Genomic DNA, 229,992 nt, shown 5'->3' on the forward strand with positions numbered 1-229,992 from the left:
TTGGCTGTAGACGCCCTTACGACACTCACGAACACACGATTACCGTCCGATCTTGTGATCAACACCACGATCAAACAGCGCACTCGAAAGAAGTGAGGGGATATCATTTATTAGATTTTTTTTTCTGTGCAACGCGCGTTGTAACGTTATCTATAGAAGAACTAGATACCATGTCTATAAATAACTTGACGGGGATTAGCCTGGGATTAATGCCTTCTCTATCCTACACTTCATCTTCTCTTGAGGGTACACGTTTTAGCAACTTCCTGTGTAAGTTTCTTGTGTGTGTTTTGGCGAATCAAGATGCCATACTGAAAATTAACTGGGTTTCTGCAAACATGTCTACCGTTTGAGTATTCAAAATTGTGTGTATTTAGTTCAGTGAAGCTGCAACTTTAGTATGTAGTTGATTGAAGAAAACGCTGATGGATGAAAACTTCCCAAAGGCGAGGAGTGCTATTTCGCCTACCCTAAAATAGCCCTAGAATGTATAAATATATTTTAATTAATTGCTTAAAAGCCCGAGAAGATGATACTCAGTGGGGTAAGAGATTCGCCACAAGGGAACCGAGCGTGCCGGCCCTAGCTAGGGACAAAAATATTCCGCTAAAATAACCCTTCCTGCCTAGTTCCTAGGCCTCGATATTTCGCCGCGGTCAATCCCTATTTAACAATTATTCCATGAGCGCGCGTTGGATATGAGATGGTAAATAGCCAACCTCATATCCAACAAGCGCGAATGGAGTAATTGTTTTATTAAATTCGGTGCATTTGTATTCTTGGAAATATAGCTTAATTTTATTGGATTTTAATTTTACAAAACGACCGGAAGTCGATGTGATAAAAACAACAACAAGTGGGAAATCACATGACATGGGTGCCGTTTGTAAAATTAGTTGAATGAAAAATTTGAGAGCGAAGCAAGCGAATTTGTTGAATGAAATTGCAATCAAGTAGAATTCAAGAAACGTCTACCAAATGAAGGAGATATAACCTTGGTCAGAAAGTTTGAAAAGCGTTCAAGTTCGAGTCATGGAGAAGAGCCAAATAATTGTGCACTTGCACATTGCCATTGTAATAATGCTGCGGAAAACTTTGATCGCCATGCATGTGACACGGACGTTGTGCCAAAATTATTCTCGACAAGATCTCTCTCAGGATTCCCTTGCTTTGAAAGCCTTGGTATTTCGAGCTTTATGTGTGGAGCTCATTGTTGGTCAGTTTTAGAGTCAAGGACAGAAACTATCTTAGCGTCAGATTCATCTTCAGAATCTCCGAGGCCACCCTGGTGGTTTTTCGTGGCTGGTAAAGAACCGGGCTTACTTCGAATCAGCTCAAAACACTCAACTCCTTGAGGTGTTTTTCGCAAGGACAGAATTGTTGGCACTAGCTGTCGTTGATTCTCTCGTCGTCGTCGGCCAAAAAAGAGACTGAGATGAAACTACGTCGTCCTCTGTAGCTGTGCGGGATTCTTGCTCTCGGCTGATCCGAGCTTGCTTAGTCGAACAGTTTCCTCATCTGCTCATTGGAAACTGGTTTCTTATGGACTACGCCGGTAATTATGCCTGTTTACCTGCGGCCTTTTACAAATGCATATGCTCTAATAATTTATTTGCCTGGTCAGAGATAATGGAAAACGGTTTGTTGTGCAGCGGCGTGTGAACGAAATGATCAACTGGCGGCTTTAGTGGATTTAATCAATGAACTTTTGCAATACGTGTCATCTTTCTTCCTCGCAGACGAGTAAAAACACTTCAACCGAACATTCAGTTCTTTTGACATATCTTATATCGGTTTCGAAAATTTGGTGCCACCAGGACTAGCAAGCCATTCTGTTCAGGTAAAATTTGTTTTTGTTACATAATCTTCATGAATGCGTAAAATCTCGCCGGTCATATTTTAGTTTTGCAACTTTAAGGGAAACTTAACGTATACGTGCCGTTAAATAATCTTATCTCGAGCTTTGTGGCTTTTTTGTTGTTACTGGGACGGCATTGTCCACAATTCCCTGTATTTCCTGTGTAGATAGCTCACCGAATGTGCTTTTTTTCATCCATTTTTTTTGTCGACGAAACTTCGCTTCACGCGAAAAAGCTCATGCCGAGCGACATTTGCCGCTTTCATTTCCATATAAGGTCAAACACAGGTATAATGGCTGGTAACCGAGATCCAGTGAACCAATCAGAAAGCTAGAATTGCATTATCCGAGGATGAGAATTTAATAATTTTCGATATTTTGGTTCGTCTCGTCTACGACACGGAAATGAATTGACCTTGAAAGCCATACAGGAGCTAGGCAAGGAATAATCTAGAATCATTTGAGAGCAAGCCCGCTAGCGAAAGTCACCATGGCTAATATCCCGCTGATTTACTTGGCTCGTAATTGATTTTGAACTTGTTTTGAACAACGCACAAAGGATTATTTTCCATAGTAGAAGTCAGTGGAGACTAACATGTTGGTTTCACCGCAGAGGATCCGTTATATATGAAAGTAGAATATAAATATTTAAAGACTATTGAATACAAAAACTCCTAGTAGTATTTGTTGGGGACACAATTCACATATTCAAGTAACCCATACATGTTGGTGGTGATAGTTTTTGCGGTTTCTGTTTGTTTTTACAGCTGTATTTTATGACCATTTCATGGCCCAGAGCCGGTAAGGACCGCGATTTACTACTGAGGGACATAATTTGCTTTTATGAACGAAATTAAATTGTTCGTCGTTTTGTTTTTCACTAAAACGAAACCACGAAAGAATATTAACTGGCTTACTCGCACATGACTACAAAAGCACTACTTTAAGGTCCAAGATTACTTACAGTTTACGGATTTTTTTTCGATAGTTAGTCATTTTTGTGTTACTGAAGAAGGCTTAGCCCGACGAAAGAACTGACAAATTCAGATTGCAGGTTGCATGGTAGAAGATGCACGGTCGTATACAGGTGTTCTATAAAATCTTTTTTTCTTTTATTGTTATTTTATGACTAGTCAGACAACCTAGTGGCCCTGCTTGGGGGCGCACTCAATGAGCAATTTATTATTTTTTTTCATTGAGGGCTACCTCTTCTTTTTGTCAGCAATAACCTTCGTTTTTGAAAATATATCAAACACAATTCGCCGAAGATTTTAATTATTTCCTGACTAGTGTGACAATTTGTCTCCACGTTGTCATGCTCTGCAAATAACTACAAACCCTTGCCAAAACTTGACAACATTCAACATTTAAAATGCGAGCTTCAGAGTAAACCCGCCGAGAAATCAGTAGACTTGTCTTCGTAGTGCCTTACAACCTACGGGTAGATATGAAAAAATCAGTTATTTTGAACAAAAGCGGCAAAATAGGCACCAGGTGGTGTGTTTGTCCGCCCACGTTGTGGACCGAAGGTTCAATTGAGAGAGATTATTTTATTACTGTTTCAACAAATGTCTGAAACTTCCGCCGATGGCCGAGAATTATTCCTAAACGTAAATTTGAAACCCTTGTCAGGAGCATCTAATGGCCGTGGATATAAAGAACGCGCGTCTCGGTGATGGAACTAGCAGAGCAGAAGTTCGCGCGCTACTCGTACGGTTTGGTTTGAGCACCGCGCTCTGAACTGAAACTTAAAATTGCAACTTAACTGTTAGTGTCTTTCATAAAAAAACGTCTGTGGAATTTAGCATTGCTGAACTAGTTGATTTGTCCGGAGCAGCTGCAAAGGGTTGGACAGCTAGGTGAGTGCATGTTTTGTTTTTTAGCGATGAAATATTTGTACGCAAGCTTTACACCTTACATGTTTATAGTCAAAAGAAGACTAAAATTTCTGCCGGATGTATTATGCTTCTTTGATGTGACCAGTAGAGTTTCCAGCCAAAATGCGGGGATCTTCGCTCAGTCGAAAACTCCAGCATGTAAGAATACTTGAAATTTTGCGGCGGGAAATCAAAATACAGGCAGACCATAATTGTAGGATAAATGAACGATTTTTGAATTTTTGGCAAAACTGCTGGCCGTACATGACTGAAGTTTATAAGTCAAAGTGGTCGAAAATACAATCCATACGCGGTTAGCATCTGAGTTTCAGAATATGAAATTTGACTGTCGTGCGCGGAACTCGGAAAGACCGATGAAAGATGCTGCCGAGGTTGACAATTTTAGGGCGGCGTTGACTCTGGGAATGACCGATCAAACCCGGCCGTCGTAATGAACTCATTGGCATATGCAGAATTGACGTTCTTCGTCTTACAATTACTGACATTACTGGTACGGCTCGGAATAAGTTATTAAAAATACCTTGGGGCTTAATCCACTGTGCGTTTTAATTGCCTCGAACTCGGAGTTAACTGAATCTAGAAAAGCGTGAAAGGATCAATCTGCTACACTGGATTTGACAGCTCATAAGGACGAGATAAAATTCTTAATTCAGTAACGTAAAGTACAAAGGCTGGTATTATTGTAAACTTCGGCAAAATTTTCAGGAACCAAGTTTGCTGGTCCTGCGAGCTGGATATTCAGATTCAGACTCGTAACGGAGAGAACATCATCAGTCTCTTGCAAAGCGGACTGGAATTTTGTCTGATAGCTGCCAAAAGTGCACGGTTTATTTTTCCATGGGCTTTGTGCATGTGCCGAATTGAAAATAGCTATAGTTAACTTAGAGTCTCTTTCTAGCCAACACCATGCTAGCAAACGGAAAGACATATTACGTTTTGACGGATGAAATTATACCGAAGGACAGACCGGACGCAAAGCTGAGTTCTGCCACCAAATGTCTTAAAACTTCCCGTTTCCAGATTAAAGAAAGAAATGAAATATTAATTTCCCGTTTTCTTATCTGTCTCAACTCCTTATTGCGTTACCAAAATAAACTGCCTAGTCGTTCACAACCGACAGAGGCCAGTGTCGGTGATAGAGACATATTGGTAATAGTTTGGTGTGGCTATCAGGATGTCTCAAAATTGAGTAGTGTGTGGAACTCGGAGAATTATGTGCGAACTAACGCGTTGAAAGAGGATATGTATAAAATTTTAATAGCGCCAAGGCGTATGAAATTGAAAATTGTTTATTCGTGTGTGAATTCTTTTGTTTTAGTACCCTAGGCCTCGGCGCCATGTCGTCCGTGTTTCTCAGTTTACCTTAAGGGGGGTCCTTCTTAACTACCAATCGGTCATGAATTTATTGTTAAGGAAATCGACGGTTTCTAACCGTCATATTTTGAAACCTAGACCTCCTAAGGATAAGCTTTTTGCACTGATTTGCTCCGTTGAAGCGTCCCGCAAAAGTTTCAAATCAAGGCCAAATTTGAGCAGTCACGGGTTCTGTTTCAGTTTCATACGCCATAGAGCTGTTAGAATTTTATACATATCCTCTTTCAATGCGTTTGTCGGTTGTTTCGAATCTTAATTTGCACATAATTCTCCGAGTTCCACACAGTACCCAATTTTGAGACATCCTGATATCCACACCAAACTAATTCGAACTATTAATCTCTCTCACTGTCACTGGCTTCTGTCAGTCGTGAACGGCTCGACAGGTTAATTTTGTACCAGTAACGCAATAAGGAGCAGAGTCCGATGATATGACGCAAATTGATAATTCAAATTTTTCTATCTACGTGCTTAATTCTACGTGTAGGTTTTATGAAACTTGCATTATCATAACGTATTACTGCGCTTTTCAATAACATACGGACTCTAAGATTCAAAGCTCAACCGACAAATGCGTTTTCGCTACCGTCTATCAAATCAGTGTTCGGCGACTCCTCCCAACTTCCGAATACTGCCGAACATTGTTTCGTTGTCTGAACTATGCTCAACGATTTGATTACCGCGCTCGGCAGTAGTCGAAAGCTGAGAGGAGCCGCTGAGCATTTGATTAATTATAATAATAATAATAATAATAATAATCGTCGCGGCTAATCGCCGTCGCAAAGTACAGCAACGACGCAGCTCAACAAGGTCGAACCGAAAGCATACATTGGCGCCTCTGGCAGCCGCTATACGGTCCATGTGTGACCTTGGAGCACAGCTTACAGCCAGCTGGATATCAGCTGTATGTTGGTTTTTGCTGAGAGGGGAAAACCGGAGAACCCAGAGAAAAACCCTCGAAGCAGAGAAGAGAACCAACACAAAGTCAACCCACTTATGGCGTCGGGTCCGGGAATCGAACCCGGGCCACATTGATCGGAGGCGAGTGCTCTCACCACTGCGCCATCCCTGCTTCCCTCGGTTGAAGTTGAGCTTTGAATTTTCGAGTCTGCATGTTATTGAAAGGCGCCGTAACCGGTAGACTTTCTACAGTAGCTTTCCTCTTTTACGAGTAAGCAGTAATTCCATTCGTACGATTATAACGAAGGCTAAGTTATTTCTGATTCGTAACAAAAATCGGAACTCTTCCTCTTTTCTTCATTTATTTCAAAGCAAACTTTCCTTCATTCACCATTTAGCACTGCAAAAACGCTCCAAAATAGCAATCCCTTTGCAACTGCTCTAAATTTCTAATTAAGAAGTACCCAGCCCCTTTAATGCGCCGTAGTAACCGCTGGCCTAAAAAACAGCATCGCAGGCTGATTTCCTCTCGTACCCAGCCCCTTGTAATGGAACCAGATTGGGCTAATTGAGGACGCTGTGCACGCAAACACGATATGGTGTAGTTATTACCGTAGACATTGTTTACTTGTTTTTAAATCCCGTCTTTTAAATCCAGCAGACATGGATAAAATGTTATGGCTCCAGTAAAACCGCCCAACTCAATTTTCTTTCAAGATCTGATAAACATAAAATGGTTAATTTAGATACCTAAAGTCTTGTCGTTCAAAAATTTATATTTTTCGCTCAATAATGAATGTATTAGCGAAACGGCAAGCTCGCTTACATTAGAACGTCTTGCAAATTTTAGCTCTCTGTGATCCAAGGTAGCCATAACTGATTCTTTCATTTTGGCTGACTGTTTTCTGAAAATATTTTTTTTCACACTGCTTGTAATCAGATTCTTTTTATAAGATACGCTGGTTACATATAACAGATAAAACTGACTAAGCCGAATTAAGTTAAATTTAATCCTCTTTCAAGAGTAAATTGGTCGTCGAACTTAAAACCGGTAATTCAATCTCCCGACTTAAGTATATTGAGTATATTGCGAATTAGTATATTCTCAGCTCCGACTATTGCATTTCTAGCTCTCTGATTGGCTCAAAAACTCCGACTATGAGCCATTAGTCGGAGTTTTACCTTATATGGAAAACAGTGCGCCAAGTTTAAAAATTTTCCGCTCTGTAAAATTGTTGAAATAAAAATCGGCGGCAAAAACCCGATTAAGAATATACTAAAACAATTATTCCATTCGACCTTGTTGGATATGAAGTGATCATAACCAACTCGCGCTACGCGCTCGTTGGTTATTTATCACTTCATATCCAACGCGGTTTCATGGAATAATTGTTAAATATTATTACTATTTCTAACGAAAACAACGAGCGTAGTCGATGCAGCATCGTCTACTACTTAAGTAAAGTCTATGGGTCTTTTCTTTTCAAATGAAGATCCCAAAAATTATTTCCTCATTTGTGCTAAAAGCCCTTATACCTCTTAATCTGACAAACGGAAAACGTCTTCTTTGTTGATCAAATAAATTAGCTTGACTTATAGTAAACACTGAATTATACAACACATTTTCGCTCACGAGATCTGTACGATCGTGTCGATGTTATGCAGATTTCGTGTCTGCTACGATTTGACGCGGGGCGATGCTTAATGTAAACTGCAGTGAGCTTCAACAAGCGATAAACTAAAATCACAAGGTGAGAGATTTTAACTGAACAGATCGAAAAGGAAAACATTTATTCGCATTTTTCTTGCGTTCTCCGGAAGGGAATCGGCGGTAATTGTGTTTTCGACATAAACAACGTTTCAAAATTGTTAGCTACTATCACTTTAAGACATCGACCATTCTTCGTATAAAGATTAAGATGTGTTTCTGATGCCCGAAATGAAGGTAAGCAGTTTCTATAAAGGACAGAATTTAACAAGCATAAAATATATGTTTAAAGGTATTCAAAGACGACTTCAATTAAGGTTAGATGACGAACTAGAAGCCAATAATCGAACATTTTCAGTGTTTGATCGAGCTTTTTTTGGATAAGCTTAGATAATCTGGCCTGGATGTTTAAACCTCTTATCAAGGACAGAGCGTGCTGAAAACTTGCTTTTGATATACGTCGGATCGATTCAAAATATTCACACACTTGAGTAAAGTAAAGCCGCCAGAGGGCGATTTTGGTCACCTTCAGGAAGTGGTTGCAGTGTAAGCGGGATGAATAGCTAAATAAACATGACTGAAGCAGTCACTCTTAATTCAACTAACAGTTGCTGTCTCGAGCTCAAGCGTTTGAGTAACAGAAGCTGACGAAGGGGTTATCCCTGTAAGGTCTGACTGTCTTTGCCAGCAATATTTAATTAACCACTCTGGCATATTTCTCATCTTTTTCTATCACTGTCTCTGTGTGCTGCGCAGCAAACATCTGTTATGGAAAGAAGTCATCTCTTATAGTCAAACACTTCGAGAGATGAAGACACTAAAACGGCTTGCGTTGGCGGGGTAGCAAGAGATTCGCTTTACGTACGGGGTGGACGAATGGTTCGTGTTTAAACTGAACTGCGCTGAAATATCAAAATACAACCGTGATAGCTAAACCACACAGTAATCATGACAAGTGCTGGGTCTTTCACAGACTGATAAGCAAATTAAATTAAGAATTATAAGACTCACTCTCCCAAGCTAAGTCACACATTCGTATATTGAACGAGTTGTTAGCTCTTCGACGGAACGTGGTAAAATAAATGATTGATTGATTGATTGACTGACTGACTGACTGATTGATTGATTGATTGATTGATTGATTGATTGATTGATTGATTGATTGATTGAAGTTACGGGAGAGAGATAACAGGGCAGCTTGAGTAAAACAAGAGACAATGAAGTTATAAACCGGCCTTTGTATTATGAATACATAGGACAGCAACAAGAGTGTCCACTTCCATTAGTCCGGCCACACCAATGCGTCAACTTTTGAAAAAGCGCATAGTTTTTATGTTTCGCTCACGGTCCACACTAACCAATCGAAACCCCATCATCGAAAACGTTGTCCAGAGTAGAGACACTGGAAAACGGAGCTCTATCGTATTATTGCGGACAACGAAAACAGAGACTCCCGAAAACGTAGACACAACAAGCGCACGCGCAAATGATGGTTCGGCAGAAAAACACTTCTGATGTGATCACCGTTTGACCAAAATTTGCATCGCTTATAATCGAGTTCTGCACGAAAATATCTTTCAATGATACCCATCCCAGATCAGAGTGATTGGGTCAATTAAACTTGAAATATGCACGAAGATGCTTACGAATTTGAGAGAAAAACTCGGAGGAAAATTTCCCTCAACTACTTGGCTACTCCGTGATGAGAATTTCCCGTCCCGATCAGTGATCCGTTGACGGGAATTCCTGAACTGGAGGAATGCCCAGTAGAAGGTCAACCGCTGCAGCAAAAAGATAAGAAAAGGAGAAAAAGGAAAGATACAAAAAAAGAACGCGATGCTAGAGGAATGAAAGACATGCCGTCATGTTGTAAATGCCGTTTTGAGTAGATTGGAGCTAATTTAGCTAATATCCGGCCATGCTGAAAATGTCCAAAAAATGCGTTTTTGCCAAAGAGCTCCGGGTAGTCAATGCCATCTCCCATTTTCATTTCTCGTGAAAGACGACCTGAGTTTACATTGAACTAACCGGACTAAGTGAGAAGTTTGAGCTCAGTTCTACTCAAGTTTCAATGAGAGTTTCTGCTTATATTTTCTGTTCTCCACTTTTGACGTCGACAAATTTCATACTCCACAGAAAATTAGTGACTGAAGAACATTTTTGTACCAGGGAAATTAAAACTTAATGTTAATCGCCCTCGAATGAACAACCTGATTTGAAATTGAAAGTTCATCAAGTTTGTAATTTATCTTGCCAAGGAAAGACTTTTTTCATTTTTTCAATGGAAAATTACAATTAATACTAGAGCCAGCAAAATTGACACTAAACCTGGGTTAGATTACGTTTGTTTTGAGCGTGATAGACGCTTGTATCAGTTACAAAAGTGTTCGGCGGCGGATGATTCAAACTAAGCTTAGGGCAGCGTATGCGACTGTCGCGTATACTAAGTTTAAACCAATGACTACGTTCTCTGAGGCAGCTTCCAAACTACATCGGAGAAATTAATTTTAAAATGCAGCTTCATTTCTACGGCTTGGCCTACCGTCCACACTAATTCGTCTCGAAAACAGTGTTTCGTTGATTAATATTAACTTCGTTTATTGACATTTGATTATTTAATTAGTCGCGTGATTGACAGCCGATGGCGTAATCGCTAAGTAAGTTGATCTTTAAGTTAGAATGACACATGTTAAAAACCACGAAATCAGAGACAAAGGTCATAAAGCGTTTTGTACCTTACGTTGAACATCACTAACCTGTAGTGTTTTACTGCTCGATCTGCTGACCCGTTTTGCTGACCTGTTACCGAAATAAGTTTGACTGGATATCGCCACAGAAGTAAGTGACCGTTTGTTTATGTAATCCGAATTTTGAGAATTATATTATCCATGCAATTTCATGAATCGCTCGCTATTAGGTTTTGTAAGAATTATGTATCTTATGTATCTTCCTTATAGATCGAATAAAACAATATAAAGATTATACGATTCCGTATCCAGTCATTCATCCGAGTACCATTTTTTCCCCTGTACCAAACATTCGATTTCTATTGCTGACACGTTGGACTGAGGGATAGATGGTTGATGGTTCCCACGTGCTTTGACCTGAGTGGAAAGTAGACACGTAGCCCGATAATGGCCGAAGAAGAGTTGAAAGAAGCGAAGAAAACCCGGAGGAACGCAAAGGCAGCCCTCACAAGATGTGGTAACTGGTTAACTAGCGTAATTGAAGTTAAAAGACCAGGATCAGAGGTAAGAGAAGGCTTAGATAAAGTCGAGAAAGCGTACAATGACCTAGTAGTCAAGCATGAAGGCTACACGAAACTCATAGATAATGATACGAAGTTTGAAGAAGCTGAAATTTGGATGGAAGAATGTCAGGGTTCCTTCATGAACTATGTTATGCGAGCTAAGATGTATTTTGAAAGTTTAGTTAGCCAAGAGCAACAAACGTTGGAAAATGGTACAAATACTGAGAAAACTGCGAGTAATGAATCAAACACCAGCGGAATTTCAAGTATGCAATCTGGAACGGATGTGGTTTCCGGTCCCACCTTTAATGATAATGAACAGATCCCTACTGTTAATGCTGGACAGGAAACCTCACAACCACCCCTAAGTAATGGTAATAATAGTTTGAATGGAAATGTACAAGTTCCAGATCTCGTTAATGATCCCAGTACTTCAAATAACGCCTGCGGTTTTAAGATGGAAAAGCCAAAATTGCCAAAGTTCGCTGGAGACGTGAGAGAGTATGCGATTTTTAAAGCAGATTTCAAACACGCAATTGAAGCCCGGTACACCAAACGAGATTCAATCACGTTTTTACGTACATGTCTCCACGGAAAGCCCCTGGACTTAATTAAAGGGATTGGCACAGATTATGACGCCGCTTGGGAATATTTGGATTCCATTTACGGCGATCCGCGATTCGCGTCGGAAACCATAACACAAGATATCGTTAAGTTCCGCGCGCTGCAAGACGGAGAAGATGCTAGATTTTGTGATCTAGCACACTTAGTTAGGCGGTGTTTTAACACTCTAAAGGAAGTGGGCGTTCCCTGCGAAATAGATAACAGCCACATGTTGTCCATTATTGAACAAAAAATGTGCGCTGACGATCGGAAAGTGTGGTCTAGAGAACTGGAACGAGACGGAAAGAAGGCGACATTACAAGGACTCATAGACTGGATGACAGTGGAGATGAAGTCACGCATGCGTGCAACAGCGCCATTGAGAACCGGTTCAAGCACCCGTTCAGTTAATCATTTCTTGAAAGATGACAGCAGTAAAGGTAACGCAACATGGCACAAACGTTGGATGTGTCGAAACTCAGCCCATTGGCCAGACCAATGTCAGAAGTTCGCTGCTCTCAGTGTCGACGAGCGACTCAAGATAGCCAAAGAGAATCACGTGTGCTTCGGGTGCCTGAAAAGGGCCGGAAGAGAACACAGAATGAAAAATTGCACTCGAAGACAGCGTTGCACAAAACAGGAAAACGGAAAACAATGCGAACATTATCACCATTCACTCCTACACAAAAGCAACGCGATCAGATTAGGAGTAGCGGCTGTCGCGGCCGGTAAGGGGGCTCTTCTTCCAGTTATGTCAGCAATCATTCACGGTCAGAACGGAATCCACAAGAAAGGAAATATCCTCCTCGATACTGGCGCTCAAGTAAGCCTTATCCGGTCCGACATTACGGAGTTACTTGGACTCAAAGGAAGGGACACCTCTGTGACCATAGCAAAAGTTGGTGGAGAAGAGGAAACCATAAGAACGAAGGAATACCGAGTACCTGTCAGTTCTGGAGATGATCACAAGAAGTATTCGATAACTGCCATTGGAATCCCAAACATCAGTGATGACGTTGCCCCAGCTCCAATTACACAGATAACCGAACTCCTAGGACTGTCAAGCGAGAAGATCAGACGTGGAAGGGGACCGATTGATATCCTCATAGGCATTGACCATGCTAACATGCATACAGGCCAAACCAGACAAGCAGGAGAGCTTGTAGCAAGACAAACCCCACTGGGATGGGTGGTGTTCGGAGGCTCATCAGGAAACGTTCAACCAGCGAGTCGCATACTGTTTGTCAAGTACGCTACACCCGTAGACCTATCTGATTTCTGGAAAACAGAGTCCATGGGGGTCGAGGTAAGGCCATGCGTCTGTGAAGCCGACAAGTTAAGCCAAGTGGAAAGAGAAGAAGCCGAAGTCATAAGCAAATCTTGCCAGAAAATTGGACAGCAGTGGATGATCCCATATCCTTGGAAGAGGGATCCGAATCTTCTTCCTGATAACAGATCGTTAGCGCTGAAACGGCTAGAAGCAACAGAACGTCGCCTAAAGTCGAACCCGGATCAAGCCAAGGCATATGACGAGCAGATGACCGAAATGGTGAATATGAATTTCTGCAGGAAGTTATCAGAAGACGAGGTGAAGAATTACAAGGGCCCTGTACACTACATACCGCACCACGCAGTAGTCAGACCAGAAAAGAAAAGCACGCCCGTTCGTATTGTTTTTAATTCGTCCTCCGTGTTCCAAGGTCATAAATTGAATGACTATTGGATGAAGGGTCCAGACCTGCTGAACAACCTATTTGGTGTGGTCCTGCGTTTTAGAGAAAGAGAAGTCGCTCTGGTAGGAGATATATCGAAGATGTACCATCGCATCTTAATACCCGAACCAGATCAACAGGTTCATCGTTTCTTATGGAGAAACCTCGAAACCTCCCGCGAACCAGACGTGTATGTCAAAACTGTACTCACCTTTGGTGATAAACCGGCTCCAGCAATGGCACAGACAGCACTGAGGAAAACTGCAGAAGAAAGCTAGATTACTCACCCTAAGGCAGCCGAAGTCATAACGAAAAACGCTTATATGGATGATATTTGCGATTCTGTTGACACAGTAATGGAAGCAAAACAACAAACTGAGGATATAGACACTGTTTTAGAGAAAGGTGGTTTCAGAGTCAAAGGTTGGATCTCCAACAAGCCCTTAAGAAGTCCGAGTCAGAATGAGAAGATGGATACGGCAACGATGTTTCAAGGATCAGTTGAAGAGAATGTTCTGGGCAGTACATGGAACAATCAGTCAGACACGTTATCGTTCAAGGTGAACTTTGAACTAATAAACCAAATAACAGAAGCTGAACAGCGACAGCCCGAAGTTAAGTTAACGAAGAGATTGTTACTAAGTCAAGTCGCGCGGATCTACGATCCTGTTGGATTCGCCGCCGCGTTCCTTATAAGAGCCAAGATTGGGATGCAAGTTCTTTGGCAAACTGGAGTTGACTGGGACGAGGAACCCCCGTCCGCAATCCGTTACAAGTGGATCGAACTGTTCAAAGAGATGAAGGAACTTAACAAGATAACCTTTCAGAGAAGTTTGTGCTGTGCAAATGCAACCGAACCGCCAATGCTGTGCGTATTCTCAGACGCGTCACAAGATGCTTTTGGAACTTGTGCCTACATCCGCCAGAAAACAAACGGTAACAAGTACCAGGTCAGATTGATTGCAGCGAAGTCACGAGTCGCACCCTTGAAGCAGTTAAGCGTACCGCGATTGGAGCTACAGGCCGCAGTCCTCGCTTCCCGTCTAGCCAAGGCTATAGAGCAGGAGTCCAGGCTAAAATTCAAATCTGTAGCTTTTCACTGATAGTTCGATAACGCTTGCTTGGCTACAAAGCCCTTCAGGTAGCTTCGAAGTTCGCGCGCAACTCGTTGAGCACCGCGCTCTGAACTGAAACTTAAGATTGCAACTCAACTGTTAGTGTCTTTCATAAAAAAACGTCTGTGGAATTTAGCATTGCTGAACTAGTTGATTTGTCCGAAGCAGCTGCAAAGGGTTGGACAGCTAGGTGAGTGCATGTTTTGTTTTTTAGCGATGAAATGTTTGTACGCAAGCTTTACACCTTACATGTTTATAGTCAAGAGAAGACCAAAATTTCTGCCGGGTGTATTATGCTTCTTTGATGTGACCAGTAGAGTTTCCAGCCAAAATGCGGGGATCTTCGCTCAGTCGAAAACTCCAGCATGTAAGAATACTTGAAATTTTGCGGCGGGAAATCAAAATACCGGCAGACCATAATTGTAGAATAAATGAACGATTTTTGAATTTTTGGCAAAACTGCTGGCCGTACATGACTGAAGTTTATAAGTCAAAGTGGTCGAAAATACAATCCATACGCGGTTAGCATCTGAGTTTCAGAATATGAAATTTGACTGTCGTGCGCGGAACTCGGAAAGACCGATGAAAGATGCTGCCGAGGTTGACAATTTTAGGGCGGCGTTGACTCTGGGAATGACCGATCAAACCCGGCCGTCGTAATGAACTCATTGGCATATGCAGAATTGACGTTCTTCGTCTTACGATTACTGACATTACTGGTACGGCTCGGAATAAGTTATTAAAAATACCTTGGGGCTTAATCCACTATGCGTTTTAATTGCCTCGAACTCGGAGTTAACTGAATCTAGAAAAGCGTTAAAGGATCAATCTGCTACACTGGATTTGACAGCTCATAAGGACGAGATAAAATTCTTAATTCAGTAACGTAAAGTACAAAGGCTGGTATTATTGTGAACTTCGGCAAAATTTTCAGGAACCAAGTTTGCTGGTCCTGCGAGCTGGATATTCAGATTCAGACTCGTAACGGAGAGAACATCATCAGTCTCTTGCAGCGCGGACTGGAATTTTGTCTGATAGCTGCCAAAAGTGCACGGTTTATTTTTCCAAGGGCTTTGTGCATGTGCCGAATTGAAAATAGCTATAGTTAACTTAGAGTCTCTTTCTAGCCAACACCATGCTAGCAAACGGAAAGACATATTACGTTTTGACGGATGAAATTATACCGAAGGACAGACCGGACGCAAAGCTGAGTTCTGCCACCAAATGTCTTAAAACTTCCCGTTTCCAGATTAAAAAAAGAAATGAAATATTAATTTCCCGTTTTCTTATCTGTCTCAACTCCTTATTGCGTTACTAAAATAAACTGCCTAGTCGTTCACAACCGACAGAGGCCAGTGACGGTGATAGAGACATATTGGTAATAGTTTGGTGTGGCTATCAGGATGTCTCAAAATTGAGTAGTGTGTGGAACTCGGAGAATTATGTGCGAACTAACGCGTTGAAAGAGGATATGTATAAAATTTTAATAGCGCCAAGGCGTATGAAATTGAAAATTGTTTATTCGTGTGTGAATTCTTTTGTTTTAGTACCCTAGGCCTCGGCGCCATGTCGTCCGTGTTTCTCAGTTTACCTTAAGGGGGGTCCTTCTTAACTACCAATCGGTCATGAATTTATTGTTAAGGAAATCGACGGTTTCTAACCGTCATATTTTGAAACCCAGACCTCCTAAGGATAAGCTTTTTGCACTGATTTGCTCCGTTGAAGCGTCCCGCAAAAGTTTCAAATCAAGGCCAAATTTGAGCAGTCACGGGTTCTGTTTCAGTTTCATACGCCATAGAGCTGTCAGAATTTTATACATATCCTCTTTCAATGCGTTTGTCGGTTGTTTCGAATCTTAATTTGCACATAATTCTCCGAGTTCCACACAGTACCCAATTTTGAGACATCCTGATATCCACACCAAACTAATTCGAACTATTAATCTCTCTCACTGTCACTGGCTTCTGTCAGTCGTGAACGGCTCGACAGGTTAATTTTGTACCAGTAACGCAATAAGGAGCAGAGTCCGATGATATGACGCAAATTGATAATTCAAAATTTTCTATCTACATGCTTAATTCTACGTGTAGGTTTTATGAAACTTGCATTATCATAACGTATTACTGCGCTTTTCAATAACATACGGACTCTAAGATTCAAAGCTCAACCGACAAATGCGTTTTCGCTACCGTCTATCAAATCAGTGCTCGGCGACTCCTCCCAACTTCCGAATACTGCCGAACATTGTTTCGTTGTCTGAACTATGCTCAACGATTTGATTACCGCGCTCGGCAGTAGTCGAAAGCTGAGAGGAGCCGCTGAGCATTTGATTAATAATAATAATAATAATAATAATAATAATAATAATAATTGTCGCGGCTAATCGCCGTCGCAAAGTACAGCAACGACGCAGCTCAACAAGGTCGAACCGAAAGCATACATTGGCGCCTCTGGCAGCCGCTATACGGTCCATGTGTGACCTTGGAGCACAGCTTACAGCCAGCTGGATATCAGCTGTATGTTGGTTTTTGCTGAGAGGGGAAAACCGGAGAACCCAAAGAAAAACCCTCGAAGCAGAGAAGAGAACCAACACAAAGTCAACCCACTTATGGCGTCGGGTCCGGGAATCGAACCCGGGCCACATTGATCGGAGGCGAGTGCTCTCACTACTGCGCCATCCCTGCTTCCCTCGGTTGAAGTTGAGCTTTCAATTTTCGAGTCTGCATGTTATTGAAAGGCGCCGTAACCGGTAGACTTTCTACAGTAGCTTTCCTCTTTTACGAGTAAGCAGTAATTCCATTCGTACGATTATAACGAAGGCTAAGTTATTTCTGATTCGTAACAAAAATCGGAACTCTTCCTCTTTTCTTCATTTATTTCAAAGCAAACTTTCCTTCATTCACCATTTAGCACTGCAAAAACGCTCCAAAATAGCAATCCCTTTGCAACTGCTCTAAATTTCTAATTAAGAAGTACCCAGCCCCTTTAATGAGCCGTAGTAACCGCTGGCCTGAAAAACAGCATCGCAGGCTGATTTCCTCTCGTACCCAGCCCCTTGTAATGGAACCAGATTGGGCTAATTGAGGACGCTGTGCACGCAAACACGATATGGTGTAGTTATTACCGTAGACATTGTTTACTTGTTTTTAAATCCCGTCTTTTAAATCCAGCAGACATGGATAAAATGTTATGGCTCCAGTAAAACCGCCCAACTCAATTTTCTTTCAAGATCTGATAAACATAAAATGGTTAATTTAGATACCTAAAGTCTTGTCGTTCAAAAATTTATATTTTTCGCTCAATAATGAATGTATTAGCGAAACGGCAAGCTCGCTTACATTAGAACGTCTTGCAAATTTTAGCTCTCTGTGATCCAAGGTAGCCATAACTGATTCTTTCATTTTGGCTGACTGTTTTCTGAAAATATTTTTTTTCACACTGCTTGTAATCAGATTCTTTTTATAAGATATGCTGGTTACATATAACAGATAAAACTGACTAAGCCGAATTAAGTTAAATTTAATCCTCTTTCAAGAGTAAATTGGTCGTCGAACTTAAAACCGGTAATTCAATCTCCCGACTTAAGTATATTGAGTATATTGCGAAATATTATTACTATTTCTAACGAAAACAACGAGCGTAGTCGATGCAGCATCGTCTACTACTTAAGTAAAGTCTATGGGTCTTTTCTTTTCAAATGAAGATCCCAAAAATTATTTCCTTATTTGTGCTAAAAGCCCTTATACCTCTTAATCTGACAAACGGAAAACGTCTTCTTTGTTGATCAAATAAATTAGCTTGACTTATAGTAAACACTGAATTATACAACACATTTCCGCTTACGAGATCCGTACGATCGTGTCGATGTTATGCAGATTTCGTGTCTGCTACGATTTGACGCGGGGCGATGCTTAATGTAAACTGCAGTGAGCTTCAACAAGCGATAAACTAAAATCACAAGGTGAGAGGTTTTAACTGAACAGATCGAAAAGGAAAACATTTATTCGCATTTTTCTTGCGTTCTCCGGAAGGGAGTCGGCGGTAATTGTGTTTTCGACATAAACAACGTTTCAAAATTGTTAGCTACTATCACTTTAAGACATCGACCATTCTTCGTATAAAGATTAAGATGTGTTTCTGATGCCCGAAATGAAGGTAAGCAGTTTCTATAAAGGACAGAATTTAACAAGCATAAAATATATGTTTAAAGGTATTCAAAGACGACTTCAATTAAGGTTAGATGACGAACTAGAAGCCAATAAATCGAACATTTTCAGTGTTTGATCGAGCTTTTTTTGGATAAGCTTAGATAATCTAGCCTGGATGTTTAAACCTCTTATCAAGGACAGAGCGTGCTGAAAACTTGCTTTTGATATACGTCGGATCGATTCAAAATATTCACACACTTGAGTAAAGTAAAGCCGCCAGAGGGCGATTTTGGTCACCTTCAGGAAGTGGTTGCAGTGTAAGCGGGATGAATAGCTAAATAAACATGACTGAAGCAGTCACTCTTAATTCAACTAACAGTTGCTGTCTCGAGCTCAAGCGTTTGAGTAACAGAAGCTGACGAAGGGGTTATCCCTGTAAGGTCTGACTGTCTTTGCCAGCAATATTTAATTAACCACTCTGGCATATTTCTCATCTTTTTCTATCACTGTCTCTGTGTGCTGCGCAGCAAACATCTGTTATGGAAAGAAGTCATCTCTTATAGTCAAACACTTCGAGAGATGAAGACACTAAAACGGCTTGCGTTGGCGGGGTAGCAAGAGATTCGCTTTACGTACGGGGTGGACGAATGGTTCGTGTTTAAACTGAACTGCGCTGAAATATCAAAATACAACCGTGATAGCTAAACCACACAGTAATCATGACAAGTGCTGGGTCTTTCACAGACTGATAAGCAAATTAAATTAAGAATTATAAGACTCACTCTCCCAAGCTAAGTCACACATTCGTATATTGAACGAGTTGTTAGCTCTTCGACGGAACGTGGTAAAATAAATGATTGATTGATTGATTGACCGACTGACTGATTGATTGATTGATTGATTGATTGATTGATTGATTGATTGATTGATTGATTGAAGTTACGGGAGAGAGATAACAGGGCAGCTTGAGTAAAACAAGAGACAATGAAGTTATAAACCGGCCTTTGTATTATGAATACATAGGACAGCAACAAGAGTGTCCACTTCCATTAGTCCGGCCACACCAATGCGTCAACTTTTGAAAAAGCGCATAGTTTTTATGTTTCGCTCACGGTCCACACTAACCAATCGAAACCCCATCATCGAAAACGTTGTCCAGAGTAGAGACACTGGAAAACGGAGCTCTATCGTATTATTGCGGACAACGAAAACAGAGACTCCCGAAAACGTAGACACAACAAGCGCACGCGCAAATGATGGTTCGGCAGAAAAACACTTCTGATGTGATCACCGTTTGACCAAAATTTGCATCGCTTATAATCGAGTTCTGCACGAAAATATCTTTCAATGATACCCATCCCAGATCAGAGTGATTGGGTCAATTAAACTTGAAATATGCACGAAGATGCTTACGAATTTGAGAGAAAAACTCGGAGGAAAATTTCCCTCAGCTACTTGGCTACTCCGTGATGAGAATTTCCCGTCCCGATCAGTGATCCGTTGACGGGAATTCCTGAACTGGAGGAATGCCCAGTAGAAGGTCAACAGCTGCAGCAAAAAGATAAGAAAAGGAGAAAAAGGAAAGATACAAAAAAAGAACGCGATGCTAGAGGAATGAAAGACATGCTGTCATGTTGTAAATGCCGTTTTGAGTAGATTGGAGCTAATTTAGCTAATATCCGGCCATGCTGAAAATGTCCAAAAAATGCGTTTTTGCCAAAGAGCTCCGGGTAGTCAATGCCATCTCCCATTTTCATTTCTCGTGAAAGACGACCTGAGTTTACATTGAACTAACCGGACTAAGTGAGAAGTTTGAGCTCAGTTCTACTCAAGTTTCAATGAGAGTTTCTGCTTATATTTTCTGTTCTCCACTTTTGACGTCGACAAATTTCATACTCCAAGAAAATTAGTGACTGAAGAACATTTTTGTACCAGGGAAATTAAAACTTAATGTTAATCGCCCTCGAATGAACAACCTGATTTGAAATTGAAAGTTCATCAAGTTTGTAATTTCTCTTGCCAAGGAAAGACTTTTTTCATTTTTTCAATGGAAAATTACAATTAATACTAGAGCCAGCAAAATTGACACTAAACCTGGGTTAGATTACGTTTGTTTTGAGCGTGATAGACGCTTGTATCAGTTACAAAAGTGTTCGGCGGCGGATGATTCAAACTAAGCTTAGGGCAGCGTATGCGACTGTCGCGTATACTAAGTTTAAACCAATGACTACGTTCTCTGAGGCAGCTTCCAAACTACATCGGAGAAATTAATTTTAAAATGCAGCTTCATTTCTACGGCTTGGCCTACCGTCCACACTAATTCGTCTCGAAAACAGTGTTTCGTTGATTAATATTAACTTCGTTTATTGACATTTGATTATTTAATTAGTCGCGTGATTGACAGCCGATGGCGTAATCGCTAAGTAAGTTGATCTTTAAGTTAGAATGACACATGTTAAAAACCACGAAATCAGAGACAAAGGTTATAAAGCGTTTTGTACCTTACGTTGAACATCACTAACCTGTAGTGTTTTACTGCTCGATCTGCTGACCCGTTTTGCTGACCTGTTACCGAAATAAGTTTGACTGGATATCGCCACAGAAGTAAGTGACCGTTTGTTTATGTAATCCGAATTTTGAGAATTATATTATCCATGCAATTTCATGAATCGCTCGCTATTAGGTTTTGTAAGAATTATGTATCTTATGTATCTTCCTTATAGATCGAATAAAACAATATAAAGATTATACGATTCCGTATCCAGTCATTCATCCGAGTACCATTTTTTCCCCTGTACCAAACATTCGATTTCTATTGCTGACACGTTGGACTGAGGGATAGATGGTTGATGGTTCCCACGTGCTTTGACCTGAGTGGAAAGTAGACACGTAGCCCGATAATGGCCGAAGAAGAGTTGAAAGAAGCGAAGAAAACCCGGAGGAACGCAAAGGCAGCCCTCACAAGATGTGGTAACTGGTTAACTAGCGTAATTGAAGTTAAAAGACCAGGATCAGAGGTAAGAGAAGGCTTAGATAAAGTCGAGAAAGCGTACAATGACCTAGTAGTCAAGCATGAAGGCTACACGAAACTCATAGATAATGATACGAAGTTTGAAGAAGCTGAAATTTGGATGGAAGAATGTCAGGGTTCCTTCATGAACTATGTTATGCGAGCTAAGATGTATTTTGAAAGTTTAGTTAGCCAAGAGCAACAAACGTTGGAAAATGGTACAAATACTGAGAAAACTGCGAGTAATGAATCAAACACCAGCGGAATTTCAAGTATGCAATCTGGAACGGATGTGGTTTCCGGTCCCACCTTTAATGATAATGAACAGATCCCTACTGTTAATGCTGGACAGGAAACCTCACAACCACCCCTAAGTAATGGTAATAATAGTTTGAATGGAAATGTACAAGTTCCAGATCTCGTTAATGATCCCAGTACTTCAAATAACGCCTGCGGTTTTAAGATGGAAAAGCCAAAATTGCCAAAGTTCGCTCGAGACGTGAGAGAGTATGCGATTTTTAAAGTAGATTTCAAACACGCAATTGAAGCCCGGTACACCAAACGAGATTCAATCACGTTTTTACGTACATGTCTCCACGGAAAGCCCCTGGACTTAATTAAAGGGATTGGCACAGATTATGACGCCGCTTGGGAATATTTGGATTCCATTTACGGCGATCCGCGATTCGCGTCGGAAACCATAACACAAGATATCGTTAAGTTCCGCGCGCTGCAAGACGGAGAAGATGCTAGATTTTGTGATCTAGCACACTTAGTTAGGCGGTGTTTTAACACTCTAAAGGAAGTGGGCGTTCCCTGCGAAATAGATAACAGCCACATGTTGTCCATTATTGAACAAAAAATGTGCGCTGACGATCGGAAAGTGTGGTCTAGAGAACTGGAACGAGACGGAAAGAAGGCGACATTACAAGGACTCATAGACTGGATGACAGTGGAGATGAAGTCACGCATGCGTGCAACAGCGCCATTGAGAACCGGTTCAAGCACCCGTTCAGTTAATCATTTCTTGAAAGATGACAGCAGTAAAGGTAACGCAACATGGCACAAACGTTGGATGTGTCGAAACTCAGCCCATTGGCCAGACCAATGTCAGAAGTTCGCTGCTCTCAGTGTCGACGAGCGACTCAAGATAGCCAAAGAGAATCACGTGTGCTTCGGGTGCCTGAAAAGGGCCGGAAGAGAACACAGAATGAAAAATTGCACTCGAAGACAGCGTTGCACAAAACAGGAAAACGGAAAACAATGCGAACATTATCACCATTCACTCCTACACAAAAGCAACGCGATCAGATTAGGAGTAGCGGCTGTCGCGGCCGGTAAGGGGGCTCTTCTTCCAGTTATGTCAGCAATCATTCACGGTCAGAACGGAATCCACAAGAAAGGAAATATCCTCCTCGATACTGGCGCTCAAGTAAGCCTTATCCGGTCCGACATTACGGAGTTACTTGGACTCAAAGGAAGGGACACCTCTGTGACCATAGCAAAAGTTGGTGGAGAAGAGGAAACCATAAGAACGAAGGAATACCGAGTACCTGTCAGTTCTGGAGATGATCACAAGAAGTATTCGATAACTGCCATTGGAATCCCAAACATCAGTGATGACGTTGCCCCAGCTCCAATTACACAGATAACCGAACTCCTAGGACTGTCAAGCGAGAAGATCAGACGTGGAAGGGGACCGATTGATATCCTCATAGGCATTGACCATGCTAACATGCATACAGGCCAAACCAGACAAGCAGGAGAGCTTGTAGCAAGACAAACCCCACTGGGATGGGTGGTGTTCGGAGGCTCATCAGGAAACGTTCAACCAGCGAGTCGCATACTGTTTGTCAAGTACGCTACACCCGTAGACCTATCTGATTTCTGGAAAACAGAGTCCATGGGGGTCGAGGTAAGGCCATGCGTCTGTGAAGCCGACAAGTTAAGCCAAGTGGAAAGAGAAGAAGCCGAAGTCATAAGCAAATCTTGCCAGAAAATTGGACAGCAGTGGATGATCCCATATCCTTGGAAGAGGGATCCGAATCTTCTTCCTGATAACAGATCGTTAGCGCTGAAACGGCTAGAAGCAACAGAACGTCGCCTAAAGTCGAACCCGGATCAAGCCAAGGCATATGACGAGCAGATGACCGAAATGGTGAATATGAATTTCTGCAGGAAGTTATCAGAAGACGAGGTGAAGAATTACAAGGGCCCTGTACACTACATACCGCACCACGCAGTAGTCAGACCAGAAAAGAAAAGCACGCCCGTTCGTATTGTTTTTAATTCGTCCTCCGTGTTCCAAGGTCATAAATTGAATGACTATTGGATGAAGGGTCCAGACCTGCTGAACAACCTATTTGGTGTGGTCCTGCGTTTTAGAGAAAGAGAAGTCGCTCTGGTAGGAGATATATCGAAGATGTACCATCGCATCTTAATACCCGAACCAGATCAACAGGTTCATCGTTTCTTATGGAGAAACCTCGAAACCTCCCGCGAACCAGACGTGTATGTCAAAACTGTACTCACCTTTGGTGATAAACCGGCTCCAGCAATGGCACAGACAGCACTGAGGAAAACTGCAGAAGAAAGCTAGATTACTCACCCTAAGGCAGCCGAAGTCATAACGAAAAACGCTTATATGGATGATATTTGCGATTCTGTTGACACAGTAATGGAAGCAAAACAACAAACTGAGGATATAGACACTGTTTTAGAGAAAGGTGGTTTCAGAGTCAAAGGTTGGATCTCCAACAAGCCCTTAAGAAGTCCGAGTCAGAATGAGAAGATGGATACGGCAACGATGTTTCAAGGATCAGTTGAAGAGAATGTTCTGGGCAGTACATGGAACAATCAGTCAGACACGTTATCGTTCAAGGTGAACTTTGAACTAATAAACCAAATAACAGAAGCTGAACAGCGACAGCCCGAAGTTAAGTTAACGAAGAGATTGTTACTAAGTCAAGTCGCGCGGATCTACGATCCTGTTGGATTCGCCGCCGCGTTCCTTATAAGAGCCAAGATTGGGATGCAAGTTCTTTGGCAAACTGGAGTTGACTGGGACGAGGAACCCCCGTCCGCAATCCGTTACAAGTGGATCGAACTGTTCAAAGAGATGAAGGAACTTAACAAGATAACCTTTCAGAGAAGTTTGTGCTGTGCAAATGCAACCGAACCGCCAATGCTGTGCGTATTCTCAGACGCGTCACAAGATGCTTTTGGAACTTGTGCCTACATCCGCCAGAAAACAAACGGTAACAAGTACCAGGTCAGATTGATTGCAGCGAAGTCACGAGTCGCACCCTTGAAGCAGTTAAGCGTACCGCGATTGGAGCTACAGGCCGCAGTCCTCGCTTCCCGTCTAGCCAAGGCTATAGAGCAGGAGTCCAGGCTAAAATTCAAATCTGTAGCTTTTCACTGATAGTTCGATAACGCTTGCTTGGCTACAAAGCCCTTCAGGTAGCTTCGAAGTTCGCGCGCAACTCGTTGAGCACCGCGCTCTGAACTGAAACTTAAGATTGCAACTCAACTGTTAGTGTCTTTCATAAAAAAACGTCTGTGGAATTTAGCATTGCTGAACTAGTTGATTTGTCCGAAGCAGCTGCAAAGGGTTGGACAGCTAGGTGAGTGCATGTTTTGTTTTTTAGCGATGAAATGTTTGTACGCAAGCTTTACACCTTACATGTTTATAGTCAAGAGAAGACCAAAATTTCTGCCGGGTGTATTATGCTTCTTTGATGTGACCAGTAGAGTTTCCAGCCAAAATGCGGGGATCTTCGCTCAGTCGAAAACTCCAGCATGTAAGAATACTTGAAATTTTGCGGCGGGAAATCAAAATACCGGCAGACCATAATTGTAGAATAAATGAACGATTTTTGAATTTTTGGCAAAACTGCTGGCCGTACATGACTGAAGTTTATAAGTCAAAGTGGTCGAAAATACAATCCATACGCGGTTAGCATCTGAGTTTCAGAATATGAAATTTGACTGTCGTGCGCGGAACTCGGAAAGACCGATGAAAGATGCTGCCGAGGTTGACAATTTTAGGGCGGCGTTGACTCTGGGAATGACCGATCAAACCCGGCCGTCGTAATGAACTCATTGGCATATGCAGAATTGACGTTCTTCGTCTTACGATTACTGACATTACTGGTACGGCTCGGAATAAGTTATTAAAAATACCTTGGGGCTTAATCCACTATGCGTTTTAATTGCCTCGAACTCGGAGTTAACTGAATCTAGAAAAGCATTAAAGGATCAATCTGCTACACTGGATTTGACAGCTCATAAGGACGAGATAAAATTCTTAATTCAGTAACGTAAAGTACAAAGGCTGGTATTATTGTAAACTTCGGCAAAATTTTCAGGAACCAAGTTTGCTGGTCCTGCGAGCTGGATATTCAGATTCAGACTCGTAACGGAGAGAACATCATCAGTCTCTTGCAGCGCGGACTGGAATTTTGTCTGATAGCTGCCAAAAGTGCACGGTTTATTTTGCCATGGGCTTTGTGCATGTGCCGAATTGAAAATAGCTATAGTTAACTTAGAGTCTCTTTCTAGCCAACACCATGCTAGCAAACGGAAAGACATATTACGTTTTGACGGATGAACTTATACTGAAGGACAGACCGGACGCAAAGCTGAGTTCTGCCGCCAAATGTCTTAAAACTTCCCGTTTCCAGATTAAAAAAAGAAATGAAATATTAATTTCCCGTTTTCTTATCTGTCTCAACTCCTTATTGCGTTACCAAAATAAACTGCCTAGTCGTTCACAACCGACAGAGGCCAGTGACGGTGATAGAGACATATTGGTAAAAGTTTGGTGTGGCTATCAGGATGTCTCAAAATTGAGTAGTGTGTGGAACTCGGAGAATTATGTGCGAACTAACGCGTTGAAAGAGGATATGTATAAAATTTTAATAGCGCCAAGGCGTATGAAATTGAAAATTGTTTATTCGTGTGTGAATTCTTTTGTTTTAGTACCCTAGGCCTCGGCGCCATGTCGTCCGTGTTTCTCAGTTTACCTTAAGGGGGGTCCTTCTTAACTACCAATCGGTCATGAATTTATTGTTAAGGAAATCGACGGTTTCTAACCGTCATATTTTGAAACCCAGACCTCCTAAGGATAAGCTTTTTGCACTGATTTGCTCCGTTGAAGCGTCCCGCAAAAGTTTCAAATCAAGGCCAAATTTGAGCAGTCACGGGTTCTGTTTCAGTTTCATACGCCATAGAGCTGTCAGAATCTTATACATATCCTCTTTCAATGCGTTTGTCGGTTGTTTCGAATCTTAATTTGCACATAATTCTCCGAGTTCCACACAGTACCCAATTTTGAGACATCCTGATATCCACACCAAACTAATTCGAACTATTAATCTCTCTCACTGTTACTGGCTTCTGTCAGTCGTGAACGGCTCGACAGGTTAATTTTGTACTAGTAACGCAATAAGGAGCAGAGTCCGATAATATGACGCAAATTGATAATTCAAAATTTTCTATCTACATGCTTAATTCTACGTGTAGGTTTTATGAAACTTGCATTATCATAACGTATTACTGCGCTTTTCAATAACATACGGACTCTAAGATTCAAAGCTCAACCGACAAATGCGTTTTCGCTACCGTCTATCAAATCAGTGCTCGGCGACTCCTCCCAACTTCCGAATACTGCCGAACATTGTTTCGTTGTCTGAACTATGCTCAACGATTTGATTACCGCGCTCGGCAGTAGTCGAGAGCTGAGAGGAGCCGCTGAGCATTTGATTAATAATAATAATAATAATAATAATAATAATAATAATTGTCGCGGCTAATCGCCGTCGCAAAGTACAGCAACGACGCAGCTCAATAAGGTCGAACCGAAAGCATACATTGGCGCCTCTGGCAGCCGCTATACGGTCCATGTGTGACCTTGGAGCACAGCTTACAGCCAGCTGGATATCAGCTGTATGTTGGTTTTTTGCTGAGAGGGGAAAACCGGAGAACCCAGAGAAAAACCCTCGAAGCAGAGAAGAGAACCAACACAAAGTCAACCCACTTATGGCGTCGGGTCCGGGAATCGAACCCGGGCCACATTGATCGGAGGCGAGTGCTCTCACCACTGCGCCATCCCTGCTTCCCTCGGTTGAGGTTGAGCTTTGAATTTTCGAGTCTGCATGTTATTGAAAGGCGCCGTAACCGGTAGACTTTCTACAGTAGCTTTCCTCTTTTACGAGTAAGCAGTAATTCCATTCGTACGATTATAACGAAGGCTAAGTTATTTCTGATTCGTAACAAAAATCGAAACTCTTCCTCTTTTCTTCATTTAATTAAAAGCAAACTTTCCTTCATTCACCATTTAGCACTGCAAAAACGCTCCAAAATAGCAATCCCTTCGCAACTGCTCTAAATTTCTAATTAAGAAGTACCCAGCCCCTTTAATGCGCCGTAGTAACCGCTGGCCTAAAAAACAGCATCGCAGGCTTATTTCCTCTCGTACCCAGCCCCTTGTAATGGAACCAGATTGGGCTAATTGAGGACACTGTGCACGCAAACACGATATGGTGTAGTTATTACCGTAGACATTGTTTACTTGTTTTTAAATCCCGTCTTTTAAATCCAGCAGCCTTGGATAAAATGTTATGGCTCCAGTAAAACCGCCCAACTCAATTTTCTTTCAAGATCTGATAAACATAAAATGGTTAATTTAGATACCTAAAGTCTTGTCGTTCAAAAATTTATATTTTTCGCTCAATAATGAATGTATTAGCGAAACGGCAAGCTCGCTTACATTAGAGCGTCTTACAAATTTTAGCTCTCTGTGATCCAAGGTAGCCATAACTGATTCTTTCATTTTGGCTGACTGTTTTCTGAAAATATTTTTTTTCACACTGCTTGTAATCAGATTCTTTTTATAAGATACGCTGGTTACATATAACAGATAAAGCTGACTAAGCCGAATTAAGTTAAATTTAATCCTCTTTCAAGAGTAAATTGGTCGTCGAACTTAAAACCGGTAATTCGATCTCCCGACTTAAGTATATTGAGTATATTGCGAAATATTATTACTATTTCTAACGAAAACAACGAGCGTGGTCGATGCAGCATCGTCTACTACTTAAGTAAAGTCTTTGGGTTTTTTGTTTTCAAATGAAGATCCCAAAAATTATTTCCTTATTTGTGCTAAAAGCCCTTATACCTCTTAATCTGACAAACGGAAAACGTCTTCTTTGTTGATCAAATAAATTAGCTTGACTTATAGTAAACACTGAATTATACAACACATTTTCGCTCACGAGATCTGTACGATCGTGTCGATGTTATGCAGATTTCGTGTCTGCAACGATTTGACGCGGGGCGATGCTTAATGTAAACTGCAGTGAGCTTCAACAAGCGATAAACTAAAATCACAAGGTGAGAGGTTTTAACTGAACAGATCGAAAAGGAAAACATTTATTCGCATTTTTCTTGCGTTCTCCGGAAGGGAGTCGGCGGTAATTGTGTTTTCGACATAAACAACGTTTCAAAATTGTTAGCTACTATCACTTTAAGACATCGACCATTCTTCGTATAAAGATTAAGATGTGTTTCTGATGCCCGAAATGAAGGTAAGCAGTTTCTATAAAGGACAGAATTTAACAAGCATAAAATATGTTTAAAGGTATTCAAAGACGACTTCAATTAAGGTTAGATGACGAACTAGAAGCCAATAAATCGAACATTTTCAGTGTTTGATCGAGCTTTTTTTGGATAAGCTTAGATAATCTAGCCTGGATGTTTAAACCTCTTATCAAGGACAGAGCGTGCTGGAAACTTGCTTTTAATATACGTCGGATCGATTCAAAATATTCACACACTTGAGTAAAGTAAAGCCGCCAGAGGGCGATTTTGGTCACCTTCAGGAAGTGGTTGCAGTGTAAGCGGGATGAATAGCTAAATAAACATGACTGAAGCAGTCACTCTTAATTCAACTAACAGTTGCTGTCTCGAGCTCAAGCGTTTGAGTAACAGAAGCTGACGAAGGGGTTATCCCTGTAAGGTCTGACTGTCTTTGCCAGCAATATTTAATTAACCACTCTGGCATATTTCTCATCTTTTTCTATCACTGTCTCTGTGTGCTGCGCAGCAAACATCTGTTATGGAAAGAAGTCATCTGTTATAGTCAAACACTTCGAGAGATGAAGACACTAAAACGGCTTGCGTTGGCGGGGTAGCAAGAGATTCGCTTTACGTACGGGGTGGACGAATGGTTCGTGTTTAAACTGAACTGCGCTGAAATATCAAAATACAACCGTGATAGCTAAACCACACAGTAATCATGACAAGTGCTGGGTCTTTCACAGACTGATAAGCAAATTAAATTAAGAATTATAAGACTCACTCTCCCAAGCTAAGTCACACATTCGTATATTGAACGAGTTGTTAGCTCTTCGACGGAACGTGGTAAAATAAATGATTGATTGATTGATTGACTGACTGACTGACTGACTGATTGATTGATTGATTGATTGAAGTTACGGGAGAGAGATAACAGGGCAGCCTGAGTAAAACAAGAGACAATGAAGTTATAAACCGGCCTTTGTATTATGAATACATAAGACAGCAACAAGAGTGTCCACTTCCATTAGTCCGGCCACACCAATGCGTCAACTTTTGAAAAAGCGCATAGTTTTTATGTTTCGCTCTCGGTCCACACTAGCCAATCGAAACCCCATCATCGAAAACGTTGTCCAGAGTAGAGACACTGGAAAACGGAGCCCTATCCGTATTATTGGAGACAACGAAAACAGAGACTCCCGAAAACGTAGACACAACAAGCGCACGCGCAAATGATGGTTCGGCAGAAAAACACTTCTGATGTGATCACCGTTTGACCAAAATTTGCATCGCTTATAATCGAGTTCTGCACGAAAATATCTTTCAATGATACCCATCCCAGATCAGAGTGATTGGGTCAATTAAACTTGAAATATGCACGAAGATGCTTACGAATTTGAGAGAAAAACTCGGAGGAAAATTTTCCTCAACTACTTGGCTACTCCGTGATGAGAATTTCCCGTCCCGATCAGTGATCCGTTGACGGGAATTCCTGAACTGGAGGAATGCCCAGTAGAAGGTCAACAGCTGCAGCAAAAAGATAAGAAAAGGAGAAAAAGGAAAGATACAAAAAAAGAACGCGATGCTAGAGGAATGAAAGACATGCTGTCATGTTGTAAATGCCGTTTTGAGTAGATTGGAGCTAATTTAGCTAATATCCGGCCATGCTGAAAATGTCCAAAAAATGCGTTTTTGCCAAAGAGCTCCGGGTAGTCAATGCCATCTCCCATTTTCATTTCTCGTGGAAGACGACCTGAGTTTACATTGAACTAACCGGACTAAGTGAGAAGTTTGAGCTCAGTTCTACTCAAGTTTCAATGAGAGTTTCTGCTTATATTTTCTGTTCTCCACTTTTGACGTCGACAAATTTCATACTCCACAGAAAATTAGTGACTGAAGAACATTTTTGTACCAGGGAAATTAAAACTTAATGTTAATCGCCTTCGAATGAACAACCTGATTTGAAATTGAAAGTTCATCAAGTTTGTAATTTCTCTTGCCAAGGAAAGACTTTTTTCATTTTTTCAATGGAAAATTACAATTAATACTAGAGCCAGCAAAATTGACACTAAACCTGGGTTGGATTACGTGTGTTTTGAGCGTGATAGACGCTTGTATCAGTTACAAAAGTGTTCGGCGGCGGATGATTCAAACTAAGCTTAGGGCAGCGTATGCGACTGTCGCGTATACTAAGTTTAAACCAATGACTACGTTCTCTGAGGCAGCTTCCAAACTACATCGGAGAAATTAATTTTAAAATGCAGCTTCATTTCTACGGCTTGGCCTACCGTCCACACTAATTCGTCTCGAAAACAGGCTTTTTAAAAACGCTCTTCAAACCGGAGAAATATAAAAACTCCGCCGGGCTTTTCGTTTTCGTGTGGACGGAAAACATTTTGAAAATGGCGTCACGATAAAATGTAACTTCCCTGAGTGACTGAGCTCGAGTTTTCTTCAAACACAAATCCAAAATGGCCAGTGTTTTTTGCGTAGTGTGAACTGAAAACATTTCATGCATTTTCCGAGTGAAGCCGATCCGTTTTAAAGCCCTGGCCAATTGGACTCACAAGTAGACGCAAGTTGAAAACTTGGGTCTGCTTGCGACTCCGTTTGGCCAGGGCTGGCGTACACTTGCGTTGACTTGCGATGCCTTGGGCTCACTTTGGTCGAGATCTTGCAAATTTGCAAGCAAGTCGACGCAGGTTTTTCGCGGTCTGGCCACCCAGCCTAAGTCAACGGAAGTTGAGTGACGTCCATACGTTTTTATAGCAATCTATAAGCCAATGAAATACAGTCTTGAAAGCCTTGAAATGTTTTTTTTCCTTTTTGCGACTACTTGTGTGTCCGTTGAATTCCTCCGGCGTAGTACCAGTGTAAACGGGGCCTGAGTGCGACTGACCTAACCTACTACGTCAAGTTTAGCTTGCATGGGTAGAATGGGAAGACAGTTATCCACAGCGCAGCGTAAATCTGTTATTATTTAGTTACTCACCCTGTTCCCTTTCAGGAACGGCTTATCCCTGGCTTAAAAACAGAATCAGTAACTAGACAAAACAGGTTCGAAGTCGGCTTCATTTGATCCGAATAAAGTGGCAGTATTTCATGAAGATCAATAATAGCAGCCAAATGTTTGGAGAACATTTTAATTACTAAGGAAGAAAAATATATTTAAATTTCCTTTCCTTTCGAGACTTTTTTCTTTTGTACTTTTAATTTAGTGTCGAATTTTTCCGTCCCGCGTGCAATTAAGCCCTAAACATATCTTTAAGTACTCTCGGCAACTATGTCGTATGCTTTTAGAATCATGTCTCGTTTACTTTCCTTAAAATGTTAAAGAGCCAATCAAATTTTATGCGGTTACGGCATGTCGACAAACAATTAATCTGATCAGGAAACACAGAACAGAAGGACATCAAATAACATATTTGCACGCAAACACGGACAGCATTTAGATCGTGCAAATGATTGCCGGCGCTTTTAAAAACGTTGTTGAAGTCGAAACGGGAAGATTTTCATTTGTAGTAAGTTTATCAGCTTTTGGTCTTTCCTATAGATGTAGCGTGAGGCGGCTAAACTGTAAAGACAAGGTAATTTTCCGTTCAGTTTACGTACATGTTAATTGTTCGGTAAGTTGTTTTTCTCGAATATGTTTACTACATACATGTGTTGGCCTAGTTCCAGTTCACGAGTCACTTCAGGTTTGACGACACTGTGTGCCTAGGTGATGCAAAAACAAATCAATAATGAGACGCGACAATTCATGCACGGAACATTAGATCTGGCGCGTTTTCTGACTTATTTATCGACACAGAAACAGATGATTATCCCGAGCACGTTCGCGATCAATTCTTCGATATTGACGAGGCTGGCACCTGCTTCTAATGTTTGCAGTTCAGGCGTCAATAACCTGCAAGAAGCCAAGTTTGGGGGCTCACGCAGGGGCGGCGAGACCGCTAGAACGAGTTAGGAAACTGGGAGCAAGGAAACTTTTACATTCTCGTTCCCAGTGTCGCCTGTCTCTCTTAGCAGGGGGGGGGGCCTTGGTACAAGAAAAACTGAGGTGGTTGGCTAGGTTCTTGGGCTAAGATTTTCCTAATCCAATACAGGTTTCCTTCCCAGAATTAAGTATTTGTTGAACAAGGACCTTCAGGAAATTCAAAACTGGCAAACAAGAAGAATTTTCAGTCAAGTCGTACATAACGAATCATATATATCAGAATGCAGCTTAGAGATCGACCAGTGGATATTTTTTAGAATAAAACCAGCTTCGAATCGAACTAGCGAGGATTATCTTAGATTTAACAATATTTCAAATGTAAAGAATGTAGTCCTCAAATTTAGCCGATTAAGTGTTGTGTCGTCAGCCACCATTTCCTCGTGCAAAGGCCCCTTCGGCTAAAAGAGACAGGAGGGCTCTGGGGACGAGAGTTGAAGCAGGAAACTGTCAAAACGCTTGCCCCAGATTCCTTGCGACTCCATCGCTCACTACTTGCGATTGAAGTGCAGGCTCCTCTTTTCCGAACTTGCTTCAATTTTGATGCGATTTGTCTAGAAATCAGTCTCAATTCAATGGATATAAATTTAAATAGACCTAGTACTTCTAACTCAAAGGACCTGTTATCGAAGAAGAGTGAAAGCAGTACATCGTATTCAGTTTTGTGCCGGCCTAGCTATTAAGTAGTCAAACTGGACAGCAAATCCTGCCTTCGTGCAAAAGGGTGTTAAAAGTTAAGGTTTTACACTTTGCTTTACTCGCTAGAAGGGTGTTAAAGAAGAAATTTTTTTTTTTCCCGGAGCCTGGCAACCAACACGTGAACGGAGTGAGATTATATTATTCAATGTTTTCTATTTTCCTTGTTCGTTCCATTTATATTGCGTCTAGCTGTCAGCATTGTGTTGGCTGTTTTTATTCAACGTTTGCGTTTAATAAATATTAATTGGCAAACTTCAAAACTTCAGCCCGCAATTGTTTTAGAGCACGTACAAAATTCAAATCTATCAATCCGGGCAGCTGTCAAAATCACACAAAATTTAATGAAACGATAATTTGTACACAAACGAAAGATTTGTTAAGAAAACTTTAGACTAAAATCTCTTTGTTATGCTCTTGAGACTTGTTTTAACTTTCGCGGTAATCCATCGCTTTTGATGTTAGCCTATCGACGGGGGGGTGATCTATATTAAGGAGGCATAATTAATTGTCGGGATGTTAGGCAAAAAGGTAATGATTGCGACGTTGATCTAACAACAACGACGAAAATTAATCATAGTTTGTCCGTTTTTGCCGTCATAACTGCTAAGAAAATGCCCAAGTCGCTCGGTTGGTATCGCTCAAAGTTAATTAAGTAATCTTGCGCTATAGATTTCGCCTGACGTGGTACACGTCAGGAATTTAGCAAAGGTTTAAAAGGATAACCGCGTCAAGAATTTTCTTTAGTAGTCTAAATACTGTGGAACTTCGCATAAGTTTCGCATTGGAGATAGAAGAAAGTGAAATGGTTTCAATTTCGTCACTTTTCAAGGCCGACGCGGCCAATGTCAAAATGACTCATTGTTTTAATTTTAAAATAACCTCATATTTAAAATTTTATGTTTGCAGTTTTAATCTTCTAAATTGCCGCCAAGTTGGACTATTGAATTTGACATCTCGCTTATGATTCCGGGTGCGCGGGGCTTATAGTATCATCAACTTTAGGTTTAGGATCTGGGCTAGTAAATTTTCGGTACAAATCCACCCCTCCTCATACTCCTGTTGATTGACTCTTCGACAGCGCGATTTCATGCCACGGCTCCGTGCAACTTCCTGTTTGAATTGCTCGAAAATTAACAAGTCTTGAAAAGTCAAACAAAGAGAGCGCGGGCCGAAATTAATAAAAGCACTCATTATATTTTACGAGCGAACTCATATGCATGGTCGCAACACAGGTGTTGCTAGAGCAGGTTGTTACTCATTCCAAGTTGGTCTTAATAATTTCGGTCCAGTTGAATTAGAAATCAGAAGAGGTCGCAATTTTAGCTCCTTGTGACAATTTCTCGAGGTTTGTTCTTCTCCGCCTCCGTAAAACGTTTGATTATAATTCTGTTGATCGTTCTGCAGAGGTAAACAATTTCGCTAAAATGTGACTTGAACGTAATCTTAGAGTCATCAAAACTTGACAGTCCGTTGAGTGATCTTTATATGGATAAGCCGATGTCAAAGTTGCCTTGCGAGACAATTAGCCTCGCTAACGCGCGTTCACAATAGAGAATCGTGTACCTTAGTTCTCCGGCAGTGTCTTTAGGACTCGTCACGACCGCCCAAAGTGAGTTCCGAGAAATGATCATTACGCTCGACCTTAGTTGGATCCCGGTTTGGATTCATTGCGTTAATACTATACTGGGATTAAGGTTTTCGCATCATTACCTTTGCCTGTTATTTACGCTCCACAGAGCTTTTGCATGGAGAAATAATTCCTGTTATTCTCAAATCGAGGTCCATGGATTTGACGAATTCAACGAACAGCACCAACTGCGTCGATCCAGCAAAAGATGCTTCGCTTTATACATCGCTGGTATTTTATTTTATCATCGCAGTCTTCGCCATTTTCGGGAACGGGCTTGTGTGTGCAGCATTCGCCACCAACAAACGCCTCAGGATTCTGACCAATTACTACGTCGTCTCTTTGGCAGTGTCTGACATTCTGGTCGGGAGCATCAATATTCCACTCTGGATGTACATCAATAAAGAGTAAGTGAAAACTGTTTATCTCTAAGCGCCCGGAGCGCTACAGACAATTATCTTGAGTGAAAATTAAGTATGTCCTTGCTTCCTTCATCGATCGATTTGATGTCCTTTAGGGACTTACGCAGGAAATGGGGACTGCTTTTATTGGATTTATTTTTTTTAGAAAAGGGACATTTTTTATTAAGCTCCTTGTCGTTGCCGCAAATGCTATCAAGCGAATTAAGTAATAAAAGAGGAGTGTGTACACGATCGACAATTGGAACTACCCTGACGATTAGAGCCCCCGAATATTGGATAGGGGACTGTATTAATATCTTGTCACGTTATTTAAGAGGGTTCTAATCTATAAGTTTCACATCAGCGTAGTTTTTACAGACAGGATCTTTTCCGTGGGTACTGATATTATACGTTGTTGTAGCAGGAAACTGAAGGAAAGCGACCGACAGATATTTCACACCTACAGCACTTAATTATATTCAAACGAGCGCGAATAAATTATACGTATGTACATAAAAAAAATCCCGCTAAAGAGAGAGAGAATCAATTATCGGCCTATTATCCTAGAACAGCAGTACATGATATGGACGAAGCATAAATCACGTGGTCCAAAAAGAGCAATTTCCACGTCTAAACAAATCCATAAGACGGAAGACTTGGAGACAATCTTTTCAGCGCCATCTGCGGCATGCAGAGTACAGTGATATTTGTTTACATGACTCCATTTCCAAGGAAGCCCTCTGTTCAATTGACCCATGCACATTTTATGCCCGTTTTTCACCTTCTGTTAAATTTACCTTAGTCCAGATAGAAATGGATCGAAACAGCTGAGATTAATAAGTCATATCAAAATAGGTTGAGTTACCAAGCCGTTGAGTTACCGAAAAGTGTCTATAACATGCAGAGATGGCGGTTGATTTTGACCTGTGTAAACATAATTTGTACAGTCTCCCACGACTGGTATGAACAATCTGTTTGATGTTTAACTGTGAAAGGGATATTTTTGGGCATGACTTTGGAAACGATCGTCGACTTAAAACGTGAGGTTTTTGCCCCATCGACAGCGGGACCTATTTTGAGCTCACAGCAGGTTTTCCCGAAAAAAAAAAAAAAAGAAGCATATGCCGGATGGGGGTGGCTATTTAAAGAAAGGGTGACCTAAAAGGTGATAGCGAAAACTTTATCTCTGATTAATTAGAGAGACAACTATATTTTCAATGGCGTGGGAGGCGCAGGGGGCCTAATGATTAGATTTGGACTTGTTATCGGGTGAGCCCCTGCTCAAGCGCTGTCGCTCTTTAATGTTCTTGCTATCTAGAGCATGACAATGCTGGGGCTTGGGAAAGGCGCATAACCTGCGACGTCTAAGCATCCCACGATCCGGGGAGAGAAGCAATTCTTACGTCATGAATTTGTCGTTTGCCTGAGGTTTGAGAACAGGACTCCTGACCCAATATAAACCCTCTTAGATTTCCGAATGGACCCAGCTGACATAAACAGAGAGCCGGAAGCCGGTAAAATGTCTACTGATTTTCGTGAACTTGTGGTTGAGAAGTCAGTTTCTGGTGCATTCTTTGACGTTCCCCTCTGTCACTAATCCGTGAAACGGTTAACATTTTTGGCTACAAAACCGTGAAAAGAGCACACATCTCAACGATTATTTTCAAGCTGTTCGTTATCTTCTCAGTTTTAGTGCCTACAGTGGCCGCCTACACGGTTTCTCGAAATAAACGTTCTGCTTACGTAATGCGTTTTCAAGGTCAAAGAGGTTTTGCTTTTTCGCCTGTGTCAAGTATAGTAACAAGCAATGAACTAACCGGACTCATATAGAGACCTAGTAGCTTGGCAGATTTCTGCAACAAATCCTCACAATATTTGAAATGCAACTCCATAAGACGACCGCAGTCTCAGATGGAAAAGCGTGGGGCCTGAGGCGAGTGCTGACGAAAGTTTTTCTTTGACGTCACTGATCAAAGTAGTGCTCAGGCTCCTCGCTACAAGAGCAAGGTGAAATAGCCAGGGAACTTAAGCTAACTTTGCAGGTGCGAACCCTTACAAGCGCCGGTTATCGTCTACAAAATGATTGCCATTGTTGTCTTTTGTCTTTCAGCTGGTGTTATTATTCCACGGATCTGTACGAATCTTACGTTATCTTCGATGTCTTGTGTGGTACAGCTTCCATTTGGAATATGACTGCCATCAGCATCGACAGGTTAGACAAGCAGTAGTTGAGGATCTTCCTGTTGTTAGTAGAATTCTACTAGTAAACTAATACAAATGCTGCAATCTGATTGGCTGAGCTACTCATAAACTATCAGCCATTAGTATAAATCTACTATCGTTCTGTCACGAATGGCGTTCTCTGATTGGCTACGCTACTCACTAACTACTCTGTTGTAGATAGTGAGTAGCGCAGCAGTAAGCGCTTGTTAACAAAATGGCGACCGTTTCTTTGCGTTTTCGAAGTGTCTGTGAGGAGGATTTAGATAAAGTTTTGAACGACCAGTAGATTTATGCTAAAACTATTAGATTATTCGCTCTCGATTTCTATGTGTGATAGCAGCCCGAGTCAACTGCCGCGCGATAGAAATCTCTAGCTCATAATCTAATTGTTAATTAAAATGCGGTGGCCAGAGCTCGTCCATATAATGGCAACGTTTTTTAGCTTATATAGTGTTTCAAGGAAGATTTAGAAATATTGCTAGAAATATGAATTCTTACGAACCGTAAAGACAGGAAACTGACTGTTATGCGACCTTAAAACCTCAAACTTTTTCAATGTACCGATGAGCGCGCGTGTTCAAATGCACAAGTAACAATGCAATTTTACTTAAGCATCAAGTCTGATCATTACGACGTTGAGAAATGATTGGAAGTCTACTAAGACAATCAGATTATTCGCTCTCGATATCTGTGAGGTGATAGTTGATTCTGCCTTCGGTTTCATCAACTATATCACCTCATAGAAATCTCGAGCTCATAATCTATTTGTTACTTATTAGATACTAGCTGTGCAGTGCGTGTTCTTGATTTGTGTAGGTAATTCCTCATGTTAGTGCGACTAAGGATTTATATTGCGAGTCATATTTGAAAATGACTTCAAATTGCACGTGCCCTTAGGCGAATTAGGCGAAAGAATTTTTAAATATCACAAGAAGTGTAAATCCTTATGTGCTCTAGCTTTCATATGATTGTTCATTTATTACATGACGTAGCAAATGACGAGCATGCCGGCATTAATTTGGACTTCAGTGCAAATTTTAACGATAAATTGGCCTGTTCTAAACCAGTCACAATGAAGTAATATTTCTTAAAAATATTGAAGGGCCACAGCCAGAATAAAGCATGTTAAAAATTTAAAACGATCTCTGGCTGAACGATTACAAAATTACAAGTTTTCGACTGCCTGAACTACAGTCTTCGACTGGTAAAATGTCATTCACATTTTACCCGTGGAAGACTGTAATTCAGCCACTCCAAAGCTTGTAGTTTTTTAATCGTTTCAGCCAGAGTTCGTTTTAAGTTTTTACCAAGTAATATTTCGTTTCCTCTGCACGCAAAAAAAATAAATCGAAAACCATTCAGTGGAGGAAGACAGGAAAATTTGACGTTATAGGTGATAAAAAAAGAAATCACTTCTCTAAGTTTTAGTTCTGTGCGTTTTCCAAAACATCAGATATTTTTCAAAATGTTTTCACAAATTTACAGAGTCCAATATGGAGCCGCGATGTTCGTGTGCCTTTCTGGAAAACCAATATGGCGACCAGTAAACAGTGTAACCAACTTTGGTTTTCTAACCAACTAATCATCTCTACTGGACAAACAAACTTTTACGTAACCGCTTTACCCACTACTTAAACTTCCCAAATGGCTAAAAATCACCTGATAAATATCTATTTTTATGACAAACGCGATCGTAACTTTCTGCCAGGCACCGCAAAATACGCTGGTTTCCACACAAAGGACGCTGTTGAGCTGAAAAGTTTTGGATTTTAGAACGCGATCACGTTACGTGAAAACGATCTATGTTCTCAAGCATATAATAAAGCGTGAATTTTCTTAAAGTTCTATTCCTGTGTTTATCTGCAGGTTTGCAGCAGTGGTTTACCCTACAGTTTATAAACATCGCATGAAGAGCACACAGGTCGCTGGATGGACAATCTTGTGTGTGTGGGTTTTCGCAACGTTCGTGGCCGTGCTCCGACTTGAAGTTCAAAACTTCAACTATGCCATGTTTGTTGTAACTCTCAGTTTCTTTATACCCCTGTTGATAATTCTTGTATCTTATGGGAGCATTTACCGCGTGGTCAGCTACCGCGCAAAATGGACTGGGTCAGTATTAATGGAGATCAAACTGGCGCGAACTCTCTCGATCGTGATTGGTGCGTTCATTCTCTGCTGGGGGCCGTTTTTCATCCTTAACATCGTGACGTATTACTGCAGGACAAGCTGCAACTTTGAAGTAGCCGTGAAGGTGATTAAGTGGCTCCAATACGCAAGCGCCTGCATTAACCCTGTCATATACACCATACGGAATCGTGAGTTTCGTTTCACGTTTCACCGGTTGGTCTTCCGCTGTAAATACAGAAATGGCAAGTATGTGTTTAATCCCCAAGTGAAGCGTTCAACGCAATGTGGTTGCTGTCAGCTCGGAGGTCCGTTAGATGCGGATTTTGGCGAGACTCGATCGCGGTATCCGACATATACCGAAGACGTTTCGATTTACAATTCGAACCGTCGACCTCCATCGGCGCCTTCCAAAGTTCAAACGATACCACTGGGCTTTGACAATTTGTCTGCGTCAAAACAGTAAGAAAGTAGTGGCAAATACCCGACAAAAATCCCTTGCTTTGTCCTTCCGTGTCTCCGTCCTTCAAGAAGTAGACTCATATATTATACTCAAGAAAAGAAAAAGAAAAACCAGACGACATAAAGAATATGACCTTCCAATCCAATGACATGAAAATGCACAGTCTGATTGGAGTTCTACTTACGTGATGCTTGCTCGCTGCACTGCAGTAAGCCTCCTTAAGACAAAACAGTGAAGACCTTAGATGCCTTTTAATTCAACGAGTAAAGTATTTTTGTTTTACTGTTAGTTTCAAAGCTAGATTTGCATGGACAAGATAAGGTAAAAAACCTGCGGAAAATTTGTAATTCTTTACAAGATTTTGTAGTCTCGTTCACCGACTAATTTGACCATACTGAAAAGCCCACTTCTATAATACGCATTCGCATTTAGCGCACAAGTAACAAAACCATTTCATTTCGCTCGGGTTTGTCGTTTCCAGGCCACGTATACTAAGACAGCGTCCACACTACACCGGAGAAATTTGAAAACGCCGTTTTATTTCTTCGGTTTGGCGTACCGCCCACACTAATCCGTCACGAAAACGGAGCTTTCGAAAACGCTGTTCAAACCGGAAGAATTTGAAAACGCCGGCTCTTCGTTTTCGTATGGACGAAAAACATTTTGAAAAAAGAGCTTTTCCAAAACGATGCAGTTACGATAATCATTTGATTTCCCAGCCCGAGTTTTCCTGGAACACAATCCAAAATAACCGGTGATTGTTGCGTTTTTAAATTCCCGTAGTGCGGACGCAAAACGTTTGATGCATTTTCAGGGTGAAAGCTCAAATTACTCATGCGTAGTGTGGATGGGGCCTGAGTAAATTTAAGAGAACTGTGAATACAATTGATTGCGACATCCCTGAAGCTCCTTATCTTTATCCTCGAAGTTGCTAAGCAACATCATTTCGTCACGTTGGCGTGACTGTTTTCTGCATATAGTGCTTGGACTTGGTTTTGATTCAGTGGATAGTAAGAATCAGACAATCTTCGATCGGAGGCTTTGACGAAGATTTGCCGAGGACAGCATCTATTCCTTCGATCGAAATAGCGACGTTTTGATGTTGTCTCTGTTTTCTGATGAACGAAAAGAATTCGCAACCTTTGGGAAACGTTCGAGTATTCAGGTCTTTTGTCCGACAACAAGCAGAAATTGTAAGATAGATTTAAGATATTGACGCAAGAGAGACGGCTCTGGGCCAGTCTGAGCGTTGCAGTAGAATATGGTCTCCAAGAGACTTCATTCAGTCTTAAGACTCAAACCCTGGGTACATTTTATAATGTAAGTAACATAGCTGTTCATCTTTTAATTTCTCCCTGCTTGGCATATGTACAAATTAAACAATGGTAAGAGAAAATCAAAAACAGGAAAGGGGTAGTTTTTCCACAGATTATCTCCTCTTATTGTAGGATCCGTCAGAGCATTAGGCTCGATTTCCGCCGCTCTCTCGAGTCTGATCCATCTCCCTCCCCGAAAAGGAAGAAGAAGCAGTGTGGACTCCTTTCCCGAGCAGCGACTGGTAATCGACCCTATGAGAGGATGAGCAAACAAGTGACTGTGAACAACTGGGAAGAGGGGACGCTGATGGAGTAACATCAAGATAGCTTTCATCTCTAAGTAGAAACCAATCTATACTGCTACTTGCTGAGTTTTATAATTCGTAGTGAGTCCCAATCGGAGAATTTGAGCCTTCGTATCGATCCCTCTGTATTTCCATATTGAACCTTTTTTTTTTTTTTTTTTTTTTTTTTTTGAAAAACTTACAGTTTGTTTTAACCAACTCAAAATCTTGCAGATGTTAGGTCGGCGGATTAAGGTACGAAATTCAAACTAAAAAGCTCCTCGGCTTAAAGGGGGTCTCCCAGAACGGTTCAGTGGTTTTACGTCATTGGTCTAAATTCTCTAGGTGATGGTTTTAACCTGCCTTGCCAGTGGTAAGTAAATAAGTCATTATTTTGATGTTTCCGTCACTCACCGTCGACGGAGAAGAATAGTTCCCTCAGAAATTAAGTGACTTTATTTTTACTTTTTGGTTTGGCAAAAGTCATCAGAAAACTAGTGACAAGATTAATAGTTACATATAATATTGCCATACTTAGTTTTACGTTTCCTTCTTATATAGAATAAGGAAAAGTTAATTACCTGAGAGAAAACCACAAAAAGAAAATGAAAGGGACCCTGAAACGGATAATATTTCTTATTAGTAACTTGCGATAACCATACAAAAGCAATGATCTTTAACACTGCTAAAGGCGCAGAAACAAACGTGTCAAATGAGGGAACTAAAAAGTCAACTCTACAACAAACTATTTAAAAAAGCTGTTGCAGAGTCATGCAATCTTAGGTAATAAACGACTGGTCATACAACGATTGAAACAGAGAGTACTTAACGAAAACCACGACGACTGCGGCAACAAGAACGTGACCAAACTAACGGTTTATTTAATGAGCAGGAGAATGGCTATGAACGTGCATTGTAGATCTTTGTATGTTTCGTAGCCGTCCTCTGCAATCCAGCAACGTGAATTCAGCAAAACAATTAACAAAAGAACTAATATAATCAAAACAGTGACAATTAAAAAATCTTTATTAGAAGCTGATTCAGTTATCCTGCATGATCAATAAGTAAAATTTCTCAAGCATTTCGTACACTGATGATTATGAATGATAATAATATATTTCCTTCAAAATTTATGTCATAATGACAAATATTGCAATTTTAGAATCATTTTAAAAGAGCTGAACAGTCTGTTACCAGGCTCTACTCTTAATTTAGTAGCGCAGTTTCTCACGCGCTGCCGTGTTCGTGCACGCGCATGTGTCGATTCAAATTCCCCGACTGTGAGAACTTCAGCTGACATATCTTGCACTTGTATGGCTTCTCGCCAGTGTGAGTCCGCAAGTGTTTGGTCAGCGTGGAGCTGTCTGCAAATCCACGGGCGCACATCTTGCATCGGTAAGGCCGCTCACCAGTGTGAGTGCGCATGTGCGTAGTAACTGAGGAGGACTGAGCGAACCTATAGAGATAAAACAAAGTGATAATGTAAAGTTTTGTGTTCATATTGGGAACAAGCTTGGACAAAACAAGAGTGCGTTGTCTAGATAAACAGACTCATAATAACCGTCATAAACAATAGCCTCTGTTTTACGCGAAAATGTGCTCGTATATTTGTCCACGCGGACATTATCTGTTCCGAGAAGCGAACAAACTTCCGACCGATAATGTCCAAGGAAACATTTTCGACCTTTTTTTTGCGCCAAATGAAGGCAATTGCGTTAATTATACTTCCAGTATATTTCGCAACACGCGCAGTTTTGAACCGCGGGGATGGGGGGAGGGGGGGGGGGGAAAGAATATTTGATGGATTATAAATTTAGATGTACTTTGAAATACGTCAATATATCGTCCCTATATACACGTATCATAAACGTTTAATTATAACGAGACCCCTTATATTTCTATACCAAAACAACAGAAGCACAAAAAGTTAACTGCAACAGAGAGTGTAGGCCCTGCGGACCTGCTTTACCGTACCTTCGATCGCACACCAAACATTTAAATGGCTTTTCGCCCGAGTGGATTCGCAGATGGGCTGTTAGATTGGCATCCTGAGAGAATGACTTCATACAGATGTGACACTGGTATGGCTTCTCTCCTGAGTGAGTGCGCATGTGTGTGCGTAAGGTGGAAGGGCGGGCGTACACCTTGTCACAAAGGCGGCACTTGTTTGCTTTTGTCCCAGGCTCATCCGAACTGTCATTTTGGGATTGGACTGTCTCTTCTTGGAATATGGGCCCTGAATAGAAATCCTGAGGACATTCTGGGTCATCCGGGTTAGGTATTGCATTGGACAGGAAAGCTGCAGCATCAACATTTGTGGTCTAAAGAAGGGGAGAAAAAAAACGTCAAAAACAAAAATAGTAAAGCTTTTACCGTTTGCCATCGAATTTTCAAAAGTGTTCAGCGTTAAATTCCTAATTTGTAATCAACACATCGACTTGCAGAAAGGTAAAGTTCGTAAGGAAAGTAGACTCAAATTCAGAATTCAAATCACCAACTGAATACTTGTGATACGTGCTGTCTCCAAATTATGAAAACTTACATGGATAGGGATGTGCGACAATCGGTAAGGAGAATTTTGTAGTTTAAATTGAAACAAGGTCTCTATTAAAGTTAGTCTTTTTTGTGCCGCAATTTTGTTATCGTTATATTTCATTGATAGCTTGTTTTAATCTGACCCTTGTACATAAGTTTGGCGTAAATTTTATTTATAACTTATTCGTTTTCTTCTTACAAATAAACTAAACTTTTGACGCTGGTCCTGATGGACTGGAGAGAATTAGGTGAAAATTCAAGACCTATCTGTCGAGAGAACGAGTGTTGATTTATAAAGTCTTTCATCCAATCAAAAAGCTGCGCCAGCTTATTTTTCTTGTTGTCATAACAGCATGACTAAATGAGAGTATGTCATGTTGCAACCCAATCTGATTTGTGCATCGTTATCAAGTACTTAAATGCTATTGGCTTCTGACTTTGATGTTCAGCGATAATGTATGAAGTGTCTTCACATGACGTCATGCCAGCCATATTGGTGTCACAAAACAATGAAACGCCAGCCATGTTGGTGTAACAAACCAATCCTGTAGGAGTTGGACACTCTTCTTTTGTAAACACTTTCTTTTGTTATAATAAATTTACATGGTAGCTGGCCACGCGAGGGAAACTCTCTATACCGGAGGAAAAAAAGAACGTTATAAAAGCTTACAACTGTTGATAATTACAAACCTGTGGTTGCACAATGGTAGGTTCACTTGTAGAAGGGTTCCACTGCGAGATTTCCACTGGGTTCCCCATTCTAGCGCTCCTCTCAGCGGCCGCGTGTTTAAGGGACAAGAGGATCCCCGCTGCATTGAACCAGGCATCTGCAGGGTCGTCTGACACCGGCGGTTGCCCTTGAGAGAGAGGACTGGGAAACAGAATGAGAGGAAAAATATCAGCTTAGTACCCAGGCGTTCCTTTCCAGCTCGCTCGATCAATCTTGTTCCCAGGCAATCTCTCCTTTGCCACCCTTGTCGTTATGACAAAGGAGGCAAAGGAGAGAGCCTGATATCGAGGTTGCTCACTCTCTTTGGTGCGAAATTTGCCTGACGTCATCAACAAACAACTCGTTACCAGGTCCCGTTACGCGCACTTCGCGCTCGCTTAGAGAAGATAACGACTAAAGATTTGCCTGAGAAAAAGAGCGCACAGTTACACAATGTACTGGTTATGTTTTTAAAGAGCACGTCAGAGTCATGCATTCAGTTCTCCTCTCAACATTTGTTCTTTCACCGGGACGCAATTCACTTTAAAGGGCAAAAACCATTTCTTGAAGCCATCGATATGTAACTGAGATCTTGTAAGGTTCGACTATCCCCCAATCTGTAAAGGTCGAACATACAGGGGATCAATACTTCACTTGCAACCAAAATAGCGCTCGTCACGGCTTTGGGATGTTGCCGCGGGAAGAAGATCTTGATTTCGCAACACGAAAAGAACAAAGCAATAAGCCAAGTCACGATCAGTTTTTCTGAACGTATCAGTTTCAGTAGAACGATCGAGTGAAATAAAAGAAAGAAATCGCTAGATGCTATGTTAAATTAACCATTGCTTGTTAACTTCTGACTCTGAAATACGGCGTTTCGTTTTCTTTTCTCGCCTGATTCGCGTCATCTTTACTCAATATTTCGTTGGGAACCGTGTTGCGATCTCATTAGAAAAGTACGACTGGCAAATTGTGCTTTTTTGATTTGGGTTTTCAACCAGCCAAATCCTTGAGAAAAACAACAGAAACCAAGATGTAGCCCGATTTTATGAAATAAACTCTAAGGGGATGCCAGAGAAATGAATCATTCAGGAATTAACTCAAGCAAGCATGATATTTCTTAACATACTATTTCTTAACAGCAAAATTTTTAAAGGGAGAAAATACCTGAGTAATTTCTTGTGTTTGAATAGTTTCAATATACATTGCGAACCTTCTTGAATCGCCCGGGTGTTTTTTTTTTTTTTTTTTTTGCTTTGCGAAATCGACTTAAAAATTAAATAAAATCAGGACCGTTTCTCCTTTTTAGAGCATTAATCAATTGAGAAATAGTATTTATTTTTTTTGCGTTACCAACGACGAAAAAAAGTAACGAAGTTCATTTATGAGTTCTGTGCGGTTTAACGAGCTATATACCCACCAGCCCTGAAATCTTTAAAGTCGACGACGCCAAAAAAGAAGGAATTCTACATTTTTTCAGATAAATGCCAAAATTAAATAAAATGCCTAATTTCGAAAAAGATGGTTTCAACATTTCATAGTAGGAACGAAAAAAAGGCAAGTCGGATCACAGATGCAGTTGGTTCGTCCGTCTCGGAAAAAAATGGCGCAGATATTTCCAAACGATGCGTTTAGTCTGTTTTTCTTGCTATCATTGTTTCGGAAACTTTCCCTTTTCTTACCTGATATCTGCGCTTTCACTTTGATTCAGTTGGTTGTCTGCTGAGTGTAAGATTTGTTGAGGACCACATTCACCTTCAGTAACATCCGAGCCTCCCCAAAGAGAACCGCAAGGAACAGGACTGAAAATCGCTCTTGGCAGAGGGTTGTTATTTGAAGCCATCGATATGAAACTGAGGCCTTGTAAGGTTGGACTATCCATACCACAACAGTCGAGCAACGAAGGGAAACGATGCCTTGAATCTTACTAGGAAAAATGAAATTGGAAACTTTTTGTCGAAGGACACACTTTGCCCTCGGGCTCCAAAATATCGAAGCAATGCACTTAGAGCCGGCTAGCTCCTCTTAAATGGGACAAGATGGGATAAGTGAAAATGTTGAATTCACATGCAAATATTTAGTCGCGTCGGTAACCTTTAATGCGATTCTGAAAGAATGAGAGAGTGATTTGATTGGTTGACACTCCCTGACTGATAGGTTCGACTCGCAATTTTCTGGCTAAGCAATGCAAAATTTTAGTCGAGAAACTGTTCTTGTAAGCAAAACATTATTGATCTATCTTGGTACTTTGTGAAAAATAGTACGTTTCGTTTCACATCTTGTCGCATGTTGTCAAAGAACCAAATGCTTAATAAATAACCAGGAAATTACGCTAAATACAATTGCAGTTTTTTCGGTGTTTTTGATCATCTTGCGACAAGGCAAAAAGATTCAGTATTTTAAACATCCACCTGATTGGTCAAGTCTTAAACCAATCAAGTGAACCGTTACATTTGGACCACACCTTCTCGAGTTCTGGAGTTAATTACATCAATTATTTGTTTCCTTTTTGAGATGCCCACTAATCCAGTAATCCGTTTAATAAGCAGTGGAGCCTCCCTATCTATAGAACTCAAATCATTTTTCCTTGGATACACTTTTTCAGTCACTTACTATCCATATAGGTATGTTCGGCCCAAAAGGTATGGTTTTTCAGCAGTTTTAGTCAAAAATAGGGCATCGATTCTGGCCATTTTTGTCTCAAATAGGGTGTGGTTTTTGCGCTGTACTCTTGAATTGGGTATGTTCGTTTAGAAGAAGCTATCCTGCATAAAAATAGCATATAAACATCGCCTTTAATATTGGTCTGAACTAGGGAACGGATCTGAAACAGGGTATTGATTTAAGGGTCAGGTCATAAACAGGGTATCGAATTTTGGTCAGGTCATAAATAGGGTAGGGAGAATGGCAGATTTTGGCCTTAAATAAGGTACGAGAGTACCCCGCGAGTCTCGAACCCCCGGCATCTCGCACTATTTTTAGTTTCCCTTTAAGAGTTCTAGATAGCGGTGTTCAAATGTATCTGAACGAGGGGCAAAATCATGTGTTATTATAGACTGAACGAAGTTAATAGATCGTCAATTAGACTAGACCAAGTTAAAACGTAAAGTAGTTACACTGTGCCTTTATTTCTTGTAATACGTTAATTAGAGTTAATTAATTTACTTAGTTAACTGTTATGTGTTACCAACGCCGACAAAAATTCTGTCGACCATGCATGCAATCGTTAGGGTGCGATGAATGCGCAGCAGTTGAATGCGAAAGTACATCGGTTGCTTTTTATTTTCGATAAAAATCTTTCAAATAGCCAGTCAAATTTTCGCGATATTCCATGCATCACGCAGCAAAACTGAGAAAAGTACAAAAGCGTCCAGTCCAAAAATTATGTTTTATTGCCGATAACACGGTGTAAAAACAATATGGAATTTTCACCGGTTGTCGCCACTGTTGTCACCTCTTGTTCCCTTCTGTGGATTAACTTTCAAGGGTTAAACTTTCGCCGTTGAACGATACGTGAAAGAAAGATCTACGCAAAAGTCTAAGGTATACGAGTGTTTGAATCATTGCTTCTCTTATTAACACACGCAATGAAATTGGCTTGCAATACACTTAACTGAGGGAGAGCAACTGTGCGCGTTTGTTCCAAGCCCTGAAAAAGAGGGCATTCCCTCAGGCCACTCCTGCGTGCATTCGCGCATCTTCTAAATTCCCGGAGGTTGCCTATGGAATTTTTCTGTCTGGGTGAAACAAAAACTACACAAAACTATACCTAGAATTTTTTCAAAATTTCAAATTCGGATTATGGAGAAGGGAAGGTAAATGCCAGAGAAACATATACAAGTACATCGCTTCTTTTTTTACAACCTTTATTGTACCGTTTTACATTTCATGTTCCTACTCAAAGACCAACTTGACATCATTACTTTTAAATAGCATTACAGTACAGTTCAATTAAGTTAATTTAAAACTTGCCTTGGACGGCCGTACAAATAAAATACTACAATTATTATAGTCGTTTAAAATTGCTCACGACACGCAAATAACTTCAACGACCAATTTGCAAGTAATTATATTACTTAAATAAATCATGGTCCTGTCACTTATTAGTAACATAAAACTTGACTTCAATGAACGCTTTCTGAGCAGTTCTTCAATGTGCTTTCGGCTGTATAACTGCGTTTTACGAGCTCCACGATTCGTCAAAAATCGTTTGTAGAGTGTCGCAATCCGGATGCTAGGGGCAAGCGTCCATACGATTCAACACCAAATCGACTCGTGAGTTGGGCTGATCAAAACTACTCTAAGTTGATTTGTCTCATCACCAAGGAAAATGGTTTTTGATGAGTTTCAGTTCACGAAAGCCACGCGAAAACTGCTCAAAATGGAGTTAAATGATAACTATATTTGCGATTAACTGAGTTAACAAATACTTCAAAGTAAGATAATAATATGCAAAGAAGTGATTTCGACACAGATTCGACCACCAGACTTCCTGGTCAACAGTAAAACTCTCCTAAAAGTTTTCCACTTATTTCCTATACTCTTCTTAGAGGAATTTGGTTTCAGGTTACAACCCATTTTCTGATATGAATACATCCTTCAAGTTCCTAACATCCTACTCGAAATTCTTACCTAAATTTAAAGAGATTTAACGTTCGAAGCTAAGAGTAAACGGGTTTACAAAACGGCTTCGGTTAGCAGGGACGAATTACATGGGAATTCCTACTATACCTCTCTTGGTATTGCGTCATAAAAATTTAAAACCAAATGTGGGTAAAATGAATGGTTTTCAACAATTGTCCCAGCAGATGCACATTTTCCAAAAGTTTCGATTCTAAAGCAACTTAGTCAACAAATACAAGCGCGGATTCGCTTTCATTTTACAAAACAGTTCCGTTTCATTATTTTAATGAGCACTACGACTTTGCTTAGAACTTGAGCAACGATAACCCTTTAATTCAAAACATTTCTGTTCTACCAAAGTTAAAATGCCACTGCTAATATAAAAACGTGTGAACCCAAGGTGCTCTGTAACAACACTTTATAAAAGGGTAAAAGTATATTTCTGAGAAAAAGCACGCTTATACATTAGGAATATAATTTAAAAAGCAGCTAATTAACGTACCTGTGATTGTTTTCACCCGTTACACATGCGATCATAGGCTGTGGTATTTATAAAAAGGAAACGTACGCAACGTAGTTGATAAGCGGGCAATGAAAGCCCTTTAAGCGAGCGTGTATGCCGTTCAAGCGCGCGTGTACTTCAGAGTATGCGTGTAACGAGTGTGTAAAGACTGATCTTGCGCGAATGCGAGCGCAGTTCTGCTTGCATGTAAAAAGGTGTGACTTTCCCCCTTTAGAAAACGTATCCCTCAATATTTAAATTCTAAAATTTCCCCTCTCCCTAGGAACTGGCAGAAAAAGACAGGGATCATTCGTAAGCGCTCGCAAGAGTAAACTCAATTAAATCCGAAAAAACATCCCGTCACGTCAAAACACTGTTTCTCATTTAAGCTTTCTTCACAAACCGCACGAGTACCATTCTTTAGTTGATTGAAGTTATGTATGCGCAGACGGACGATCCTGGACTTTGGCTTCTGCTTCTTTCAAACCTCGTTCCCAGACCCTCTATTCCCACTATGTCCGGTAGGAACAAAGACACTGGGAACAAACTTGCTATTCCTTATGTCAGGAGTTAAAAGGCAAATACAGGGAACTGCAAAAGTCTCAACATACTTCAGTGTGGAAAAAGGTTAGATCAACGGGATTTCAACTTAATTATTTTACTGTCCGCTGCTCAGCCTCTTGGCAAACTTATCCCTAAAACTTCGTCGCTTCTTCACCTTGTTTCCAGACTTCCTCCGCACAAGACCCACCGGCTCTCGTACCAGCTCCACCACCACGGGCTCTCCACTAGCGTCCAGGCTATCCCGGGAGTCATCTATCAACAACTGGATCTCCTGTGGAGAAAAGTTCCTGTCCTGCGCATGCACGTACGTCACCACTTCCTCCGTGACCTCCTCTGTTGGCAGTTCTGGCGCAGACTGGTTAACTGAAACGACTTTCGTGGTGATAAACACTTCCTGTTTTTCAAGAGAAAAAAAGAGACTTAAATCTTCCTCGAAGATAACGTGTCTGCAGCTCAAGGTATTTTGAGCAACTTAGGGACTGTGCAATAATTACCTCGAAAGAGGGGTGTGGGGTCTGGGAAATGGGTGAAATATGCCCCAAAACTATGTCGAAGAGTCACTTGAAGAGTCATCAGAATCACTGGACTCTGAGCTTGTGTCGTCTTCGCATGAATTGGGAGATTCCTCGTCTTCTACAGCACTAAGGTTCCCGCGTGCGTGGTTGAGAACTCGATCAATCAATTCAGCCTTGCTTCCACTTATCTTGAGACCTTTTTGCTTTAGATAAATTTTCAGCTACTTGTTGGTAAGCGCTTTTACATCTTTTTCAATTGTCCAAGAAATAAGCGGAAGAGGGTTCCTTTCTCTTAGTCTTTTTTTAGCTTTTGCATCGAGGAGCGAAAGGTGCTGTACATAACTTTTACATACACTCTCGTCCACGTTGTACTGGGAACATACCTCTTGCAGAGACCTTTCTTCAGATAGGAAAACAACGGTTCATAGATCAGAACACCTTAGAGTTGATAAATTTGTCAGTTTTATTCCAATGTTAGTATTTATATGTGAACTCTAATAACTCTTCCACTAGTTTTCCAGTTTGCAAAAAGGAATGAGAAAGTAATGCCCCCCCTGTATGTATTAAACTTTACATCCAACCCCCCTCTCTCTTGTTGTCATTTTCTCCCATGCCCCCCCCCCCTAATTTTCCAAACCCCCGCCCCCTCGAGGTAATTATTGCACAGTCCCTTAATCTCCTACAATACAGGTCAAGTTCTCCAATGAGAGTGTTCATGTGAAAATACAATGTCTATAGCACACGCACTCCAATTGGATAACAAAGTGCTTTGTTAGCCAGCGAGCAGACACAGTCTTCGCTCTGGGATTAGTTAGGGCGACGAAAACCTGCGAATGTTCGCAGGTTTAAGGAAACGTGGTTCTCTCATAATCCCGATGTACAAATGACAATTTTTGTAGGACGCCATGACAAGTTTTGTGCGCATAAAGCCGCACTCTAATCCAGTGGCAGAGCGGCATTTGACTACAATCAACTTATTTTGGGTATGAAGGGTTAAACACAATACAGGGGTGAGTCATCCTGACTTCCTTCCAGCAGTTCAATTGCGCACTTAGTCGTTTACCTCATCGTCTTTATTTTCTTTCTCTGGCTTCCTGTCCTTAATGAGTGTGGGCTCAGAATTGTCCAGTTCCCGCTCTCGCCTGTACTCGGTAGACTTAACAGGTGAGTTGAGCCACTTGAGGCGACTCCTAGGAAACCAAATGAACCAATTAGAACTCAAAGCAAATACATGCATCTCGTCCTTTGCGCGGAAAAACGCGCGAAAATCAAGTACGATGGGCTTTGGATTTGTTCCTGATTGATTGAAAAATAACTTGTTTGCTCTGATTGGTTAGAGCTTAAAGAACCAATCAGCTCAAAGTTAAATCCCGCCAACCGTAAAAGCGCGGAAAAAGTCACGTGAGACTACTCGCGATTATTGCAGTTTTGGTTCAGCAATGACATGGAAGCAACAAATATCACAGAAATTTCGTTGGAAACCTAATGGAATGGACAAAATTTCCAGAACAAACGGTCAAACTTTCGTGGTGGATCTCTGCGTGAGTTAGAATGGACAGATATTCATTACATGTTGCTATTCTAGCATCTTATACCAATAGTCAGTACGCTTACGAGGTGCAAGCCTATCCCTCACATTCACCTACCTGTAGGTGTTGCCTCGCCCAAGGGAAGCGCTGCGGCGTATATTGGCGTCACGGTAGATTGTCAGCTCTGTTCGTGCACTAGACGTCTTGGCTGGCGCAGCCTCGCGAGATTTTGGTTCCTTGACTTCCGTTTTGAAGATTTCGGGGTTGCGGTAGTTGTAGCCCGTCTTACAGCCCTGAATTTAAGAACAAATTCACAAGTATCGGTATATGAAAACACGCGCAGAAAGTAAATGTCACCTTGGCGGCATTTGTTAAAAGTATCAGTCATTATGTGGGATGGAGACATTTTTTTAGCAATGCGATGACATGTATCACTCCATTTGGTACCTAATGTTCAAAAGTTTATTGTGATATTAATCATTTAATCTGTACACATGCAAATGTAGGGAACGAGTTCTACTCTTTAGCAAGTAGAAAATATTTTCTGTGTTTTTTTAGTGTTTTAGAAACACAAGTGGATCAGTGACTGTCTAGAACAAAACATTCCATAGAAACACAAACCACTTTTATAGCAAATGGTTCTATAACTGCTTAAAGTTCCCTCATATGGTCTATAGATTGTCTGTAATCCTATAGAAATGTGACCAACAACTTCCTTTTTTCCACTTACAAAACAATTCATACCGAAACTGAAACATTTGCTGTACTTTTTTAGTGCCATAGAACTGAACAGAGCTTAGAAACTGAAGTGCACATGTCAACTTTTGCAGCATTTTTCATTTTCCAACTTGGATATTTTTGCACAAATTTCCCAAAAGAATGCAGAGTTCTTCCTTCAAAGGAACTTCCATTACCCTGGAATCTAGCAGTCTCATCCAGGCCTCAAAGTGCACTTCAGCCATCTTCTGTTGATTCTCATTAGCGTCCAGACCTCCATAAAATGCGTTGTCCATCTGTTCCTTGGCTTCGTCATCAATCTTTATCAGTTCATCCACCCCGACACTCAACGCAGAGAGCTATGGAAAAATCAGTCAGAAAAAGGGTTCTTTCCATTTCTTACAGCTTCATTCTTGGCATCCTCATTTGTAAATGGCTAGAGGGGATACTAAGGAATACATATCACATCTGAAAAGTGTAAGGGACAGAGTCCCTCGGCAGGTGTTGTGAACTTGCCTGTTTACAAGTAATCGTGGGTGTGTTGGGTGGGCCAAGATCTTGAACGGACAGATAATGCTTACTATAGCAAGCCCTACATGCAGACATCTGATCTCTTTGCTGACTTGAATTGTTAAGTGCATGTTAACTTTGCAAAAATGCATAACCATTAGTTCCCTTGATGTGCCCCATACCTGTTGTTCACAAGCTGTGACAAGTAGGTAAGCAAGATAGGTAGTTTCTTCTATTGTTTCTCCCACACAAATGGCACCATAATTCCTTAAAATCAACACCTGAAATATTAATAAGGACAGATCAGTTGGAAATAATTATATTCAATATTTGCATTGTAACAATACAGTGGAAGCCCGTTAATCTGGTCACCAGTGGGCCACAAAAATCTGGCTGTATTAACAGGGTGGCCATATTAAATGGGTTCTTTAAATAAGAAAATGACTGACTGAGCTTTTGTTCTGGCCAGAATAAATTGGCCATAAAAACCAGGTGGCCATATTAACAGGGTGGTCATAACGCGGGGTTCCACTCTATATCAATTCTGTGAAACAAAAATGAACAACTGATCACTCAAAATAATTCAAAGATTTGACATCACATATTGACCCCGACATATTGACCCTGACATACCCTGCTTGATGGTCCAAAGCTGTTAATTAAGGAATCCCTGGCTTCTTCATCCAATGTAAACCCAGGAAAAGTGTGATAGGAAACTTCTCCAACCTATCATTATAACAACGCAATGTCAGCACACTGTACTCTTCTTACACAAGGTTGCACAAAAGGATTTTCACTACAAGAACCCACATTTACAGAGTGGTGATTAAGATGATCAAAGACTAACTGTAGCAAGCATTTTTCGTTTTTACAAAATGTGACTGTTGAAAATTAAACAAAATTTTTCCATTTGAGAAACTGAGTTCTCCGTTGAAGCCTCTCTCTGGAACTTCAATGTTTCAATTACTACCTCTCCAATCCATAGATGGTAGATCATGACAATTTATAAACAAGAAAACCAGGTAACTTTATGCTTTTTATGCATTACATCTAATGAATAAATGATCCATTATTATCATTTTAACATTTGTCATCCACCATTAAGTCTAATGTTCATTGTACATAACAGCTACTATTTTGTAAAAATGTCCCATTGCATGAAACCAGATTATTTAACAGTTTTCATTATTTCTTTTACAGTGTATATGCCTTGACTGTACATGATTTGAAATATGCTCTTTCCAATAAATCCCCTTCTTTATTTAGGATCATTAAGCACCAACTCACAAAGGTCTTCCATAAGGCCTTTGTAGAGCTTCTTTGTACTTACTGCTATTCCTTCTTGAGAAATTGGCACAAGTCCTACTTTTATCGCAGAAACCTAAAAGCCAAAATAATTATAATAACAATAATTTAAAAAATTACAGTACTGAAGAAGCAACATGTCAGGCCTATCAAGCGAGCTGTCAAATAATTTTGCATACATGTAATGTACTAATCACATGAAGACAGATATTGATTTAATCCATATGCTTATATGAGTTTTTGATCATTAATGGGAGAATTAATTATGCTTGAATGCTTGATTGCCACGTGAATGCTTGACTGGTTTTGCTTGTCAAAAAACAATACTTACAGCTTTCACAGAGTCAGCTGAAAGGAACAAGACACATTTTGCATCTTTCCTTGTGGAGTGTATGGTAGCATGAAGTTCAAATGCTGACTGTGAGATTCCTAAGTTGGTGTTTCCTGTTTCGACAACATTTCCCTTGTGGTCAACTTTCAAAACTGAAGATGCTGTCACTTCATTGAAAAGCAAACCAGTAGGAGCAACAAAATAGCGGTTTTCTTCATTGTCATTTTCAGATGCACAGACCTGGAAAAAAATGTTTCAATTTATTAATACAACAACAACAACAACAACAACAACAACAACAACAACAACAACAACAACAACCATTTATTTGTACTCACAATTTATAAAATAATTACAATAAACATTAAATTAGTATAGAGTACTGCCTGCCCAAAATAACCATAAGGGCTAAAAACAATGGGCAGACATTAAGTTACATAGATTATTTATACAGTTATCGGTCGGTAACACACTTACACACACACACACACAAATATAAAGATACAAACAGAATGGAAACTTACAGCGGAACAGAATATATCCTTATGAATTAATTAATTAATCAAAACTCTATGCTACAAAAAGCTTAAGTCAACTATCAGCCAACCAGCTCAAATTATCAGAGCTTATAACTGAGTCTATTGTGACTAATGCTATAATTGCTACTCCCCTTGAAGGCCTGGGGGGAGGGGTGGGGCACCCATATAAAAAGGTTGGGGATGCTTGTCAGAAAATGTGAATTAAACCCCCTAAAGGGGACCAGTCTGGGTGTGGCTCAAGAAAGTTTGACCCCTAAAAGATACCACTTAAAATGGAATAGGCTAAATTACCAGCTGCTGTTCAGGAAAGGAGCCCGCGCTAGGAGACTCGACTTGAGAGACCAGCAGAAATCGAGGCTACATGTAGAAATGGAAATAAGAGCATTTCTTTCCTTTTCTTTTATTTTTTTGAGTGCCCCTAAAAGAAACTTTGACAGCTAAAAACAGTCAGTGACATTTTGTCATCAACACCCTAAGTGAGACCACAATCCTTGATTTGTACCACTAAGCGCGATGACAAGCATCCCCACCTTTTCATATGGGAGTCCCCTATGCTTGAAGGGATGCTAGTTTATCGCAGCCTTCCCCACCTCCTTTCCAGCACCCAAAAATACAGGCACTGTGAGAATAAAGCATCTCCCTTAAGAACCAAAGAACACAGTTAGGCCACACCCAGGTCACTCAAACTCAAGTCTAACCCACTTACCATAAGGATACCACACCTTCTGCATACACACAAAAAAATTATTTTCAGTTAACCAAATTTGCTCTTGTTATGCAACTTATAGAAAGGCTTGAAAAAAAGTTAAAATGCCATCTAATATATTGTAATAATTGTGTTTTGCTTGGTCATAGTTGAAACAGAATATTTTTCTCTTAGTTGATTACATTTCAGTTCTCATATATGAGCTCAGAGAAATTATGCTAATTCAGACTCCTTCCCAGGAACATTGCATATTTACCAATAAATTTTATTACACAAGGTCAGACTTAAAAAGCGTAATTTTTTTTTTTTAACTTTGAGCAATTTTTGTAACAGTGTGAAATGGAAATAGTTGCAGTAGGTTTTTCAAGGGAATGTGAAAAGTAAAAGGATCTGTTCACTATATGTATGGAAATTAAAGGTAAATTGAATGCATCAAAATAAGCCAGTTTGCAGGTCATAATTTTAATGCTTCTTGCTAAATGCAGACAATTCTGAAAATTATTTAATTAACGTACTGCAAGGATCAGAGAAGCTGTATATGATAAAGGATTCAAAAAACATTCTGGAATTTTCTTAGAAAACAAAGAAAACATTTGATTCCACCTAAGCTGCAGATAAACAAATGATGATTTGTGTTTGGTTGGCATTTTCTCAATAACAATGAGATGTATCAGCCCGCCTTCTAAGAAAAAACCTTTCTTGACCTTGCATATTATTGGCCATTGATCTGCATGGATTTGTCTGAACTGTCAGATGTAGCAATTTGATTTAAAAGCACACTGAATTGAGGGTTGTTTTTGACCTTGATCTTTCGTTATCTGACCATATAACAAAGGGGAAAAAATCATTAAATAGCTAATTAAAAGCTGAGAAACAGTTTGGAAAGGAGAATGGCAAAATATCTTCACTCCAAATTATGTAGAAAAATCTAGTATATCATATACAAACAGACAAAATTTTAGATTCACTGGGCACTGTAAAAATAAACAGCACGTAAATATCCAAATAAATTTGATAATTCCTCCAAAATTATGCCAAACTAGACTGAGCCTACAGCCTCATCCAGTTTTGGCAGACCTCCAAATTATTTTTTTAGTACATGGAATTATTTTTAATATTTTGGACATCATTGATAAATGATATGATAAATTAATGGCATGAACAGAACTGGCAGTACAAACATTAACCAGTCAAGGGCTGAGCCTATAGTATTCAGACAGAAAGTCTACACCTCAATATCTTGGGTGCCAGAGGTTTTATTTTTCTTTCTCGTGTGGAGCGGAAATTATGATTTCATTTTTGATATTGTCAGGATCCACATTTGAACCAATGAGAAAAGAAAGGGGTTTTAAATAAGCCAGTGATAAATATCAACAACTTGGCAAATAACTTGACCAACAGGTATCGTGAGCAAATAAATTCCTGAAATATAATCTCACTTTACGCCGTGCCTACCGAACACGCAATCATGCATGCATATTTCACAGGAAATTTGAAAGTTAAATATATAAAGGCGTTGAACGAAAGCCCAAAAATAATGTTACAAAATTAAAAGAATTGTTTCCGCAGTTTGCGATTGCACTGATGTGCTGTAATCGATATCGCTAACAATAAAACACGACACTTCCTGAAATATTAACTTAATATGAACCCATACCGTGCAGGCAGCGCGATCAAAAACTCCTTTTCCCCATCCAAACATCTGCATGAGACGATACACCGAAGCCACCTTGCAACGTAGTTGCCTTTCAAACTTAGAGTAGTGCAGTGTATCGGCCCCTCTGATGTCTGCTATAGCAGAGGCGGACAAACTTGGGAACCCACCACCGTACAACGATGCCGATGGGATCAAGAAGTCTTGGTACGTGCGGAAGGCGTCCGCGTTGATCGGGCTTTGACTATGGGCCGAGACAATGTCTTCCAGCTCTCCTCTCAGGTTATCATCAGCGAGGGCCAAGGAAACTCTCTGTCGCATCTTGAGGCCTCGAACATCCCGGACTACTTCGTCGGGAGATCGAACTGCACGCCCCACCGTCCGTGAACGCGGCGGAGCGCTCCATCGCTTCGAAGCTTCCACTTGGGTTTTGGTGGTTCTCGGTGTTACAGTAGTCGACATGCTGAAAATCAAGTTACAGAAGTCATTAGGATGGTTAGAGACCAAATTGACGTTCAGCTACATTTATAGCTTCGTTGTATTGAAACTTGAACGTGCAACCTGATCACGAGGAAATTATATTTGATTCACATGTAAACTTATACGCTAACGGAACTCCACCTTGCTCGTTGAATTATCTCGGGTGAGAATTAAATAGACGCGTTAAAAAGACACGCAAATCCTATTTTGTTTAAACAGAGAGTCCAAAGAGATAAAGGCCCTGCTGAGTTTAAGTCCAGCGAGTTGATATTGCAAGCGAAAGTAACAACTGCGAAGCCTGCATCGAATGTTAAATGTTTTCAGATGTTTTGTAGAAAAAAATTGAATAATTTCTCAACCAACCTGTTGGGTTTGCTTCGACAACAATGACTTCTTTTAACATGTGACTTGGTAAACACGCCTACTATGGGCCTTTATGGCAAATTTCTGTTGTTTGTATTCACTGGTCCTTGGAATATTCAAATCAATCAGCTTCATTTATATTCCGATCTGAATGAATATTAAAGTTATTTTGCATGCATCCTTGTACTCGAGGTCAGCGACGTGTGACCTCATGTTGGAGTTAATTCTGAATACTTTCATCTCACGTTGACAGCTTGCTTGATGCGCTTTTCTTGACGAAAATAATCCGCTGGAATAAATGATGACATACGTAGATTTTTTTTTTTCGAAGCGAAAAAGCCATCTTCGTCCGCCATTTTAATTTTATAATCCCAAACTGAGCACGCGCAAATAATTTCGTTCCTAGTCCTTCTCTGTTCATTTTTGCTGACTTTTACATGTAAGTCTTTTAAATAAATCAGGGGCGGGGCAGAAGACTCCTGAAATTTTTGTACTGGATCATCCAACAAAAAGTGACGTCACATCCGGTTTAAACGGTGCCGCGCAGCTCGTTTCACAAAGCGAAAAAATGGCGTTTCGATTGGGGAAGATTTTCTTCTATTTGCAAACCATCAGGTCCGTGTCCTTCCATACTGAGGATAGAAATATCGTAAAGGCACATTTCTTCGACTTTTGAAGCAAAACTGTTGGCAAAAGAGAACAGTTTAGTATTGTTTTGAAGGAAAATAACGGAGAGCCTTCTGTCATCGAATGGCGGATTTTACACATATTCAAAACTGGTGTTGTTCCGACTTTTGGTTCTTATCATTCGTGATTCGGTGATAACACTAAGTGCAATAGCCTATAACGTTAACAACAACCTGGATGAAGTATTGCTAGCCATAGTTTGCACTGTGTACAACGGGAACATATTTAACAGAAACCGTTTTTTTCTGAAAGTGAACACAGTTGAAGCTCTGCATCCACGTGCGTGTGGTGGAAAAGACATGCTGAAGCGTATACTCAAGGTTAGTGTCCTATTTCCGTATCTCTTGTTGAATACGGTTTTTCTCTGTAAGAAATAAGCAATGTTGAGAGTTAGAGGCGAACTTTGGGGATATCAGATTTCCCCGAAGAGATCAACAAAGGGGTGAAGCACTCCCCCACCAAATTTTCTGGGAGTACCCCCCGGGTACTGTGAAGCTCTTCATAAATATACATGTATGCTGGACAGAATTCAAATTATATCTAGTGGTCAATTGTACATTCCTCTGTATTGTCTGAACTGCAATGCTGGCCTGGGGATCAACTTCTTTGGGCAGTTCCAAAAGAGGGGGTTTGGCCTGTTTATAGGGTTAACTCCTTAGCCCTTAACTTTACCTCCGCTTTTGACAGGTACCCACTCCTAATGTGACCCGGGGCGGGGGGTACTCCCTTATATGCACTATAGGGGTATGTGTGGCCCCAAAAGGTATGGTTTTTCAGTCGTTTTGGTCATAGATAGGGTATCAGTTTTGGCCATTTTGGCCTTAAATAGGATATGGGTTTTGTACTCTAGTCTTGAATTGGGTAATGTTGTTTAGAAGAAGCTACTTTTTCATCATTATTGATAAGACCATAAACAAAAGGCCGTCAAAAGTTATGTTTAGGGCAACTGTGTCAGCTTCCATGGTGGTAAATAGTTTATCAAATTTTTATTCTGTTAATAAATAGTGTAGGGAGAATCACAGATTTTGGTAGTCATAATTAGTTAATTCGACTATTTTGAGATTTTAAAGATATGTTCTATATATCAAATTGACTCAACAAGAGATGCCGTGGGAACACAGGCCAGTGGTGATTGTTTTCACAGCTTTTTTAGTTCTTCCAAAGACCTGTTTACAACACCTCATCTTCTGTTAATTTGGTGGGGATACAATGTAACTCTGTAGCAACAGGACCTTTGTTCATTATTTGATCAATGTTTAAATGGCATCTACCTTCCATCTTGTAAAGAAAGAATGAAAAATGGCTGTCTCATATGCATGCATCAAATAATTCACAAAGCTCAGTTGTGATTGCTCCATTGTGGGTGGGCTGAGAATTCTAGCTTGGTGTGATCTTAAAGTGATTGTTTGCCATTTATTTCCCCATGCATTTGGCTGAATTTGACCCTGCATGACTATTCAAAACCCTTATTGAATAATCAAATGGGCAATATCCCTCTTTGTTTGAGTTTCCCTCAGTCATTCAATCACAGTGGGTTTTGCTGAGTTAATTTTCTCTTTGTAAATTGATATTTCTGCTTTAAATTCTAAATCTAGGCATCATGTGACACTTGCCATGCGAAGAGTTGTCCCGGTTAGCCAAGCCAAAGTGTTTATATAAAGAAAAGTTGTCCTGCCTGTCAGGGTGCCAAGGCGTGACGTGAGCCAAGGCTAGACAACTCACCCACCCCTGTTGTCTCGCAGGCGAGACAGGTTCATGATCCTAAATGTAAACAGTTGGTTGAATTTTCAAAGAAATAAATGAAAAGTTAGCTTGGCCAAGGTAACTCAGGAGAAGGGTTGTCTTGGGTACCCAAGACCATATAAATGGTCCCTAGTAGGGCCATTCTATTTTATTTCCACACTCCCTCTTCCTCTGTTGACACGAGCTTTAGACGGGGCTATGAAAGAGTTATTTCTGCACTTTTATCTTTTCTGTTAGGTGGTGAATATTGACTTATTTAGTGAGTGCGGCTGGGGGAAGGGGGTGTGGATATAAAATGGAATATCTCTAGTCAGCTCTGGGCCCAAGTTGTGTGTTGTCTAACTGATTATACAAACTATACTTTCCAAAATCTTTATGGGTAAGTGTTTGAGAGGATCATCTTATATGTTCATCTCTACAGTGGAACCCTGCCTTCTGGCCACCCCATTCACATAGCCACCTTGTTATTACAGCCACTTGATTCTGGCTTGAACAAAGGCTCAGATAGTCGGTCATTTTCTTATTTAAAGAACCCCTTTAATCACACTGTTAATGTGGTCAGATATTTGTGGCCCAGCAACCGGATTAACAGAGTTCCATTGTAATTTAAAATTGTCAGTGTTGGTTGTTTTAAGAATATTTGTACCTCACAGAGGTGAAAATGAATTTGAGCTATTACCCACAAAACAAAATTCTGGATCGTACATTTTAGGAGTAATATACACAATTTATAATAAGCATCAGGCATCACTTTGATAGTGAAGTCCCATAACTCTATTATTTGGAGATTGGTTATCCCCTATCCCTGAAATTACCAAGGCTGATATCTCTATTATCATGTCATCAAAGCCATAATATTTTGACACCTACTGTACCAAACACAGTTTCCTTAAGCAGTAACAAGAGTCTTTCTTTAGTAAACCAAAATAGTACTTGCTGCCAGGTGCTTTATAAAAGTATAACCCTTCCAGAAGCCTTCAAAAAGTAATATCAGTTGCTAACAATTTTTTTGTGGCTGATTTAAACCTTGTAATAAATCATACTGAACTGGCCCAAGTTTAATATACATTTTGTTGCATTTAGCTCACATGTTTTCAGTTTAAAGGAGAAGGTCACTCCAAAAAGCTTACTCTTTTTGTCTTCACTTATAGCAAGTGAATATTCAGCATTTCCACTCACCAAAGGTTCAGCCTCTGAAGTGCCTGCTATCCTTAGGAAATTCATCTCGAAATTAAGAAGCGACTTCGGAGGCCACCATTTTGCAACTGTCTTGGCAGCCTGAGGCTGTGTTTAAGTGACTTCATTCCATCCAACTTGAAATTGGTGGGAAGGAGAAGAACCTGCAACTGACTTGGCATCTGTCACATGGTCAGCAAAATCTATTTTTTTTCTAAGCGATTATCCTTTTCACTATTTTCAATGCTATTATTTTGGAGTTTAGAGCATGTTTAGCTCAAAATAGTATGTCTCAAGAGCAGCCATAACCCAGAGTGGTAGTCAAAAGGCTTGTCGCAAGCCGTCAGGACAAAATCTGTCAGACAGAATGATGTCATGAAAACTTGGCCTGGGTGCTTCTTTGGAGGTGAACTTCATAAGGAAAACCTGCACTTCAGACGCTGAAACTTCTATAATAATAATAATAATAATAATAATAATAATAATAATTGTCGTGTTTAATTGCCGTCGCAAAGTACAGCAACGACGCAGCTCAACAAGGTTGAACGGAAAGCATACATTGGCGCCTCTGGCAGTGAGTGGCTAACCTCAGTGTAAGGTTTTCATTAGCGTTGACATAAAATTTATGTTTTTTGGAGTGACCTTCTCCTTTAAAATACACACATTAAGACTTAACTCAGTAGCAAGGTACCTCTTGTATGACCAGTAACAGTATACATGTATCCAAAAAACAAAATATATATTGTCCAAATTAAGTCATGTTAGTAGTGTTAGTGTCTAATGAGTTCCTGCAAAGAGATAATTATACAATCATTCTAGCAACTCTCCTCAATATTCTGGGAGTCTCCCACCTACCGTTTAGATCATCCATCCCAGATACAAGGGACCATGGGCTCCTAGGGACAGTGCTTTAAAGTGCTATTATGATGAAATTTGCGGATGTCCTCCAGAATATGAGCATAACAGTTTTGTTACCATGGCAACATACTGGGTTTCAACCTTCCCTGATGATTATAGGCTTTTCTGGCCACCTTTGACTTTCCATTTTGATATTTGCCAATAGTGCCTCATCAGCACGATCTAGGAAGCATATTAACATGCAAGGTCAAAGTCATAGCCTCGTTTAATGTTTTTCAAGCTGAAAATCACTGAATTAGTGAAATCAGGTTAGAGGGGACTGGAAAAGAGCAAGTTGCCATGGGAAAATACAGGCTGTATATAATTTTTATAGCCATAGGTGTGTTTCCTGTAGTTCTAACTATAAGCCTACCAACCTGATGTAATATTGGGTCAAGTGTATGACAACATCAGTCACCTCATTTACATATTTCTATTTTTCAAACCTACATATCTTTGGAACTGATGCAGATATTTGCAAAAGGTAAACAGCATTTTTAATCTTTTGTGGAATTCTATGTGATACACTTGAAAATTCTGACTCAAGGGGTAAAAATTTAAGGATAGAAGCACTAAATAAAGCATTGAGTTGAATTTATGCTGTTGGCAAAATTTTACTGTATGGTGTCAAAAGGAATTTGGAGGGCAATTTGGTGTGGTTATTGAATTGACGGACGTTGGCTCTGTTATTATTGTCATTATCTTGTATATTTTTGAGGCAGAATGGTTGTTGGCAAAAGCAAAACTGGCAATATGCTCACTGACCTGTGTTTAGATGTTTTTAGGTTTTTGTCTCTGACAATGAAGGTCAATTTGAGTAGTTACACTGTCTTTACAATAGAACATATGGATATTAATAGTATAGTTATATTTCAATATCCTCATACTAAAATTATAGTAATTTTATGGCTCAATTTCTACCTCTGCTTTAATTTGTTTAAACCAGTTTATTTTTTTAAACCAATTTAATTTCATCAAATGGGAAGGGGGAATCTGAGAGCAACAATAAATTAGACCAACAAATATAAAGACATTTGCAATGGTTGCTTTCATGGCCTAGTGGAGATGAAGTGGACCAAAAAGTCAGAGATCTGATGTTTGAATCTAGGTCTGTCTGTACAAAGATTGTATTGTAGTATAGGAGTATTATGGTAAGTTATGCATCAGTCAATTCCAGCAGTGCCCATCCCCCCCCCCCCCCCCCCCCCCCGGGCTAACCCCGGGCATTAGCATTTTTTTTAAAAAATGGGCAAATTCCCCGGGGTGGGGAAACATTAGCTGTCTAAATGCCCCGGGGTGGGGACGAAGAAAGAGGGCAAATGCCCCGCCCCCGGGATTGTCGCCTTCCAACACCTCCGCAGTTTTTTAATTAATCAGTGAATAAAACGGTCAACTGTTCAGTATTTTAATGCAACGGTAAGACTTCAAGGACAACAGTACGTGTTAGTTGATTCTGATTATATTTATTTCTTTATATTTGTTTTCAACAGTTTGCTAGAGGATAGCTGGGATTGTGGCGGACGTGCCCCCAGCCACGAGCGATGATAGGCGCCTGTATTCGCACGCTACTTTTTCTGTGAAGAATCAAGACATTTTAAATGATGATGCATTGCATTTTAAGCTCGCAAGATCTCTCTTCAAGATCGCATCATTTGAATTCGCAAACCTTAAGTATTTTAACTCCACTTTCATGAATTAAAAAAATGCTAGGCTAGTTTTGAATGTGAAATGCGAAATAGTCGTGTTCATGTCAGTTATTGTTTTGTGATAAACAAAATATAGTTCACCTTGTCGCTTATATTTATATGCTTACAAGTAATGAAGAAATATCTAAAATTGAGAAAACATAACTTTAAAAACAAGTTTCTCTAGTCCCTGACGGACAAGCCATTGTTCGACAAATGCCTCGTCTTTTCTGATGAACTCATCCATGGCACTTTCCAAAACATGTGTGTCGAATGCCCGGGGGTCGCCCCGAGGTATGCAAATGCCCAGCCCCCGGGCCGCGATAAAATTGCGGATGCCCCACCCCCGGGACTGACTACTTGAGCAAATGCCCCACGGTTGCCCGGGGGGGGGGGGGGGGGATGGGCACTGCTGGAATTGACTGATGCATTATCACTTATGTTGGGGGGTTGATATGGGATCCTGGCTGTACTGTTGTAGGGTAGGAATAGGGACTGAGGGGTGGGTGGTGTGTTTGTGATCCTTTTTAAAAACCACTCTAAAAGTGAAAACAAACTGATTTCAATTGAAAAATTTACAGCACAGGTAAAAATGATACATTATATCTTGTTTTTTATAGGTGGTAAATGAGCAAATACCCTTATGATCAAGAGACCTGTCCAAGTGTGATGTTTTTTACTGATAACGGAAATCATAATAAAGATGCAAAGCCACCTTGGTGTGATTTCTTCCTTGACAGTGAAGTGCAACCTAACCAAAAGTTGCATTCTGTAAGAGGTGTACCAAAATTAAATGGAAAATTAAACTACACCAGTTTGTATTAATTTTATAAGTACTCCTCTCTCCAAAATATATTTGGTATGTTGTCATACCTGAACTGGCACGAATATAATGTAGAAATTTTATGGGAAATGTTTCCATTCAAAAAATATGCAGCTCAGACACTAACAATAATTCTCATTTCTGTGGTGTTTTCTTTGGTGTGAAAGTGTAAAAACAGATTCTATTACCCTACATGTAAGTTGAAGAATATAGGAGCTCCTCTGCAAAAGTTTGTTGTTTTTTTTTTCTGTTCATTTTTTTTGTTGAACATTTATATTTTGTTATAAGCAGTTTCTTCACAACACATTGTAAGATAACTAGCCATAAAAAGAACGTTTTTGTCTCAGAGATCATTTTCAAGATAAAAAAAAAAGTGATTTTCATTTATATTTTTTATTTTCTTTGGGCAGAGACATTTTGAGAATTTCCCTAAAAATATCACAAGGTACAAAGGAAGGGGCAAAAATAAAAGTTGTTTTCATCATCAGTTTGAGTCTCTCTGAAGCTGCAAAGTATGGTTATTTTATACTGTTGTGGATAACGTTAGGCCCATTTTAATTCAAAACACAAATGGGAACTTACATTGATAATCACACAATCTCTTAAATTGGCACTGTTTTGTTTTTTGCTTTTTTCCAGAAAACAATTTGAACATCCTTGTTACACAAGGAGGGGGGGGGGGGGGGGGGAGGGGGAGGTATTCTACATAGTTTTAAATGGGGAAGCTCCACCTCAAGGTCCAACCCCTTAATACTGTATCCCTTTTCTAAACCCTTAGAAAGTAGTTTTAAAATATCTTTTTGAACAATATATCAGAATCCCCTCATTCTGGCTCATGAGAGTAAATGAGAGATTATCAACAACATTTTAGAATTAGAAGAAGGGAAATCCCTAAACGAAAGATTTCCGTACCCTTTCATTATACACCTGAATTCAACTTGTCAGAAATCCCTTAACCTTTAATAGTTATATCTGAAGCCTGAAAACTTTTGAGCAGAGCTTCCCGATACATGTCATTACATGGAGTCCTCCCACATACACAATCCAGAAACTCTTGACAAGTTGCGATGAAGCTGGCTTTAAAACTGTCTGATCAGGTAGCTTCAGTTTTTGAGTACAAACTTGTTACTCTCAGTCAACTTCTAGTATGGAACCTTTTCTTTTCTGGTCTGGTCCAAGTTCACAGACACTACTAGCTAGCAATCACTTTCACAACACTAACACTAGTAATGTCAGCTGCAGTCTGGTTGTTCAGTTTCACCGCACCATGTTTCATGGTCACTCATCATTGTCAGACATGAGTTCATAATAGCTTGTAACATTCACCAGCCTGGTAGTGTCATTGTTGCTATTGCCTGTTCCCAGACTTCCTTTTATGGCTGGGTGTTGGGGCACGATATTTCATTACTGTTTGCAAACAGTTTGTTAAGATCGCACTTGAAAGCGTGATGAATTAAAATAATTGAACTCTATGAGAGAGAATTGTCAGAATTGCTAGGGTTCTCTCATTCCCTGGAACTGAAATGTCTTGATGTAAGCTTATAGAGAGAGAGCAGACTGAAAATAGGGCAAAATGCCTAACCTTTCAAAATAAGTTGCAAAGACATTTGATAGTTAGGGATTAAAAGATAGGGAACTTGGTCTGTAAACAAGGCAATTGAAAGGAATCGAAGCAACTTAAGGTGAATGCTTGACCTCACAGGATCGGGGGGGGGGGGTGTATTGAAACTTTATAGTGTCACTGACATTTAACACTGTTGAAAAAGAAAAATAAATTACATCATAACTGAAAAACAAAAACCACTACATGCCCCGATTACTGAATCGTCCATAAAAATATCCTCTTGTTTAAATTTAAGGAGTTCACGGCCTGCTTATGTACATGTTAAAGGAAGCGTTTACCGTTATTAAGGGATTACCAAGGGAAACGTTAAGATATCTCGTTTAAGGTTCTTAACAAATCGTAACAGAATTTATAAGGCCAGTTTGAGTCACAAGCAAGAACAAGAATTTGAGTTAGTGTCGATTGGCAAGAAAGTTCCGCCCCGTTGTGTGTGTGGATCCTTACAGTGTGATACGATCAACAGCTCTCCATTACTCTCCAGTGTTTGTCAATTGTAAATTTCAAAAAATGGGCTTCTGTTAAATAGGTTCTCCCACGGGTAGAAAACTGACATTGCGCTTTTCTCTCAGTGTAATGCCTACCTAAGAGAATAGGATATTTGAATTGAGTGCAACTTACCTAGAATTCATTATTTCCACGTAAACGATGACTCCTGTGGAATTCAGCTACGAAGAAACGACGACATTTCGTAAAAACACACGCCTTCAAAACAGCGTCTTTTTGAATAAATAATTGTTCTGTTTCTCAAACAAACGATATGGCGAGGAAGAAGACAAAATTTTGTTTATCATGGCCAAATAAAACGTTAGAAATATCCCGCCGATTGCGAAATATTGCTGTTTTACTTACAGGGAGAACGATTATGTCGCAGTCAAATTTTATTTTGCCGCTCAGCGCGCTTTTTTACCGGATGTGACGTCACTTTTTGTTGGATGATCGAAACACAAAAAAAGTGCCAGGCGTCGCAGAGTGTTCTCCCCCGCCCCTGAAATAAATAAATAAATAAATATACATTTATATAGCGCCATTTTCCACTAATTGTCCATGGCGCTTTACAATACTTTAAAATTAAAACCCCTAATTCTTTAAAAACCTAAAATCCTAAATCCTAAAAGTTAAAATCCTAAGAATTAAATACGCTATATAATACAATTAGGCTACAAATAAAAGTAAAAACTACAAATCAAATGCACGCTTAAAAAGATAAGTCTTAAGATTAGCCTTAAAAACTGCCTCTGATGATGAAAGTCTGATCTGGAGGGGTAGTTTATTCCAGAGCCTTGGTGCCGCCACGGAAAAAGCCCTTTCACCATACGTTTTAAGATTTGCTCTAGGCTCATCAAGCAACCTGTTGTTTGAAGATCGTAGTGTCCGACCAGAAATGTTAAATCGCAGTAGGTCTCTAATGTAATCAGGGGCCAGTCCATTCAGAGCTTTGTAAGTTAACAACAATATTTTGAAAATAATCCTAAAATGAACTGGCAACCAATGTAAGCTCCTTAGTATTGGGGTGATGTGTTCCTGCCTTCTAGTCAAGGTAACAAGGCGAGCTGCTGAGTTCTGTACAAGCTGAAGTCTATTAATCAGATACTTTGGGAGACCGTACAGTAGGGCGTTACAATAGTCCAAACGCGATGTTATGTAAGCGTGAGCAATGGTCTCAGTAGTACTCTGGGATAGGTATCGCCTAATTTTAGCTATACTACGAATGCGGAAAAATGCGCTCTTGCAGGTTATTTTAACGTGTTCTTTGAAATCCAAACATTGATCGAATGCAACTCCTAAATTCCTGGCCTGTTTACTAGACTTGATTACTTCATCACCAACTCGTATATAGTCGAGGGGTGGTCGTGGACGATATTTAGAACTAATAACCAAAAGTTCAGTCTTATCCCGATTTAACTTAAGTTTGTTGCGCAGCATCCAGTCCCTAATGTCCTTAACACATAATTCTACGGCCATCTTTGAGCTTGATAGATGATTAGGGCAATTGGACGTAAATGACAAGTACAACTGTGTGTCATCTGCATAGAGATGAAACGGTATGCTATGCTTTCTGGCTATGTCACCCAGCGGACTTGTATAAAGGGAATACAACAAGGGTCCCAGTACAGAACCCTGTGGTACCCCGTAGGGTAAATTCTTCTTTGACGATTCAATTCCATTGACAGAAACAAACTGTTCGCGTGAGTGAAGATACGAATGAAACCAATTAAGAGCAGTGTTCCTAATACCAAAGCGATTTTGTAGTCTAGATAACAAAATCGAATGATCGACAGTATCAAACGCAGCCGATAAATCGAGCAATAGTAATATAACCGATCTGTTATTGTCAATAGCCTTCAAAATATCATTTTGAACTCTCACAAGCGCAGTCTCTGTACTGTGATGAGATTTATATGCCGACTGAAATTCTTCTAATAAGCCTTCATTATCATTAAGGTGGTCCATTAATTGTGCTGCAACTGCTTTCTCCGTAACTTTGGATAGAAAATATAAATTCGAGACAGGACGAAAGTTCGAAAATAGTTCATGATCAGCTCCACTCTTTTTCAACAACGGCTTCAACATGGCAACCTTGAATCTATCAGGTACTTGGCCACTTGTAAGAGACAAGTTAACTATACGAGTGATCATTGGAAGCAGATAATGACGGCACCCTTTGAACACTGAGGATGGAATTGGATCAAGTGTACAGGACTTTGAACACAGGTGATTCACAAAACCAGATACGACCTCCTCAGTGACCAGTTTAAATTCACTTAGCAGCTGACCAGCTAGACAGCTTTCAGACTCAGCATTGCATGAAGTAACTTGACCGTCATTCAGAGTTCCATCAACTTTGTCAAGATCATTGCGGATTTTAACAATTTTGTCACTAAAATATTCAACGAATGATTCGGACAGAGAACAGTTATTAGGCCCAGATGGATAACGCTGGACTGGATTGGAGTGCAGAAGCTTCTCTATTGTCTTAAAAAGAAGTCCAGAGTTCCCTGAGTTTTCCTGGATCACTGATGAATAAAATGTGTGCTTCGCGGAGGCAATCATGTCATTAACAACACTGTTCTGAAACACATACCGTTCTCTATCTGCAGGTAATCTTGTACGTCGCCAGTTACGTTCGAGCTTCCTCCTTATGTTCTTTTGAACACTAATGTCAGTTGAATACCAAGGCGCACAAGGACGAAGAACTACCTCACGGGTCCTTTCGGGGGCATAAACATCAAGGGTGGACTTCAAGACCCGATGATAGGAATCAACTAACGAATCCAAATCACGCTGTGATTCGTCAAACAAGGACGAATTCATGATAGTGTCATTGAATTCAGCATAATCAATCGAACGCAGCTTCCGGTGGTGAATAGTTCTTGTTGGAAATTGTGGTTTGTGCAATAATAAATGCATAAAAATAGCGTAATGATCAGAAATCAAAGGGTCATGAACCATAACATTGTCTATAAGTTTACACTGATTTCTAGTAATGATTAAATCCAAGATATGACCACTTGTGTGAGTCGGCGTAGTCACCCATTGTTTCAGATCGAAAGATGCTATTAGGTCACAAAAATGCAATGCGTTGACATCACGCGAAGAATCCACATGTAGATTAAAATCACCGACAATTAAAAGCTCGCCTGATGCTGTGGCCAATTCCTCAAGCAGGAGAGAAAATTCATGATAAAATGTTGACAAAGGCACAGATGACGGTGGGCGGTAAATAATTATCATCCTGATCATCTTTGAGCTCTTGAAACGAACATCCAAGAATTCGAACGACTGGAAGGAAGTGTTCCACTCACTATTTTTGCATTTAATATCCATACTTTCTTTGCTGGTTGCTGGTTTTCAGTGTCACGCAATTCAAAATAGATCAAAATAAAAATCAAAACCGGTCAATAGATAAAGTCCAGAATCTGGGAAATGAAAGAAGGTAAATATGCAAAGACTCTCGCCAAAATTCTGGTCACAGCAATTTTTCTTATGCGAGATACGCGGAGTAATTTTTTACCCAAATTTATAGAGATTTGTATGGAGACGCCATGCTGGTGCCCATCCGTATGGGCACCAACATGGCGGACGGAAACCAACAGAAACATCTGTCACTGAGTTTTGCTACAAAAGCGTGAATTTATCCCTCGAGGAACTCTAAAACATTAAAATAATACTTTTTCTAAGACAACAACTGTTCAGATAGCCAAATTCCCCGAAATAAGTCACTTTTTTAACCATCATGAAAGCTATCTAGGCCGTCATGTAAATGCCGCGTCACGAAAAAGCTTAAAAATTCAAGCGTAGTGTATCACAAAACCAAGAACCCATTCGAAGCGAAAATTTGTGTGAATATTAGTTTTCAGCTGCTCTTATACATCATTAAGGTAAAATCTCAGAAAGATCAATAGTTTTGTAGTTCGAATTTTAGTGACGTCATGTGAAAACCAGCTATAGATTTTTGTTCAAACTTTGTCTACTGAATATTTGTCATATGATAACTTCAATTTTGAAATAAAAAAGGGGTGCCCATGCTCATTAAGGAGCAGTGAGGCATTGAAAATGCCCCATTTTTGCATTATTTAATGCTTATTATAAGAACGCATTCCCAGTAATTGTAACATCTTTGTAAGCCCGGACTCATAAGAACATGCATTAAACTACCGTCAATACATTGTGTCGGACCACAAATAAGCGTTTAATTTTGATTCAGACAGAAAGCTAAATCCTTGATTAAAAATTTGAACCAAATTTCTTGACGTGGTTACCGACTGCAAAATAGAAAAGACCACAGTGTCAGTCGGCTATTTTTCTTATTTATTCAATTTTCAGCAATAGAAATTAGATCAGTCTTTTCTCACGCAGAGCTTATGATTAGTTGATTACAACGACTGGAAAAAAAATTGGGGTGCCCATGCTCGTTTGTGAGCTAGAGCCATTTTTCAACTGAAAGAGCTCAATATCAAGGCAAAACCGTCATGTTTTCAATATGCGCGTGCACAAGCGCGCGCTTATGACGCCATAAATTATGCGCAGTAAGGATGCGCGATGCAAATGTGAGAAATGACCTTAAGAGTAAAACGAAATTTCTCGAACTTGATCCATAAAAGAAACACTTTGCCCAGTTTTCATCATCCAAATATCTTAACTTTGTTACATGTAAACATGGTAAATGATTTCCATCGCGTGAGATCCCGAGAAAGAACAGGGGTTCTTATATGAACCAATCACTTTTTAGAAGTAAATCTGCTGACTGTGATACGCTCATATCGCTGGCCATATTGCTCAAGATCTCGGTAATCGGATTTTACTGCATTTTCTTCACATTTAATTATTTTCTGGGCTTTGCCCAGCAGATTACTAGTCAGCATTATTACATCAGCTAATCGTAAAAGAAAATGGTTTTGAATTCAGGACTTACGGACCTTTTAAACCGAAACAGGTGAGATCCCCATGAAGTATTTATTACGTACGTAGCTCCGAAACAATTTGGTAATATTTATCGCTATTTTTTACATAGTAGATCGTTTTGAAATAGAGATTCAAAAGGCTGATAAATAGTAATAACGACTTTTATACCTAAGGAATTTACAGCATAGTCATATATAGAGAGGGTTTGTCCTCCATTCAGGCTATTTTGTTACCTGTTGTTTTGTTAGTGTCCCTTGAACAAACTGGGACAATGTCTAAATGGCTGATCGTTTCCCTGCAACTTTGTTACGTTCTGTTGCAATAATGGGTATTTTGGCTGACAGTCAATTCAGAACAACTTATCAACCCCATGTACGGTGACAACCAGAGGCAGTCAAGCTATTCTTTCTAGTTGCTTAGTGACAAAGCCTGCTTCCATTTTAATCAAGCTTATAACATAGCTTGCCAAGCTGGGCTACCAATGTCAGTGCATGTATGCTTGTGTCATAATCCAGTGTTGCATGATCGCTCTTGGCAATTTTTACAAAGAAATGTATGCCAGGGGGTAAGCGCATGCCCCCTGGCATACATTTCTTTGTTAAAATTGGCAAGGTTGGGGCCCCATTTTTCTGTGTGTCAGTAACAGATTCTTATGAAACTTTGCATATTTACTGAATTTAGCATGGCAAATTGATCTAAGAACTCAAGGTTTCTTTGTTTTTGTTTCTATGAAAAGTACAAAAAATTGTTGATACTGCATGACATTTTCGAGGTAGCCCTTTAAACTGCTATGCAATTTGTTTGTAATTTTTCCAGGCTGCCAGATGGTGGAGCACTATTACTCATCTTGCTGTATATCCCATGCGGTCTCTTCCTTGTAATATTTAGAATCTTCTTTGCACTTCAACTATTTCTAATATTGTCAATTTTACCTAAAGAGTCTTTTGTGAGAAGGTAAGAAATAGTAGGTATGTCCATGTATATAACATGTAGCCAACACCCCATTCCACTTCCACAATAAGATTTTAAATATTATTAATAAAAATAATTCTTCAAGCTTGAAAGAATATCTGAACCTTTCATGTTAATTGGCCATACGTATAAGAATGTAGCTAGGAATTAGCTGTCGGATAGTTTAACATGCTGAAATTTCACTAGAAAACCAAACTGTGGGATAATTTTGGAGGTGAAAATGCCTAAATAACTGTCTGAGCTGTTTTGTTAAACTCTATAATAATACATCAAGTTTAAAGAAAGGTTATCGCCACTGAAGTGGTGTGTGGTTATCTCTTATTTATTAACTATAGACTGAATCACTTCTAAGAATTTACATGTACCTCTCCTATTTCTTGTTAGAACTTTCTGTTTTGATAGAGAAGGTATATCAAACACTCAAGACAGTGTTTTACCACATTTCCAAACACCTTGAAGTTTGTCAAAATTACTCCTGTTCAGACGTCTTATTTTCAACTCTCTTCTCAGTGTTTTGGAAATGTGTTTAGACACCATCTCTAAATATTTAATTTATGTGATCAGTATGTTTTCTCATGGCAAAAGGGTGTACTTGTGAATTTAAATTAATCAGTGAGTTTTTAATGTCATTTAATGAGATCAAATCTAAATGTTTTCTGGTCATGTTGTAGGATTCTTTTTAGAGTCTCTTCTGCTATACTAGGCATAGCAGTCACCCAAGAGGGTTGTGAAAATTTTATCACAGGCCAGCATAAGGTACACATACCGGTAATATTCTTAAATTAAAAATGATTAATATTGTTACAAGAACCAGTTTGTCACAGAAGATATATTATTTGAGTTTTAACTGCCTATTATTAACACATACAGTTGTGAATACCTGTAAAGAAATTCGGTTCATTAATTGGACAAAAAAATTGACTGCTTTCAAAAACCCTCTTCACCTCATTTACTTATTATAATGATTTTTTTCAATCAAAAAAATTCCTGGATAGTGGCGACGTAACTCTTATCGTAACAACCAGTTATACATATACATGTGCATCATGCATCTTGGTAATCTAAGAGCTACTTGTACACAAACTCTTTTGTCAGGTCAAATGTGAGACAAATATACCTAACATGACTCTTCTTTTTGTTTTGTGAAATATTAGGTTGTTGTCAGCAATCATGTGACATCTCTGGATAATGTTGCCATTGAAACTATTCTTCCCAGTGTTATGGTAAGACCTACCATGAGTTATTATTAAACAGTTTCATTTAATAGAAAAATAATGTAATTATTCACACTCATCCTCATCGGGCCTATGAGGACTCTTGAGGCCGGAATGTAATTATTATTAAAATGTTATTGTTTGCCATGTAAACATATAGCACTGGAAGAAAAATTGATTAAATTACAGAAAGCAAATTTAATTATTGCATAGTTTACATACAATATATTGTACACCTCATATATTTCGTAACATTTCGTTAATGACACTGGAGTATGTTCATTATGTATGATTCGTGTCAACTGTAGAAGTACTTTAGGCATGCTTGCAGGTATGATGAATCCCTAAGGGGCTAGTAGGCTATTTAGGATTTTGTGAGTTATGCAAGAGCCACTTGAAGGCATCTCTTTCAACTTTGCGTTATTGTTTATTCACTTCAATCTGTATTTTCTCTATGGTGATGATGTAAACGCTCACTGTATCCTGTATCAATTAATGAAATGCCCGCCCCTGATGCTGTGTTTGTCTTAATTAAGATTAGTTACAAAATATTTTATAATCGTTTCAGGGTGATTAGAGTATAAGCAGATATTTTTGTGAGTTGTATAGTTTTTTAACAGAGCTCAGGAAATACAAATAATGAGCAAAATGACCATGCATATTGCATTTTAAACCATTTAATATCTAAAGGTTTTTATTATCAATAATTTTGGAATCCACTGTTTTGTCATTTTCTAGCATTTCAGCATCTAGTTGTTGAAATACATCCTGCATCATCTAAAAATTGTTCCGATCACATAAGTCATGTGCAAATGATGAAGACAAAATATGACTCTGCAGCTGTGCAAGTTCATATATCTTGCCCGTTCTCTTGACCTTTTGTGGTAAAAAGCATTTATTAATAGTGGTATAATAAAATTTAACATATTGAACGCTAGTAGTACACCTTTTACTTTAGTGCTTGTTGTTGTATCACTGGTGGAAATCTATGAGAGATCCCATGGGATGCTCAGGGATCTTACAGCAACTTGCAGTCTACACAGGTTTCTGTAGGCTGTTTGCAAATATATTTCAGGTCCCTGCAAAGATCCTCAAGGATTTTTGCAGAGACTTCAATGGTCTTGTGAGGTTCTCAACAATATTAAGTTTCCAGGAACTTGACAGGGACATGAAGTACCTTGCAAGATCCCACAAGATCTTCCAGGGAGGATCTGGATAAGAACCCTGAAAGATAAATTCAACGATCCCAGTGCAGGTCTTCAATGATCTTTAAGAGCTTACATGTATTTTAAAGGTGATTAACCAACAGTGAGCAGTCTCAATGTCTGTTATTTCAGCCATACAGTAGATGTGATTGTCCATGGCTCATTAAGTGGCTCCTGGGATATGAAGACTTAAGTGATGACAAAGACAAAGAAAATACAGATAGCAAGATCAAGGAATACTTGCAAGGTGTGAAAACACATAGTTATTGTTAGTTATAATTCGTGGCAAATGTTTATGAAAATGTAAAGCTCTGCAAAATGTAATACAACTAACACTGATTCAATTAATACTACATGGAAATGGAAATGGATCAGGTTTCAATATGCATTTACTGAGCATTTAACTCAGCAGGAACTGCCAATTGGAACATGCACTTTAAACTCTTTACTTGGTAAATTAAATTATAATTGACTAATTTTAAATTTGAATTTTTAGCACCAGAACTTTGTTCCTCGACAGAGCTGCCTTTATTTTTGAAACCATAAACATTGTACATGTATCTCCATGCTATTTGTTTACTCAAACAAGAAAATCAATAATTAAATTAATTAATAAAAGTTTATTACCAAAAGAATGTCCAGACCTAAATAAATGAAAAACTTCGGTTGATAAATTATGTGCAGCCATGTAATTTGCATAGAGTGTTACTTATTACTTTATTTACTTATAAGCCATGCTGATTAGATTTTGTTCTCTGATCATTACTCAGGGTCTGGTGTTCCTCTTCTAGCATTTCCAGAAGAACAAATCACTAATGGAAAGAGAGGCCTTCTGAAGTTCAAGTATGTTCTGAAAAGTCATTCAATAGAAACATAAAGTGTGTTTAAAGCCTTTGAAACCTGTTGTCTTTTAAAATATACTTGGTAAAATTTAATATACACTGAAAATTTGTGGAAAAGGAGGCTCCAGACATTGATAATCATTTACATGTAATTGTTGGAAAAGTTGGATACTGATGTGTCATGAAGGCATTCTATTCTTCCAGTTAATGGTGTTATATTCTTGTTTATACTGCAGCCCATGGTGTTTTCAATTTAGCAGCACTATATTGCCTGTAAGTCATTTTAGTTGAGTTGGTCTGTCTTCTTTTTCTGTTGAAACTTAAATATATGTCTTCCACAACTGCTTTTAATTTGCTTCTGATGTATCAGAGATGTATTATGAATCAGTTGAAGTTATTTCTCAAAAATAACCCACTTATTGAGGCTTCATAATGTGCACTTTTCTTGCCATGTGACACATAATGCCGCCTCCACAGTATTCCTTCAGGTGATCCAGCCCTGTGTCATGTCTAATTTTGGGCCTTACGCCATGAACGATGAGCTGAAGCCAGCTCTTTCCAGGTTATTTTGGGCCATCCCCACTTTCTTTTCCCACCTGGCATAACATACCTTCTTACCTGATGTTGTGCATGTTCTTTCTCAATTATTATAATTATGCCCAATCTATTGCCATTCCATTTCTTTCATTTCTCTGAGTACCAAATTCTCACAAATTCTAGTTTTTGTTGCATGGTTTAATGGTGATCATTGTATGTCATTCTTGCAGGTTTTAATCTCAGTGAGACGTCCTCTGATTGTCCAGATACCTCCTGTGAGTTTCCAAATTGTTCTTGTTTTTAAGATAAATGCAGTTCAGGGTTTTTGAGCATTGCCAAATATGTTAAATGCATAGCTGATTGCTGGACAGGGGTTTGGAAGATTCTTCTGAACCTGAGATCCTGTTTGATATTTAAAGTTACATGCACCTTGAAAGCAGTGTTAATGTCAGGTTAAGTCTACATCAGCCAAAATGTGCCAGTCCATACAACTGCCATTGAAGCTTATGCCAATTTCTCTAGCCGCACTAAGTGACTACCAGTATTCTTACTCTCCCTGGATGGGATCATGCTAGTCCATTACAGGGCAACTCCCAGGATTAAATTTACCAGTGTTTATTTATACAGGTGGATGGGGAGAGGTGCTCTGACAGTGAAGTGATTTGCCTGAGAATGTGCAATGTAATGAACAAAGCCAGGGCTTGAACTCAGACTGGTTAATCTGGAGTCTAGCACACTGACCACTAGGCAACCACACCTTTCACACCCTTAGAGCAAAGACTGTGAACAAAACTCACCCCAACCTACAGTGATGTGCACTTCACCATGAGCAATCAAAATCTAACTAAGATGTCTGCAGGTGGAGTTTAATGCATGGAGATCTATTTGACAACTCTACCTCCTGCTCCACACTGATTGGTCAATCTAACAGAATTTAGTAAATGGTTTGAATCCAGGAGTATCAGTAGTTCCTATAGTGTGATCGTTTGGGTGAGGGTAGTTCTAAAAAGAACTGTTGTTGATGACTGACATCAGACACCAACAACAGTTCTTTTCAGAACTACCCTCACCCGGACAATCACACTATACGAACTGCTAACAGAATTTATTAGAAAGCTGTTGATTTTTTTTTTGTTCTGTTGGTACATGCAGCATGTTTTAGAGAGTGGTTGGTGGCAAGATTTGTTCTGGTCCATGTTTGTTCCATATACACTATATCATATCAGGTTAGTACTCACATAACACCGCCAGATCAGAGACATTTGCAATTAATCTGCATTCATGATTTGGAATGAAATTTGATGGGACGATATTCTGTAAAAGTGTGTACATGTGTATGCGTGTGAAAATAATATCTGAAAACTGAGCAATACCTTAAAATTCTGAAAATAAGCCCCACCATGTATAAGCCCCTCCATATACAGGTGTAGAAGACCCCAAATCTGAAACACAAAAATACCTCCTATAATAAGCCCCTCCGAATATAAGCCCCCGCGGGCTTGTATTTGGAAATTATCCTCAATTATACAAACCAAAGCAAACTACACATAGAGCGTTTTCCATTTACCAAAAAATTCTGGAAATTCTGGTTGGGATGTAAATGGAACACGACTTTCTGGTTCATTCCACTGGAAATTTTCTGGAATAAACGGAATTCCTGAAAAGGTAGTCCCATTTTCCCGGTGGAAACTTCCGAATGGAAAATTTATGTTCCATTTACAGATTTCTCGTCTTTATCACCAGTTCCATGCCTTTCGTGGTCTTTTAAGCTCCCTCGTGTTTGAACAAAAATGGTGGCTGATCAGGGTCAGTTTTCTCAAAGCTTTTTGCAAACAAACTTTCAGGGCTACTACGAGTGCTCTGCTTGCCAAGTTCTAGCGCCAGATCTAGAAAATTTATTGTAGCACGAAGGTGCTGCATATAAAAGCGGTAGGTAGAAATTCTTGCTTGTTTGAAGCTTTTTTTGCCGGTGCACGTTTCCCGCGTAAAATATTGCATGAACAGCTCTGAAGAGTTCTTTTGTAATTCTTCGTTCACAGGTGAAGTTTCTACCACTGTAAACCTAGAAAGATGGGAGGATGTAGATGTGAGACTTCTCATAACCACATATGCCAATAATAAGCATTTGTTTGGCGGGAAAGCAATGAAGAAAGATTTATTTGAGAAAATAGCAGAACAGTTTACTAAGGCCTCCATTTTGAATATTCATGGGAGATTCAGAGAAGCGACAGAGAGGGGCCTGTGAACGAATGGGACTTGTGACAAATGGAACGCGCTTTTCCCAAATGGAAATTCCCAATAGAAATTTTCCGAAAGTTTTTGTAAATGGAAAACGCCCATAATCACCATTATCAGGAAGCCTTTTTTAGTCATAGAAGAATGATTCCGTGCACTAAAGCAATGTGGTGAACAAGTGTTGAAGTTTATTGTCTTTTACACAATTTGCTTCCCACTCGCGCCTATTTGAAAGGAAGTTTGATCCCGCCACCCTGAACCCAAACTCCCTCTGGTGCTCCTCACTTTTCACTTGTTATCTTTGCGGTTATAGAATGTATCGTTCCATCTTTGAGCATGGGACCTAAAATCTGTGCCAGAGGTTCCAGAATATGGCCCACAACAGCTTCTTTCTTGCTGGTATCTTCAACTTTCATCTTCAAAAATTTTGACACAAATTTCTCTCCAATTATAAGCCCAGCCAATTTTGAAACGCAAATTTCCGTCCTATAATAAGCCCTTCTGAGTATAAGCCCCTTCCAAAAATAAGCCCCTCAAAAAGGTCCTGTGAAAAATATAAGGCCCGGGGCTTATTTTCAGAATTTTATGGTATGCCCTTTGAATTCCCCTTCAGGCTATTAATGAGACATTTTATTGCTGGTATTATCCTTTAAAGAAACCACGTTAAGGTTACAATAAGTGGGAATTTAAGTGGGAATTTATTTTAATTTGACTGTGTATTTCTTTTCCTCACAAACTCCCCCTCATGTTTCTTCATGTATCACTTGCTACAGGTGTGGAAACAGATAAAATTTATTGTTTCTATTTTGTTTAAATAGTTAAATAAATGATAAATTGTGTTATTTAATTATTGTCAAAATATTGTCACAAAATACATTTCTGTTACTTGCAGGGTACTTCCTCCAATAGAAACAAAGTCAGATGATGTTGGTGGTGATGTACAGAAGGTACATGTATGTTCCCTTTAGACTGTAGTGTATGTACCCTGCCTCAGGCTTCTTATCTCTGTATTATTTGTAGGTATCCAATATTAATAATTTAAGATAATTACTTCTGTTTCTTACTAATTTTCAAAATCATAGTTGACTTTGTCAGTAAAACAAAAACCTCAAGGACCCTCAAATCAGTTTGCAAGCTACAAATTAGTCAGTTACATGTCTGTGATTGATAGATAGATTGATTGAGTGATTGGTTGGTTGTTAGACTGATTTGATCAATGGATCAGTTTTGTTGATTGGTTGGCTGTTATATTGATTGTTACATTGATTTCATGGATTGATTGATTGTCTTGATTGATTGATTTGATCGATTTATTGATTGATTGATTGGTTGATTGATTAGTTGATTGATTGGTCGGTTGGTTGTTAGTACTTAGGATTGATGGCTAGTCAGATTGATTTGAATTATTGGTTGATTGCTTGATTAGTTGATTGGTTGATTGATTGATTAGTTGGTTGATTGGTCGGCTGGTTGTTAGTACTTAAGATTGATTGCTAGTCAGATTGATTTTAATTATTGGTTGATTGATTGATTAGTTGGTTGGTTGATTTATTGGTTGTCATGATTGATTGATTGATTGATTGATTGATTGATTGATTGATTGATTGATTGATTGATTAGTTGGTTGGATAGTTGGTTGGCTGGTTGGCTGGTTGATTAGTTTATTGGTTGCAATAAGTGAAGGGCTTTGGGAAAGAGTGTTCTCAGAAACATATGAGTAAAAAAGCTAGTTAATATTAAGTAATCAAACAGGTTCTTGTGATGACACCTTCTCATCATGTTAAATAGTAAATCCAAATACTTTCTTTTATTATTTCTGTAGCACATGGCCAGTGCTTTTGGAGTGACTGCCACAAATTTTACAGCTCAAGATGTGAATGAATTAATAAAGCAAGCAGGTATGACTTTTACTACCATATACTTCCTTTTCACTTGTCGTTGAAAATTTGTCCAAATTCTGTTCCAGGTTTTGTTCAAGAGGTGATGTAAAGATTAATTTGTTCTCTTTTCATAGAAAGTTATTAAAAGCATAAATGATAAGTGAAATGGTGACTTGGATAAAGTGAAATAAATGAAGAAGCATTCTCAAGTCGAATTACTCAGAAAAAATAATTCGATTCGAGAATGCTTCCTTGTTTATTTAATAAAAACATGTTCTTGTACATTGTGTAAGTTTGTAGAAATCAACTTAGTATTAAAAACTAATGATAAAACGCTGCAATGTTTCAACCTTCCTGAGGTCAGTTTCAAGTGTGATTCCATGTTGCCTTGAAGCCAGTTTATATTTGAATAAATTGATGTTTCTATAAGCCTCATGCTAATTCTAGCCTGTGTTGCAGACACTACCTACCGCAGGCTACTAGCATCTGCAAAGTAGCACACAAATCCTTGTTCTAGACCTCTGACGAAGAAAACAAACACTGGAAGTTGCTTTTGAAATCTTTCTTAATTCTAACTGGTTATTGCCAATACTCCCGTGGACCCCACAAATGATTGTGAAAAATTTATAGAGGTGTTAAAAATTACGAAGTGACAGATAACATTGTATGCCAAATGGTCAAATGGCTCTACTCTGCTTAAAAGTCCTCATAATAACACAGCATAAAATGCCCTTCAAAAAAAAATGTGAAGCAAAACAAGGTTGAGAGACCGAAATGCAAAAAAAAAAAGAAAGAAAAAAAAAATGGGAAGACATGCCAATGTCATGAACCGTTGGAGTCCATGTAATTTAACACAACAAACCATTCAGGCAAACTAAACACCAAAATGTAGTTTCCATTTAGAACCTGCTGAATGATCTGTGGGTTTTCATCATTTGTGATGGAAACAGCTGGAATACCCGAATTGGCTGGAGACTCAGAGTACTGAACTTGGTCCTCCATCAGCGATCGCAACAGCCAGATAACAACAACAACGCTTGAACCATGGGGTTTGTTATTTGTGATGTTCGCAATGATCAGAAGGCATTGAAATATTAAGGGCTTCCCAAAACCAGTAGGTAGATTAAAAAACACTTTTTCTGTAGGGAGAATAATCAGTGAGGAGATTGGTCACTTTGAACTGAGATTTTACTGTTTCAAAAGCAGCAATCCACTTCTCCTTGCTAGCGTGCATTTATTATTTCCACTCGTGGATTGTTTCTGGTTATAGATAGATAGTGGGAGGTTCACTTCATACCCGATGAGAGTGATTTATTGCCAATTAAACAATCGTTTTATGAAAAGACCAATCACACACAACTACTCAGATCCTAGTGGTTCATTGGGGGTCTCAGACAAGGATTTGTGCACTAATTTGCAGCCAGTTATTTGCAGGTAAATTTCTGTCTGCGATGCAGGCTAGCTAATTCCTGAGAAACCCTTATTAAACGGCCACCTCTCTTTTCCCTTAGGGTGGCCTCTTAATAGAGGTCAGGTTTGACTGTTATGCCAATAATTGTCAGTGATTTTAGAAAAATACAGAATATGGGACAAAGCCATTTATGATTATTACTGACAATATCACTTAATATGTAATCTTTATTTTGTAGCGCAAGCAAGGGTTCAGGCTCATGAAACTAGATCAGTCCAAAATGGTAGCACCCCTTCCAATCAGGACAGTGCAAGTCCCAACACAAGGCTCATGCAAATGGTACAGCAAGTAAAGGAAGTACTACCACAAGTTCCTTCTCCATCTATAGCAAGAGACTTGAGTAAGTTGGCAGTCTGCAATCTATCTCAGTCTTGTCCTGTTTTGATCAAAGGGACTAATAAGAGGAACCCTGTGAATCATTTAAACATACATGTAAATAATCATTCAGGTTTTCCTTTTGGTCTTTTCCCAAGTTTTTTTTTAAATCATCAGTGAGATTGATTACCAGGCAATAGACACATTTTCTCATCTCGAAGTTAACTTGGATGGATTTGGTTAGAGCAGGAACTTTGAATCCAAAATTTTTAAGTAGAAACTTGGTTGAAGAGTGTTGTTTATGTGTTGGGTCATGATTTAGTCTGCAAGGAGGAAGTAGGGTACGTAGTATACCAAAGACCATCATGTTGGCTATGCCTCTTGGCTTATTCATTTCTCGGTGAACCATAACTCCATAGACCCTTTGTATAAATGGTGCCTAAATTTGGATAACTTCAATACTCTGTACATCCTTGGCCTCGTACTTTTGTTTTCAGACAGAGGATTTTTCACATTAATGTGAGGCTTAGAATGTATAAGTACTGTTATTCAAATATTGGCACTGTTTATGCAAAGGGTCTATTGTCAAACAGTTTTCTACTAGTTTCATTTCGTACTTATAAATGAAAAGAAAAACAATTAATGTAAACCTCAGTTTAATTTTTTGTTTGTAAACAAAGGCCGTACACACTGCGTTGACACAACCATTACCAACATTCTGGAGGGAAGAGTTAGTTATATACCAGAGAAAGAAGGAAATGAGGCCAAATCAACTAGTGATGTTCAAAGTACTTCTTCAGGACTTTCTAGTGAGGTAGGGTGGCATCTTCAACAATTTCAGTACCAAGCACAATGATTATTTTAAAATTAAATAACTAATTCTCTGTATTGATGGGTTTGGTTCTATAATAAAGAGAACTTGGCACTGCCAATAAACCAACCAAGTTCAAGGTACTATATAATTATGGAAAGTTACAGATCCTCACTTTTTCTCCTTCAATTTATGACCCAAGAACAAAGGCCATAAATCAAAAGGGGAAATGAGGATCTGTAACTTCAGTATAGACCAAGAAGACAAGAGTGGTACGATATTATTAATATCTTTGAGGCCTTAAGCGTCCCATGGTGCAACAAGGACAACTGAAATTGTTGCTAAACAAAATGTTCAACACATTCATTTGCCATGAGATACTGCTAAATATGCAACAACATTCCAGCATTCTGTTTGACTCTGACAATTCTCTTCTCTTCCAGACAACACCAACCAGACCACAGACAATAACATTTTCACGCCTTCCAGATGAAAGGCAAAAACTTCTCAGTCAAAGAAAGAAAGAAATGTTAGAAAATGCGAGAAGGTATTAAATGATTACTATCATTAGATCACAATTCTGACCTTTCTCTCCATGGCGCCTCTGCTTGGAGAAAAAAGTAAGCAGTCATACTTTTAACAATTTCTAATGTTGTTGTTTTCCTTCTGTTTCAGGCGCTTTAGAAACAGTCAGGCTTAGGATTCCAGTTATTTGCTGAGACCTGCCTGAAAGTTATGCTGGGTCATTGCTGCCCCCTCCACCTCCCCACCCTGTCCCCTTCCCTAACATCTCTGTTGTGTTGATGTGATGTGCACCATCATTTGAGTTTAGAAAAAGAAGAAAAAAAAACTGTTAGTCCATTCTTTAAAATCTTATTCATTTGCCAGAAACCTGAGCATCAACCCAGGTAACACTTTGGCAGATGTTCAGTTCAACGTGTTCATTTTTGGGCGGGGTGAAGTAATATTTCAGAGGAGAAATTATGAGATATTTAATTGCAAACGCAAGTTATCACATACACTGTCATTTGTCTTTGCCGCTATCATTGTTTTAAAGGCCTACTCTCACCTATATGCATGGCACATAATGAAAAGTTTTCATTTTATGAAAACCTGCGAAACTTGTCTGAAAGAATGGGGAGTTGCCATTTGAAGTTTTGTGTGCTGGACAAAGTTGCAAAACGATCCCTTAAAAGAAAGGGTACTTAAAATTGCAGGCTCAGGATGGACCTGATTTGAAAATAATATAGCCAAGAACAATTTGCAGAATCTCAGAAAACAAGCAACACTGCAGGAAAAAGTCTGCTCAATAGCATTTATTGAATAATGATTATTCATACAGGTTTTCAACAAAAAAATAATTTAAAGTTTAAGTTAGAATTCTAAGTTTGATGGGTCAGACTTGCAAGTTAGAACGACATCCATTGACTTTTAGTGTTCTGTGACTGACATCACAATGGTTATGGGGATGAAACTGTTAACTATAGAAAGTTGTTGCTAAGGCTCCCAGTTTGTGGTTAGCACAAATTTTGCATTAATTATTAACTTCTAACTAAGCATTGTTATGTTGTTGTTTAAAAGTTGCTGTCAGAGTATAAATAAGAAACCAAGAAAAACAGGTGTGATCTGAGAAATGTCTTTTTATTAGCAGGAGTTCAGTTTTTGCAATGACTAATAAAACCTACAAGGGCAAAGCATTTTCTTTAAAACAGAGTTTTAAAATTACTTGACAATGTTGTTTACATCTTAATTTCATATTGCTTTGTTGATCTCAATTTATTTTTGACTTGTGCCTATACGTGAACAGTGCCCTTAAACAGTTCTTATACAAATGACTTAAATTCTGCTTTGTCCTCAACATTTGGAAACAAAGCATTTTCTTTAAAACAGAGTTTTAAAATGACTTGACAATGTTGTTTACATCTTAATTTCATATTGCTTTGTTGATCTCAATTTATTTTTGACTTGTGCCTATACGTGAACAGTGCCCTTAAACAGTTCTTATACAAATGACTTAAATTCTGCTTTGTCCTCAACATTTGGAAACAAAGCATTTTCTTTAAAACAGAGTTTTAAAATGACTTGACAATGTTGTTTATGTCGTAATTTCATATTGCTTTGTTGATCTCAATTTATTTTTAACTTGTGCCTATACATGAACAGTGCCCTTAAACAGTTCTTCTACAAATGACTTAAATTCTGCTTTGTCCTCAACATTTGGAAAACATTGAAGACATAGGTGTGATATGGAAGTAGCAGAATGTACATCTTTGACCATGAAGTTCACAAAACAGCCCTTTACATCATTTTCTCCGACGCTGGCACTGTCATTGTGAACAACAGTCAAATAGGGTGATTTCTTTGAATGTTCGTTTGGTTGTCTTTCAGTAAAACTGTCACTTGTTGAAATAACCCCTTCAAATGTCTTGTTTACTGTTGAATCTGTACTATTGCTGTGCATTTTGCTGCTGCATTCAGAGTTGCTCGTGATATTGTGTAGGCTTTCCAGAAAGACTTTTTTATCCCTGTTCAACTGGCTTGCTATAGACTGAAGTTCTTTCTTTGCTTTTCCGCTACCTGCATTATTGAGAAAAGCCAAATAATTACTCTGCGAGTCAAAAAACGGTGAACACTTTGTTTTGATTTTTACAGGTCGATAATTGTGTACTGACTAATCACAATAATGTTCAGGACATGCGAGCAAACCTCAAAAGGTCAAACTAGTTACCACTGCTGTTTGCAGTTTTGTTTTCTCGTGCCTGGCTGGCTTTTTTCTTGCTTCACAATAACATTCTACAAATATTTGTGGTGTTCACAGTTTTCTGAGTTTCCCAGTGAAACGTGTGTGCGTAAACCTGAAAGGTTTACAAAGACTGTGTTTTCAGCCTTTGGCTATACTATTTAATGTTGTACTAAAGGAATGCATTGCAAGCAAAGGGCTACAGTTATCTTATGATGCAATTAGGCAATTCCATAGGCCTGCAATGCATGCAAATGACTAACATAACTTTCTGCACGCATTGCGTGCCTGTAACACTAGGTGACTTTTAGGTGCTTTACCACTTCAGGGTATCTGGTCCAGAACAATCTCGATGTTTTGCACCACTGAGAGGTAACCAAATATCATAGGTCTGCAACGCATGCCAAGGAATACAGCTACGTACCCTCTGCATGCATTGCATGCCTATAACACTATAGTAGAATCCCAGTAACTCGAAATCTGAAGGGAAATGAACAAGTTCGAGTTAGCGGGGGTTCAAGTTATCGGGGTCGATTGAATATCCAACTTGCCAAGTTAATAATTGATAGTTTGCTGATTTTTCAGCACTTCAGTATACAGTGACTGCTAAAGGCACCGCATCCAGTATGACTAATGATTGTCAAATATGTGAATGCTCGGTTGCACTAATTAAAATCAAATTGCTGTGGTGTTAGTTTTGAGTGTTTTTACTGATTACACAACAAGATAAGCTAATGGGATGACATCCCTGGTGAGTTACATGAACCAGAATTTGAGTTATCAGGGTAAACTTTTATCAAGGGAAACGAAATTTAGATCGAGTTAGCGGGGAATTTGAGTTATCCGAGTTCAAGTTAACCAAGTTAAAATGTCTGAAAAGTGGGGTCAAATTCAAGGAAAATGGGATTTGGTTCGAGTTAGCGGGAATTCAAGTTATTCGAGTTCAAGTTACCGGGGTTCTACTGTATTACATTGTACCATAGGCCTGTAAAGTGTGCCAACGTTTTCAATAACCTCAAGTTAGATCATATCATTCTATACCTATGGTTCAGTATTAAGAAAACTAAACTTAGAAGAAATACTATTATCATGACTGTCAGTATATACGTGTACTAACCTTTTGCCTCAGAAATGAGCTTAGCTATATACTTTCTAAGAACTTGATCAGCCTGGTGCACTATACTTGTAATGCAAGCTGCTCTAGACCTCTCCTGTCACAAAGAAAACAAGAGAAAATGAAAGGCAAATAACTATTTAGACTGAAGATTCATTCTTTCTGACAAAACACCCTCTGAAAATATCAGCTATCTTCTATCTCCTCAGGAACTTAAGGTCCTCCCTGGCACTTGCTATTACACAATCCAATATTTATTCATGCTGGTAAAATATATTGTGTTAAAGCCATATTCAGATAAAAGACTGTGAGACGTTCCTTAGTCTAAAAGTGTATGTCAGAGAAAACAGGTTAAACAGCAGATCAAACAAACAAGTTTGCAAGCTTAGGTCCTGTTTAATCCAACCTTGCAACTAGATATTTATTTCCAACCTTCTCTTCAATGTCTTCAACAGCCTGAAGCATTGGGTGCGTTAGAACTTCAGTAGCAAGACGGGCGACACTTTCCCTAATGTTAAGAAAAAGCTGTCATCAGGTTTTAGGATGTAAGCCTTTTTATCACACAAATAGCAAACAGACATGTCATGTCAAAACAGTTCACTCAAATAAATACAGCTATGAACAAAAAGGTCATCACAAACTATCAGATAATGTCTGTATTTATTACCTTTGCCATTGCCTAGTAACTCATAATTTATTACTACTGACATTTCATTCGACAGAAAAAGAAACTGAGTAAAGAAATTTGCCTTTTGTTTCAGTCTGAACAACTGTAGAACTGTCCTCAGAAGCTCAAGCTTATGATTGCCTGATTCATTCATTGATATCTTCTTGACAATTAATACTGAGAATGAAATTGTGTTTCATTCTTTTTTCTGTCCAATAACCATAACAGACCACACATCCCAGAAGAATATAGACTAAGTAACCTGGCAAATCCCCATCTCTTCAGTGCAATATTTATTTTTCACATGCATTTAAACTAATACATACATTATTTCAACATCCAGTTCTTCTTCAGCTTTTATAGTAAGACTGTACTGTTCCCAAGGAAACTTGTCAGGTTCTGGGGGTTCCATTTTACTTAACATATTCCTCATGGTGTTTGAGGCAACTGGATGGCTCCTTAAGCTGTTTCGTGCCTCGGCAATTTCAAGTGAACATTCCAAGAACACTTCTGCAAAACCAGCACTGTCTTCCTTAAAAGAAAACAATAACTGCTTAAATGCAATTCTCAGTTAAGGTAGCCTGCGTAGCTGGCGGGATTTCATGTGCAAGTGCTTTTGTATTGGCGGCGAAGCCGCAAGGTCATCTTATGTAGCCATCTGGGTAATTGCTGATGTGAAAAGGACTGTTGTTAGTGTCAGAGCTGCCCTGTGAGTTAGTGAGTTGTCCTTTCTTAGGACTAACCTCTCCTGATCACGCAAGCGGTGAAAAACTGACCCTTCTGGACCAAAAACAGTTCCATCAGAAAATGGAAGAAGTAAAATTAATGTATTTCAAGTGCTAAGGTATAACGTTCCAAATGCATCAGGCTCAATCTACCAAATCTCATTCAAAGCATAGTGGGACAAAAAACAATTAACTTACATTTTCTTGCCATTTGGACATACTCGTACCGCATGCTGTGATAAAACATGTTATCATCCACTAATATAACATGAGGACAACCATTCCACCTATGGCAACACACATAACATGTCACTTGTCTTTTTTATGACCTGACCTTAGCAGGCTACTGTAGTTACCCTCAAGTACAAAACAAGGGAATGTCATGAAGCAGTGCTGACCCTGCGCATAGTTAGTAACTATGCCCTGTGGATTAGTGAAGGTTCACATCTATATTGTATTGACCAAGAAAGTTGAAAACCTCTACTTCCTGGGTGTAGATTTTATCCTTAGACAGACCTTGCCTGTACCTTCCACAAACAGACGTCCCAAAAGGAGCCACAAGAATGGTGTTTGTTTCTGGAATCCTCCACAGTTCAAACCATTGTCAGTATTGTTTTTTCTTGGGGGGAGGGGGGGGTAAGTAGGAGAGTAATGATAATAAATTGTCATGGAATGTCAACAACTAATTCTGTTGGATTTACAGGAAAAACACTTGAATACTTGGGCAAAATCAATGACCTGACTGACCTGACCCAAACCAGTTTCTATCTATCTGTTTGGGAGAATATAGATGACCTAGCCAAGGGGGTGACATGAGGGTAGTCAAGTGATCTTCTCAGAACACTTCTTGCATGATGCAATTGAATGCACCATACCCCATAGCTAGATTGTCTATATTTTTCAACCTGATAATTTTAAGTGATAGGGTTTAAACCACAACAGGGACACCCAAGTACTTGGGGAACCAGGAGGGAGTGGGGGTGGTGGAAGTTAAAATTGACACTCCCAGATACTTTTTTTCTGTCAGTATTTGAGGTTCTGTTTTAGGGGGAACGAAATTCAATTCAATCCAATTTTAGCACAAAAAAACCGAGCTCTAAGAGCATTTCTTATCCACTCAAAAATAAAAAACAAGCTGAACTAATTTTTTTTTTCGGTTTTTACCTCCAGTCATTCGAAGCAATACAAGAGCACTTTCTTTCCTGCCTGGATATACTTTTCAGAAAAAATTTCCAAAAGTCCTGAAAAGTGGGCAACCCTTTCATCTCTAGTTCTTCCACTTCTGTTTTTGGCCCGTCTGTTTCATCTTTGTTTAAATTGTTTTCTATCATATTCATAATTTTATCCACCGCTTCGAGGATAAGCTTCCTAAATTGTTTCCATAAGGAATATTTGGAAGGGTTTATAGAACCACCGAAAGGCGATCCCTCGTCTTTTTCAACACTGTTGTCATCGGTCCTCTCTTCCAAATCGTTCTGAAGTTGTTTTGCAACGCTTCTAGGACTGCCATGTACATCCAAATCGGACGGAATCAAATCATCATAACACACATATATCGTGTGTACAGAATCGCCTTTGGTTTTCTGCATGTACCGTTGTAACTCTGTGGCAAATGTCGACTTTCCAGAAGCGGGTATTCCACAAATTAACAATACTGCAGAACGACATCCTTCGTCCGCCATGTTGAAATGAGGATCACGAGAGAGGTTGGGACGAATCCCCCATCATCCTTTTCAGGTGGACATCCGAAACTCATGTGACTTGTCTGATGTTTCTTCAAAATTATTCAACATGGCGGGCGATGGTGCAGCAAAGCCTATGGCAGTAGTTCCTGTGATTGTTGTCACAGGAATATGGGTTATTGTAGGTGGAGTTATTCCTTGGTTTGTCAGAGGACCGAACAAGAGGTAAATGGAATTGAGTAAATCTCAAACTAAACAAAATTAACTACCTAGTAAGGTATACACTTAGCTCTGAATATCCAGACTCAAAATTAAGTTACAAGCTTATTTGGAATCTCATAACTTACCTAACTACGAAACTTATTAAAATGAATACGACTAAAAGGTTTACTTGTAACGAGGTTTCTGTTAGAGATCTAATCAAAGGTTGATTGTTACCCTCTCAACCGCCACCAAAAACTTTCTCTACGCAAAATTGGCAATTATGAAACTGTAAGAATGAACTCTCTCCACCATCAACCTCATCACCCCAATAGTTAACTGGGTAGACACAATGTAGTTGAACTGAGGTTTGTATTTAGATCAATATGATTAAATTTGTTTTTCTCATTACTATGATTTCAGACTCATACAAACCATGCTTGTGTTGACTGCTGTATGCTGTTGGTTATTGTATCCTTTTAAGAATTTCAAACCTTACAGTGGCACACAAAACGATATCAACATTCTTAACAGTAGCGCCTTGTCATCTAGTGAAAATTGTTTCTTTTCTTTGTTTCATTTGCAAACACGTTTCTGGTGTCGACAAAGTGTACATGTAGTTCCAGAAAACATCCATACCTCCCGCATGGAAGGGAGATCCCCCTCAGCCCTCTGGAAATTCCAATTAAACTTCATACATTTCTTCAAATTTATTTATCCTTCAGAACCCTCCACCCCAGGAAATTCCAATCCCTTCTTTTGGGGGAGTGTGGATATTTTCTGGAACAGCACAATGGTGCCATAACAAAGTCATAAGTTCAATTTTTGCTGCTCCCCAATAAAGAATTGGATACTAAGAAAACACCACCAAATAATAGAAGTTTGTTCTGAAAACCTTGGAGCCATGTCGGAATATTGATATATCGGATGTGGCCTATTTAACAACATCATAATCTCCCACAGGTCAATAATGAGTGGTGCTCCAAATGTAACCCCCTAACACGCCCTACACAGTTTTTCTTTGCTTTTACATTATTTGGAATTGAAAGACATTTCCTCGAAATACTCTTAACAATTCACACAAAAAGTGGAACCACTTTTCATGCAACCTTTATAAATTCAACATCATTGTATACAAATTAATTGTTAATATGTAAATTTTAAGTGCTGTTTTTTTCCAGCTTGTTTTATTTTTTTCTTCATTATCTCATCGACAGTATCATAATTTGAAGCATCAAAACTTATCTGATTTGAATAATTATAAAGGCATAAAATGTTTAACCTTATCACATAAAATTTGTATCAGGTATCAACTTGCCTTAACTTGTTTTCTAGCTGGGTTTGTGCTTATTTCTGTCAACTTAATCCTCTCATTGGACCAGAAATAGAATTAAGTGTATTAAAGGCAATGATCAAAGAATGGGGTGGCAGAGATGTATACTAACAAATTTTAAAATAAGGTACTGTACTTACCTGAGATCACTAAACTGCAGATCTGGAAATAACTTTTATTACATACAGGACATGTGTCCTTTGTAATCTTTATTTTAGAATGCTTAGCAATAAACCACAGATCTGTATGATCTGTGATTTTTAACATGTTTCAAAGCAAACATGGTTTACAAACAAGACCTTCATGACTGAAAGCTAAGTCATTTTGGTGCTTGGTCATGATATCCGATCATAATTTACCAACCTTGCTATGTGGGTTAACTCACTAATCTCGGTTGAATGGAAACAAAAAAACAATGAAACAAACTGGTGAAGTTGTTTTTAATTCTACAGAATACCATAGATTTAAGCTGAGTGTATGTATAACCCTTTAAAATAGTTTTAAATTGCCTGTTTTGTACATATTGTTTTAATTTAGCAAGTTATATTTTCTTTTTGCAGGTAAAACTGATATGTACTGACAGTGCATTGTTGTGATATATTCAACTAACAAGTCGTGAGGAATGGATCATTCAGTACCATTTTTTTGATTATTGAAATAATTATCTTAATTCATTTTGATCAGAGCAGCAAGAAAATGGCACTGACTGAAGGCCTGGATATGAATCAATAGAAATTCCCATTCATTGCAGAATTATTAGCTCTGTTCTTGTTACAAGCTATTCAACAAATTGTTACAAAGGTTCAGTTAGGAGGGACTTCCTGTCAAGAGGCTCAAATGTAACTGTACATAGACCAGTACATATACATGTATCCCTCACAAGATTTTAGAGTGTTCCCAGATTATATTGCAAAACAATTCACAACTAGCAAAGTTAATGAAATTCAAAATGGATTTGCTCAGTTGTTACTATGGTGTACTGCTCCCTGAAGTTGTCAGAACTGTAAATTATGTAAACCTACCTGAGAGATAAATAAATGACAATTTGATTTATTTCATTGCAATTCTTGTTGTTAATGCTACAACACCACACCTTCATCAAGTATTTGTTACTCAACTCTTTCGTTTGATTGGTTAGGGACAACAGTCAGTCTGTATTTCTGATGTGTAATAATGTATAATTAGTACAATTAAAAATGTAGCAGAAAGCCAGACTAAAGCACTGTCTGCTATGATTAGGTGCCCACATTAAGTGAGTGACTACAGAGGGCTAAACTGTGCACCTTTAAAGCCATATTTCAAAGAAAGCTGTAAGCAAAACCTCACTCAGGTTAAGTAATATTATAAGCAACTATAGGTGGAGGTTTTTGTTATTTAGCTTAGACTACTTGTGGGTTCATGCTATGAGTTTTATTCATGAAGTTTAGCAAATTTTCTTCAAATACAAGGGTTGTGGAATGAATGACAGCCTTGTCATACTACAGTTAAGTTATGATCAAAATTTGATTAGAGCAAGCTGAAACTGGGAAAACTTAAGGTAACACATTGAAAATAAAAATTATGCTTTATATTCAAGGTCACACTAAATCTCTTTTGTCTTACAAAACTGAGCTTGGAGAGAGATTTTCAACAACCATCATGCCTCTTTTTGATTGAGAAGACATTGTTAAAACACTTGTCTAGTGTCTTCAATAAGACCAGGGGTCTGTTTCTCAAAGGTCCCAAAAAGTTTTTGCCCCAAAAAGCTGTAGCAAAATTTCAAACCTTTTGACTATAGAGCTGTTTTATTCATATATTCTTAATACGAACAGAAATTCTCTTCATACAAGACGTTTCAGGTGTATACAACTCTCTGTCTTTAAATACCGATTAACTAAAAATGGCTTATCAGGCCTGAAAAGATTCCGGGGCTTTCAAGAAATGGGCCCAAGGCACCTGTCAGAACTTCAGTGGTTAGGCTGTTCTGGATCACCAGCTATATCATAAGCTTTTTTCAAAAACTGGCCCAGCTGCAAAGGACGTTTTTATGGTTCTCTTATTGCTCTCTGAGAGGTGCTGCACTAGGGCATCATCTATTTCAAACCCTGTTGAAAGCAATGGTTGTCCATTTGCTATTCTATTTCCTAACACCATGTTAAAATTGTGTCAATGCCATCAAAACATTCCGTTGTACATCATGTTTTCAGCTCTCTTCTCAATGTCTGGAAATCTGATTTAAACACTGTCTCATACAGTGGAACCTGTCAATAGGATCACCAACGGGCCATGAAAATTTGGCGGTACTAACTGGGTGGCCGTATTAATGGGGTAGTGTCAACTTTCATGACTGGTCTAAATTGGGTGATGTCTTAACAGATATATCACAATTGCACTTCTGAGCAACTATTCTTTGATACATATCTGTGATGCAGGTATAATTTTAAAAACAAATTAAACTTCACTCACTACATGCAATTAATAACAATGGAAAAATGAACGTAACTAGTTTGAGTGGCCATATAAAAAGGGTAAATTATAAACAAAGGTTGGGATTTCAGAATGTGGCCATAAGTTGTATTAACAGGTTGGCCACATTAACCAAATTTTCTCTTTAGAAAATGCACGAGTGTTTCGCTGGGACAAAAAATGTGGCTGTAGTAATGGGGTGACTGTAAATAACAAGGTGACTGTAATGCAGGGTTCCACTGTACCTGCTATTTTATGCTACTGGTTATGCTTATCCCAAGCAGACTGCTCTCAGTCTGCCTATTTCAACTGGGGTTAGACAGACATTTTCAACACTCTTTAACTTTGAAGTCTGGAAGAAATGCTTGAATGTGACTTTTCAAGTAGTGCAACTAAGTAGTACAAGCTTTGTCGTACAAGTTTTGTGTACTCAGTCAGGCTAAGTTCAAGGAGGAAAGGAAGCTCCCTCTCTTTCCCATATTACTGTAAATTATGAACTCCTTTAGTTTACTCTGACTGCAACTTCTATGGGGATCCCAAGATGTTGACATTATTATGTCATGCACATTTATCACCTATTGTCCCTTCTGTAACCTGATAGCACAACCAAATAATAGACCATGCCAAATAAAAAGCCACCAATATGTGCGGCATGGCCTATCCCATCTGATGAGTAGGCAACAAGAGTGTCAAAGACTCCTTTACTAGTCCTTGTACTGTCAAACAAGGGGATCAAATCAGCCAGTAAAATGCTGATCACAAACCACAAATGGCATACTTCATAAAGCACTTCTTTCATCATGCGATTATCCCATTCATCATCTGCAATCCTTAGTTCCCGTCGTCTTCTTAGTTCTTTGTACTTGTCATACAATGAAACAATATTGGCACAAGTCTCGATAGCAACAATGGAGGAAATTGCAGCACTAGCACCCCTGCATGGTGTTGTTTTATGGACTGAAGTGAAAACTTTATCCAGTGCAAACTTCTGCCAAATTTCAGCTTTGTTTCCAAGAAAATCGCCAAGAATACCCCAAGACTTTGGTGACGGTAAAACAGCCCCCCACTGGATCTGATGGAAAATGTAAAACCAAAGTTGAGAGAGATTTCCAGCAATACCTCCCCCAAGGAATGCCGCCAATAGATGCTTACGCCCAAATCGTCTATGGACATGGTATCCATTTGGTATAAGCACAGTCATATTGTTGAATAGATGTTGCTCATCTATGGAATAAAAACAACCACACTTGCACATGTTTTCTAGCACTTCACATCAGCTACATGTATTCGCTTTGAGTTTTGATCATTTAGTCCACTGGACTGTATGTCTCCTTTGTGATTGATATATATTGATACCGTAATTTCTGGCAGATTACCCGCGGGTAATGCGTTAATTTTTACCCAGTGCGGGTAATCTGCTGAATCTTTTTTCTCATTTTGGCAAAAAATGACCGGTGCGGGTAATCTGCCGTGCGGGTAAACTGCGGGAAATTACGGTAATATTGATAATATCAAAAAGTCTAAACTTTGAGTGGTTGAGTAAACAAATGACTGACTAAATTAAATGATGGCAGATGGAGGGACTGACTGACTGAAAGCTAGTGACTATGGGATATATACAGCTATTAAACTAATTGGAACACTCAGTATCAAAATAATGTGAGATAATATCGAAATGTAACAAACTGATGTCCATTTTTCATGCATCTGTCCTGTTATTGATTACAAATTTTGTCACAACATTGTCAAAGTAGCTGTGGTTCCACGAAGCGATAGCTGAGACTACTTTGACAATGTTATGACAAAATTCATCGTCAATAACAGGACTGACGCATGAAAAACTGATGTCAATTTGCTTTTTAACAATAACAAATTGTTACATTTTCCACTTTCGCTCGTCGATGCATCACAAATTATAAATTCATGTGTCTGTTCGCTTATTGACATTGAAAATTAGCCAATGAGTGCCCAAGAATTTCTAGTTATTGTAAAAAAAAAAGTGCTTAACTTTAAAAACCAGAAGAACAGAGCAGAAGAGTAACCGGTACATTAGCCCCTAATCGTTTAGCCCCCAGCCAGAAGTCGAAAACACTGTCTATTTCTCGTTCTTTACGTGAATGTGAGGGCTAATCGACTTTAATTCTGGTTGGGGAGTAACCAAGTGAAGAACACGATCGAGCAAGTCATCATTTTGATTTAAGCAAAAGTGAACCTTACCATTATGGTTAAAAAGATTCGTTACAAGAGTGTGATATCGTCCTTGAAGCAGGTTTTCAGGAGAAAAAGAGAAGTGCTCATTCAATGTTCCTGCCGACATATTGAACGGGAAACCAAGGGACTTCAATTTAGCCAGGGGAGATGAGGGCGATGCTGCAGACACTAAGCATGGAAGCTGTAATCCCGCAAGACCTGCCAGAGTCAACGAACAATCTCCGAGCTTTTTAAAACTTGCTCTATCCATCTTGCTATTGTCAAGCAACTCTCGTTTTCATGGAAGAAGAAAACTGATGACAAGAGGTTCAGTGAGTAAATACTTCATATAAGAATCTTTGTACTGTCTTTCAGGCATACGTCAGCGGCGCAACAATTCAAGCAAAAAACAAAGACTGAATAACACAAAAAAATCAGCCTGGAGGCGGGGGAGGGTGGGGGTGGGGTCCCATATTTAAATAAATAAATAAATATACATTTATATAGCGCCATTTTCCACTAATTGTCCATGGCGCTTTACAATACTTTAAAATTAAAATCCTAATTCTTTAAAAACCTAAAATCCTAAATCCTAAAAGTTAAAATCCTAAGAATAAAATACGCTATATAAAGGCCGAAGGTGCCAGTCGGACATTTGTGAAGAATCGCCTAACCTTAGAAATAGCAAGATTAAAATCCTGTTTTGTGGGCGTAGCTTTAAATTTTTTTCACCCCTTACAGGAACCAATTCTAAAACAACAAATTTACTGACGCTTTTATAACTTTAAACAGCGAAGAAGACGATTGTAAAGAAGACGACTCAAAAACTCAGTCAGTGGTCAAATATCTTCTGAAGAAATTTTTTTTGGTTCAAAAGCAACCGCGAAAACAACCGCTGAGGACCTTTTGAGGCTGAACACCATAAAACGGTACCAAAAACAGCTGGCTTTTCTCCAACTTAAAGGTACGACGAGCAACCCCGTCCATTTTACATGGGAGTCCCCTACCCGGGCTTTCAAGTCAATGATGTTATAAAACCAAAAGCGTACTAGTCATTAACGTAATAATCAAACACACAAAAAAGAGCATACTAGTCATTAATAATGGTAATAGGACTGAGTGGAGTCCAATTCGGTCTGTAATCATACGAGTGATTAACAAAATCGGACAACCGCGAAGCGGGAGTCCAATTTGTTAATCACGAGTATGATTACAGACTGAATTGGACGACACGATGTCCTGTTACCAATTAATCAAAACTATGACAAAATTCGAGAAACGAACAAACCATCGATTGAGCGTTGAACTATTAAACGTCGTTGTGAATGATGAAAAACTCAGCAGTTTCCCCAACAAAGTGCACCGCAACAGCGCGCGCAAAATGACGCGTACTATCCAATTACAAGCATGACGCGTACACTGTCCAATTAATGCTCAAATCGGGCTGCTGATAGCCAATCACGTTCGAGAAATTTGTTATAGTTTTGATTAAAGTAATAATCAAACACAAAACAAAGAGTGCACTAGTCAGTAACGTAATAATCAAACACAAACGAAAGAGCGCACTAGTCAGTAACGTAATAAACAAACAAGAAACCAAGAGCACGCTTGTAAACCCTAGGCAAACGGACTCCCAAGTAGACGCAAGTTGAAAACTTGGGTCTACTTGCGACTCCGTTTGGCCAGGCTTTGCGTGCACTCATGCGTTGAATTGCGATGACTTGCGCTCACTTTGGTCGAGATTAATTTGCACGCAGGTCGACGCAAGTTTTTCACCGTTTGGCCACTCAACCCAAATCAACGCAAGTTGAGTGACGTCCATTAACTTATTATTAGCCAATGAAATGCAGGATATGGCTGCGACCTGCTTGTACTTGCTAGGAAACTTGCGGGTCCTTTTGGCCACCCAACGCAAGTCTCTACGCAAATTCAACTTGTGGCTACTTGCGACTACTTGCGAGTCCGTTTGACCAGGGCTTTAAACCCTGGTCAAACGGACAAGACAGGACGGGAAGGGACGGGACAGGACAAGACAACGATAACGATAGCGAGCTAACGAGCGCGGTAATGAACAAATATAGCAAAGGCAAAAAACACAGCACTTTAGAGGGCTAAGATGGAAAGATAAAATGATAAAATTTTAAACATTTTTACATTACCCTTAAATCTTTGTTATGAGGTATTCTGTACAGCCTTTCTACCATTTTTTATTGTAGTTTTACAAAATAGTGTAGCAGAGTTCTTGATTGTGTGTAACTCTTAAATAGGTCTTTAACGTTATTTTTCTAATATATGTAAGGAGCACAAAGATTGTTGTTTTCTGTTGTTTGTTTGTTGTTGTTGTTGTTGTGCTTGGTTTCCGTGGAATTGTGGGACCAATCAAGCCCTGCGCCGTCTACTGTTGAACAGTTTCGCGCGAAGACTCCTTTTGACACAGAGGCAAATTGACTATTGTTTTTTTTATTAAAAACTGGATCGCTGGATAATGCAATCCAAGAGTTTTCATTGGCTTAACCATCATGTTATGAGCCATTATACCATGCTCTACAAATATGGTAAGCGTACGCGTGATTTTTGGGGACGTTTTTATGTTTATTTTAGTTTAGTTTCTATATTTTGGGGGCGGTTTTTAAATGAAACAATTATTCCACTTGCGCTTGTTAGATAGACTATGAAATGATTATAGCCAACTCGGCGCTACGCGCGCTGGTGGAATAATAGTTAAATATTCCTCTTCTTTCACCAAAACTGCGAGCTGCTCGACGTTTTGGAAACCACATATTGATCAGTCATTTTTACTCACTTTCTCTTTTAAGAGGTTTACGGTTAACTTCTTACCAAAGAAATATGAACTGTAAATACAATAACCGTTAGACTAACCGTTCACGTAAAATCACCAAAAAAAAAAAAAAGAAAACGAGAAAACGGACGCCAAACTTAAATTCCAGGAATACTCATGCTGGTACGCTTTGCAGTACGAAATTACCGAATTTATAACAACAATCTAAAGAAACGGTTAACAATACATGTAATTTAATTTTGGAAAAAATGTATAACTGACCCATAACTTCATGAGTCACCTAGTTCACTTCAATTCCATTCTCGGTTCCATTCCAAAACAAACGACATTCTAACAATCTTCTTTTAAATTAAATTTATGTAATCGTCGCTTTTTTGAGAACACATTTGACTCAAGTTCTCTGGGATTTTTTCATTGACTAAAACGCCTTACTGGCCTAAAAGGACTACCTCTATATGTAGTAATCTTGTAAAAGCGTTTAAATCTCTTTAACTTTAATCTCTGCCTACGGCGTGAGTCGCGACTTGGCCTGAAATCTACCTTAGGTCAAGCAACTGCATAATCATAGCATAAGAACTGAATTCACTATGAATTTATAATTCTCCAGTGACATGCAAAGGAGTTTATCCCTCTGGCGAATGTGTATGGTCTGAATCAGATGGACTGGGTATAGCTGGCAGTCTCTGGTGAGCACTTCCTTGTAGAATTCTTTGTGCTGCTTTTCTCCTCTCCATGTCCAGGCGCTTGTACGGAGGATGGAATGCACAGATTATGAGAAATGCCATGGCAACAGCAGCTGCCATCATGAAATACATGGCATATTGAAGATCTGGGACTTTGCCATCATCTGAGATGTCCTGGCACTTTGCAGACTCAAAATGCTTACGAACCTCTAATGCTTGGCAACCTAATATGAAGACCACTCCAGTAGCTTGTCTGAAAGGGGAAAAAATGAAAGAGAAGTTACAGTAATATTATTTTTTGCAAAGGTAATCAAATGGTTTTGAGCACAATTTGGAATAACTAAGCACAAGTATGTTTTCAAATTCTAAAAAAATTTACATGAGCCAGCTGTAGGGTGAGTGCAATGTGCAGTGCTGGACAAATTTACAAGTGCTTATTTTATTCCAAAATGCACGTTAAAAATCATTTGATTACTTTTTAATAATATACGAGCAATTTAATTTGAACTTTCTGAACTCTATTTTATCAACTTTCTACACTGTTTGGGATTAATTGACATAAATGCAGGCAATCAACACGCTGAAATTTTTGCATGTATATTTAGTTGCTAAAGTTTTCAGCAAACTACAATGACCTTACCCTGCCATCCACTGTAGTCCTGCACTCGTCGCCTCAGCCACAGGGTAGGTACATTCCACTCCAACTTCCAAGCAAACAGGCATGAGAGCAAATGCAAAAAAGCCAAACAAACCACAGGTAGCTACAACAAGAGTAGGGTAGCCTGGAAACTGAGTTACCTACAAAAGAAGACAGCACAAGGAAAGTTAAACAGAATGTGTAGTTCAAAAAATATCCATACCTCCCCCATGAAGGGATTTTTCCCAAGACCCTTACCCCTCTGGAAATTCCAATTAAGCTTCATACACTTCCTTAAGTTCTTTTGATCTTAGCTGGGGCAGATCTAGAAGGTTTGGGGAGTTCACTTGAATCCCCTAAATTAAAAAGATGAAACATTGTAACACACTGACTCAGAATTTTCTTGGGGAGGATGCCCTCAGACATCCTTACAGTATCTTGAACCCCATTCTGTAACATCCTGTATCCCCCTCAGCTTAGAGACCCCCCCCCCCCCCCCGAAATTCCAATCCCTTCTGTGAGGGTATATGGATATTTTATGAAACTGCACAAAATATGTGAAAGTGAAAGCCATGCAGAATTTTTTTAAGGTTGAACTTAAGGTCCTACTTACTATTGCGAGCAAGCAGCAGGATATGGCTGCTAATCCATATGAAATTTTAGCCGTTTCTTGAAACTTCTTGGTCTTGTCAACATAGACACCTGCCAGTCCACCTCCAACAAGCCCAGTTGCTATCAAGACAGCACCTGCTATGCCAGCCAAGTCCTGAAACAAGCACAGCCTGAGATGGCTACATCTACACATATGTATGGCTGAAAATGGTATGGTAAATACCTAATACAGTTTGGCAGCACATAAGGCTTAATTCATTTTGCTCTTGCTCTGGGTATTTTGGAGTGCACTCAAGAAACTATAACTGCTCTCAGCTGTGGCTCTAGAAAACTCTGTCACTTATACCCAGCTCTCCAAACTTCATTTGGCAGACTCTATAATATACATTATTTGTATAAATCTAATAGCGTTCTATCACAAATGCCGTTCTCTGAGTCTCTCTCTATTCTGTTGTTGACAGTAGGTAGTCTGGCAGTGTGTGTTTGTTATCAAAATGCATGGAGGCCTCTTCTTTGCATTTTCGAAGTGTCTGTGAAGAGGATTTAGCCAGTAGATTTATACTAAAACCATTCAATTATTCTGTCTCGATTTCTATGCGTGATGGTGGACAAGGGTGCAAACTATCGTGAGATAGAAATCTTGAGCTCAGAATCTTATTGTTGAAAAGTGTAGTGCAATGCATAGTAGTGTCCATACACTACTATGCAAAGCTTCACCTACTGATTGGTATTAAGTCTTACATGTATCACCACCCAGTGGATCAGGGCTAGCAAAACAAACTACTCTTAACCAGTAGAAGTGATTTATCTGGCGGATATAGGATTATCCATCTTTTAAAATACCAGGTCATGATAATAAGTGAAAGCCACCTAATATACACTGAATTTTTACCTTTTTTACATTGCTTCAGATACTCAAGAGTTTGATGAACTTTATAATAATAATAATAATAATAATAATAACGATAACGATAACGATAACGATAACGATAATAAACTTTCTACCCTGATAAGGGTCCAAGATCATGCTGGGCACACGAAAAAAGCTAATATACTTAATGTGTTTTAGCACTAGATTCATACTAACATCACTATATCCTTGTGGGCAGATTATTTGCTCCAGAAGTGTTTGAAGGCATGTAAAAAGGCCTATCCCACTACCAAATGTCACCATCAACACAAGGTAAGGCTTGTTCTGTAGCACCTAAAGAATGAACAATAACAAGTCAAGATCATTACAGATAATATGGACTGTGAAAATGCTATCAGATCTAGTACCAATAATTATCTGAGGTCTGAAGAGGTAGCAAAATCAATTTAAAATGCTCCACCATAACATGGAGGAGTGGGGAATTAAGTACAAAATGAACATTGGAAATGGGGATTATCAAATCACAGTTTGCATTTCATGCACTTTTTCACATACAAGCTAAAAGAAGTGTGCAACTAAGAAATTAATTGTAGAAATTAACCCAAAATGTTATGGGAAGGGTGCAACATTTAATACCTGTTCAAGATGTGAAACAGAGACTTTAAACAATACTGAATGCTACGTTCTAAAAACAGTTGAACCTGTCCTAACTGCAGCTACCTCCCTTTAACAGCTAGCATTCCTCTTGTACAGCATACAGGTTTCTTCATCCTTACCATTCTTCAGTCAGTTACCCTGTGAGCAGATGGAGATCTAACCCAACTACTCACAGGGCACCCGTCAATACACTTGCATTAAAACCTTCAATAGACTGGCCAATTTTCTATCCAAGGTGGCTGTTACATTATAATATTAATGCACAATATTTCACTATGAATAAAAATTCAGTTATTGCCAGAAAATAATCCATTCACTCCAAACAATGCATCACAAAGTGCAGTATTTAAACACAGAACTGTTAAACAGACATGGTCAGTGATGCATTGTCAGTGGAAGGGTCAGTGATGCAGTGTTCGGTAGCCCTTATTTGAACTTTAACACACTTAATTGAAAATTCATTCACAGAGTGATTAAAATTGAACCTCCTCTTATAGCATAAACAGCACCTAAACAGCATTTAATATGATCTACCAAATAGCTCAATTCCAATTGATATACCCTTTCCCAAGTTATATATAGTAATAAAAATATCTCACCTTCTTTAGGCCAACAAAGAAAGGCTCTGATTTTGATTCTGCTGATGCTGTGGGTGGGGTAGGAGGGATGCTACTGCAAACTCCAAAAGTTGCCATGACAACACCAAGAAAGGCAGGAATTGAGAACATTTCCAGCTACAAGGAAGAACAAAAAACATAAATATTTAAAACCCTACTTTATGGACACATACTTAACATGGGCATACTTCCTGCATGCTAAAACCTGAACCATAGATTTTCTCTTAAAATTGACATGCTTAATAACAACCAGAAACAAATTAATACAGTATGTATTAGATGCTTTTTGGTAGCACCATAAGGTGTGTGCATGTATCAACAGACTTTGACTGTTTAGAGCTGAGGAGTAAATAAGTTGACATGTACTTTTAGTTCTGAAACATGTTTCATTTTTTCATAGACACCTCTGTCAGTGTATGTGAAAAGAACAGTCTGCAATCAAGAACCTACCATGAAAGGGATATCTGAATTCTTATTGACAATCACTGGAGCCAGTGCATTAGCTGCCATAACACCCACAGGATTACCTAGAAGTAAACACATTGAAAACAATTGGACTGTGTTTGCATAAAAAGTATTAATATTGAAATGCTTTTAATTATAACACTTAAATTTTTTTCTTGAGTTCTTACTAGTTACTTGTACATCATGTTAACTATATTTTGATCAACAATCGTCTATAAACCAGAGCTCTCTAGATGATTTGTTGGCAAAGAGTGAGATTAGAAATGGTAAAGCCGTCCGTGGTGAGACCGCAGACATCACCTTACTGTCAGTTGTGACACTGCAGACAATTCACCTTACTACAGAGGTCTAGGGGTATGCCCCCTCCCCCCTCTACCAGAAAGTTTTGAAAAATTGAAGTACAGCAGCTAAGACGTGTTTTCCTCATTCTGAGCGGAAATGTGATGCTTTAAAAGTAAATGTTTAGTTCCCAGATTTTTCTTTTTATTGTTCAAAGCAAATATAATGCAAACAAGGAGTAAATTATATCCAAAAACATGCTTGAGAATTCTAGTAGTCTCAGCGTGAGAGCGTAAGACTGAATTCATTTCCGTGAGTCTCACATTCAATGCCTGAGACTTCAGAGCTCTGTATTATAAACACAGTGTGATAACTGTGTTTAAGCTAAAGAACTTGACATGTCTACCTTTCTGATCAGGGTGTCCATTAACAAAGAAATTAATATTCCTGAGAAACAGATTTGTTTTAAGAAAATTTCCCAAAGACTCACTTAGTGATGCTATCATGTTCGCTGTGGCCCTTTCATCTGCTCCAAACCACAAAGCAGCCAGCTTAGTAGGGGAACTAAGAAGAAATGGTTGGGCTAGGGCAGCAAGGGTCTGACCTCCCATTACTGCAATGAATTTGGTATCTTGGGGAACAAAATCAAATCCACTAAGCATCCTCACAGCTGCACCAACAGCATTCAACCAGGCACCTAAAAGAATCTAGAAGTGAAGAGCAAATAAAACATTAATTTTTTTACAACATCAATACACTTAAAAATATAACAGCTGCTAGCTAGTTGGAAGTGAAATCCCCCCACCTAACATTTGCTTTGAGCTAAATGTCCCACACTTCCTACAATGGTAATGACCATTAAATGATTCTAATAGGAGAATAGTCAGGTTGCTTCAAGCATAAAATTTGCTGTTACCCATTTACAAACCCAGGTGGAGACCACTGTGAGAGTAAAGTGACTTTACACTCATTCACAACAAGAAAGCGCAATGATCCCAGCCAGGGATAAACCCAGCAAACAAGTCTAGTATGCTAACCGTTAGGCCTTCATGCCTCCCACCCCATCCTCAACCTATTCACTTTTTGTATTTCAGGCCTATAATTGGGTTAACAGGATATTGCCATCATTTTCAGTTGATGATTACCCCACCACAGTGCAGTTAACTGGCTAAAAAACTAATCTATATAGCCTGGTCTTTTGGACACAGAACTTAATAACAGCAGCTTTGACTATACAACTATACCCTTAAATTATAGCTTAATCATGAAGTGGGCATACAAAAAGTAAACCTTTCAATATAGTAAGGGAAGTACAACGGCCCAATGTTGCACTCTAGATTGAGTGTTTTCTTGATCAGCTTTCAGCTTTCACCTTAGGATAGTTGTTTTATGCTAGAGAAACATCCCTGAGGAAACTGGGAAAAGCTCTCTCTCACACACACACATCTTTATTTCAAATTTTCAATTTCCAGTTAAGAAAATACCTGTCTTGTAAGCACAATGATACAACCTATCCACAGGTAGTTTTCTTTGTTTGAGTTTGAGGTGCAACAAGCAGATGTGTTCCAAGCAGCTCCAAAAGTTGTTTACTTTGTGAGTTAGTTCACCACCCAGGTGGTTTGGGCAACATAAATAGGATCTCAAGGACAAGTTCACAATTATAATAACTATTAGCAACATCCATCGTACTAGTAAAACTTATTCTTACCCCAGTCCTTAATCCAAGGACATCAAGAATCCAAACTGCTACCAAGCCAAACAATAAATAAGAAAGCAGGTAAACAATGGAAAGCCAGTTTATGTCATCAAGAGATCTTTTATAATATTTAGCAGTGAGATCAGCCACTGGAGCAAAGCTCAACCATATCTTGAAGAGGGAGAAAAACAACACCTTATCAGTTAATGCAAAACTAAATTTCCTAACTTAATCATAAATTAAAAATAGAAGTTTAACTCTGACTACTTGTTCACCTACTGATCAGTTTCATCAACACACAGTGGAACCCCATTTAAAATTTGGTACAAATCTCCCTCTCCACCCCTGTTCTGTATATGTCTTAATGACCGTTCAACCCCTGTAGCATCTTTTTAATAGGTGCCTTGCAACACATTAATTTTATTCATGCCAGTTTGGTACAGAAAATGTGGGTCACTGGAAGAATAAGAATGAGTAAAGATTGACAAAGGTTTTTAGTAAGTTCAGCTTGGAAATTGAAAAAGTAATCATTTGATACATTTATTTCTGTCCAGTGCTGAAGGCTTGGAACAACAAAAAGACAAATAAATCCCCCACGACATCACATGCGATTTTTTAAAAAAAAACAAAAACAAAAGACTACCTTGTCCAACACATTTGGTAATTTCATCATACAAAATTTACCACAGTCAGACATTAGAACATGCATGTTAAATGAAATCTGAGGCATGTGTAGTTAGAAGGGGAGATGGAGCAGATGACATCTCTTAGGACTGACTTATGCAATGTACAATAACTTAGTGCAAGTCACTTTATAGGCTGACCAGTGGGAAGTTAAAAAAAGGTGATAAAGTAATCTCTAGTCACTGATTTTCCTAAGGGCTAAAAAGCAGGTATAAATAAAGTTAATTGATTGATTGACTGACTGACTGACTGACTGACTGACTGACTGACTGACTGACTGACTGACTGACTGACTGACTGACTGACTGACTAACTCACTGACTGACTGATGGGCTGACTATCTGACAGAGAGATTGATTGATTGATTGATTGTTTGTTTGTTTGATTGATTGATTGATTGATTGATTGATTGATTGATTGATTGATTGATTGATTGATTGATTGATTGATTGATTGCAAGGCAATCTAGCCTGGTCTAAATTTTACTTTAGACCGAAGAGTCGCCTAACTTTTGTTTTCACTTTGCCAGGTAAAGTCAATTTTGGCTAACAACTTTCCAGTTCAATGAACCTACTTTGCCAGAACTACCATTTAGACCATTTAGATGGGGACTATCAATATGAGTTTAATGTGTAACTTGACAACTGGATGCATAAGTGTTTAAAAAGTCGTGATCCCACTCAATAAAGGTCCCTAACTACACTTCCGCCTCGATATGGTGATTTCTCTGAGTCCGTTAACATGACTGCATTTAACAGCGGAACTAACGAATTCTCACAGCTGCTGCTCTTCGACTCACCAATGCATTAGAGACATTTAGGACAAACAGCACAAGCAGCATATACCATCTTCTCCGATACAACCTGTATTTTTCGGACAATTCTCTCGACCTGCTGAGCCCAAGAATCGCTTCCTCTTGGGACAGACTTCTCGAAAACGCCGAATGTATCGGTTTTGAGGATCCAGAGTGAAGAAGTGGGGACTTTTCATTGTTGACGTTTGCCCCGAAGTCCATGTTAGGTCACTGATGGCAAAAACAGACACATAGTAAAGAATCGTCGCCAACAATATTACTCTGCATGCTTGTCACGCGAGAACTTCGCCAAGCGTCACCAATTTGACTTTTAGTGCTCCATGTATGACACCATGAATACTAGTCCTTCCCAGTACTTTTGGGGGAACAAAACTCAAGATGGCGGCGCTTTTTGGCTGTGTTGATCATTGGGGAGAGATTGACCCTCCACTGCCCAAAACACCAGGTCTCCTCATCGAAATAACAGAACCGAAAGCAGCAGAATATGAAGTACCAAGATTACACCAACCTTCCTCAGAACACTTTCCACCTAAAGACGAGTAAGTAAGAAAAGTCTACATGCACACCTAATAGATAGTTCGTATCATTCTTAGTGGTGCAGTGTGAGAAATAAGACTTAGCTGAGCTATAAATCTAGCAAGGAGGAAAATGGAATTAAAATATACTGTAATATATGGATGAAAATAATCTTGATGAGGAGACTGAGAGATGAAAGGCCGTAGATAGAAGATCCACCCCTCCCCTCTCCCCTCAAGACAACGCTTTGCCGAAAAACAAAAAAACACTAGTATATACAACACAAAAAACAGTCAACAGACTAAATTTGAGGTGCTAGAATGAAAAAAAAGCTTAATAAAATTGATACAGGAAACATCAAAATGTCTCTCTAAGGCAGACTTATAGCTTTCTAGAAGGAAAGCTACAACTATCTCTGAAAATTCAGACTAAGATAACTATAATATCCATGATAAGAAGCAACGTAATTAATTTGCAACAATTTTATAATCAAACAGCCAGACCTGGCATCATGATATAAAGTGCAAGTAACCAAAATATTTGAAACTTATGACGATATTTGAAACCTGTGACCTCTAGAGGCTCTTCTGTGGTTGTAAAATGTCCTGCTAATGACACGACATAAAGTGTCTGCCGTTCAGAAACAAATGTGTAGCAAAAAAGATTGTGAGAAGGAAATTAAAAAAAAGAAAAGCAAACATACAGATGTCATGATGCGTAGAGCCTGTCATACTCAGATAAGACTGGCATTTAATCCAAAATCAATCATTGCTCAGCAAAATTTCCAAAGATGTCCCCAGCATCTCATACAAAAGCGGCAGATCCTTAAAAGATATACTCATTCAAGCAAAACTTTACACTGGCTTTTACATGTGGATAGGAGTTGTGTAAGCTTGTCATCCCTATTGTTATAGCTGATATACTTGTGTAGAATTTTAAGCAGTCCAATTTAAAACCAAAGAACGAGGACCCTAAGTTTGTAAACTCTAAGGTTGTCTTTTGCTAAGCGTGACTTAGTGCCATTATTACCAACCAAATCAATCTTAATTAAACAGGTGTACATGTATATCTATTCACCACTGGCATTTGGTTATTGTAGATTGCCTGCAAAGTTTATGGCATCTGTTAAGCCCCCACTTGACAAACACTCACAGAACCTAACACTACACTGTATTGAGCTACAACATCACAAAAGACGCATGCGGCTTATGTTGATGGCAGCACAACATCAACATGGAGAAGGAGGGGTAAGTTTATTTAGTATTGACCCTTTTATCCAGTATTTTTCCTGTAAATTTGATGTATTCAATGTCCTTTCATTTATCATTTGACTATTCACCCCAAGCATATCAGTCACTCAGTATATCTTATTAAACAAATACAAGGTTTGTGCTGGGAGAATATCTGCCTAAGGCCTTGACAGAACAGATCAAGAGCAGTGAGGTCCATACCATAGGGACTAAAGTCCAATGTTCTCTTCCATAGGTCTTTCATGCATTCATTTTATCAGTCAAAACGTCCTCCTATCTAACAGATTTATTTTTGTCAGAAATCAGAGGGTGTTGAAGCATCTTCTCTACCTGCCCACCCACCCAGATCAAAGCGATTCTGCTCCAGTAAAGGAGTTGTGACACCCCCAACACAGACCACTATCCTATCAAGGGCCCAGGAAACTATCAGGTAATGAGGCTTAAATATAAACAGGGAAAATGAAAAACAAAAGAGGAAAGTTCCTTTCCATTAAATTTCTTATAGGGTACACTTGACACTCGTCTTGTGACCACTCACACACTTATTCATGCTCTGCTAAGAAATATCTTAAGTTTAAGAAAGCCATGGGGACCAAATGTTTTGATTTTGTTGTGTATTCCACTTGCAAACTTATTGATTGCTTTATTTCTACATGAAACTCAAAGTATGGTGATAGCATTTAAGTAAAAGTATTTAAGAATAAAAGTTGATATGCAAGCTCTGGCTTATGACTGGAATATTTTCTTGTTAGAAGACAGACAGGCCTTTTACCCAGGGACAGGGAGACATATCACTGCAAAAAATAATTTGTCGACTATATTTTTTGGTTTAACTATGACCATCTTAAGAGAAAGGAGCACATCTATAGTCTATAAGATTTTGTCACACTGTACATAGTATTCTGTTTGTTTTCATGTACTTTGCTTGTTTTTGTGTCCTTTTTTGGGTCACAAGCACAGTCATATTTTTCATGGACAAAAAAAAAACAGTTTTATACATTGGGTGATTAATTAAATTATCTTAATTTCAATATTTTACACCATGTCTGTTGTAGTGCTCATGGATCCCAAGCCAAGTTAACATGTGCTGAGCTAGACAGTGCCTCCAACAGACATTTGTTGATGAGGTCTGTAGCTACCTTATGTGCAATGGCAGGATTTGATAGTGAGTTTTCTAAAACATTTTTCTGTCAGTTTTCATTTTTTTTAAAAACACTTATTAAGCTAACAGCAGAGGCATGGTGCCCTAATGGTTAGTGCTCTAGACTCTGGATCAAGTGGTCTAGGTTTGAGCCCTGGCTGGGTTAAAAGTGTTATGTTCTTGTGCATGACACTTAACTCTTACAGTGCCTCTCTCCACCCGGGAGTACAAATGGATACCGGTGAATTAATTGTTGGGGCAACCTAACAGAACACTGGGGAGTAACCTGCATTGGGTAGCATCAGATCAGCTAGGTGGTAGTAGCAGTACTGCTTGCCGCTTCTTGCTATTGGGCTGAAGAGGCTTTTAACAGATAAGAATCACACATAGTTTGAGTAGGGTAGTAGCTGAATTAAATACAAAACCATAGAAAATGTTCTTTGTATATCTTTTTATCTGTCCTAGAAAAAGGCCTACTGAGGAGGTTCAATAAAGTGTGAATTATGTGTGTTTTGTTCTAAATTGAGTGAGTTAAGGTATCAGACAAGTGGGAGCTTTATTTTATTTCCAACAAGTTGCTGGTATTATTGATTATGTTAACAGGTAGCTGTCTTGTTTTTCAGTGGCTAGTGAATCTTCCCTGGAAATACTAACAGACATTCTTGACGACTTCAACACTAAGCTTTGTCGTCTTTTGAGAATAGGCGTGGATAATGCTGCACTGAATGGGAGGACAGGTTTTCCTGTAAGAAAGATAGGTTCTACACAATCATGCTTGGAAACCCTCTCTGTTAAAATCAAAATTAAATTATCACTTTAGCCAATCGCAACTGTTACAGAGAATCCAACAATCCAATCAGAACTGAAAAAAAAAGAATGTTAAAAAATGTGTGACTGCTCCTGAATGGCTTGATGGCTCAGATGGTAGAGCACTGCACCGTTATCACAGAGTTCATAGGAACAACCTACACCACTGTACAATACATTGATTCAGACCTGTTTGGTGAAAACAGCCTCATGTTGACTGTGAATGAGTTAAAGAGCAGGCTGTGTGACTTTTTTTTTATCAGACAAGTAGAACTTAACCCAAAGCAAGCATATTTATTACTTGCGATTACGATTGTTTAAAAGCCAGTGTTGTTTAGTGCTTGCCCAGTAGCAATTTACTGTCTAGTTATTAAAGGTCATAGAACAGTTTTCAAAATTATTGAGTGTTGTAAAACTGAAACCAAAGCAATCACTCTGGCCAATCACAAAGGATGCAGACAGCTATTGAACTAATCAAAACTCTCAGCAAATACATGTAGTGGACTAGATGTGCAGGAAAATGTGAGCAAGTGAGACACTATTGGTTGTTGTTTTACTTCTGATTAGATGACAGAGTGGCATGAGTTTGTGAAGCCAATCACATAGCCCTGTAATGCAAAGCAACTGTGAATTAGTTTTAACACTCAAACCACCCCAAACCAGACTTTCAAGGATATATGCTTATCTCCTTCATGCAGGATGCAATGGAATATGCCCTACATGAGATTGGTCTTGGTGGATGTGCGGCTGTTCATAAGTACTGGGTTCAGGGTGTACAGGACTATGCTCTGAGGCTTGATCAGGAGGATTTGGACATGATACAAGAATACAAGTCTTTGATTGTAAGCATCTATTGACTCTGCAGTTGAATAGTGACAAGATCAAATTTGTTTCGAAATAAATGCAAGGTCTGCTTACATTACTTTATCTGTATTTAAAAGGTTCTAAAAGATAGATTTATAACGGTAATCGAACTGAGTGGAGTGCAATTTGGTCTGAAATCATACGCGTGATTTCAAAAATAGAAAGAGCATACAGGGCGAGTTTGATTTGAAATCACTTAGTATGGTTTCAGACAAAATTACACTCCACTCAGTTCAATTGCCACTTAATTGCATCTGTTTTGAAATCCCACAATTTAGTAGCTGAAATACAAGACTACAAGATTTTGGTCAGTACCTAAATTTGCCAAACAATGGCTTTTTTGTCTTTCATTTCCATGCAGTGTGATTGGTTAATTTGAAAAAGCCTTGAAACCTGATTGGTTGTTTTGTTTTAATTAGTACTCCATCTTCACTGGCCAGGAAAAAGTTACAATTTAGAGCAAAAAATAGTGTGATTTGAGAATAAATTACTCTGCTGACAGCCAATCAGATTTCAAGAATAACCAGTGATATCAAAAGGGATGTAATAAATGCCAAGAAATAGAAGACATCGCTTGTTAGTAGTAAATATAGTCAGAGTCAGTCAGTTAGTTTGTCTTTGTTTCACAGGATCCAACAACCAGGGCATTATCAGCCAGAGCTCAAGAGGGAGGTTCTTCTCAAGGTTACTCGTAAGTTAGCTTGTAGAAAAAGCTGCATCTAGTTTTTCAGCCTTAATTTATTCATGTTGCCAGGAAATGCCAGAGGAGTGTTTGCCGTCCAGCTTGACGTACTAGAAAACTAATAAGTATACAGGTGATCATATGGTTTTGAGTTCAATTTGGAATTAATTTGTACAAGTGAATTTTTCAAAAAGCTGAAATTGCACGAGCTGCTTCAGTGTTTGCAATTTCAGCTTTTTGAAAAACTCACAAGTGCAAATTAATTCCAAATTGAACAAGAAAAACTGTATGATTACTTATTATAATATAAACATGAAAACATTTGTATGGAGGGAGTGCCGGAAGATCTTTCTTGAAGAAATTTTTTCTCATTCGAGAAAACTGTTTTCAAAGTATCTGCACAAAATTTTAAACCTGACATAGCCACGGAAACAATACTCGAGAACCTACGCTGGCCGCCTCTTACAAAAACCATGGAAAAGCACTGTGCACTGTTAGTTAACAAGTGCTTGGTCGGAGAAGTTCCCCTATACTTTAAAGACTATTTCCTGTTACGCTGCCAGAGCGACAACCAACATGTTTTTAACAGATGCACTAGATCGTCAATCACTGACATTATTTATCATGGTGCATGCACATTTAATAGCCTTCCAACGAACATAAAGATTTTGCCACCTAAGGAATGTTTCAAGGCTATCTCTGATTTTTTTTCTTAGGTATTTTTTAGAACATTTTCAATTCGATATCCAGTTTTTATGAGAACGCTATTACCTTTTTAAGCTTTTTAATTTTTTAAACATTTCTGCGTATCTTTTATAGTAGTTACTTTTTTATAGATATATATTATTTATACATGCTCTTTTTATTTTACGTTATACAGGGCTCCCGTTGATACCAGTCCTGCGACTGAAGGGGTCACCCTGTTTAAATATCGATTATTATTATCAATGATCATTTTACGTGATATCATTGACTTAGAAAATTTCCTATCGTCTTTCAGCCAGTCATAATCCAGAATTACGATGTATAATTTGCACTGGTATTACACTTGACCTGCACTGCTCTCAGCCAATCAGTCGAGTAATTTTTTTCATGTATATTATTATGTGGGATATTTGTATATAGAATAGTTGCCAGGGAAAACTAATTCACTTGTGACAGGAGACCATGCATATAGCTTAATTTGGTAATATTTTGACCTGCAACCAGGTTATTAATGTCTGCTAGTGGCTCAAGGCATTGTTTGTGTCATCAGTTACTATATGCGTTTTAAAGAACCCTAGTTAGTGCAAGACTGAGAAAATTACATCTCACACACTGAATGCTGTTTGTCTGCCACACAACAGTGCAACAGCACTTTATTGACATTTCTATCAACATCACAATGATAACAGAATTGGAGTCAACAACAGGAAAAAACTACCCAAACATTGATACACTTCTGTAAACTTTAGGCAAGAACTCGCTATGGGGTGGGAGGGTGGGAAAACTGTTGCACTGTCTGGTGAGAAAAGAAAATTTGAATCATGTGACCAAGCCTGAAACTGACATCCTGACTCGTACCCAGGTCACTCATTCAGTGTGAGAGAACATCATTTCCTGCCTCTTTCGCAAGCGCAGCTGGCAGGAAAAACATTTCTCACACACTGAATGCCGTTTGTCTACCACACGACAATGCAACCGCACTTTATTGACAAGAAGAAAAAGCATAGAGCCTAGGAAAAATTGTCACTGGGATCGAAAAAAATCAACTAAAACATGAGTCCTCTACAGATCGGCTCTGTTGATGAACTTTGAATAGAAAAGAACGAAATAAGGAAAAAGAGGACTATTAGCCAAGCTTAGTGTAGAATCTCGAAAGAACTGGAGAGAAAACAACTAATATATCGCAGGACTAGCGACGTAACCGTACCTCCTTGCAAACAGAGAGCTCTAGAAACCCTCAGAAGGGCTTGTTCAATTTCGTTAATGTACATGTTCTTAGCTGTCTGTGAACGCCAGCCCCCATGACGCATCAGGAGCCTGTCTGGGATGGCAGCAGCTGCTGCAGAGGATGCTCCGCCCGACCTGAGACTGTGTAGGCCATATTGCTTGGGGTTGAGCCCAATGACTTTGAGTTGCTTCTCAAACAGCTCGGTGGCCCTTGAGTAAGTCAGCTGTTGCAGACGAAAGGAGAAGCCATGTTTGGTGTGGCAAATCTTCCTAAACAGATAGTCAGACCAACAGGTAAAAATCTTTCGGTCAAGGATACAGGGCATGTACGAAAGCCCATGTGAGCCACCAAGATGACAGAACCCTCTCTCTTTTGGTGAGCTTAATGGACATATGGTCACTTGTTATATGCAGATTATGGCGTCTCAGGTCCTTGAGGTCATCCCAACGAAGGAATGCTGTGAAACCCAGGGCAATGAGACATACTATCTGAAGCTCGCCAGGATTTCACCCACCAAACTGGAGCACCAATTCCTTGACCTGGGCTGCTGTGAGTGGGGTTTTTCTGTTTTCGACTTCGACTTCGACTTCGCGCGAACGTTTTCGAGACTCCCGCACTGGACTAACGTTGTGGGCCAAAAGACGTTGGGTGACCCTCGATTTAGGCGGCATAACTCGATAACATCGAATTAAAGCGCTGTTTTTTTTTTTCACGCGAAAACGGACAAAACTGTTGCACTGTCCGGCAAGAGAAGAAAAACTGAATCACGTGACCGAGCATGACACTGACATCCTGACTTTCGCAAGCTCAGCCGGCAGGAAAAACATTTCATTATGTTTGGCTGAGAGCAGGCCAATTTTTGATTAATTTTTAATTTGCACTGCAACATAATTTTCTTAGTCATATAACAAGTGAGTAATCTTGTAAGCTCTTAAGGATTTAAACTACTCGTAATATTTTAAAATTCTTTCAAATTGCACTCTCCTTAAGGCTAGTTCAATTTTGAGGGAATTTCAGATGATCACTCTTTGTATAAATCCTTTTAAAATTGCACTCGAATTATATACGATTACACTGTACCTCTACTAACTCTACCCTACAACGGACTGTATCTGATGTGTCATTTGAACTGTATTTCTCAACTATTTACTTTTTGTGTCTTTCTTTAGAGTCAAAGATGAATTAGAATTAAAAGGAAGTGGAGCGTTTTTCAAAACGTCTGTTGGGGTAAGTCTTATCCCATACATTTTCCCTCAATAAGCTGCAAAAAGAAAAACTAGTAATAAGATTTCCACGTGCGGAGAAAAGTGAATTGAGGAACGTTTGACTGAGGGCGGGGAAATTCTTTACTTCAGCTCAATATCCAGATGGACTTAATATAGTTTACACTGTCTGCAGTCATCTTTCTCATAGAATCGCATAGTTCAGAGAATTCTCGCACACTGATTGGTTACCTAAGCGAGGTTTTCAGCGTGGAATCGCGACTCTTGAAAGCGAGGCGCGTTAAATAGTGCAACATTGACCCAGACGTAAATATCGGTGATGCGTCAAGAACAGGCACAAATCCAACCAATTGCCTTTGCAGAAGGTCTGGATGATAATGACTAACAAACGACAAACATTTTTATCGACAATTGATATTTGCAACTCGTTCTTCCCACTTAAGGTTGCAGCAAAGATCCCGATTATCCTGATGGATTATTTTCTTGTGTTGTGTACTTAGACATGTCTTCACCCAGCACGAGAAAGCTAATTCAGGGTTAACGTGAATTTGGATTTCAATTTTTTCAAACTCCACAGAACATAAGCAATGAAAAATTCTTTTTCATGATAAGTAACTCATCTGACTAAGTGTCACATCAGGCCTCTTTTCAGAGTGCCGCCATTTCCCTCTGTCTTCTGGCGCTCTTTATACCTCTGTCAAAGGTTTCTAACCTACTTCCGGTTGCTTTTGTTCTCTACTGTACGCCCCAGGATGATCTTTGGTCGTCCTCGTCCTCTATCATTTGATGCCCAGGTCGTCGCTATGTCGCAGTTGTTCTTGTCATCCTGCCGTAGTATATGGCCAATTAGCTTCCAGGAAAACACTTTTACATAAGAGAAATCGATTCCTCGATTGACTGTTGATCTGGTAATTGTGAAAAACAGCTCCCAAAACAACCTGTCAACCTTCTGTCGGCAAGCTGTTGGCCGTCGGTTTCGAGAGGTCTTCTTCACAATTACTGTTAATCTAGATTGCGAGCAGTCTCTCCTTTGCTCAAAAATCCGCTGGGAAGAACGCAAACTAATGTACACTTAAATGTGGGTTAGTGTTAATCGGCTTTCGAACAGCAGGGCACACGTTTAAAAATACGGAACAAATTATTTAGCAGTCCAATCAAGTTGGTTAAATCTATTAGTCTATAATTTACTTTTGTATTTTTAATATATTTTTTAATTTGTGTATTTATTTTTTAATAATTTAATGTTATTTTGGATCGGGACCTTTCTGTAGATCACCTACGGGTGAGAAAGCTTCCCGTTAAAATATCATTATTGTATCTGGTCTAGAGGGGTACGCATAGTAGACAAGCATTCCATCCCAGGGGGGGTTGCATTACTCCTAGTCGCTTTAGTTCTTGCGAAAGAATTGTGAGATAAGCGACAGCACTCCTGAGTTACTAGGCACATTTAATCTCCTATGTAGCCTACGTATCTCATGGGATTTTGCCCGCGAGTGGTTTGTCTCAGCGGTGGACTAACTAACGAGAGCAGCGAAGCCGTACAGATAATGATGAGTAATAGACACTGCCGCCGGAACAAAGCACTCACGCATGCATGCACCTGATCTCCCATGTATGAGGACACTCTTTGCCTTGTTCTTGCGCGTGCTCAATAAAAGCCCTATTATTTTTCTTGCAGACGGATACATCAGATCAGGGCTCAGAGTTTTCAAATTTAAGGTACAGTTGCAGTTTAATCTCCGATAACGGGTACCTCCTCCTGTCCTCCTGTTGGCGGAAATGTGTAGATGGGAAGATATAAACAAGCAAACAATATCCATTATTTGTCATAATACTAATATCAGACGCAATAAAAGAAAAGTTAGATTTGGGATAAGTTGCTTGATTAAGCTATTGAAGAACTCGGTTGTTGTCAGTGTAACTGGAGGCTAAATGAACCGTTATGTTTTCGCGTCAGCCTCCTGCCTTTTCGTGTTTATTTGCGAGACAGGAGACAGAAATAAAGAACGAATAATTTACAGTTTAGTTTTATATATGTCGAATGATTTTCGCAGTTTTATCGGTTTTCACCTATTATGGCACAGATGACGTCATTATCAATTTTTTTTTTTGTTTGTTTCTTTATTGTATAAAACAAATAGATTCCATGTTGCCGTGCAACACCCACAAAATCGCGGGGTTTTTTTTTCAATTCAATTTCTTTTCCGTAACTGGACGTCATTCCAGCCACGGTGTTGTAAATGAAATTTGAATCGTTTTATACCTCCATGCGTAGGACACTAGGGACTGAGTAGACTTCGTAGCCTTTGGTATTGTGCGCAGACTCTCTACTGGTGCCCGACTCGCAATGTTTCTTTTACTGTATTGCGTGATGAACCCAACCACAGGCGGCCCAAGCTCTCAATGTTATCCTTTTTTTTTCCTTTTTATGCGAACGTTCAGGCTAACGTGACATATGGCATGTACTATTACATAACGACCGAATTTGACCACGCGAAACATGACTCCCGCCTTGCAGTATATGGAGGTGTTGTGTTACAACGGTTTGAATTTATAAAGGTTTGTATGGGAATGCAACGGCTTTGCTTGAAAAGCCAATTATTCTTATATTTTGTGAATAAAATCTACTTACCCTGTTGCTGTGTTGTATTCTTTGTTGTTTGCCAGCTCCTCGGGCCGATCTAACGCGATTTCGGCGAGTTATCGTTCTGTGGGTTTCCACTACTATTAGTACTACTATTAGTAGTGGAAACCCACAGAACGATAACTCGCCGAAATCGCGTTAGATCGGCCCGAGGAGCTGGCAAACAACAAAGAATACAACACAGCAACAGGGTAAGTAGATTTTATTCACAAAATATAAGAATAATTGGCTTTTCAAGCAAAGCCGTTGCATTCCCTTACAAACCTTTATAAATTCAAACCGTTGTAACACAACACCTCCATATACTGCAAGGCGGGAGTCATGTTTCGCGTGGTCAAATTCGGTCGTTATGTAATAGTACATGCCATATGTCACGTTAGCCTGAACGTTCGCATAAAAAGGAAAAACAAAAGGATAACATTGAGAGCTTGGGCCGCCTGTGATCGGAACAGATCCAGCTGACTACTGCATTGATCGCCAATCGAACCCAACAGATGCACATGTTAGATTACTGGACATTTGCGTGTCTTTGAATACGAACCACAGTCACGCTATTTATTCCCAAAGGGAGGTCTGGCGTGATAAGATCTGAAAGATAATGAATGCAACAGCCAATAGTCGACCGTCTTAGAAAATTGTGCACGGATATTTGTTCTGGGACGTTATCTGTTCCACGAAGCTCACAGTTTTCGAGCTCTCGGAACAGATAACTTCCTCTGGCAAATATCAGTGCATCAACCAGAGGTTGTTTTCTCATTCCTTATTTTATGAACGATAGTAAAATAATCCACATTCTTTATCCCTATTTATGTAACCAATATCGGTGACTCATTAGCAACACGCAATGTTCAATCATTCTCTGGTACCTATTATTTACTGTATGCGGCAGAAACTGAATTGTATTTTAAACTTATTTATTTACTTTTAAAGCTCGTTTACGTACGACAGTCGTCAGTTTTTGTGCTTTTTAACAAAACACACTCGGATTCAATGCGTCGCTAAGTTACCGGTACATATGACTGAACTCCTGTTATTATTTGTTTTGTTTCAGTCCTTATGCAATTGTTTCAAACGGAACCAATACAGGTGAGAACTAGTGGGAAATATCATTACGAGCGCTAAGTCAGCGTTGTAATCGTATCCAAGCTCGTAACACTTAAAGATTTGTAAGTTTGGTAAACGATAGCACGACTGTGAGCAAATCCAGTTTTTCGAGTTGAATCGTCTGGTGAAAATTTTAAAAAAGCTGAACAAACACTTGAGGAAAGCAAGTTTAGCAGACCTTTACTTACGTAAGAGAGCGAGCGAAAGGTCTGTTTAGTATGGCCTCGAGTTACGTCCCATTAATAACAGGTGTTGGTTTGGTGGGAGTCTTCTTCAACTCACGAATGCTGTTGTCTTGCTTGAAAAACAAAGCGAAGTACACATTTCTCCAGAACATCTGGCCCGTGGTGATTTGTCAGACTGTCTACCATGTCACGGTCCTTGCCATGAACACAGTGGACGCTTGGAGGAAACTCGATGTGCAGCGAGTAGAATATTGCAGTGTGGTCTACGTGTTAGTGTCGACCGTCATGACATTTTTCGTGGGTGGAAATTTGATGGCAATTTTAGCGATGGAATCTCGCAATACCCTGGCTTCGGTGGATCAAAGCCGAGAGCCATTTTCCACGTGTACACTTTTCAGAACGGCTGTTCTTGCACTGGGATTCTCTGTTACTGTAATTTTACGATGCTACATTTGTTTTGATCAGCAGTTAGCATTTTATGTGATGAACATCAGCGTGATCGTAGTGGTAACCATCATTGTTCTACTACTTGTGGCCTGTGGATCGAGCGTGCCGAGTTTGGATCTCGACCGCATCGCTCCTAACCATCCGATGCCGAGAACATCTTTGCTAACCCGTTGTAGGAACAATAAGGGAACCGTGCTATTTGTAGCTTTGTTTTTAATGTGTATTGGCTTAGCCATGACGCAGTTATTCTCCACGCAAGCCTTTCAGGCGTTTTCTTATCTGTTAATTATGAATGCTGTCGTTGGAATCGCTCTTCCCGTTACGTTTGGTGACTTTATTATTTTAAGCAGCAAGCTGGAAAATGAGATGAAAACTGTAGAATTCATTTAGCCTATTAAGACTCAAAATTACATGCATGGCTGAAGGACTTGTTGTTCAAAGATATGATTCTTGAATTCACGTTATTTTCATGTCTTTGCAAAACTGTTCACGCCGAAACAAACTTTTTAGCTATTGGGCACAAAGGCAAGAAAACCTGCATGTCATTTCGATTTATTTGAATTTTCAAATGCAATTAGCGCAATTTATTTATTTATATATTTTTTTTTTTTGCATGAACGCTGAAAATTTAGGTTACAAACTTTTCCTTCGATATTACCGACTGAAAGCTTTCTTTCAGTGTTATTTTTAGGTGTGAACAGAAAAACAAACAAACCCGGGCCACTGGCTATAATGATCAATCATGATCCATCATGCACTGTTTGAGTAAGCGAAATTACGCTCTTGTAAACTTCGAGGAACAGCTCTCCAACTGTTTTGTTGTTTCGGAAAATTGTACATGATGTATTACTCTTGACTAAGTTATCTATCACAAAACTGGATTTATTGATATTCAGTGTTCATGCTTGTCCAGTTAACCAAAAAAAACTATTTGCGCGAACCATTTCGTTAGATGTCCTGGACTTGAAAGACGAAATTCGCAGATCAAGATGTCGAGAGATAGCAACAAAAATCAATTGACCGTTGTTGTGAAGGAAGAATTCAAGATAGATTGGTGGAATAATTTAGATTAGTATAGGTGATCGTATGAATCGAGTGCAATTAAGGATTTACGCTACGAGTGGTATTTGAAAATTTTCTCAAAATTGCACGAGCCTTAGGGCGAGTGCAAATTGAAATAATTTCCATAGTCATGTGTAGCATAAATTTTTAATTCCTCGAGCTTTCATACGATTAGTCATTTCATGACTGAGAAAATTGCCATCGCGTGCGCGTTAATTTGCGCTACAATGCAAATTACGAATTAACGATTAATTGGCTTCCTCTAAGCCAATCACAGTGAAGTAATTTTCTCATTCATATAATAATCTCTGCAACTTTTAACGACCCGTGTGAAAATTAAAGTTTAGCCGAAGTATATACCATGTGGTGTCATAATTTTTTACATATATAACAAGAGCATCGATAACCGGACATTGCATTGAGTGAGGTATGACTCTGCAACAAAACATTGTGAATTTTCCACACCTCAGAGAGCCCATTTTGGGATATTCCACACTAGGCCGGAGGAATTTGGAAACGCAGCTTTTTTTCCTCCGGTTAGGCCTTCCGTCTACACTAATACGTCACGAAAAAGGACTTTTTGGAAAACGCTCTTCAAACCGGAAGAATTTGAAAACTCTGGCTTTGTGTTTTAGTGCCCAGAGACAATTTTCTGCAGTCTAGCAAAAAAACCAAGCGAAGCGAGTGCGCTTATTGTCCTTTTGCCCATAGTTCGTCGTTCTGGTGCACCTTCCGTAATCTTCTAAGCGGATGTAAATATAGGGGCATTCTACTGACGTCATTGTTTACATTTTTGCTCATTTGCATACGACTTTACGCACAGAAGAAAACTTGTTAGATATAAATTCACTCCAGGCAGCTAAAGAGCTAGTAAAACTTAATACATGGTGAAAGTTTTAGCTCTTTGGGTGTAATATTCAACGAGATGTTGTCTTTCAAAAACTGCAAAATTTCTGGGTGGCAAAAGCGCTAATGAGCTCATACGTTCTTTGTAACATTTTGAGTTTTTAAACCCGCGTTGCACAAAAAGTATTCAATACATCAGACTCATATTCATTGGCAAAGTTAATCGTACTATGACCTTTCAATATTCAGAACTGATTTATTTGTAGCTCCATCAGAAACTGAACTGCCTATGCTAATGAGGCAAATATTGTAAACAAGGATTTTCCCCTTTTTAGCCTCAATAGACCAATTCAGATATCTAAAAATTCTAACTTGGCTTGAAAGCTTAAGGGAATAACACAAAAGAAATTATTTGCTCATCCTTCGGCCTTATTGTGCCTTTTTCTGTTGTTTATTCTTCTATAAGCCTTGTAGCAAACAAGGGCTGCCTATAGGGGTATTACAAAAATTCAGAATGACTAATAACATAAGTGCTTCATCTCATGCAGACAAGCATTGCCTGTTGAGAAAGGAATGATGGTTTATGTTAAGTTTACTAAAGATGTAAGAAGGATGTCTTAAAATTAGTCACCCAAACGTTATGTGGAAGGCCATAGACTCAACTCCTTTTTAAAAAACTGAAAAAAAAAAAATAGAATAGTAAATAAAATTCGACGTAGTTTTTGTCATTTACTCGTCATCGTGTTTCTCATAAGCTCGGGTTAATGTAGTAAATGTGGAATTGTTTCTTCGCAGGAGAAGGACATGGTGACCCCACATCACCCCAATGGGGAATGTCTTACATTAAGGTAGGAATCTGATAACCCGGCACTGCAATAATATCATCATCGGTTACTTAGAGGCGAGACTAACTATGAAAGAGGGTGTAGAAGGTCCTTGGAGTTTATCACCCAAGGACAAAATAACCAAATGACTGAAACAGAACTGGGCTCTGTCCAAAACTAGCTCCTCTATTCGAAATATTGCTTATCAATTTCTTCAATCTATCCTTGGATTTTAAATCCTTTCAATTCTTCGAATGACGTCTGGTACGTGCATTCCCACGTTTAGTAGTCAAGTACTGAAACGGCTTTATCTTTTTTACCTCTATGATTCTTTGCATCCAAACGTTGGACAATCTCGGTTGCAACTCTCTCCATCACTTCACATATCAGACACACGAACCAGAAACCCGGCGAACTCTTCCATTTTACCATTGTGCCCAACTATTCAAGGTTGATTAACTGGTAGATGTCCAATCGAAAACTTCAGCTGCTTTAGCTTCTTCACTCTCGACCTCGTTACTTCTTTCCTTTCTTCCTGTCCCTTGGAGTGAGAATAGGTGGGAATAAGAATGTCTTTATCTTTACCTGCCTTTTTTTACCATTTTCTTCGCCTCAGTAAAACGTTTTGCTTTCTTGTGACAGACTGAAGGTGAAGAGGATGAGACATATGATGACCCGATGAATGTTGTTCCCAAAACGCCGCAGTCATAAAAGAGGTGGAATTAGAGACGGCGAAAGGAGAAGTATCTATGGACCCTCGCGAGGAACGACTAAGGTCTCTGAAGAGAGCACCTTGCAGGAACCTTATTCGTTTGATCAAACAAGATTGACAGTTGTGTGCTGTCTCGGGCAGAGACGTTGCTCGCCATCATGACGAGTTCTTACCGTACTGACCTGAAGTGTTTCGGACAGCTGGCGCTGGTTTCTGCTTGTATGGTAAAAGTCGGAAGCCCTTCAAGTGTTCAGGATCCTAAAGACTGGATTACAGCTCAGTAGTTGTTAAATCATATCATCAATGAACCTAGGGCAGAGACCCATGTCCCCCTGCTCTTTTGACATAGGAAGGGCTCTAAACGTTTTGAACAAGAAAATAACGCCCTTGCCACTGCGGACGACAAGTCGTGAAATACTGAACTTGCTAGTGTTCGAAGGGATGATCTGAGATCGACTCTTCCACTAGTCTTTCCCATTCCTTTAAAGACTGCTTATCAAATATCACCGAACTACGGGTCAGAATCACAGTCGATGAATATTGTGATATAAGTCAGTGTGACCGTTATTTATAGGACACATGAGAGGTAGAAACTGCTTACGTAGAATATACAGTATAGTTATACTAGCATGAATTCTACACTGATAACTTTTCTGTGTTTCTGTGATTATTCTTTTGAAAAAAGGAGATAATTTTTCTGTCTTTCCGTGAAATAACATCTTAAAATGATCTATCTTCCGACGTGCTTGTCTTGTGCTATCTGAATTTATAACTACATAATTAGCTCTTGTTATTAGTTCTTCTTAGCAGTCAATATTGAATAAACTGTTGTGTGCAGAAGATAGATAGGTACTTTTACTTGATTTATATGAGGGTGGCCCTTTTACAAGCAATAGAACCTGATACCAACAGGGGCACTGATTAAAGAGACATAAGAACTAAGATGAACCGACTTATTACGATTTCTTCCACGTTTGTCAACATTTAGAATATTATCTGGAATATGAATGATGGAGACTGTCAAATTTCCCAATTTTGACTCTCGTAACTTGGAACGTATCGGCCAGGAAGTTTGAGTTGCGAAATAACTAAAGAACTTGTTTTGCTGCGTGGCTAATGAAGTGAATAACACTTATTGGGGCAAATTACTGCTCACTTGTTGGGCGTTGACTCGACGAATTTCGTTCACAGAGTCTTCACTAGCATGGCGGCGGATTTGCCCCGGAAGAGTGTTCACTACACTTAACTGATTTCTCAATGTAACGTTCGTAAAAGGAATAATTCGTCGAGCCAAACTAGAAGTCTGATGTTTACGAGCTTAAAGCTTTTCGTCGGACCAAAAGAGAAATCACCGTAAACTAAAGTGTAGGGTCAGAGATTAGACGACATTAAAAGCTCTCTTACAGGTAGCTTTAGTCCCATTTATGCAACTATTTAAACCCCTTTTCCCTTCAAATCAATACCGTTGTCTCTTACTGTCTCGTTTTTCTCCTAGTGAATTAAAATGTAACCGGATAGCCTGCGTTGCGAGCGTTCCGTAGGAAGAGCTTTTTCCGCATTCTGGCTGCGCGCAAATTGGAGCTCTTCGTACGGGAAGGCAGGTTAAGTAGGCTAAGACCGGACTGTTTATGCAATTGTGAATAAATTTAGAAAGAAACAAATTCCGTTATAATAAACAGACAATTGAATGAAAAACTGCAAAAATACACACGTCTTCTGGCTCGAGTACATCCCTCAAATTTGGCCATTAAAATCTTTTCCTTGATTTCTTCGATTTTTGTTTGTCTCATATTTCAGAAAGCGAATAATATTGAAGTTATCTGACATCGGATTCACATACGAACTCTATACATTTGTATGATAGCCTTTTGACAACATTCACACAAGTCAAACAGGCAGTAAAGCCTTGAATTTATTTGAAAAATTAGTACCTTTTGTGATGATGGCGGAAAGTCTCTTTTAGCTGCAATTACCTTTTACCGATCCCGCTTGCCGACAAAGACTCTTCCTTCTCCGCCGACAAAAGGTATGCAGGATATCCCTCACCGCGGTCATTTTATCATACCGCATCCCGCCAAAGCCAGATCATTTGATGGAAGAGTCGAGATATTTTACCGAGCCAAAATTTAGCACGCATTGCGGACATATATACTTTTTTTTTTGATCGAACACATAAGAGACTGGGATCTAGAATGAACCACGAGGGAAGAACAATTCAACATGGTGGGTAAAGATGCGAAATGTTGTGCTTGTTTTTATCGTTCTAGGCCATCTATTTTTCTCTTTCGTAGGCTAATTCCAATGTCTTATCCCGCCTTTAGGTTCTGTTCGTGTTGTACGAGCATGCCTCTGGCTATGCAGTGTTTAAAGTCATTGCACAAGAAGAAATCGGAGTGCTTCTGCCAGAAGTACAGGAGGCTGTCGCCGATCTTTCTCGATTCGGAAAGTTAGTCAAACTAGCATCATTTGCACCCTTCAAATCAGGAACGAATGCTTTAGACAACATCAACTGCATATCGGAAGGTTTGTGTGCGAAATATTACAGTGCAGTGAGATTGTGCGATAGCGGTTTGTAAATGTTTTGTTTGACAAGGACGGTTGTTTTCGTCCATTGGGGAACAAAATGCTAATCAGATGAATTTCGGTACCGTGTTTTGGTATACTGAAGTGTGCAGTGATCGAAGTCAAACAAAACAAAACAAGACTGATCGCACAGTGATATGCATGAAAAACGTGCTGACTAGGAAAGATAATATGTATGGATACTTAGGTTACTGCAGAAGGAGCCATTGACTTTGGGCCTTAAAGGATTATAGAGTTCTTCATGGCTCTTTTCCTGTTACCTTTTTGTCAAAATAGCTTTTTCGCTTGGTTTAAAATGTTTGCCAAGTCCAGAGTTCCTGTACAGTAATTAATGCAAATGACATGCCTGAAATTTTTTGTTGTATAAAATCTTTTGCTTGATTGTCTGAGAGAGGCTATTGTCTTGATGAAAAACCTTGTTTTTGGAGCTGAAATTCAAAGAGATGTATGGCAATGTGTGAGAAGTAGGTCTGGTAACAGCAGTTCATAAGTATTGCTTCGTTTACTTCAGGTATTATTCACGATGACCTCAAGACATTCTTGGAAGCTAACGTTCCAACTGGAAAGAAGAAAAGCAAGGTTCTCCTTGGTGTCGCTGATCCTAAACTAGGAGCAGCTATTCAAGAGACTGTAAACATCCAGTGTGAATCAGGAGGATTAGTGGTGGAAGTTCTCAGAGGAATAAGGTTTCATTTTGAGAAGATGATCAAGGGACTAACAGGTCCTATGGCAGCCAAGGCTCAACTGGGTCTTGGGCACAGCTACTCTAGGGCAAAAGTGAAGTTCAACGTTCATCGTGTGGACAACATGATCATTCAGTCCATCAGTTTATTAGATCAGCTGGATAAGGACATCAATACATTCTCTATGAGAATCAGGTATGATCAAGATCATTTCGGTCAGTGTAAAAGGCAGACTGAGGGTAAAATGTAGACCGCGTACGACAGACTTTTTAAGTCTATATTTTAAGTCTATATGTTATTTCATCACCGTAAACAGTATTAGTTACGCTAATTGCAGTGAATGTCTGCACCGGTCAGCCTGAATGTCACTCCAGGTAGCCTGAATATCACTCAGGTTAGCCTAAGTAATGCTTTGGTTAGCCTGTGTATGGTTAGCTCTCAATGTGAAAATAGTAGCACAAGTCAGTTAAAAAGTCTATAGTCTGCAGTCTTCATTTTAACCTCAGTTTGCATTCTGCAGTCTGCTGTCTGCAGTCTTCATTTTACCCCTGGTCTGCAGTCTGCAGTCTGCATTTTACACTGACCAAGATCTTTTCAAATTCACCTCTAAAAGGCACATTGCTGGCTAGTTAGTTCATTGGATGTGAGATTAGGAGGTCTGTTGTGTAGTCCCAGGCTATTGTCATTCTGTTGTGTTATTGGACAGTGTATTCCTCCTAGCTGGGGCAGTCTAAGACAGGGCAGTAATTAACTAATAGATTCCATGTTGCGATACATGTATTCAGTAACAGATCACAGATGACATCAAAATGTGGTAAAAACAAAAAAGCGGCACATGAGCCGCCAGGCGAGTGTGTCATTGATGTTGTTAAAACATTTTGACATCTTCTGTGATCTATTATTGCACAGATGCACAGGATTATGGAATCTATCTGTTTCATATAATGAAGGGACAAAAATAAAGTTAATGATGCCATCTATACGTCTGTTCTCCAATTAATTATCATAAGTAAGAACCAATCAAAATGCAAGGTTAAATGATCTTCAAAACAATTTCAAGCAGTTTTAGTAAACACCCTGTTGGCAAGGGCACACTAACATGTGTACTTCTATAACTTGATGGAAACACAACCAACACAAGCTATTGATGTTATGGTGGCCTGTGCAAAGAGAATTTACACTATGATAATCAAAATGATTTTTATTTCTTTTTCTCCGAGTGTTTATCAAAATTAAATAGTGTCTCTATCTTGTTATAGAAACTAGACAATAGTATTTTTATCAGTTTATAGAAACATTTGTGATAATTAAAGCTGTGAAAGCACTTGCATGTGGGTTGTGTTTCTACTACCTATTTCTCATTCACCAAGGCTTCCTCTCATGTTTCTTTAATGCAATAGAAATGTAGAAAATGTTTTTTATATCTTGAATACAACTAGTAAGCCTTGCTGACTCAACTGATTAGAAACAGCAAGCAGCAAGTTGTAATTGTATTGTACTGTAGTTCTCATTTATCCTTCTGATTGACACAAAATGACCCTTCAGCTTTGCTGATACACATTGTCTTTTCACTATTACTACACTTAGGAGAGGCATTACTAGCTGCCATACTCTAATTTGTATTTCATTATTAGCCAATCAGTCCTGTCCTGATATCCTGGGATATCAAGTCACTGACCTGATATGGCTACAATATCATGGGTCTTTCCATGAGTATTTTAGTTCCACGTTGTGTCACCAAAATACAAACCATGGCTCAACCAAACTTGCCTGATATGCCGCAGAAGGTACAGTCAGGTATAGCTCTAATGATATTTAGAAGTTTGAATTTTGTGTTTTGTTGTTGTGTTACCAGAGAGTGGTATTCATACCATTTTCCTGAGCTTGTCAAGATAGTGTCTGACAACTACATGTATGCAAGAACAGCTCAGTACGTCAAGTCAAGAAAGGACCTGACAGAAGACATGATTGAAGGGCTAGAAGAGATAGTAATGGACTCAGCTAAAGCGAAGGCCATATATGATGCTTCTAAATCATCAATGGGTAGGTGAACAAAATTCACAAAAGGTACATGTGTCCAAAACCAGATTACAAGTAGTCCCTCTTTCACTTAGTCCATTGTGCGTGATGTAAAAGAAAACCATGAGAAAAAATGGCCACACAACTCTTTCACTTAGTCCATCATGCATGAGGTGAAAGAAGACCATGAGAGAAAGAAAGAAATCCTGGGGGCAAGGACTTCACACAGCCATTTTCTCTTGCCGTTCATGGCCACGCTTGACAGACTAGCAGAAGACTTTACAGTCAAGCTTGACAGACTAAGTGAAAGAGGGACTACTCAACCGTGATAGGGAAGTACTGGTCACAAACTTACATTGTATGATAAATTATTAGTTAGAGCTACATTTCAGGTTTGACTCTAGAATGTGAAAGTGTTACCCTGTTAGCAGCCCTACCGCAATTAATTCCTTATTTCTCCATAAAATGCCTTTTGCAAAAGTTTGGTATGTACAGTACACTCAGAAAGGAAAAATCATCTCAATAAAAAGTAGGATTCTCCCAAGCTTGTGTATATGTAGCACTGAAAAGAAAGTTATGGAGTAATAAACAAGATGCATGCCCCTGATGCTGTGTTTGTGTTAATGTTTTCAGGCTGATTAGGGTAAAAGAAAAGTTAAGTTTTCAAGATTATTGAATATGTTTTTGCCTGCTTGCCTTTTGTTTAGGAATGGATATATCTCCAATTGACTTGATCAATATCCAGACCTTTGCATCACGTGTGATTGGACTAGCAGAATACAGGAAAAGTCTCCACACTTATTTGGTTTCCAAAATGACCCAAGTGGCACCAAATCTGTCTGCACTCATTGGAGAGCAGGTGAGTGAATTGAATTTCCTTATGTTTGATCAGTATTGCAGAAAAAACAATGTGTTGTTGTTAACACTGTTCTCTCACATGACATGTCTGTTACATATAAAACACTCCAAACTTTGATACCCTTAGTTCCATGCCTTGATGTTGTGGAATTGGGATTTTTTGCACCTTCAAGGGAAATGAAAATATCGGTTTGAGAAATCTGAAGTTCAGGATATACATCGACGACGGGGAGTCCCTTAAGTAGTCTGTTGTGAGTGACACGAAAGAAAACCCACGAGAAAAAGATGGCTCACGAAATCCTGGGGGTGAGAAGTGCACTTCTCACCCCCACAATTCCTTTCTTCCTCTCATGGTCTTCTTTCACATCACACACAATGGACTAGGTGAAAGAGTTGCTCTGCCATTTTTTCCTCATGGTTTATTTACGGTTTACTCAACAGACTAAGTGAAAGAGGGACTATTCGTAGACTAGGATATGCATGTATGGGGGTTAAATTACATGCAAACAAGTCCAGGAGAAATGAAGTTTGGTTTGAGTTGTCAATAGGTTCAAGAAATTGAGTGTTCAGGAAAACAGGATTCCACTTTATTCCCTTCGTGTAATTTCTGTTCAGGTTATGTGCCTGATAACTGTTAATATTTCAGGAACTGGTGCCTTTGTTTACCTTTTTTATGTCCAGAATTAGCTTTTAGTTATGTCAAGTCATTCATTTTAATATTTCAGGTTGGGGCTCGATTGATTTCTCATGCTGGAAGCCTGACAAATCTTGCTAAGTATCCAGCATCAACAGTTCAAATTCTAGGAGCTGAGAAAGCGCTCTTCAGGTAAACCTGAAAATGATATACGCTTCTTTATTCCCGATGGTAACAGTTTTGGCTTTTTTTACTATTCAACCAGCATTTCATTCATGTGGTACTGGTGACTTTTCTTTGAAAGGTTTATGTTAAATTGTACTTTTAGTTATAACTTTTAGATGAAATGAAAATTCTAATGACAACTTTTTGAAAACGTGGTACTGTGGCTATGGGAGTGAGACTAGAATTCCTTTATATTGTGTCGTCTCTCTCTTTTTCTAGAGCTCTGAAGAAAAAAGGGAACACTCCCAAATATGGCCTCATTTTCCACTCCTCATTTATTGGCCGGGCTGGTGCCAAGAACAAGGGACGTGTTTCTAGATACTTGGCAAACAAATGTTCCATTGCTTCAAGAATTGACTGTTTTTCAGGTAGGTTAGTACTACTTTAAAAGCAAACAGAAGCTCTAGTTGTTGAATGTCCTTCCACTTGAAAATTTATAATTGAGCCCACTATGCTTGCATTGTGGGGAAATTTCTAACTTCTAGTACAAAGTACAGTGGTTTAAATCCTATCAAAACCTGATTTTTTTCTAGCTCTAATTAGTACTTGCAAAAGCCACTGAAACAGTTACTTATATTGTTTACACAGTACGGTGAGTACTTTTCAACTCGAGCTGAGACATTGAGGTTCAACCCTAAAATGCGACGCTTATAATGTGGGTCTACTGAGATCTGATTACTTGAAATTGCAAATAAGTTTAGCGATTATTGATGATTGATCTTTTTATGTTTTTCTACAAACAGAAACACAGTCGAGTGTATTTGGTCAGAAATTACATGACCAAGTCGAGGATCGGCTGAAATTTTACGAGACGGGCGAAGCTCCAAGAAAGAATATTGATGTTATGAAAGAAGCTATTGCTGAGTTTGAGGAGAAAAGTCAAGCAGCGAACGATGAATCGAGCGAGAAGAAGAAAAAGAAGAAGAAAAAGAAGGAGAAAAAAGAAAAGCAAGAAGCTGCCGAAGATGAAGAGCAATCAGCGATGGACGATTCTACACTAGTGGAAAATGGCCATGATGAAGGAAGCAAAAAGAAAAAGAAGAAAAAGGAGAAAGGAGAGAAAAGAAAGGCTGAAGAACAAGATGACGAAGTTGTACCGGTCGTGAGTGAAGAATCTGGAGAACCAAAGAAAAAGAAGAAAAAGAAAAAGAAAACTGACGAGGAATGAGTAATCTGTATAGGCAATTCCACAAACAGCGCCAATTAAACCAGACACTCAGATTAAACACAGAAAACTATAGGAATGGCGTGAATTGTTTTAAATGAAATTATGTTTTTTTCAAGCTCTTTACTCCCCGAGTGTGGAAGTAATGTAACTTTTTGGTCGTATGATGTAAATGAAAATCATTTTTTCCCCTTATCTATTGGAATCCTTGTTTGTGTTTCTTCTCTTTTGCATCAGCGGTAATTTCATTTTACTGAACTAACCTCCAATCGGGCTTCATTTTAAATGAATAAAGCTGTTAGTCTTTAAAGACACTCTCTTTGCTGCGTCGATGGTCGCTTGTTGAACACTTACAGCTTGTTATCAACTTGAAGTTGGTATAAAAGGTAAATTAACCGCCATAGCAAATTGGGAAAGCTAATGTTTGGAGCATTACTGATTTGCCTTTGCGGAGTGGAAAAATGCCAGCTTTCCAAATTGGTTACGGAAATTAAGGGGATTCCCTAGTAAAAGAACCCGCCATAGATTTCCGATGAAACTTGGTATGCTGTTGTTACAGGACAAGGAGATATTAAAAACGTAGTAACAACAGGGGTCACCGTGCTTGTTTTCACGCCACAATGCTGACACATACAGTCATTTAGGTGACTTTAGGTAGTCTCCGTTTGCAATAATAAGCTCGATTATTTTTCAATGCAGCGTGTTAAATCACACAGAGTTTGACTTTCTTTGATTGTTTATTCATTTGCGTCCCAGAAAAAAATGTCTTCAAATACCTGCATTTTTTTATGCGTTAAAGGAAACGTAATTTGGACATGCGCTGGTGGGCCCGTTATGTCTCCCTCTGTAATGTTTATTTCATTTGCCAAACAAGTAGCCGTAGATTTCTGCTAATTTTTTTCTCAGGTGTTGAGGACATTGTTCTCATTGAAATTATGAAATAAAAAGTGGGGGTCACCGTGTTCGTTTAAGAGAAAAGCAGCATTTATTTCGCTATCAAGCTTAGTTATGAGGGAAATCTCTCACGTTTTGTACGCGCACGCGCTAATGTCGCGAAAATAGTGCGCAGTAGGGATGCGCAATACAATACTAAAGAATCACCTTATCTGGATGATCGGTCCGGCCACACCCCTAGGCTCGATTACCAGCCGCTGTTCGAGAAAAGAGCCCGCGCTCCTCCCCCGAATTCCTCCGTCTCTTCTCGGGGAAGAACGGAGACCGGACTCGAGAAAGCGGCGGAAATCGAGCCAAGCCACACCCCTCCCTCGTCTCTGATTTGAATTTTTAGTAAAACCCCCGATGGGAATTTCTAAGAATTTTTATGAACGTTTGAAGCATAGTTAGTAGAGCGGAATGGTTATGAAACCCGGCAAACTTCAAAGGACTATGTCTTTGTTTAGTTTGAAGCAAACCCACACAACAACGTCTTATCCTTCCCGTTTAATTTCATGGCTGTCTATTTCCGAGTCTGAAAGAAGATAATTTCGACTATGTGGTACCAGAAGCTTATCACCTATTCTAGGTGATATGCTTCTGGTGGTACCTAATATCCACGCAAAAACTGATGTGTAGTAGATGTTGTTGAAGACAACTACACTAAACGTAGTAAGAGTCCGCAGGTCACCAAGCTCTAAGAAAGGTGACACAACACAAAGCGCAATGATATCATGTAACACGCAGCGGTTAAATGGCAGATGTGCGATGAAAACTATGAAGATTAAAGAGTTCCTTCCGACAATGTGAAGTTTTCATTGCTGCCTTACTTCTTATTTTGGAATCATTAAAGTGTTTATTATTGAGATTCTAGTCCCAATTCGTTAAATCAAGAATTTGGTCGATGGGCGCGTGTCCTTTGCTCGTGCGTGTCCTCGCTCCCTTAAACTCCCTGCTACTACAATGGTGCTGCCGGCGGACAGGACACGAGCCCGTCTGACCACTGTCGATTACACCTTTCCAAGGTTCCTCAAAAGTAATGTTGGCAAGAAGTTTCCACAGGTTTGTCCAAAATTTGAAGGCACACTAGGCGCTGCAATTCTTGTTTAAGGTTTTCGGGAAACACAAACTCCAGTGAAAATACATCAAAGCGAAGAGAGTGTATGTGTTTGGTAAGAGCGTCAAGCCGATCTTGTAGCGGACCATTAAGGGTTTGAAGAGTTCTAGACGTGGCAGATAAATCGGGTTTTGTGCCCTTTCGTACCATCTTGAGCCTTCCACCTTTCCCATTAATGTGAGCAGACATAGCAGTCATCATCACGGAGTATGTCATCCGCGTGGCAAAAATATTGCGAATGGATTTCATCAAGGTCCTTTTCAACGAAGATTGAAGACTTTTCAGCTATGAATTCTTTCCATTTCAGACATTTTAAACAATTTGAAGAGACTGCTTCTTCAAATTTTTTAAGCCTCTCACCAAACATACGCAGCGGTTCGTCACGCAATGTAAGTCACACAATGATCGGTCACGCTTAAATATAGAGCTTTTTATTTGACAAAAGTGTTGGAAGGAAGCTAATATTCCGACATGCACAGACTACATGCACTGCAACCATGACATACAAACAAATTTATGAAATCTCCATCTTTCGTTCGAGGAATAACGGACTCTAAGAAAGTTACAATCGGTCATCACATAAATGACGTACAAGTCAGGACCTTGGCCGAAGAGGTCTGGGTTCTTCAGTCACGCGAAAAGTCGCGCTCATATTTCTCCTCTTCGTTCTCTCCTGTTGTTTTTCTTCAGTGTTTTATGTTGCGAAGCTTGGTCGGGATTCGTTCTGTTCTAATCAACAGTTGTATTCTAAGACGATCTAAGCACACCATGCGTCTTGTTCAGTTCGTTGAATCTGGAAGGCAGCGAGTTGGGGTCGAGATAAAAGATGGCGGCGACGTGGTTGATGTTAGTGCTGGTGAGCCCTCCATTCCCAGTGATATGAAGTCATTCCTGGCTGGGGGAGAGGACATGATGAGCAAAGCTCAGAGGTATTAACTCTTTAGTCTCATTTTTTTTTTTATGAAATCTGTTATAGTTGATGCGTGGAAGGTCTTTCAATGCAATTCCGCTTGTGGGACACCCGCTTGTACTGATAGTATTTTCCTACCCCCCAGGGCTCCTCCCCGTCTCCCTCCCCCTCCTCGTCCTGCCCCGCCTTTGGCTCACATTTAACAGTCAAAGTTTGTAAACCCCCAGAACATACATACACATACATTACCCTCAAATGATAGCGATCCATAGCTTCTATGTTTTGTGGGAAATAAAACTTACAGTCCTTTTCGAAAATAACAAGAAGGGCAAAAACTTGGCGAGATCTTGGTGGCAAAATACTCTGGCAGCCAAAAGCTCGCACTCAGCGAGATTTCAAGAAGACTTGCCAAGAACTTGTTGTGATTCTCGGTAGTTTTTGGCTGCCGAGATTCTCATCGAGATATCAAAATCTCAGAGGCCAAAAACTTGCCGAGAAACTGGAAGATTTCTTGGCAATCTTGCCAAGATATGAAAATGTCAACATGCAGATCCAGATTTCATAAATCCCTTGGGAGAAATACAGTGTAGCCTCTAGTAGACAAAAGAAATGCACTGAAATATGACTCCACTGTGTCAAAAACAACCAGATTTATTGACAGATAAGATCATCACCCTGGGGGGACTCCCATATAAGAAGGACGGGGGGTGGGTCCTTGTCATACCTTTTAGGGGTTAAAAAGCAGTTTTGGTACCTCCTAAGTTGTTAAGACTCAAAAGGCCCACAGCTGGAGATTTTGCGGTACCTTTTAGGGTATTGAGCTGAAAAAATATGACTTGCGATGCATATATGTAATGTGTTATGAAAAAATTGGTACCTCTTAGAGGAGAAGACAATTTCCAGCCACGCCCACAAAACAGGATCTTGGTACCTCTTAGGGGTTCTTATATATATCACATGCAATTCAGAAAAGCTTATATGTAGTATCAGATACTTTCACCCTCACAACCTCTTTCCCAGGAACTCTCTCTCTCCTCTGCCTCCCCAGCCTTGTTGTTGGGAGAAATCACCCTTATAAACTCTTGGTCTTCAGCCATCATAGCTTGATTAAAAATATAAAACAGACGGCGGTGATAAACATTTTAAAAACATGCAATTTATGATACAGTATAGATAGCCCCATTGAAATATACCCCCATTGATACAGTATAAATAGCTTTCCAAAATTGTTAGCGGTTATACTTTTGAAAATGTATGTTGACTAGCATACGAAACGTCAAGTTCATAAAATGCATGTTTGTAAAATGTTTATCACCGTTGTCTGTTTTATATTTTTGAAACCACCCTTGTTGCAGCTGGTGACGTGACCACCCAGAATCTGAGTGGTAGGAAAATTTGTAGGGTGGGAGGGGTGGTAGAGTGCTTTGTTTGTTACGGTGACAAGCTTTTAGGGTTTCAAGTCCTCAAGCAGTAGCTAGAAACTACCTGCTTTATAAAACTATCTCCAAAATATAGAGGACGTTCGTTCACAAAGAAATTCAACAGCCGAGTGGAGCACAAACTTTTCTACGTTTAGCACGTGTTGAACGCCGTTTAACAAACTCGCGTACTGAATTGAAGTGAAACCAGTGGATCAGTCTCTTGATTCCTTGAATTCGAAGGTAATTTGGTTTCTTCTTTGTGTAGTATTTTGGGTGTTAAAATTTAAAGTATTCTGTCACATGGCCGATTAGCCAAATATTCTGACTTGCATTTGATTTACTGCAATGTAAAATGATTTACAGTTTTGTTGACATAAGCCCTCTCTTATATTTCATCTGCATCAGGTTTATGTAAGTTTATATTTACTAGACAGATGTTTAAACACGTTTCCTTGGCAAAGTCGAGAATAATATTATATTTTGAAAAAATGGTGAATAAAACATTGTTTTACGTAATGAATAATGTTCCGTGGGTTTAATTCAGGCAACATGAAACAGTATTAAAAATAGTCTTACTTCTTGGTAAATCAACCAGCTGGAATTGAAATCAGAGTGATGCTGGATATACATAAGCTTAAATATATTTTGTTTGACCTGTGTGAAGCTTAGAATAGGACTGAAGAATTTCAAAGGTGTATTTGCCCATGTTTTTTTTAATAAGGCCACGACCAACGGTCACCTTTCTTTTGCTTCAGTTGAGATAAACAAGAATTATTTGTTGACTCTACCCTAGTGGAAAAGTTTGTGTCAAAGGTGGTCACATGACCAGCCGCAACCAGGGTCTTTCTTCCTATGACAAGGAAGGCAGAGGTGAGAGAGCCTGGGAACCAGGTTGTCACCTTCACTTCACATTTAGCTACATTTTATGAAAGGAAAATCAACATTACTGAAATTAGAAATACAGGAGAATTAACCTTTATCCCCGGGTCAACGTCCTTTACCTCAAGCAAACAAGAAAATTAAGCTGATGCACTAGAATTTCTGTCAGCTGCAAAGAATTGAAGGAAATTAGTTTGGCTTGGCTACAAGTTCACCTCAGAGCAAATGTCATAACAAGGTTTATCTTCATCAACTGTTCAAGTTTTGCACAAGATTCCATGAATCCTCTTGTGATCACTCACACTTGCGATGAAAACATCAGAAATTACTTTACCGTAATTCTTTTCTTGAATGAAGCAGCTCTTTCCACAGTAACTAAGTCCAATCTAACAAGCAAATTTCTCACAACAAGAACTTTGAAGTGAATTCTTCTGTCGTGACTTCAACTACGAGGGATGGCCTGTACCTTACCCCACATGACTTAAGATATCCAATCAGTATCACAGCACTTAGTTAATGATCTTGGCAGGAAGCAGTAATCGCGCAACTAGTCTGTCTGCCACCAGCTGTAGTGCACAAGGAAAAGAAGTGAAGAAATTTTCCTTCCTCTACAAAGCCAAATTTGAAAAATAACTTTTTGGAGACAATTGAGTCATCATCAAATACATTGAAATGGTCATCGAGTAACTCAAAGTTACTTGCCTGCTCATAACGGCTAAAAGACAGACCAAAATCTCAATAAGAACATCAACAAAACTCTTATCTTAAAAAGCGACTAGCACACATCTCTTTGTCGCCATGAAAAAGTAGATCGCTCCATCCACTTTGTCAAGTAAAAGTTTGGTAAATAAAACTGATCCATGTCAGAATGTCTTTGCTTTATTTTTGTGCTTCCTGCATTTGAAATCAAACTGAAAAGTGAATGGCTAATGGTCAACCACAAAGTAGTTTATTTCCACACAGAAAATTACTCATTCCCTCTGGAAATGATTTTGGTTATTATTCTCTACAATCCCATTGGCAGTTTCGAGGAGATCTCGGCAACATGTTGGCAATCTCGGTAAGATGTTTGTGGCTTTCCAAATCTCAATGAGATCTCAGCGAGATTTAGAAAGACTCAAACATCATAGCGAGATCTCCTCAATCTCAGTGAGATCTTGCCAATCTCAGCGGGATGACCAAGATCTTGGTGAGATCTTGGTGAGATCTTGGTAAAAATTTTGCACGGGGAGCTGCATCCAGGTATCTGAAGATGTCTTCATATCCTTTGCAAGATCCCATCTCCGTTTGTTCATTGGCCTGCCTCTATTCTGTTAACCCTGTGGATTACACTGTGGGAGTGTACAGACAAGTAATTGCTATATGCTGGATTCAGTGGAGTAAGACCTGGCCATCTCCATCTCCTTTGGAGAACATCCTCATCAACTGTAACTTGTTCTACTCTTTTCTGTTATTAAGTTCTCATTGCAGAGTTTCTCAAGCCATTAGATTATTAAGATTCTGTGCAAGCACTGGTTTATGATATTCTGGATCTTTCTCAATTAGATTCTTGGGTAGTCTGCCCTATCTCTGCTCTAATTTATACATCCTGGTTTCACTGTGATGGTGGTGCTGATTACCCTACAGTTCTAGATCCTGTTCAGCAGTTGGAAAACTAATAATTCATGCTTGGCCAATCTTAAACCTTTCATAGACTGCATCTGCCCCACCTAGTTTATCATGCTGCACAGATACTAAGGTATTAAAGAATTCAACTTCTTCCAATGGCTCACTTTAAAGGACAATGCTACTTGAGTTAACTTGTGTGATGTTGGTCTTTTCTTCTGTTTATGGCAAAATTGAAGTATTCCAGCTGTGCTGTGGGCATTTAGGTGTTCAGTGTACACCAAATGGCTGACCTGCTTTGACGTCACTTTAGGGCCAGTCATTTAACCAATCAAAAGTATATCTTTTCTGAAAGCTTAGTTATTGTAGATGACTGTAAGATCATCAATGAACACACGCCATGTTGGATAGAACTACTTTTAATGTGATATCACGTGATACAATGTAGGCTCGCACTGGGTGCGGAGGGACGAATACAATGACAAATTATTACATGGCAATATTATAAAACTTTATGCAGTGAATACTACACAGTATAGCCATAACTTATTAGACACTAATATGTGATACTTGAATTTTAGGATTGTAGATAGTGGTCAGCATGTATTGAAGAGGTCGGATGTTCAGCTGAAAGCTCCAATTCACAATCCTGAAAAACTCATTTGTATTGGAATGAACTATGTCGACCACTGTCTGGAGCAGAATGTTCCTTTACCTACAGAACCTATCCTATTTAGCAAGTTCAATAATGCCATCACAGACCCAGGAGCACCAATTATTTACCCTGATGAGACACAGGTTTGTGTCATCCTTATATGTAGTATTAAATCTATGTACACTGAAATAAATAAAATATACTGGATTATATAACATGTGCACAACATAATTGGCATGACCTCCTTGTCATGGGCCTGTTGACTTTGTGCCTCATTCTGAACAATGGAAGTTATCTGTTCAACAGATTATGTCCTCACACCTCACAGATCAAAATATCAAATAATTTCACTTTGCCCTATGTGGTTTGGTCATCTTACTAGTTAGAGCTAAGGCAAAAGGAAAGGCCTAAGCCAACAGTCACTAACAGTAATTTGGCATTGCATTGGCCTTATGGTTAGGGTGATTGGTGCTGATTCAGATGGTGGATTCAAGCTCTGGCTGGGGTTATTGTGTTGTGCTCAGTTGGGCAAGACACTTAATTATCTTCAAACTGCTTCTCTCACCACTCAGGTGTATAAAAGGGTACATGTATTATTATGTACCAGCAAATTAAATGCTCACAGGTAACCTTGTGATGGACTAGCATCCCATCCAGGGGGAGGCAGAAATACAGGAGATATATACAGTTTGTAGAGAGTACCCATCTGGTAAAGAAGAGTCCCATTCAGCCAAAGCGGTTCTGTTTTCTGTAGTATTTAGCATCTAGACTAGGGTTGTTTCTCCTCCTTGCTGGATGAGAAGCTAGTCCATCGATCACAGGATTAGTTACCCCCAAGATTTAATTTGCTGCTCTTCTGTGATCCAGTTAAGTGTATATTACCCAAGAACACAGTGCATTCATGACCTGGACCAGGACTTGAACCTTGACTCAGTGTTCTACTTTGATTCCAACAAGCTAGCCACTACACTAGGTTGCCACACCTTCAAAGCAAAGAGAGACAGGAGTCACCCATGTTTAGTAAATCACTGTGTCATAAGGTTACTATAGGTAGCACTTTTGATCAGTTTGGGCTATGTAATGAATTCATATACATTAAAAGTAAACTTTATTGTCACAAAGGCTGTAACGGTGTTGCAATCAGAAAAATTGTTTTTTAAGTGTTGTGACATCCTTCTCTGTTATTTTCGTTTTGGCAAAACCTTTTGCAAACTGTATTACTTTGTCATTGTGTCAAAGTATTTTATTGAGATTTCTTTGAAAACGTGATAGTTGGTCTCATGATATCATAAATGACATGTTGCAAACAGTTTGAGGTCAATATCTGTACTTTCTAACAGGAACTAGACTTTGAAGTGGAACTTGCTTTTGTTATTGGGAAAACTGGAAAAAAGATCAAGGTATGCAATGCCAAGTGCTATGTAGTTGTAAACGTTTGTACGCCTTGCAGACCTATGATACATGGTTGATGTGAAATAATGTTATTTTTATTTACCCACAATGTGAATCCATTTTGATATGCCAGTATAAAAACAAAGACAACTTAAAAACATGGTCATAAACCAAATAAATGACACTTTTTTAAAATTTTAATGAACAGATGCTTCAGTAAGTGACCATCCCAATAAGTACCCATGATTTAAATGCAATTTTCTGCGCTACCACTTTGTAAAACGTGGACTTCTTCATATATGTACCTCTGCTAATTATTACTGGTACCTCTATTCAATTCAGTCTATAGTATGAAACAACTAGAAGTGTTGCCACTCCTCCTGGATGGGGTGCTAGCTTAATTATTATCTCAGCTTACTCCTAGCATTTTGTTAAGGAGTCCTTAACTCACTAACCCTGCTTTGAACAATGCTGTTTTACCCTCACGTCGACAAGCGTACAGTTAAGAAATTTTAACTTTGGGTTAGCTCTCACGCAAGGTTAATTTAACCCTCTTTTGAACAACCAAGCCCTGAAATAAAGAGAGCCACTGTTAAGGGAGGGCTTGAACCTGAATGCAAAGGCCACACACACACACACAGGTTAACCCTTGAGTCACCATTTATCCTTCCTGTCATATGCACAGTTCTGGCTCCCAGAAATATCCCTAAGCCATTAATATGTAATTGATAGACTGTGAGCAGTCTCTTTTTTGCTCGAAAATCCGTGGGGAAGAACACAAAGAAGAATGCAACACAAGAGATACACTCTCGTCAAGCTTGCACATTCACTTGTTTTGCATCCTTCCCTACGAATTTTCGAGCTAAAGGGAGACTGTTCACAGTCTTTATAATCGAGGGCTGCCTACTGGTTCTGAAATCTTTGTTGTATTTATAGGAGAGTGAAGCCATGGACTATGTTGCTGGTTACACTGTAGTACATGATGTTAGTGCTCGGGACTGGCAGTTAAAGAAGAATAGCGGACAGTGGTTAATTGGAAAGACATTTGACTCGTTTTGTCCAATTGGTCCAGCTATTGTTACTAAGGATTCTTTATCAGGTAACCATCCAGGATACTAACTACCTTAATTGTTCCAATTTGTGACTCCATTGACATTTCTTTGCCAAGGATCTAATGTTTTGTTTTCTGTAACTCTTTTTTAGATCCTCATAAGCTGGGAATCCGTTGTCGCGTTAATGGAAACATTATGCAAGATTCAAATACGGAGAATTTGGTATTCAAGACTGAGAAACTAATTTCATTTATATCTAGGTAAGGGCTGTTGCATTGTAAAAAAGTACAGTGCAACTGCTCCCAATGGACATAGTGACCTTTAAAATACGGATAAAAGACACCTTTAAAATACGGACATTTCGCATGGTCCCAGAGACATCAGAGGTTGGAGAATCACTACCTCTATCAAAAGGACACCTGCCCCTTTGGAGTCCATGTTAAAGGAGCTACGTCACCGTTTGCGCATCGTGAAAAGTTTAGTCAAAATTCTTCAAGTTCCTCGCTTGCAATCCGTATTAATCTTCTCCATCCTTAACCATCCTTGTTCCTCTATGGTTTATGAATATCTCTCTGGTGATTTTCTATCTTAGTAAGCTATTATTTTCAGGTTTCCTTCAATATAAATTAAGGCAATTCTCTACATGGCCAAAATAACTCAAAATACCATGACTGAGCTCCTTTAATGAGGTGTGACTGTACAAATATGTTATCTGGGTCAGTTACTGGACGTTGAATTTAGTACAATACGTCTAGTAGTACATTTAAGTTCTTTATTGCCAGTGCAATGCTATAACATGTTTCCTAACGGGAAAAAGTTGTAAAAGCAAAAAGTTCTTGAAGGTTGTTATAACACGTACAAGTTGCGTATGTTTTGTCACATGAACGAACTTTTAAAGTCATCACAAGTTTCTGTGGGATATTTTGCTCTAAGACATCATCACAATAGCAACAACAGGGGTGACCAGTGACGACAGGGAAATTTGAGCCTTGAAGACAGCGAGAGTAATATCCTTTCTGCAAGACTAAGACTTTCTGAGCTTTTTAAAGTAATCATTACTTACGGAAGACTGTACAAAAACAATATCAAGATGACGAGACCCATGAAATCTGACTAAAATTTTGCGAAGTGCGAACGTTATGGAGGATCATTCGCCCGACAACGATAACCAAGTCACAAACATTCAGGTTTAGCTGTATAACACGTCAAATGTTTAATAAAGGTTTCACGCGGATTCTGGTTTTGAGTTTATGCCAGTTTTAGCAAAAACAATTCAATGTTACACCCCCAAATCATATTCCTTGTTTTATACCACATACTATGTTGTCCTCTCTGAAGTATTTTGTTTTGGCCAAAAAAGGACTTCTGAAGTGTCCACTGCTGCTGTTCGTTATACAGCTCTATTCTTTAGTGTTTTGAAGATGGAAGTAAAATCTCCTGGCTAGATGTGTTTTTTTTTTCACATCAGTCTTTACTTCATTTGTTGTATCAATTCATATTCCAGGTTTGTTACGCTAACTCCCGGTGATGTAGTCATAACAGGAACCCCACCTGGTGTTGGTTGTTTTAGGAAGCCTCCTGTTTACCTCAAGGTGAGTTTGTGTACGTATACCAGATAAAGCAAGTATGCCACTGATATTTACTGGATCCTGCATGCATTTCAAACGGGCTAGGTTACGTTCATGCTATTTTGCGGAAGATGTCGCGCCATATTAAATTATACAAAATAATTTGACACTTTGATATCGTTTGAAAAGTAAAAATTTAAAGCATAGTTTTGACGATGAAATAGATCAAAATTCGGCATTACTGAATTATTGAAGCTTTCTCCTGTTGAAACGAGAGAGTAAAGTCGGTAGCGTAAGTTATTTTGTGAAAAGGGGGTGAGGGGAGTTGTTCTTCTGGTTAATTAAACATTCCCTTTAATATATCGGCTCAAAGTAAGCTTAAATTAATCTGACTTTCTTGCAGAGGGGTGACACAGTGGAATGCGAAATTGATGAAATAGGATGTATCTCAAACACAGTTCAATAAAGGTATCGACTTTAAAACATCCCGGAATATCTGGTGAAATCCATCAAATCTCCACAAACATTCCTGGTACAGGATCATAAACTGAATAAAGTAACTTTCAATGACAACGAAATGAAACATCAGTAACTAGAATTCAGACTTTTCTTTTTGAAATTTAAACAGACATTTTTTTCATAATTAAAAATATATTAAAAAAGAAATCTCAAAATCAATTGTATTTCAGAGTAATATTATTTTAGGAGACCAAGGGCCAGTGTACACATAGACATTCTTTCATTTATGACGGCGTTTGTCTTTATAAAGGACTCTATGTTGTCCCGTGAGAGAATTCAAAAACCACAACACAGCAGAAGCAGAGTTCCTTGTCTCCTTACTGGCTTAGGGCAGTAGTTGAGAGCTACCACTAGTATACTACAAGGCTAGTAAATTGTGAAAATAGGTATGCTTACTTTTGGCTATTAAACGGTTTTCATCAAACGAAACTACCAAGTTGTGGATTGTTGACTTTTTGTGCGTGTCCTACTAGAGCAGATCACAAAATTTTTCAGGAGGGGGCGAGGAGAAGAAGAATTGAGACACCAAAAAAATATCAGTTGCTCCAAGACTATAATCGGGACTTTTATCCTGCAAACCCTACACTTTGGCTGTGCTTAAGGTTATTATTTGTGGCAAGCAAAAACTCCCTGCGTCATTTCAAGTTCATTTGAAAAGAAGATTATCCGGGAACTCCCGAATAACCTGCCTCATTAACTTTAAATTATTCAAATTTTGATACCACCTCTTCACGAAGTGAGAGTAACTGAACGGTTGACAAGAATGTGGCTTTCGTTTAACCTATCAAGTCGACGTTTCCAGCTTTGAGGGTTTCTGCATACTGCCGTGTTTGACGTCCATTAGTTCGAGGCTTGACGGAAATGGTGCGGAGACGATTACATCGCAAGAAAGTTGCTTTGAAACGATGGCCGACAACACGTGGACGTTGAACGTTGAAGTAAGTCAACAATTTGTTTTATTTAAGGTTTTCTTGAGAAGTTAATCAGTCTCTACTATGTTTTATGTAGGTGGTCTGATTATTTTCCCTGTTGTTGAATTTTAAAAATATCTAAAGAAAGGAATGTTAGATTTGGGTAATGTAGTTAACGACAATTTCGAAATAATTTGCATAGACTGAATTAATTCTTTTAGAGGCCCGCTCTCTCACGTCCAGTCCCGTGTAGGCATTTATTGTCCTTGTTATGTAAATTTGCAGTGCTAACTGTAGATGTGTGCAAAGTTGTTTGCCATATGACAGCCGAAATTCCAGGAAATTGCTAAAGCTGGTATAAAATTACATATTGTAGGGCTTAGATCTACCCGTACATTTAGAAGTGATTCAGTCGAGGCTGTGATCTGGGGCACGTAAATCAATGACACCGTCGGCTTTAACATGTGGAAACCACCTTTCAGTAAGAGTTATGTCCGCATTAAAGTAATCGGCATCTAATTTTGTGTAATCAGTAATCTGATACATTACTGTGTGACTGGGAGAAATTCTGGTGATTGACGTGGACAGACAGTCGTTGGAGAAATGATGTTCCACAAACTACAGGTTCGTGTTTAGTAATTTGTCAGTATTTTCGAGTGAGGTTAGAGGAGTGCAGTCTTTTGGGCTTGCTCATAACTATTATAAAAACAGGTCTATGTTGTGGGATCATGGCCAGCTTGGATTTAATATTTGAGAACACAGGTTACTTTACGGCACACTTGGTTCCCAGTTGTGTTTATTGCGATTTATATTTCAGCCATAGCTGCTATTAGGGTTGTCACCCAACACTTCTTCAGACACGGTCGTGGGGGGAGGGGAGGGTTTGGGAGAAGTTACTTTGCATTTCTGTTTTGCCACTTCCTGGGAAGCTTTTTGAAAACAATTGCTGCCTTATCTTATCCTTGCTTTATCTTTCGTACTAAATCAAACTGATCACTTGATGTCACATTGCTTGAGAAAGGTTGTTCGATTGGCCTGGACAGACAGATACACCATCAGATAATGGTGTCTTGGTGTCGTGTAGTTTATGCCTTGCTCTCCTTGCCAGGAAAGTGTTTTTATATTGACTACCATTTGTCACAATATCTTTATTGGATATCCCGTATTACGTATTGAATAGACCCTGTCCCCTTTCCAGCCGTTTTTTGGATGGAGAATGGAGACCATGCCTATCGGTTACCTCAAGTTTGATTAAAGGACAGGTTCTATAGAAAATGACTGTTCTTACACTGCAAGTGACTCTTACAAGGGTACTATCAATTTGAAAGTGATGATAGAGATCAATTCGTAGCAAGTTTTGGGGAAAGCTAACTTTTTGAGGGCTCGCCCGTTATTGAATTCGATACATGCATTTTCTGTTTTGCTTAAACTTGCCAGCAGGCTGTGAAAGGTTGTCGACGCGTAATTTGCGAGAAATGGACGAGGACCCTCACACAGCTTTTAAGTATTGTAAAGAATGAAGGGTTCAGTACCTCTGATGAGGAACTGAGTCCACTTTGTTAACTCCTCTAGCTTTTAGTTTAAGTTATCCAGCATCTATAATTTACGAATTATACTCTCTCTCTCTCGCCAGGGAAATATCAAGCATAAGCCAATGGGAAACTGAACACGTGTCTGGTGCAGGAGAGAAGGACAACATTCTGGATTCCATTTTCGATGAGGTTCGTTTATATTATCAACTTATTAAGCTGTAGATTTGACTGGTGTTGTTAGGAAACAAATTGAATAATTCATCATTACATGTTGACAAAAGTTTTTACTGATAATTTTTGACAAGTTAAATTTTGAGAAAATCAAAAGATTGTAATGAAATCGCACTATGAACGGGGGATTTCTGATGTTGAAAGTCTATTATGTAAAGCTCCCCTTACTTTTAGTGTACGTTATCTTGTTTGTGTAGTTTACGCAGCGTTTATCTCTCTCTCTCTCTCTCGTTTGGAGAATATCAAGCATGGAATGGGAGACTGGGAATCAAGAAACGCTTCTGGTATTGGGAGCAGGAGAATCCTTGAATAACATATTCAATAAGTTTGTTTCTTATTTTGAACGTATTTAGCTGTAGATTTGTTTCAAGTTGTCCGAAAACAGATTTACTAATCCAGAGTTATGAGCGGACAAAACGATTCTCCAATAAGTTGGAATTTGATATTAATCAAAGTTAAAAGATGAGGGCGAAAAAATTTGCTCAGTTTTTAACGGAGGCGCTCTAATTTACGCTACATTTGTCTCTATTGCTAGGAAAATATCAAGCCTGGAATGGAGAAAGCTTCTGGTGTACGAGACAAGAACTTGTGAATGACATCAGCGAGGTAAGATTCCTGCTTTATTGTTATTAGCTGTAGATTTCACGCAAGTTGCTCGAAAACAAATTAAACAAATTAACTTAACTTTTGGCAAAATTATAAGTTAACAAAAAAAAAACTTCTCTCTGATAAGTTTGAATTTGAGATTAGCCAAAGTAAAAAATAAGAGCAGACAAATTTACGAAAATTTTATTGAAGGCGCTCTATGAACCCGAGATCCCAGAAATACATCAGTAACCTCTGATGCTGGAAGTTTATTTAGGAAACTTCCCAAGCTTTTCAGTAGTTTATGTTATCCAGCTTATAAAATTTACACGGCATTTATCTTTCTATCACTAGGAGAATATCTGGAATGGAAAAAGCTGGAAAGTGAGAAGCGGTTCTGGTGTAGGAGAGAAGGACAACTTTTTAATAACACACACGACTGGGTTAGTTTCTTGAACGTAACGGCATCAAGCTGTAGATTTGTTCCAAGTTCTCCGAAAACAGAAATGCTTAGCATTATAAATGGACAAAACGTTTCTCTAATAAGTAAGAAAATGATAAGGGCAAGCAAATTGAACGAAATTGTCATGAAAGCGGACTATGAATGAGGATTCCAGAAAGACGTCGGTAACCTCTGAAGTCCAGAAAGTCTATTTAGTTAACTCCCCTAGCTTTTAATTTACGTAATTTACAGAGTATGTATTTCTCTCTCGCTAGGAGAATATCAAGCATGGAATGGAAAACTGAGCTGCAAAGCAAGAAACCTCTTCTGGCGTGGGAGACAAGGACAACTTCCGAGTGACTTTACCAATGAGGTTAGTTTCTTACTTTTTGCATTAAGCTGTAGATTCGGTGCTAGTTGTTCGAACGCAGATTTACTAATCCAGGTTTTCGTAATCAATAACAGCCGATCCAATACCACCAGGGGGTTAAAAGTGACGTGAAGATTTACTAATTCAGGATTACAACTTAAAAATATTTTCACTGATAAGGTTGAATTTGAAATTAACTGATGCCGATAAAAAACCATTAAGAGAAACCTGATTTACCTAAGCTGTAATCTAGACGTCCTGTGAAAGGGGGATTCCCTGGGACGACCAGGAATTATTTGTCATTCAACAGCGAACAAAACAGCAGCTGAAAAAAGAATTTAAAAAACTAGACTTGTTCTTCTTTGCTAATGCTTATTTGCCTCAATTTGGCAAAATAATCATACTTTTTCAGCATTCCCATGAAATATTTGCTGTGCAAGAAATATAATGTACCTAACAAAAGATCAACTTTTAACAAAATACTGTCATAAATAGCGTGCTTGTTTACGCTGACGAAAAGCCCGCGAAATTCAAACCAACTCGAGCTTTTACAAATTATCTTTTCCTAAAAGTTTTAGTACAAATCTTATATTATAGGAAACCGTCTAGGAAGGTTCAAGTTTGATATTCAGTGGATATTAAACGTTCGAAAAGGAGTACAACAATTTTCAAAGCTCTAGCCTCCACGTGCTAAACTAAAATGCAAATAAAGTGGGTGATGAGGGTGGGTGTCGAGCCCCGTCGTTTATGCGCCTTCGTGTTTTGTAAAACAATAGAATTCAAATTTCACGAATCCTGGATTAGCATAATCCTACTTTCAGCAACTGTGCCCTGAAATGTGTTGTTGTTGAAGGTTATAGAGCTAGCAGCGCGATATAAGGCAGAATAAAGTTCAATCTAGGGATGAGTGTTGATACACCTTTCTACTTTCCTCAAATTGTCTCAAGAACGGAGCGTATGGAAAGCAGAGACGTTACTTCAGAAGCGTTGCGTGACTAACCTGGTAACGCCACATTCACGTGAAGAGAACAAAGACCAACTAACAATAAGTTGGAAACTTAAATCGAGTATACAATTGCGTTTATTTTGTTCGTTGGCTTTTGATATAACCATTTTTAATTTGTCTTGTTATTGATATTTCCTTCAGGCTGCCATCTCCAGTGTACATCACCAGGACGTCAACACTAACATGGAGAAAGAAGCAAAGGAAACCAAACTAATTCATTTAGATGTTTCTTCAGTGGATTATGCTTCAAGATTGAGGTAGATTTAGATTTATCGCGATTAGCTTTCTTGCTTCAAGATTGTATTTCACAAGACTCACGAGTCCAAAGGAATTATCGGAACTTTTGCAAATTGTCTAGTGACTACTGTTTCACGGGTACAGTAAAATCTTGTTAGTTTTCGAGCAAGCAGTCGATTGAATCGCATGTTTGTCGCTTTAAATGTAAGGTAGCAGATAAGCTTCATCTCGATTATTTTTTTGCGATAAGATATTTCAAGCCTGGAAGTCTTCTTAGCTTTTTCACAAAACCCGTGAAACAAAATTCGACCATCAGAATTTAGTTGTCAAACAACACATGGAATGTACTGTTCAGTTGTCTAGAATTTATTTCACAAATTTTAGTAAAATCTGTCCAGTTTACGAGGTAGATAGGATTGATGGAAAGGTTGCGCTTTTAAAAGGGTCAATAAAATAATCGTAAAGAATATTTAAGTCTTTTGGCAGTAAAATTGTTCTTGGAAAAAAAAGTCTGCAATTTTAAATGGTGTCTGGTTTTTGAGTCAAATTTATACTACGTCTTTTGGTGGAAAAAAATCTTGCACTATGTAGCAGGATTTTTCCCATCAAAAGTCAAAGTATATGTTTGATTTCTGGCTAGACTCTGTTCAAAAGCGCAGAATTTTTTTTCTTTTTGGCAACCCTACATAGTAAAAAAATAGTAAAAGAGATAGCCTACATTCCGACTAGTTTCCAGGCCCTTTTAAAAGCGCAATTTTTTTTCATTTTATTTACTTATTCAAATTGTTTGTAATTAATTTTAATTGTATTGTTGAAAAGCCAATAAAAGTTATATTGAAGAAGCGTGTGTAATTTTCTATTTGCTGTGATATTTTTATTATCTTAATTATCTTAATCTTAAATATTTTGGTCATTGAATTGCTGCTAAAGTAATATATAATGTATACAATAAAAACTAACACTTGCTGTTTTCATTTAATCACATTATATATATACTAAGACTTTTGGCGGGAAAATTTGAAAAAATTTGCACAGCGTTTCCCCTGACAACATTTTCGGCAAAAAATTCAAAATGGTTTCCCTTACAATTTTACGCCCAAAGTCATGTAAACATCTTCTCGTGCAAAAAAAATTAAAACTGAATCGCCAATTTCTTTCTTACTCCGAAAAAAAAATCAAAGAAGAACTTAAGCCCCTAATACTTTGTAAAAATCAAATTTGGAATCAAACATTACCATACGAAACGTTTAAAGTTTACAATTCGCACGAGAAAATGTGAACATTTTACTATAAAAAGGCAACATGGCAAGTTTACGTCTACTTCAAACATTAATAATATGGCTAACAGCGGCGCACGATGTGTTTCTGCCGTTTAGTATTTAAAATTTCAATCAATTTTAGACTTTAAAAGGTGTGCAACTTGCCATGTTGCCTCTGATAAAGACCTCAACCATTGAGTTTAGCTTGTAATACAGGACATGTTACACAAAATTGAAGAAATTTTTATCCGTCTGTAAGAGGATTTCAGAGCAAAGACCTTAAATTTGTGATTGTTTTTTTCTCTAAGCCATGAGACAAATTCTGTTGCTTATGAGTTCTGGTGACAACATTCTTCAGTTCGTTATATTTTGAAAATATGAATTTAGTCGACTAGAAATAGAAGCAATTTGTATCCAACTGTAAGAAGATTTTGGAGAAGAATTTAACTTTACAATCGCCTTCTTTATTTCTGAAGCTATAACGATGACATGGACAAATTCAAGTGTGGTTTTAGCCGCAAAACTGTTACAATTACATCAATTGCTTAGGTCCATGTTGCTCATCAATTCTTGTGATAACATTCTTCAGTTATATTTTGAAAATATAAAATTCATTTGGATAAAAGTAAATTCAAAGTTATTCAGTTTTATTTCTTGTAATTCCGATTGTTGCTTTGTCCTGCATTACACTGAACGTCAACAGTAAAAGGTCTTTATCCACTTGTAAATAAACTAAGAAATCGTAATCAAATCCAGATGTCTACTCCAGGGAAACAAACTGGGGTTGTTCCGAGTTTTGTCCCACCCTTAACACGAACTTTTGGTAATAAATTGTTAAATACAAGAAAATGATTTAAAATAGTTATGCAGACCATGAGAAAGAAAGCCAAAATATACATTCAAATGTTCTACCAGAACTTTCGAGGATAATGGATACAGTTTTGCTTCAAGCAACGTAAAACAAACAAGATCCTCATTTATCATTACGAATTGTTTTAATATCTTAAGAAAAGCGATAAAGTTTCAGTTAACTGATTAAGAGTTTTTTGGAAGAATAAACTTTTGAGGATAACCGATATAATTTTGCCTTAAGCAAAATAAAACAAACAAATTTCTGACTCGATGATCATTTCACATGTTTTTTAACTGAAACCTTCGAAGTTTGCAAGAACAATGATACAAAATTTGTCCGAGAAAAATTTCAGCGACAGCCAAGACAATTTTGCAAGATGCGTATCAATTTGTTTTTACGATTCGATTGCGTATTTCCTTCATTAGTTTTAGCCAGTGATTTGATTTGACGTCGTTATCTGTTGTTTGGTGTTTTGTGGTCTGTATAACTAAGAAAATAATTCCAAACTTCATCGAAAATGGCGCTTAATTTCCCAAGAGCGAGACTTCTGAGTTTTACACTAAAGATTCCAAACCGACAAGAGAACATAGGCACTTGATTATTTCTGTACGTCTTTAAACGTTTCGGTCAAAACACTGAAGCCGAAATTGAAAAAAAAAAAATTCTGTTTATGCTGGTTTAAACGAATTTAAAATTGTCCAATTGGTTTTCAATTAGATTTGTCGTTATTCGTTTAATATTTTTGTAGTAAAGGAAGCCAGTTTTCTCTTGTCGATTGAAACTAATAAATAAGTCGATGAAGCAAAAATGAGAATCTTTTAACGTGGCACTGTAGTTGTATTATCGTATAGCAGTCGTTTAAAAGTGTAAAACAGTTCGATTCTTTTTGAGTTCAAAGTTTGTTCATCGGTTTTGTTGAGTTCGTCAAAAAGTCGTTAGTATTGTATGTGCAGGTTGTTATCTTCTGTTTGATTTCCAGAGTCATCGCCAGACGTTGTTTGTACTCTTGTCAAACTGTTATATGGTGAGCAGAATCCAAATCAAGTCTTGCAATGTGCGAGTGTCACAAGTATTGTCATTTTTCGTCGCCGTTGTGTTCAATCGGCGTCGTTACTGAATACCTCAATAACAATTATGGTATTTCAAGTTTTGAAAGAAATATTTTACTAGTGTTAGAAAGCCGTTAAGAAATTTCTATTGTCGTGAATTCCAAGTTGATTAAAATTGGTCGGTAAAGATTCTTTCTCAAAGTATTTTGAAAAACATGGTTTCCAAACCGGATGACCTTGATTCTTTGACGTGTTTGTTTCTTAGTCTGTTTGTTCGTTTCGTCGTGTCTTTTGTCGCGTCTTGCAGTGCCACTTTAAAAACTTCACTTCCCTGCGCCATCAACTTACGTTGTAACTATAGCAACATAATAGTGAAAGGGTACACCTAAACTACTTGAGCGAAAAAAAAGCTACAGATCACCGACTAGAACTCAAGAATTGACGTTTGCCTTGGTATTCAACCTTCAACAAACTACCAATTTAGAATACATCAAGACAATCAGATAACAAGTTTGTTGAGGTAATCTGAATCCAATCATTTGCAGCTCGCATGTACGATCGCAAAAGGTTTGTAAAAAGTACCCTTTGATGAAAAAAAACTTCAAAAATGGTGGCTGATGTTGTACTAGCTTTAAAGGACATTATGCCAATTGTCTAAATCCTAACTTTGTGTTTTCACGTCTCGATGCAAACAATCATTACCGATAGAAAAAGAAAAAACAAAATGAAATGAAAGCTCCTATAAAAATTTAACATTTGGACAGCCATCATTTTTAATAATTAAATTCTTTAATAATTTTAAATTAAAGTTCTTATCTTTGTAGTATATATTTCCCTGTACTTCGTCCAGTCTCGAGCAGACTCTTCTCCCGTTCTCCTCAAGATGCGAGTCTTTCTGGAAAAAAAATGATCAAACTATGATCAGTATTGAAATGCTTTAATTTTAAAACTAAATAAGCGAGAGAAACATAAGCCTGAAAGTGAACGAGGACTAAGGAAACTCCGGCGGCACTGTAAAGAAAGTTTTGCCGTGAAGGAAAAGAAAATTTAACAAACGCCTGGAAAATTTGTCAAAGCAGAAAAACTCAGTTGTCCTTGACAATTAGAAATACAAACATCACGTGTAAGTACACGTGTAGAAACGTTAGCACGCGTTATTGGCTTTCAACTTGAGGTTCATTCATGAAGAAAAATTAACCGCCGCTGACATGAGCATTAGGCCTTCGTCAGAGCAAATACTTTTTAAGCCACCAAACTGTTCGTAATTTCTCGTAAATTATTTCAGAGCGTTTTTCCACCACAATATAGTTCTCCAAGGCTTCCGCCCTTGCTTTGTTGCGAACGAACGAGCGAGTTGAGTTCAAGCGATTCTCAAAGCAAACAGCAAGCACACGTGGCTACTCACCTCTGTGAATTTTTGAAAGATTCTTTAACTTTTCGGAACAAATTCAAGTAAAGCAGTGCTCAACTTCTGTTGCAAAAGCTCAATGAGTTCCTCCTTAGCATTAACCAAGCATGGTTCTTCCATCAAGGGCTCAAAATTGCCTTCAGCGGGGCGACACGTCTTCACACATCCACTAACAGCATGGTTTGAAGCAAAATCTACATTTTGTCATGAATATGGATTACAAACTAGAACCAATCACTGACAAATACGCCAAAAATTTGGTGCGGAATGCGTTTACACTCTTTTTGGCCAGCAAATCAAATGCTTCAATAAAGAAAGACTTCGTATGGGCGCACTACATAATTTAACCATTCTTTTGTGTCTTTTTCTAGTTGATTTGCTGTGTGATTTGTAAAACTTTGCATTTCAAATGAGAAATAATTTAAAAAAGGAAATATTCATGTGATACCTATGAATTATATTAATATTAATCCGAAAATGTATGCTTAGTTTTGATGGGCTAAAATTAAAACGCACTAAACCTTTCATTTAGATTAATGTTTGGCCAAAGGCGAAGAACTCGCAGCTACTTAAATATTAAAAAAAAATTAAGTAGCAATAATGATAATAATAAAAGCAATACCATCAAAGCAAAGGGCAGTGGACCGCTAATAAACTGCAACATCAAGGTAATAATAAGGCAAAGAGAGGAAAAGACAAGGGTGGGAAGAGGCGGTTAAAAAAGTTGAGCTAATCCTCGTGGCTAGGTTAGTGAAAACGCATGCTATAGAAATGCTAGAAAGGGGTACTATATTAAGACAACATTTAATAACTGATAAGTTTTCAAATTCTCGTTACCAGTGTAAAGTGTGCCGCTACTGATACTCTTCGAAATTAAATGATTTAACAACATGGAAGTCAATTACGAAATGCTGATCACTTTTGAGCACCAAAACATGTTGTTTATAAAGGTACAAAGCGATGGTACATATTAAAAAAATTAAGACCTATTCTCACAACTACTTATCTCAGTTGTGGGCGGGTACCGTAAAGACCCTACATAACTCTTCCCACCGTTTACCCCCCCCCCCTCCCCTGTGAAAAACAGTTGTTTTACAATCCCCCTTTCTTCTCTATTGAGTCTTTGCACCATTCTCAAGAAGTTAAGCCGCGATGGTTTTGCGCTATTTTACCTTTGAAAAAGACTGGAAAGAGAGAAGTGCGCGACTACACGAGTCTTTTTTTCCTTTCAGTCAGGCACCTTTTCAATCCAAGTACTCATCGTTTCACTCCCCTTCAGTCCCCTTGCTATTCCGTTGCGTCCCTCTTGAGTTTACCCGTGCGTTCCCTCGTACATTTCTCCGTGAGTTCTTTGTGAGTTCTCTTGTTGTTTACTCGTAAATTCCCTGATAAGTTCCCCGCTGAGTTTCCTCGTGAGTTCTCCTTTGAGTTCCCTTATGAGTTTATTCGTGAAATCCCTCATAACTTCCTTCGTTGTTTACCTAGGGTGTTCTCTAATTCCCTCTTGATTTGCTTAGTGAGGTCTCTTGTGAGTACACTGCTGAGTTCCCTCGTGATTTCCTTCTTGAGTTCCCTCATAAGTTCCCTCGTGGATTTCCTTGTCTGTTCCTTTGTACATTCCCCTGCGCCTTCACTCACAAGTTACTCTTGTGTGTTTCTCTTAAGAATCACTTGTGCTTTCACGTAATCACGCACAATAAATTTTACTCTGCAAGGGTGAAAAAATGAATGTACAAGTAAACGCATGGAGAACGTTGAAAGGGGACAGTATCGGAAGGGAGAACGCACAAGAGAACGCGCACAAGAGAACGCGTAGGGAAACGTAAGAGGGAATGTATGGGGATAACCCGTAGGGAAGTAATAGGAGTACAAGGGGCAGGGTATGAATGAACGTACCAGGGAAGACAAGAGTGAGCAAGCGAAAGCATCTACTATGGGACGTGAGGAGTAATGACGTAGAAAGCACGTGGAAAGCACAGAAAACGGGGAGAGTACGTACACAGGACACATGGAAAACATCATTACAGGGGCTTCCCTCAGAACATTCCCCGTGCGTTCCCTGGTTCCTTCGTCCACTCTTTAAGTTTCCGCAGTCTCGTTCACAGAGCCACCTGTCCCTCTTGGCCGGCAGGGCCTGTACACCAGGTAAAACGGGCTGTGAAGGCACTGATTTGATTGGTTCGATTCTTTAACTAAGATGAATGCCATTTCTGGCCTGTAGTTTGCTCCTGTTTTAAATCGCCTGACACAATCTGGTTAAGGTCTGCAGGTGCTGTTATGGAACAAGCGGATATTTTCGGGAAGGATATTAGCCTTGAATTAGTGAAAATCTAGCCAGGAATCTAGCCAATCAAATTATGTGTTCACATTCATCAGGCAATTAACGCTAAAGGGAACTAGGGAATTCACAGAGTTGAGTTTCGGTCTTGGGTTGGCCGCGGGAAAATCACGCGGGAAAATCACGAGGGAAAACCACGAATCTTTGCTATTTGACGTTTAGAACTTGATAGACAGTAGTTTAGGAGATAAAATGCGTCACGTGATCAGTTATGAAGAGTCACGTGACTTTCCAATAAAATTGATTTTAAAGTATAAAAGACGCTCTATTCACACTTTCCTTCAATATAGTTTTCAACTTAGTGACGTTTCTCATTTCGATTTACACATCCAACAATAAAAACACAAAAATGCAATAGGTGATCAGCTATGAATGGTCACGTGATGTAATGAAATCATTCTATTTTCAGACATTCTATAGCGTTTCCAACCTATGTAACATTTCCCATGAGTTAGGATTTTTCATGTAAAAAGACTGAACTTTCTTCTACTTGGACGCACGGTTTAAGCCAGAAATACAAGCTTATAAACCATAAGCAAAGTATCTTATATTACACAAGACCACAATGTGACTTCCACCTTATCAAAGTTGTAGGTCATGCTTCATTCGCCTCTGCTGCAGTGTTCCTGTCGTTTCTGCACCTGTCGCCACATTTAAATGCCTTGGAACAGCAAAGAGATAGTCGAACGCAAGTGCAGCATCGGTTTGATGTACCCGCAAACATCCATACCTCTTGACAAAGCTGCTCTCGGTCTGCCAAAAGGAGGACAAGAACGTCCGTATTACGACACAAAATGTTGACTTGCTTGTACCCTCTTGCTGCTGCGTCTCGGGCATGCAGTACTATTCTAGTATCTGCCTCCTCATGATCTGATGCGAGCGCTGTAACTCTCAGAGATTTCAGTCGAGAGGAAATGAGCCAGGCTAGCCTTGTTATCTTCTAGAATGATGAACCTTTCACAGTTTCCAGTTCTCTGATCTCTGTTATCCACATTGCGTCTAATCCCTGTGCTCTTCTTCTCCTTGCGCTTGTCTCTGGTTCCTCCTTTTATCGAGTTCTTGACGTATCTGTCAAATAGCACGTCAACCCTTGTACAACTGTCCGAAAAATAGGAAGTGACATGACGAAGAAATCGGTCACTCCACTCCCAAAAGGTTTTTGCTCCTTAAGAGTTGGCGAGGGACTGAACAGCTATCATTCCATGAATAATAGTGCATGTTTGACTCTGGTTGATGGGCATTTGGCTCTTACAGACATTTCCTTGTAAAATGGTACCAAGATCCGACTTCCCTGTTTCTCGTTGACTTCTGTCTAGGGCAGCAAGTGACTTTGGGACTGGAGCAAGCTCGCTTTGAAGCAACGTATTCACATCTACATCACGACCGGATTCCAAAGCGAATGTATGTATTCATTCTTTTTTTTAAATTGAGAAAAATAATTAAAAGATTCTATAGCTGGTTTTCACATGACGTCACCAAAATTCGAACTACAAAACTATTGATCTTCCTGAGGTTTTACTTAAATGATGTATAAGAGCAGCTGAAAACTAATATTCATACAAATTTTCGCTCCAAATGGATTCTTGGTTTTGTGATACACTACGCTTGAATTTCTAAGCTTTTGCACGACGCGGTATTTACATGACGGGCTAGAGAGCTGTCATGATGGTTAAAAAAGTGACTTATTTCGGGGAACTTGCCTATCTGAACACTTCATGTCTTAGAAAAAGTATTATTTTAATATTTTTGAGTTCCTCGAGGGATAAATTCACGCTTTTGTAGCAAAACTCAGTGACAGATGTTTCTGTTGGTTTCCGGCCGCCATGTTGGTGCCCATACGGAAGGGCACCAGCATGGCGTCTCCATACAAATCTCTATAAATTTGGGTAAAAAATTTATCCGCATATCTCGCATAAGAAAAATTGCTGTGACCAGAATTTTGGCGAGATTCTTTGCATATTTACTTTCTTTCATTTCCCAGATTCTGGACTTCATCTATTGAGCGGTTTTGATTTTGATTTTGATTTATTTTGAATTGCGTGACGCTGAAAACCAGCAATTTTTATATTAATTTTCAAAATACATTGCTCTAAATAAAACTTTTGAAGCACATATTTGCCCCATGAAACATATATATTTTTAATTTCTTATAGAGAATAATTCCTGAAAAGCTTACTGAAACAATTAATCAATCACTACTCACACAGCTAAGGCTACTTCAGTATCTATTCAACGGTTGTTATCTAGTCACGTGACCCATCATAGCTGATCACCTATTGCATTTTTGTGTTTTTATTGTTGGATGTGTAAATCGAAATGAGAAACGTCACTAAGTTGAAAACTATATTAAAGGAAAGTGTGAAAAGAGCGTCTTTGATGCTTTAAAATCGATTTTATTGGAAAGTCACGCGACTCTTCATAACTGATCACGTGACGCATTTTATCTCCTACCCTACTGTCTATCAAGCTCTCAACGTCAAGAAGCAAAGATTCAGCTATTTCCCCATCGTATTGTACACTTTTTTACTGGGGTTATATAAATGTTACAGTTCAGCCTCGTTTTCATGCCGCAGGACCGAGGGCCTAGACAAAAAACCCGCTTAATGACATATATCATAACATTTGGAGTGGGCAACTGCAGAATTCTTAATCAGGATGGCAAGACGAAGATTTTAAGCCATGTTGCCTGCTTCTACTCAAAATGTTTAGCAAAATGAAAAGTGAGCGCCCTGCGTGACAGTGCTTCCTGACTATTATCTTTTGAACAACTGGGTCACACTACAAGGATGACGGTAAAAATACATACCCAATGATTGAATTCTATACATAAGACTAAGAATATCCTTTATTGAATTTCCTACAGTAGCACCAATCTTTTCATTAACTATCTAGAAATACTTCTGATAAGCCTAGCCATTTATTAGTATCAAATTCTGTCGCGCTTTTTTTATTTTGCATCTGCAAATATGATTTTGTGAGTTCTTTGTCCCCACTTACCCTATCACTCCATGAAAAAAAAATTAAGTTGTCATCGCTCAAATCTTTAATTTGCCTTTGCTTTTGTGCAGTTATCATTCGACGCTCCACCAACATTTATCATTTGGTGATGTCTAAGAGTGGATTTCGACGGTGCGACTTTTCATCGCGACTGTCTTACGTGACTTGAAAGATGTTACAACTAATTGGGTTACTTTTATATGAGCAAGACTTTGTCAGGAAAGTCATAAGTGAGTTGTAGGTTTAACGTAGACCAGACAGTTCGTTTCACAGGCCAGTCTTAAACAGTTCACGTACAATTGTTAGAAAAATGGTGCTCTAAGCCTCAGTTTTGGATCATAACAAATGCTAAGGCGACTCCTTTAGCCTCTAGCTCTATTGTCCCCCGGCTGTCCTTACCTACAAATAATCAGAATTTCAGCAAAGCAAAAACAAAAGCTATCAGCTATAAAAAGCTTGACATTATCTCAGTGTTTTAACTCTAACAAGGTAAGATTGTGTTGTGAGCTTATGATCCATTTAGCAGTGGTCTTTCAAGAAGTGTTCCGCCATGGCAACCACAGGGGCACCAGTTGGTACTTGTGGGAAATCGCCACTTGATCCAGCAATGTCAAAGTGTGAGTAGCAAAGTGGCTTGTCTGAGTCAATACCATGCTAGAAGGACAAAACAATTCGTCAATATTGGCAGCTCTCTCGCGAAATAACAAGTCTATCCTAAACAATAAAAAATTCGATTTTATTTTCAAACTGCACAGCAGTCTTCAATCCGAGAGTCTGTCTCCTGTTTAGCACAACCACTCGAAATAAACTTTGGAAGCAGGGTTTCTGAACTAACCTTTCTTCTAGTTGAAAATATAATGGTCCAAGGATCAAGAATCAACAAAAACCACATCTCTGACATGTCCGAATAAGGCTTTTACTGGTTTCGCTTAAATTCCAGTTTGCTTTCCTTCTCGATGGCATTTCGGCAAAGTGAGCGATGAGTGAGGCAAAAATAGAAACGATACGTATGGAAAAATCCCGACCGAGGAGGAATCGCTCAAAACACTTGGATTTACCTCAAGACTACCTTGCCATGCAATAAAAATATGTATCTCTAATAACCTTATCCAATCCTGATGCTCGGATGAGGAACGCTGCAGGGAACTGATGTCCTCTCGGGGTGCGGCTGGAGGGAGAGTTGTTACACTGCAATACATCTGCATACTCTGATTTGGCCTTTGCAAACTCATAGTCCTTAATAAAGAAATATAAAGATAAATCGATTTGAGAGAAGGTACAGGTTAGTGAAAACTGAAGAACAGATTAGTGAAAAATATTTTCCAAGTCCTTTCTAGTGATACAAAAATGTCTATTAGATAAAAATGCAATTTCAAGTTCGTTTGGGCTACCGCACCTTTCTAAATTGTCCATTTCTTGAAAATCGTAACCTTCCAACTAATGGCAGAATATTCCACTACAGTCCTTACTTTTCATCATAAAAATTGAAGTACATTCTTATTTCTAAATGCATTAAAAGCACCAACATACTCACCTCTCTCCGAATTGTTGAAATTTCAAACGGATCACCCATGTCGTGCCCAGCTAACAGAGTACAATGTACAAGATATGAATTACAAGAACAATAAATTTATCAGGTGCACAGGGAAAGACATCCCACTGCATGTAAATTGTTCACTCTTTTGATAAGGGACAGTTCTGCAAAATATCCCTTTGTCATCATGAATGGTCTTCAGTGTTGTCTTAATACACACTTGAAGAGTCCCACAACATTGCATGCAGGGGTGTATAAAACGAATGTAAGACGTCCTAAAAAGGAAGATCTCTGACAAGATGACAGTCGATGCTTCATACTCTTCTAGTAGAAATCGTGATTTTTTTCTGACTGATCTAACATGTTGTTTTACTAATATCTGCCCTCGAAAAAAAAAACTTCCTTTATTGTGAACATAATAATAACGATTCTACACAGTTTGTTATTACGTTGAAGTTAAAAATGTACGACAGCTACCTTTTTGGACATTTTGAGCAAACTTCGTGCGAGCTGCTGGTCCATTGTCAAGGACAATCTATCAAATGAAATATATTTGATATGGTAAACAGTCATACACTCACTGTATCTTCTCAAGTTGTTAGATAGTCTAGTACTAATAAAAATAGTTGTACCCATCTTTTCAATGTTTGAGCAGTTACCATTTGTTAGAAGTAGTTTGGCAGTATGGCGCACCTTTCCAGTGAATTTTCAAGCAACTTAAATATGTAATACATCAATTACATTTCTGTGCCCTATTCTTTTTATTTCTAACTTTCTGTATATTTTATTTTGCTTCTATATTTTTTATATATCTTCCTAGTAATTTATATATAAGTGTTTAGCCCATGTATTTTTTAATTGCTCTCTTTATTTTACATGCGTTCTATATTTTTTATGTTTGTTCCAATTTTGTTTTCATTCCAAGGAAGATTTTTTATTTTCATTCTAATTAGTATGCAACAGGTAATCACATGACCCTGATCTTATGCCATTTTGACTTTTGGTCACATGGAGGAACAACTGTCCATCCACTGCATGTCTTGCGGTCGCGGATGCCTTGAGGCTTTGAAGTCATTTGAGACCTGGCTCTAAATCAAACACTATGCCTTGGCTGAATTCAACGTCAGTCTCGTAGTCTTTTTTTTTTCCAACTTGCTGAAATTTGCAGTTAATAATGTCACCACAGGTGCTTGTTTCTTTGTCAGGTAATTCTACAAACCTCCAGCTAACTGTTATTTGTTGTCTTGGTCAGTGCTACAACAAAGTTTCTGGAAGAGACACTATGACAAGGAAAATGGTACACACCGAGTAGGCAGGGCCCATAGCAATGACAGCATGGCCAGTAAGAGTGGCAATGGTTACAATCTGAGTAGGAACCTTCTCTTCAAGAGCCTTTGAAACAAAAAATACAAATATGAGAACTTGATATAAATACTCACTGAATCTCAGTTTGATAAATCAGTTAAAAAGTGATTTGGAAACTAAAGCTAAACCCTAGTTGTTTTCCTAATACAGCAAGGATTCTGTGCAATATGGTGCAAGGATCCAACCTGAGTCTGCTTGCAGACTAAATCTTGCCCTGTACAAATAAACCAAGGCCATTGTCTGTCATTTACCTTCAGTTTCATGTAATGAAGAGAATCAGCCATGGCCATACGGCCTTCAGCATCAGTGTTTCCGACTCTCACCCTGGTACCAGCAGCAGATGTAATTATTTCATCAGCAACGTAACCCTCTATGAGAATTAGACACAAAATTCACTTAATAACTTACATATATTTCATCATTGTTATTATCAATCTATGACATGTCACATGACAAACCGAAACTGCGTACCAATAAAATAAGCTGATCACTCTCTGGTCGGAAACATCCAGTATTTTTATCAAAAAGAATTCATTGTTATATAGCTGGAGTTAAGTCCAATCCAATGCACACCCCCATTGCTTGATGTATGGTCATGTGTCAATGGCTAAATCTAAATGTTGGCCAGGTAGGCCAACAATATTTTTAAGTAAAATATTTTTACTAAGCAATTGTTGCCCACTTTCCTATTAACCATAGGTTACTTTGACTTCTACCTGACTTAAACTTTGCTCTCAACTCCAGCAATGAAACAACACTTAATCACTTGCCCTGAGAGAAATAGTTTGGAAAAAATAAACTTAACTGTTTCCCAAGGGACCAGTGATTAAGTGTATAACGTTTTTGCCTTTACCTTTTCACAATGTCAAGAAGAAAAAAACCTTCTCTTAATCTATAATAAGATTCTCTATATTACCTCCTCCTATACTGTTGCGCACCATGGCCATTGTACCCAGCACTTTTATTCCTTTTGGCTTCAGCATGGCCAGAGTCTAAACAAAAAATATATACAACCATGAATCATTTTGCATGGATTGATCACTGCTGTGCTGGATCTTTTCCAAACCATGATAGGAGTTAGGACAAGGTGAACCTGCTAATCATCAGTCCTTGTCGTACCATGGGACGCATAAGCTAGCCCAGCCATAACAACAACAGTAACAAATGTACCTGAAAGAACCCTGCCACAGCTGCTGCACCACACTTGTCCCTTAAAATAAATTTAACAAAACAATTTGAATTAAAATTGACCTAAAAATCACTAAGGTATTGTTACATTGCCACCTTTGTGAATTTTAATAATAATCATGTATATAGCTTTTTTATCACATAAATTTTTCTTATTATTGTAATAGTTGTAATTTTTTTAGGTAGGCGTCCACAATTAGTAGAGGGAACGCTTCCCCTCAGCTAAACATTTTAGACACGGTAATAAAGTTTATTATTATTATTATTATTATTATTATTATTATTATTATTATTATTATTATTATTACATGGAGCTACACGCTTCAATATCCTAGCATTATAGGTACGGAATGCGTGCAGAGGGCTATGTAGCTGCGGTCCTTTGCACACATTGCAGGCCTATGGTACAGGGTGATAGTGTTATAGGTACGCCATGCATACAGAGGGCTATGTAGCAGGTCAATAACATAAAAGTACACAATGTGTGCTGAGGACTGTGTAGCTGTAGTCAAGGCTGCTGCCTAACGGGTGCCCAGTTGCCTGAGGCGCCTAAGTTATGAGTGTGGGCGACTTAGGTTTTGTCCAAGGAGCCCGAGTGGGCACCTAAACATGGAGTTTTCATTCCCATCTAATCTGCCTGATGACTTCAATGTTCTCATGAAATCAGTCAAAACATCATTCACACAATAAATTAAACGGAAAACAACATCTTCTCTGAGCCTGTTTTGCTTTTAACACGAGAAATATAGGCCAAAACACGGCAACAAAGTCTCTCTCCGCTCACAAGACAGCCGAAAACAGCCATATTTGAAAATCGCCCTATAATGCATTCCAAGCTCAGTATTGAATAAATGTATGTCATGTATGCCAACGGATTGTGTCTCTGTTGATGCCCTACTGATTCTAGTTGCAAAATAACTACTTTGATAACAAATATTTTTGGAAATGGAGTGATCATGCTGCTGACATTATATTTACAATTGAATAAAGATAAATGTCTCTAAATTCTTGGGCTTTCTGTCCAATACTTTGGAAAACTTCACCTAGCTGTACTGAATGAATTTCTGTAGTTTCTGAAAGGATATTTATGACTTAACAGTCAAAATGTTCAAGTAGCTAACCAGCAAAAAGAAAACATCATTGCAATTCTTTTTGCATACTAGGGTTTTATATTTTAAATTATCAAAGGAATTGTCACGACTCCGCCCAATATACGAGAATATATTGTCTCCTAAGACACTGCCAATACAATGCAGTAATGCTGCCTAAAAAAACAACTGAAGCCCGGGGAAGGAAAGCACATTTCAGTGAGGCCAAATTCAAATGCCCCAAATGCCTCTTCCATTTTTATTTGTTTTCATTTGCAACTTCCATTTCATGATTAGTAAAATGTACTTTGTTTTGTTAAAAGAGAATTGCTAAATTAAAAACAAAAGCAGCAATACAAATTTTTGTAAAAAAGCCGCAGCACTTGCATGCATACGCCAATTATTGAATTTGTTTGACCACAAATAGTGTTCTTTCTCAGTCATGACCTCATCACTTTGCTGAACACTTTATTTCAAGAATTTGATTGATATTAAGCAATTAGGTTATTCGCTCTCTCGATTTCTATTGTGTGATAGTTGACGAGGGTGCAGCCCGAGTCAACTATCACACATAGAAATTGAGAGCAACTAATCTAATTGTTTTAGTATAAATCTACTAGTCGTTCAAAACTTTCATCTAAATCCTCTTCACAGACACTTCGAAAACACAAAGAAGCAGCCCCCTGCATACACTGCTATGCTACTCACTATTTATCACAGAATAGAATGTGAGTAGCGTAGCCAATCAGAGAATGCCATTCGCGATAGAACGCTAGTAGATTTATACTAATAGACCATATTAGTGTCTCATGGAAAATCTCTGCCTCCGGACCCCTCCCCTAAATTTCCAAATTCACTCCACGCCCCCCCCCCCTGTCTTCCCCAATCTACCCGACCCCCTGGATTGACCATGGCAAATTTATTCTGGGCTCCTAAAAAACTGGCTTGGGCTCCTTAAAAATTTCCTTAGGCAACAGCCTTGTGTAGTCCTATGTATGTGTTGCAGACCTATGGTACAAGGTAATAGTGTTATCGGTATGCAATGCACAAGAGACCTATGTAGCAGCAGTTCTTTGTACACATCACAGGCCAATGGTACAAGGTAGTAGTGTTAAAGGTATGCAATGCATGCAAAAGGATTTTTAGCTGTTGCACACCGTGACCCACTGCCTATAAGACTAGCGAAGAGTGATTGGTCATGCGAGAGTAGCCCAGAGAAAGACTGTTACTGATAACTGATATTCAGTCAACCCAAGGTTCTCATATAGATAATTTTTCAGAAATTATGTTTCAGGTGCGAGGGTCTTATTGTACATCAGTAACACACTATCAAACTGCCTCAGACTGACATTATAATGTAAACCCTGTGCAAAACACAAATCAGAATTCTTACCTGCTCATTCCAGCCATTACTCCGCCCGCTTTAACATCAGCACCACCAGTGTCATATGTAACACCCTGCAATAAAGGAATGAAAGATTCAATATTCTTTATTAAAACTATTCATTTTCCTTCATCCCAGATACACCACAGAGAAAGTGACAAAAACGAAGAACAAATCACCTAATAGTAAATTTCAATTTTTAACACAAGAAACCTACAAGTAGTCAGTCGATAGAAGGGTGGCTGATTATAAGAAATCAAGCTACAAAATAAGTCCCAGAGTCATTGAATAAACATGGCACATCACAAAACATGAAAAATAAAAAAAGGAAATGAAATATCACAATATGAAACATCACAATACAAAACAAGTTCCATAATAGGGGGCTAATAATAATTGAACCTTAATATATATCTTTCTTCAACCCATTGACTCCGAGAGACGTTTAACAAAAAACACATTTTTTGGACATTTTTGACCCGATCACTCTGATCTGGGCATTATTTGAAAGATCTTTTCCTCCTCAAGTATGGACAAAGCCAATTTTGGTCAAAGCTGATGACACAGATCCGAAGTGGAACAAAGGGCAATGTCCGTCACGGCCGGTTACGGCCAGCATGGGCGTCAATGGATTTAAGTCTAAATAAAAAATAAGCCCCTGGCTTTCTATTGTGGGGAGAGGGGGGTGGGGGAAGATATTGTGAGGCAAACTTGTCATCAGAAGGAATTTTGCATCAGAGATTTGATCAACTTGCTTTCAGGAGAGGCAGATTACTTTTGAAATTTTGAAATTTCTACACACGTGGCATCATAGGGATGTACAATTCAGTTGTGATCACAAAGCTTAATAGATGTTACTTATTTTCACTTACCTTTCCAACTAAAAGGAGAGTTTTTTCGATCTCTCCCTCTCCAACATATTCCAGATTGATGATTCTGCCAGTATGTCTATCAACAACTAGAATGATAAACAAGAAGGGGCAGTGCACCTAATCAACAACCACATGTAACTCAAGACCTTGAGTTTTCCATGAGGCGACATTTGATGATGCTCAAGAATTCTCACTGAATTTCCTTTAAAAAAATGATCGCCCATCACTCCTCTACATTTTAAGTATTATTAAACTTAAGTCTTTTAAGTATCAAATGCCTGTGGAAAGGACAGTCATTTGAGACTTCCAGTTGTGTATGTGTGATCATTAGTTTTTAGTCCTAAAACAGTGACAGTCACTGTCCTTCCTTTTGTTCATAACTGAAACATTTACAGCTGTAATGTGGTGAAATTTCTAACTCTTCTTCTTCTGTTTGTGTACAGTGGGAGGAGGGGGTGGAGTAGTGGTGGGGAGGGGTGGCAAAGAATGGTCAGAACTTTGCAACTCCCCCATCTTGTTCTCCAAATGCCTACTCTTTAATTAGTGGTTCAAAACTCAATTTTATTCTGTTTTTCCCTGATGAGCAATACTAACCTCTGGCACATCTATTGACAGCTTCATACAGTGGATACTTTGCTTTAAACTCGGTGGCATCTTTAACAACTGTCACCTATTTAAAATAATAAAAAACAACAGTCAAACACTATTTCAGAAGTGGGGAACTTACAGATGCTCAAGACTTGAAGAGATAACTAAAATTGAATGAGAAAGTTTAAATAATGCAAGTGAACCACACCATAACTGATGCTTACACTGACAGCAGTTGAGCCACCAAATAATTCCTGAATGTACTCCTCGACGCGAGGGGCTGCCATCCTCTCTGGGTCAGATCCACCAATATCTAGACACACATACCTAATAACAAACATCAGATCACCATGTGAAAGGAACATGTCACTAGTACGTTATCCTTGACAGCTGGAAAAACATGCATGCATTATTGCATTCAGATACCAATTTTAAAGTGGGAAGGGGATGAGGGGTGGCCAATGGTCCTTCAAAAACTCTGGGTCTCGCAAAATTTTGTCGAATTTCACGGGTCTCGCAGTCTCGTTTTTTAGCCGTTATGTGCATCTCGGAGTCTCGATTTTTCTGCGAAGCTGTCTTGGAGTCTCGATTTTTCGCAAGGCTAAGGGTCTCGAAGTCCCAATTCGTTCCTTTATCTGTTTTTATAAATGATTTCTTCTGGCTTCACTTTATATGTAATGTCCATGAAGCAACTTACAAATTTCCTGAGAAAAAGTTAATCCTAACCTACCGCAATGTCCATTTTGGCGCCAGAAAAACAGCTATTTTTTCTCTGGGATATCATAATGTAGTGTGTTATAATCGAATTTCCAGTTCCAGTCAGTTCCAAGAAGCTGGCTTAAGGTTGTACAAGCTCATTGTAGCTCTCAACTAAATCTGGGGTTCGAATGTTAAGAGTCTGAACATCTCGCAACTTGCACTCAACACGCTTTGAAGTCTCGGTCTCGTAATCTAAAAAGTCAAAATGTCTCGTGCTCACAAAGAAAAACGCTTGTCTCGCAAAGTCTTGCATTTACTATTCGCCACCCATGGGATGGTACGTTGGCTTCAGCTGAATATTTAACTGTCATTTATGAAGACTTAATGCTCTGTTCTCTCAATTAAGCTCACCTTCCAGAATCTATGGCTTTAACATATTTCAGGTCACATTTACGCTGCAGATGGAAATGGCAAAATAATTGTAACTACAATTATCAAATCAGTTGACAGCACCAGTCACCATATGTATGGAAGGTCTAATCATTTAGTGCATGGATATAATGTCCTGGTTTGTATAGCCCTTTGTTATCCAATTCAAATAATAATTATTTATTAATAACTAATATTGAATGGATGTAAGGTTTGGGTATTTGAAACAAGGAATTGAACCCATTTTTAATTTCTCAATTTTAGGTTGCCTCCTTATCAGAAGAACCAGTTCAAGCTCCCAGTTTGACTTTAAAGGAACTGCTGTACTGTATCTTCACCAACGTAACTATCCTTATAACCTTTTAGCTTTCAACCTAAAATGTGTAGTTCCAGAAAATATCCATACCTCTCTACCCCTCTGGAAATTCCAATTAAGCTTTGTAAATTTATTAAATTTCTTTGGTCTTACAGATCCCCCACCAGGAAATTCCAATCCCTTCTGTGGGGAATGTATGGATACTTTCTGGAACTCCACAATGTAGCTTTGGAGTTTTTCCTTGAATTTCAATCCCACAATAATTTATTTACATTACTATGAACTCCACTTACTTCATCAAGCAGGGCCACTCCAAGCTTCTTCACTTTCTGCTTCTTTTCTGGAAATGCTTCTCGCAATTCAAGTGGCTAAATGAGAAACCCAAAACTGTTAAACAATGATAGCAATGATAGTAAATGATGGTTCCACGTTTAGTAATAGATTGAAAACCTACCTTCTGTAATTACAAAATGTACTTATAGAAATACTGCCTCTAAATGTATAACTTAATTAGCTATTATTTTATTTAACAGACTGTTTTGATTGCTTATCTGGTGATCACTCAAGACCAACCTGGCTATGGGTAAAACAGTCTGATTTGCCTTGGCAGAAATTTCAACCTTCATTGCTCTGTTTCTTTTCAGAAACCTTTCTGGATGAAACCTTTCAGGGGTCAAGAAAACTGCAGTAGTTTTGTACTGTAGTACAAAATCAAATCAACTTAAATGCCAATATCCTCTCTTGAGAGGCTGTTACAACATTTTGTTGGTCTTTATGTTTGCATGGTTAATTTTTGTCTGGAAATCTATAATTTTAAGAAAAAAATATCATTAGTACAGAAAAACCATTGCTGTATAATAGGTGCCAAATGTTAAATATCTACCATGATACTCACCACATAAAGTGCATGAAGTGCTCCCAGTGCTGAAACAGACCATGCATTAGGGAAAGAATCTCCAGCCATGGTGACCAGAAGGGGAGACTGGCTTCCTGCCTTCACTGCCCTGCAAAAATATAATGGAAGATATCCAAGATTATAATGACAGACCCTCACACACTGGATGGAGTGGAAGACAGCAAAGTGAGGGCCTGAAATGGACTCCTAACACTGCATTTTCTAATTTTAAGAGATTTATCCTGCTTGGAAACTAATTAGTAATACACTACAAAAGGTTGCACAGAAGGGTGCTATAATCATTTTTGTCAAAGATGCTCTTGTTACAATTGTGTTGGTTTGTGAATACATTATTCAAATTCATCCATGAATTATACATATATGTATGTGACCAGAACGACACTTCTCATCCCTTCAGAATAAAATGTTCAAATGCAGATTTTTGTCCTCAACCACAATGAAAACACTCAAGTCTGACGATAATGCTTAGTTAAATAAGTTATGTGACTACACCTGCAAGTTATGTTTTCTTAAGTGATTTTTGCAATGTTTAGAATTGTTTTGAAAATAAACTTTACAGAAGAAAAGGGGCAACAAAAAACTAGAAATGAACAAAGATATTACCTTGTTAGGACTAGGAAAGATTTACAAAGCAAAATTTGGAATAATAAACTTATCCAAATTCTTAAGTCTTCCAAATTTTCATTGTTCACAAGGTGGAAATACATCTAGCTGTTTTAGAGACAGAGTACTGCATTACCTTTTGATTCCTTTTCCAGCTGCTTCACCGTACCTCCTAACATCATCATAATCTCTGTTAACAGGGCCAGTTGGTGCATGAACCTAAGAAAAGAAGCAAAAGTTTCCTGCTAAGTGATAATTTACATTAGAAGTTACCCTGTAAAGTGCTTCCAAAACAAATGCTCACACTTAAGTACATACCACTGGAACCGTATCAGCAAACAACAAAGTGTCAACACCAACAGCTTTGTCCACCTGTAAAACAAGCAAACAAATGTGAAATCAATACACCTTGTATTATGTGTACAGTCAAACCTCTACTCGCAGACAACTCCATAATATGGACACATGCATGTATCTAGTGGTTGTTAACTTGGTCCCTGACAGAAATCAAAATTTATAAAATCCCTAAATATCAAAAGGACACCTCCATGATGCAGACACAAGGCTCTGCCCCTTTGCTGTTCCTATTAAAAATGAGGGTTAACTTAAAGGCATGTTTATATTTTCATTCATTCTAACACTGCACGTGTACTGTGGTAAGAAGTGAGTACCGAAGAGACACAACTCCCGATACCACTTTGTTCAGAGGATAAGTGACCATGCCCACTCTACGTTAGAGGAACGATGTTAGTTAAAGGATGGGCAGCTATTCAATCCTACATTCATGCACTTCACAGACCCCAGTTGCACTGGATAACTTGATAATACTTGACTGCAAGATTAATTCTACAGGGTGCTTTAATTTACCTTTGCTGCTTCCAAGATTGGGGTCTTCAAAAAATCCCAGTCTTGGTTACTCCACTCCAGATTCTCACACACAAGGACATAGCAGTCAAATTTGTCTGGCAATGGAGTCTTCACTGGAATAATGTGGCAAGGTAGTCTGGAAAGATTAATTAACCACACTTGAACAGAGAAACACTATCATTTATAAATTAAACACAAGCAATATGACTTGGAGGATATACTGTATGGCAAGCCGACTGAAGCGAAATTCAAAACCCATTTCTTTTAATTCAGTCACTAATTAAAATGTTTAATTCAAATTTTTGCATTGACAAAGAGAACTTTCTCCCCATTCTTTAGACAGTGGGATGGACAAAGATGAAGTCAAACAAGTCATCACAAAAAGAGATGGAAGAGAGTGAAAAGTTACTGTCATTGTGGAAAATGAAGACAAAAGAAAATGTAAATAATGAAAATGAAGAGCCTACTGCACAGTATTCCAAGTTGGTTACCCATGAAAGTACTACACTTTTAACACACCCAACAAAGTGCACTTATAACCTCTGCCAGATTTAAGTTAATTAATCAACACTTTCCTTGTGGTATGAAAGGAAAGAATAACAAAATTTAGTTTCTTTCTAGGTTACTCCAAACGTTCACAGGACTACTTTTGCCAAATTCAATGAAATTAAAGTTCATTATTTAAGGTTACCGGAACATTTAAAAAAAAATGAAAATAAAATATTAAAATGTCCCTGAGTTATTGGGAAAAAGAGATTTTTTAACAAAAGTTATTAACTCTTAAGGTGTCATAAACTCCAAAAGGCATGGACTCCTCAGTGACTTTTTTGCAGCAAACGGTTTAATACTATCTATTCCTGAATTTGTTGCCCAAGTCTGCAGGGGTTACGTTAATGTTTACAGCAGAAGGCCAATACATGTAGGCCATTCTACAGTTGTGTGCTTAGTTACCTGGCCTATGAATGCAAGGGAGGCTGGAGCTGACCTTGCTTTGATACAGACCTCTCTGCTTTTCTCATTTAAATGTCAACTAGTTAACAAAAACAGTGAGGTCTTTATCAAAACAAGGTCACCTGCACTGTCTCACTGCCATTCATAGGCCAGGTCACTAAACAGACTATTGTCTATTGGTTTTTATAGGCTGGCAAAAATTTTTGAACAAACTTCTTTACAAGAAAAACTTTCCTCTAGATGGTACATCCAGGTGGGCAAAACCGTCCTCACAGCCGGTCAATTTTCGTGGAGCCCAGCCCCTAATGAATTTACCCATAGTCTGCAACATCACTGATGTGCTTTCAATTAGAACTTTGGCATAGTACTGACAACCAAGGGATTTATAGCAGAGAGAGAAGAAACCATTCCTAGTATACCAGCCATGCATTGTTGACAAATTCAAAATGTAACTTGTGTAATTCAAGCTGTGTCTGACTGTCGGATACCTTTGAGAAAGTCACCACCAAGACCAAGTAAATATACTTTTTAAAGTCATATTAACTTTCATACTAATTTTTACAGTATTGCACCACTGACTGTGAGTGATCTGTGATGAGCCTGGACACACTGTGATTAATTTGCGATATGCATTGCAATACTGTGCAACTAAACCAGAAGGTAATAATTATTAAACGACCTCTTAAACAGTCAGGGGTGGGTGCAGTCAGATATATGAAAATATTTACCTTAGCCATGTGCGGTTAATACAGTCTTGTCATTTAATGATATTGGATAACAGCTTACATTGTAAGGATTGTTATTTTTGTCCATGTATGTTTCATCACGTGAGTTGGTTGTGACAATTAATATGATATATCTGGGCAGAAAGGTCAGACAGAGTGAGAAAAATATCCCATACTTCTTGAAAATCATAGCAATTGTAGCTGAATATATAAGAGAACTTTCTCTGAAGCTATGACTTCAGCTCACATCACATAAGTAAAGAAAAAAAATACTGAATTAAACCAGAAAAGGAAGCTTATAAAAGGTGTTGGACATTTACAACCCCACCCAAAACATTTTCATTTCTAAACTAAAAACTCACGCACATAAAATTTACGAAATAGTAGTAGATATACTTTCTCAAGTTAATGAGAGGAAATGAAAGAGTTGAACACAAAAAGTAAGCTCGCAACTACATTCATGTAAGCTTATACGTGACTATTCCTCTCTAATTATTGTGCACAACCCTACATGATAACCTATTTCTGGGCGAGGCGATTCTGAATTTGTCAGGGTTTTCTCAGCGACTACAGATATTGAATTTTTCACTGGGATTCATGAGTTTTAATTATGTTAACTTTATAGATGATCTCCCATCGACAAAATTCTCCCGAGAAGCCATCGAGACCCATCGAAGTCATCGAGCAACAAGCACAGACAGGACAGCCTTAGCTTAGAGCACAAAATGCGATCAACCCTCAGCCGACATTCGATATAAATTAGAAAGTGGCCGACTGCATCTACCACGTAATCTACTAAATAAAATTCCACAACTTACCTCAAATCCTTTTCTTCGTCGGTCATTTTGCCTGGTAACACACAACCGCTCTGCACAAATGCACAGTCTGAGCTGTTGAGAAAAAGCACGCGCGTAAGCGCAGCACGTGAGAAAAACACGCGCGAACTGTGAAACGATCGCTACGTCATCTAATAGTCACGAAATGCACCAATGATAACATAATGGGAGGGGAGCGAGTGACGAGTGAATTTCACGCACGTTCTCATTTCCCAAGCCTTAAGGTAAGGGAAATTTCAGTCGAACCTCCACTAACAGCCACCTCTCCACAAAAGGCCACCTCTCTACAACTGCCACTTTTCTTTTTCGGACAGTCCATACATTCACTCTTATTTTAACCTCTCTATAACAGCCACCTCTCCACAACGGCAACGACCACTAAAGGGCGTCCCAACTGCCAAAACTAACCTCTCGACAGCGGCCAGTTAATCAACAACTGACGAACGTTGTATGCAAAACCTCATTTTTTATTGTAAAAGGTCACGAACAGCTGATCCATACCGCGCGCTGTTGGTCTCGGTTTTTGTGTGGTTTCTGTTAATTGAATATTTTGATTGTGTTACGTATTTACAAGCTACACTAACAGTTTTTAAAGGTAAAAATGATGGACCCCAGGAAAATAAACCGGTGTCGTGTTGCAGCCCTATCTCCCCCAAACGGCCACCTCTCTACAACGGCCACTTTCATCTGTCCCCAAAGTGGCCGTTGTGCAGAATTTCGACTGTATAAGAATTTTGACCAAACTTAATGTAAAATTATATCATTTGATTAAATACAAATGATGCAAGGGAGGTCAGTACGGAGGATCTGTAAAAGACCTGACATTTGATCACCTTTTAATATCGTGAATGACAAATTACGCTTACAATCGTGGGCTTCACAGGTTTATTGAATCAAGAAATTTCACGCCAAACGTTGCTATGGTAATTTTGCGCTTTAACTTTGTTTAACTTCCTGTCTGCCGTTATGTCTAGTTTGTCATCGAATGGCAACACTGTGAATGGTTTTTATTACATACGCAAGAGATTTCCTTTTCATTCACCAATTCACAAACGCTTTGGGTCCGTTAAGACACAGTAATGGGCCAAATTGGAATGCTGTTTAGCATTAAGGACGATTAATCGATTTGAAATATCTTGAAGCAAATCAGAATCGCGCATTTATTCTAATTTTGTAAACAGGCGATCTCGGAAAAAGTAATAATAATAATAATAATAGAGCTCAAAACGTCGAGATGCTAATCTGGCAATGTATAACCGGTAAAAGAAAAAAATCAAACCGTGGTCATCAAAAGTGTAAGTGTAAAAGTGTAGGAACAAGTTCCAAATAAATTCCGCCTAAATAAATTGGAAATAAGAAGTGAAATGATCTGAAACGGTCCGACCCCAAACAAATGAACAAAATATTAATACGGCTCATTTCATCCGAAAATGTTATAGGAAACCTGCCTAAAAGCCGTTTATCCCCCTCAATACCACTCTATGGTGGCCTGGGACTGCCATAACAAAAAAATACCAATTGTCTTAACAAGTTTCCTGTAAATTTATGTTTTACTTGCTTTTTTGTTTTTTGCTTTTTTTAGCTTCTTTTTTAATGTCATTTTGCTTTTTATCACAAAAATATTCTAATTTAAAATCAAAAGTAAATAAATTAAGACATTAATTTAAATCAAAAGAAAATAGCTCAAGAAACAAAATAAAAAATGATTTTAAATATGAAAGTAATTTCAAACGTAAACAAAATTTGCTGTTAAATAGATTTAAAAACTAATCCAAAAAAGTTAATTTGAAAGAAAAGGTATCATAAATTAAACTGAAAGCAAAATTGTCCATGGCCTATCGTTGTCATAGGAAACAGAAACAAAATACCTTTTTTTGGTCATGGCCTGTCGTTGCCATAGCGGAAAAAAACGCCCATGGCTTATCGTTCCCGAAGACCTGAATGCATTTCGGTGCATTTACCGAGGTCAAAGTAGATCAATTTCGATAGAAATGAACTACGCAGTCTTTTTATATCAACTCACCTTGGTTTCGACATCAAAAACCAATTTTCGAGCTGTTGCGCAAAGGATGCGCACAGTTTATTCCATTGTCAATTGTCGTTATTGCGCATGTGTGTCAACCAAGGCCTAATTTCTGTCCTCAACCAGTCAATGTCAAGAGAATATGATCTGAGAGAACACATCCTCCATGCATGGGCCGGGCTTCTTCCAATGATAATCTTTTTCAATCTAATTTTATGGCGCGGTCATACTGCGAGACCATTTTAAGAAAGATACCTAACTGGTCAATTTAAATGACGTAATAACATTAAACGTTAATGGCTAATAAGTATGCCAAAAAAAAAAAAATTCGCCTGGATTTTCGAAGCGCAATTCGCAAGGAAAGAGTAAGAAAATTTTTAACTGTCCTGCGCTTTGAAAGAGGCCCCCAAAGAGATCTTTTTCGCCTTAATTCGTTCAGTACTTTTCGAAAAACGACTCTCGAACAGGTTAGAATGCGATAGCGTGTTCAGCAGCCATGGCGCCTAATGTGAACTAGTCAGGCAGAGAAATGACAAGACTTATTTCCGAAGTAAACTTAGGTATAAACACAGAGAAGATAATTTTCCTGTCCGGTGCATTGAAATTACTTTCGAAAGAGATCTCTCTCGATCTAAATGTTGCGGTAGTTCCCTGAAAAGCAGTTTTTTTCGCCGTGGACCTACAAACTCTGGCAAGTAAACAGCACTTCGAAATTAAATATGTAAAAATTTGCGCCAGGATATTCGGAGCGAAAGTTCCAACAAACGAGAAACAAATACTTTAGCTGCCCTGCGCTTTGAAAAAACCTTTCAAAAGAGATGTTTTTCGATTTAATCCGTTCGGTACTTTTCGGGAAACGACTGTCGACAGTAATTCCTGTCAGCAGCCATGGCGTCTCATGTGAACCAGTCACGCAGAAAAATTAATGTCAAGACTTATTTTCGAAGTAGACTTGGACAAACCCTGGTAAATACTAGTAGTAATTCGTGAAGTGCATTGATACCCCGGGGGAGGGAGGGACACTACATTAAACTTTATTTCCAAATATGAACGTTTTTAACTTAAGTTTACATGTAAGCTTACAGCAATATTAAGCTCACCTGCAGTGAAATTCCTTAGCGGTGTACTCTAGCTAGGAATTTGTCGATAGGGTTTGTTGCTAGGAACATGAAATTTTTGGGTTATAACAGAGGTTACTCAGTAATAATTGTGGTATATTTACCACAAAATCAGAAACTCGATTCTTTTTAATTATATGCAGATCCCCGATTGTTTACTAAATCCTGATTCCGATACCCAAAGTAGACTGCTGGAAAAAGCATACTCTTGACACCAGCGCATACTTAAGCCCATTTACTCCATTTCCCTTCCAGGATTTGCCAAGTTGTGCATTTTTCGTGGAATTGTTTAACTTTTGTGTCCTTTACTGGCATCAAATGTCACATTACTCTAAACGGCGCATCGTTTGGTAAGGTTAAATACTGAGTGTAACTATCGAAAATTAAGAATAACACTACATTAAACTTTATTTTCAAATATGAACGTTTTTAACTTAAGTTTACATGTAAGCTTACAGCAATATTAAGCTCACCTGCAGTGAAATTCCTTAGCGGTGTGCATTTAGGAAATATCATATGGACAGTGTTTTAACTGATAAACTACAGGTAGGATATAGAAAAGATCGAAAGCAATTCAACTTATCTGATTTCCCAGAAATGCGTTGGTGATTATGATTGAAAGTGACATAATTGGTTACAACTCCTTCGAAGCACCGTAATTCTTTATCTTAAACAGGTTTTATACACACCAAACAAATAAAACTGCCAACTTCACTTCAAAATACATCAGTTCAGTTTTGCATGCCAAGATCAGAACCGAAAACGTTGTGCAAAACCGATGCTAGCCGTATTATTGTGGTTTCAGTTTTGGCCATACAGGCCGTTTCCACGATGAAAATGTTCTTGAGCAAAGAGCAAGAATAAACTCGGCGGCTTCGGGTATAAGCCTAAAAGGCAGTCAGTCATTCTAAAGGCAGCACAAGTAAGGGCTTATTAATATTATCGGTCGTAAATGTAGCTGTAGAAAGTCTTTAATTCAAAGCCTGCAAGGCCGGTCTAAACTCAAAGTACTAAAATTTGAATTCGCTAGGTCTTCTCGCTGTGGACCACAGAGCGAAGAAATGCTTAGGTTGGCAGCTTTCAGTTTTGATCTGAATGGATTAAATGCACGCACTCGTAAACTCTTAACTTGGCTCATAGTCTATGTGGTGAGCTTTCAGTTTCAAGAATAAGTTTACCTCAGGGCGTAGGATTTTCAAGGGAGGCCAGACTGTTACGAGTATTGAATACAACCAACGATACAGTTTGTTTCCTCTTTCATTTTGAACTGATAACAGCGAGTCTTAGCAAATGACACGTGTCAGATGAACTAGTTGCACCACGAAGTAGGCTTCAGATGTTTAATCAGTTTTGAGTCAACACATGCACAAGAACAGGAACGGATGAAGATGCATTTTGCTAACCGGCTAAGGTCTTAGATTTACCTAGCTTGGCCTGCGCCATATTGTTTTATTGCCAGTGCGGCTCTTGAAATTTCGCGGACTCCAAACAAACGTTCATAGTTCAGTATGTCATGAAGATTTCGGCGTAACAGGGCAACATATTTCAAGGTATCGACTGATTGTCTTATGTATCTTTTCGTTTTATGTTAACGTCATTTTCCACTTTCGTCTTAACTGCACTGTATTCGTCAGGTCGGTTGTCAATACTCCTTGCATTGGGAAGACTAAAGGGCTCTCCTGAGTGATTTTTAATCTCACTTAGCATTGGGCTAAATCCCGCTAATTTCAGTTGAATTATTCAATATTTATTCACTTACATTCGACAACCATTAGTTTATGTAGAAAGTGTAAGATCAAATGAAACTGGTTCGCTTTACTCTAAGAATAGCGACGGAACACACTTGATGGGAAAATCGTGGAAGACTACGTAATAAAATTTCTTAATTATAAGCTTAAAAAGCCATCCCCAAAATCGCCTTCAGCTTAGGTCTAAACTGTTTTCCTGTTTAACAGCAGAAAGCAACAGATCACTGATATGTAGTGTAAGTTTGTAATTACGACCGAAGGATGGAATGGTCTTGAGAGCATTGGTTGGAACCACAATACTGTTACCTTACTTTTGCCAAAACCCATTCCCAACTTGAACAATTATTGGGGCGTGTGGATCGCATGAAATGATTCGGAAAGTATTCAAGAAATGAAGTGAAACTTCAAATAAAGTGCTAAGATTGTTCATTCGAAAAACAAGTTCGATGGCCGTCTTGCTCTGACTTGAAATTGTGACAAGAAGAGGAAATCAACAAGTGCAGCGTTTAAATCGTCCACTTCTACACCACCTTGATTATAGTAATATGGAATAACAGTCTTTTAAATAAGTCGGGATGAAGTACACTTAAGTCTTTAATGCGATCTAGCTAGATCATCGAAAAGACGCAGAACCATTGCTTCATGCAATAAGATTCAAGAACCTTTGATTCTATTGATGATGGTTGCTCAGCAGCATTTTCCAAAACTTTGAACGTTCCTCAAAAAGGCACGCAGGTCATCTTACACCACCTTACCTTTACTTTCGACTTATTCACCAGAATAGTTAACACTAAATGGTCACAATTTGCAAGCTGTTGCTGGCTGATGGCGAATTGAGGTGCGCACAGTTTGTTGTTTCCAATTGTTGCAACTGCGCATGTCTGCCAGCTAACGCCTTCTTTCTGTCCTGAACTTACCAATCAGTTAAACAAAAATAGATGTCCTGCCTGAACACGTAAAAACAGCAGGATACGAGAATGTAATTAGAGAGCATTTTTTAACCAAAAAAGGATAATGGAGGGCATAGATCCCATGCTGGAATTAATCATGCAATTAATATCAACCAATAAAAGGGTTTATTTTTACACCCAATGGTTTTGCCACAACTTTGTCAACTTTGTCTTTAATGGCCAATCGGAAACAACTTTGTCACGACTTTGAAACCAATATTCACTAAACGTTACCACTTCTGTCATAGACAGATGTTTTCTTTTCAAAACTCGCTTAGAATCTAAATGATTTTAACAGGTAAAATTAAAACAATGTGATGTGCTTTGTGCACTCTTCAACATGGTTTCTCAGAAAAGCTAATTATGTGGCTTGAATGTTCTAGAACTTCAAGTGAGACCAACCGGTGGCTTGACTGTCTCCCAAAAATGCAAATTTAGCTTCTATTTTGTCGCAAGAGTTTACAATCAATAGGGTATTATCAGGTCTATTATCAGAACGCATTGTGAAATGTTGAATTGGAAGAATATTATCAAGAAAGATATAGGAAGCTATTTTGTGAAAGTATCTGTTCTTTTAAGAACAAAAAACAATGGAACTGGAGTCTGCAGATATTGTGGCCAAGTTCATGGTTTTAACTATGTGATTGGTATACATCAGTGAACTTTCATGAAATTGATTTCAAAATTCGTTTGAAATTTACATATACTATAAATAATAGCTTCTAGTAAATGTTTTGATAAAATAGACAATGAACGAAAGCAGAAACAACCGTATTGAAAGTATTAGTACATCACATTACTGAAAGAATCATGTATTCAACTTATCGTATTTCCCAGAAACACGTTCGTGATTCAGTTTCATTCTTTGAGCCAATAAGTTCAGTTACCTAAAGCGACTTGTAAGTGACATCATTGATCTTAAACTTCATCGAAATACCTTTCTTTACCTTGGACAAATTCGTTTCATCTATACACACCAAACAAATTGAACTGCCAATTTCACTTGGACAACACAGCATCAGAGCTTCGATGGCCAAGAAAACAGTTTCAGCCATGCAGGAGTTTTCATGATGAAGACTGATGGTCTTGCATGACCAACAAGCTCGAATACACAATAGAAAGCTCTCACTAATATATCGGTTGCAGATGTAATTGAAAAACGTCTTCTATTTAAATCTGTAAGTCCTGTCAGAAACTGTATGTGAGTCGTTCATATAAGACCTTGTTAAATTCTTGACAGACAAGGAAACATCGGCCAATTTGGCTGCATCACGTTTCCTTTCGAGGTGTTTTTACAGAGTTGTATCAAATTGATTTTCACAGAGCGATTGGGATCGATCAACGCATAGGATTTCCGAAAGAGGCCAGACTATCAGGAGAATTAAATACACTAAGAGCCACCTCTATTTGTTTCTCTTTCATTTTGAACTTGTCACAGGAGCCTTCGCAAATGACCAGCGCACAAGTAAGTTGAACTTATGTTTTGAGTCAAGACATACACAAGAACAGGAACGGATGAAGACGCATTTCGCTTAGAACTAAGATCTTTGATTGACCTAGCTAGGTTGTCGCAGTGTAGTTCTTGGAATTTCCAACCCAGACAAATGTTTGCAACTAATATATCTTTACAATTTCCACGTAAAAAGGGAACAACTTAAGCTATCGGCTGATGAACCACCAAACCGAATGAAAATACTTCTTGCACTATTGTCAAAACAGGGGAAGACGTAAGGGCTGGTTGTTCTGAGCAATGTTTAATTTTACTCGTATCGGGCCAAATTGCGCTTGTTTTAGATGAAAGCAATTCAATGTTTGTTGATTTACATTTGAAAACCGTTAGTTGATGTGAAAGAGTAAGGTTAATAAAAGTTGAGAATAGTGAGCACGCTGGATGGGGGAATATCACTCGACTGTCAATACCTTTGTGCCACTGAGTCAACTTCTAATTCCCAGAAAACTAAATTATCACTAAATCTTTTATGTTCTGAAGTTGGAGCTTATATTGAACTGAAAGCCATCATCAAAAACACCTTCTTTTTACGGAGTTCACTTCTCTTATCAAGTCTGCTTCCCCTGTTCTATTTCCCTCAAAAATCTTGGGCCATTCGATTCTTAAAAGCAGTGAAAATATTATGCAGTATGAATTTCTAATCAGCACCAAAGGATGATCGCGTCGGTAAAGAACCCGTGGTCAGAATTGGTCTTCACCGGTCTGTAGCAGCGTATTTTCCTACATATTGGAGTCTTCAACGTGTCCTTATCAATATTGGGAAGTAACTAAGAAAATATGTGAGAGAAACTGAAAATAAAGTGCTTAGATTGTTCATTCAACTAAAATCGTTCGCTGCAAGCGGGAGATTTACATGTGCACGCGGCATTTGAAAATAAATCTAGTACACTTTTACAACACGTTGATCAGCTACATGGAATAAAGGTCTTTGAAGTAAGTCGGGAGAAAATGCACCTTAGCATTCATCGCCATCTAGCTAGATCATCGAAAGGAAGTGGAACCATTGCTTCTTGTAATAAGATTAAGAACGAGTGATTCTGTTGATCATGGTTGTTCAGCAGCATTTTCCAAAACTTTGTACGTTTTTCAAATAGGTACCGTCATCTTACACCAACTTACCTTTACTTTGGACTTATTCAGCAGAATAGTGAACACTGAATGGCCACAATTTGCAAGCTGTTAATGGTTGATGGCAAAAGGTGCGCACAGTTTATTCTATTTCCAACTGTTGCAACTACGTATGTCTGCCAGCCAACGCCCTCGTTCTGTCCTGAGCTTACCGATCAGTTAAAGTAAAATAGCTGTACTGCCTGAACACGTGAAAGCAGCATGATACGAGAAAGTAATTAAAAAGCATTTTTTTAACTGAAAAAAAGTTGTTATACGTCCCAACTCAAATACGTTTTTCGATTGGAGGGGAACGTGTCACGTGTCGTGGGTCAAACCTCACTAACTCCCTAGTTCGAACAAAACTCACTAGCTCCCTAGGGAAACAACAACTTGAACTTTCGACTCCCACGTGATCAGGTCATGCTCATCAAACAATTTTTTTGCTATTTTTTCTATTTTTGAATTGGGAGGTTGAGAGATTGGAAGTTGGGAGTTAGGAGATATGACAAAACACGAGGGTCTCGGGGAAACAAGACTCACTGTTTCCATTAAGTGCTTATTAATGGAGCATAGATTCCACGCAGACTGGAATTAATCACGCGATTAATATCGGAGGATCCTTTAGAGTATTTGCAAACTTTGGAGTATTTGCAAATTAAGTGGCAAATTTGGAGTATTTGCAAATTTGGAGATTATTTGGAGTATTTGCAAACTTTGGAGTATTTGCAAATTAAGTGGCAAATTTGGACTATTTGCAAATTTGGAGATTATTTGGAGCATTTGCAAACTTTGGAGTATTTGCAAATTAAGTGGCAAATTTGGAGTATTTGAAAATTTGGAGATTATTTGGAGTATTTGCAAATTTGGAGTATTTTCAAATTAAGTGGCAAACTTTGGAGTATTTGCAAATCACCACCAACCGGTGGCTTGAGAGTCTCCCAAAAGTGCAAATTTATCTTCTAATATGTCGCAAGAGTTTACAATCAATAGGGTATTATCAGGTCTATTATGAGTACCCATTGTGAAATGTTAAATTGGAAGAAAATCATCAAGAAAGATATAAGAAGCTATTTTGTGAAAGTGTCTGTTCTTTTAAGAACAAAACATGAACGACAATGGAACTGGAGTCTGCAGATAGTGTGGCCAAGTTCTTTGTTTAAACTATGTGATTGGTATAAATCAGTGAACTTTCACGAAAAGAAATTCAAAATTCGTTTGAAAGTCACATCTACTGTAAATAATAGCTTGTAGTGAATGTTTTGATAAACTAGACGATGAACGAATGTAGAAATATCCGCGATGAAAGTATTACTACATCGCATTATTGAAAGAATTATTTAACTTACCAAGTTTCCAAGAAACACGCTCGTGATTCAGTTTCATTCTTTGAGCCAATAAGTTACCTAAACCGACTTGTAAGTGACATCACTGATTTAACACTCCATCAAAATACCTTTCTTTACTTGGACAAGTTTTTTTCATCTATACACACCAGACAGATTGAACCCCTAATTTCACTTGGACATTACAGCATCAGAGCTTCTATGGCCAAGGAAACAGTTTCAGCCATGCAGGAGTTTCCATGATGAAGACTGATGATCTTGCATGACCAAGAAGCTCGAATACAAAGTAGAAAGCTCTTACTAATATATCGGTTGTGGATGTAATTGAAAAACGTCTTTAATTTAAATCTGTAAGGTCAGTCAGAAACTGCACGTGAGTCATTCATATAAAGCCTGGTTAAATTCTAAACAGACAAGGAAATTTGGCTGCATCCGTTTCCTTTGCAGGTGTTTTTACAGGCTTTTCCACAGAACGATTAGAATCGAACGATGCATAAGATTTCAAGAGAGGCCAGACTATCAGGATAATTAAATACATCAAGAGCCACCTCTATTTGTTTCTCTTTCATTTTGAACTTTTCACAGTAAGTTTTCGCAAATGACCGCACGACTCAGTTGAACTAGTTGCAGCAAAATGGGCTTCAGAGCGATAATGTTTTGAGTCAAGACGTACACAAGAACAGGAACAGATGAAGTTGTATTTCGCTTAAAACTAAGATCTTTGATTGACCTAGCTAGGTTGTAGCAGTGTAGTTCTTGGAATTTCCAACCCAGACAAATGTTTGCAACTAACATATCTTTACCATTTCGACGTAAAAAGGGAACAACTCAACTCAAGTCTGCCTCCCCCGTTCTAAGTCTGCTTTCCCCGTTCTAAAGAGTAAGGTTAATAAAAGCTGAGAGTAGCGAGCATACTGGATAAGGAAATATCACTCGACTATCAACATCTTTGTGCCCTTGAGTCAACTTGAAATTCCCAGAAAACTAAATTATTAAATCTTTTAAGTTATGAAGTTGGAGCATATAGTGAACTGAAAGCCAGCGTCAAAAAAGCCTTCTTTTTACAGAGTTTACTTCTCTTATTATCAAGTCTGCCTCCCCCGTTCTAAAGAGTAAGGTCAATAAAAGCTGAGAATAGCGAGCATACTGGATGAGAAAACATCGCTCGACTGTCAATAACTTTGTGCCCTTGAGTCAACTTCAAATTCCAAGAAAACTAAATTATCAAATCCTTTACGTTCTGAAAATGGAGCTTGTGTTGAACTGAAAGCCATCATCCAAAACCCCTTCATTTTACCGAGGTTCACTTCTCTTATCAAGTCTGCTTCCCTCGTTCTATTTCTCTTAAAACTCTTGGTCCATTCTCAAAAGCAGTGAAAATATTATGCAGTCAGTGTGCAGTATGAATATCTAATCAGCACCGAAGGATCGTCGCGTCGGTTAAGAACCCGTGGTTAGAATCATGGCCTTCACCAGTCTGTACGTAGCAGTGTATCTACCTGCTTATTGCGGTCTTCAACTTGTCCTTATCAATTTTGGAAAGTAACTAAGAAAAGATCTGAGAGGAACTGAAAATAAAGTGCTTAGATTATTCATTCAAATAAAATAGTTCGATAGCAATCTTGCTCCAACCCAGTTGAAATTGCTGTAAGTAGGGGATTTACATGTGCACGCGGCATTTAAAAATAAATCTGGAATATAGGTCTTTTAAGTAAGTCGGGAGGTAATGCACCTTAGCCTTCATTGCCATCTAGCTGGATCATCGAAAGGACGCGGAACCATTGTTTCTCGTAATATGACCCTAGAACGCAAGATTTAATTGTTTGCTACAATATTGCCCACAACTCAGTTTTACCGACGTTGTTTTTAATACGCAGTTATAACATAACAACTCACCTTTACTTTCGACTTATTCACCAGAACAAGTAAGACACAATGACAATACCTTTCAAGCTGTTGCGGGCTGATGGCGAGGGATGCGCGCAGCTTACTCTGTTTCCAATCGCCGCAATTACGCATGTCTTTCAGCGATCACCTGCGCTTTGTCCACAATTGACCAATCAATTAAACTAGAATCATCATGGACACGTCGAGCAGGTTTTATTGCACTAGCAGGAAGAGCTTTGTTATGGCGAGCTGTCTGTATGTTTGTATGACCTGTTATGAAGGATAAGATGTGACCGTGGTTGTAGAAGGAGATAATCAGTGTTTAGTTGGAAGAAAGGGCCGTTGTTTTTCAATAGTTTCTCATCACGCAACTATGCAGGAAACAAGACTTAGAATTCGAGTAGTCGTTTCTACAAAGAGGCCGAAAACTTCGGTATTAAAGTCTTCATCTTCTAACTTCGTTTTGAGAATAACTTCCCTCTTTTAGTGGCTCTTGCTTAAGGAGGCTCAAAACCGTTTCCAACAATTTCCAAGACTTAGATTTTGATGGGTCACTGTAATTATGTTGACGCTATGATCATGGAATCAAAATACTGCCTAATCATTGGTGGACACGCTGTTACCATTTTTCTGACACAATAGATTACCATATAACAATATGGCATGCTAAAACACTGTTAATTTTAGCTTAACTCAAAAACGAGCTCGGTGACCCCTCTCTGTTGTTATCTAATTTTGATTCAAAGGGGAAGACACAACTTTTGGCAAAATTTAGAAAAACTCTGTACATGGGCTCACAGCCACCCTAAATTTTCGAAAGTTAGAGGAAACTAAAAAAGGAAGGGCTGAGAATAGTCTACTTGAGACACCTTTTGATAATCAATGGCCCATTTCTGAGTTGCCTTTAGCTTCTCTATCAGAGCAAGGCCTGGTGCACAACCATTCATATGAAAATGATTTTAATTTCAGAAGGAAAAGAAAACAAACAGCGGTTACGCACATATTCAAACTAGACAACGCATGGTCTAAAAAAACTTACTCACGTCTTTTGACAGCAATAAATGTTTGAGTGGTGGTCCGCTGTTTCAAGTACACCCTATCAAATCTCGACTGGTGGATTTACATAAATGAGCTGGAGTGACATCAAGGCAAAGTATTTTGTCATACTGGCCCTGCCAATACTCTTGACTTCTTTCTAGCTGATAAGAACAATCAGCCGAGAATATCTAAGTTAGTTGCCAGTTCAGAAAATAATGCAGCACATTACCTCTGGTTTCTGTAACTTGAGTGTCTAGAGGTATATCGACCCCTAAATGGGATAATAGTCCATCGCGGTGGATACACCATTTGCCAGTACTCACTTCAGTAAACACCGACTATCAGGGAAAAATGTGGTTGAGACACTGCCCGGCGTAATCCTGTTTCGATCCTAATTGGGCCGGGGGGGGGGGGGGGGGCGAAGGAATGTGGTGGCTATTGACGAAAAGGTATTTTCCAGTCTTTCTGCCAAGGGAAGCACGAATCTCTGTTCGAGAACCGAGAACGTTTTATTTGCGAAAATGATGAAGAGCTCGAAAGCCACTGTGATACTAATTTAAATTGCCTTGCCCAGCTGAACACAATGCAATGACCTCAGCTACTAGGATGACTTAATCTAGAGTCCATATATAAATAACCACATCCCAGTTATATTTGTCCTTTACGTATGTCAAAATTACATGTAAAACTATACCAAATTAACCTTGTTTTGTATATCTATGTTAAAACGAAATAACTCTATCGAAATATAGAAGTACAAATGATCTTTTGCTATTTTCTAAGTAATATTACAGAGCAGAATTATATTTGACCAAGAAAAAAATAAATGTTAGAGAAATTAAAACTGTTCTCTTTTAGTAAGAGATCATCAATGTATACCTAATCTCTTGTTTATAGTTATGAAGCTATGACGTTCAACCTGAACCTACGGGGCCAACCTACAGTAGTTGAAAATGTACGAAAGTAGCGTCCGCTATCAAGTTCTTGTTCGTATCAAAATTACCAGAAAATGGCGAAGTAAGGATCTATATACATTTGCATAGCAAAAATCGAGAAATTCTGTCTTTGCTTGTCTACTGCTATTGATAGAATTACAAGCAAGGCGGGTTTTCTTTGTCATTCACTGACGTCCAATATGAGTTAAATAAAACCGCAAGGACACATCATTCACAGGATAAAGTTGTCATATGTCATGATAAGCTATTAAAGAATAAATTCATCAGGGCTGAAGAAGCCCGAGTAAGCCGGTGGGAAGGCGAATCCGAAGGCGGGAAGTCAACAGGCGAAAGAAAAAAACTCGACAAATCTCCAGCTTGTCTTAATTAGATCCTGATAAGGTAACTACTCTCCAAACTGGCTAAGTTAGAGTTACAGAGTCCGGAGGAGACTTAGGTTCGATTTCCGCCACTTTCTCGAGTCCGGTTCGGGGAAGGAGTGCGGGCTCCTTGCCCGAACAGCGGCTGGTAATCGAGCCTAGAGGAGACTCCATATAAAAAGGACGGGCGTGCTCGTTGGAAATTTTGAAAAGAACCCCTGAGGGACACCAAGATCCTGTTTTGTGGGCGTGGCTTGAATTCGTTTTGTTTTTTTCACTCTTAAGAGGTACCAATTCTAAAACAACGCTTTTTTCTCCTGTCATATTTTTTTCGGTTCAATACCCTAAAAGGAAGTAACAGAGAAAGCTTCCGGTGTGGATCTTTTGAGACTGAACACCCTAAGTGATACAAAACCGGTTTTTTAACCCCTAAAAGTTAGGACGAGCACCCCTGTCCGTTTTATATGGGAGTTCCCCCGGGATCCAAAGCCGGGAAGTCAACAGGCGAAAGAAAAACCCTCGAAAAATCTCTGGCTTGAAAAAGACACCAACACCGTCTTAGGGCTATAAGGTTATCACTTTCTGAACTGGCCGGCTAAGCTAGGGTGGCAGAGGCTGTCCTGCCATGATATCGCAGGCACGTCACTCACTCCATAAGCTATTACAAAGGAACATCACCACTCGTCATTAAAACCAGTCTAGATACAGCTCGAGTAAACATGATGTAATTACTCGAGAGATCATTGTTAAACCACGAAATAGCAACTACGACTGGCCACTCATATGAATGAGCTCTGTGTCCAAAGTCAAGGACTACTGCATTCTTCTGGTTGTCGGCTATATCACAAACTGCTATCCCTTTCTGAGCCATAAGATAACCCAACCGCTCCTTGGGGAAAGACTTCGTGACAAGGACAGCAACGCGGTGAAGGGAATCACTTCCTGCCCACTTGTTGATCTCATCTTGGACGACTTGAGTGATAAAATCAAAATCCGAATTCTTCACAGGTACCACTGTAACGGAAGGTCCACAAATGTGGTGACCGAGGTGGTTTGAAACATCATAATTCTCCACGAATTGGGTAAAAATTTCTTTTGTTTCTTTTCCAATGTGATCAAACCGAGGAAGCTTTAATCTCTGCAGTAAATCAAGAAGAGACACTTTAACAAACTCTTGTACAAAGGTGTAAACTTCAAAAGTGGATCTCACTATTGTTTTAAGGCAGGGCGCATGATAAATGTTGTGGGTTTTGCAGAGTTCACGAGCTTGAGTTTGAATTTTCAATGCATCAGCTAGTCCCCCTGTTTCATCACGAGATGATTCATCTTCGTTCCTTTGCATGTAATCATATGCAACCCAGCAATAATAATCAAGATCTGCCATTCGGCTCAGAAGGTTCCCCAACTGAATCAACACGTCAGGAATTTTGGCTTCAAAGGCCTGCAGCTCATCAGCAAAGAAGTGAAACTTCACGGCAGGATCGCATCTTTGAAAGAACTCGGAAATGCCGGCCGGAGACACGACTTCGACTCCACTTGAAATGCTGTTTTTTGCAAAAAATTCCGTGTAAAGTGCGGCTAGTGAAGAGGGAACCACAATAACAACCTTCTGTCCCTGCTTGGCACATTCCAAAGCTTTGAACTGGAGCAAAATTGTTTTTCCGCTTCCGGACGAACCGTTAAAGAATTGTTGGCGTGGGCCATTCCATATTCGTAGCTGATCAGGATTCAAGAACAAAAATTGTTTTGCCAAGATAGCCTGCTCCGGTCGATCAGCTGTCTTCACAACCACTTGCGACCCATCCCCACCTTGCTTGGTACCCCTTTCGTAGCTCTTCTGAAGGAATTTCTGCTGATCAATCTTCTTGCAAACATCTGAGAGCACTTTGGAGCTGACTTCGCAACGCTGGCCAACAAAAATGTAAATCAAATTCTGCAACTGTCGCTTTTCGTGGCTGTCAAACGTCCGTTTAGCAAATTTGTCTTCCCACCAGCTGACAAAATTTCCATCCGATTGCACGTTTTCTTCTCGAAGACTGATAAAATTTTGATTCTCGCGGCCTGGCTCACTGACGTTTGGCATTGCAATTACTTTATAAACAGGAATGGTAGATTCCTTGTAACCAATCTCGTGTGAAAGAGCATGAATTATTTCTTCTCCAATTTGAAGTTGTTTTCTCGCTTTGCTTTGAGTTGACTTACTGAACTTCTTTGGTGCTTTGACCTCGATAAGTATAATACCAATCTGCCGGTGAATGATCAGAAAGTCGATTTCTCCGTCGAGATTCAACAACTTGTCTGTCAAAATGGAGTGATTGGCAGGCAGCTTTTGTCGAAGAACATTTTTGATGAATTCGGTGATTTTTACCTGCGCTAGAACAAACATCGGCTGATTAGTTTCTTTCCCAAACTTTTCCAGCATGTGAAAGATTTTCAGTTCGGCGTTATCTCCATGAATGCTCGCTTTTTCGATGTTATTAAGCGGAGTCGCACCAGAAGCTTGACCAGTTGGCGCGATATAACCAAACGGAAAAGCCGAAGGGCACATAACTGTATCGTGGTCTGATGAATCTACATAGTCGGGATGAATTCCGCTGAAGTAAGCTTCGCAAGCTTGCGTCAAGTCAGAAAAATATTGGCCCGCCGGCCCTTTAACAAAGGCAGAAGCCTCCATTGCCCTTCAAGAATGTTTTAAGCTATACCGGAAGACACACATAGAAGAAGGCAGGTCATTAAAAATTTATCACTTTCGTTTTGATAACAAAAACAAAAATCCCATGTCTTAATTGAATTTCAGTTTCATGTGGCTTAGGGGAATTTTTTTGTTTTTCTGTAAAAGAACTTCCAAGTTAAGATTGGCTTGAGGGATTTCATTTCGGGACCTGAGGGGCTGTTTAAGAGACCTCCAAACCTAGTTACTAGTAGCAGACGCTCTTTGGGTTCGCCAAACAATCTTGTTTCCCTACGTGGGGAAGGAAGATTGCGTGACGAGCCTAATGAGCGTTTGCGTACGAGGCTATGCCTAACTAGTACGAGGCATACTCCAGGTCATGGACTCCTGATACCCTCGTGTGTTATTCCATGCTGTTGCTTGCAACGAGAGAAACGTTTCCTGGGTGTTGCATTACGCTTACTACGTGACGCAATTCAGCTCGTTCGAAGGCCGTGACGTTTTAGCAGCCGCTCCAGCTTCTCTGTCCGAAAGAGACTAAGGCCTGACTACTCGAGTCACCATTCCGTTCCTACGAGCAATTTGACCACCGCTGTTTTCGAAAATACAGCTTTTTCATTTTCGATGGCTCGGTCACCAGTGTCCAGTCTAGGTGAAATTTTGAGAAAGGATGGTTCAGTCACGATGGTTGGGGTTCAGCGACCCAGAAGTCCAAAAATGGTCGACAAAAGGTTTACGTTTGCGGGTGGAAAAACCGAAGATTGGAACACTGTGTCAAATGCCGTGACTGCTCTCTTTCAACGAAAGAAGTTAGCAAAATTAGAATTAAGCAGTCTGACAGAAAAGGTAAAATCAGTTAAACTTGAAATCGGTGGGCCCACGATATGCGAGTGGTTCAAGGAATCGCTTGTAAAGGGTATGATTATTCTACGCGAAGATGTGAAAGACAAAAATGGCGAAGTTCTTCTTGACAAGCTGGCTGATAGTTGGACCTATTTCTTCTGTACGATATTGCCATTACTTCAAGCAATTTTCTTTGATATACAGTCTCGCGAAGCCCAGTCTACAAGGTCTATTGCCCTTTTAAACTTTCGAGATGTTGTTGTGTTGAAAACCAAACTGGAAGAAGCGTTTGTTATGGATTTAACTGTTCCACCTAAAGTCGTACAGATGTTGTTGATTTTGCAGGTGAGACTGAGAATGTTTATTTTTTACATTTTTTCGGTTGCTAGAAAGATATCTTTGTACAAGGCTGTATTGTCATATTCCTTAAAAAATGGATTGGCTATATTGCATTTCAGTTTGTGTTGTGTGACTCTGATTGGTCAATCTGATTTTCAGGCACGCTTTATCAGCTGCCACCATTTAAACAACAAATTGACCTCATTTTATCATAGTCTACACACTCTAGACCATAGAAATGTCATAACAAGATGTTGAAAACTCAATTAGATCTATTCCCTTTAAGTTAATTTCTCTGATGTCATTTCTTTCGTCTATTTATGAGCTCAAGACTTTTTTAACAATTAGATTATGAGCTCAAGATTTCTATCATGCATAAAATTCAAGAGCGAATAATCCAGTTGCTTCAGTACAAATCCATCAGTCATTCAAAACTTAAACAACAAGACTGGTTCACAGTCACTTTGGAAACTGCCATTTTGTTGACAACCACACAGTGCTGGGCTATTCACTATCTACTTAACAGCTAGATTATGAGCTCAAGATTTCTATTTAAACAATGGAGTGTATCTGTCAAGGAATTATTAGCTGATAGTTGCCCTGCAGAAATTTGAAGTTCTTTAAACAAATATTTGCCCGAGAAGCGAAGCTTCGAGAGCAAATATGTTAGTTTTAAGAACATCAAATTTCCAAGGGGAAACTATCAGGCCGATAGTTCCAAGGCATAAACACTCTATTGTCTTTATTGTTCACCACTAAATTTTCTTCTGCGCGCTAGATCAAAACTCATACAGAATTATTTTCTAATTTTCTGGATGAAAGCCGTGAAAGCCAAATGTGAAATTTGAAAAAGAAAACAGAACAAAACCCACTTAATACAATAATTTCAGTTGTTTTTTTTTCTGGAAGCCTGCATATTTTCATGGAGTACTATCCATCTGGGTATTTTCCTCAGACGGGCACTATGGGCTGATAGTCTCTCTCCATGGATGAACACTATCACGTCACGTGATCAATTTAAAGCAATAAGAATTGGAGAAAATTTGGTGGCCAACTATAAGAGGTGATAGTTGATGAGACCGAAGGCCAAATCAACTATCACCTCATAGAAATCGAGTAGAATTCTAACTAAATTTCCTTCAAATAATGATTTCCAATCACTTCTCAACTTAGTATTACATTTCATACTTCAGCAAAATAGCGCAGATTGAATTGTTATTTGAAACTTGCAGTTTTACACGCATGCTCATCAGTTCAGTTTGGTCTAGGATCGGGTGTAATTTAGGGGGAAAGTGGCCAGTGTATAAATAATTTAGTCTAGAACAAGGTTTTTTACCTAGGGTTCTATAATAGAAATTGAAACTTGGAAGTGTCTTTGTACAATATTGGTTTAATAGTTAGTTTATATTGGACTATGATTCATAGCGATAAAGTTTCTGTTTTGAAAATAGCTAGTCTGGGATAGGGGTTTTTGGCACCTAGTCTAGAATACGTTTGCAAAATCAAGCTGATCATTGTCTAGTATTGGGTAAGGGTTTCAGAGTCCCAACAGCCCACCCCCACCCAAAGGTTTATAAAGTACCCCCCTCCCCTGGGATACCAGTAGATTTATACTAAGGAATGATAGGGTGACAAGGCTGAAGGCTAAACCAACTATAACCTCAAGTAGAAATCAAGTGTCATTAATTTGATTGTTTTAAAGCAAAATTGAGCAGACTGAATCATAATCATTTTAATTTATAACTTGCAGCTGTTTCTGCACATTCATCAGTTCATTAGTAAAATTTTGAGGATTTAGATTTTCCTACAGGGGGCATGCCTTAAAACTGAAAATTATGTGAGTTTATTTATTGAAATTTCCAGTTGCTATGGAGCACTTGGGGCTTTCATATTTTCCATTAGGGTATCTGTTTTAGGTCAATTTTTTCTTTACATCAGAATGAACCAATTTTTGAAACCAGCCTTTTTTAAAATTTTTTTTTTGTTTTTTCAGGGGCGGGGGTCTTAAAAGAACAACATATACACCACCAACCCCCCTCAGTTTTTAACCCTACCCTACCATGCCAGGATCCCATAGTCACCTGTGGGTATACTGTCACCTGTTATAGTTCATCGCTTAATTTTCTGGAATTCCTAATGGTTTAAATTGATCATGTGATGCGATAGTGTTCACTGGCAGAGAGACACTATTTAAACAATAGAGTGTTTCTGTTGAGGCACTATCGGCTGATAGTTGCCACAAGGAAATTTGATGTTCTAAAAACAAATAGCTACCATTGAAAGGAAGATTCTAGCGAAAATATGCTAGTTTTAAGAACAACAAACTTTTAAGGGGTAACTATCAGATTGATAGTTCTGAGACTAAAACACTCTGCTGTCTTTATTGTTCAGCATTATATTTTCTTTCACACACAAGTTCAAAATCATATTGAATTATTTTCAACTTGTTTACATGAAAGCCAAATGTAAAATTTGAAAAAGAAAACAGACAAAAACCTACTTTATACAATTTCAATTGTTTATTTTCTATAAGCCAACTTGTTTACAGAAAAAATTTTCACTGATGAGTTCTATATCCATCCATGTTTTTTCCTCAGACGGGCACTATGGGCTGATAGTTCTCTCCGCAGATGAACACTATCACATCACATGATCAATTTTACAAATAAGAATCAAAGAAAATTTAGTGGTGAACTATAATTGCCCATGGTAGTCGTCCAAGTAAAATATCCAGATGGATAGTATTTGCTCGTGAAAATTTTTCTTTAAGCAAGTGTGCTTAAAGAAAAAAAATTGAAAGATGCAATTTGTTTGTTTTCTTTTTCAAACTTTACATTTGGCTTTCACACCTTTCATCTAAAAAAGTTTATTAAAAATAATTCAACATGAGTTTTTGACTGGTGCACGGAAGAAAATTTAGTGGTGAACAATAAAGACAATATAGTTTTTTTTGTTGAGGAACTATCGGTCTGATAGTTACACCTTGGAAATTTGATGGTCTTAAAACTAGCTTATTCTGCGGGGCAACTATCAGCTGATAGTTCCTCAACAGAAATGCTCTATTGTTTAAATAGGGTCTGTGTGAGGTCATACCCAATTATCAGTTTTGACCAGTTATGACAATTAAGTGATAACTATAACTTACAGTGAATAGACAACACTCACTATGATGGCTATGCTATCAGTGTAGATTGTCTGTAATGCAGACAATTTAAGTGATTATCACCAATGCTTAACTGGAGACTCAATATTATTTTCTTTTACAGAGTGTGCACGATGACCAGAATAGCAGAAACTACAGAAAGCTGGAACATCTTATCTCTTATACTGTGTCACCTTACTTAAGTTCAACAGGCTTGCAACCAAAACCGTTGAAACAAACTGTAGAATCTACAGCAAGTAAAGATGAAGATTCACAAGAACCAAGTACTGTGACAGAAAAAGTAGCAGAAACTGTGAGACAATCTAATAAGAAACCTCGTCCCATCAGTGTTGGGAACTCCTTGGAACTTCAGTCTAGGTATTCGGCTGACAGACTTCATGAGGCTGCGCTTCAATCAGGACAAAACAGACGCTTTACGTATACATCTGATTGTTTAACTGATTCATCTCGGAGTTCTGTGTTTGGCTCTAGCTCATCTACTGTCACCTAGAGCTACTATAATGGTTTAAAGGACTCTTTGTCACCAGTCAGTTGACACAGGACGCACAGTGCCTACTGCAATAGTCGTTGCATCAGGCTTGAGTTTTACAGACTGAAGTTAAGACTTCAAGCTTGCTTGAGAGGCCTTTGTCTTCATGTCGTGACAACTGACTCTTGCAGTTCTGTCTTATGCCAGGGGGTAATGAACAGGGACGGTGTGACCTGTCATAGGTTATATCCTCCCGGAGAAGTGTCTATTCACTTCATGCAATAAAACTCTCGAGAAAAGCAAATTGAAGATGGTCTCTTTGAGTGCTTTGTCCTTTAAATTGATCCTAATCATGTCAAAAAGTGAGCAATTTGCAAAGAATATATCACACAGGAAACTTGATAATTTAAGTTGTATGTCAGTCACCACTTCTCATGTATACAGTTCACAGAACAACATTTTCAGGCCCTTCATGAAGCAAATCAGAACAGTGTGAAAATCAGAATTATCTTACTTGTGGACTGCAATTGTGTCATGAGTGAAAACTAATCAGATGTGAGATAAATCAAATGCAAATACTAACAGCAATGATCCCTGTGGCTGGATTTATCATCTGGCATTCTGATTAAGCAATAAATTATTCAATAAAAAACCTTGCATAACTTTGTCATCCAATGAAAAGTAAAACCAACTTCAACTGTAACTCACTAGACATGTTTTCTCACACCTTGTGTCAGCTACGTGTTTTTTCTTTGAGTTTTGATTGGTTCACTGGATTGTGATTGGCCAGATTTGTCGGATTTGGGGTGAATGAAGTGATTGTGGTAGAAAAATCAGATATCCTTTAAGACAGCTATGGTATTTATACATCACTGAACTCTCTAAGGAAAAGTGCACTCCAGCCTTTCCACTCCTGTCTCAAACTACATGGTAGAGTTTCTTTGACACAGGGGCGGATCTAGGGGGGGGGGGGGGTGCAGGGGGTGTGCACCCCGCCGAAATGAAGACTTCTTCTTTGTATTCACTTTCAAAATTTGTTTACCTCGCCATTCAGTTATGCCATTCCTTAGTGGTGCACCCGCTCCTAAGAAAAATCCTCGATCTGCCCCTGTGACCTTGTTAAATAACTATACATGACCAGGATTTTAATAGCTTACATGGCTGACAGGAGTGTTATTCACACAAGCGCCAAAATCATGACAATATAGAGTAAAGATACTGTTTCATGACAATATGGTTTGCCATCCGGGATTCCACTGGCTTCAATGAACACAATCATGTTTTGTCCATTTTCTCTTCTCATGTCGTCTGTGATTAAAGGTGGCTCCATACAGTTCATTTATCGCGTTGCGTGCTCGGGTTTTTTTCTGCGTGCTATGTTTTTGCGTTCGTTTTTACACCCAGTCCTTTCAAACGTATTAAATGTAATAGGCAATGATGAAATAGTGTCACTTCCGTTAAAATCTTGGCTTTTAGTCTTGAATTATAAATGCACAAACAAATGCGTTTTTTTCCGTTTATGTGACTATATTTGTGCTATCTTAAATTTCCTTCGGTGAAATCTTCCAAAATTTTCACAGAACATCGAATCGGGTGGGATACGAATCTTAAACTTGAAAAAAGGGTGAAAAAAGTAGGGTTGTACCGACAGGGTTTTTGAGACTTTTGCAAATATTGATATGTCTTTTACCGGTTAACCTGAAAAAAGAGCTCGAGCTAAAGTAAAATATCGATTACCAGTTGGCCAAATTTTACGGAATTTCCGAGTCACCGAAGGAAACGCGAGAAAATTCACTTCAGTTTTGCTTTTTGTGCTCATGCTGTCGCTGATAAAGGATATCGAAATATGCTGAAGTTTCCTTTCTAATTCTTTTTATTAATATTTTAAAAAACTCAAATGAGATCAGGGATTGGCCGGAGAGAAGAAATTTTTACCTTGAAATGGGTGATTTTGGTACCTTCTTGGGTTGTAAAGTTTCTCTGTTGTATTCTTTGCTGGATTGAGTCATGTTAGGAACAAATTAGAATTAAACTTTGTGATTCCAATTCGAAATCGATGTTTGAGCATCTATTGCGAACAGAGCATACATGTATCTATAATAGATAAAGCTAAGCAATGTACTGGAGGCTGTTTGTGGTGCAGTGATATCGATAAAATGGCTAGTGGCAAAATGGCTAAACCCTCCATAACCAGAAGTACAAATGGGTGTCAGAAAACTGGTAAAGCACCCTAATATAATGCTTAAGGGTAATAACATTTTTAAGGGACAAACTGTCATCTATAAGAAGCTACTTTGGAGATCGTCCACAAAATGGCAGTGTTTTATCACTTTCTCTGAGGTTTCGAGGAAGATTTAGAAATGTCACTGGGTTATTCAGTTTCCAAGAAAACTCAAAAATGGAGATTGAACTTGCGTTTAAAACCTCAAAATTATCCAATGAACTGATGAAAGTCATGAAAATCATGAAATTATGCGAACGGACAGCTGCAAGTTTCAAACAACAATTTAGTCTACGAGGCCGTCTGCGAGTTGATCTGGCCTTCGGCCTCATCAACTATCATCTCTGCCATAGAAATCTTGAGTTCATAATCTAATTGCCAATTAGTATAGGCCGTGCAAGTGCTAGATTTCGTGCAACTCTGGAAAAATAAATAAGGAAAACGAAATAAAATGGGAAATGAAATGCGTAAAAAGAAACTGGTAACAAAAATGCACGCATGTCCGCTTCTGTTTACCAGTGACGTCACGGATTGAGCGAATATCAATCGCAGGAACTTTTTTCCATGCTAAAAGTCGAGGGAAACTTTCCTCGAAGCAGAGGAAAACGTCCTCTGTAGCCGCCGTTTTGGCGGTGCAGTTTAATTCTCGACTGTGTTAGCCTTTCTACCAGTCATCATTATGGGTGGCTGTATGGGTACATCGCGAGATCCCAGTGTGCGAGTCAGTTCCAGCGATCAATTTGGTAGTACTCCAGGAGGTTGTTATCAAAAAATGCACAAGTGTTGTACCTTGATATGTTCGCTTGGCAAGGTTTTGGGACCAGCCTAAACGAGTAGCTTAAAATTTTTATTTTTCTTGCAGTCACTCTGGGTCGCAATCAACCACTGAAGAAAGAGAGGCCGCCATGGACTTCCGAAATGCCGCTAACAGAAGGCCAACTACGTAGCAAAAGAGATGAGTTTTGGGAAACTGCTCCAGCTTTCGAAGGGCGGAAAGAGATTTGGGATGCCTTGAGAGCGGCAGCTGAAACAGACGATCATACGTGGGCTCAAGCAATCGTAGATGGAGCAAACATAACACTTCCCACAGGTAAGCGCTCGGCAAGCTTCAAGTCGACTGAAGCATGGCGAGAACATATATATCTCAGCTCAAGTCACGCAAGAAATACCTTGGCAGTTTGCATTTTTCCTGTACTGTTTTCGCTTTAAATTTCGTAGATATTCTTACGAGTATTAAGCGCGTTTTCACATCTTATTAAATACGCCTTCAGCGGTCTACGTGACCACAGATAGACACCGAAAAGTTAGGAAACAATATTTTTGTTGTCAAGATGGCTGCTATCAGCTCACGGCATTTAAATGCATTCAAGCACAAAATGAAGTCTTTTCGCTAGAGATTGATGCCCGATTACAAAAATTTGACAGGGTTCGCTAACAGATTATGCTCTCAAAACCCTACATTTAAAAACATTTGATCCCAGGTCGTAGTATCGTAGCTAGACTGCTTAACTCAAACAAATTGTAAGACATAAGATTTAAACAATACAAGGGTCGAGACATCACTCAACGAAAATGATTCCTGTCATTGATTGTAAATGTGAAGACTAGACGATCGGGTGTAGCAGAAATTTCACTTCCCAGGTGCTGGTCCGTTAGAAAAAGTATAATGGTTTTCAAAATGTACTAAATTCGTGTCTCGACGTGCGAAAGAAACCAACAAATATTTCACACCCGTGCTAAATTGTTACAAAATTGTAGTTTTTGCATATTTACATTTGAGTATACTCTGCTTTCGATATTCAGGGATTATTCCTTTTGCGAGCTAACAAGCAAAATGAATGGTTTTTTAATCTGTAAAATTCTTGATAGTTGAAAGTGAAATGTTAATTTCTTGCAAGAGCGTATTAATTAAGTTATTCAAGATTTCTTGATATGTAGTCGATCACTTGGAAACTGAAAGGCAATATCACTTAGTAGTGTTATCTCTGGAAAGATCTCTTTGTACGTGGCCCAGTTACTGAGCAACAGAACTGCCGACCCCCTGAGAAAAATTAAATCTGGAAGTTACTTTCAAAATTTTATGTCACTTAGGGCTAATGTTAAGTAAACAAAGGGACTGGGTGGCTTTGAAGGGAAGATTGGCCTTTTGTTGGGCAAAAAAGATAGAAAATGAGATACATGTAACTTTCATCATCATTACTTCCAATTCTCCAAGAGGTTTCTGTAATAAGCTCTCTTTTACAGGATAGGGTTATTAGGGGGAGGGAGGGGGTCACTCTTCATATGGACTCTATAGTGCATATGCACTCACGTGTCCAACAGCCATGCAAATTTATTGGAGCAAGAGAAATTGTTTGCATAAGAAAAGAGTTGAACTCCCACAGGATTGGTTTGGTACACCAACATGGCTGCCGTTTCATTGTTTTGCAACACCGATATGGCTGCCATGACATTGTGTGCATATGCTCCATCCTTTAACTAGCCTGTGAACACAGATGGATTTCTAGCATTTGTTTCACACTGCAGACTGGCGTCATGGAAATTGCCTGTGGAGTCATTTTCGCAGATGGTATTTTTCGGCGGCATGAGACTAAAGCTGAAAATATGTCTGTGTTCGCAAGGTACCCTTTGACCAATCCGGCAAGGCTGAACGTGCCAGTAATTGGAGCCTCCTCAGTGGCCATAGCTCTAGGCTTGTGTCATTCAGGGCTCACCACTGTAATAAGGCGATGACCCAAGGTGACTCTAAGCTTACTGGATATCTTTTTATTATTAAGGATCTTTACAAGATGCCTATGATGAACTTGGCAACAGATATGTTCTTCCAGTTTACTGTTTAAGCAAGCCAACAAATCTAATTAAAGATGAAGATGTAAGTGGTGAGGCTAGCACAGAAGCAGACGAAGAAGAGCCTGTGCCGTCAGGAGAAGAACTGTACATTAAACTTCGCTTATCATCTGGCAAGGACCTGAAAATGAATGTTTATACTTCTGACACTGTACTGAAAATTAAGAAAAAACTTCATCAATTGGAAGGGATTGAGCCTTCAAAGCAAAGATGGTTTTATGCTGGAAAAATCTTGACTGATAAGACAACAATAGGCGAAGCAAAAATCCCCAAAGGTTATGTTGTACAAGTGATTTTACCTCAGCCCACACCTGTGGAGAACTAGAAAGCTGTTGGCTTTAGTGCAAGGGAATTATTTTGTTACGATATTTGGCACGGATTGTATTTCATGGCAGCTTATTTACTTGTAGTAATATCAAGCTTTGTAAAACTAAAAAGCCACATGCTAAGATGTAAACTATATAAATTAGCATCAGGAATTCTCGAGGTAAGATTTCCATGAAGTGATGCTGATGCATGCCACACAGAAATGAACCTCTGTTTTCCCATTTTCTAATTTCTAAACACAAAACGTTACCACTCCAAGTGGTATAAACAAAGCCATAATGGTGGCATAAGCTCTACAATAAAGGGAATCCCCCACCCCACCCTAGCCCTCCAGGCTGTTGAAGGCCTTGAATGATAATGACAAAAGTACATTATTGCACTAATAATTTACAAGAGAATGTATATTAAGGAAGTCACAATAAGCTGCAAGTTTGCACTGAGTCCACAGCTTAAATAACCCAATTAGGAGTTAATCAACTTCCACTGAATAAAAAGACTCGCAACTCATTCTCAGCGGGGGGGTACTCAGATATAAAAGTGACAGGGAGGTGTAAAGACCTTTTTAGGGTTTGAAATTCAGGGTCTGACGACTTTTTTGAGTTAAAAATTTCACAACTTTTTTTGGGTAAAGGACTTTAGTAAGGAATTTTTGGGGGTTCTCTCATTTTTGTCGCAAGCCATTATCAGTTCCTTTTTTGATTTGTTTTAAGGTGGATGGAAAACATCCATGTTTGGAATGTTCTTTATTTTTTCATTATATTGTTTTTATTCACAGAAATAGAACTTTTTTCATTGTTTTTGGCTGCTGGACTTTCTTGGGTCTTTTCCCATTTGTGATGGGCCCTTCATTAGGTTTGAGGATTTTGCCTGCCATTTGCCCTTCCCTATTCCTATTATATGCGAATACCTCCCATGTGGACTCATTGGTCCAATCTGAAGTAAAATGTTTGCAAAATACCAGAAAATAAATGCTGAAGCTTGAGATGAAACAATGCACAGATTTGCTGGTAGCTTAATTAAGTTAATGTTCTCAATGGTATTTGCAAATATTTTATAGATTGAGACAAACACGGGACAGAAGTACCTTATGCCTTTTATTCAATGGTCTTAGTTAACTTGAAACTGGTGTACTATGTAATTACTAACTGCAGAAGTTAAAAATTTGCATATGGATGCCAAAATGCTAGTAGATTGAAATCCCATTTACATGTATATAGTTTGAGAAAATAGATGTCAGACTTGAAGTCTACATAATTTGATCCCTCAGAAACTGACGAAATTTGAGCCAAAGAACCCAATCTTTATGCTTAGTCATCTGTGAAGTATGTTTTGCTCAAGTCTCAATGTTTTTTTTTTTACATAGGTTATGCAAATAAGTATGTCTCTGGCTAAAATCAGTGCCTATATATGTACAGTCACATAAAATTTAAAAATTAAATATGAAGCAAAGTGTCATATAATTTAACTGGAGTTTGGTTCTGCCATTGATCGTTATGACTGAAAATAATTTACAGTGAAACTGGTTGAAGCATTTCACTTTATAGTGAATATTATGATGCAAATTTTGATTGTTCAACACAATAATGGAAATCTGTGACTGTTAAACCTCAGCTGAATAGAACAACTCTATGCAAATCAATACTATCATATAATGAAATAATGTAGTCTGCTTTTTTCAAGCATTTTTCCATTTTAAACCTCATCAGAAGTTGCCCAACCATTCTTTCATTCACAAATTGGTGTGATTAATAAAGAAAGTTTACAGTCAAATGAAAAAACTAAAGCATTCAAAACACAAAACATTTTACATTTGTGTTCCATGATTTTTTGTATAATTTTGTAAAATCATTTTATTCAGTGGCAGTAACAAATCAATAAGTCAAACAACTATCAAATCTATTCTGTGCAATTGCAAGTTTACATAAGTATAATAATTTCAGCATTCACCATTATTCAGTTGAACATAATTCTGCAATTTTTTTTTTTCAGCAGAAAGGTTCTTAAGATGTTTAGACTGTAAGCATATATAATGTATGGTTAATTAGCCCTCTTAGTTTCAAACATGATTAATAATATTAAATGTGTGGTCCTGGAAATATCCATACAAACCCCAAGGAGAGTTAGTAGAGATTAGGAGGGGGTCTCAACAGCCAATAATTTTAAAGGAAACTATTAACCTAAACTGGAATCTCTTGAGGGATCGGGATTGGTGCGGGCAGGGGTGGGTGGGTCCAAACCAAATAACTTTCCATGGGAGGGGTATGGATATTTTTTGGAACAACACCTTGCAGATTCTTTTCACCAACTGATACAGTCAATTTTTTTTTTCTTTTTTCCTGTTTGCTTGATATTGGCTGGTAATGCTAGATCATTTGAGAGCTACTACAAATTTAGGATTAGGAGAAAGTTTAATAATAATATTCATAATAATAATTATAATAATAACCTACTGGAAGACATTGTATAAGCACAGCATTTTAAAATGTCAATTCAGCATGATAATTTGTCTGAAATTTTTTTAACAAGTATTTTTCATGATCAGAAACAGAATACCAAATGAATTTAGTCTGATGCAATTCAGTGTAATAGCCCACTTCAAAATTACTTGCCTGATGAGTTGTACGACACTAGGTCCAACTAAAAATGTAACTTACAAATTGTATCAATAACAACATTTAAAGCTATAGGCTTTTGTGAAACCCATTTGTGTTTTAAAGTCAGTGGTATATTCCATAAGGTTTGGAAACAGCAAGAAAGATTGAAAACCAGTTACATTTGTGTGTAAACTGATGCAAGAGTAATCAAGGCATCCAGTTACAGCAGCAACTACAGCTGTAATGTTATTGCATTATTGCTATAATTAATTATTGGACACCCAGATGAATATGCTCTTATGTAGACAAAAAGACATGGGAAACAATTGAAAGATAGAATTCAGTAACTGTTTCAATCCTGTGTGAATTGAGATCACTTATTAATATATTTGATGCTTAATCAAATAGTTAAATGGAAGATCCTCCTCTACATTTTGATGGTTTTTATCTTAAAAAATGAATTTATAAACATGCATATTTCATGTTTTTGATTAAAGATAGAAAGGCACAACAAGTGGCAGAAATTATAGTCTTAGGCTCTGGATCAGAAGGTCCGATGCATTTCACTTATGTAGTGTCTCTGCTCACACAAGCATTATTTTGACATGTCAGCTTACTAGGGGAAGAAGCAATTACCTTTTCTTAACTTGTCCAATATTCTCTAAAGATTTTGCTGGGTAAAAAGGGTCAAGTAATATAACATGATCCACTTTATAGTTCACCACTAAATTTTCTCCAATTCTCATTGGTTTAAATTGATCACTTGACACGATAGTGTTTGTTCGTGGAGAGACACTATCAGGCCATAGTGCCCATCCGAGGAAAATACCCAGATGGATAGTACTCGTCCGTGAAAATTTTTCTGTAAACAAGCGGGCTTGTAGAAAATAAACAATTGAAATTGTATTTAGTGGGTTTCTCTGTTGTCTTTTCCAATTTTACATTTGGTTGTCACGGCTTTCACCTAAAAAAGTTAATTCAAAAAAAATTATTCTAAATAATAATTCAATATGATTTTTGAACTGGCGCACAAAAGAAAATTTAGTGGTGAACAATTGAAGACAATAGAGTGTTTCTGACTTGGAACTATCGGTCTGATAGTTGCTCCTTGGAAATTTGATGTTCTTAAAACTAGCATATTTGCCCTCGAAACTTTGCCTCTCGGGCAAATATTTGTTTTAAGAACATAAAATTTCCACGGGGCAACTATTAGCTGATAGTTCCTTGACAGAAACACTATTGTTTAATTAGTGCAACTCCTCGGACAACCACATTTCACTGCAAGTTAAAACATTGCCCAAATTCACACCATTCAGCAAGTTCCAAGGTGCTGAGACAAGGATAAATTGGTCAAAGTCTATGCAGCACGTTGCTGTGGCTTGCAAAACGGTAGTAAAACATTTGACCAATGCTTTTCAACTTGCAGATCAACATATTTTTTTGGACAAAGTACTGCAAGGAAAACGATACCTGTATTGATAAGAAGTTAAAGAGGAAGTGTGTAACTATCATGGGATCAATCATGGCACTTAGCCATCAGCTAATAAGATTAGCTATCTGTCAGCAAATCTGTCAAAAGTCAACTTAATTTAATGAATGGGATTGTCATTTTCAGCTTTGATATATCCCAAATCCTTTTTGCACTTAGCAATAAATAAAAGGAACTTGTCCAAAGGAATGGCTTTTAGCAGGTTATTTAGTCAATCTGCAGGTCACAGAGCATTGTACACAATAAGATTGTACCATTTGTGGCACAGCGAAAATATAAGATTCAACTGATAAATTCTAGGACTGGGAAAGATAAAATTAAGATCTGTTTCACAACAACAGGTCATTATGAACAAGTCTTTGATTTTAGTTTGTTATAAATGGCAACAGAAAATTTAACTCTGTAAATATAAGTAGTTTTTTCAATATTTTGATCATATGTCAGGTGAGTGGTCTCTGTGAGGTAGAATTCTCCTGATGTGTGCTTGACAATTTTACATTGACTGATACATGTGAAGTTGAAAAATTAAATTGTTTTACAGGCGTTATATTTTGTGTTACAACTGTCAACCCAACCAAACACCTTAACAACTCCAAACAATGACACAAACATGTTCCTTCCTAACCTCAGAAATTCCAATTTTTTATCCTTTATAAAATAAATGATTTCCCTGAAATGGTAACAATTCATCTTGATCTTAAAAGACACGTTTCTCCACTTAAATATCTACAATAAAACTTTACTAGCGTTTAGTAAAATTAAATGATAAACTTTGTAACTGACAAAAGAAGAAAGAAGTTTCTCTTGCTCTGTTTAAACTATAAATACTTTAACCATGTTTTTAGAATTACCATTTAGGCCTCCTTTAACTGTAAGCAAACCCAACATGTGTTTCTGACTTAATACGCTCATACATGTACATGCCTTAATTAGAGACAGCTACATGACCTATATACATTTAGATGTTCTCACATTAACTACTAACTTACACAAAACATTTTAACATCTTGGAATTTTTCTAATATTCAATGAAAAAGTCCCAATTTGTAAGGACTGGTGTAACAGTAACTTCCAATGAAATAATAAACACCTATTTTTATAGAGACAACAATAGCATTAGCTATTAAAATACCAAAAATTCCCCCTCCCAAAAAGATAAGACTTTGAAGGAAATAACATAATGGATATTAATATACTTGGCTTTGCCTTGCGGATTCACAATTACTTGGCCAACATCACGCCGTTCAATATTAGTACAGGCATAAAGAACAAGCATCAAATTGCTAACTGACACAAAATTATTAGAAACATGACTAAATAAGGGGCTGGTCTTACATATAAATATCCAAAGGAGGGTTGCTGGTGGGGGGTTTCTGATATTTTTTCTGTTTGAAAACATTACAATAGCTTGAGCCAAACAAAAAGAAAATGGGGGTCTTCAAATTTCTGACATTTCCAAAGTAAAATTTTCCAGTTGTCTCAGGTTTGTAGAGGATTGATTTGACATCACAACAGTTTTTGAGATATGAAGAAAAATGTTTCATTGCTTGAAGTTAAATTACAGTTATCTTTTGTCTCAAACAGGGTCACATTCTCAATACCATCACCCCACCATGTCTTCATCTACTGCCTCACCCCTACCCCCAGGGAGATGAGTTGCTTGTCTGCAACAAGGTTCTTCAATTGATGGCGTTTTCGTGTTGAAGTAGCCATTTTTTGGTAGCAGCTCCGTTAAATGAGCTATAATTTCCAAGATCACCATTACTTTTGACTACTCTGTGGCAAGGAACGATGAGGGGGATGGGGTTTGTCTTCATTGCTGTTCCCACAGCCCTGGCTCCCTTGGGGTTGCCCGCCATATTGGCAAGCTCTCCGTAAGTTACGGTTTCTCCAGCCTTCACTCGATCTTTGAGGATCTTCCACACTCTGCAGCAAAACGGTTTGTTCAGTTCAAAATCTTTGGTGTTCAAAGTTGGTAATTCAACTTTCGCCAAAGGTGAATTCGAGAAATATGCGTCCATCCAAGCGATGCAGTCCTGGATGTGTTGAGTGGAACGACTCTTAGGGTTTAGCTTCTTGTTTTCTTGCGCAGCTTTTATCTTTGTTCCTTTTAGTTGAATGGATGTAACGCCATCATTATCGGCCCGGATTTCATAAACACCAACTGGAGACTCGAAATATCCTACTTGCTTCATCTTTGAGCTCACTCACTCGCTCGCCCTTCTTAGGAAAATGGCGCGAAAATTAAGTGCCTGAATACCTTAAAAGGGAAAACAATCCTAATTTGGATATGCTACTCTCACAGGCAACCCAAAGGTAGCCCAGGTTTCTGCCAGAAAGATCCATGTGGAACACGAATATTGTTTCACAGACGTTTATTTATTTATTTTTTTGGCATGAGTTATTTTGCGTTTTGGCTCGTTCATATCCCACGCGCCGGGTTAATACTGTTTTGCTAAATGTTGGTAACACTTAGCGCCGCAAACTTGCAACACTTTATTTGCAGCAAGACACGGTTCGTCACGCATGCGGTAACAATGGGCTTCAACTTTCAATGCAACAATGCTGCGAGACAAGTTGAAGGAAAATGTTGCCTCCTTGGATTGATTATTTCAATTCCAAAATTCGAGAAGATGACGATAAAAATAGTTGACTTTACAAGCGCGCAAAGTTACATGTAAGCTATTTTACCTTCAAAAATGGTCTGAAAGGATCCGAATTTATTGCAAAATGTGTGAGTCCTTTCTTCAAAGTTTTTCATTTTTAATTGGTCAAATTGTAAAATTCTACCTAAGAGATTTTTCCCCGGCAGGGGGACTTCAGTGTAAGAGGGATGAGGTGATCTTCGTGCCTTTAGGGGTAAAATTTCCGGTTCGATACCACTCAGTGCGTTTAAAACTGAGATACTAGTAATCACTATGGACCCACTGTGTAATATATTGTCGAGTATGACATGTTGGTTGACAGCCTCATCATTAAGGTACTAAAAATAGCTTTAAACTGAATCATTGCTTTAAACCGTAATGTACTTTATTTCTGTACAAAATGTAGTATAAAACCATCCTGTTACAGCAACTCTTCTTGTAAGAGTGTCTGATTGACAAGTACAAATTTTACATTAAAATTAAAAAAGAACAACTTGAGAGACATCAGTTTTAGAAACCCAGCATCTCTGTTGCCAGAGATTTCTTTTATATGCCTGTTCTTATAGAGGTGTAGTAGAACCTTGAAGGATTTGTTAAAAAGGTGTATTTTTAACTGACAGAGCAAGGTGGCTCAGTTAGATCTTAAAAGAGAGGCACATTTATATTTGAATGGTGTGAGGCCTAAAAAACCAAAGGAGGCAAATAAAAAAGAGGGAATTCTTTTTAAATAATATCGGTTGTTTTATTTTATGCTTTATATATTTTATATATATATATTTTAAGAAAATTAAAATTAAAATTAAAACTAAAAGAATTATAATTTTTTTAGCTCCTTAATTTTTGTTTAGAAACAATCGGGAAAACGGTTGAACAGTTCATCCACAAAAGTTTCTTCCTCCTTAAGTTGTTGTGGGGCATATGGTTTTACTCTGTGTCCAGCAAATCGGATTCTTTTTCCATGGATTCTTGAAGGAAGCCTGGATTGGACCATTCCTTTACAATTAAATCGCTTGATGATTGGTCCAATGTTCACAACACAACAGTAAGCATTGTACACGAAAACGGCCAGCACGCCTCCAAACATCAGTACTGGGACCGAAACAGCGAGCAACGGCACTAGACATATCACAAGTACTCCCCCGAATACTGTCAGCGCTGTGAAGACGATGACCACAAAGGAGCCGAATACGAACGATACGAAGACGATCACAGGGAGGAAGCTAAAGCTGAAGACAATAGCCAAGAACATTGCGATCACAGGATGGGAGTGACTAAACTCATTAGCTTGTCTGCATATACGCACGGCTTGACAATTCTCTAGACTCTCCAAGCAGTAAGCTTGGTAGTTCTTCATGGTCTCCCAGCGGTCAGTCAGCCACTGTGGAAGTAACTTGTCAATATCCATGGCGAGAAAGAAAACTAAGGAAGGCAAAGAAATACAAAGTTACAGTGGTATTATTAACCACGCTCTTCTTGTGTTCGGAAAATGTATCGTTTTGGAAAACAGGCCCACGGTATTGTTAAGAGAGGATCGGGTTTTTTGATTTCAAAAGAAGGAGCATCTGGTAAAGACGAAGTGTGCGCCTATTTTTGTCTTTCTTTCGTGTGCTGACTCACTAGGTGCGCGGCGCGATTTTCATGTTCCCACTCTATCGCGCATGTGCTATAAGGTAATAAGCTTTCCTTCTAACAAATTAAACCACTCCCAAATCAGTGGAACTGATTTGCATTCGCAGTTTGGTCAAATTCACACTCACCTGACAGTGTGTATGATCCCACGCTTAGAAAACTCTCTTCTTTTCTTATCAAGCTAGCTATAAAGGACTCCAAAAAGTGACTTTGCTGGATAACTCGCGAACTAGACCGAGAAGTATGATTCAACTACGACATTGGGATTCATGACATGCAGTCAATTATTACGTCACCTTTTGGTCATACGAATACCACGCACGCGCAGCTTAACGTTTTGATTTTGGACGAGCCATAATTCCATCTATTGTAATTCTGAGTAACCTGGGACCAAGCTTTCGTTCACCGCCTTTAAATGACCAAAAAAACGAGGGTAGCGCATTCTAACAAAGAAACACCAAGGATAGAAGAGGGAAAATGGAGTGCGTCATTTGCAACGTAGTGTATTTCGCCCAATCAGCAACAAAAAAGTTCGCGTTTTTCCACCCTTGGCATGGCTTCTAGTCTTTTCTTTGCGGTCCGATTGTTTGTAGGTTTGTTTGCTTTGTGTTTTTGCTTGTTTATCCCGATAGAGCAAAAAAGACAGGTTTACTTCAAAAAGGAGGGAGCAGCCCATGCAGCGAACAAGCCCCGTTTTCTAATCCCCGCCCCTAGTCCTGTATAGCGTTGGTTGATAACACTTAAATTAGCTGTGACTTTGACCAATAACCTAGAGGATGGAGAGCAATACAGTTAACTCGTGAGTGAACCTCACTGAACTAAATCAGGAAAATTGAGATAATTACACATGGCGAATTGTCTAAGCGTTAGAACTAAACGTTCCATTAGACACTAAAGATTCAACTCATATTTTATCAATTTTTTAATCTCAGTTTTAGTGTGTAAATCATTCATTTCTTTTGAAAAAAAATATATTTTTAATGTTTAGCCCTCTCTGAACATTGTTTTATCCTTGATGTTACAGCAGTGGAGATGATTTTTCCACCTTAAACATCTCAGTTAAAAGACAGGATGATCGAACAAGTCAAGTGAGCAGTTTTCACTTGTTCGCCAAAAGTGAGTTGACTCTGAGTTTGTACAGTTGTGTAGTAAAATCAAATCTCGTGAAAGTCGAACTAATCAACAGGAATATGCACCAAACTTAAACCAATTGTGGTGTGCGTTACCATGAGTGCCTATAACCGGTTGCCACACTCAACAAAGAGTAGGAAATGTTTAGGAGGCCTTATGTGACACCTAGTCACGAAAGAGATAAATGAGGGTGAAGGGAATGTTTCTGTCAGCGCGCAGCGAGTGACTCGTGTCGGTTCCACCACAGCACCAGCTACAAAAAGGATTTCCCATATCCGCCACTGTCTTTTCGCAAACTTTGTTTATGTATACTTTCACCGTGCTTCTCGTGAAAATTACTGGTTCACGATCTCTAATGACGGTCTTACACTCGTTTCACGCTTTGACTTGCCACTTTTCAAATATCACTTGGATTTGTGCTTAATTTCCTGCAGCTTTTGAAGCGTTTCTGCTAATCTTTGACATTTTTTAACAATGTCTTCATCCCCGCTAGTGCTACTGCTCCGTAATGCCACAGAGTACATCTGCTTGGCCGTTTCCAGTCCTCCCCAGTCCCTGCCCGATCTTCCCTTATTCTTGAGCAAACTGTTCGCTTTTACGAGTTCTTTCAAAACGTTCGTGAGACGCGATTCCAAAATCGGAATCAACGTCCGCACCTCTTCCCATTTGATTTCAGAGTCGTCTTTCGCGTGAACCTTGGAGCTTTCTTCGCTCTTTGAGCCTGTTGCAGTTTCGCATTCGCTCCTCTCAACATCTGTTAACGTCCCTAAGTGTTCTAAAGCTCTCTTAGTATCAAACAAATGATCCAGAGCTGCCTGTAGACTTCGAATAGCAGCTGCTGACCCACCGTAAGTTGTCACGTGATATTCACACATGGCGACCTGTTCCAGATGAACCCGTATCCACTCACAGGGGAACTGTTTTGGTTGTAAACACCCCACAGCCTTATTGTAATGAAGCTCAGCTAAAGAGCGCGCTTTCTTCTTTGAGTGATCAACAGCCTACAGAAAGAGATTCTGGTTTGTTAAAAGGTTACTTTAGACTAGTTCACTAACATGTTACTTGAGGTTTGAGTCTAAGACTATATGCTTTGAAAACGATTTTATAAAAAACATTACAGGCTCAAATCACCTAAAAGTAGAGATTATCAAACAGTCAGTCCGTCCGTCCGTCCGTCCGTCCGTCCGTCAGTCAGTCAGTCAGTCAGTCAGACAGTCAGTCAGTCAGTCAGTCAGTCAGTCAGTCAGTCAGTCAGTCAATCAGTCAATCAATCAGTCTGTCCGATTTTCTGTTGATCAGCCGGTTGGCCAGTCGATCAATAGGAAAATGACAAGCTTTTTATGGTTGCATGCGAGTTATTTAGAAAGGTTCTACAACTCTGAAGTTCTGCTCCTTCTTAGCATAAAGGAAGTGAGTTTTAACAAGTCTAACCTGGTTTCTATAAGAATTATGGTAAAGAGACGCCAGGCGATGGTGTATTGAGGCAATGCGATGATATAGCTGCTGCCTAGACTTGGCGCTAGTGTAGAACGCAGACCCAGCGGCAGTGGGCTCCAACAACCGGAGTGCTTTCATCATCAGCTCAGTAACTTCTTGCTCAACCTGACATAAATACCAACATTTGAAAAACCAAGGTCTAGTTCAAAACTAAAAGGACTGAAACAATCCTCGGCGATGGTTGAGTCGTAAAGTTACAAGTAAGACCGGGGCCGTGTTAACTTGCGATATCCGCACGCTACACGATGAAACCAGTTTAAAGATAAAAGTGATTACGGACTCCTATAAATTGAACGTTAGCCTGATAGGTAGAAAAAGAAAAAGTTGGCTCTCGACACAAGACCAGAAACCACGTACACAACGTGATAATACATACAGAAATATTTACAGCACAGTAGTTTCCTTTATGAAGCTAACCCTTGCTGAGACACTGGTTGAAATACGTAAGAATTTGGGGTTAGGGTTAGGGTTGGTGTATCTAAAAAACCTCGAGGGTATAGTAAAACTATCATTTCCACAGATCTTGTTTCAATGCAATTTGCGTTTTGTAGGCGTAAATTTACTTGTGTTATGTTTCAGCAAAGTGTCCAAAATTGTTGTTCGAAATTTCTCCGAAATGCGGTATAAAGAGTCCGAGAATGAAACGTCCGAAATTTTTTGCATGTAGTCAGTATGTCCAAAGGACTGTTCTAATAACAACTAGATACTGATAAACTGCCTATATGTAATCCGTTACCTGCTCCTGAGCATAAGATGATAAAGGAGCATAATCCTGAAGCAGCGTGCCCATTGAATAGTAGGAGCCTGATAGTTCCCACGTGACGGTGTCCCAGACCTGTGGGCTTTTTTTCCTCTCTGACAAACAGCGAAACGCCCTGTTGTAGAACTCAAACGCCTGGAAAGAGAGAACGGCAAAACAACAAATGCAAACTTGTTTGGTTGCTCGAGGCTAAACGATATACAACAACAGCGTACATGGCATGAATGCACAACAAGTGGACTACGAGTGGTCCATCTTGTACTCAAGGTCCTCTCTCCTCTGCAGAGGTTCAAAGGGGATATTTCGGGTGGGGAGGATCCGCTGAACAATATGAGTGCAGGCGCAGGGTTACGTGAAGGGGATTCATTCGACTTTGCGCCTGCACTCACCTCGCACAGCGGCTTTCTATAACGAACGATTCGAACCTGGCGGAGGAGAGAACTCAAGATTTACTCGAATCAAATAGATGAAACTGCTCGCAGTCTTGAAAACAAGTGACGTAATTATTTTCTGAGAAGAAATAGAATTATGGCCATTAGTTGTTTTACCACGGTACAGAACGAACTGTTTTGACATCATTAAGGAAGCACGATTATTGAGTTTGCTGTCTGACCCAGCACCATTCTATTCTGAGAGATGATGAACACTACCTCCACAAGTATCGTAATAAACCAATTAGAACTCTATGCAAGAACACGTGACAACGTAACGGCTGGAAATGGCGGGAAAGTGGCGTCAAGCAAATCAGGATTTTCAAAGAAGACAACGTGACTGGCCGGAGCATTTTGATATGGACTAATCAAAGATTTCGCTCCGCTCAGCAAACAAAACTGAACTTTCCATCGACAGCTGGTCGACACAAGCTAGTGGGACTACATGGAAGATGTAACATTAAAAACAGTCCGGAACCTTGTTAAAATAACTCCTCTCTTCCTGGCTGAATTCTCCTCTTCTTCCTGTCAGCTTGGTTTCCACGCCACCCACACCCTGAGCGCACAGTCGCATTAATCTGCCTAAATTGGACAGTAGTAACGCCTTGTTCGCACTGGAGAGAGAATAGACAACGCAGTGATTATAATGACATGAACAGATTCTACTCTTTCTTTTTGATGGTAACGATAAAGAGTGTGGTCTTATTGAGCTTATGAAAAACACACGTCCGTCAGTCAAGGACGGTAACCGGAAGGGGATGTCCCTTTTTGGCGGGAAAACTCGTGTTTTCGCCTCTTTAGCTTGACGTGTGATGGTTTTCTTGCCAAAAGTAGGGATAGCCGACATCTGGCTGCCGACATCTGGCTGCCGTCTTCTCCAACTCAGTCACGGATGATTACGCTAAGGACGCAGAGAAAAGGGACTACGAAAGTGAAAACTTTTTCAAAAACTTCTTCGGGCCTTACTTCCTTTGCGGTATACTGCTGAACCTTCTGAGTTGGATTAAGACGCGCAGCACCTTGCAGTGCAGGCACTCCCGGCGGTAAAGTTGTGAAAGTGTTTCTTCTCGTTAGGATCAGTCGCAGATGAACGGGGAAAACTGGGGCGAGAGACATAGTAAACAAAGGGAGTGGTCGAGGCTACAAAATAGAGAAATTAGAGTCCGTGAAAATCATTCGCCTCTCTCCTTGTTGCTACAAAACGTTTGGTACTAACCTGTCATGCGTGATGTCAAAAGTGCGAATACCGCTTTCGAAACAAGAGAAGCTTCTCTTCCACAGTTCTCGTTCCAGAAAGGAGGGATCTGTGCCGCTGTCCATCATGGCAGCGGCCTTGTTCATATAAAGCACGCCCAGTTCGTTCTTGGCATTTCCCATGCGCCTCGTCAGGTTGACCATCAGCTCTACTTTAGTGTCTGTCGTCACTAGCTGAAGAGCTGCGTCATATAGACTAACACTAAAAGTCACAGACGGACAAAGAATTAAATTGTGAATGTTGAGTCTACGAGTTAACTAGACCACCTGGGGTGCACTGTTTCAGTAAGTAAAGCACAAATAATCTTTACGTATAAAATAAATATATAAATTTTTGTCTTTACGATGTCATTGTACAAACTTTTAAAAACGCAATTTTTAGCAAGTCAAACCCTTAGCATCAATACAAGGCAAAACTATTTTTTAAGATTGTCTCTTCTAGTACTATATCAAAAATACGGAGAGCAGCAAAGGGAACAGGCAATTTTCGAGGTGCTTTAGCCTCTGTTTCACGAGTCTTCATGCCAAACCATTCACATGAAAATGTGTTCCGCCTACACGTTTGTTCTCGGGCAAATCAAACTGATTTTCAAATGAAAGGGTGACTCGTTCAGTTTGAAACAGAGGTACAAGGTAACTATTGTATTCTAGATACATGAGCCTCCTTATCATATCACGACTTAGGGGATTTTCAGGGGGCGTACGAACCCCAAGCTAGGCTAGTTGTTATGAGCATTACTTGCTCATGACAAACATGACAGCACAATACAAACGCTAAAAAAGCGAGATCAGTTTTTTCACCTCTTAAGCAAATTTTTCTCCACCTCAGACACAAACTTGACGCTGGAAGAATGCTCCCCTTGACCAGCAATGCACTCCTCAACTGTTTCAGAAATGAACGCGTCTTCTTCGGATTGAAACTGATAATCTTCCTGATGAACAGCTAAATTCCCCTGACACTTAGACAACATTAGGTACGAGTCCCCACACACAAACAGCACAGAGATCAACAGCTGGTCGCCTGGATGAAAAAGTTGATGAAACAAAATTGCGCCATTCAGCCGAGATCAAATTAAAAATCTGCATGGTTGGTAAGGCTACGAGTACGCAGTTTTTGACAATATCAGAGGTTGCTAGGAAACAGGAAGTTAACTTATAACGTCATGCTGACCGGAGTTCGGCACGTGTTCATACTGTTTTCTTATTGGTTGAAAGGTATCGGAAAATCTAAAGGTCTTACGAAGATTGGCCGAAAATGACTTAAGCGAAAAAGGCACTAAAATAAAAGAAAAATCAAGCGGTCGAATAATACTGATGGTTGAACATCTAATACACGCTGTTCTCCCATTTTGCCTTCTCATGCGGGGCTCGAAAAAATAAGACACCTCCCAAAATATCTACTTGTACGTTAAACCATCAAATAGGGTTGGTGTAATATGAAACACTGTGTAACGACGTATCTCTGTTAATTTATCAGAAAAGATAATACCCGCCACCGGGTAGTGCGACAACTTGAACCAGGGCACTTGTAAGAAAAAACGCTAATTGAGAACAATGGATAGAGGCTTGAAAACTGGGACAGGTCTCGCGCACGATGTTGGTGTACAATTGCGTAACAAAAACGGTCTCACGCTAGATTTCTTATTATTTCTCGTCATTCTTAAAGCCAGTGGTCGTAAAACTTCGCAGAATTGAAGTTCTATCTATGTGCACCCCAAAAAGCGAAATTTTCCGTCTGAAAGAGATTTATTAGAAGAACAATAACAAAATTCCGAAAACAGGTTAGGCAAAAAGTGCCGTTTTTCCCCCACTTTTTGACCAAAACGGAAAGTGCATTATTATAATTTTCAACTTCTTAGTGTGAACAATTCAATTCAAGAAGGTGTCTCCAAAGTGCACCTAAATTTTGCTTTAAAATGGTGGGATTCTTTCATTTGTGGTTGTATCTGTCAAAAAAATATAATTAAAAAACTAGCGTGAGACCACGTTTTTAATTCAAAAACTTTGTCATTTTATCGCGCCTTTGTTCGCACGTTTCGAGCACTTTTTTCCTTTTTTGCCTTTCGCGCAAATTTTGCGTTTCGCCAATCGCGCCTCCGGCATCGCGCATTTTTTTTGCCTTTCAGGCCCGCGCTATTTTTGCCATTTTGTCGTTTTGCTAATTTTGCCTCGTGGCGCTTTTGCCGCTAGAGCGCTGGCGAACAACACCGTAATAAAGGCTGGAGTACGCGAGCGGTGCAAAGTACTGACAAAAAGCCGAAGCGAGCATTTTATGATACTTTTAGTGATGCTATTTTCACAGGCGAATGCTCAGTTGAGATTGAACGTTATCCTCGCCGATCCTTCGGCAAAGTTGGCGAACAACACCGTAATAAAGGTCAACTAACACATCGATGTTTTGTTTTGTTTTCTGTTCATGGGGAAACCTTTCAATCCCAGTCTAACTCGACTCGTCCATCCATTTCCTTATTTGGACATAATTTGGGCTTGTTGTAAATAACAAAATGGCCGCGATGAACACGAAATGGACAAGAAGATGCAGCCGGGGAACTTGCTTGCTTAGTGCGTGTAAAAAGAAATAAAAAAAGACAGAAGATGATTCGTTCTGTCATTTTCTCAAGATCGCCGGGCTGGACAAAAATTGGACAAACGTGTGTTTAAAGTTACATCGTTTCCAAATCCTTGGTAAGCACTCTGATAGCGATATATAGCGTAACTTACTAGCATGTGGCGTTCTCTTATAGTTTGCGTTCTGGAGAACGCTTTTCTCCATTTTTGTGATTCCATTTTTGTGATTCAAAAGAGCTCCTTTAACAATAATTTGCAACGCTTTGCCTTGCAAAACCTGTATTATGATTAAGGAAGCTTACATTCGGAATTGAACCAACTCAGTTTGCTGGACTCGGAATAAAGGCAAAATACGCAAAAACCCAAAAGGGCGCGATGTTTTTGCTGGCGCGAAAGGCAAGAGCAAAAACCACCAAAAGGAGTAACGTGCGCGATTTTGGCAAAAAGCAAAATTTGCCAAAAAGGCAAAACTGGCAAATCGCGCCTGCAATGGGCGCGATAAGAATAGCGTAAAACACGGCCCGATGTGTTACGCTACTTGCGAAGATTAGAATGGAGAGTATGTGTGATTTTGACTCCTTACAAGAAAGGCACAAGCGCTTTTTAGACGTAGCTAAGATGGAAGGAAACTACATGAAAATCGCTACAAGATGGTGCTCATTTGAAGAGAAAAAATTAATAACCTGCGAATCACAGCATTTCTAAAACAAATTTTCGTCCGATTTTTGCTAATTTTGATTTGTACACCAACATCGTGCGCGAGGCCGAAAAAAGTAAAAAGGAAACCGTTCTCATTTTCTGTGTATTTTTGTCGAAAGCAAAGAACATGGTCAGAGTACAATAAATCCAGCTTATTACCTTTCTTAACGTCAGATTCCACACTAAAGATCTGTGATGCCTCGAGGCACTTGAATGCAAGTTTACAGTTCTTTAAGCCGCGGCCAAACTTTCCGTTCGAATTGAATGTGCAAGCTAACGAGTGATACACTGCCGCTGCTTTGTAGAACAGTAACCCAGCGGTCTTCTCTTGCCAACGGGCCGGCCGTACAAGGACCAGCGGTGACTTCTTTCTCTTGTACGGATGAAGGTGCTTTGCAAATGTAGCAACAACTGCTTGCGGTGGACTGTGGCTAGATGCTTCGCCATCGATTCTGGCAGCCGGGGACTGGGGAGGCGAGGAGGGGCATTCTGTGGAGGAGCTGCTCTTTGCGCTTAAGTTTAGGACTTCCCCTTGAGAGGTACCTTCTGTTAAATGCTTCTTGACACACGAAAGGCCCTGTTATGAGGAAAGAAGAGAAGAACATGACATGGATTGTCTCAACGACAGTTTAAAGTAAAAAGGGCTAAAATACTGGACCTGTGGGTCATTCGTAGGTCACGTACCGTAATTTCGGGAGTATAGATTTCAACATTACAATACAAAAACAAAGACTGCAAAACCAGCGATAGCTAAGGACATGACCAGATCTTTACAACACCAACATCGACCACCGACCTAATGACTTTCCTTTACTACGAAAACTGGCATTTTTTGGCCATAAAAAAAGAAAGAAAAGTGACACGTGAGACCCCCTCAAGAAAGAACAGAAAAGATTTGTAACGTGCTAAGCAAAGGAACTTGATAAAAGCGATTGAATATGCAGCTACAGCCAACCCACAAGATCATCCGATTGAGAGCTTATGGGTAATTAAATTATGTGCGCACAAATATAACTGCTACAAAATTACGATACTGTTTTCATAGGTGTCTGGGCTCAGAGAATGCGATTATGCTCGCTTGTCTTCAAGAGATCGATATTTCATTATGCTGGTTTTACGCAGATAAGAGCACATTAGATCAAATAGATCTGAACCAGAACTTGCCTTAACGATATGCGATAGAGCCACCTTACATCGCTCTTCCACATTGCTTGGTAATGGCTTGGAAACCTAATCAGAGGAGAAGACAAATTGTTTAGGGAAAAAAAAAAACAGTAACAGCTACAGTGAAACCTGTATTAAGCGGACACCCTTGGGACCCTCACAAGTGTCCGCTTAATGCAGGGTGTCCGCTCTAGACAGGTTCAGCAATAATAGTTAATTATTAACCCTTCTGAAACACAGTGTAACACAGTGTAAGATCAAACACTATTCATAGCACAATATCCAGTCAGTCAATGCATCAATCTGAAATAATCTACTTAGCTTTAAAACGACATCGCTGAACAATGTTAAAGGAGTCTAAGCTGAGCTTTTAGGAGTAAAAAGCCCTTGAAGCGTCCGCTTAATGCAGGTTTTGTGCAACAAAATGGCTCAATACTGGTGTCTGCGTCCGCTTCACAGAGGTGTCTGCTTTAATGCTAGAATCCTCCATACTTGTCAAAATCACAGTTTCTAACCTTAATCCAATCATCCTGCTGCGTCACAGGCGCTGATAACTTTGTTACGTCAAGCGACTATAAGGAAAACATGTTTAGAAAGATATCAACTTTGCAAAGCAAAATATTTTTGTATTGAGTAGATAGAGGTGGAATTGCATGTGGTGGCAAGTAAGATTTCTGAATTCAGAAGAACCATAGACTACTGGGTCTGATCTGCAACTGTACAAGGATAATAAAATGGACCAGGAGGGAGGAATGCAGACAGGAAAACAGCAGATGCCAAGATTTGAAAGGAACTTACTTGGTGTATATCACACTGAATATAACGTAAACCACCAAAAGCAATCCCTGGTTGACTATTTCCGTCTCGTTTCGAGAAACTGTCGTCCCAAAATGAGTTTGATATAAAGGAAATAAAAAAGTTCTGCACCACACCTCTGAAGGAACATTAGACTTGGAAGTGGTCATTACCGACAGAAGTTAACCATTTTTGTGGGTTTAGTGCAGTACGTGTTACAGGCGGACTATGTCGAGCGTAGTGTTTCTGTAAAACCTTAGTTTCCTGTCCAAGTAAAAACTGGCTTGTGTGTTTTAGCGAGTCCTTGCTTCGTTTTGACTGAACTGGCAAACCCAAGAACTAATTTAAAGAAATGTCTAAGTTGCTGGCTCAATTCAAACACCACAGTAAAACCAACAGGACGAAAGATCTGAATACCAGGTACCTTTGAAGCCATCGCAGTATCTGCTTGATTTTCATCAGCAAAAACACGAGAGGAATTCTTCTCGTGGGCCGGTTCTTCGCTGTCATCCGCCTGTTGTTGATCAGTTGGGTTTATGGCAGGCAGCGCGTGTACATCGTCAGGTGAATATAGGTCAGACAACAAGTAGCTTGCCGACGCAAAAATCTGGCATAAAGAAGAAAAAAGAAAACGATAATAAATCTTTGGCCACCGTGGGCAGTATCAGTTACTGCATATGCAGTATCATAATAAAGTCCACAGCAATTTGCTCTACAGAGATCCGTGATTGATCTGTGATTGGTTATATGTTTATCGGTTTTAACAACTTCGTTCCTGGGGTCTGGAAACGGTTGCGATTTCGACTGATCTTGGTAAGCAAACAAACACCAAACCGAGACTACACGAATCTCTATAGAGTTACGTCACCAGAATGAATTCTCGGGTGCAGCTTCAGAAGTCTCAGTTCGGTTAGGAAGAGAGTCGAACGCGCGAACATAGAAGTCTCTGACCCACCACAGAACTATCATGACTCCCACAACTGGTCAGCGACATGCTGGAAACCAGGCCCTGACGTCTTGATTTAACGGAGAGTGAGCTGATGACTATTTGCCGGAAAGAACCGGTTGGAATGACCGTTGAATAATGGCAAGGGTTTTTTCAAAATCAGCAAACTAACCGAAAGAGGTGGCGCTTACCATTTACAATTCGGTTTCCCGTTAACGTTCTATCGGGATGGAACTGCTAAATTGAGGAAATGGTAAAGAAATTCGACGTTCCGACCCGAACGGAAGGAGGGGTACTTCTGGAGGCAGTCCACAAAAAGGCTTCCCACGGATTTTCCAGAAAATTGTTCCATTTGCTCTCCGCCAGAAATTCTCGGAATTTTTTCAGAAATATTGACGACGAGCCTCCTGCTTCATGTCCTCCTTATAAAGATGTCCGTTAGAAAGAACTGAATGTACAGCAAGTGGACGAACAAAAGTGAAAAGGGGGAGAGTTTGTATGATGACAACCCAATGCTCACTCTACTATGCAAGGTTTATCATTTTTAAGTTTCAACTTCAGATCGTTTCTAAGAACAAAGACAACGAGGATGGTAAAGAGGATTACCTCTGGGAATTTCTCATTGTCAAGAAGTAGGAGGCAGTTATTGAGTAACTGACGGGCTGTCCCTTGTTCCCTGAAATACAAAGCAAGAAAATTAACTTTAGTGGTACTGGGACGAAAATCGCATCTATCCTATCGCAGCCATTTTAAAACATAAAACAAGGTAGCCTTTGTGAGAAGAAAAATGCTGTTTACTACATTCAAATATCTCTTTTCACTCCAGAAATATTCAAGTTTTTAAAATATGTAAATTAGCCCAGTGATGACGTCATACACTCAACCAAATTTCGATCAAATATGATGAAAAAAGATATCTCAGCCAATTTGTATCAGAAATGTTTGATTCTTTGCAGTAAGATTCTACTAAATGTGCTCCACAATATGAGCTTAACAGTTTGGTTACCATGGCAACATACTGGGTTCCAGACCTCCCCAATATTAAAGGCCTTTCTGGCCACCTTTGGTGTTCCATTTTGATATTTACAACTTGTACCTCATATGCATGATCCAGCAAGCATATAAATATGTTAGCTCAAGTTTGCGGCCTCGTTTAATGTTTTGCGAGGTAAAAATCACTAACATATTGAAATCAAGTGGGTGGTGACTGGAAAAGAGTGAGTTGCCATGGGAACAGAATTTTATATAGCCGTAGGTGTGTATCCTGTAGAACTACCAGCCTACCAAGTTTCAATGGTCTGCGCTGCAAATTGACCAAGATAGCTCTATTTATATACTTGATATAAACTTGGGTTGAGTGCATGACATTATCAGTCATCTCATTTGCATATTTTACACATTTTTGAAACTTAAATATCTCCGGAACTAATGCAGACATTTGCAAACCGTAAACGGCGTTTTTATTCTTTCATGGAATTCTATGTGATACACCTAAAAAATCAAGGGGGGAAAATTTGATCATAGTACCACTTTAAACGAAAGCCTAAAGTAGAGATTTTCATTTCTTTATTTCTTAGTCAAACAAACTATGACGCTTTTCACTAAACACTGAAACCTCAGTCCACTTTGTCCACTTTAGGAGGCGTGCTGGCTTCATGGTTGGTCCGCTAGTCTCCAGATCGAGCGGTCCGAGATGGCGCCCTGGCTAGTGTCTTTGTGTTCTGTTCTTGGGCAAGACAAACAATGTCTCACTCCACCCAGGGTACCGGCGAATTTGATGCTCAGGGGTAACCCTACGCCGATGGACTAGCATCCCATCCAGGGGAGATTAGAAATATTCCTGATCGATAACGGGAGACAAGCGCCGGCTTGATGGGCCACTCGGCTCAAACGCAGATGTTACCAACTTTGTCTACCACAAACACCATTTCTTAAAATCTGTTTCACGCTTTTCTGATATTTTACCTCATTTTAAACAAGTTCTTAAAAGAGGCTATGTCACCATAAATTAAGTCATATTGTAATGCATAAAAGTAAAAGTTTACCAAAGTAAAGAAAGCAACAACAAAGAAGTAACAAAATTGAAAAGAAACATGTTTGCAAAAGTGTTTGAATAAATTTTTCACGTGTCAGAATTACTGATAAGTGTTGTAGCAAGACCAAACCAACTAAAGGATTATAAATTTGGATATCAAATGTCCCTAAGACAGGTTTTTTTCACCTGTGAGTGTCCAGGCCAAATGTTAACTAACACCCTCCCGGTACGTCAACACAGTAACGCCGCAGTGGAACTAACAGAGTAACTTAGTGACTTACCCCACTCTCAGTGGTGACTGGTTCATCATGTTCTTTGCAACCCTGGTGGGGACGTATCAATTGATAAATTAAAGAAAAACAAAAACCAAAAAAACAGTAAAACAATAATTAAATGAATTGCTTTTCAATTGCTAGGTTAATTGCTTTTTGAAGATAAGGAGGAGCCCCTTCAGGGCAGGGCAAGAACGAGAAAGTGCCAACAACAACATGAACTTGCACATAACATCATCATGGGCAAAAGATGCAATATTCATCATTTCTTGAGCGTGCGACAAAGAAAAAAATCCGAGTACATGACAGGACTCGAACCCATGACTTCTCAGATACCAGTCGGGCACACTCGTGACTAAGCTACGTAGAGACTCATGAAGAACTAGGCATTTTACCCTCCCCCTACCATCCCCCCCTCGGGCCCATTTGCCAGGTTATAACTGATGCGATTCTAAAACGTAGCGATATCTGAAACACCATATTTAACGAGCAAGGGCCAGTAATTTTCTTTGCCGAGGAACCTAAGTATTTAAAACACTTGTAAAGAAATTGCAGCTTGATAGCTTGACACTTTTCAGGAATAGTCAGTAGCGTTCTCCGGCAGCACTCTGACTTAATTTTAGTGCTATACTTTTAACGCTGAATAGCTGAAATAGTTTAATGTTAAAATGCGATATACAGACCGGTAAAACAGCATAGCCACAGGCACGGTAAATAAGTTCTCTGTCTTGTCGTCCGTCCTCTACGCAATATGAAAGTAAACAGATACATGACGAAAACGTAACTGACAACATACAGACTTGATGTCAGGACTAAGTACCTGGACGGCTACACAAGGTGAATCAACTACTCCAAACAGTTAAAAACATAGAAATCCTACATGTCATCACCAATTCAAGTAAGAAGCTTGTTACTTTTTTTAATTGAATGAGACTGGAATTAGGAATTTTTGTTTGCCATAGTCAGTAAGATAAAAACTTAGGTGATAAACTCTTTGTAGGTGTGCTTTATTTCCACTTACATGTAGTTTATAGATACGTGTTGATACAACATGATAAAGAGAAAGGTTTGATAATACCATTAAAGTTAAGTAGTAACCTTGTGCCAAAAATGGTATTCTTCTTTATCTCTTCAGTTACTTTGCCAATCAAAGATAAAATTCATATAGCTCCGCCATCTAAGGCCCCGTCCAAACTAAGCCAGAGAAATTTGAAAATGCAACAATCACCGGCCATTTTGGATTTGTGTTTGAAGAAAACTCGGGCACGGAAATCACGTGATTATCGTGATGTCATCGTTTTCGAAAAGCTCTTTTTTCAAATTGTTTTCCGTCCACACTAAAACGCACAGTCGGCGTTTTCAAATTCCTGCGGTTTGAAGAGCGTTATCGAAATGCTCCGTTTTCGTGCCGGATTAGTGTGGACGGTAGACCTAAGCGTACCAATAAAGCTGCGTTTTCAAATTTCCCCGGCGTAGGGTGGACCGGGCCTAAAGTCCTCATACAGTACAAGCCATACCTGTTGACAGATTGAGGTCAAATCATACAACTTTATGACGTCACTGTCAGTTGCTGTAGAGAGTAATGAGTACTCAATTTAATATAACTCTTTCAAGTATTACATCCAAACTTAAATCAAACTTCACGTTTTCAAGGAAGTAAACAAGGAAAACATGCGTTTATGTAACTACTTTAAACCCATGATTTGAGTGCAGCCTATCCATTTTTCAACAGAACTTTTACGTGGAATAGTTTGAAGCTGATCAGCCTTGACATAACAACAACAACAACAACAGTAACAACATAAGACATATACATGTTTTTGCTCTTTAACTTGCATAATTAATAAAAATAAAAATAAATTAAGCGGATGGTCACCCAAAATGACAAAAAAGGTAAACAAGAACTGACTAATCCTGTAAGTTTTTGAACTGAAGCTGCTAAGCAACATGACGCCATCCTCATGACGTCATGCTGGGGTTATAAATAATGTTTTGATTGGAAAAAGTCCTAGTTGGAAACTTCCCTCGCGTAGCCTGGGAACACATACCAGGTCGGGCTGGGGTTGCTCTGCTCGCCAATCGTCTTTTTAGGCTATACCTCAGGAAGGCAAATGCTACTTCTTATACTAAAGACTGGCCGAAACCTGAACTTGATCCGCCAAATGAAACAAACATTAAAAAGGTACCATACCTTTAAACAGCCAGTAGGTGTGACCTTCACGAGTACAATTTGACTTCATGAAAGACAAGATATTTTGCGCTACATCCTTGATGACCTATAGTAGAAAGACCACAACAACCCACAGTTAAGACAATGATTGATTATCAGTGATGGATGAACATCAATACTTTAAAACAAACATTACAACATCCTCTCAGTGCTCTGACGACCATTTTGACTGATCTTTTATGAAGGTCGTATTAACAAAGTCGTCATATTAACTAGGTAGTCCCAGAGCGTGCTACCATTGTATGTGGAACTTACAGACGTTAACGACATTTTACATTGTAGAAAGTTGATAGCAAATGACTTAACCTTTGGAGAGAAATTACTTCCTTCCAAGTTTGGCAATTCCTCTGTTTTGTAAAGATCATAATACTGCAGAATGAAAAAACCAACGTATTAAATTACTCTAATGTGAGAAAATAATGCTGATCTGAAACAACTTGTGACACTTGACAAATAGGAAATAGTACCAAACACCAATTATAGTTCCTCTCTTTGTTGGGGTGCGTAATTACCAGAATCTACCAGCAAACAAAATGCTAGAGAGTAAGCTGCGACGGACAAGTATCCTACTCAGGGGTCATAAACAATACAGAAACCAGGATAGGCTCTCACTGGTGGCATGGGCCACTTTGCACTGAGTGTAGATTTTACTTTCCACCAGATACCAATGTGTGGGAGGCACGGTGACCTAATGCTTAGCACCCTGGAAACTGGATCAAGTGGTCTGGGGCCCATTTCTCGAAAGACGGCCCCGGACACTTTTCGGGTCCGTAAAGCCATTTTTAATTTCTCTGTATCTAAAATCTGAGAGGTGTACACGCATGAAACTTCTTGTTTAAAAAGGAATTCATTTGATATTACGAATATGTGAATAAAATGGCGCTGTAATCATCAGGTTTGAGATTTTGCTACAACTTTCCGGGTGCAAAAACTTTTCGGACCTTCAAGAAACGGGTCCCTGGTCTCATTGCGTTGTGTTCTTGGGCACGACACTACGCTCGCAAAGCCTCTCTCGATGGATTAGCACCCCATCCAGCGGGGGAGGGGGGTGGGGGGGATAGAAATACTCCTAGGCATTTCATGCCATGGAAACTGGAATAAGCTCCGGCACTCTGGACCACTTGGCTTGACATAGAGACACCAATGTGGTAATTGACCAATTTTCATCACACCACCATGCAGCCCTGCTGATGGCATCCTATAGCAAACAATACTGTGAGATGCTGTAATTTTTCTGCAGTCATGTTGCAGCTCCTGAGCCAAATATTGTCCTGCCTGGCTCTCCCCATTAGAAACCATATTTTTCTAAGACAACTTACTTGCACAATCCCATCCAAGTGATAACACATAGCGACCTCTGGAACATTACACATCAAGTTATCGAGCCAGTAATCTAACCCTGTCAGTACATTGATAGGATTGCCACACTCCCTTAAAAATGACCAACATAATCAGCACTGAGTATAGCAGTAAGCCATTGATTTTACCTTCTTTCCACCAGTTCAATCCTGTATCTAGAAATAACAATAGTTATATCACATGCACATGGTGGGCAGATGACTTTAAAAGCATCTGGGAATGGGGGGAGGACAGCTTCATTAGAAAATTTTACACAGAGGGGCCAGGCACTGGGCAAATTGACCAGCTGTGAGGATGATTTTGCCCGCCTGGTTTAGAAATCTACAGGAAGGTTCTTTTAAAAAGAAGTTTAGTTCAAAATGTTTTGCCTGCCTGAAACCAGTTGCCTTCCTGCCAGAAATGTTAAAGAAAATCTTGTATTAGAAGCAGATCTTATAAGAGAGAAGTAATGAGCAGTTCCAATTTTGTGAATTACCTGGCTAGCAGAACAGAAATTGGCTTGAAAGAAGATGCAGTTTGAAAAAAAAGGGTAGATCTGTGTCTCTTAACTTTTATGTAAAGGGAGCAAAAAAATTCTTCAAATAAGTGGCAGGTTCGAATGAATCCAGGGTTCAAATAGTTGGTATTCCACTATAAAGCTAATTAGGCATTCATGATAGTTCATTGCACAAGACATCACTGACAAGTAAATTTACCTGAGCCTTAGGCTGACAGCAGGGTATTTGCCTCCTCCAAATATTGGAAGGTTGGATCCAACAAGCATTTGAATGTCTTCAAACTGCCACAGAACATTGTGCTGAAAGGAAGAGTCCTGTTGAAGCTGAAGAAAATAAAATTGAACTATTACACCTTTGTAAAAACTCCAATTTTTATAATAAATTAATTAGCACACTCATACACAGTGATGGGTGTGCAGCTCGAACTGTACACATGAAAAAAACAACAATTAGTAATGAACAAGTAATGAATAGTTTTACACATTGTGATCTACATGCAGCTGACATGAACTGAATCATTCGATCTGATTGGTTAAGTCAGCCATGAAGTGAACATATTTTTGCAGCATTTGAATTCATTTGAATGTTAATACTGGGCTGAAATTAAGTTAAGAGGCAATCACAATTATTGTGAATTGAATTTTCAACTTCAGACATTATATTTTTCCAGGGCCAAAATGATCAATCACCAACTTATTTTCCAAATTTTTTAATTTGCTCTTTTTAGCATAAAATAAATATCTATTCTTTTATACTATTCACTTGTGTGATATCAAGAGATAACAGGTACATCATTCAAAGGCAGATGGAAATTCTCAGAATGTAAATCATGCAAACTGCAGGTGCTTGAATGAAACTCACACTTGCCATTTTCCTTTTTTGGGCAAAAAGAGCAGTTTAAAGTTAAGCACCTGGGACTAGTTGTTCACAAAGTTGGACAAAGCTACCCAGTGGATAAATCACTGTTCAGTGGACAGGTGTAGGCACAACAATAGTGATTGTCAGGATAGTGATTGTCAATTTTATCCAGAGGATAGCATTATCCATCCTTTTAACAACTCGAGCCTGGTGTTCAACTTCTTAATTTTCTTGTGAAACCAGTTATGACTACCTGAGGCAGAACAGGCTCTTCTTGTGAATCGTCCTCTAGGATTAGTGGTGCAAACAAATCAGTGCCCTCCTTAGCAGAGTCCACCGCTGTGCCTGGAACTGCATAGTCGCATGTTGAGCCTTCACCCTCACTATAGGTGTCACTATCCACTGTGTGCCCAAAGGGTGTGGCTGTGGGTTCAGTGTAAGTTTTAAAGCTTGGGTCTGTCGAAGCATCTTTATTGAGATTCTGAATGCTAAATGGTAGACATAATACAACAAATAAATACAATAAGGCACAAAAAAAAACACTATCTGCATTACTGATCCAAGATTTAACTCAGGGCTACAATTAGAAGCAAGCAACTGGCTATTAAATCCAACTGTAGTAAGGATGACCGCAAACTGAAGACTCTCGCAGGTTCACCCATAATAACCTGAGCCCCCCCCCCCCCCCCCCCCTCAATAAGCTTAATGGCAGCCCTGCAACATCTTTGCCTTCAATTGAAGGTAAAGATTCACTAACTACTGAATGATGGGGTGCTAGTAGTCTTCCAGTACTGCTCACCCTCTCATTAAAGTTCTTGAATATTATTACATGTATATGGCATACTGATTCTGAGATTTCCATTCATGATCGAAGAAGTCCA

At 39.0% G+C, this 229,992-nt stretch overlaps 20 protein-coding genes and 1 long non-coding RNA gene across 26 annotated transcripts in view; 13 read left to right on the forward strand and 8 right to left on the reverse strand.

The window, feature by feature from the left end:
* Positions 1 to 10,000: 10,000 nt before the first annotated feature.
* Positions 10,001 to 15,664, forward strand: LOC149118193 (uncharacterized). Its single transcript, XM_089291299.1, has 2 exons — positions 10,001 to 10,576; positions 10,696 to 15,664. The coding sequence occupies exon 2, from the start codon at positions 10,873 to 10,875 to the stop codon at positions 13,579 to 13,581; it is 2,709 nt and encodes a 902-aa protein (XP_089147425.1). The 5' UTR covers positions 10,001 to 10,576; positions 10,696 to 10,872; the 3' UTR covers positions 13,582 to 15,664.
* On the forward strand, positions 13,627 to 14,406 carry LOC149118194 (uncharacterized). The gene has a single exon (XM_089282378.1). It carries the CDS (start codon positions 13,627 to 13,629, stop codon positions 14,404 to 14,406), a length of 780 nt encoding a protein of 259 aa, XP_089138504.1.
* Positions 15,665 to 17,907: 2,243 nt separating the features above from the next.
* On the forward strand, positions 17,908 to 24,175 carry LOC149118195 (uncharacterized). The gene is made up of 2 exons (XM_089291305.1): positions 17,908 to 21,170; positions 21,290 to 24,175. The coding sequence occupies exon 2, from the start codon at positions 21,467 to 21,469 to the stop codon at positions 24,173 to 24,175; it is 2,709 nt and encodes a 902-aa protein (XP_089147431.1). The 5' UTR covers positions 17,908 to 21,170; positions 21,290 to 21,466.
* Positions 24,176 to 24,220: 45 nt separating this feature from the next.
* LOC149118196 (uncharacterized) lies at positions 24,221 to 25,000 on the forward strand. Its single transcript, XM_089282434.1, has one exon. It carries the CDS (start codon positions 24,221 to 24,223, stop codon positions 24,998 to 25,000), a length of 780 nt encoding a protein of 259 aa, XP_089138560.1.
* An 88-nt stretch (positions 25,001 to 25,088) lies between these two features.
* On the forward strand, positions 25,089 to 42,095 carry LOC110061294 (histamine H2 receptor-like). 5 transcript variants are annotated; one of them, XM_089291324.1, is made up of 4 exons: positions 25,089 to 25,202; positions 35,627 to 35,881; positions 37,986 to 38,087; positions 39,965 to 42,095. In XM_089291324.1, the coding sequence occupies exons 2-4, from the start codon at positions 35,631 to 35,633 to the stop codon at positions 40,686 to 40,688; spliced, it is 1,077 nt and encodes a 358-aa protein (XP_089147450.1). In that variant the 5' UTR covers positions 25,089 to 25,202; positions 35,627 to 35,630; the 3' UTR covers positions 40,689 to 42,095. The 5 variants fall into 5 exon arrangements, with proteins under 5 accessions (XP_089147450.1, XP_089147441.1, XP_089147455.1 ...); XM_089291315.1 differs by having other exon boundaries at positions 25,139 to 25,202; positions 35,584 to 35,881; XM_089291329.1 differs by lacking the exon at positions 25,089 to 25,202 and adding an exon at positions 32,411 to 32,741.
* A 7,283-nt stretch (positions 42,096 to 49,378) lies between these two features.
* On the reverse strand, positions 49,379 to 60,222 carry LOC110061292 (alpha-adducin-like). Of its 2 annotated transcripts, none has more exons than XM_020768137.2 (10): positions 59,868 to 60,222; positions 59,028 to 59,487; positions 56,126 to 56,365; positions 55,820 to 55,870; positions 55,123 to 55,215; positions 54,672 to 54,770; positions 54,177 to 54,338; positions 53,380 to 53,555; positions 52,797 to 52,923; positions 49,379 to 51,612 (listed from the first exon to the last, which is right to left on the reverse strand). In XM_020768137.2, the coding sequence occupies exons 2-10, from the start codon at positions 59,484 to 59,486 to the stop codon at positions 51,313 to 51,315; spliced, it is 1,707 nt and encodes a 568-aa protein (XP_020623796.2). In that variant the 5' UTR covers position 59,487; positions 59,868 to 60,222; the 3' UTR covers positions 49,379 to 51,312. The 2 variants fall into 2 exon arrangements, with proteins under 2 accessions (XP_020623796.2, XP_020623797.2); XM_020768138.2 differs by lacking the exon at positions 59,868 to 60,222 and adding an exon at positions 59,646 to 59,853.
* Positions 60,223 to 60,768: 546 nt separating this feature from the next.
* LOC149118197 (uncharacterized) lies at positions 60,769 to 64,209 on the forward strand. The gene is made up of 2 exons (XR_016207802.1): positions 60,769 to 60,874; positions 62,150 to 64,209. It is a non-coding gene; the product is annotated as an uncharacterized LOC149118197 (long non-coding RNA).
* A 9,565-nt stretch (positions 64,210 to 73,774) lies between these two features.
* Positions 73,775 to 87,096, forward strand: LOC110061379 (lipid droplet-regulating VLDL assembly factor AUP1-like). Its single transcript, XM_089291352.1, has 15 exons — positions 73,775 to 73,936; positions 74,722 to 74,859; positions 75,549 to 75,633; positions 76,032 to 76,100; positions 77,429 to 77,543; positions 78,067 to 78,139; positions 78,375 to 78,411; positions 78,906 to 78,950; positions 79,828 to 79,901; positions 81,803 to 81,857; positions 82,733 to 82,808; positions 84,440 to 84,601; positions 85,257 to 85,390; positions 85,831 to 85,934; positions 86,063 to 87,096. The coding sequence occupies exons 1-15, from the start codon at positions 73,893 to 73,895 to the stop codon at positions 86,085 to 86,087; spliced, it is 1,236 nt and encodes a 411-aa protein (XP_089147478.1). The 5' UTR covers positions 73,775 to 73,892; the 3' UTR covers positions 86,088 to 87,096.
* Positions 86,689 to 92,324, reverse strand: LOC110061293 (L-seryl-tRNA(Sec) kinase-like). Its single transcript, XM_020768139.2, has 6 exons — positions 91,798 to 92,324; positions 90,832 to 90,920; positions 90,235 to 90,436; positions 89,674 to 89,749; positions 89,245 to 89,338; positions 86,689 to 87,964 (listed from the first exon to the last, which is right to left on the reverse strand). The coding sequence occupies exons 1-6, from the start codon at positions 92,313 to 92,315 to the stop codon at positions 87,537 to 87,539; spliced, it is 1,407 nt and encodes a 468-aa protein (XP_020623798.1). The 5' UTR covers positions 92,316 to 92,324; the 3' UTR covers positions 86,689 to 87,536.
* Positions 92,325 to 92,383: 59 nt separating this feature from the next.
* Positions 92,384 to 95,424, forward strand: LOC110061295 (V-type proton ATPase subunit e-like). Its single transcript, XM_020768142.2, has 4 exons — positions 92,384 to 92,540; positions 92,940 to 92,987; positions 93,852 to 93,976; positions 94,410 to 95,424. The coding sequence occupies exons 1-3, from the start codon at positions 92,425 to 92,427 to the stop codon at positions 93,958 to 93,960; spliced, it is 273 nt and encodes a 90-aa protein (XP_020623801.1). The 5' UTR covers positions 92,384 to 92,424; the 3' UTR covers positions 93,961 to 93,976; positions 94,410 to 95,424.
* A 190-nt stretch (positions 95,425 to 95,614) lies between these two features.
* LOC110061389 (uncharacterized) lies at positions 95,615 to 98,832 on the reverse strand. The gene is made up of 2 exons (XM_020768233.2): positions 98,512 to 98,832; positions 95,615 to 97,518 (listed from the first exon to the last, which is right to left on the reverse strand). The coding sequence occupies exons 1-2, from the start codon at positions 98,753 to 98,755 to the stop codon at positions 96,866 to 96,868; spliced, it is 897 nt and encodes a 298-aa protein (XP_020623892.1). The 5' UTR covers positions 98,756 to 98,832; the 3' UTR covers positions 95,615 to 96,865.
* Positions 98,833 to 100,928: 2,096 nt separating this feature from the next.
* Positions 100,929 to 109,596, reverse strand: LOC110061310 (solute carrier family 49 member A3-like). Its single transcript, XM_020768152.2, has 9 exons — positions 109,285 to 109,596; positions 107,814 to 107,972; positions 106,596 to 106,812; positions 105,812 to 105,888; positions 105,344 to 105,478; positions 104,304 to 104,420; positions 103,218 to 103,370; positions 102,608 to 102,765; positions 100,929 to 102,220 (listed from the first exon to the last, which is right to left on the reverse strand). The coding sequence occupies exons 1-9, from the start codon at positions 109,498 to 109,500 to the stop codon at positions 101,908 to 101,910; spliced, it is 1,545 nt and encodes a 514-aa protein (XP_020623811.1). The 5' UTR covers positions 109,501 to 109,596; the 3' UTR covers positions 100,929 to 101,907.
* A 38-nt stretch (positions 109,597 to 109,634) lies between these two features.
* On the forward strand, positions 109,635 to 126,948 carry LOC110061311 (STAGA complex 65 subunit gamma-like). The gene is made up of 12 exons (XM_089291368.1): positions 109,635 to 109,838; positions 110,915 to 111,062; positions 111,365 to 111,495; positions 112,121 to 112,230; positions 112,830 to 112,951; positions 113,712 to 113,855; positions 114,507 to 114,568; positions 117,662 to 117,719; positions 119,394 to 119,434; positions 121,411 to 121,445; positions 124,799 to 124,851; positions 125,470 to 126,948. Exons 1-12 carry the CDS (start codon positions 109,678 to 109,680, stop codon positions 125,536 to 125,538), a joined length of 1,134 nt encoding a protein of 377 aa, XP_089147494.1. The 5' UTR covers positions 109,635 to 109,677; the 3' UTR covers positions 125,539 to 126,948.
* Positions 126,949 to 127,728: 780 nt separating this feature from the next.
* Positions 127,729 to 134,020, forward strand: LOC110061286 (nucleolar protein 56-like). Its single transcript, XM_020768131.2, has 8 exons — positions 127,729 to 127,762; positions 127,861 to 128,062; positions 128,634 to 129,000; positions 130,661 to 130,848; positions 131,532 to 131,683; positions 132,408 to 132,508; positions 132,761 to 132,909; positions 133,285 to 134,020. The coding sequence occupies exons 1-8, from the start codon at positions 127,760 to 127,762 to the stop codon at positions 133,707 to 133,709; spliced, it is 1,587 nt and encodes a 528-aa protein (XP_020623790.2). The 5' UTR covers positions 127,729 to 127,759; the 3' UTR covers positions 133,710 to 134,020.
* A 2,348-nt stretch (positions 134,021 to 136,368) lies between these two features.
* Positions 136,369 to 146,186, forward strand: LOC110061312 (oxaloacetate tautomerase fahd2, mitochondrial-like). The gene is made up of 7 exons (XM_020768155.2): positions 136,369 to 136,685; positions 141,153 to 141,369; positions 142,567 to 142,626; positions 143,555 to 143,717; positions 143,822 to 143,930; positions 145,175 to 145,262; positions 145,642 to 146,186. Exons 1-7 carry the CDS (start codon positions 136,453 to 136,455, stop codon positions 145,702 to 145,704), a joined length of 933 nt encoding a protein of 310 aa, XP_020623814.2. The 5' UTR covers positions 136,369 to 136,452; the 3' UTR covers positions 145,705 to 146,186.
* A 14,619-nt stretch (positions 146,187 to 160,805) lies between these two features.
* LOC110061248 (putative aminopeptidase W07G4.4) lies at positions 160,806 to 187,104 on the reverse strand. The gene is made up of 20 exons (XM_020768081.2): positions 187,035 to 187,104; positions 175,319 to 175,390; positions 172,825 to 172,960; positions 172,276 to 172,329; positions 172,094 to 172,176; positions 171,334 to 171,442; positions 170,732 to 170,806; positions 170,105 to 170,148; positions 169,219 to 169,321; positions 169,001 to 169,076; positions 168,407 to 168,492; positions 167,544 to 167,608; positions 165,045 to 165,084; positions 164,791 to 164,866; positions 164,126 to 164,244; positions 163,815 to 163,901; positions 162,987 to 163,044; positions 162,510 to 162,559; positions 162,080 to 162,211; positions 160,806 to 161,629 (listed from the first exon to the last, which is right to left on the reverse strand). The coding sequence occupies exons 2-20, from the start codon at positions 175,342 to 175,344 to the stop codon at positions 161,495 to 161,497; spliced, it is 1,554 nt and encodes a 517-aa protein (XP_020623740.2). The 5' UTR covers positions 175,345 to 175,390; positions 187,035 to 187,104; the 3' UTR covers positions 160,806 to 161,494.
* Positions 187,105 to 188,553: 1,449 nt separating this feature from the next.
* Positions 188,554 to 192,329, reverse strand: LOC110061240 (uncharacterized). Its single transcript, XM_020768072.2, has one exon. It carries the CDS (start codon positions 192,050 to 192,052, stop codon positions 190,040 to 190,042), a length of 2,013 nt encoding a protein of 670 aa, XP_020623731.1. The 5' UTR covers positions 192,053 to 192,329; the 3' UTR covers positions 188,554 to 190,039.
* A 16-nt stretch (positions 192,330 to 192,345) lies between these two features.
* Positions 192,346 to 197,525, forward strand: LOC110061242 (proline-rich protein 5-like). Its single transcript, XM_020768073.2, has 2 exons — positions 192,346 to 193,237; positions 196,498 to 197,525. Exons 1-2 carry the CDS (start codon positions 192,674 to 192,676, stop codon positions 196,882 to 196,884), a joined length of 951 nt encoding a protein of 316 aa, XP_020623732.1. The 5' UTR covers positions 192,346 to 192,673; the 3' UTR covers positions 196,885 to 197,525.
* A 2,070-nt stretch (positions 197,526 to 199,595) lies between these two features.
* On the forward strand, positions 199,596 to 205,366 carry LOC110061243 (ubiquitin domain-containing protein 2-like). The gene is made up of 3 exons (XM_020768074.2): positions 199,596 to 199,842; positions 199,947 to 200,174; positions 201,862 to 205,366. Exons 1-3 carry the CDS (start codon positions 199,764 to 199,766, stop codon positions 202,254 to 202,256), a joined length of 702 nt encoding a protein of 233 aa, XP_020623733.1. The 5' UTR covers positions 199,596 to 199,763; the 3' UTR covers positions 202,257 to 205,366.
* A 1,487-nt stretch (positions 205,367 to 206,853) lies between these two features.
* LOC110061381 (methylated-DNA--protein-cysteine methyltransferase-like) lies at positions 206,854 to 208,797 on the reverse strand. Its single transcript, XM_089291411.1, has one exon. The coding sequence runs from the start codon at positions 208,534 to 208,536 to the stop codon at positions 208,021 to 208,023; it is 516 nt and encodes a 171-aa protein (XP_089147537.1). The 5' UTR covers positions 208,537 to 208,797; the 3' UTR covers positions 206,854 to 208,020.
* A 2,725-nt stretch (positions 208,798 to 211,522) lies between these two features.
* The window catches only part of LOC110061239 (erythroid differentiation-related factor 1-like), a 33,288-nt gene continuing 14,818 nt past the window's right edge, over positions 211,523 to 229,992 (reverse strand). The window contains exons 9-27 of the mRNA XM_020768071.2: positions 229,365 to 229,599; positions 228,452 to 228,576; positions 227,717 to 227,828; positions 226,704 to 226,766; positions 226,359 to 226,443; positions 225,685 to 225,737; positions 224,851 to 224,909; positions 224,177 to 224,218; positions 222,467 to 222,536; positions 221,339 to 221,521; positions 220,635 to 220,691; positions 220,120 to 220,185; positions 219,115 to 219,532; positions 216,490 to 216,709; positions 215,651 to 215,890; positions 214,913 to 215,048; positions 213,980 to 214,138; positions 213,178 to 213,348; positions 211,523 to 212,747 (exon numbers count right to left, since the gene is read on the reverse strand). Of these exons, the coding sequence (XP_020623730.2) occupies positions 212,151 to 212,747; positions 213,178 to 213,348; positions 213,980 to 214,138; positions 214,913 to 215,048; positions 215,651 to 215,890; positions 216,490 to 216,709; positions 219,115 to 219,532; positions 220,120 to 220,185; positions 220,635 to 220,691; positions 221,339 to 221,521; positions 222,467 to 222,536; positions 224,177 to 224,218; positions 224,851 to 224,909; positions 225,685 to 225,737; positions 226,359 to 226,443; positions 226,704 to 226,766; positions 227,717 to 227,828; positions 228,452 to 228,576; positions 229,365 to 229,599 (3,091 nt within the window). The 3' untranslated portion in view covers positions 211,523 to 212,150. The remainder of the gene's footprint in view (positions 212,748 to 213,177; positions 213,349 to 213,979; positions 214,139 to 214,912; positions 215,049 to 215,650; positions 215,891 to 216,489; positions 216,710 to 219,114; positions 219,533 to 220,119; positions 220,186 to 220,634; positions 220,692 to 221,338; positions 221,522 to 222,466; positions 222,537 to 224,176; positions 224,219 to 224,850; positions 224,910 to 225,684; positions 225,738 to 226,358; positions 226,444 to 226,703; positions 226,767 to 227,716; positions 227,829 to 228,451; positions 228,577 to 229,364; positions 229,600 to 229,992) is intronic.

Source organism: Orbicella faveolata, unplaced genomic scaffold (assembly GCF_042242905.1).
Source record: "Orbicella faveolata isolate gen_17 unplaced genomic scaffold, um_ofav_v1 contig_1, whole genome shotgun sequence".
Classification (NCBI taxonomy): domain Eukaryota; kingdom Metazoa; phylum Cnidaria; class Anthozoa; order Scleractinia; family Merulinidae; genus Orbicella; species Orbicella faveolata.

What these genes read in the sequence shown, in the direction of transcription:
- LOC149118193 (XM_089291299.1), top strand. Translation starts at nt 10,873, where the DNA reads ATGGCCGAAGAAGAGTTGAAAGAAGCGAAGAAAACCCGGAGGAACGCA.
- LOC149118194 (XM_089282378.1), top strand. Translation starts at nt 13,627, where the DNA reads ATGGATGATATTTGCGATTCTGTTGACACAGTAATGGAAGCAAAACAA.
- LOC149118195 (XM_089291305.1), top strand. Translation starts at nt 21,467, where the DNA reads ATGGCCGAAGAAGAGTTGAAAGAAGCGAAGAAAACCCGGAGGAACGCA.
- LOC149118196 (XM_089282434.1), top strand. Translation starts at nt 24,221, where the DNA reads ATGGATGATATTTGCGATTCTGTTGACACAGTAATGGAAGCAAAACAA.
- LOC110061294 (XM_089291324.1), top strand. Translation starts at nt 35,631, where the DNA reads ATGGATTTGACGAATTCAACGAACAGCACCAACTGCGTCGATCCAGCA. An exon ending in TGGATGTACATCAATAAAGA is followed by an intron (nt 35,882 to 37,985) that starts GTAAGTGAAAAC and finishes TTTGTCTTTCAG; the next exon opens with CTGGTGTTATTATTCCACGG. An exon ending in ACTGCCATCAGCATCGACAG is followed by an intron (nt 38,088 to 39,964) that starts GTTAGACAAGCA and finishes GTTTATCTGCAG; the next exon opens with GTTTGCAGCAGTGGTTTACC.
- LOC110061292 (XM_020768137.2), bottom strand. Translation starts at nt 59,486, where the DNA reads ATGTCGACTACTGTAACACCGAGAACCACCAAAACCCAAGTGGAAGCT. An exon ending in TTGATCGCGCTGCCTGCACG is followed by an intron (nt 56,366 to 59,027) that starts GTATGGGTTCAT and finishes ATTTTTTTCCAG; the next exon opens with GTCTGTGCATCTGAAAATGA. An exon ending in TCACAGCTTGTGAACAACAG is followed by an intron (nt 54,339 to 54,671) that starts GTATGGGGCACA and finishes ATTTTTCCATAG; the next exon opens with CTCTCTGCGTTGAGTGTCGG.
- LOC110061379 (XM_089291352.1), top strand. Translation starts at nt 73,893, where the DNA reads ATGGTTTTGAATTCAGGACTTACGGACCTTTTAAACCGAAACAG. An exon ending in TTAGCAGCACTATATTGCCT is followed by an intron (nt 78,412 to 78,905) that starts GTAAGTCATTTT and finishes TCATTCTTGCAG; the next exon opens with GTTTTAATCTCAGTGAGACG. An exon ending in TATACACTATATCATATCAG is followed by an intron (nt 79,902 to 81,802) that starts GTTAGTACTCAC and finishes TGTTACTTGCAG; the next exon opens with GGTACTTCCTCCAATAGAAA.
- LOC110061293 (XM_020768139.2), bottom strand. Translation starts at nt 92,315, where the DNA reads ATGGCGGACGAAGGATGTCGTTCTGCAGTATTGTTAATTTGTGGAATA. An exon ending in ATTGCTTCGAATGACTGGAG is followed by an intron (nt 90,921 to 91,797) that starts GTAAAAACCGAA and finishes GTGTTGCCATAG; the next exon opens with GTGGAATGGTTGTCCTCATG. An exon ending in GCTCATTTCTGAGGCAAAAG is followed by an intron (nt 87,965 to 89,244) that starts GTTAGTACACGT and finishes TCAATAATGCAG; the next exon opens with GTAGCGGAAAAGCAAAGAAA.
- LOC110061295 (XM_020768142.2), top strand. Translation starts at nt 92,425, where the DNA reads ATGGCGGGCGATGGTGCAGCAAAGCCTATGGCAGTAGTTCCTGTGATT. An exon ending in GTCAGAGGACCGAACAAGAG is followed by an intron (nt 92,541 to 92,939) that starts GTAAATGGAATT and finishes CTATGATTTCAG; the next exon opens with ACTCATACAAACCATGCTTG. An exon ending in GCTGTATGCTGTTGGTTATT is followed by an intron (nt 92,988 to 93,851) that starts GTATCCTTTTAA and finishes CTTGTTTTCTAG; the next exon opens with CTGGGTTTGTGCTTATTTCT.
- LOC110061389 (XM_020768233.2), bottom strand. Translation starts at nt 98,755, where the DNA reads ATGGATAGAGCAAGTTTTAAAAAGCTCGGAGATTGTTCGTTGACTCTG. An exon ending in GAATCTTTTTAACCATAATG is followed by an intron (nt 97,519 to 98,511) that starts GTAAGGTTCACT and finishes TTTATTCCATAG; the next exon opens with ATGAGCAACATCTATTCAAC.
- LOC110061310 (XM_020768152.2), bottom strand. Translation starts at nt 109,500, where the DNA reads ATGGACTTCGGGGCAAACGTCAACAATGAAAAGTCCCCACTTCTTCAC. An exon ending in TAAATGTCTCTAATGCATTG is followed by an intron (nt 107,973 to 109,284) that starts GTGAGTCGAAGA and finishes TCCCTCTTCAAG; the next exon opens with ATATGGTTGAGCTTTGCTCC. An exon ending in ATTCAGATATCCCTTTCATG is followed by an intron (nt 105,479 to 105,811) that starts GTAGGTTCTTGA and finishes TCTTCCTTGTAG; the next exon opens with CTGGAAATGTTCTCAATTCC.
- LOC110061311 (XM_089291368.1), top strand. Translation starts at nt 109,678, where the DNA reads ATGGCGGCGCTTTTTGGCTGTGTTGATCATTGGGGAGAGATTGACCCT. An exon ending in TGCAATGGCAGGATTTGATA is followed by an intron (nt 112,231 to 112,829) that starts GTGAGTTTTCTA and finishes CTTGTTTTTCAG; the next exon opens with TGGCTAGTGAATCTTCCCTG. An exon ending in AAGAATACAAGTCTTTGATT is followed by an intron (nt 113,856 to 114,506) that starts GTAAGCATCTAT and finishes TTTGTTTCACAG; the next exon opens with GATCCAACAACCAGGGCATT.
- LOC110061286 (XM_020768131.2), top strand. An exon ending in TGCTTCTAAATCATCAATGG is followed by an intron (nt 130,849 to 131,531) that starts GTAGGTGAACAA and finishes CCTTTTGTTTAG; the next exon opens with GAATGGATATATCTCCAATT. An exon ending in CTGCACTCATTGGAGAGCAG is followed by an intron (nt 131,684 to 132,407) that starts GTGAGTGAATTG and finishes TTAATATTTCAG; the next exon opens with GTTGGGGCTCGATTGATTTC.
- LOC110061312 (XM_020768155.2), top strand. Translation starts at nt 136,453, where the DNA reads ATGTTGCGAAGCTTGGTCGGGATTCGTTCTGTTCTAATCAACAGTTGT. An exon ending in ATGATGAGCAAAGCTCAGAG is followed by an intron (nt 136,686 to 141,152) that starts GTATTAACTCTT and finishes CTTGAATTTTAG; the next exon opens with GATTGTAGATAGTGGTCAGC. An exon ending in TACTAAGGATTCTTTATCAG is followed by an intron (nt 143,718 to 143,821) that starts GTAACCATCCAG and finishes ACTCTTTTTTAG; the next exon opens with ATCCTCATAAGCTGGGAATC.
- LOC110061248 (XM_020768081.2), bottom strand. Translation starts at nt 175,344, where the DNA reads ATGACCGACGAAGAAAAGGATTTGAG. An exon ending in GAGTGGCCCTGCTTGATGAA is followed by an intron (nt 170,149 to 170,731) that starts GTAAGTGGAGTT and finishes TTCCATCTGCAG; the next exon opens with CGTAAATGTGACCTGAAATA. An exon ending in GAGCATCAGGATTGGATAAG is followed by an intron (nt 161,630 to 162,079) that starts GTTATTAGAGAT and finishes TTGTCCTTCTAG; the next exon opens with CATGGTATTGACTCAGACAA.
- LOC110061240 (XM_020768072.2), bottom strand. Translation starts at nt 192,052, where the DNA reads ATGGAGGCTTCTGCCTTTGTTAAAGGGCCGGCGGGCCAATATTTTTCT.
- LOC110061242 (XM_020768073.2), top strand. Translation starts at nt 192,674, where the DNA reads ATGGCTCGGTCACCAGTGTCCAGTCTAGGTGAAATTTTGAGAAAGGAT. An exon ending in AGATGTTGTTGATTTTGCAG is followed by an intron (nt 193,238 to 196,497) that starts GTGAGACTGAGA and finishes TTTCTTTTACAG; the next exon opens with AGTGTGCACGATGACCAGAA.
- LOC110061243 (XM_020768074.2), top strand. Translation starts at nt 199,764, where the DNA reads ATGGGTGGCTGTATGGGTACATCGCGAGATCCCAGTGTGCGAGTCAGT. An exon ending in ATTTGGTAGTACTCCAGGAG is followed by an intron (nt 199,843 to 199,946) that starts GTTGTTATCAAA and finishes TTTTTCTTGCAG; the next exon opens with TCACTCTGGGTCGCAATCAA. An exon ending in AAACATAACACTTCCCACAG is followed by an intron (nt 200,175 to 201,861) that starts GTAAGCGCTCGG and finishes TTTATTATTAAG; the next exon opens with GATCTTTACAAGATGCCTAT.
- LOC110061381 (XM_089291411.1), bottom strand. Translation starts at nt 208,536, where the DNA reads ATGAAGCAAGTAGGATATTTCGAGTCTCCAGTTGGTGTTTATGAAATC.